At 49.6% G+C, this 202,382-nt stretch overlaps 2 protein-coding genes across 5 annotated transcripts; both read right to left on the reverse strand.

The window, feature by feature from the left end:
- Positions 1 to 33,767: 33,767 nt before the first annotated feature.
- MYO18B (myosin XVIIIB) lies at positions 33,768 to 107,095 on the reverse strand. The gene is made up of 42 exons (XM_075110743.1): positions 107,064 to 107,095; positions 106,793 to 106,967; positions 105,346 to 106,086; positions 105,025 to 105,091; positions 104,675 to 104,787; positions 104,266 to 104,442; positions 103,309 to 103,507; positions 102,102 to 102,244; positions 100,884 to 100,984; positions 100,255 to 100,318; positions 98,485 to 98,629; positions 90,391 to 90,561; positions 89,476 to 89,566; positions 87,000 to 87,192; positions 85,543 to 85,623; positions 84,897 to 85,044; positions 84,606 to 84,765; positions 83,180 to 83,363; positions 82,229 to 82,430; positions 81,511 to 81,620; positions 79,126 to 79,191; positions 77,223 to 77,351; positions 76,783 to 76,926; positions 75,508 to 75,597; positions 73,658 to 73,777; positions 73,425 to 73,533; positions 72,657 to 72,781; positions 71,471 to 71,625; positions 70,216 to 70,339; positions 69,321 to 69,521; positions 69,100 to 69,210; positions 67,193 to 67,297; positions 64,171 to 64,317; positions 60,187 to 60,300; positions 59,700 to 59,816; positions 58,870 to 58,953; positions 57,524 to 57,661; positions 56,515 to 56,700; positions 45,221 to 45,354; positions 43,974 to 44,015; positions 43,113 to 43,274; positions 33,768 to 36,111 (listed from the first exon to the last, which is right to left on the reverse strand). The coding sequence occupies exons 1-42, from the start codon at positions 107,093 to 107,095 to the stop codon at positions 34,824 to 34,826; spliced, it is 7,188 nt and encodes a 2,395-aa protein (XP_074966844.1). The 3' UTR covers positions 33,768 to 34,823.
- A 3,506-nt stretch (positions 107,096 to 110,601) lies between these two features.
- GRK3 (G protein-coupled receptor kinase 3) lies at positions 110,602 to 188,913 on the reverse strand. Of its 4 annotated transcripts, XM_075110813.1 has the most exons (21): positions 188,508 to 188,913; positions 170,198 to 170,274; positions 150,666 to 150,739; positions 145,644 to 145,745; positions 144,436 to 144,510; positions 142,845 to 142,906; positions 141,680 to 141,731; positions 140,951 to 141,042; positions 138,048 to 138,147; positions 131,877 to 131,955; positions 130,515 to 130,645; positions 129,588 to 129,682; positions 128,194 to 128,301; positions 125,319 to 125,385; positions 124,995 to 125,095; positions 123,749 to 123,815; positions 123,195 to 123,290; positions 120,479 to 120,641; positions 119,688 to 119,824; positions 118,622 to 118,735; positions 110,602 to 118,051 (listed from the first exon to the last, which is right to left on the reverse strand). In XM_075110813.1, the coding sequence occupies exons 1-21, from the start codon at positions 188,618 to 188,620 to the stop codon at positions 117,890 to 117,892; spliced, it is 2,067 nt and encodes a 688-aa protein (XP_074966914.1). In that variant the 5' UTR covers positions 188,621 to 188,913; the 3' UTR covers positions 110,602 to 117,889. The 4 variants fall into 4 exon arrangements, with proteins under 4 accessions (XP_074966914.1, XP_074966915.1, XP_074966917.1 ...); XM_075110814.1 differs by lacking the exon at positions 144,436 to 144,510; XM_075110816.1 differs by lacking the exon at positions 150,666 to 150,739 and having other exon boundaries at positions 188,508 to 188,530.
- Positions 188,914 to 202,382: the final 13,469 nt, after the last annotated feature.

The raw sequence follows: 202,382 nt of genomic DNA on the forward strand, positions 1-202,382 counted from the left end.
CTGGGCCCTTGTTGCCAGCCCTGAGGCTGTCCCCTGCAAGGACAGCCAGGTTCTCCCCAAGCCCAGGCTGCTGGTCAGTGGTGCTGGGCAGGTGGTGATGCACCAGCTGCAGCCAAGTAGGGATGCACAGCAAACCCGCGTCAGCTGTGCTCCAGCAGCACGAGCCAGGAGCAGGTGGCCATGGTGGCACCTCCAGTGCTACGGAAAAGTGCTTTCCCAGTCTGGGCACAGCAGTTTCTCCTGATGAGCTACGACCTCCACCTGGAGCTACCAGAAACCTCTTTGAAGAGCAACCCGTGACTTAAATGCAAATTGGGTACAAGTCCCTCTCCCCAGTGCCAGTGTAAAGAGGGCGAGGGCTCAGAGCAGAGATGCCTTTGGTCAGTAGCAAGGTGGGTTTTCCCTGGTGCTTGTGGGGCACTGAAGCCCCAGTACTGGGGGGTGTAGGGCAGCCCTGGGTGGGAGAAGTGGATGGAGGTGCTGGGAGGACAGACCCCAACAAGGGTACATCTGGGGCTCCTGGCTCCAGAGACAGGGTGAGCTCTGGGGCTCCTGTTTAGGACCCCAGGCTGGTACAGCTGCTCTGCGGGGCTCTGCTCTGTGCTCCTGCAAGGGCACACGGGGCAGGCATGGGGTGCCAGGCTCCTGCCCCCTCAAGCCCTCTGTGCACACACAGGGCCAGCCATCCTCCCTGCAGCTTTCTTGGGAAGCTTTCACCCCCTCCCCTGCAGTGCCTGGAGGGGCTTCAATGGCAGAAGGAAGCAGAAAAATAACCTCAGTTTTAGACTTGGAAGCTGAGGTCTCCAGTAGCGCAGCTGAATTGCTGCTCTGATGAGCGGTCTCCAGGCTCCGCTGGCTGGGGGGCATTGCTGGTGAGTGGCAATATTGTCCCAGGGCAGAAAAGGCCTTTGTCCCTCTGAGATGGCAAAGCCACTCCAGTCTTTGGCTTTCGGAGCAGGCTGCCTCCCTGCTCTGCCTTACAAACGCCAGCACTGAATGGGGGGTTTGAGTCCGAGGCCAGGCTCAGTTCCAGCCCCTTTGAGCGAGTGCCTGCGGGCACAGCTGGGGGCCCTTTCAGGAGGGAAGACCTTGTTCCTTGTCAACAGAAGAAGACTTTGCACAGCTCAAAAATAGGCTCTCTATTGCCCATTGGGGTTTGGAAGGGGCTGAGAGAAACAAACTCACTGCGGGGATGGCAGGCAGCGGCGTTCCTGCAGAGCAGGGTGCTGGGTGGCCCGGCCTCAGGGCTGCTCCATGGCTGAGCACCCAGCCAGGGCTGGGGGGACATGACCTGCAGCATCACCTGTGCACCCCACCTCGGCCCCCCTAGCAATGCAATGCCCCTGCATGGGCAGTCGGTCAGATCATGACTTTGCAGAGACAGAGTCTCCATGGCACATCCCAGGAAACCTTCCTCTTGTCGGAGCAGGGATGTGCAGCAGGGATGAAGCCTGGGAGCACCTGCCTGAGCCCGTGGCATACTAACTTCCCAGCCATAAAACAGGACACTGCTTTATCTTCGGTGATTAATTCATAGCTTAATTGACTAAAGCTCCTCATGGCAGCGCCCAGAGAGGTTCCCACCAGCTTCAGGCACTGCACTTCTTCCAGCCCCCTGTGATCCATGGTTAACAGGCTCTTTATCAAGGCAACAACACTCTTCTGGTTGCCATATCCATAACTCACTGCTGCACTGTGCTGTCCAAAAGTTTTTAAAGATTTTTTTAGTTGTGATTTTGAGTTTTTTGTTCTGGCAGGATTTGCATAAGAGCAAAGCAGGCAGGAGCAGTCGGCGTCTGAACTCCGTATCTGAGGTCTTTGCTGCCCATCTTCAAAGATGTCTCTATACTTTTGCACCAATATTGTGCATTCATTTTAGACCCAACTTTCTCAAAGCCCCCCACCCCTTTCCTCTCCAGCAAGGCAAATCTCTCACAACCCAGAAAGGCTTCCAGGTGCCTTCTGAGAGTCGCAGGGCTGGATCTTTGCAGGGACAGGCAGCATTGCAGTATTTCTCTTCCTGGTGAAGCCTTGCCAGCCCAATACTGACCGTCTCTACAAGTGCATGGAGAAAATGCCTTCTATACATCTCCAGCTGCCACAAAATACCTGCTCTGATGAGGCTTTCCTGTCTGGCCCTTCGTTTTCTGTATTCATTTCAAAATTGGTATTCATGCCAGGATGCTGCTGGTATTTACTCATTGCATCCCATATAAATTGCAAGATAAGTTACTCTGCACCAGATACTGTTACTGATATGGAAAACTGAATTTGTAAATTCATGAGTACACAGAATGTACTATTACTATTATGTTGTCCTATCTAGCAATTTTTCCTTGAAGAATAAAAAGACACCTTAGAAGTTTGTTTCAAAGTGAGGCAAAGTGCAGCATGTCTTTGGCACTACCCTACCAGCCTCTAGAAAAAGTGATTTCTTTGCCTCTGCATTATTCTACACTTACCGTAATCTATTAATTGTCTCCAGGAGTATGTCCCAGCTTTCCCATTTACACCAGCATCTCCTCATGCTTTTCAAGGTCCCCTGGCCCATGCCTCCGGGCAGGAGGGCACAGCATCACTGCTCAGCACCTCAAGGCAGGCAGGAACACCTCAGGTGTCTGCGGGACAGCCTGTGTGCAGCCTGCAGACTTTGTCCCTGAGCACTGACCAGAGGTAAATATTTTTAATCCAGCTGGAGCAAATAATTTCCCCACAGGAATCTTAAAAGCACTTTCTGAGGAGCTGCTGATTGTGAATAATTCCTGAGATGCCGGAGAGAGCAGGCGAGCACTGTCATGGCCCCAGCGCCCTGGGCAGGCAAGCTCAGCTGCTGGGCAGCACGGGCTGGTGGTGGGCAAATGAAAAGAAACAGTGAAATAAGGGAAACACGAAAAAGAAGGAAAGAACAGATTACAATTAGCACCAATAACCATGGCATTATGAAAACCAGATTTTGTCAAACAGCTGATTGTGATCTTTGAAGAGATTATACATTTGATGAAGGAAGGTATCTGAATCGCTGCGATAGGTTGTTGTAATGTATTTGATGTGGTATCAAGCACTATTCTCATGAAAAGCAGCATGGCGCAGTATCAGTGCGGTGCATCTTAAGTGGGTTAAGAACCGGCTCATCGGCAGATCTCGGAGAACAGCAATGGGGAATCCTCTTCAAATGGAGGAATTATTAATGAGTCTGTTAAGAACTGGTGGTTAGCTCTGTCGCTGCATATTCTCGCTTATGATCTGCAGGTAAATATAAAATCGATACTGGTTAGATTTACAAGCAGGAGATTAGCAGGCTGGTTAACTTGTGTGGAGCCATGCAGCCATACGGTGCAACCCAGATCACAGCGTGGGATGACTTTTTAAACCAGACGTAGTTTAGCCAGTCAATGTTAATTTCTGTGCCACGAAAACAGAGGGCCTTGGGATGGGACAGCTGCGCTCTGGGCAGCAGTGGAAAGGACCTGGAGGTCTGAGAGACTGGAGGGTCTCTCTGCAGTGACAAAAGCAGTCGGCATCACCCAGGTCAGAGAAACCCCTGTAGGGACGGCAGCTCCTGCACCTGGAGCAGGGAACGGTGCTTCACGTAATCATGGCACTGCAGAGAGGCAGCGGCAGCACTCATGCATGTCCTGATGGGGTCTGTGCCTCAGCCGGCAGCATAGCTGTGGGCTAGCAGGGACATACCTGCTTCTCCCGTGCTTCAGGCATCACCCAGGGAGCTAGCACCCATGAACTGGGTGACACAGGGAGCAGCACAGTGGCACTAACTGGCAGCAGGTGGCCATGCCTTGCCAGGGAGGCAGCAGTCCCCTCCCAGCCCATCTGTGGCAGCCCCGTGGGTACTCCCCAGTGCCCTGGGGATGGTTTTCTCTGCAGGGGCTGGTGTCTCTCTTTGTGGGGGAAAAGGGGATTTGTTCCAAAGCTCTTTTCATGAAGAAAAAAATCCATACAGCGCTGCTTTGCTCTGACCCATCTTCTAAGCTGTGATGCTTTAATTGATTAGCTTGTAAGAGCTTGGCAGCAGAGCCCATGCTTTGTTGGTAGCATTTCCACAGCTCCTACAGGTGGAAAGCCATTAACTGCCTCCAGATTCGTCCCTCTGCCTGCAAGGAGCCTTTGGGCGGATGCTTTTCAGTTGTGTTCAGAGAAAAGCTCTACCTTGAATGAGGAGGTCCGGGTGCATCCCGTGCACACTGCCACCCTACCCATGGTGCAGATAGGTTGCCCGTCCTGCAGGACTGTGAGTTTACATGGATACAGGCCTATTTATTCCCAGAGATCTTAGCAAAATAATAACATTTCACTTGTGCAGAGCTATTATCAAGGCTTGCTCTGAATTCATGCTGCTGAGTGTGTCAGTATGATGAGGGGCTGGTAATAAACCTACCAGCAGTCACTAAGTGCTGCTATATAAATGCCTTCTCTGAAATAGCAGTACTTTGGCTCTCCAGCACCTGCTCAGAGCCCTGTGAATGGGGATTTGTCGAGGCTGGAAGGTACAGTGTTGGTTCCCGGTACTTTGTGCAGCTGGTTATGGGCTCCAGCAACTCCTCCCAGAGGGGCTCGTCCCTCAATGCCAGCCCTGTGGCTGTGCTCATGGTGGGATCTGGCCACGGCTCCACACTGGGGTTTGCTCTGAGCAATTCAGAAAGGTGGGCAGCGAGCCCAGCCTTGCCACCATGGTGGCTCTGGCACCCTGCATCGAGGCCCCAGCCCCTTCCCCTCTTGCAGAGGCATCAGCGCCTGGGGGACTCCGCGGGGATTCAGGCACGACTCGGAAAGGCAGGAGGGAGGTTGGGGAGGAGGGAGGAGCAGGCAGACTGGAAACAACATGTGTGGGGCCCTGGCAGGGCTTCAGCATCGCAGTGTGTGTGCGTGTGCATTCACACGGTGGGAGATGTAGCGCAAGCTGAAATGAGATTAGCTAATGTACTGCAAACACAAACCATCTAGTAAGGAAATCTCCCTCTCCAACAAATGCAAATCTTTCTGCCTAGTTTACTGTGTAATGTTGCCCATTAACCCCTGTGCCCTGCCTGCTGGCAAGGGGAGGGGAGGCAGGCAGGGGGCTTTTGGTAAATGTTTGTGCAGGAAACGGTCCCTCATGCTGAAAGCACCCGGCCTTGTTTCCTGCAGCTCTGGCACGTTACAAGCAGCACCTGTGCCTGTCTGAAAGGACCTGCCCCTCGCTGCCTCTTCGTGGCACACACTTCACAGGTTCAAAGAGCTGCTGGCCGTGGCTCTGCCCGTGTGCCGCCTGCGGCCCGCACCCACGGGCAGGAGCTCGTGCTTGCAGCCTGCACCTAGGGACAGAAGCACGCACCATTTCTCCAGGCACATCCCACGTGGAGCAGGGCCATGGTGCCTCACAGGATGGCAACCGGCAACCTGGGAGGTGGCCAAAGGGCCCCTGGGCCAGTGTGCAGCTGCCGATAAGCAGTTACATCCCCCGGTTCCTCCATTACAATTAGCGTGAAGCCACGTGTTTTCAGATGATGCTCCCGGCCATGTTCTGAGATGCTTGGCAGAGAGAAGCAGTTGTCATGGAAGGGGGTTTAATGGGCTGCAGGCTTGCTTTTAACCCTCAGTACACAACAAGTCCCAGAGCAGAAAGGTCCCTTCAGACACGTAGCTGCACTTGTAATGTTGATAACGGTGACAACTGCAACAGCAAAGATTATTTTTCCTTCTCTCCCTTATATGCATGTGTCCCACAAGAGGACAAGCTCTTCGAAGAGAGCAGAGCAAGGGCTCCGTGCTCGTGTTAAACTCCTCTGGGCCTACATTGCTCCATGTGGGAAGAGAGCAGGCATTGCCCTGAGGCTCCATGTGTGCAGGAGCAATTGGATTAATCATGGCTTAACTTCACGGCTCCCTCCTTGGCCTACCCTGTGGCCAAGCATCTCCCGCCATCCCAGAGAAACCATGTGCAAGGTTTCTGCGCACATCCCTGCTGCAGACACCCTGCTCCCAGGCCTGCCACTGCTGCCTGGGCCACCCAGCAATCGATACTGCCTCCGCTGCCTGTCATGCTCTGCTGTCCTCAAACCTCATTTAGCTGCAGGAGGAAACCGCTTCCACCCTCAGAAGCAGTGCCGGCTGATGGCTGCCCAAAACCTGGTGCTGCCCTCACTGGCAGCTGCATTGCACCTGGAAAGGACTCGGGGCTCTCCAGGGGGGTCTGCAGCAGCACCACTAGTAAAATCCTAGAGCTCTACTCATGTGCAGCTTTATTATACACATATTTCAAGGCAAGGGGTGGGGGATCGTTGCAGAGGAAGGGTGGTAGCTGGTGTTGGCATGGGCACAGGCACATGTCCACTGCCCACTCGCTGTGAGTCACCTCATCCCACCAGGCACAGACTGAGGCACCTCCCTGGCATGGCTCCAGCCACGGTTTCCGATCAGGCGACACCAGCCCCGGCACTGCAGCCTGCTGTGGGGGCTGGGAATCCCAAAGCCCCAGAGCAAGCGAGAGCCTGGAGCAGAGGGTGTGGGGGCACAGGATGGCCCTGTGAAGGGACAGTCCCCAGTGGTAGCATCCCTCCAAGCCGAGGAAGACAAGCGTGGTGGTGCAGCAGGGTTCACAGCTCCATCCGCTTGCCAGCCCGGTGGGTTTAGTTGCCAGTCAGGAAAACACAACAGCATTAAGTGATGTTTGCAATTCCTTCTGCAGTGCCTTGCTCGAAGAGCTTGGTGCCTCCACGCAGCTCCTACCCTACTGCCAGTGCTGTGGAAGCGGTTTCCAGTTGCAGCTAATTACTGTGCAAAGCAGTGAGCTTGCCGTGATTGTCAGCTGAATGACACGAGTGCAATCAATGGCAGCTCAGCTCTTTTTGGCCTCTGGGGAGATGTCCTGCCCAGGCCTCTCGACCTGAGATTGCACCAAAGCATGTAGCTGCTCAGGCCATGGCTCAGGCAGGGCTGGGAGATGGCCTCTATGCTGGTGAGCTGCTGGGAGAGCTGGGAAAGAGCAGTGTCTGTGGGTTAAAGAGAGGTCATGTTCTTGCAGACATGACTGCTGAGCACGCTGGAGCAGCCGCAGGGTTAATAGAATAAACCAGTGAAATTTGTAAAACTTTCCCAAGCCCCCAAGAGATCAGTTTTTGCTTTGTGTTTGGCAGTAGAAGCAAATACTGTTCTGTTTTCCCCTGACCCGGCCATTACAATGACTTAGTGAGGGCTATTACTGACTCCCAAGAAGTTTTTATACACCTGGGCAAAGTTCTGTGGGGTAAGGCATGCTGCACGCAGCCCAGGCTCCCTGCACGCTCACTGTCTCCTGAGCCCTGCGTGTCCTGGTGTTGAAGATGCCCCTTCATACAAAACAGGGTTTCTTCTGCACTTTTATATTGTCACCAGCTGGGACTGAAGACATGAAGTCAGCGATACATCTCTGGAAACCTTAATGTCATCCTACGTGGACCTGTCTTTTGCAGGATCCTCACACAGGAACCATGTGAAGTAGAGTTAGGGGGGAACAACTGGCTGCAGCAGCTTCAGCTGCAGAGATTGTCCCAGGGCTGCGTCTGGCCTCAGGCTTCAGCTGCTCATGGGGCAGGTGCCCTCAAAGTGGGGAATGGAGTTTTGGGGAACAACACTCACTGACTGTGCAGAACCAGCTCTTCTCTGGGACAGCTCAGCATGCCTATCTCAAAGATCTCCAGCAATAACGGCGTCCTGCTGATACCCATGTGGCTCCACCACCTCTCCTCCAAAGCACAGCCCTCATTTTTAAGAAATCACCCCATAGCTTTCCTTCTCCCTGCAGCTGTGTTTATCCACCCGTAAGCCCATCATGGTCACAGGGGGTCGAGGCTCCAGCCCCACATGCCTCATGGCAGGCAGAGCACAGGGGCACAGCAGCCCTTCTCCCTTCTTCCCCATGGATTGGAGGGACGTGGTCCACATGGCCTGGTTCAGTGCAATGAGTTAACAACATTGTGGGGGATTTAAAATGGAAGAAGCCTCCTGACAGCCCCCATGTAGGTCTAATAATTGACTATAACTGCTTTTATGGCAGACCGTAAAAATCTAAAATAAGGCTGGGAATTGTCAGAGAAATCCACATGGAGCTGAATTTCTGCATAACCACAGTTTTTTAAGCTTCAGCGCCTTCCTCTGGAAAACCTCAGTCCCAGGGGCGTGCTGGGGACCAGCCCTGACGAGGGCTTCCCTGCAGGAGAATCTTTTTGCTTGCTTAAGCACAGTTTCACATCAGTGCTGCTGCCCAAACCCTGAAATGTTCAATGGGCTTCCTTGGTACTGGTGATGGGTGGTTGACTGATGCAGTTACCAACGGGGCTGCACCAGGAGATCACAGGTGGTCCCATCCAACCTGAATAATTCTGTGATCCGAAAGGTCCCCACTTTGAGTCTGGAGGCTGAAGACCAGCTCCTTGCCTCACACCCTCCAGAACACCCTCTCCCCAAAGACCAGCATCCCAGGGGGTGCAGACAGGAATCAGGGGCCCACACTCTCCAGTTCCTTCTCCATGGTACAGGGAGAATATTGTCTATCCCTGGAGGGTGACATTAAACACTGAGGTAATTCTGCCTCTGAGAGCTAACCCAGAGCAGTAGTTATTGCAATTACGCTGAGTGCCACCGGATGATACTCAGTAATTATGTGGCTTTCATCTAGGGATCTCTGGGCACTTACTGATCAATTAATTAAACTTTGTAGCAGGCTTTTGCCACATCGCAGGATGCTGCTGGATCAATAATCCCTTTTCTGAGATGTGGCCGGCCCTGAATGGCATGGCCAGGCCAGCGTGGGGCTCAACCCCAGAGCTGCAGGGCAGGAGAGGGATGGGGGTCCGGGAGGCTGGGGTGTCCGGGCTCCCTAGGAAAGGTGGATGAGGTGATGAAAAGTTCATGGGTGAGAAATACCAGAGAGCGCAGTTTGAGTCACAGAATCACAGACTGGCAGGGGTTGGAAGGGCCCTCTGGAGCTCACCCCGTCCCACCCCCTGCGTGAGCAGGCACCCCCAGAGCAGGGGGCACAGGACCGCGTCCAGGTGGGGTGTGAATGTCTCCAGGGAAGGGACCCCACAGCCTCTCTGGGCAGCCTGTGCCCCTGCTCTGGCACCTGCACAGGGAAGGGGTTTGTCCTCATGTTCAGGTGGAATTTCCCGTGTTCCAGCTTGTGCCCGTGGCCCCTTGGCCTGTCGTTGGGCACTATTGAACAGAGTCTAGTCCCATCCCCCTGACACCTGCCCTTCAGGTATTTATAAGCATTGCTAAGGTCCCCCCTCAGCCTTCTCCTCTCCAGGCTGAACAAACCCGGGTCTCTCAGCCTTTGCTCATAAGGGAGATGCTCCAGCCCCTGATCACCTTGGCAGCTCTCTGCTGGACTTGCTCAAGCAGTTCCCTGACCTTCTTAAACTGGGGAGCCACAAGTGGATGCAGCACTCCAGATGGGGCCTCACTAGGGCAGAGCAGAGGGGGAGGGTAACCTTTCTCAACCTGATGGCCACACTCCTTTTAATGCACCCCAGGATACCTATGGCCTTCTTGGCCACAAGGTCCCTGGCTTTTTTCCCAGGAAGGAAGGATAAAGTTGGGAGTTTCATTGGCTCTTCTGTTCATTTGCTTGGGCTGCAGCTGCAAACGCCTCCCTGAGCCTGAGCCTGATCCCAGTCCTGATCCCACACCTCTGTGCTGCACCATGATCACAAATTCCTTTCTGAACATCTTGCTGCCTACAGTCAGCTGGATGCAGCCCTTGCAGCTTGGGGGGGTCCCCTGAGCCGCTGCCAGCTCTTCCCCACCCTCCAAAGGCTTTGTTCACCCGCTGCCTGGGACGGCTGTGAGAGAGGAAGTGCCGACCAACTCCTCATCATCCTCGCAGCCCTAAGATGAGCTGTTTACTTCAAAAGCTTTGAGCACAATGCAAACTGCCACCATTCGGAGAAGTCCTGCCAGGAGCCTCGCTATTAGCACAGATTGCAAATCTCCTCCTGACAAGGAGCCTGGCTGGGCTGAAGTCCGGATGTATAAATATGAATAAGATGGAAATCAGCAATTCTCCTCAGGGCACGCAGGAATGGAAACTGCATGTTCCCCTGCCCAAAAACACACCTTTGTATCAGTTACTGCCAGGAGGAGAAAACTCCCCTAGTTCAAAGTTTTTTTGGTACCTGGGAAAAGTCTTATTGGTCCTGTAGTGTTCATCTTTGGGACACTCTAATAAATCACCCCGTCCTGCCACCCCAAAGCAGGGCTGGGGAGGTGTGGGCACGTAGTGGGGCAGGGGACGGTCTGCAATATGCTTTGCTAGGAGGCTGGGAGGGAATAGAGCTGCCAAGAGCGGCAGTTCCATGGCAGACCCATCACCTCCTCAGCAGCCGTTTAAGAATGGTTTTGGGTGAGGATGGTGGACGGGCTCTGCCCCTGGCCAGGGTGCCTGTGCAGGGACTGAGCCCAGGTAGATACGGGGCTTTCTGAGGTGTTGGGAGCCAGCCAAGGGCCAGCCACTCTAACAAGCCCACAGAGCTTCTTGCCTCTTACTACAACGACTTCTTCCTCCCAGAGCTGTCCTGTGTTAAGTTAAATGACGTGACTGGGCAGTTATCTGTCTTTAAAGAGGTTTTCCATTGCATTGCCGCAATATCAACTCTTCAGAAATGCAGGAGTGAAAACCAAGGTGAAACAGGTGCGGGGGCTGTCCTCCATCAGGGCATCAAAGCTATTTGACAACTTGGAACTAAATTCAAGCATTTGCAGCCTGTCCCTGCTAGAAGAACTGCGGGCTGGACCGTCCCTATCCCAACTCATTGCTGAAAATAGCCAGTTGCAGATGGAGAAACATGTCCCCCCGCACAGGAGCCCCCACAGCTCAGCCGAGCTGCTCTCATTCCCCTCCTGCTATGGCCAAAGGAGGCGCATCACTTCTCAGCCTGACATCCTTTTCCTGGCTGCTCTCAGCAGACACGTCCTCTCCCCTGCGATACCTGGCTAGCAGAGCCGTGGCACCCTGCCTTCCCACTGAGCCCATGTCCCAGGGCTCCCAGCCTCTCTTCCCGACACTGGTGGGAGGTGGTGGCACATGGTGCGAAGGGATGGGAAGCAGAGCCACACTGGGGGGGCTGGGCTGGAAGCGGGACAGGTTTTGCTCACCCTGGTAGGGTGCCCTGTGCACTTGGCTGTCCTTCCTTCCAGGCAACCTTTCAGCCCAGATGGAGAGTGCCATAAGGAGTTTTGTTTCCTTCCCAAAACACACGACACATTCTCTGCCTGTCTAACAAGGTGTCTGTGCAGGGCTGCGCTACACGGTGCGAGGCACGATTGGCTCTGTGGGAATCATTCACGCTCCTTCCCTCAGAGTCTGCAGCGGGGAGCAATGGGGAGCTCTCTGCCCCCACGTGCCTCACATTCAGCTGGAGCAGAGCCGCACGCCGTGTCTTGCGCTCAGGCACATTTTGTGGGCGTATGGCATGCTGTGCCCAGAAGGCACCGTGCATCTGCCCTGCCGCTGGTGCAGTGCCACCCTGCGCAGTGTGCAGGGGATGTCTCATATACTTCAGCATTAGCCCCAGGGCTCATGCAGACTGCACAGCAAAGGGCTACGGGGAAAGGGCAGCGGGGCCAGGCTGTGACTGCCTGAGCTCCCTGCAGGGTGGCCACTGCCTGACCACCCTCTCCTTGGCACCAGCACAGCATGAAGGAGGTTTTGGAGCTGAGAGGGAGGTCTGGGTCACAGCCCAGCTGGGGATGCTCACCTCCACCTGGGGCTCCTTACTGAGAGCCATGAAAAAGGGCTGGGGCTGCCCTTTCCAGGAGGCTGCTGGTGTGGAGGGGCTGTGTAGGGAAAGTGGCTGAGGATGGCTGCCCTGGTGCTGTGTAAATGGTGTGAGCTGTGTGCTAGCAGGGCTAGGGAGAATATTTCTTGCAAAAAATCAGCTGAAGGGTTGGTGTCCTGCGTGTGTCCTGGTGTTGGGTGCTCTCTGCAGCAGGGTGTGGAGTGAACGCTTTGTCGGTAGAGCTGGGCTTCCCACCCTGCTCTGCAGCAATATCCTCACATGCTCGCTGGAGTCTCTGCTCCTTGGTGGGTGGGTGAGGCGCGCCTCAGTGCCGCATGCGGGCTCCCCAGGGACAGCATGGCAGGATGGGAGTGCTGGCTGTCTCTTCCATGTGCTGCCTGTGTGAGGGCTGAACACGGGTGGGGAAGGGCCCTGGAGCAAACTCAGTGTGCCCAGGGCTGGTTGCCCCCCCTGCTGTAACCGCATAAGGGGCAGCATGGGACCATCCCCAGCAAGTGCTCAGCTTGCCTCAGGGGCACAGTGGGCTTATGCCAGGCTGGTGTCACCACGGGGCCAGGTCTGCATGGGGTGCTCTCCTGCCCAGCCCCAAGACATGGGGTTTCAGTTTGGTGTTTTCCTGGGGCTGATCCCTTCCCATAGGCAGGCCTGCAAATGGCTTATTATAAAACACAGCTTCAAATGTCTTAAACATATCTCTTATTTCTAAAAATAGCCCTGCTTGACCCTTGGGAGGTTCGGGGCTCATGGCTTACATCTTCTCCCTGTGATGGGAGCTGGAGGATCACTGCTCTCACCAGCCCAGGGAAGATGAGGCAGCACCTTTCCAAGGCCAGATTCATCCTGGGGGGGAAGTGCTTGATTTTGAGGGGAGGGTGGTTTCTGATCCCAGTGCCCTGCCCATTACATCCCTGTGCAAAAGGACTGATTTGAGACTCACCAGAAGGCTCAGGAGAGAAGCTGTACTGTGCTGTTTAATCCCCCTGCCATAAAAGCAAAGTTTTGCACCAATAGCTTTAATATATTTGCACCTCTTGCTGTGCCAGAGCCTGTGTGCTGCCCCGGCCTGGGTCACGGCTCAGCGATGATTGCACACGTTTGTGGTGAATGCAAAGCAAGCGTGTGGCTCCGAAGCTGCCCAAGGTTGTTAGCCTTTCTGCCTGCCTGCTGAGATTGTCCCCAGCTGCGTATCTGAATGCCCCGGTGTGGGTGCTGCCAAGCTGCTGGCTCGGCAAAAGCCTGAGAGATTGGGGTGGGGAAGAGGGTCTGGGGGCAGCCGGAGCAGGTGCTGGGAGCCCGGTGGCTGCGGGGATGCCCGGGCACTGGGGTGAGCCAGTGCCAGTGGAGGGGCAGAGGGAGGAGCTGCCAGCCGGGATTTCTCCAGTGCTTAAAAGCCGACTTCACATCCTCTGCTATGAAACACAGCCATGATTTTTGCTTTAAAAGTGTGACTTCTTATAACAGTATGAAATTACAGCCAGAACTGATCAGCCTGGCAGCAGATAAGGGAAGCTGTCAAGTGTGGCTGTGTGTTATTACACAGGGGGATCAGAAGGAGGGAGGCTGGCAGCCCCCAGACAAGCCGGCTCCGGGACAAGCCGCCTCTCCAGGCGATCCCAGAGAGATGGCCGTGGTGCTCCTGGGGGGGGTGATGACTCTGCTCACTGCTGCAGGATTAGACCTGGCAGCGATGGAGATGGGGAGGCTGGAGAGGGCTGGGCGAGGCGTGCAGGAGCTGGATATAATTACCTGGTGAGGGGGAGCTGTAAGCTTGCTGTGCAAAGCTATGCATAGAGGCACAGGTCAGATGCATGCGAACCCAAAGAGCAGAGCTTGAATGTGTGCATATGTATACTATGTGCGTGAGCACGGAGTCACCTGCAAATGTCCCCATAGTGCATGAACTCGTGTGATGTCTCCTGGTGGCTCACAGAGCCCTGGCAGGTTGTGTGTTGGGCTGTGGGCACGTGCGGGTGTGACAGGGATCACTGGGCACGGTGACACGCAGCCCTGAGTCATGGAGACCTTCCCCAGCTGCACACATGGTGTCCTGGGTCTGAGGATGGTGAGAGGATGAGCTGTTTAAGCCTTCATGCCTGGAGCCAAGGACTTGAGCGTGTAATACCAGTAACGTGTGTAATTACAGACAGTTATTTTTCTCATATGTTTATCCAAAAATTAAGACTTTTCGTAAAGCCTTTGCATTTGTTTCCTTTTCTGTACATATGGTGGCAGGTTTGTGCAGTGTACATGCCCCTACTTAAGTGCTGTCTCTGTTCTGTGCCTGCAAAGCCCTCTGTGATCATCAAAAGCTCCCCTGTGTGTAACAGCCCATGTGCGATGCTCTCCAACATCCTTGAAGAGCCTTTCTGCCTAAGGTAGGGACCACTTCTCAGATTAGCTCCATGGTCCCATCCCCTTCTTCCTGGAGCTGATAAAAGCCCCAATGGCAAGAGAGTGCTGAAGGGGAGGGCAGCGCACGGGGGATTGCTGCCCTGAACACCTTCACCTCTGGGCAGGCAGAGGAGGGGGCTGAACACCTCTGCCCCTGCTGCTGGCTCCTGGTGGGCCAGATCCTGCTCTCCCTCTTGGGGAGCTCTTCTCATGCAAAGGCCACTGCAGCCTCAGCGCCTTGAGGAACATCTCAGTGGCTGTTGAAAAGCCTAGCTGGTGGCGAAAGGGGCTGCACAGGACTCCTGAACCTCGAGGAATGCTGGCTCGACGTGGGCCATCTCTCAGCCTTACAGCTGGTAGGGGCAGGCCATTTGGTGCAGCACAGCTGTTTGGGCTCGTCCTCCTGTCACTGCTAGACTGGGACGTGCCCAGGGGCTTGTGCTCCAACCCTGCTGCATCAGTGTGAGTGCTGGTGAGCTGAGCCAGGCTCTGTTCCCCATGTGCCAGGGCACTGCCAATGGTGCAGGGGCTGGAGGAGGTCAGGGCTGTGGTTTCTCGTGCAATGCCAGCCATGCTGCACAACGGCTTAACCGGGTTTTACGAGCAAACGCTGGCACCAGGGTGGGTGGGAGCTCCCTGTGCCCCAGCCAAGGCTGCTTCTGCACTCTGCAAAACTCAGCACTCATGGAACAAATCTTCCTGGGGATTGCCGAGCCTGTGTTTCAAGGACGTTACGGAGCGATGCTTGTGTGCTGTCACAAATTGCTATTTACACATGAACTTGCGATGGTGTGTGGTCCCTGTGGCTGCTGTCTTCAGGGTGCAGTGCCAGGCTCCACACTGGAGAACCGTGTTGCTACTAATGCTGCTCTGTGCAAGCTTCCACTTGGCTCAAAGCCGTGTCCCACACCTCCTTAAAAACCAGTCATTCCTGGCATTTTCTCACTTTCATAAGCTCTTTTCCACTCTGGAAAAAAGGTCTCAATTTACTCATCACTGCTCTAATTCCATTTGCAAACCGTGGGTGTTGATCAGCGGTGGGTTAGCGAGACCCAGAAAGGATTCCTGGTGGAACGAATGGTGGTTTCCAGCAGAAATGCCTGTGTGTGCTGGGTGGGATTGGTTTCATGGTGCAGAAGCCACACGTCAGGCAACTCCTGTCTGTCCTTCTGCAGTGCACAGCACTGTGGAAAATGCACTTATTCGCATATTAGAACCATTTGCTTCTGGTCAAGTCTTCCAGGTATTTCTGGTCCCTGCCCATCTTGCTGCTTTCATCCCCTTTCATCCCACTGCCGTTGTGCCTCCCCGTTTCAGAGCTGCTCTGCTTCTCTTGAAAAACACTGGGGGAAGAGAGAAAATAAACAAGCCGAGGGATGGCATGGGGCTGGGGGATCATTTACCGAGACACTGCACTGTGTCAGCCTGACCTTTTCAATATGCAGCCTTGAACGGCCTGGCAGAGGCTGCTTTTTGCTGCATGCAGCTTTCCCCACGCCGCAGCACTGGCACTGCCAGAAAGGTGGCCCATCCAGGGGTCTGGATTAATGGTCTTTGCTCAGAAAGCCTCAAGCACTGTGGCATAGCAGCGGATGCATTTCTGGGACTGGCCATGTGGTTAGTGGGATGAGGCACCATGCCGCACCCCAAATTGCCAAGGTAAAGGGCTCAATGCAATGCTGCTCTGGGCCCTGGGAAGCAGTCAGTGTCTTTGCCTTCGCCTTCAGACACTGATGGATCCCTGTGACTGATGGCTGAGTCTTTCACCCTGAACCATGCTGATAGCTTAAAAAAAACCCACCTAGTGATGGATAGTCTCATTAAACAGGGGTGCACCGCAAGGGAGAGGAGCGCATGACTTACTGCCTTTGCTATAGGCTTTGCTGGCAGCGTGAGGCACAGTTCATACCTTCTTCCCCAAAGCCAGGGAAACAGCTGGTGTGTTCAACACCCCCAGTGCAGGCTGCTTGCAGGTGCCACTGGCCTTGGTGCATGTGGAGTCCCTCGGGCAGGAGCTGGGGTGCAGTACAGGGCTCAGCCGCCTGTTGTAAGCAGGTTGCTGCCTTGCTACAGCTAAGAGTAGTGCTTCATTTCCAGCTCTGCCCAGCAGGAACTGGTGAGATGATCTGCAACCATGCTCACAAGGCAAGCGAAAGGACTTCACTAGGGCAGTGGCAAGTTGGAAACATAAGCTAGTGCTGCCCCCCAAGCTCCTGTGATGCAAAATAGCTTCAGTGCATGGAGGGGGCATTGGTGCTGGGCTTGGTGGCTGTATATCCACTCACTAGCTGGCCATGCAACATGTGCAGGCCACGGCTGCTGCTGCAGACCAGCCCAGCACAGGGGTCTGGGCTGCACGGGGCTGTCACGGAGCTGGCAGCGTGCCCGCAGCCAGGGATGACACCTCGTTGTGCTGGAGAGCCATCCCCACACGCGAACACTCATGGTTATTTCATGCCCATGTGCTCACAGTGTAGATATCTGACAAGGTGATGATCCAGTACATGAGTGGGAGGTGTTTTGATTTTTCTTTCTGGGATCATGTTTATTTTCTTGGCATGCTTCAAGAATTTCTGTTGTAGGGGTGTAGAGGATGGGCAGGCTGTCCCCAGGGGAGCCTAGATGCAGGTTTTGGCAGTGGATTTGGGCATGCCCTGCCTCTGCCAGGTGCTACAGTGGCTTGGCTCGAGTAGCCCTGAATGGAGACTGACTCTGCCCTTTGTTGGTGCTGAGCTTTTGCCCACCTGTCTGGGATGCTCTGGGGCTCCTGGCCTTAGTGGACCAGAGGTACCATTTTGATTTACTCAAGTTTGCTTGGCCTTGAAACAAGAAGCTAAAGGGAAAGTGAAAGCCTGAGCAGGGGAAGGTTCTTGGCCTTATTAGAAGGAAGATTTTCAGTCTCCAGCTGGTTGTGGGATTGAGGACTGCATTAGTATTGACCTCAGGTATGGTGAGCCGCAGAAATTGCCTAACTCAGCACAGGGCCATGCTTGACTCTAAATCTTGCCTAACACTGAGTGCATTGATAGCACCTGCCTTGCAGGAGCGTCTAGGGGCTTGATTAATCAATGTCTGCAAAAATGGATTCGTACCCAGAGATGAATGATGCTCCGTTAGTATGAAGCGCTATTATGGTTGTTAATTGTGCATCATGCACAAACATGGCATCTGTAATCATCTTGTGCAAAACAAATGTTCTGCTGAGAAGGATCTCAGCTCTGGTCTTGGGGAGGGCGTGAGAGGGCTTGCCTTAGAGCTGGGCTGGGAAAAATAAAGTCCCCCTGGCCCGCTCAGCCTGGGAAGCAGGCTTTGTTCCCCGGGGGAAAGCAGCAGCAAGTGAGCACTGGTGGTTCCCTGGGGAGGGGTTATTGCAGCAGCATGGCAGGAGCACTGTGCAAGGCAGGAGAAGGGCTGGTGAGCACCAGCCCTGGTGCAGAGCACCCCTGACCAGCTCATCACTGCGTTTCCCAGTTCTCTGCAGCTGCGAGGTCCTTATGCTGCAGCTCTGCCCCAGCACAGCAACTCAGCCCTGGGTTGGGCTTAAGACAGAACATGAGCTGGTTGTAAAGTCTCATGCCACTTATTATCCAGGAAAAATGCAGGCTCTTCACCTCTGTGGGCTCCTAAACTGCTTCGGCTTTGATATGCTTTTATTTTTTTTGCAAGTGAGCAGAGCCAAAGTGAACATGAAATCAGCACCGTCTTCCCCCAGGAGTTCTTTCTGTTTAAGCTTCACTTGGTGTTATAATGATCCAATCAATCTCAGGAGGCTCCAAATACTTATTAATTAATGCAATGATTGGGTGATTTGGCCGTCACTGCAGCTGTCTTTCACAGGGAGAGAGAAAAACATATTCCTTTATTTTTTCTAATGCCTGGCTTTCTGATGGCATGCCGTTCCACCACTGCAGAACACAATGTAAAAGTAGGGTGACTCACAGTCAAGGATTTGTATTCAATATCAGTTCAGATTACATTAGCTTTGCCTAATGCTTTAGCAATAAAGTGCCTCTTCATTGTATAGCTGCAATTTATTTCAGCTCCTGGGCTGGTATGGAACAAACATCAGTCATGCTGCAACACGTGTGCCCTGCGACGGGAGCAAGCGGTGGATGTTTGCTGGTTTTGGAGGCAGCGGAGGACGTACCCTGCGCGCTGGCTGCCGCGCTGCCTCGCCTCCCGCTCCCAGCAGGAGCTCTGCGCTGGCGGCTGCTGCTGCCCGGCTCACTGTGATGGCAAACGGGCTCTTTAATAAGGGCAGTTTTTAAAGCTATCACTTAAAATCCTGGACAGAGATGTCGGTGGAGGAGACTGGCCAGGCAGAGTCACACTAGGGATGCGCTGGTGGCAAAACCCCTCATTTCCCATTGGTACAGCTGTAAACTTGCCCAGGGCTACAGGCTGGCCTGCTATTTCAAACAAGAGGCCAGGCAAGGTGTGTTACTCCAGCTCAGCCATGGTGCTGGGTGCTTTGCTCCAGGAGCAGGTTTTGTAATCCCCTTGTAACAAGCTGCAGCCCCTGGCCTCCTCGGGGCTGTGCTCCCCGTGGCGCAGAGGCTGCACCTGCTGCCTCGCAGCAGTGAACAAGGGCTTTTGCTGGGGTTTGAAGCCATCCGAGTCCCCAGAGCCTTGCTCTCCTGCCAGCCTGGCTCAGCTGTGTGGGCTGTGCAGGAGAGCAGCAGGTCCCTGAGCTGATGCTGTTCAGGTCGCTCCCCTGCTGCAAACGCTGTTTTCTCCCTCCTGGCCAGCCCTGACTCGGCTTGGGGCGCCTTTCCTACTAGTGCTTCTCCCCTGTGTGCAAGTGCCTTTGCAGAATAACAGAAATGCAGAAAAAATCAGCAAAGACTGCTGAAAGCACAGATAGTTCTGTGTTACTGCACTGGCTGCAGATGCTTGGCAAATGTTTCTGTTGGGGCTTTGGCAGCTCAGCACCACCGGCAGAGCCGAGAGCAAGGACAAGGGGACAACAGAATTTCTTGTTTTTAGTGGGGATGCAAAGGTCTAGGAAAATGGAGCATTTTCTTTTGATGCCCTTGTGGGACCCAATGATGATTCACATGAACAGCAGTGAGTAAGAGTCTTATCTTCATTTACTTGATGGCTTCTTGATGCTGGTGTGGAACACCTCTGAGGAGGAGGAGCAGGTTCACAAAGACCCTCCTGGAGCAATTCCACAAGGGCCTGGCTCTGGTGAGAGTCTTGTCAAAGGAGGAAACTGGCCTCTTTTTTGCTCAAAGAAACTGCAAGAGATCTTCCTTATTGCTGAAGAAACACCCCACACACACGTCCTTCTGTGTTGTGGTAGGTGTTGCGTGGTCTCATCTTGTTTGTTTGTCACCCAGCCAGGAAGCCGGAGTGGTGCCACTTGCACAACACAAGTAGCAAGCCATGAGTAATCTCAGCTGAGCTCTCTGAGGGTGTCCCTGACCTGGAAATCATCTATGGCCGCTGTCTGGTGAATACCCACAAATGTCAAAGCCACCCACCTGAACAGGGAGCCTGGTGCTGAGCAGTTCACCGCGTGGTGACATAGAATCCCACACAATATGGAGATGAAAAGCATGACTCCGGGACTGGGCTGGGACAGATGGCCCTGGGATGGCGTTGTTAAGGCCAATGCTAGCAGAGCAATACGATCTCTAAATAGCCTATGCAGTACTAACAGTGTGGTGCTTGTGCTAACAGTGTCCCTAGGGGCTGGGTGCTGGGACAGACTGCTGGTGTCAGCAAGCAGGGAACAGAGCTGTCCTGCTCGCACATTGCACTGAGCTGGAAATGACACTGCAGTTGACTGGAGACATCGTTAGGGGTGACATAATTGCTGAGAACACCTTAGGCTTGCAAGCCTGTGATTGCAAGCAAGGCTGGATTAGTACCAGGACTGGGCACTGCAGCAGCAGCAGCTGGCACATGCCCGGCCTCGGATGGGGGACGCTTCTCATTGGTCTCTCTGGTTGCCAAACCAGAGTGCTGGGGGATGCTCTGTCACTCCCCATGCATCTCTGCCTTCCCTCGGAGGGTGTCTCGGCCACCCCTCGCATGCTGGTGTATGCCCGTGGGGCAGCCGTGCTGGCAGCCCCGGGGAGAGCCGCAAGGGCTGAGCCGGGCAGGGAGTTCCCCTGGTGCTTCCCAGGAGATGGGGGTGGGGATCCCTGAGCAGCAGCACTGCCCTGATCTCTCTGCAAGTGCAGCATTACTCCCGCTAAGGAGCTTAAGGCATGGGGCCTGATGCTAAACCTATTAGCAGTGCCCGGGAGACAAGCAGCTTGCTGCTGAAGGTGCCGGTGCCAAGAGTGCTTCCGTGGGATTAAGAAATAGCTCAAGCTCTTGAACACAGTTGCCTTCCTGCAAGGTTTGGGTGCCACTGGAAAGCAGCTTAAGACCCACGTTTGCTGATGAGCTGGTGTGCCACAGGAGCGGGGGGATCTGGGTTACTTGGTAAATTAACTGCCATCCAGGAAAAAATAAATTTTAATGCAATTCAAGGCAACGTTGCAATCTAGAGACAGAAAATATAGGCCATGCTCACAAACCGGGAGGCTGCGTCCCAGAAAACATCAAATGTGAAAATAATTTAGAGGCTGTAGGAAAAAAGCAACTCAACAGGCACTTTCAGAGCTGTGCTTTGTGATACACTTCTAATACTCACTCTGTGCTGGAGCAAACAGCCCCAGTGCGCTGCCGTGTGTGGTTGGGGGTGGTTTTGCCACGGTCCTGCCACACTTGCGGGACCAAGGGGAATACTCCAGGCAGATCTAGGAGCTCTGATAAATTGGAGAGGGGCTTGGGCAAATAGGAGAGGGTGAATAAAAGAGGTAGGAAAATTCTCTGAGGTCTGGAAAAACGCTTCTGACAGGCAAGGGGGGAGCATGGTTTGTGTGGCTTAGCAAGAGGAGGATCCAGAGGTTCCTTGAATCTACTGTGCAGAAACCTTCCCTGGGCTAAAGCAGGCTCTGAAAGGGCCCTTTAATCTAACAGGGAAAAGTATAACAAGAGCTAATGGCTGGAAGCTGGAGCCAGACACATTTAAATTAGAACAAAGGACACATTTCTAACAGTGAGAGTAATTAACCACTGGAACAAATTATCAAGGGGAAGTGGTGCTTTCTCCATCTCTTGAAGTTTTCAAATTAAGATGGGATGTTTTTTACGAGAAGAAGCTTTAGTCGAACACAAATGACTGGGCTCCGTCCAGCAGTGACTGGAGGAATTTAATTGCCGATGCTTAAAGGTCAGCCCAGAACCTGGAGAATCCCTCTGGCCTTAAAATCAGTGTAACAACATTTTGATGAGACTTGGTGGAAGCTTTAAGGCAAAACAAGGTTCAAGTCACCGCTGTGGGCTGGGGAAAGGAGGCATATCCCAGCACTGTCCCCATCCACAGCAAAGCTGGGGCTGCTGGTCCTGCCAGTGTCCCTGCTTTTAGACTTGCCACCCATGGGACATTTCCTTTGCCTTTTGTAAAACGGCGCCCTGTACAAAATTTGAAGTTAGAGAGTGATCTGGATGTGGCCCCAGGGTACCTGCTCTGTGTGATGGGGCTGCAGCTCTCTGGTGCAAAACCACCCTGGAACTGGAGCCCCATCCAAGCGGGGGGGGGTTTCCTTGCAGGACTCTGTATATACGCACATATATATATATGCAACCTGATGAGCAGCTGCTCCTTGGCCACACTGGCAGCCCTCCAGCAGTGCTGGCAGCTGGGGAGGTGCAGGCAGGGGCTGGCAGTGCGCAGGAGCCCAGGGAGGTCGCGGGATGCTTCTGTCAGGGGCTGCTGCAGCACCGTTGCAGAGGCCGTGCCCGATGAGAAGTCATCCCTGCGTGCGTTTGGTGTCAAACAGCTTAGCCCTTCCCATGAGCTGGGGCTGATCTGGGCAGGGAAGTCAGTCAGAGCCACTCCGTAAAGCTGTGGTCCTGTAATTACTCTGTGATTAAATAAAAACGTAATTTCTTCAACACCTCCGCACTCCTGCTTTATTGCAGGAGAGCCCACACAAGGAATTAATGTTTAAATAATGGCTTTCGTCCCCAGGAGCAGACTCCAAAATAGGCAGGAATATATTAACGCTCCGTCCTGCGTACGGGAACAAGCAGCTCCTTGCTGTGGGGCTGGGCTGGGTTGTGGGGGCCGCGGTGCAGCATTCACCGGGAGTTTCCCGGCGATCTGTGTCTCTGTGTCTTCTGCCTTGTCTGGACGTGGCCGGGGGGGGTCCCCGCAGGCAGAGCACGTGGGTGCAGCCCTCCAAAACACCGCCCAGGCACCTCTGCACCCAGCTGTCAACTGGTGCAAGGTGCCTTCCTCGGCGCAATGCCGGCTCATGCTGGCTTGGAATCTGCCTGGTAATTTTTGCAACTCGGATATAAGTTTTATGACTGGAGGAGTGCAGAGAATTTCAGCTGCTAGCTGCACTGATTTTCTAAGTTGTCCATCTTTTTATATCAGCAGATGCCAGATGAGCATACCTTGTGAAGAACAGTCTCTCCCTGAAAGGGTTATGCCATTTTCAACCTCTTTGTTAAAACAAGCACAATTCTGTGCAATAGCAGAGATGAAGAAAAGCCCCTGATAAGTGGGACTAGCCATTTCCCTGAGTTTCCAATCTCCTTGGTTACAGTAACTCCACACAACGCACGATACCAATGCGGTTTCGGAGACCAGGCTGTTAGCAGCAGCTCCTCAGTTAGAGTTTGAATCCCAGATTTGAGAGATTCCCCATCTCGCTGTCTCTCACTGCCTCACACCACCACGCAGGGACCCCAGGGGATTGGTGACGGCACTGGGAGGATGCTCTGCAGAGGAGGGTATCGTGCAGGTGCTCACGCTTGTTTTGCAGATGTGGCTGAGCCCGGCAGTCGGAGCGGAGCTGATGGACTCCGTGCAATCCCAGTTACCACCAGCTGCCATTGCAGGTGCTGCGTGGGGTCGGTGTTTGGTCGACCTCAGCCATGTCAGGGAAGAGGATCGGACAAAAGCGTCTCTCTTTGCACATCTCTGTAGAGTCTGCTCTTCTATGGCCACAGCAGGAAAGCTGTGATGGGCTACGGGCTCAGCTCCTGCTGTGGTGGTGGGAGCCTCATTTTCCCCAGTGCGGGGTAGGAGCTGCATGTCTGGCAGCAGCACCGTGTCCGTGTGGCACCACTGGAGACACTCCTGCAGAGCCCCTGCACCCAAATGTGAGGATTTGGTTTGAACTGATCTCGTCTGCCCTTGCTGCTCCTGAAGCCAGACCAGGCTTTGCGCAGAGACCACCGGTCTCCAGTGCCTCTTCAGCTGCATCCCTGTGCCATGCACAGGCTGCAGGCAGTGCTTGCCACGAGGTGAGATTTAGGAACCTGTTAAGATTTCACAGAATTTGTGTTCAATGTCTCTTAAAAGTGATTTTGTTTATTTTTACCGTTGGAGGTATTGACAGCAAACCCCAGCCTAAAGCCAAGGCCAGGAGATAGTGTGGGAAAGGGATCTGATGAGTGTGTGGAGCCGGGAAAGCTGGGCTGCAGCTGGCAAGGGCAATGAGCAGTGCAGGACGTCTCTTAGCTGCCTCCCCAGAAAGGAGGGGAGTTTTCTACCAGCTAAACCTGCTCTGATTTCCAGGAGCCATGCACAGACCCCTTATCTCTGGGCTGGGGCAGGGAAGGGAGCTACAGCCTCCCCCTTGGCACATACTGGGAGGGATTTCAGTGCAGAAGCCCAAAGCCGACAGCTCCTTCCCTGCAGCTTTACTGCTGGGCAGGGATTTAGGCTAAGCCTAGCAACAAAAGGAGCCAAAATCTGTCCTGTAAGAAGTTTTCCAATGCCTCAAGAGCAGCAGGAGGACCTGGAGCTGCAAAGTCAAAGTGGTCACCCCTGCCCAGCTGCTGCTAATGCCCCTAATCTGCCTGAAATCCCTGGGGATTTGCTTGCTGGGCCGAGGGGAACAGCCTGTGTCATGCCCGGTGGGGGTACCACCACCCCTGCAAGCAGTGGGTGGGGGAGCCTGGCTGGAGGGCTGCCAGGTCCCACAGCAGTTGCTTATCACTACAATGCCACGGCACAGAGGAGCTATCATGCTGCACCAAGGGAAGAAGGGGGGTTGCTCTGCATGTTTCTCAGTTAATCTCTATAAAAGTGAAAGCAGAGCACTTCTCCCCACCCTCCCGCATGCTCTCTTGCTATGGAAATTTAGCAGTATTAGCACCAGTTATGAAATTGGCTCTGGGATGCAGTGGCTCCTGCAGCACCTGCGTGGGGAGCCCTCCAGAGATGGGATCGCGCTTGGCTGTGCCCCTGGGACCGTCCCCATGACTGTGCCCATCCTACAGCCCTGCCCTGGCAGGAACAAACCCCAAACTGGAAGGCTCAGCACAGCCTGAGGATCAGGACTAGGCATTTGGGGCATTTCCAGGCAGGAGGTGATGAAGGTCTGTGCAGGGTGTCCAGGGCTTCTGCTACCAGATGGATGAAGGAAGAAAAGGAGGTTTCTGGAAGGAACCCACCTGCCAGAATCACTGCTGGGCAGAAGCAGTTCGTCCGGTGTTAATGGCTTCATCCTTGATGTGGAGCTGGGTGCTGTTAATAGGCAGCAGCGTGCACCGTGGATGCATCAACCTGGGCTGGAGCGGAGCTGGCTGGCTCCATCATCCCACCCGGCTCCCAGAGAACATCCCCTTCCATGCCCCATATTTCCACTTGCCACACTAATTGTAATCACCGCATAACTCCTGAGCAGCCTCCCTGCCGTGCTGTATTATTCATCGGGAAGCAGACAGGCTAGCGCAGCCCAGACAAGCTGCTCTGAGGTATTAACAAGACAAAGGATTAATTGGCTGTTGGGAGCTGCTGAACAGAGGGTGCGCTGCCTGTTACACCTGGCATGGGACTACACAGACCGGCACAGGGCTCAGCTTGCCTCAGCCCTTGCCCTGCACCTCTCATGAAGTGCAAGGAGGATGCTGCTCCAAGCTCGGGTGCACCGGGGAGGTGGAGGTGTAGTGCTGCTATCGAGGAGATGCGGCTCAAGGACCTCACTGTGCTGATGCTCTATAAAGAAATGCATTCCCCCAAGGCTGTGCAGGGCTGGGCACGGCCTCGCTGCAGCGTCCTCAGTGCCCAAACCAGCGGCTCATTGCCCCTTTACACGTTTCCTTGGTGCAGCCACAGCAGCACCTTCCAGCTGGGAAATATGTACCAGTCCCCGGGCCCCCCAGTTCCTTCCTAAAAACAGCCCCTACGAGAGGGGAGCACACCAGGCTGGTGCAAAATATAAAATAAAAGGTGCTCAGAAGCCTTTCTCACTCTCCAACTTGGCAGGGTTAGCCAGGTTCATCACATAGCTGCCATCTCCTATGATCTGAGTGGCTTAAATACAAGCAGGGGCTATTTTCCATGTTGACCCTGAATCTGTAATGTGCCCACGGTGCCTCGTGCAGCCGAGGCTGGCTCAGCGGTGTCACACAGGGCATGGCGGCCCTGCGTGCATGCGAGGGATTACTGTCATGTCAATGCACGCACAGCCAACCTGTGACAGCCATTAGTAATGCAACCCACTAGCTGGTCAAAGCCTTCTGTAGCTATGGTAATGAACTAACATAATTCACAATTATAATGTCAAATTTAAACCTAGGGCTTGTGTAAAAAGATGAATATATCTCTTTGCTCATGGGATCGCAGTATTATTTGCTTAGCTATATTGGAAGCTAAATGCTCTCACTAACATCAAGCGATCGCTCTGAGATTAAACATTTTTCTTCCATTTATGCACGTTTCACCCTTCTATAGTTTTATTAAAATGCTGGCTGCACTTTCAATTAAGTGAATCCCTTTTGCAATTGTAAGCACATTTCATATGAATAAATAATTTAATTTGCAGGGTGTTTTGGGCTCAAAACCACAACTGGCGACGTCAATGCAAAGATGTTTGAAGGGTGCAGAGCTGGCAGCCCCCTCCGTGCAGCCTTTGTGGCAGGGGGAGCTGGGCATTGCCGCTGGTGGGGCTGCCGGCTACCGGCTCGCCGTGCTCGGAGAAAGTGGCCGACAGCTCGCCGCTCGGCTGCTCAGTCAGCAGGCAGGAACCTCAAAGCAAAGCCCTTGAGGTCTTTACTGGATGCACACCTTTACGCATCCGGTCTGCACCACCAGCTCTGCCAGCCGCCCTTCCAACTGGGGAGCCCGTGGGGGTGGGAGGGAGGCTTGTCAGCACAGCCCGCAGTTTTTCCTGCACACCTTCATCCCCGTTTTGTCATCGGCCATCTATCATGGTAACAATACTTGACACCTTTCATCTGAGGATCCCAAAGCCCCCTGCAAATATTAATTAATTATCAAAGCTGCACAGCTTGCGCTTTGTGAAACTCACAGTCATCATTTCACTGAATTTCTCATGAAAAAAATCTGTCTGTTTTCTGCCATTTCTTCACCTCCAAATGTTGCTTTCTTGGCACTTTCCATAAAGCACATGTTCACGTTTTCAGCATGGAGCCCTGTTTTCCTGGCGCCCTGCCCGCGCTCCACAGGTCCCCGTGCTCAGATAAGCCACTATGCTCCTGATGCCGCTGGGCGGCTGCGAGCTCCAGCCCCTGCCCGGGGCACCCTGACCTGCCCCAGCAGCCATGGGAGCAAACCCTGCTCCCCTTTGCTGGCACCTCTTCTCGGCAGCAGGAGCCCTGGGTTGCCAGAGGGGCTGTTGGTCTGTCCTGCACTCTGCTTTTTTGTACAGCATTGTGCACGCAAATTCCCAGTGAAATCCCACTTTTACTGGGAAACTTTGGCAAAGCAGAATGGTTTTATCTTGTAGGATGGTAGCTGACAAAGGCTATGCTGTCGGAAAGTAATTAAAATGGACAGATACCAAACTCCGTGACCTTTGTCTTAAAAAAAAACAACCCCAAGACTTTGAGCTATTTTTAATATGTCAGCAAAAAATGTCATATGATGGTCTCCTCTCACAGCCCCACAACTATAGCCCAAGGTTCCCATTTCCCAAGGCACAGTCGTCGTGCCTCCAACTAGCAGATGAAAATATTAATATTCATTCTGAAAAGCATTTTCAGCATCAACAGTTTGCTCCAGCTTTGGATTTTGCAGTTGTTCCTGTAAGTGATGTTTGGGTGGGTTGAATTTGTGTTGCCAATGCTGCAGCTCTGCAATAGGAATGCAAATGAACCTCAGACTAGTGATTTTCTTCCGCTGTTGGGTTTAATTTTTCCCCTTCAAAAACTTCTCTCTATCCCAGGTCCCCTAATGCCAGCACGTTACTCTGGAAAGGTTCCTATTGTAGAAACTTTTCTCCCCAGCTGGTTTGCAATGTGCTGCACAAGCACAAGGACCTTTTACTGTAATTAAGCTCTCGCTGTTCTTTCAGGACTTCAATTCAAAGAAATTCATCACTTCCAACTCAGATGAGCAGCTTGACGGCAAGTCATGGAGAAAAAATGCCTTTCCCCAAGAGCCATGGCCGATGCATTGAGGTTACCGCTCCCCAGCCCCCCGGGGCTGCCTTGGTGGGACCCCAGGTGCCGTGCCACCCTCCTGCCCTGCCACCGGCCCCTCCTGCCCGCACCGCTCTGCTGTGTTGGTCCCAGGGCCCCAGGTTGGGTTATGGCAGGCAGCAAGAGGTGCCTCTCCCCAGCAAGATGCTCAGCATCCCTCGCCTCCTCCCAGCCTGCAGTCCCGGAGGTGTCCCTGCTCCCTCTCCATCACCTGGGCGAGTGGAGGAGGGACCATCTCCTGCTCTCGGTTCTCACATGATAGAATGATCACTAGCTGTCCAGAAAAATGTATCGGGTTCATTTTGCAGCAATTTTGCTTAACAAGCAAGGGTGAACATCATTGGGTGTATGGTAAAAATTATCTCTCTGGATACAGGTGGCAAAGTCCTGCATGGGACTACACTTCAAAAAAAGAAAACAAAAATTAATTGTAACAGTTATAGTTGTTCAAGCAAAAGTCCCTTTAGTGAGAACTGGAAAATAGAGCAAGGGAAATTATACTGATATGTCCTAATGTATCAGTCATTTGATGACATATCAAATTCCTCTGTATAACAACCTTTCAAGCTGAGACAGAAACCAGGAGCCACACAGAGAGACACGAGTGTCCAGAGCGGAGACAGCCCCTCTCCCAGTGATGCATTGGAGCCTCCTAGGCAGAGCCCGTGGAGCAGGGGTCGCTGAAATGCACCTTTGGCTCTTAATTTGTGCTCTGCAGTCCTGTCACAGCCTCTGCTAATTTACTATTCAGATCTGAGCTTTATACCCAGGAGCAGAGGCTGCGCAGCAGATGGAGGGGCTGTGGGGAGCAGTGCCAGCCTAGGCCGAGCCCAGCAGAGCCTCAGCCCAAAGGCGTTGGCTCTTCCTCCAGCTCCTTGTCCAGACTTTAGGAAATCGCTCCCCCTCCAGCAAGCATGAAGTGATGGCACATGCGTGCAAGGTGTAGTTAAATATTCACCAGATTAGCCAGAGTGCTCTCAAATCCGCTGGGGTTGCTGGGACGCTGGAGCACGGCGTGCAACTGTCACCGGCGCAGCAGGAAGGTGCGGGCTGGCTCGCACTGACGTAGGAAACCTAGCGGGACTTCAATAGGGATGAAATTCAGTCTGATGAAACAAACCCCCAGCTCTGACAGATGGCCTTGAATGTGCAGTCGCTCAGCCCTGAGCTGGGGAGAAAGGCATCAATGGGGAGCCAGGCAGGCAGCACAAATCCTGCCACCATCCTGGCAGCCGTCCTCCCTGCCGGTCCCCACGCCAGGGCGGGTGCTGGTGCTGGGAGGATGCTCCAGCCGGGGGTAGAGGATGGCATTGCTGGTCCCTGCTCTCCATCCACACAGGGAGGAGGGAAGTTGGCCAAAGCTGCACCTCTTTGGCAAGTCCAGGCTAATTTCATTTCCCATCCAGCTCTGCTTGCTGACAAAGAAGTGTCTCACCTCTGCAGAGTGAATTCCCCAGCCCAAGCTCATTTGAAGGTTACCAGTAAATCGCTGTAGTGGAGATGGGCTTGGCTGCTGTCAGAGCTGCCAGGGCATGAGACCAGCCACAACGGCAAATGTTGAGGAGAGCAAGAGGCTTCCACGCCTGTTGAACCACCTGCAGGAAGAATAATTATAATTATATCTCCCTTTTGGAAGGGACACATTTAAGTGGCAGAGAAGCTCCATGCATGGCAGCAATTGGGTATTAACTCCCAGCATCCAATAGGCGTGAAATTGAATCCCGTCACACGTGTTCCTGCCCTGACTTCTCTGAGAGCATCAGAGGGGACCACAGAGCATCTCCCCAACACCCAGCTCCTGCAAAGGCGTTGCGATTCAGGGGGGAAGAGGGGGAGCCTGGTGGGTTGCCAGCCCCGCTACCCTCCTGCAGCACGGACCGTGTGTTTCCCAGCCTGGTGACGTGCTCAGGGCAACACACAGCCCGTCCAGCTTGCCCACTGCCGCGTTCGACAACACCAGTTACGGCTGTGACGTGCCAAAGAAAGCATCTGTCAGCAGAACCGCCAGGTTCAGGCTCCATGAACGCTGCAGTCAGTGGCAGGATGGCTTTGGACACTCAATGCTGAATGATGAGCGTCTTGCAAACTAAGGAGCTCTTTAGAGATCGTTTCTCTAATGAAGGCTCTCTGAACGCACATCCATTGGAAGGAAAGAGCATGCTTTAATTATGCTAATTAGAAACCTGGCAGCCTTGATTGCTTGATGCTCCTCTGATGTGGAGACACATCCCCTTCCCAGTGTCTGCCTTCTCTGGAGAGTGACGGTGGCAGGATCATGGGTGCAGGGGTACTGGGGGGTTACTCTCACAGCACTGGCCTCCTCCAAGCTCTGAGGTGCACTCAGGCAAAGGACACCCACTGTCTGCAGGGCTCTGGGCTGGCAGTACCCTCCCTTCTCTGGGAGCGACATGGACATCCCCCAGGGGGGTGCCCTCTGCAAGGCACAGAGCACACGGCAGCCCTGAGCTGGGCTGGCAACGTTTGCATCTTGGCAGCAAAACTCACCCCATAGGCACAGCACCCTTCCCAAAGCTGCACCTCCCTCCCTGCGGGTGCCTTCCCTCACAGCAGCAAACAGCAAAGCTCTTGTGCTGAAAGCTGGTAAATGTGGCTAAAATACAGAGGCAAAGAAAATAACTCTTGTCCTCCCACTCCAGGCTATAAACTGCCGCGGTCCTAAACTTGACTGACCTGGCCATCAGTTACTTGTCTCCTATGCATTTGGGAGCGGGCAGGGAACAGGCGTTTTCAGACCCCACACTGCACACACAGAGTATTTATTGCTGACCAGCACCGACAGATGGCTCGTTCTCATTGCCCGTGAACATTGCTCTCCTCCTGCTCCGGCTGCTTCAAGGGCAAACGATTCTCGGGACTTTGCCTGAAAAGCTCCAGTCCAAGCACCATTTTTCCCTCATTTGTTGTTAAAGGATGTGCAAAGCCACTTCAAGTGACAGAGCAATTTCCTTTGTGTCCTGCAAAGAAAAAGGAAAAAAAAGAAGGCAGTGTATTATACACAAATCTGCTTTTCTTTCGCAAGTTTAGATAGTAACAGCTTAGTGTTCAGAAAACCCACTGCTGTAGTAATTCCAAATCAAAGGCTCAGTGTCAAAGGAATAATTTTGCTACAGCCACCACATAATGAGTGATTTACGTAGCGTTTTGAGATTAGATTAAAAATGAACCACAAACAGACACCTTGTCCAGCCAGTGTTTGTAGGTCAGACTTCAGAGGCCGAAGGTGGTGACAATGCTAAGCAGGGCTGGACTCCTGGCATGGAGGTGTCCCTCCCTGCCAGTGCCACCGGCTGGTTCTGTGCTGGGCGAGCCAGGGTCCCCTTACCTGCAGACCCCACACCCTTGTGGGTGCTGGTATGTCCCCCGAGCACCATGTGCTGCAGGGAAGGAGCAGAGAGGCAGCCGAGCCATGCTGTGATGTTATTGGTGCCTGTCTGGCTGCCCTCACCCCCTGATCCGTACCCTGCTCGCTGTCTTACAGCCCTGTACCCCATGTTTCCCATCTGTCTCACAGCATGGACCCACTCTGCCTGCCCTGCTGCCTGTGCCACCGGAGCTGCCTGCCAGGGCTGCGGGATCCCGGCGTTCCCACCACATCAGTGCTGCCACCGTGCTGAAATTTTATCAGATTTTTATCGGCTTGCCCAACTCGTTTGGACAATTAAATCAGTCCTGCTAACAGCACGCACATACAGAAATGCCTCACAGTGAGCAGCTCCGTGGCTGCTCTCCCCAATCCTGTGTGCTGACCCCTGTGCGCCACGTCCCCCCCACTGCAGCCCCTGCACTGGTCACCCCCACATCCACCGTGGCCTCGGCTGGGGATCCCCAGCCTTCACCCCCCGCCGCAAGCATCCAGCGCTGCTGGGGGGCTGCAGGCAGCCTCCGGCTCACAGCCTGGCAGCAGGCAGGCAGTGTTCGTTCGCAGTTGCACTGCATCTTTTTACCAGCTGTTTTATTTCTCTGGAGGCTCCAAAAGCATCGCCTGACTCTGGAGCTGCTGGTCCCAGTTTCATTTATGAAGCAATTGCCGGAGGAGCCAGCACTTGGGATCAGATTCAATATGCCATCAGTGCTGGATGTAATTGCACACAAGAGCTTGTCAGAGCTGCAGCAGTGTCCAGGTGATCCCGGGGGTTTCCTCCTCATCCTGTGTCTGAAGCTGAGTCTTGTGGATGGCCCCCAGCACCCGGCACCAATCCTGCTCCCATCAGCGTTGCACACCAAGGCAGGGGAGAGGGAGCACCTCCTGCCCAAGCAGACAGCTCCCCTTTGCAGCCCTTCCTGCAATGCGCCCCTTGAGCACAGTGGTTTGTGGGGGGTCGAGTTCAGGTTCAGCCACCACTCAGGCCACAAAGTTCATTGGGAAAAAGTCCGCCATTCCTGCCCAGCTCGGCCGGTGCTGCTTTGCAACATTTTTCCCTGAACGGTTTGTTCAAATATGTTATTAAAAAATTCCAGACAACTTGGAAGGGCAGCCCATGAAGACATCTCTTCCAAATGACACAATCTGTGATTTTTCTTTTTCAACTGAAAGCACAGAAGGGAGTTCAGGATTTCTGCAAACTAATTTTTTCTTGGAATTGCATGCTTTATGCAGAGAGCACTGGGGAGAAGATGCCTCTGACTTCATCTGAGAACTTGCAGGGACTGCAATGACAGCACAGCACACTGCAGCACACCAGTTTGAAGGGAAAAAAAAAAGCTTTAAAAAAACATCTGCATGCTTTCTCACTGGGGTTACACAGAGAACTGACCGTGCTTACAGAAACCACCGCTAACAGCCAGCCCTGCAGGGACCCTGAGAGCGCACTGCAGTGGCGAAAGCTGGTCCCTTGCTTCCCAAAGCGAAGTGCGTGTCCAGATAAACATCTGAAATGAACCATCTTCATCGCACATGCAACGACACCCGCCTACAACTGGTCAGAGAAGATGGGGAAGCTTTGTGTCAAGCACAGGCCCCATGGCCAGGCCACACAGGGGCTTGCTATGGGGTGTTCTTCTTGCTGTTGAGGCCTGAATCTGACCCCAGGAGATGCCAGTCCCTGCCCAAAGGAGCATGAAATCCATATTGAGCTCAAGACTCGCTGCAAAGAGCCATGCACAGAGTGTCGTGGCCCCTTGGTGATGCATGGCCCGGAGCCACCCACCCAGCCCGGTCCTCAAGCACCACGTTACCTCCCCAGCATCGCGCTGCTGCGGGCAGGGCCAGCAGCCCAGGGCACCGAACGGCAGCTTTGCCAGCCAGGAAGGGGCAGGATCTGACCACTCACCACACACACACCCCTGGCTGCGGTGCATGTCCGGGTGTGTGCCAGGGTGGTGCTGCTGAGCCATATAAGAGCTACAAAATGCATTGATTTTTGTTTCCAGAAGCAACAGACTCATTAGAAAGGCTGATGTTAAACTAATTAGAGGTAATTTCTTCATTTGCTATCTTCTTGCATGAGTTGCATGAGTTGCATCTAGCAAAAGAGCCACCTGGAAGCTCAGGGAATGTCACCTTGTGCAGTCTGCCTCCTGCCTGCCAGGCTGCCGGCAGCACGGAGCTGGCTGGGAGCGAGGATTTGCTGGGGATTGCTGACAGCCTACGGGCGGCCGAGCAAACAGCTGATGTGAACCCACATCCAGAGGTTTTGCATTCATCTGTGACAAGGAAAATGCCTCTTGCTGCAGGGCTTTGGTTTAAATTAGAAATGAATGTGAAGAATCCAAAAGGCAAACCAAAATGCTGAAAACCCACCCAATTTGCCTTTTCAAGCCACCACTGCACTGCAGCTGCCCTGGAGGGTCTGACGAGGTTGTGCAAATTGGTGCAAATGTCCCAGCTGAGCAAATTACCTAGAAATCACTGATGGAAAGGAATGATTTGTTCATGTACCTGTATAATTTTGCCACAAATCTCTGCTAAATGAGTAAGTTAGTTTGGATCTCTTCTAGGAAAGAGGGTTGAGGCTGAAAAAAGAGCTTTTTGTGAATGCAGAGAGAGCGGGAGGCTGGCAGGGTCTCAGGTGAGAAGCCCCCAGCTGTCGGGGCTGGCAGGGCGAGTGCTCGGCTCTGCACCACTCTGCTTCCATGGACCTGCCCTTGCTGCAGGGAAGGAAAGACAAGAGGAGGCTCATGTCAAAGAAGCAAATATTTTATTGTGTAAAAACCTAGCAGACATCCGAGTACAGCTTCCCATTGCACCACAGCACTGCCTTGCATGCCAGCAGGATGCGCCCAGATGTCCCGAACGGGCAGGAACCATGAAAGCACATATGGATCTCTCTTCAAATATCTGTGGAATTATAAAAGCTTCAGACTTCTGCTCTTGCTGGGTGTCACACAGACCCAAAAGCATCCTTCAGCTATTTGGCTGATTTTTGAGCAGTGCTATGTGGAATGAGACCTCTGGGCTGCACTTTCTGAGTTGAAAAGGACGGGGGTTGGTGTTCCTCCAGCTCTTTACAGCGTGGCCTTCCCCCAGCCAGCATGGCATGTTATCAGGCATCTATGGCAGCCGCTGGGTTTTAATTACAGCACCAACTCCTGAGTCAAACAACTGCAGGAGAACAAGAAAGTCCCTCGTCCCTGCGGCTGGCCCTGAGCAAAGCTGCGGTGATGGAAACAGGGCAGGAGCATAAAAAACCCCAGAACATGTTTAAAAACCTCCAGCGTCCAGACAAAGCGAATTGCAAATTAACTGAACAAGCACGGGCATCAGGATGAGTGCTCAGCAGGGCTGAGGGGGATGTGTCTGCCGGGTGGCGTGGTAGGAGCTGGGGGACACAATTTTTGGGAAACCAGGAAGCTGGGGGATGCCAGTGGACTCAGTCAGAGCTGGTGTTGTGGTCAGCTCTGGGGCTGCCCCTGGCACTGGCAGCGTCCCCATTGCCCACCCCCCTGCAGCCCCAAAGCGGGCAAGGGGAGGGCAAGGGGGGTGCCATCCCTGGTGCCGCACACCCCGCGGGGCATCCCTGGCACCGTCCTGGCTGCTGCAGAGTGGGGAGCACAGCTGGGCATCGAGGCTGAAGCTGGGCCAGTGCCTCCCCTGCCATGGGCTGCTCCAGGGTGCCGGGGGGGAACCTGGGGACACCCGCTGGCCCGGTGGGCTGGAGGGGCAGCGGCTCGGGGCCAGCACCACAAACTTGCCACTGCTTCTCTGAGCTAGTGCCGGTCAGCACCTGAGCAGTTACCTTAGTCTTTTCCCAGATACTTCCTCATGATACTGTTGACATCATCTTCCTTCCCTTCTGCCTCTGCCCGGTGGCTTGCTCCACTGCTCTGGGTGCTGGCTTTGCTGCTGCACCCTTCCCCATCCCCTCTTTGCGGCCGGCGCTTGATGCTGTCGGCGCTCCGGGAGGAGAGGAGGGAGCCAGAGGATGAGGAGGAGTCAGAGAGGTTGCCAGGGTCCTCCCGGGGCGCTGGGCTGCGCTTGGCCATGCCCTTCATCTCGGAGGAAACCGAGCCACCCACTATGGCCTCATCCTGGAAGCGGACGGTGAGGGGCCGGTGACCGTCCTTTCTGTCCCTCCCGGGCTTGGCCAAGCTGCTGGTGGAGCGGGATTTGCGAATGGCCGGGAGGAAGTCGTCGAAGTCAACGTTGGTTCTCCTCTCATAGTTGAGGGTGGGTATTCTCCAGCTGAAGGGGTCCTTCCCCTCGCCCAGCCCATCGCTGGATGGCGAGCTCAGAAGCCCCCCAGAGCCCCTTCCCACCTCTACATCTTCCACCGATGGCTCCAGGCAGCTTCTCCAAGAGCTTGGCCGCAGCGCACCCAGCACCTCCATCCCTGCAGCCGGAGAGCTTGGCCAGCGGCTGGAGCCATCAAGGGTTTGCAGGAGGGAGTCATAGGAGCCAAACTTTGATGCTCTTTTCAGCGCTGGAGAGCGTGCCGGCTCGGCCAGCTCCGAGGCCATGCTCCGCAGGCTGGAGGAGTGCACAAGGCTGGTGCCTGCTCCTTCACCTTCCCCTGGCTGATGCCCATCAAGCTTCCCTGGGGATTCCTCTGCCGCAGGAAAAGCTCTGCAGCGCCGCAGGGCTGCGGCACCGGTGGTGCGGTAAATGGGGAGGGGAGAGGTATCACCCAGCGCCGGGCGCCCTTGCTCCCACTCTGCTCCCCGCTGCCGCCGCAGCTCCTCCACGTACTCGGAGAGGGCGGCCGACAAGCTGGGTACCGGCCCTGCTGCCGGAGAGAGCCCTCTCCTCCTCGGCACCGTCGGAGACAGCGGGCTGGGGAACCTCCCATCTGGGGTGGGGGAGCCCCCCCGCCGCAGCACCGATGGGGACGTCTCTCCAATTCTATCCGCAGGCTTTTTTTGGATCTCCAGCTCCCCTCCGTCTGCTAGAGGTTTTCCATGTTCCCGTCTTCTAGCACCGAGCAAGGGACTCGCCATCCTCCCCAGGTCCACAGCATCGACAGACCTGGCAGTGCTCAGGGAAGAAGACGGCCGGCTTGTTTCTGGTTCCTTGGTGTCTCTGCTCAACCTAAACAACAGATATTGGTGTTAGTTTAAGGTGCGTGATTTCCAGTGACCATAATGTCATTCAGCAAGGACAAGGATGAGCAGCGAAAAGCAGGTGGTCTCAGAATAAACTCCCACTGCCGCATTGAGCAGTTGGGCAATGCCCAAAGAGTTTGTCTTAAATAAATCAGCCAACCTGGCTAAATGCATGGCATAGGGTGTGTGGTGTGACCACCTTTAGCTCTGCCAAGCCAACACATACCTCCAAATGTCCTTTTTTCTTGACAGGTTATAGTAATATGTAGGATTTATTTTCTTTTTGTCAAAGCCAAAGATTATTCACTAAAATTTTATGAAACCAGCTCGCAGAGTGTCCTGAATGCATCTTAATGTTATTGCGGGGCATGTTTCACCCAGGGTCCTGCTGGGGAGGGAAAACAGTTGTGAATTGCAAGAGCCAAATGATGCCTGGCCAGGGGCTGCTCATTGAAGAGCGACTGACAGAAGTGATGTGTGGGGATGGGTCCTCACTCTGCAAACAGGGGCTGGTGCAGATGGCAGGAACCGTGTGGGCTCCACCTCTGCTCGCCTAAGAAGAGCCACACCGGTCACTGTCACAGCAGGCCACCATCCCCAGAACAGGCAGCCCCCACCCGGCAGACTGACAGACAGTCTGTAGGGTTGGTTTAGCCAGAACATGATGCCAAACTGGGGATGGCAGTGGCTCATCACAGGCAGCTGTTGCTGTTGCTGCCGGGATTGCAGCACGTGCAGAATGTGTATGTGGAGCAGCAGAAAGGGCAAGAGGACGACTGCTGCTGCTACTACTACTACTAATACTACTAATAAGGCATGCCAGCAGAACAGGACACAGCGAGTCTGTGGGTGGGACTGGTGCGTGGTGCCAGCCCGCGGGGACGCGATGCCCAGGAGGAGCCTTGCCGGCCAGCTGGTTTTCCTCATTTTAACTCTGCTCCTTGCCCCTGGGCTGCAAGAGCAGCTCTGGGACCACTGCGGTGCAGTGACACTGTTCCCACTCCTGCACTGGCTGCTTGCTGAGCGGGACAGGGATGGGGTAGCAGCATGGCAGGAGCAGGGGATGGTCGTGCCTTCTCCCAAATCCTGCCTGTCCCTCCGCAAAGCATTCGATGGCACCAAGCACCCGCTCTGCCAGGACAGGAGCTTGGGAGCTTCTCCTTGGACACTTTGGGACGCCAGTGTGGCACCTGTTCAGCTGCCAAAGCCCCTTCCAAGCAGCTGGATCCTGGCATATGCGGGCTGTAAAAAGGGCTTCTCTGCACCAAGCCTGTCCCCTTCCTTGTGCAGCTGATTTCCAGAGATGGGGCACAGGCTGCAATCACCAGTGGGCTTGGCGTCACTGCTGACACTAAGGTCCCAATGTGACACTTTACATGCGCCCCCCCTCCCCCAGCACCTCCTTTGGCTTGATGGGCTGAAAAACTGTATTTTCTGTCTGTCCCACTGTAGGGAAAGGGAAAGGGCCTCCTTGCCAGGACACATCTGAAACAAAGCAGGCACTCTGCAGGGCTGTGCCGCGCCTCTCCTCGGTACATCGCTTTAGATCAATGATAGCCAGTTACTATCTATAGCTGCTCGTGCGCAGCTGCTTGCCGGTGAGACGAGGAGTGTAGGTGCCTGCGAGCAATGTGTTTTGACAAAGGCTGCACCAGTGCTGGCAGCTGCCGGGAACACCAGTGGATTATCCCCTTTTGCGGATAACCCGGCATCACTCAGCCAAGGGGCACCTGGAATTGGCCTTAATGAGAAGGCTGCCGGGATGTGAACATGTCTGAGAAAGAAAGGAGGATGGAAGAAGAGAGCGAAGGGTAGAGTAATGCAGCAGAGCGTAGATATAAATACATCTCTGGGAGGCCAGCAGGCTTCGAGGTGCAGGAGCAGTGGTCAAGTTTTACATCACTGGTAATGAAGCATCTTGTCCCGGGAATGCTGGCGTTGCCATGGGAACGGGGTGAGAGCGGATAATCCAGCCACCGCGCGGGACCCCTTTGGACCAGGCTCTGCTGACCCATGAAATAATTTACGTGCCAAGACAGGTTGAAGACAAACTCCACGGCCGGGAAACGCAAGCAATTGCAGAAGCGATGGGGTAACGGAGTGGCTTCAGGTCCCCAGCGCCTGCTGGCACAACCTAGGGCACAGAGATGCCCTCCTGGCCCCAGCGCTCACCACCATGCTGTGTGCCTGCGGCTCATTAAATGGGCCCAAACCATTTGATTATCCAATGTAAAATGAATTAAGCAGAGATTTAATCTTCCTGGAACGCAGCAACCTCCAGGGCTACCCTGCACTGCTGCACCTGACGTTGCTGAAGCCTCGCAGCTGATTAATAGTTTGAGACATTTCAATAATGCTGGTTTTTAGGATCCTAAATTGCATCTTACCTAAATAGCTTGTGTAATCCTTCCATGAGAATTTGTACGGAAATTGCTCCAATCACTCTCTACGTTTCCAAATAATATTGTAAACTGACTGCTGCACAACCGGCTTTCATAAATTAAACAGCCAGCTTCAATATTTTTATTTGGTTTTTAAGACTGAGATAAAAGTGATCTGGAGAGGTAAGAAACACTAATGGACTGTGAACACGGGTGGTTTACATGCTGCTATTTATTGTCCTTTTCAGCATGACGGACGGTTACTATTTTTATGAAAAATCTTCAGAGCCTGAAATAGAGCAAAAGCTGCAAACATGGGACTGTTCCTCCAGCTCCCACGGCCAGTATGAGTTCGGCCGCCGAGGCCCCGCAGCCCCCAGGGTCCCAGCAAGGACCTCTGTGGAATGGAGGATCTCCTGCCCATGGTCTCCATGCCCTCGTTTTCAGCAGAAGAGCTGAAGCCCAAGACCACCCCATCCATCCTTGTCTCTCCCAACAGTTCCCATCAGCTGCATTCACCAAGCAAAGCCCACCTGCACACGGCAGGGAAAGGGCTGGTTCTGACGGAACAAGCCCACAGGCCAGTGCTGGTGCTGCGCATCCCGCTGGGCTGCCGCAGCCGGGGAGGCTGGGCTGCTGTCCCCTGCCACCGGCCAGGCCGTGCCACCACGGCTGCACCCCACACCGCTGTACCAGCACACCACCCTCATAATTTCTTTTAACTTTAACTGTTCCTTTAACTGTACCCTCATGGCTACCAAAAAAACCTACCCCAAAATCATGGCTAATCTTCCCTTGGCCGTACTCAAGCCTTCTCAAAAGGCAGGGCACAAGTGTGCGACAGTCCTGTCCCACCCTGCAGCATCCTCTGCTCATCCATAAATCCCAGGCTAAGGGCCGACATGCCAGCAATAATTCCCAGGGCTTGGAATAACCGCCGGGAGCAGCCCCAGTAGTGGGTGATGCTGCAGGAGGCCGGACCACGAGCATGCTACAGCGGCCGAGCAAACCGCTGCTCCTTGCCTCAGCATCAGAGATTATTTTCCCCAGCCAAAGGCAACAGCAGGACCCGACGCAGAACTCAGAAGGCATCCGTAAGCCAAACAGAGTTCTGCAATATGCCATTCACACCAAAGCAAATGACACACAACAATAATTAGTGAAGATTACATAGCAATTAACATGATTACAATTATGCTAGTTGAAATAATTTATACAATAAAAATCCACACATGCATTGCAACACATGACCAGGGATGAAAGTGTGGCTCAGATGCTTTTCCTGGTAGCTCATAAATAAAGCCAAGACAACTCAATTTCAGGGATAGAGACGAGACTGGCCTAATTTCTGTCAGAAGAGAATTTTCTTGTCACACCATCATCTACAGAACATCTCCCAGTTTCCCATATAATGATTTGCTTTTGACGCAATAACGTTTAAAAATAAATGTGTTGGATCCCCATCATCCTTGGGACCTGGGCTCCTGCTTTCCCATACCAAAACAGAAAGGGAAAGGATGCTGGGGTGCCATGGGATGCAGGGACCAAGAGGCAGGGCCCTGTGCTGCAGGGCCATTCCCTGCTGCACCCCGGGATCAGCCCCTCTGTCACAACGCAACCCTGACCTGCCTGGAGAGGGGCAGAATAAATGCATAAAATTTTGAATTGGCTTCCTAAGAAAAAAACTAATAGTTTATTCCAACTCTGCAATATGCTGTATTTATTGAGGCTTAGCCCTGCTGGCCAACATTTTGTACAAGCATTTAAATAGCAGAGAATTAAAGAAAACGTTAATCAAATCTCTCGTTCCTGTGCACTACACTGACGGTAACAGCCTTCTATGCTTTCCTATGGCTTTTGGCAGCTGTTTGTTCAGGAAATATCCCATATGTAGTGCTGAGAAGCAAATGCTAGGAAGATTCATTTTTCATTACTGGGTGCTTGTGTAAGACAAAGGAATCTTAATAAGGAAGAGCTCGTTTCGCTGATCTCATTTTTATTACCTTACCAGTCTCATCGTCTGTTTGTTTGCATTTCATATAGCCTCCCTTCTAATATTTCCATCTTAGATTAGCTGAAGCCAAACACAGCTACGACACCAGGATTTGCAATTTGCCTCTTCATGACCTCCAGGATGGAAGCAGATTGTCACATAATTTCCAAGTCTAGGTACAAATTGCATCTCACAATGGCCACGGTCAGTCCAGAAAGTTATTTTTATTAAGCCCCACGCCTACATTCCTGCCCTTTTATTATAAATCTGAAGTATTTCACCTCAGAAATATTATATTAGCCATAACTCCTGATCTGCTGCCATTCATTTATGATCAGGGTTGGGTCATTTGGCCCAAAACCCCCTAAGCAGGATGGAGGAATTACTTTACTGATGGGTGCGGGGTCCCAGCAAGCTCAGCTGGTTGCTCTCAAGGGCTCCCACCCACCACCTCCCCGCAGGTCCCAGCCCTGCCTGACCACCCTTAAATTCTGCCTTGTATCAGCAATGGACCACTTCAAACTGCTCCAGCATGCTCGAGGTATCTGCTGCCAGGGGACTCACTCTTCAGAAAATTAATTCTGGCAATAGTTATTTTACTGTACAAAGAAGGTGAATGCAGCAGGGACAGATCTTGCTAGAATCAGAGCAGGGAGCTTCATACTAATGTCTGCAATGGAATGGCAATCTGCAAACCCTATCAAAACCTATTGGCTCGGAGCATCTGTCTACGGACCTGCACATGAACAGGGAGCAGGCAGGTGCCTCAGCGAGCTGTGCCGAGCATCATCCCAGCCCCTGCCCTGGTTCCAGAGGGAATGGTGGGAAAAGCCAGGAAAATAGTAACGCCCATCCTGATACACCATCCCTGGGAAAGCAGTGTGGTGGGGAGGCGCCGAGTCAGGGGCTGCAGGCAGGGGTAGAGCCAGGGCTGCCCACCCTGAATTCAGCTGGTCGGTCTTTCCACCCTCATGCACAGCTGGCTGCCAACACGTTCCACAGCAATCAATGCTACAGATAATGCATTATGCAAAAAAAGCGTGCTTTTGTTTGTTACAAAGCTATTGCTTTGCAGATCTTTTCATGCAAAGTAGAGAAAACACCTTCCCTACATGGGGATGATGCTCTCTGGAGCCACTTTAGCCGCACGCTGCTCCCAGCTCCAGCACTCAAAGGTCCATCTCTGCTCATCTGTGGCTCTCCCAAGCGTCCAAGGAGAGCCGGTGACTTCCCTGTCCCCACCACCTCCCTTCTGAGATGCAGCTACAAACCCCTGATTTACAAGGCTTTTCAAAACTTAACCCATGCAATTGTTTCACACATGAAACACAACGGGTTCCTCTGTGACCCTGCAGTGCCGGGAAGGCTGTAAAACCATGGGTTTGCCTCTGGGCTGGAAGATCCTTCTGATGGACACCCAGGCAAGGCGGCCTCGATTCGAGCTAGGCACCAGGGCACCTGCCGAGCCCCGGGCAGCTCTGCTGCTGAGCACCCCGGGGTGGCAGCAGGGGCTGAGCGGAGGCAGTTTGGCCATGCGAGTGCTTGGGCCACTCTCCAACTCCCTCACAGCCCATTAGCATTACTGCCAAGAATTAACATATTTTATATTAGAACTGTATAAATGCATACTGTTTCCTCAGCAGCGAAAGGCGAGCATATGGCATATAAATCCTCAAATAGGCTGCATCGCCTCTTTAAATTATCTCTAGAGAATACATCAAGGGATATTATACTGCTTGAAGCATGTTTTTGATGTAGCGACTTTCATCTAGCGTTTCACTGATCCTGGCGTGGCAGAGACTACCTTCCTTGATTTGATGTTTTGACCTTAAATACCACAGGTCCCCCTGACCTCCTTTCTGCATGTCCTGAAAGGAGCACAGCCAAGCACCCACCATCCCCGAGCCAGCACCTGCAGCACCCCACAATGAGCCACGGGGGCTCCCCTGTCCCCATGCAGCTGCAGTGGTGCCACATGGTGCTCCTCACTGCACCGTGGGATCTGTTACCAGTAAAGGGTGACTTTATTTTATCCATGGGAAAATAAAAGCCAAAGAGAGCACATGGGAGCCCCTGAGCATACACAGTGCTCGGCTCTGCTGAGCGATTTAATGGGCTGCACCCACTGTGCGTGTCCCCCATTTAAGGGGCCACAGCAACCACACCCCCAGGCAGGCAGGAGCTAGGAGAGCAGGCAGCACCTGCCTGCCAGGCTGCAGGGTCAGGCCATGCAGACATCCGTGACAGGAGAGCAGCTGCCGGGGCTGACAGCTCTGCTTCTGTCCTTGACATTCCGACAGGGCAGGATGCCTGCAGCCACCTCTCTGCGCCTGAACGCTGCGAAAGCAGCACTGCCTGCAGCCTATTCCTGCCTCTTGAACCATTTTTACTTTTTTAATAAAAATACGAGAGGGTTTAAAATACCTTTGTAAAGGCTTGCTCCTGCAAGATATTTTTCTACCCTCCATGCATCTGCAAGACGCTGGAGCTGGCACCAAGCACCTGCGGTTTCCCTGGAGGAAAGCTGTGGCGGGTGCCCCATGCTGGGGGAGCAGCCACGCGTCTGTCACCGCTGGAGGTGGCCATGCCCAGGACAGGCTGGGGATCCCTTACCTTGGGCTCGGGGTGCTGTGGCTGCCAATGAACTGCGCCGAGACGCTCCCGGCCACACTGGCACCTGCTGGGGAAGACCAGCCTGCAGATGACCCTGGCCAGGACTTGGTGCTCTCTGTGGGCTCCAGACTGAGCGTGGAGCCAACGCTGGAGCAGGCGTCCCTGTGGGGAGAGATGAGACTCAGTTAGCTCTGCAAGTGCAGGCAAGGGGGCCGGCAGCACTGGGAAAGGGTCCTGGAGCACATGTAAGGGTGAGGCTGGGCACAGACCGGGGGCTCCTTCACAGCCCCAGCAATGACTGCTCCAACTGGTGGGCTCTGCTCCGGCTGTTTTGTGACACCAGCACAGGTTGGATAAAACAAACCTTTCCAGGCAACCTTGTCCTTGTGCAATTGCTGCTGCCATTAACTATTTTCCCCATGCCCTGTAGCCTGTAGACAGTAGGCAGGGAAACCCTGCTGCTGCCTGCAGTGCCTTGGGACCAGAGCTGCAGTGGCAGAGCCAGTCTGGGACTGGAGCTACCCCTGCCCACCCACTGGGAGCCCACACTCCAGCTGAAGCAGATTAAATTCTTTAGGATCTCAGTTTTCCTTCAAAGCCATAGATCATCTTCATATTCTCAAAGTGCAGCCCAGGGAACGAGCGCATCCCACCCAGTGTAACAGTCAGAGCTCCCAGGGAAAGTGAGCAGGTCAGAGGGCATGGGGGGGGCACGCAAAGCCAGTGCATCCGAAAGCCCATCTGTGCCCGAGTGGAGCATGGTGCCTTGGCAGGCTGCGGGCAGCTGGTGGTCCAGGACCCATCGCACAACCCGGTGCAGGCTCCTGCCCTTCGGCTGGCAGCTCCCCAGGGCTCACTCACGTCTCCCTCCTGGAGCAAAGCGACTCCCGCACCGTCTGCACGCTGCAACCAAGGGACGAAACAGTGAGTCAGCCGCGGCGCTGCCAGTGGCTCGCACGGCTTCCCCAAAGCCACCACGCGAGCCTGACGAGATGAAAACTTCCCAGACTAACTGTATCAAAGCTGCTGCGGTGGCTGCCGGTACGATCTTTGCCTGAGCTGGGCAACATACCCCCTCAACAGCCTGAGCAGAGCTGCAGTGGGCACCAGGGCGGTGGCAGGGCCGTTCCCAGCACCCTGCATGACTAAAGGCCACCTCACCTGCTCCCCGCACCCTTCAGGCCCTGGGCTACAAGAAGGACCCCCGTGCATGCACCCCCCATCACAGAGATGGGTGCTGCTGCAGCGCATGTTGCATTTGCACCTGCAGAACACCTCCACTGTGCCCACGCCGGCAAAGGACAGAAGGCAAAATACACCGCTTTTCCTGCATGCAGCAGCTCTGGACGTCCCTGCTGGGAAGTGCTTCTCACCTCCCATTAATGTGTCAATTGTATTGGAAATCACCTCTTTTTTTATAAAGAAGTGAATTTCTGAGCTCACGGTTTCTATCTCACCCTTCCCCGGTTTAATCACCACATAAAGAAAATCTCTTCTCACGGCATGGTGACAAGCACATCTCTGCTTTTTTCTTTTTTAAATGCATTTATCTATTTTGTCTCCATTTGTCATGATGACCCTTTAGCAATGTAGCAGAGGGGAAAATTGGGGGGCTGTAGAAATAACACCTGAAAAACTCACTGGAATTTGTTTCCCATTTTTTCCTAGTAAAACCCTCTACCAGATTCGCCCAGCTTCACTGGTTCCTCCAGGCCCCCAACTCCTGTGGCTGAACAAAGTGCAGGATTTTCAACCCATAAATCCAGCGCTGCAGCACCTGCTGACACACGGCAGCACGCCACACTGCTAGGGACAGGGGCTTGCTCTGTGAATGGGGCTATTTTCACCCTTTTTGCTTACTTTAAGCTGGGCCACACAGTATGATTTTAAGGGTGACGCTTTTTCATGAAATCTTTCATTAACGTGAAGTTTCTTGTTCATAAACATATGCTGCTGCAGCGAAAACACTCGAGGATACAAATGTGCAGTTACAGCCCTCCTGGCATTGCCCTTACACAGCGCAGCATCCTTCCCCATCACAAAGCATCTGAGCCTGCCCCTTTGCCGCCCCCCAGCACCCTGCAGCCCCCCAGCCCTCCTTGCCTCACCTCTCAGTATCGCTCTCGTCGCTGGACCGCAGCTCCTCCAGGGCCACCTGCAGGTCAGCGATGCGCCGGATGGAGGTGCCCAGGTCAGCCTGCAGGACCTGCCGCACCGCTGCCAGCTCCGCCAGCTGCTGCTCCTGCACGGACAGCACCGAGTTAGTGCCTGCACCCCGACGCGGCACCCCGAACCGCGGAGCAGGCGGGCCAGGTGTCTGCTGAAACCCCCCCCACCCCAGCGTGCTGTGCCCTGCCAGGGCTTGCTACCTGCCGCTGCACCCTGTTGCATGTGCAACAGCTTGTAAAATGCAAACTTCATCGTACATGAGAAGAGGAGCAAATGCAGCTGAACCCCTCCGCGACCCACCAATACCCCCCACAATGGAAAAGGGCTCAAAGGAGATGAGCCAAAAATCCCAAGCGCTGGGCGGAATGTAAGGAACCACCAGCAATTACCATGCAGAAACTGAAATTAACCCCGGGGAGGGGTGGGTGACCTTGGTTTTAGGCATACAGCTGCACCTGGGCATCATCAGGTTGTACAAACAGCCTTCCGGAGACAATCATTAGAGAGTAATGTCTTCCTGAGCCAGCCAGACGAGTGTGGGGGAAGCATAGATGTGGCTCAGCCCAATACAAAGTATAAAACCTGGACAAGTAATAAAACAAACTTTGAAGAGAGCAACGGCCTTGAGCGCCCTTCCTGGCAGCTGGGAACGCCCAGCACCATGGCAGTGAGTGTACAGAGACCAGGGGCAGGCACCACATCTGTGTAGTGACTCGGGTGTATGTTGCAATTGCTGTACTGTGCCCGTGCTGCGATTTCAGTACGCCGCTGTATCGCTCTGCTAAATCACAATGTAACCTCAATGTACCAAATGGGTAAATCTGATGTTAAACATTAACGCCCCCCCGCCCTGCGTGGGACATGTAAAAGCACCCGGTGTGAGAGCACAATGTTCCTGCTGGGGACAGAGCGGGGCGCAGACCGCGGGGATGCTCCCAGGCGTTTCAGGGCTCCTCCTCCACTCACACACACCACACGCCTACTTGGAAATGCAACCCTTTCCAGAAACGCTGGAGCTGATAAGAAAAACCAGAAACTCCATTCATAATTTAAACTACAGGGAGGAAAAACGGGATGAGTAGCACAACCCATATGGCTCTGTGGACCCAGCATCGCCCACAGCCAGGCGGCTTCAAGCAGACCGAGGATGCCGACCCAGCACTGCCCACCCGCCGCAGCTGAGCACCACCGTGTTCATCGGATTCCAAGCCCTTTCAGCTAGGAAGGAAATCTTCGTGTGGTTTTCTAAACCTTCACACGGCGCAGAGAGGAGGAGAGCGAGCGCGAGCTGCAAATTCACAGTGATTGAAGCTGCCAGCTGTAAAATTGCCATCTCGGTGGTGACAAGGTGAGAGATGATTTGCAGCACGGGCTGCGACAGGCCATGGCGCAGGAGCCGGCAGACTGTCAGAGTAAATAATGAAAGCCCTGGGATCACTGGGCGCGCAGGCCCGAAGGGAAGAGCATTTCAGTTCATAAAAACATGCAAAGAAATATCCCAGTTCGGGTTGCACAGCATCACAGTTGCTTCTGGAAACACGCCGATATCGGTAAAAACCTGAACGCTGCCAAGAAGCTTTCTGAAACTCAGTGCTTCCGAGCCTTTTGCTTCCCTCCCCACTCAGGCAGATGCAGAGGGTGGAAAGGACCCATTTTGTCCCAGAAACTGCACCGAGTGGGGTGGGCATGGCCCGCTGCCCAGGCAGCAGGGATGCTCCCATGCTGGGGTTGGCCCTGCGAGCGGCCAGGGCCTCGGGAGGGGACACACAGTGAAATGCCGACCCCCAAGAGAAGAAAAGCCCAAGGGGAGGGAGCCCCAAGCCTCCCCTGGCTACACGCCTGTATTCAGCTATTTGCGACTGCTAGACCAGGCAGTAAGACAACCACTAGATAAAAAGCTCAACCCTTCAAACCGGCTGATAAGAGTCTCTATTAAACTAGTTCCTCAGCTCCAGGATGCAGCGCAAATTAAATATAGTTCAGTGGCTGCATTTAATTCCTTTCCTCTGTTCTGCTATTATTAACCTGACAGTGACTGGCAGGGAGGCAGCCAGGCACGCAGCGGCACGCACCCCTCCCGCACCCCAGCCCCGCTTTCTCTGGCTTCTGACAAGGAAAATCCCCCAGGTGCAGCTGCGAGAGCAGCAAACAGCGTGTCCCGGTGGCTGGTGGGGTCCCCCCGGCCCCGCTGCTTTCTGCCTGACAGAAATGGGACCACCGCAGGGCTGATCCCGCCGAGCTGGGGCTGCAGCCTGGTCCCCCTCAGGGATGCCCCGGTCCTAGGGCACCCACGGGCCACGGCACCCCTGCTGCATGGCGGGGAGGAGCTCGGCAGCCTTGGGAGGGGGCTGTGGAGGGCGCTGGGGGCACTCTGGGGATTGCACAGCCATGGGCACTACACACCATGTGTAACCCTGGGGTCCGCTGCCCATGTGCCGCCCAAGTGGCAATTTGAATGTTAGCCTGAAAATACCCGTTTCTTAATGAGAGCTGACACTGCTCAGGTACAGCTATGTTGCTAAAACAGGCTCCTTCCAGCAGAGGTGCTACCACCGCCATCATCGCCCCAGGTACCCGGGCTGATTAAATGCAGAGGAAAGCACGAGTCACATTCAGAGAACAGTCTGGAGCTGCTCCACGCCCGCTCTCTGCCGAGTGACTTGCACGAGCCTATGCCCAAAGCGATTTTTAGTTCTTGAGGACCAGGCATTCCTGTAAAGTGAATTCTGGTGAAATCTGCAGCAAGAAGGTATAGGGGAGAGAAACGGTACTGCTCCATTTCTGTACCCTGCCTTTCAGCTTGGGCTCAGCACATCCACAGCTCATGAGGGTGCTGCAGCCAGCAGAGGAGGAGGAGGAGGAGAAGGAGAAAGAAGAGGAGGTTAGCAGAGCCACGGCTGGGCCAGGGGCAGAGAAAGGGGAAATGCCCTGAGTAAACATGCTGCTCAGCATTTTGGGCTCAAATCAGTGCATTCCAGCAAGGCTCGTGCTTACAGTGGCAGAGCAGCTACCTTGATCAGCTCTGTGCTCATAATGGCAGCGCTGCAGTGGGGAGGAGGCTGCAAACCGTATGTCCCACCTGTCCCAGCGCTCGATCCCAAATCACGTGCAGGGAGGCACTTCACATTTTACTCAAACGTAATGTATCTGTACCATACAATTGTCTCAAGGAAGGGACTAATGATGCCAACATAACTAGATTTGAAATGCAAAAAAAATTATCTTCATAATATAAAGTGACAAGAATTGTCCCAGCATCAGGCCACTGCTATCCCAGGGAGCTATTAGACACCTTTGACACACGTTGTTTCAATCTAAATGTAAATTCAAGAAGCATTTTCCCTTTTTATACAGGAGCCGGTTTGAGTGTTTACATCCTCACTCAGGATGAACTGCCAAGGTTTGCTGGCTTTTTGTTTCCTCTAAGCAGAAAAGGGAGAGAAAAAAGGGGAGAACATATTTCTTGAGAAAACAACCTGCCTGTTCATGTGGCTCTGCTGAAGCAGGGGCATGCCTGGGAGAGGAACGATGCTCGGAGTTGAGTGAGCAGTGGTGCACCCCCGGCCATGCCGCCTACCCGTCCCAGTGGACCCTGGGCGTGAGCTTGACCTCCCCCACCCTGAGCAGCAGCTGGGAGCCAAGGAAATCTCCTGGCTGCAGAGGCACTGGGCAGGAGCGTTGCTGCACCCCACCAGTGCCTCCACCCTCGGCAAAGCCCCACCTCACCTGAGCCCAAATGGAACTGTTGCCCCCCTTCCTGGCTTCCCTGCATGTTGTGACTGGTTGCCACAGCCAGGGCCACCCGGCTGCTGCCCTTCGTCCTGTGCAAGAGACCACGCATGACACCAGCCAGGAGGCTGCCGGGACTGGAGTAATACACCGCACTGCAGCTGGACCTGGGGGGATGAAAGGGGACTTGCACGTCTTTTTGCCTGTGTTATTCATCATTAATGACCTATTATCGGAGCACCCGTGCTCTGGCTGGCGCTGATGATGATGGGGAACCTGGATGGCTGCTGGGGGAGCTGCAGTTAGAGGAGCCTCACTGATGAACGGGGCTTATAAAGCAACGTTGCCAGGGGAATCAGTCCTTTCCACCTCATCAAGGAGGGGGTGAAGGCTGGAGCAGCATGCCACACAATGCCTGGGGAGTAAGGCAGCAATTTTCCAACTGTTTATGAGATTTCTTCTACTCCTTTTCAGCCTCCACAGGGATCTAACAGGCACTGCATGGCAAACTGATCCGTGGGGGCATTTCATCCCCAGCCATACACATACACCTTAGCTGGGCTGCTCTTGCCAGCCCACAGCCCACCAAGAGCAGTACCGGGGCTGCACCGTGGGATCCCAGCACTTCCCCAAAAGGTGTTCTGCAGACAGGGGGAGCTACTTGCTCAGGGTAGGAACCCCACAACTGCTGCGCTGGGTGTCAGCACTGGAGCTGCTGACCAGGAAGGGTCCAGGTGCAGGACTGCACTGCCAAAGGAATCCCCATCAGCCACTCACATCAGCCCTTGGAAGCACACTCCTTCCTCCTCCCATGGAAAAGCAAGGATTAGCGCCTTCTCCCTTGCAAAGCAGCAGATACCAGACTTGTGAAAAGCCCCAGTGCTCCAGAAAGGGGCTATAGCTACTGCCACAAACCAGAGATGCTGAAGCAGAGCTAATGGTCCTTTCCTTCGTGTGTATGTTGGTTTTTCATTTAAAAGCTCCACTAATTTCTCTCTTGCCTTGCAGTGGTTTGGAGAAGCCCTACCGTGTCTGTCCTGCTGACCAGCAAGGAACCTGCCCATGCACCCAGCCGTGGCATGGGCAGTGTGGGGAGAGATGGGGACGTGGTACCAGCTGTGAGCCCAGGGAAGGGTGCACTGGCTTCCCAAATGGGGGCTGAGAGCCCTTCTGCTACATGGGCTCAGGAGTATCCTCTTGCTATTAAACCCCAGTCCCTGTTGGCACCAACATATCCTGCTCCTTCCACCAAACCAGTCAGTCACGCACAGCAGAAGTCAGCCTGACCAGCTCAGAATCCTGGCTGATGTATATTTAATAATCAATAAATAAAATATATGTTATGTCTGGTTTTGCATACATTTCCAGATTAGATTCTCCCATTCACAGTGTATCGGTGGACAGATTGCCACAGAGCACAGCACTCCCAAAACCCGATGGCACTGGTCCACTGGCAGGTCAAAAGCATTTACTTTGGAAAGGTGAGGTTAATTTCAGCTGACGGGGAGCCTGAATTAAAGGCGCTGTCAAGACAAGGGGGATGGAGCTTGCTTGGCGATGGTCAGCACAGAGCAAACCCATGCCAAGATGCTGGTGCTGACAGCCCAGACTCCTGCCCTTGCCTGGGGGGGGGTCACAGGAGGATGCTGCTGCACATCTGTGCTGGAAAGATCCTGACAACACAAGTTACTCTGCAAAAAAATTAATTTCTACTGAATGTCAGAGCCGAGTGCTCAGCAGTGGGTCTGGCCTGCCGGCCACTTTCCCTATGTTTCATACAGCCCCTCTGCTCCTGTCCTGTGCAAAGCCCCTGACCCCCAGACCACCCACCTGCCCCTCTCACAGCACCACCTCCTCTCACTGGCAGGGGTGGAAAGGAAGAGATTTGGGTTGGAAAGGAAGACGTTTGCTGCACAGGGGGAATATCGCTGCCGCTTCGTGGGTACCCAAAGCAGAGGGAGGGGCGGTGAGGGCACAGTCCCCAGCACTGTGGCACCCCACTGCTGTCATGGCACGGCAGCAGGGCTGTCACCCAGCAGGGAGCCAGCACCGCAGCAGCAGAGGTTAGGACAAACGTGGGCTCTGCACCAGGCAAGGACAGCCAGCAAGGACAGGAGGAGATGTGGGCTGGCAGCTCCTGGGGCTCCCTGCTCCTGCGGGGAGGTGCTGCCCAGCTCTGCCCCCACGCAGCCAGCAGGTGAGATCCTGCTGCCTACTGTATCCCCAAGCATCACTGGGGCTTCCTCCTCTGGTTTGCCAGCAGTCTTTTCCAACAGCTAGAAAAAGATGCTCAAGCCCTCAACAGCCTGTGTGGCACAAGGGGCACCAGCTGGAGGCATTTCAACCCCCGGCCAGAGCCCGCCTGGAAACAGGGGAGAGAGAACATCTCAGCCAGCAGCTCCCCACCTCCTACCCCCGCTCCCCGCCATCTCTCCACATCCTGGCTTTGCTTTCATTGCTTCTCTGGAAAAGCAGTTCTAAAAAGAGGTAAAAGAAGTTCTAAACCCTCTTTTTCTTAAGAGTTTCTTTTTCATCTAATTTTGTCTCAGAAGCATTTGAAGATAAGTTAAAAAGAGCTAAGCAAAACCAGTAGTGAAATAATTTATGGGACTATAAAAGATGCCAAGGCAGGCACTGCAGAGCACACAGCGCGGCATCCTCGTCGCCGTCTTTTATTTTTGTTTGTGGTTCTGCTGTCACAACATAACCTTTGCAAGCTCCCATCCACCTGAAGTGAAGTGTAATCTAATTAGTCCAATTTGGATTGCTTCTATTTGAATAATTTAGCGTACACCTGCAGTATTCAATCATTATTATTTTTAATTAAGTAATTAACTCTCAGATTTTCAGAAAGTTTGAAGTGACAAATTTCCACAGTTAAAGTCTCGAGTGAGACGGGATGAGCAGCTCTTTCTGCGCTCGCAAACACCGGCGTTACTGGTAATTGGTGTGAGCAGCCACAAGTGCTGATGATTTCCTGAAGAATTTATTTTTTTAATGGCAAACCAGAAATCACACGCCTGCTGTACAGCAGGCCTAATTAATGCATACAGTCGAGTTTTCACTCGTAGCTCCTCCATCACCCAACCTCACCTCTAAGGACTGACTCCCTTTGATGATAATTGTTGTTACACTTAGTCAAAGTCACTAGCTTTTAAAGGAAAGAGCAGCTCAGAAAGACCCAGGCACGGGCGGTGCTGGGGTGGAGGGCTGCAAAGGCATCAGAGGGTTTGGCTGGGACCCTGCTGGGAGCTGTAAGTTTGCCTGGGCGGGAGCACAGCATTCCCAGCTGGAGGCCCAAACAGCTCCCACTTCACTTCTCAAGTTCACTGAAAGCACCAAAAAAATCTTTAAAGCTTGCAAATTTAAAAAAAAATATCCTAGAGGTCAGGCTGTAATGTGCTACAGCATGCTGGATTGTGCGGCCATAACAGGGCTGCATTACAAAGGGGATCTGCCATCATAAGAACCAGAAATAAAAGGTTATTTACACTGTGACACTCACCTCTTTTTTAAAAAAAAACAAACGTGAAGAATATCTTCACACCTGTACTTCAGTTTTCAGTAAAAATAGTTAATTATGTGCTGATGAATTTCACAGCTTCATTAAAGAAACCTGATTTTAAGGTAACGCCTGCAAAGCCCCCATGGCGTGCCCCAGCAGCGCAGGCTCAGGGGGGTTTAGCAGAGCTGTCTGTCGGTCCAAGGGGGCTGGAGGAGATGCAGTGGGTCTGGCCGGCTCCCCAGCAAGTGCTTCTGTCAGCCAGGGCTTCATCCCAGCAGGATCAGCCCTGCTTTTCCCTGGGCATCTCAGCAATGTGCCCCACGCAGGCGGGAGGCACCCAGCTCTCTGGGGCAGGGGGGACCCCAGGGCTCCTGCCTGTGGCTGAGTTCCCCTCCCAGAGCTCCCATCCTAGCCTCCAGCAGCCGCTTGCTTTCTCCCGTGAAATCCAAGCTGCAGAGGCACCTCAGTCATCGCAGCACAGCTGTAGGTACCCCCTCACAGAAACATGAGCTTATTTAAGCTTTTTAGCTACTCCTTGGCACCTCCTGGAAGAATTGCTATCTAAAGGGTGGAATTAGTCCATCCTGGCTTGTTAGCAGTTCACATCTCCCCTGCTCTGCTGCAGCAAATCTACAAGTAAGGAGGGACATGCTCTGCCAGAAGCTCTGTGAAAACAGCCCGGTCAAGGCAAGGCATGGGACAGAATCCTGAAGCAGTGTCCCTGTCCCTGTCCCGCCCCTGCCCAGGGCTTCCAGTGATGGCTGTGGACACCCACAGCAGCTGAGACGAGGCCTCTTGGAAACACACCCTTGTCTCCCCAGTGCTCACAGTGGACCATCTACCCATCTCCAGCATCACCTCCAGAGCACTGAGGCCAGGAGCTGGGCCCAGCACCCAGCACCGTCCCGCCCTAACAGCAGTGTCAGGAGGGAAATCCCAGCCGGTGGCTGGTCGCAGCGACGGCAGCTCATCACCCTACACACCCCGGCCCCACACGCCTGGTCCCAGCCCCTGCTCCATCCTTCCCTGCACTACACCATGCAGCTTCACCACAGGACAAGCACGAGCACATGTGCATACAGGATGAGTGCAGAGACCTGGGCTTGTTTTTAAGATCCCCAGGATCGTCTCTGAGTTGGAAATCCATCTCTCACTTCTCGCTATGACTCAGTTTCTGCTGTGGCCCAAGGAGACCAGGCAGCTGGGTCTAGCCTTTCAGGCTCTGGGTGTCAGCACAGCAGCTGAGAAACGAGGAGCTGTTGCAGGCTGGGATCCAGATTTTATCAGAAGAGGAGTTACAGCTCCGTGAAGGAAATTCAGTACATGCAACCTGAGCAAAGACAGACAACCAGGGCCAAGTACTACCCCCGCCATTAGAAAACATTGCCTCCCTTGCTGCGATGGCACCAGGCTTGGAAAGTGTTCAAAACCCATTCTTCTTACAAAATTCATAAGGCAGAACCATCTGCCTGGCAGCCAGCTCTCCAGCTCCCATCCCTGCTTCTTGCTGGATTTTCCCTGCTGCCTGTGAATGGCATGAGTCTGCCTCCTAACTGCCCAAAGCTGGGTCAAAAATGAGGGATGGGTGAAAATAGCTGTCCTGAGCCTGGCTGAAGGTACGGGGATGGTGGGACAGGATTTTCAAGTGCCTCCACCACTGATAAATACAAGCTGTGAGAATTAAATACTTGATATACAGGCATCAGCTCTCAGGACGCCAGGAAACAAGATGGAATTTCTAACCCAATCTGTACAATTAATTTGTCCCTTCAATGCATTGCTTAAACTGACAGTGTGTGGCAAGTCCACAACCTCATGACTGTTTATTTAAATAAATTAAAAAAGAAAAATTGTTAGGTGCAGACCATGACTTAAGTAATGTTAACTGAATAATTCATGCAGCATTTATAATTGATGGGGATTTAACAGGAGCAGAGCCATAAGTGGCTTTCTCTTAACTATTGATGCTCTCCGCCAGCCACTCGACAGGCACGGCTGGGCTCTGCGATCACAGCTCTCCTGCGATGTTTTATTTAAGTGCTGTTAAGAGTACACACAGCCTGGGGGAACGCCTCTGCTCCCGGGGAATGCTGCAATGCTCTGTGTGGGGGCCCCTGGCTCCCGCCGCAGCCGTGCCACGGTGGGCGTTCGGAGCCCTGGTTCCTGCAGAGCGGACCAGCCGCCACGTGCCAGTGGGGAGAAACCTGGGGCTGGTGTGATGTGTCAGGGGGAGCTCACCCACTGCAAGGCTTGCCTGGCTCCTTCCTCCTGCTGCAGCAGATGCCAGATAACCCCGAATGTCTGGGTGTCTGGATAAAGCCAGACCCCTCCGTATTGGCTTATGAGTTTGCCTGTTTATGGGTTTTTATGCCTTATCCCAGGAAGGTGCCTCCAAAATCCCATTCAAACTTCTTTGCAAACTTAATTTGTGAGAACAGAAGTGTGCTAAGATGACCAAGTATCTTGCTACACCCATCATTCGCATCTCCATATGAAACATTCAAAAAGCTTCTAAAAATATATACACAAATACAAAATTACAGTTAAAAAACCCACCCGTATCCTAACAGACAGCGCATCTGTGTTCCAAAACATGGTGTTTGTAACAAAGCTGCAATAAACACACGATTATCATAGCAACTGAAGCCGTGTCTCGCTTGGTGCCCACAAGGAAAGCAGCAGGACCCGGCCCCGGGGGGGTTGCTGCAAGCCCAGCGGGCAGCCCAGGGAGCCACGTGGCATGCCTGGGGCTGGCGGGCACGCAGCGTGCACCCAGCAAAGCATCTGGCTTTAAGATCTCATGACTCCAAAGAGCATCAATGGCTGCATGTCTCTGACCTAGAGGGGACACTGGTTTTGTGCCCAGGGGAGGGTATCCCGGCAGCCAGAGCTGTGCGTGAGCACGTAGGCTTCAGGCTGGCACAGCAAGGACAAAGCCTGTTCACTGCTCAGGCAGGGGAAGTGGAATAATTCACACTAAAGCACCATTCCCTTCAGAAAGGCTGGCAGCCTCAGGGCTAAATAAATGCTGAAATCTCCTTGATTGTTAAATAAAAGATTATTGATAAAATAACTGCTTCTAATGTTGCTGTACTGCCAGCAGAAATGCAATATCTTTCAATTACTGCTTGGAAGCAAGGCTTTCCTTTTGTTTACTGGAAAAAGCCAACATGAAAAGAGATGCTCATAGAGGACTGTAAAATGAAGGTGAATCTATTTTTTGCTGTACTCCAAATCCGGATGGGGCTTTACGCGCGCCGAGCAGGTTAGCTGCTTGTCGGCACCGTCTGACACGCCGCCGTGCCACAGGGGAGTTATTTGGCTGGGGCCAGAAGCGCGGTGAGGAGCTGGTGCCTTGGTTGAGCCCTGGCATGCCGAGCCACGGGGCCGGCCTTCGGCACGTGGCGGGCTGGCAGGAAGACACAGGCATTTTCCCCGTGCCCGGGGAGCACTCGGCCCTGCAGCGGTTCTGCCCAGTGTGAGGAAAAACCAGCACAAGGAGGTGCAGGAATGACCTGAGCAACTTCTCAGCATTTCTTAGAGCTGACCAGGCAAAGCGATCTCCTTCTTGGAACAAAACACGGAGCAGAGGGACTGCCCAGGCTGCCAGCCCAGCTATGAAGAAATGCAAAGCGAGGGGCCTCAATAACGGCTTCGGTTCAATGGTTTGGGGCTGCAGAGGGATGCGAAGCAATTCACTGCCCCTGCAAGTGCTCCCCAGCTCCGCTCACCAAAGCTGAGCCTGCGACACCCTGACATTAGCAAGATCCAGGGCAGCCGTGGGGGAGCAGCCCACAGCTTGCCTGCACGGGGGCCAGCTAACAGCAAATTGGCCAGCTCCATCTCCAAACACAGAGCACACAAAGCACCAGGCAGAAAGTTACTTTTCCAGGACCCTTGGGCCAATCTGCAGGTTATGGAGAGGTAACCTGCAGCCGCAGCAAACCCCCTGCCATGGTCCAGGGCCCACACGAGCCTACAGGGGCAGCACCCCCTTACCAGCTCCACGCGCCGGCGGCTGGACTCCAGCTCCCTCTGCACCAGCTCATCCATGTCAGCCTTCATCTCCTCCATCCTCCTCTGGTAGTACCGGGTGCTCTCCTTCTCCCGCGCCTCTGACTCAGCTGCCTTCTCCAGCTCCTCGCCCATCTTTATGATGCTGTCTCGCAAGCGCAGCACCAGCACCTGGGGAGGCAGCAAGGAGGGCATGAGGTGAAGCAAGGGAGATGGAGTTATAAAGCTCTCCACAAGCATCAAGCAATATGGAGAGCTCTCCATCCCTGGCCCATGCCACAGGGCCAGACACTAGTATTAGCATGATCAAGCATCAGCCTGAAACCTTGCAAGTGGCGGCAGCTGCCTGCAGTGGGTATGGAACCCACTGACCTCATGCACCCAGCTCTGCACCCACCACAGCAGGCAGCACCATCCCCTGTGGCCCCACCGTGTCCCCAGGGCTCCCATGGAGCCAGCTGCTGCTTTTGGGGCCACAAGATCATTTTCTTTCACCCCTGGGCTGGTCTCATTTGGGCAGCACAACTCCAGGAAGAAGTGACAGTAAAAACATCCCAGGGCACCAGCAGACACGCTGATTAATGGGGACAGTGAAATATTGCTGTCGAGCCCAATGTCCTGCCTTCTGGACAGTGCCAGAGCAGAGGGGTGCCTGGTGGAGAGGTGCTGTGATGGATGAGCAGTCAGCGCACACCGCACTCTGAGTCCAGAGGAAGGGACCGTATATTTCTCCAGGTCTTTATAGCACTGGACCCACTTTGGCTTTCAGTAAACACCACATTAAAGCATGTATAATGGCAGTGGCATGAAGTATAGGGACTGTCCACAAACACAGGAGAGCTGTAAGAAGGCCCCACCTGTCCCTCCCCACCCCTTCCTGCATGCTTCTTCCCCCCAAAGCCGAGGTGGTGGCGTCACTGCACCCGCCTTTTGCAAGCAAGCTGCATCTTTCTGGGGCTCTGCATCCCCTCTGCAAGCGGTGAAGAGGTGGTACCTCAAAGCGCTTCATCTGCACAGCCTGGAAGTCCAGCTGGCTCTCGAGGTCGCGGATGCGGGCTTCCTGCCGGCTGATGATGGAGCGCTCGGCTGGGCACTGCTCCAGGCACACCACTCTTGCCTGCGCTGCCTGCAGCTGGGCGAGGACAGGCTGCGTTAGCACCTCCCTGGCCCCTGACCCGCACAAACACCTCCCAGTCCCTTTCCCAGATCCCCCACCAGTCCCTCTCCTTGGTGTGACATGCAGCAAGGACCTCTCATGGCTCCTGAGACAGAGCGAATGTGAAGGGCATGGCTTAGGCTGCCAGGCACTATGGAAAAGCATTGCCTTTGGCTTCCTGAGGGAGTCCCTGATGTTAATACCACACAACAAATGCATGACACTAACATGTATTTTTGAATTTAAAATGTGCCAGCAAGACAACATGTGACTGGGTCTTTTTTGCTTTTACCTTCTCAGCAAACTCTTTGAGGACAGCAGGCATAAAAATTCGGTCTACCCTGCGTAGAAAGCTGCCTGCACCAAGTTGCTTCTTCAGCCGTTACGCTGAGATGTCCAAAGCAAACCGCCCCTTTAGTGATCCCAGTACAAGTTTGGTTCAGATTTTGTATTTGACCTAGAAGTACGGGAATTTGTCTTCTTTTATCTGGCCTATCTCTAAAGCACCACCCACTCTGCCTTGGAGGGAGTGAGTCCTGCTTCTGATTCCTGGGCAGCTTAGCTATGCTCCAATAAAGGACTTAAGTTAATGGGATTACTCATGTGTTTAAAATTAAATCCATGCACTCCAGGAGGGCCGGTGCAACCACAGAGGCGAGTCAGTTCAGCACCTGCCAGCACTCACCCCAGGGCCAGCCCCATCCCAGGGCCAGCCCCATCCCGGGGCCAGTCCCCATCCCAAGCTCACTCAGCCCCATGGGGCAGATCCTGCCATGGCACCAGCAGTTTGGGAAGAGAGGAGGCAGAAGTGGGGCTCTCCCCAAAAGCCTTGCCAGGGGAAGCTTTCTCCAGCCCAAAGCCATTGTTGGCAGAGCCCTGCAGCCCAGCCCAGCCCTGTGCTGCCCACAGGGTCAGGGCTGCGGGTATGCAACAGGCAAACAGCAGCTTCTGCACTGTGCTGCTGCCAGGGGCACGCACAGCACGTTAGGAAGAGGAGAGGAACCTAACCATATTACTAAGGAGAAATGGCTTTGTACCACTGGGGTAGAGACTTGATCTGATTTCAGACAAGAATGCGGCATCCACAGCTGGCACCAGCCATGCGCCGGGCACAGAGATATCAGAGGAAAGCCAGATGGCTCTTGCTCTTCAGTTCTGGGTGCAACAGGCTGGGGAGGAATTACCTTCTCCTGAAGGCTCTGCTTTTCTTTCTTCACATCCTCCACCTGCGTCTGCAGCTCCCGGATCTGAGCAATATCTGTTGCTGACTGTGGAAAGAGAAAGCCCAGGAGTGGGAGCAGACCTGAGGGCTTGGAGCAGAGGGCACACGCCGTGAGGAGTGCGGTGCCAAGGGCTGGCTCGTGCCTGCACCTCCTACCACCAAAACAGCAAGCTGCTCCTACGCCGGACTGAAGGAGCTTAATTCTCCTGACTCAATGCAAATTACCTAATTTTTGAAACAAATATTTATACATCAGGACAGAAACCATGTTGTCAAGGTCATTTCTGTCCTCAGGGTCCTTTCGGATACAGACTCCTGGCTCTGTAACACCCCTGTAAGGGGTGCCAGACTGTGAGTTGTCAGTCTCACCAGCCTACCCCTGCCCTACCAGGAGCCTTGGGATCCCTCAGCTCCAGGTAAAATCCTTCAGGAGAGTCTACCTTAGTCTGGATATTGTGCAGAAAGCCCCAGGGCTGCCTGTCAGCACTTTTTAAGCTCTGCATGAGAAAACTGAGAGAAAGAATTGAAAGGGATCCAGACAGGGATGCTATAGGATTTCCCAACTATTGAAACTAAAGCCAAGACACCTCTTGAAAGAAGACTCAAACTGTGGGTGAGAGGAGGTAGAGCCATGAGCCATTCCTTCCTCTCATCACAGCATCTGCTTCCTGGTGTCCCCAAGCTGCTGTGCACCGATAGGGACTGCTGTTTGCTCTCTGCCAGGCTACAGAGTTTTCCAAGCGCCCTCCCAGGGAGGGGGGACGCTGCCCAGCCTCCAATGCCCGGTCCTACCTGGGCAATCAGAGCCTTGTGCTTTGCCATGAGCTCGTTCAGGTCTTCCTGGTCCTCATCGATGCGTTTCAGGAGGTCAGATCTCTCGTGCTGCAGCTGGTACAGCTGTTCATCCACCTGCGGGAGGACCCACGGGGCTGCTGGCTCGCACATCCCAAGAGGGACCCATTGCACAGCACCACCGGACCACAGCATCCTCTGGAACACGCTGCTGCCAGCCTCCCTGTGCTTGCACCGGGAGAGGCAAAGGGAGCTCCTGCATGTCTTCAGAGGACTATGGGATGCTGCACCCTTTTACTATCCATAGCTGCACCCTTACCCATCCATTAAGCCACCCGGGGGCTTGTTCCCAAAGAGGCTGACTGCTTTAGTAAATACACTGATTATTGCTGATTTAGTAAAAAAGCTGATTATTGCTATCAAACACGAGGAGGTAGGGATGCGCTGCTGCCCTCCCACCTCCCCAGCCCCAGCTGTGCCTCCGCACCAGGGTCTTGTTTCTGCTGAGGGCCTCCAGCTCCGTGTGCAAGTTCTCCAGCTCCAGGGCCGCCGTCTGCTGGGACCTCTGGGCCTCCGCACACTTTGCTTCGCTCTCTTCCAACTGGGAAAAATTGAGGGAGATCATAATTAAAGGAGAGCTTGGTGTCTGCAGAAACCACGTGCTGATTATGCTGTTCCCCTTGCTACACAGCCATGTCTATTTACACTTCAACCCCAGAGCATTTTCCCCTGCTAATGCACATAGAAACTCAACCTTTTAAAATCTGTGCTGCTCTTCAGCCCGTCTGCTCCTGGTTTACAGTGAAAACTCTTCCCTTCCCAGCCAGTGCAGCAGGGTCTCCTTGGCAGCTCCCAGTACACCTAACCATGGATCCTAACACCACTGACCGTCCTGCTGAGTACTGAAGTAAGCGCCTCGATCTGCACATCCACCCTCTGCCTTGGCACTGCTGTGGTGAGGTAGAGCTGGGATCATTAATTTGCAAAATTATGTGAATTACATGTAATTCCTCATTAGAGCAATTCATGATTTGGAGTTTGCAAATGAGCTTTTCATGTGGCATAAATTGCATTTGCAAATACACATGAAATATCACATTTATAAATGTTAATTTGCTCTTGGTTTTTATAGCTCAGCCATTAAGACTACAATGATCTTAAATGGGCTGCAAATAGCTGGAAGATGCAGCATCATCCCAAAAACTCACACCACCAGGACAGAGGAGTTTACATAGGCTGTACCTGAACATCCAGTTCCTTCCCTTGCATGCTTGGGTTTCTTTCTTTTCTTTATGAAAAAGAAAACTAAAGCTCTCTGCTTGCTGCTCATTTCCTGTGCCCAGTCCCCATTCTCCTGCAGAGGATGCAGAGTTCCCAGGGGCAACGGGAGCCACTGTGCACCACAGTGAGAGTTTGAGCATTTCAGGCTATTTTCTCAGGGTTTACTCATCTTTTTTTACTCTCTTGCTCAAAAAAGGGGGGATTACTGTAACTGCAGCAATTTGATCACTTCCCTCAACTGTTTGGGGTGATTGAGACCTACTTGGAAAAGCTGAGCAGGTAATTTTGTTTCTTCAGTGCCTAGTCTACAGAGGAAATGGATTTTTTTTCCCTTAAAATCAATGATTCCTGGCACAATGCAATCTCTGAATGGCCGCTTCCCAGCCCTGCAGCCCCCGCACACCAGCTGCCTTCCTCGCCCCCTGCCCACTGCAAGGGAGCCCTGCACACGGCGGGGGCACAGCACACTGCGCTCCAAGGGCTGGCCATGTGTGGAGGGTGACCAAACTGCCACTGCAGCCAGCAGCAACAGAAACGTTTCCCCCCTCCATCCCAGGCCCAGAGCAGTGGCCTGTCTGGTGCACATGGAAACATTGGAGGGTTCTGATCTTCAGCCTCCACCTTCCTTCCTAATCTGCATCCCCTATTTTTAACTGCTTCAGTGAGAAAATCAGGCAGAGGACATATCCTCCATTGCCACAAGGCACAATGCTGACAGCTCCCACCAGCAACCTCAGCAAAACCTCTGGAAGCAAACACACATCTGCCCCGAGGTGCTGTCGTCCCACCACCGAGGATGGGGCAGTGGCTGATCTCTGCCACCTAGGACCACCATTTCCATCTGTGAGCCCTCCTGCCACCCCTGCACGAACCAAGGAACGGGTGGGAAGAAATAACCCTGAACATCGTTGGGTCTTCAGCTACAGTGCCAGCCAGAAGCTGCTCACCATGGGAAATATAAAGCTCTGGCATGAGACATTTAGCAGTTTGAAACCTGCGAAACAGTTATTTAAAATGCTGTTCCTGTGTCCAAACTCAGTCCATGTTGATGGATTGTCTAGTCAGTCTATTCATACAGCTGCAGAGCCGCTCTCACAGCGACACGCGCCGTGTTCCCCTTTCTTCCACCAGCTGAAAAATAGCCTTTATGTTTTGCATAAAGCTCAGGCAGCCGTTACTGAAATGACCTGAGCGATAGCTGCTGGGAGATGTTAAAGATGCCAATCTGACTGATTGCTGGTTTTATGGCCAAGGGCTTTTGCACTTTCCCAGCTTCAGGCTCCTCCAGAAGCAACCCTGTCCATGACCAGCCCCTGGGACTGGCCTTTCCCCTGCTGTGATTACACTAAAACTCCAGACAGTTTAATCAGAGAGAAACGCATCTCCAGGACTGCTCATTAAATACCAGCTTCCACTTTACTTCGTGTAATGGAATTTTCCCACTTGGGAAGAATAAATTGAAATCCCCCCAAAAAATGCATAATGTATGAACTTCTGAACAACATTAGTTTGCTGTGCTACACCATCTGTTAAATACCTGCGTAAAATGGATGCTTCAGCCTTATTAAGAAACAATGCTATACTTCTAGCCATATGGATTTTGATTAACGGAAATGTAGCATTTTAGCAAAGTTTTTATTCTTGTGGAGGTTTGTGGGCTGGTGGTAGGATGTATTGGCTTTTGAGAAAGTCGTCATGAATGCCATTAGAAATCATTTAAATTTAAAGGACTGAATAATCATGAGGCATTTTTAACGCATGCAGAGTGTCAGTGTTGGCAGCGCAGCAAAAACCCAATATAGCGAATATTTAGGCTTCCTGTTCTCCTCCTCCAAAGTGCGAGGCAGCCGGGCAGAGGCCACCCACCGAGGGAGCTGGGGGGGAGCTGGGGACGGACTGTATGGCACCATGGGCACAGGCAAGAGAGAGCAACCTCCTGCATGAGCCTGCCTTGCTGCGGGGACCCGGCTGCTCAGGGAGCAGGGCATTACTCCCCTCCAAGATGTGGTTGGGTGCCATGGGGACACTGGGCAGAACAAGTGTCCCGCCACCGCCACTTGGTCCCTTGGATCAGCCCGTGGAAGGGGTCCCTCAGCATCAGCCCACTGCACCCGGGGCTGGGAAAGAGCAAGACAGGGGCTGTGCATCATCTCCAGCCCCAAAGCAGGATTCAGGAAATACCGAGGGATTAATTATTAAGTGTAGCATTACAGCATTAGCTCAATAATGTTTAAGAGAGAATTCATGAGCGCCAAAACTGGCCATTCCTGCTGCCTGCCCCAACCATGGCCATCCCCTGCCCTGGCTCTCCAGGTCAGTGGCACAGGCATGGACACAAGTATGGGCATAGGCATGAGCACAGGTACGGACACCCCGCTGGCCACATCAGGCCAAGCTCACCTTCCCCTTCTCCCTCAGCCCAGGTGGGAACAGCTGCTGCTCACAGATGTTATTTATGCAGAACTATTATCTCAATTATATATGTATGTTGTTGGAATTGCTCAAGCCTCCCTATTAGTTTGTTTTCAGGGGAAATATACAGTACAGATTAATTACTGAGCAGTTTTGGAGGACTGGCATCGTTAGCTCAGTCCCGGTGCTCGGCATTGGGGGATGCATGTGCACAGCCAGCCTGGGGATGGAGAGCCCTGTGCCACCCCTGTCCCACGGCAGGGCACCCCATGGACCCTGAGCTCACACTGGGGCTGAGACTGTCCCTGGCTGGCAGCACGGTGGGCACAAGCACGGCACCCCCCTGCAGCCGCTCACCGGGTCGCTCAGTGCCGGCTGTGAACTGTGCTTAAACTACGGCAAATCTGCTGCGACCCCTGCTCCTGCCTTACAACATCCCTATGGCAACGCGTCCCGAACGCAGCGCCTCTGGAGCTCCTTATTAGACAGATAGAAAACATGCTGAACAGAAGGTAATTAACAGGGCTGAAGGAAAAAAAAAAAAAGGGGAAAAAAATACTTAACCACTGTTGGCTTAATTACAGAGAAGTGCTCCTTACAAGACAGCACAAGAGGCACTTCTCGCCCAGGCCTGGGCGGCGTGATGCTCGCGCAGCACAGGATCACTGCTCACCCCCCACACAATTAAAACCAGGAGATCTGTAAATATTTCTTGCAGCTTCCCCTTGGCTGAGGCTCCAAGGGGCAGGGAGACGCCCGCTCGCCTGAAGGCACCTACCTGCTTGCGCAGCCGCTCCAGCTCCTGGGCGCTGGCGCTGGGCTCCCCGGGGGCTGCCAGCAGCAGCTGCACGTCGGCGAGCAGGGCGCGCGTCCGCCGCAGGTCCCGCCGCAGCCGCTTCTCCACGTCGAAGTCGCGGTGGCCGATCTGGGAAGAGGAGATGGGGTGTCCTGAGCCCTGCTGCCCCGCAAAACTTCTGTCGGACCTTTCTGTCCCACCCCCAGACATTGCCCACAAAATTAAACCTCCAAAATACACCAATTTGGAAACATTTTGGTAATGCTGAAGTCAGGATGCAAGAAGATCTTAAATATCTATGTATAGATATTGCAATTTTCCCTCTTTATCAAATAAAAATAATTTAGAGTTAAATAAAAGGGAGAAAAAAATTACATAAACATCAATACTGGCAGATTCCACTGAAACACCACATTTTTTCCCCACCAGAAAGGTGTTCATCTGAAAACATTAATCCACCCCTGCGCACCATCAGCCGCATGCCTGCCCAGCGAGCTACCTCTGCGGCCAGGGGACAGCCCAGCCACAAGACCAGGGGGCACCGGCGGGCACTGCAGGTCCCCAGAGCCATAATGCCCTGTCCTCACGGCCACTGGGCACTGTCACCCCCATGGGAAACCACTGAGGGGTAGGGTCACATAGGGGTAGACCCAGAAGATGCACGTCCATCATCTGGGCACAGAAAATGCAAAAGGCATAGCGTGAAAGAAAAAAAGCCAGAAAAAACTCTCCGCCCCTCTGGCGAGAAGAGTGATAAAGGCAGGAGAAAGTCAACCCAAAGGGGAAAGAGAAAAAGACATGCAAAAGGCTGATGAGGAAAGCTTCATTAGGATTTATTTACACATCTCTAATGCAAAGCATCTGGAGTTCCCATCAGCCATGGAGGGACACAACCGATGCTGCTGCCGTCGGTGCGGGAGGCAGCAATCTCTCATGCGTAAATCCCCAGCAGTGCTGGCAGAAAATAACTGCTGGGTGATTTTGGAGGCTCGTCCCCAGGCGGTGTGGTGTCACCATATTACTCTGAAGCCTTTTAAAGAAGGGAAGTGTGAAGCACCTTAAAAAAACCCAACCCTCTACACTCCCCCCTGAAGCTGAGAGCAACCATGGTTACGAGGATAAAAGAATTAGAAAAACACCAAATACACAGGGACATGGTTTCAGTGCTTGATTTCAGACTAATTGAAGTATAAGAGCGTTTTCCATTTAGTCTGTTTTCCACAGCTCTTCCTGTTTCAAACCCATTCTCCTATTTTCTGTTCACTGGCTAAAATTAATTGTGCGAATTTGCCCTTGTAACCTGGTTTAGAGCTGGCTGGCATTTGCTGGAACCAGAAATCATTGGCATCTCCATTTCCTTAATTAGTTTTCTGGGTTGGCTTTTTTTTTTCTTTTTTAATAAACTGCTCTGAAGCACACTGTCCACTGTAAATCAGACGGCATTAATTACAACACTGCAGCGCAGCAGACTTGCTGTTATCCCTGCCATCCCTACAGACTGTATCTTGGACGCCATTCAGCATCATTTTCCCATAGCTCAGGGTCTGCTCGCTGCCACAGACGATGGATTTTGTACCGTAACTGGAAGCAGCAGGTACGGCAGCCGCCGCCGCTGCCTCCCACCATTGCAGCCCGGTGCTTTTTAAGTTACAAAGCCGGGACTTAATTTAATAGCTTCTTTCAAGGCTCCGGTTGTATTTTGCATACACTCTACCAATACACAGCTACACTATGCCATCTCCCCTTCCCCACTTGGTGGGGGCCGGAGGCTGCCCGGGCAGCGCCTGGGGACAGTCCCAGGAAGGAGAAGGTGCCTTTCCTTAAGGGTGCCCAGCTTTGCTCCAGGCAGCTCCTGCTGCCTCCTCATCCATTTTAGTTCTCCTCTACCAAACAAGAGGGACGTGTTGGACTGAGAGGCAGTTATAATAATACCCTGCTTTTATACAGCAAGATTTATTCTGACAGTTCCCAAAACATTTTATAAGCCAGGAGCCAGCGGGACATTATGGATAAGCCTCGTCAGACCATTTTGTGTCTACTTGAAATATGCCCACCATTTCAGTGTTGCAAAACTCCCAGATTCATCCCATTTAATGAACATATGCAATTGCCAGGGCCGGTGAAATGGTGAAATCCAGCCAGCTCGTGCCAATGGCCAGAGGATGCGCTGCTTGATTACCGCAGCCCCAGATAATCAGTTCCTCCTCCACTGCATGTGCAACTGCAGTGAATTGAAGGGTGAATTGCAATGCAACAGGGGCTGTGCAGGGGAGGTTGGGAGGCATCAGCACAAACCCAGCCTTGCTGAGCTCCGGGGAACCCTGGGGTGCAGCAGCACCGGGATGGCAACACTGAACCGTGCCAGGTTGATACTGCCCTCAGCTCTGGCAGCACCATGGCCCCAGGTAAGGACCAGGTGGGACTTTTTTTTCACCAGTGCTCCTTTGGCAGGAGCTGGTGCATGAGACGGCCTCTGGGCCTGGCTGCTGGGCGATGCTCAGTGATGCCCAGGCTGATAAATGCTGTTCAATGAGGCTGCGTTCAGCCCCTCGCCTTTTAATTTAACAGGGAGCAGCTGTGTGTGCTTTTCCCATTACATGCACTTCAATCACTGCCACAGACACATTAGAGAATGAAAAAGGATTTGTTCAACAAATGTGTCTGGGACAGAATTCCTCTGCAAAGAGCAGAATCTGATGAACTGCTTTTCTGGGCAGTTGCTGCTGCTCCAGTGTTAGTCCTGGTTTGACTCTCATGAAAATACGAGCAAAAAGTGGATGCCTCTCCCTGCTTAGATAGTTCTCCTTGTAGAAAAGCAAGCCATTCCCCTCCATGGGTCCTTAGTGGGACTGGCTGTCTCCTATATGATGCCCGCAGTCCCGAAATCCCCCTGGCACCCAGTGCCTGCTGCAGCACACACCGCTGCTCTGACGGGTGGCATTTGGAAGGGGTGAGGGTTCGAGGGCATCGCAGCTGGCCCCATCCACACGCACCATCCTCTTACCTGCTCACACAGGGTGCCGATGAGCCCTTCCAGGTCCTGCTTCTCATGAAGCACCATCTGCTTCTCCTCGTACTCCTGTTCCAGCTGCATCTCCAGCTGCTGGAGCTGTGTGTGGGAGACAACCCCAGCCACACTCAGAGCCCTGGCTGCCCACTGCCGAAGCCCTGTGTGCCGGCAGGGCACAGCCACCACCATAGTGGGGACCCACGCAGCCAGGCAGCCCCTGGGAGAGGGTGTGCACCAAAGCTTCCCATCACCACAGCCAATGCTGGGAACCAGGACCCTGACACATCCCCTGTATCCCCTGCACCCCACCCAGGCAGTAGCCAGGAGGAGCAACGGTTAGCAGTCCAGGACCCTGTAGGATTTTTGGGGACACAATGGGCTGTTTGAGCCACCCTGCCTGTGAGGCATGCTCAGATATCCCCAAGGGCTGTCCCTGCGGTTGTGGAGCAGTAACAGAGAGCCTGCAGCCAAGCTAGAAGAGGGTCTGCTCTAATCCCTCCAGGTTTCCTCAAGGCATCCCATGACCACAAGCCAGGCAGGCAGCACACTTCTTGCTCCAGCTCCACACCAGCGAGGAGGTGATGGTGGCCTTGCAGAGCAAAGCATGCTGTAAAGGCAGGATCTGTGCTTCTCCTAGGAGCACAGGAACCTGCATCCCTCTGCCTTTGCCTCTCCTCAAGCATTGCTGTCCCACAGCACTGCAGCAACAGCAAGTGCCTTGCAGGAGGGAACCAGACCCGGGAGTGCCCACAGGAGTGGACATGCCAGGCTGCAACCCTGGCACAGCATCCTGGAGACCACCCTGCTCCAGCCACCTCCTGCACCCCCAGCTGATGCTCAGAAACAGTTTAAAAAGGGAATGGGAGCAGGCTGCTAAATATCGATTGCTCTCCAGAGTGTCTCTGCCATTTACTCATTTGGAAAATAATAGTCAGGCCATGCAGTGTGAGGGAGAGAAAGGATGAATGACACCCTGTCAGCCAAGGGCAGCCAGAAGGCACTGCATCTCCTTTAGTGGTGCTGGCAGTACCGTGCTCACTGCTGAGGGCAATTAAACAGAGAGGTGCAGAAGGGCAGGGAGGATGCTGGGAGGAGCCCTGAGCAACACGTCCTCGCAACCAGCCCAGAACTTCAGCAAAAACTGGCCAGTGGAGAGGAGGAGAGAGCAGCACTGAGCTGTTCCTGCACCATCCAGCAGAAGGGCAGCACTGTGGGAAGGCAGCACAGTGCGAAACGGCAGCACCTGTACCCGGTGCCAGCCCTCAGAGCCTCACAGCTTTGGGCACAACTACATGCTGACAGGAGCAGGAGGAGCAGAGACTACCTCGTTTGCCTTCCCACTTGTCCTGCCTTCCTAAAATAGCACATGCTTCATTAAGCCTTAGCAATGCTAATTCACTATCGACAGCCAGGTATGCCCCAGGCCTAATAGGAACTGGCTCCTCCCATGTAGTCCCACAGGCCTGAATCAAACACCCCAGGGATTTCAGAGAAATTGGAATTCGTGTTTGCAAGCCACCGACCTCACGGCCTTGTTGAAAGGATATTTTCTGTTCATTATCACCAACACAAAGCCCTGGCTGGCTGGAGTCGGTGCCCTTGGTGTGACGCTGGTGTTACTGGGAGCACCGTGCCCATGTGGTGCGTCATGTGCAGCTCTCACGCATGGCCCCCGGCAGCCCCTCCAGCACGGCAGGGACTCACGCCTGACCCAGACCCTGATTTTGCACCCCGGGGCTGTGATGGGGCTCATGCCAGACTGGTGGTGGTAAAGCAGCGCTCACCCACCCTGCTGCTCCTTGGGGAAGAAAGACCCCTGGAAACAGCTCCTCCTCTGCGCCGCGGACAGCGGGAGCCCTGGGGAGCACCCAGTATTGTCTCCCCACCCCGCACCGACCTACCCTCCTCTGGCAGGACTGCCGCACGTCCTCCAGCTCCTCATCCTTGTCCTCCAGTTCCTTCTGGTGGATCTGCTTCATCCGCTCTATCTCCAGCTCCAGCCTCTGGTGAAGCTGAAAGACGAATGCACAGCGGTTGCAAACAACCCCGGAGGGACAAGGAAGGTGGAGGGATGAACATCCCCTGGCACACCTGGCCCCAGCCCAGGTGGGGACCACGCTACCTCCTCCAGGTGATCGACAGCAGATGTTTGCCGCTCCAGCTCTTTCCGCTGCTCGGCAGCGCTGGCCTCCAGGTCCCAGAGCTGCTTCCTGAGCGCAGGCACGGCGCGGGCGTCCAGGGCGCTGGGGTTGCTGAGCTCCTGCACCCGGCCGGCCAGCACAGCTGCCCGCTGCGCCAGGCTGGCCACCTCCGCCTCCTTCTGCTGCTCGGTAGGGGCAGAGCAGCAGGTCAGCAGCCGAGCCCCAGATGTGGGAGAGGGGCCTTGCACATGCACCTCACTCTTAAAACCCAGACCATTTCCAACAGCATTAGAAACACTCTGGAGCAGCAGCAGGCAGCAGTCAGTCCTCGCTGTGAGCCCTGAGCAATCCTTTCCCTCTTGGGTTTTCTCACTTGCTCCTGACTTTGCCTTCTTCCTCCCATGGGCTGTGCCCCCACCAGGGGTTCCCCACAGCCCCCGCTGCCTGGGGTGCCGGGCAGCCACCTTGCAGCTTCCCCCTGACCCGGGCACACTATGCCCCTGCCTCTACAGGAGGCTTGGTGGGCACCTGGTGCAGCACTGTCCCACAGGACACAGACCCACGGCTTCTTGCAGGTGAGATTGCAGGTAGAGGAGTGAAAAAGAACACGAGTGACTTCAGTGAAGATGAGTGTGGACCTAATTAGGTAAATCATGGGATGGGTATCACTTGTAAAAAGTGATAGCTTTCTTCTAGCAATGATGATGTTATTAAATACATCAGGCACATCTTAAAACTGCGCTAAAAGAAATTGGAATTGAGCTGCTGGGTTTGTGCCTGATTGCCTCTGCTATAATTGCAAAGATGATGGCTTTGCTCTGAAAGCTGCTCCTGAAACTGGATATAATGCAGCAAAGTGGGATATTTTCCTCTTACCTCTAAGGTCTGCTGAAGTTTGCCCATCTCCCATCGGATGCTGGTGTTCTCCTGTGACACTTTTTCACGGAGGCTCTTCTCAAAGGCAGACTCTCCCAGGGCCTGGGCTAACTGCAGGTCAAACCTGGAGGGGGGGAAACACGTTACCTCTCCAAAGTGGGCGGCAGCACGGCTGCCTCCTGGCCTGGGGAGATGCACCAAGGCAGGCAGGGAGACAACCTCAGCTGGAGGCAAGCCACTTCTCCTGGCACTGGACTTTCCAAGTGCTTTTGAGAGGGCACAAAAAAAAAAGCCTATTGTCTGCAAAGTGCTGCCATCATTCTGTGAATCCCTAATTACTCCGCACAAGTGCCAGCCGTGGGAAGCAGACGGCACGGAGCAGCAACAATGTGCACGCAGGCAGTCACCAAGAGCAGAGTGCAAAAACGGCTGCAGTTGGCTGCCACAGACCCAAAATATCCTGAAATGTGCTTGTGCATGGGCAGCATCCCTCTGCTCCCCGCCACCACAGGCGGCTCCATCCCTGGGGCCGGCCGGGACTCTGCTGCAGCGAGGGTTTGGTTTCAGCTCAGGAAGCATTGTTGCTTCAGAGCAATAATCCTTGGAGCTTCTCAGCACCTTCATATCTCTGGGTCAGACCAAGCCCCAGCCCACAGTCAGCATCTCAGCACAGGTAAGCAGGGAATACTGACAAGGAAGTGTAAATGAAAAGAAATTATAAAGAAAGCCATTGGCAATTTCCCAGGTTTTCTGCACCTGCTTGGTCTTGGTATCCTATTTTTGGTGAGAAAACCTATTTCATTCACTGGTATCAAATGGCGGCATTAGAACGCTGGGGGCCATTTCTTGGCTTCAAGGTCCTTTTCCTCCACACCAGGTGCCTGGTTTGCCACCAGCACTCCCAGCATGGGCACATCTGCGCCAAGGGCACACCGAAGCCTGGGACACCCCAGCACGAGGGTGCCCCCGCACCCAGCGACACGGGAGCCAGCGTGGTCTCCGAGCCCCAGGCAGCCCTCCCCATGGTGCCGCCGAGCGTTGCACTGGGAGGGATTTCTATTATGGAAGTGTGTCACAGACACACATAAATGGGATGTAAAAATAACCTCCCACTTGGTGTCACCTACAGCAGTCGAAGTAGATGAAAATAGTAGCCCTTCCAGGACACCTCACCTGAAGCCACCCGAAGCATCCCTGTCCCCATCCCTCTGCTCCAGCAGCCCCAGCCCTCCCCGGCGCTCCCTGCCACCCTTACTTCTTCTGCCTCTTCTCCAGCTCGTGGCTGCGGCTCTGCTGGCTCTCGGCAAGCACCCGCGCGTCCTCCAGCTCGCAGGCCAGCTGCCTGCACCGCCGCCGCAGCTGCTGGGACACCTTCTTGGCTGCCTCACACGCTGCCTGCACCTCTCCAAGCTGTGGTCAGAGGTAACGGTGAGTGGCGGAGGGACCCTATATAGCACATATGCCCCACAGCCGCTCCCCGCCCAGGACTCAGTCCCACTCTGGTACAAGGGGGTGGGGCACCTGGAGATCTTTTGCCAAACAAGGACAAATCTAGGTGCCCCAACCCCTCACACTCCAGGCACCCTCCTGTGTGCCCACAGCATCCCAGCCCTCCTGCTGAGTCAGCAAAGCTGCCCCGAGGGCAACCCCCTGATCCCATTTCTCTGCAAAAGGCAGCACCAGGACAAAACGAGCTGCATCCCCCAAGGATTTGCATCATGTTTGGGGCAGAGACACACGTAGAGCTCTCACCAGCCAGAGAATGGAATCATTAAGCAATGACTTTAAATAAGCAAAATCTTGCATTAATGAAGCCTGTAATTCCAAACTAACTAAAAACAAATGGGCTGGTTTGCTTTACCCAACTCCTAAAACTGGGCTGCTTTTCTTATTACTTTTTAATGTACCAAGAGTAATATTCATTTCTTCATCTTATCCTTATGGGAAGCGACCTGACTCCCAGGCACTGCTCAGGGAAGAACACTGGCTTTTTCCCTCCTCTTGGCAAAGCTCGGGAACTGCTGGCCCTTTACATTAGCAAATCTTTGAGTGACAGATGGTGCGAGCACAACCCAGCCCAGTATCCAAAAGCCAGACCAGCACCAAGACCACCACTGAGCCCCTCCTCCACCCCACAGATTCCACCCTCTGCTCATGCTTGACCAAGATTGAATTTTGCCATATTCTGGTGCAAAAGTAACTTTTTAAGCTTGAAGGAAGCTTTGGGGTATTTATTCTCAAACCAGCAGAAAACAGCCCATTTCCCCTGGTCAGTGAGAGCAGCAGCAGCAAATGGCTGCACTTCTGAGCCTCAGCCCTGCAAAGCTTTGCCTGCCCCAGGAGCGAGGAGAGGACAACTGGCTCCAGCAGCAGCCCTGCTCCCTGGCACGACCCTGGGGAGACCCTGTCCCCTCCTGCACCCCGGGGCTGGCAGCACTCGCCTTTTGCTCAAGCCCCATCCTGTTGCCCAGCTCGGACTCCAGCCGCTCCTCCAGCTGTGCCAGCCGCTTCCGCAGGAATGCGATCTCCGTCTGCGCGCAGTCGAAGCGCACTTGCCACTCGTCCTCTGCAAATGGAGAGACCCAGAGGTGCTGGGCGGGTGCTCAGGCCTGAGCAGCCTGAGCGGCCGTGCCAGGGTCAGAGGGGTGAATGTGGCTCCTCTATGGCCCAAATGCCAGCACCGAGCTCGTAGGGTGCAGCTCTGCTTTGTGCACCCAGGGCTGCCCTGGCTTGCGTAGCACTGGTACCCACACCCAGGGCAAAGCACTCATGCCCATCCCATCCCATCCCATCCCATCCCATCCCATCCCATCCCATCCCATCCCACTTGTGTATTAGCAGCCTCCTCATCACTCCAAAACATGCTTCAAGCACACTTTGAGCTGCCTGGAGTGGTGGGCAGTGCCAGCAAGCATCAGCAGCGCTGTCAGGCAGAATTCCTGCCTCCAACCCCAGCCCCGTGCAAGAGCCAGCGCCGTGTGTGACTGAGCCATCACTGCCAGCTCCCACCAGACAAGCAGTGCAGAATGACAGGGTGCCAAAAACACATTGGGGTGGCCAGGGGCTGGAGGAACAGAGCTCCCAGGGAGCAGGGGGCAAGCCTCTGCCCATTGCAAGAGGCTTTGCTGCCCTGCTGGGGTGGCTGTGCTGGTCCCACAGGTTGGGCTGGATGCCCAAAGCATGCATCACCCCCACCGGGACGTCCCTACCTCTTCCAGAGCCACTTATCTTCATCTCACGCAACTGAACCAGCTGCTGGGCCTCTTCCAGCTGCTTTTCCACTGACTCCAGTTTCTTCTGCACTTGGTCGTGTTTGCTCTGGGGAAGCCCAGGGAAGGAAGGGAGCAGCTCTACCTGGCTCCACAGCACTCGGGTCCAGCAAGGCTGTGCCAAGAGCACAGCATCACCACCAGCACAGCCCCACAGCTCGTGGCTCTCCTACCTGCAGCTCCTGCAGCTCGCGGGCGCCCCGCAGCCTCTCTGCCCGCTCCCCATCCAGGACCTGGCAGGCAACATCACCCTTGTACCGCTCATCTGACAGCTCCGTTGTCAGGTCGATGATCTGGGGGGGCAATGCGGAGTTAGGCTGGGCATTGCCATGTGAGCCGGCCTGGGGAGGGGCTGGCCAGCCTGCATCGACCCCAGTGTCCTGACTGCTCTCCTTTGGCAGCTACCCGTGCTTAGGGGACATGGTAAGTGCACACTGTCACCAAGCAGTGTTACCGGTGGGAACCCCGGCTCCCACCGGCAGCGCCCAGCAAAGAGGAACTGCTGCCAGAGCCCGTGGCTGCACGTTTTGCGTGGCTGCCTGTGGCAAGGCAGCTGCCTGCTACGGCTGCACAGCGGCTGCGCTGCCTGCACTGTGCTGCCTGTAGTGCGCTGCGGGCAGGGCTCATCAGATTTCTGCACCGTTCTAGCTGATTAGCATTAAGTTTCATTTGAAGCAACAAGCAGGTGGATTAATCTGGAGAAAATTCCATTTTCTGCAAAGCAGAGGTAAATATGGCCTGTCTCGCTAATCTTGCCAAGAGAGGAGTTGCAGAGGTGGCAGGGCGAGCAGGAACATGCAGGCTTCCAATGCTCCTTTTCCTCCATCTAACAGCATTTTAAGGCACTTCACATTTTGCAGGCACACTACACAAGCTCTTCAGGGGGGTCCAACAAGTTTAACTCAGTAAGTAAACTCAATAGGTTTTCTTTCCCTGGGGAGAAAATATTTTTCTGGGTCTGTTCTGAGGCGTTAGCCTTGCTCAGCAGTCCCAGCCTCGTGGGTTTGATTTCATTTTTAACACAGAACTTAAATTATATTTAGCCAATTCCTATTGAGAAGGTCGTCCCTGGCCCTCAGGGCTCTTGGTACCGTTAACCAGAGCTGCAGCGTTACACCTAGACCACAGCTCGGCCACCCCTTGCGAGGGCCGAGCGTTGCAGCCCAATGAGCTGGGTAAACCCAGGGTATTTATAGCAAACTTAGGAGCTCCTTCTCCTCCCGGTGCTTGACAAAACCCCAGCTGCAATCACGCAGGAGCCCATGCATCCAAGGGGGGACTCTGCACAGGACCAGTGGCCGGTCAGAAATGCATGGCAGCCCCAACATGCTTCCAAGTCCCTTCCGATGCGCACAACGGGGTGGCCGAGGGGCTGCCCCGGCGGCTGCCACCCCCCGAGCGCCGTGCACGGCAGAGTCACACTCGGAGCCAGGGGACGGGCAGGACACTTCTCCTGCGTGCTGTCTCCTCAGTGTTAGCATTCGTCCCATTAAACTAAGTCACTTCTGGTGTCTGCAGAGGTCAGCGAGCCTGCAGTCCTGAGAGCGTAATGAGAACATGATACATCTGCGTGCAATTTCCCATTCTAATTATACCCTTTTGTCAGCAGAAGGGATGACATTCGCACTGCTGCTTTTCAGCCTCATACGCCGTGCCGGTGGCAGCGCGAGGTGATGTCTGTCCTTGCTGGAGGGGACGTAAGGCTTTCCCTGGGGACCTTTCCCCAGGTGCAGACCCTGAGGGGACCTGTTGCTCTGGCAGGTAGGATCCCACCCAGCAGGGACCTTGCAGCACTGCTGGCCCTGGGTGCTGCAGTCGGGCACCGCAGCCCGCCTGGGTCCTGCACCGAACCACCTCTGGCTGCGGTTACTCTGCGGGCAGTTTGGCAGCTGATCCCTGCCCAACCTTCTGCTGATCATGGCTCCTCCTGCTGTAATGTAATCAGTGGCCGTATTTATCCTGATATGGCTTAATTGCCAACTTGATCAAGCGGGGCTGCCGCAGGGCTTTTTTCGGGCTCTACCTTGCTTTCCAGCTTCTCTGCGGTCTGCCTGAGCTCACTGCATGCCTGCTCGGATTTTTCCAGCTTCCTTCTCAGCGCCGCCAGCTCCTCCTAGGGAAGATTGCAAAAAAACACACACAGAGAGCTCCAGCATCCTCAGTTTATTTATGAAAATCTTGTTTTCTGTTAAAAATGAGTGGGAGAGACATAGCTGCCTTATTAATAAAATTTACCAGGCAACTTTGAAGGCTGCTCTCTGCAAACTGCCAGGACTACAGCTCCTGACATGAGTTTCTTTGGAGGGAATGTCAGCTTTGGTGTGCATACAGAGCACATTTTATGAGAAGGAAGCGAACCTCAAAAGCCTGGGATGAACAGCCAAACATCTGAATTTTGCTCATGGAGCATTCCTGGGGCGCTGGCAGGCTATCACAGAGAGGTTGCAAAGGCACATTGTTTTCTGTGATTCTTTTCAGGCAGCCTGACTGTAACGGCAGAAAGAGCTGCTTGGTGCAGCCTTGTCCTGCTTTGATGTCCAACACTGAGCAGAAGCAGAACGTGCAGAGTTGTGATAAAAACAGAGGTTAACAGGCGATGAGGCCTGATGGATCCCAGGCGGCTTTGGAGAGAGAAACAGAGGCTTGGGCAGCTTTTATTTCAGCTGAACCAGCCTGAAAACATCTTGTTAAAACCTCGCTAAGGCAAGAGGAGGAGCAGGATGCCAAGGAAGACGGACTAATAATTTAGCACGGGCCTCAGACAGTGCAGAGGGGTGAAAGATGCCTTTCCTCAGTCAGCAAACGCCCATTAACGTCTCCCATCACCAGGGGCAGCTCAGGTGGAAGGCAGTACAGCTCTGGTGACAGTACAGAGTCCCCTACATCAAGGATGAGTTTGGATGTTCATCATCTGTCATCCCACAGACTGATGTGGGGCATCTGTCCCCAAGGGGCTTTGCTCAGCAGACCCAGCCCCAGGAAGCTCATGGGGGGCAACAGGGAGGGCAGTGGGGCAGCCACCGCCCTGGGACAGGGCTGTGGCTGCAGAGACATGGCACATTTGCTACTGTTCCTCTAAGGAAGGTTATTTCACCCTCCACAGCTCTGCAAAACATATTACACGGGGGAAAAAATTGCAGTGCTAAAAACAGATGTCGACTTCTGTATGGTCAGCAAAACATCTCTGCCCTGGCAGAAGTGACTTCCAGTTTGACCAACCCACCAGGCAGAGCCCCTAAAGCACCCTGTCCCATCCCGTCCTGTCCCACCCTGTCCTGTCCCATCACTTGGTGCATACTTCTTTTGCACGAAGCTGCTCCTCCACAAGGTTAATGCTGAGCAAGGGCCGCACACGGCTCAGCAGCTGCCACCAGGGCCAGTGCCTGACCGCCTGGAAGACCACCAGGTTCTTCTGGATGCAGCGGATGGCGAGACGCTGGATCTGTGGGGAGACACGGACAGCAGTGCTCCTCGCCCAGCCACGACTGAGCCCACCAGGGTGGACCAGGCTGGGCACTGGGATGGGGAGGGATGAGGTGGTGGAGGAGCTCTACTCCGCAGGGAACGGCAGCATAGCACCTTATGGCTGCCCGCAGGGCAGGGCAGAGTGGGCACCCTTCTAAGGGGCAGCCTGCTCCCTTCAAAGAGCTCCAATTTGGATGCTCTGGGCTGTATCACAGCAGCGCCAAGCCTGTGCTTTGGTGGGCACAGGGTGTACACGACCCGCAGGATGGATACCTTCAACCTCTTGAACTTCTGACGGCTGAGGAAGCCCTTGCAAGCAGCCTGGAGCAGGATCATCTTCTGGGCTATCAGCTTGTCGCGCTGCTTCTCCAGTCTAGAGATGACCCCTGACTTCAGGAAAACCTGACAGCAAGCAACAGAGGTTACATGTCCCCATGATAGGGTCCGAAACCTGCTTGCAACCAGCAGATGTATTTCTGGCTAAGACCTGGCAGCCTCCCCCAAGACCTGTGGGAAACCAAAGGTCCTTGGACAGGCCAGGACCAGTGAGTGCAACCACTGCACCAGCCTGAAATGCTGGGCTGGAAGGGGACTCCAGCCTTACCTGGCCAAACCAGCAACACGCCTGTCTGCCCCATGCCACGAAGGCACCTGAGGTGGCCCTAGCATCGACCTCCCTGAGGACATTCATGGGACACCAAGAGGGAGCTGTGTCCCAGCCCTGTCCCATCCCCGAGCCTGGCAGTGGGATGGCTGCACGTCCCAGAGAACACCTTCCACCCACCCCTCCATCTCCTGCTCCTGGGCATCGCTGAAATGGGGCGTACGGGACTGCCCAGGTCCCACTGACTCCCCGGGGACCGGGCTGCTGAGCGCCCTTGGGGATCCAGCCCTCGCGCTCTGCGCATGCTGGCATTTGCTGTCTGTCCCTGCCTCTTCTCGGTCCTTCTTGACATAGGCATCAACCATCACAAGAAGCTGCAAGTCCTTGAAACTATTCCCTTGGGCCACTGCCCATTTCCCGCCCGCTGCGTGGATGGCAGGGCTGCCTCTGCTGGAAACAGCATTTTTTGACAGCGTACACACAGATACGCACAGATAACAGCAAAGATGTCAGTTTACAGTAGGAAAACAGAATTAACCACATCATTTTCTTTAACTGAACTTGTCAGAAACACCTCATAAATGATACAGATTTGCTGATGCCATCGAATTTAGCCTGGTATTGATCTCCCAGTGCAAGACGTGTCTCGGTCATTGCCTGGCGAAGCTCTTGGGATACGGGACCGATCACTCCCGAATATTATGCACCATTTGCATAATACAGCTTTAATAAAAACTGAATTACACTTGTGAAGCCAGTGGCATACTTAAAGACCTGCGTTTTTAAGATGCCAAATTGAATCAAAGAACAATTCCAAGGAAACTCACTTTCTTGAGATAATGCTATGATTGCTCTATCACCTATTTGATTGTCTCATTAATGTCTGTATTAACTTCACAAGCCAGCGAGTTTTAGAAGCTAGTACAAAATCAATGCTCAAAGCAACGGCAAAACCAACTTCTCTATAACAAGATGTGACTGGAGCTGCTATAACAGTATTGATTAAGTACAAGGGTTTCATAGAAGAGATAATTGCAAACTGCACTGTGCAGGATAAAAGAAAGTTATTTTGCTCCACAAAACCATTTCATGAATTCTTTCTTTATAGACTTCGAGAGCTGGAGGCAAGCACGCATGCAAAATTAATTTTTTTTTTTTTAGATTATCGCATTTAAGTTAAAATGTTGCTGCTGTGACAACTCTTGCACCTGCAGCTGCCTGGCTCAGCAGTGTTAACCCCAGTCCACCAAAACCATGAGCTGCCCAAGCCCCATTTACTCCCATGAGACCTCAAAGGTGATTAGGAACTGAAATGCTGCAAGGGGACAGATTTTGACTATTAGGTACACAGTTTACCTGGGGTAACACTTTCAAATGTGAATTATGAGATTTCTGCTTTGATTTTTGCTGGGGCTTCATTTTGCAGCCCACCTGGGTGCCGCAGGGAGCAGCGCAGGAGAGGCTTTCTCTCCAGTTTGGGAAGTTTTGGGCAGCTGGCAGCGCCTGGCGTGGGGCTGGCAGTGCCCAAATGCACTGAGAGCAACAGGGAAGCAGGGACTGGAGCCGTCGTACCTGGCTGCATCCTATGGCGACACTTTTCTTCTCCAGATCCAGCGCCTCGAAGAGCTCCTCTATAGCCTGCAGAAAAGGAGCACATCACAGAGCTGCTCAGAAAATGTTTACACCCTGGCATGAGCCTGCTGAAAGAGGGTGCAGAGATCCTCCGTCCTTATGGGCACCCAGTAAGGGCGCATCCAGCCATGCTCTCGTTTCTTCCTCCCCATGCAAAAGCACACATGCCCAGGCCGAGAGCAGCCTCTGAAACAGCTGCCCCAGCCCAGAGTCCTGGTGCGAGATGGGCTTTCTGCCCCAGAGCCTTTGGCAGGATGGGGAGCAGAGATCTGCAGCTGCATGCAAGATTTTCACGCTTTTGCTGCCATTCCTGGTCTGGAAGGACCCCAACGCACGGAGAGGGCTACTCAGGGGAATGCAAGAGCATGCTGGGCCGAGGTGGGGACGGAGCATGTGAGTGCACTGGGGACAGACAACCACGGTGCACAAAGCTACGTGCCAGGGCCGAGGAACCACCAGTACCGTGGCTGTGCCCGGCTCCTGCGGCACTGCTGGGACTGGGGCCAGGTGCAGGGCTGTGTGGGGTGATCCCACCCCACGCACAGCAGCGGGGCCGGTTATTGCTGCACCGTCACAGCCTCGCTACAGACAAGCATCTCTTGTGCTCCAGTGGCCGAGTTAATGCAGCTTACCGGAAAGCAGTCGCCAGCTAACAAAACCACGTGGCAGCAAGCTCCAGGGAAGACGGGATTTTTCAAATCCCCTGCTTACACACTGCTGACGAGGCACCCTCTGCCTCCTTAAAGCATTTAATGACAATATTGACCTTTTCCGACTGTCAAACTTGTCTTATTAAATCCCAAGGTCTTAACTGAATTTGCACACCCTGGCTGGCAGTTTGCACAACAGAGCACGTGCCCATGTTTAATTCATCTCCTCTTGGCTCTTCCTGGCTCTCAGTGCTTCCCCGCCCACTCATAGCCTGTTCCAGGGGCAGGGACGGTTCTCCCCAGTTTTTGCTACAAATAAAACTGGCAGATCTCCACCTTCAGTCCAGAGCTCCTTTGTCTTTCAGGGTCTGTGGGATGAGGTGAGGAGCTGCCCTGCGCTGCTGCTTTACAGGTGCCTGAAGGCAGGTGGTGCCCAGACCCCAGGAGCCTCCATGGTCCCTGCTATTAGGTCCCTGGGAATGCTGCCTGCCTTATCCTCAGCCAGCTGGTTTTTAGGGGAGCCAGGGTGACGGACAGGGTGCCGCCACACTGGGCCAGAGCAATGCACAAATCCTGCCCTCTGCACGTGCCTCCAGTCCCACAGTTTGTGCCCTGTCCTGCAAAACAAGACCTACCAGGCATGCAGCCAGAGCACCGCAGGACCGAGGCACAGCCCTCAGCAAGCAGTAGTTTCAAAATCATTTCCTCTTGAGTATTAAAAGAAGCAATAACAGGCTTCATTTTCAGGCTGATTTCTCCAAGTCCTCTCCACGGTGCAGTAACGTTGGCAAATGCAGCCCATGCCAGGCATGTTTACTGCCCTTGCAAAAACAGTCCTCAGGGAGAGAAACTCCAGGACAAAGAGCCAAGCTTGGCTGCTCTGCCAGGCTGCTGGAAAGCCCGCGTCCCCCCGTGCTCAGGCGTGCGTGGGAAGGGTGAAAAGGAGCAGGATGCAAAGCCACCCCCTGCAACTCAGTGCTGCACGAGGCTGCACCTACGCAGGATACACCCCGCTGCCAGATCACTGCTGACCATTGCTGGGGAGCTCCGAGCGCCCAGAGCCCGGCGGTACAGGCTGACCCCGCAGGCTCCCAAACCCAATTGCCGTTTCTCAGCAGCACTGCAAATGCTGGGGAGCTACCCTGAGCCTTGTTGAACGTGGCTTTTCTCCTTCATCCCTAGGTCCTGAGGGCAGCCTCATGTTTAAGAAACTCCCGGACCTGCCCTGACAACCCTGCTACCAAACCTCCTCAACAGCCGTCTAGATATGCGCTCCCACCCATGGCAGGTCCTGCAGCAACTCAGCAAAGGAGCATCACCCACAGCTGCTGGGAGACGCGGGAGCTTGGCAGCCCACAGACCGGTGGGTATTGACCCTACAGTGGCCAAATATCAGCAACACCGAATGCCTAAGTGAAGCAGGGACTGGGAAGTAGCTCCTGTCCCAGGACAGGGGGATACTGGTATGACCCAGCTCATTTGGAGAGAGGACAGCCAGGCTCATGCAGGGTACAGGCAATGCTGGCACAGGGGCTGTCTGTAGGGAGCTCCAGTAATTGCTCGTCATTGCAAAGAAAGCCCTGACCACATTGGGGAGGGCTGGAAGAGCTCCAGCACTGGCAGCGCCCTGCGTGGAGCTCTCAGCCTGTGCTCCCCAGGCCAGCCCAGGACGCACCTTGCTCTCATCTGGCACCTCGTAGGCAGAGGTATACTTCTTCATGACGTCCGGAGCCAGGACCTGGAAGCGCCGCCGGAACTGGGTCAGGAGCAGGCGATCCGCATACCCTGGGAGCAGACAGACATCGCTGGGGGCCACGCCAGCCCAGGGGCACGTGGCTTGCACCAAAATGCTGGGGAGGGAACTGGCGCTGGGGGCTGCTGCAAAGGGTGGCATGTCCTGCACACAGCAAAAGGTGTCGCGGGTGGTGGGGACCACGGGAGCTGCCCTTAGCAGGGAGAAACCCCTGCAGTGAGGGCAGGGCAGAGGGAGCAAAGAAGCAGTGGAGGTGTGCTTGAGGTGGCCAGACACCATCCCAGTGCCTCGTGTTCGTGCAAGAGACTCCCCTGGGCCTCCTGCACGGGTCCGGACTGTGACCACAGTCAGTGCAGGTACAGCCTGATACACGGGTGCTCCAAGGGGAGCACAGGGGAACCCCACTGGAGCGGCAGCCGCCGCGCTCAGGCTGTGCCGCCCAGTATCACAGCGGGCTGCGGGCAGGAGGGGGTCTGGGAACACCTTCAAAAAGCAGCAATAAAAAGGCAGGGGCTTTCTGAAGTGGGGCTGGCAAGAGGCAGATGATGAGCAAAGCATAGAAGGGCTGAGCTGCTGGCAGGGCAGCACCGGCAGGCGGGACCAGCATGGCACGTGGCAGCGATGGACAGCCGGGACGTACCGATGCGGTGGAGGCGCAGGGCGTCCAGGAGCTGAGTCCCCTCCAGCTGCGCTTGCAGGGTCGGCACGTCCAGCCGCAGGGCTTCGCCAGGCGGTGTGGGGGGCCTAGGGACCGGCCCCTCCACCCCCTCTGCCCCTAATCCCGGGAGGAGGCAGTGGACAAAGTGCAGCTGGGACCGTCGGAGTAGGTTCGTGAGCGCGTCCTGCCAGGCAAGCAGAGGTCAGCGGGGAGCAAAGGGGCAGCACACGCAGTATGGGAAACGTTCCCTGTGCACCCACTGCAGGGTGACTGGGCAGGTAAAGGAGCCATCCTCAGAGCCCTCAAAGCTCAGGTGCACGTTAGGAACAACAGTTTTGGTCAGAGAGGTGAGCCCAAGGTGCAGGTCACAGGTCCTGAGTGGGAACCTTTCTCCGAATGTCCCACATTTACAGCTGGTGAGCTACAAAAAGTTACCAGGGTTGAGGGCTGCTGGGCCAGGGTTTGCCAGTGACGGCAGGACCACAAAGCGGGCTGGCCAGGGAGGCTACGGAGACTGAGCCTCATTTCCTCCAGAGTTTAGGCACCTAATTATGGTTGAGATCAGCAAGAGCTTGGCACGTGCCCGGCACAGAGGGCTAGTCTACTCATCTGAGTGCTTAAGAGGATTAAGCGGCGGCACAGCAAGGTGCATATGTAATCTGCTTTATGATTTGTTTGCCTGAGATGCTTTCCCTGAGCAACAGCAGTGCTGGGGAGGCTCGTGGCCACCCATGACCAGAGCAGCATCCCATGTCAGGACACAGTCGGCCTGGTGACCCCCAGCCCCACGGTATGGAAGGCGCCTGCCGGTGGGCGCGGGGCTCCCTGCTAAGGAGGAGTGTGTCTAATGCAGGGTCTCAGTGTGGGGCCAGACTATGCAGTGCTGCAAACACCCTGACCTGCAGCCATGAGGGTCCTGGTGCCTGCACTCACCGCCTGCAGTTTGAGCTGAGCACACACCGACCTCTTCTTCACGGCTGCGAAGCTACTGGCAAAGGTCTTCCTCACGCAGCCGTTGCGGTGCAGGGCCGCCTGGGAGCGTCCCTCCAGCCCCGCCACGGCGCGGCAGGGCAGCGGTGCCTGCGAGCGCAGCAACACCAGCTCCTTCACAGCATCTCTGTCGGGGGGAGCAACGAGATGGGGCAGTCAGGCCGTGGCGGTGCTGGCACCGGGGAACCTCTGCTTCCCAGCCCCTTCAACAGGGATGCAATGCCCCCCAGCACCTCAAATCTGGTATCGGTGCTGCTGCCACAGGGCACCTGGTCATGGAGCAGAGAGGCGGTGCCGGCAGACCCCCCCCACCCCCTCTGCTCTTCTCTGGTTCAAGCACCAAGCTGTTCACCACTATTAGAACTTTCTTAAATTGAAGCCCAAAACAAAATGAGCTGGGAGTGTTTAAGCAGAAGGTTAAAATCATCCCGTGTGTGGAGACATCTGCAGCAGCCTGATTACATTTCAATTCCAATTTAGTTTACAGGGTTCCTCAAAGCACTGGAGAAAACCTGAGTGGTTGCTGCACAGGGAGCTGCCCTCGACTGGTGATGTCTTGTGGCCCCAACCCACGCCGGACATCCAACCCCATGGCACTGTGGAGCCAAGGACATCGGGGGGGTCCCCCCGTGCCCCCCGCCACCACTGCCTATGCCTGCAGGAGGGGACTCCCACTGAAACGTCAATGGCACAGATCTGCTGGCTCAAAGAACCCAGACAGCTTTGATGGAAAGCTGTTCACCGCACCATTATTCACCAGCCCTCTCTGTAGCATCTACTGCAATCACAACGTGTACACCTGGCTGTCATTCAGCCCGCAGTCTTGATGTCGGTAAGTCAAACCACTTGACACCTGCTCCCCCCACCTTAACTAAACCCTCAAGATTCCCACAAAGCTGGGTTGAAAGCTGTGGTTTTAACTGCCTTCCTTGCAGTTTTTGCCCTGGGTGGAGATGGACTTGGACAATGCAACACCGGCGTCAGCAGGTGCCTCAGGATGCCCCCCAGATGGGATCCACTCAAGATCCCATACCCTCCTTGCCCACCCGAGGCTGGATCAGCTCCATCCCCTGGGCTGTGCAATGGGCAGGATGTGGGGGGACAGGCAGGGACCCCTCGCATCCAGTGCCAAGGCCATTGCCCACCCTGGCTGACCTTGGTCAGGCTATGGGTACTCTCCTCCCCATTGGGATGCCTCACAACCCTCCACCTTCCCCACCACAAACCACCTCTTGGAGTTGGGGCAGGTTTGCAATCGCCAGCCCCAGCTGGAGCAACACAGCTCATGGTGGGACTTATCCCAAACCACTCACATGGGCATGGGGATGACCGCCGGCACCATGGCAGACCAGCACCCCTTCATACTTACACCTTGGACTGCTGCAGCACCTGGATGGCGTTTTGTGATGAGAGGTTGAGCTTGGCTTTGCTGACCCAGCCTGTGAGGTCGTAGCGCACAGGGTCCGTGCCCAGCTGGTGGAAGATCTCAAAGTGCAGTGCCTGCTCGCACCTGCGCATGTAGCTGTCCCCTGCAACAGCACCCCAGAATCACCCGAGAAGAAAAGCCCAGCAAGATATTTAATTTGCTGCACGGTTTCTTAAATTTCCAAAGCTAAATGGTGATGCCAAAGGATGGGCGGCCGAGCTGACATGGACTTACCTTCCTGACCAGGTCCCTTCGTGGCAAAGTAGGAGCACAGGCGGTCGAAGGCAGCGCCATCCCCAGAGCCTGGGATCAGCACCTCCTCGTCCAGGATCCACAGCAGCCCCCTGCGATCGGCTCCTGGGCTGCCGGGAAGCACCTGCGGCTGCAGAAAAGAGATGGCCTTTGGTGATGGGAAAGGGGCAAGAGGGCTGCAGGCAGCTGGCTCAAGACACAGCCATACCAGCCTGCTCCCACCTTGCTCCCCCACTCCGCTCTCCACCACCTCTGCTCAACCGTGTCCCCTGGCCAGACCAGCCAGACCAGGGTCAGGAAATGCTCCTGACCTGATCCAGCTCTGGACATCACCCTCGAGACCCAAAGTCACATGGTGTCCCAGGGGGACAAGTCATCCCAGCTCTGCAGCCAGGCTCGGAGGGGTGCGCAGGGTGCAGGGCTTGACCAGGAAGGGTGCTTGTTTTTTAAAATGCCAAAAAAGTCCTGCTTGATGTTGTGCCCTCCCCTGCAACACCCCAGGCTGCTCTGTGCAAAACACGCCATGAGGTCCCACTCTGTCTCTGAAATCCTCACTCATCTGAGCACAAGGGTGCTTCAAGCATGGCCAGAGCAACTAATTCCCACCGTGGCCACAGAGACAGGTTACCTGTGAGGAGCTCAGGTCGATGATGGACAGCGTGGCCAGTGGAGAGCGCTCTGGAAGATCAAAAGACACCTCAACATTTTCCTGGAAAACATTATTTAAAAGCTTGCTTCAGTCATGGTCTGGCAACTGAAAGCCAAGAGGAGATCTGTTTGCATGAGGGGGAGGAGGATGGTGCAGGCTGTGCTCCCGCTTGGCTTTGCCGAGATCCGGCGCTGGCAGAGCAGAGCAGCCACCAGAGACGCCTGTGCCGTGATGCAGAGGCACGGCCACGTCTGCCCCCACGGGCAGGGCTGTTGGGACCATCACACCCAACGGGCTTCTGCAGCACTTTGTGGACATCAGACAAGCTTCATAAATCATGGATATGACAATAACTGAAGACTTAATGAGAAAGCACCAAGAAAACAATCAATTATTTAATTTGCAGCTTGCAGGCATTGTTTCCTTTTCTCAGCCGAGGGCTTCAGTCTGCGAGCCCCCAGCTGCAGGGCTCTCCCACCGCCCATGGCTCCAGCACCCCCTCCCAACAGCTGCCACACCATGCCCTGGAGTGAGGGGAACCCCTGGGGAGGGGCAAGATAAGCACAGCTTGCTCTTGCTCACATGTGAACCAGGGATGTTCTGCAGGAGCTGTAGCTTTAATGTCTCTCCATGGTAACACGGTGAGATTTTGCTCAGAGATTCAGGTTTGCAGCCTGAGCATGCAGGTGGAGCAGAAAGCAGCAGTCGAACCCAAGTTTCTTCCTACCAAGAGCATGTGCCACCATCATCCCCGTTTGTGACCCAGCTCTGGGAGTAGATGGGTCACTGGGGCTTGGGCTCACGGTCGCAGTCCCGTGGCTCACAGGGAAATGTCTTGTACCAGGGCAGCCATCCTTAGCCAGCAACAAAGCCAAGGCAAGGCGAGCCTGCCGAGCCTGCTGTCATTTCAAGCTTGGCCAGTGACTACATATTCATCACTAGTGAAGAGCATATATATACTTACTTGGTGCAAGTGATGTGTGAATGGCAATTCAACTATTTTCCCAGGGCTAGAGGTATTACAGTAACTTCTGCAAGCCTAATAAGTTATCTCTGCTTGTAGATTTTTCAGCAGCTTATTTCTGCAATAATTTATCATTTTCCTTTCTATTCTCTATTATTCAGCACCTAAGGAAAAACTCAGCTGCAACAACAGAAGGCTGTGAAGCCTCCTGAGCTGGAACAAGCCTGCCCAAAGAGATGCCCAGACAGCCTGGCACTTCTAGCTTGTGAGAAATACCCAAGATGATTCATGACTGGGGTATCAGGGGGACAAGGGACCTGGCTCAAGGCTACTGCTCCTTACAGACCCCTCATTTCTACAACACTCCTCCCATTAAAGCTGCCGAAGCGTGCAGGGACCCATTGGGTCAAAGGCAGCCCATCCCCAGGTGCGGGGAAGCTGCTCCCTGGGATGCGGCTCCTCGGCTCCTCACCTCTCTGTACCTCTCCATTTCCGAAACAAAGGTTTTCTCATAGAAAAGAGCCTGCAGCCGCTCGTGCATGTAGTTGTGGCAGAGCTCTTCAAAAGTCGCCGCTCGCTCGCCCCGCTGGTGCCGTGGGTTGTGAAAGCCAGGAGCATCCACCACCGCAATGGAGGCCATGGAGAGGTGCTGGGAGGAGAAAGACCTGGGAAAAAAGCCATACACACCACAGGGTTTTACCCACAGATGGGACTGAGCTCTGCCTTTAGAGGTGACAGCGCCTCCTCCCCCTGACACGCATCCCTGGTGGGCACCATCCCACACAGCAGCACCCAGCCCAGCACTTCCCCTCTCCCCCTCTCCCAGTGACTCCAGTCAGGGACAACCCGTACCTCCTGGCAGGGCTTGTTTGCTTCTCCCTTACACTTCATCCACCTCTTCTTTGATCTACTCAAGCCAGAGTCTCCTCCCAGCCTGGATGGAGACATGTGGCATGGCTGCTCCTGACCTGGCCTAACAAACACTTAATGGTGGGTGGGACGAGATGCCCTTCCCACACTTGGCCCCATGCTGGCACTCTAGTTATTTAAAGTACTGCATCTTCATCCAAACGTCTTAAGTTTGACGGACAGGTTGATTTGAAAAGCAGCTAAACTAGCAGGTGATACCAACACTGAGGACAACGTGAGTGTCCAAAGCCCTGGCTGCCATGCTGTGCTGTCTGCAGCATTTCTACAGGAGAAGCTGCCAATATTCAGCTCCTGAGGAAATCTCTAAGGGGAACCATAGCCCCTAATACACGTGATCTGAGAAGCAAACGTCGAGGGGGGCTTCTTGGGAGAAACAGAGATGTTGTTTACTTCTTAAAATGTTGCTTGCAGCCATTTCCAGTATTTCAGATAAGGACAGCAGGGGAGTCTGGCCCTGAGAAACCTCTGAGACTATTTTTAATGCATATTTCTGAAACAGCCATTGCATTGTGTTGCTTCACCAGCTGAAGTGCTGCCCATTCCCCAGCAACCCTGCCGGCAGAGTAGCCCTCCGCTGCTTCGGTGAGATTAAAGGAGATGCATTTCTCCTCAACAGCAAGGCACCAAGAACGCCAGCACCTCTATGAAAGCACAGGGCTGAATGAAGAAACAAAAGTATATTTATGGATTGCAGAATTTCATAGCAGCACCCTCCTGCAACTGGAGCTGAAAAGATTCACGTTCACCATCGACTCACTGAGGAAACAGCATTTTCATGATGCACAGAAACATGCCTCTTCACCTGGATCATTGTTGCAATGGTTTAATAGTCTTTGGTGGGCTGGCGTGGAAAATAAGGATGGGTAAAACAAAGCTACCATTAAAAGGAAGAGGGGACCCAGGGCACATCCCAGGATAATGTTGTTATTCAGGAGAATCAGCAACTTTTTGCTCTTCTGTCCATCCTTAGAGCACCATCAGCAATTTCCCTTTAGAATGTGGTTGCTAGGAATTACAATACAAATACTCAACTGCAGGTTAAAATAAACCTGCAGCGACAAGACAGAGTATTTTTGGGCACCAGCTTTCATGTGGATGCTGACTTCAACAAACTGAGTTGCACATCAGAACTGAGAAAACGGAATGGTTTGGGGCCTGATCCTTACCCCAGTGTTAAATTATTCCATTCACCCAAACAGTTCATTCTGGATTTACACCACATGAAGAAAGAGATACGTCAGGCCACAGAGGATGTCCTTCCCATCCTGGCTGTCCAGATGGAAATAAGCAGAGTGAGGACAAGCCCCCGCAGCAAAGGAAGGTGCTGCCTGCTCAGCCACACCAGCACCCAGCAGCAGGACACGGATGCAGCCTCCCAGAGCACCTCGGCAGGTACTCTGGTGCCAGCCCCTCTCACTCTTGACATCTCAATCCTCTCCTGCAATCAAGCTTTTACCACAAAGCTACTCCTACCACGGATCTGCAGGGCTCACTGTGGGATTCCCTGATGGGTTTATTGCTCTGCCCATACTGGTAACCTTGATTTCGGTCTGCAAAGTCACATTTATTATTAATAGGTAGCTGGGCTGCTCCTCTCGGTGCGGTGATGCCCTGCTCTCCGCTGCCTGGTACATCTGCTCACGGTGCTGCCTGCTGGCAGGCAGCTTAGCAGCTGCAGCAGAAGCGCTGCCAGCCGGCCGCTGCCGATGCCAGATCTCCATGCCAGGCTGCCCACGCTGGCAGGAGGGGCAGGATACGTGCACAGAGACCGCTGCTCGACGGGGCCTGTCACCCCCAGCGCCAGCTCGCATGGGGCTAACGGCCCATGGAAGGTCCCCAGTGCCAGCGTGCTCTCCCAGATAGAGATTTTCACATAACTTTCTTTTTTCAGCAGGCAGCGGTTGCCTGCTCCATGCCTCTCTCTGGAGAGCCCCCAGCAAAGGTTCCTCCTCAGCAGCCCCAGGAGAAGGAACCATCACCCACAGACACCCTCAGCGTGGCACCTGGCAGCTCCATACCTGTTGATCAGTGAGACGACCGCGGCAAAGAGCTCTTCATAGAGACCCGAAGCCATCCCCTCCACGCACTCCACACCCGTCATCTTCGGCCCTGGCACAGGCAGAGAGAAAAGCAGGCAAAGCACATTTTTTTTTTCCAGCCGAGTCCAGTCTATGCAGAGCTGAGCCGGTAACAGGGGATTCCCTCCCTTGCTGGGCAGGATAACCTGCACGGCTCCCAGCCTCGGCCCGCCAGGCACAGCATCGCTCCTGTTACACGAGCACTGCATATCCACCTGCCTGCCTTCAGTTCTTCTAGTGCCTCCTGCCTAATGTATATTTAAGAAATAAAACTATGACGATGTTAAAGACCAGTTCTGCAGGTTCTTGCCTTTATCAGAATAACTTGCAGAGGTCCAGCTGTAATTCTGCTGCTGAGGACGAGTTGGGTGTGGAAAGCCTGACCTTAAAATCCATATATTAATTTGAGATTTATAGTGGCTCAGCAGCAGTTTGTCCAGCAGGAGCACAACTCCCCGCCGCGTCCAGGCCTCCTTGCAGCACACGGGCACATGCAGCACAATGCTGGCATGGCTTCATTTGTGGGCACAGGAAAGGATGCCCACCCTGCTGCTTTCCTGGTTCCGGGTTTTCTCCCCTCCTTTTCTAGAGAGACATCTCACAGCATTTAAGCCACATCACATGTCTGCCAGTGCAACTACCTGAATTCGCCTCATCTTCAGGTGTCCCTAAGGAGTGACAGGCAGGGTCAGCTGTAGAGCTGAGGATAGCTATGTGCCAGAGCACAGTTAATAATTTAATTAATATGAACATACTTAAATGGATGTCACTGCCTGAAAAGTCCAGAGCAACGCAGAGCAGAGCCTTTCCCTATCACCCATAAATAAAGGAAAAAGGGAGGCAGCATCCCAGTACCTGCTGGGGTCTCCTCCGCTGGGGACAGCCGGCTGCCTCGTGCCGTGACCTGCGCCAGGATCTGCTTCAGGTGGTGTTTGAAGACGGCGGTGGTGAGCTCCTCCAGGTCGCAGCCCAGCACCTCTGCAGCATTGCTCGCACACTCGAATTTCATGAACTGCTTCCTGCCAACTGAGGAGGGGGATGAGGGGGGCACAAATGGGTCGGGCAGAGCCAGCACAAGCAGAGCCGGCCTCAGGCTCAGTGACTCTGGCAAACATCCCTGCCCATTTATATGTACAACCCCTCAAAATCAAAATAGACTGCTGTTTGCAGCGTGGGATGGGGAGGCAGGTGGAGGCACCCTGCTTTCCTTCCATCCCCCCAAAACTGCTGGATCAGCCCTTCCCTCATACCCCTGACAGGCAGTTTCAGACCAGGCACTGCCCTTGCTGACCCACTCAGAGCAACGACCCTGCAGCCCACAGCCTGGAAATGTCCTTTGAGCAAAGAGTTCGCCTGGGCAAAGCAGGCAGGAGCTGTGCCGGTGGGCAGGGTGGGAGCCGAGCCTCTGCCCCCCAGCATCACTTGGACACTTGGCCGAGACAAGGATGCAGAATAGCTATAAATCAATCCACGTCAAAAGACAGTTTCCACCTTGAAGGCCTGGCTGCTGGGAATTTGTAGCATCTCACTCCCATCTGCGTAGTGTCACTAACTGAACCGAAAAGCTTTTTGGTCCTTAAAGTCCATCTGCCTCCTGCTGCAATCCCTTCTCCCTCAGAAACAACTCCTGTATCTCTCTCTAGGCAACAGGCCTGGTCTCGGTGGCCCACTCGGCTCCTGCTCCTGCCGCGTGCGGTACGTGGGGCTGCCCTCCCTATGTACACGCTTCTGCTAACAACAGCTGTAAGGATTTTCTCAGCTTTGCAAGATACTTATCATATTAAAGGCTGGATAACTTGAGAAAGGTTGACTGATTTGTCCCTTGGGCAATCATTTAGCATAAGAGGGCCTTGTTTTTTTTGGTCAGAAGATAGTTCAAAATTTCAAGGATCTCAGATCAATGCTTTTGAACCTATTTTCCCTGCTATAGTGCTCCCCCGGTGCTCAGAGCATCCCACCTGCCCAGCAAGATCAGGAAGAGGAGAGATCTGCTCCAAAGTGTTTTGAGGCAATTCAGAGCAAGTCAGGAACCAGATGGACCATACAACCTAGCCGGGCTGCTGCTGCGAGCATGGCATCAGTAACATTGTGCATTTCAAGAGCTCCAGTGGATCAAACTAGCAGATGTGCTTATGGAAGCTGATGGGATTACAAACCAATCCCTCAAAATCCCAGATCACCTTCCTCAACCCCAGCAATGTTTGCTGTCCCCGTCAGCCTGAGAGCAGCACTCCTCCCAGTGCTGACAGCAAACAGAGCTGGCACACATTATTTACATCCAGCAACAGCAATACCAGCTTAATGATTAAAATCAATAGGGAAGCAATCTGCAGGATAAATCCTTTTACAAATCCAGGAAGGAAAGGTGTTGCAGAGGCAACCGGCTGGCGCACGCTCAGGAACGCAGGGGGATGAGCAGAAATGGGAGCAAATGAGCAAAGTCACCCAGAGACCTCTGGGTAGCACTTTTAGGTGGTGATGGGTGAGGAGCCAGCTCGGGGCCTCACGGCTCAGATGAGCCCTTAAAATGCAGCAGGCAGCTGGTGGCAGGGGAGAGGGTTTGGGGTGGAGAGCGGGAGATGGCCACATTCTGGCCAGCCCCATGGGGCACCAGGGTCCCCTGCTCCTGGCCAAGGTGATGCACAAAGCAGCAAAAGGCCACTTTCCCCAGAGCCGGGGGCTATGGGGTGCTTCACAGCACACCCACGAGAGTCATTCCCTGCTTTCTCTTCCCCTTTGATCTTTTCCCATTATTTTTTATTCTGACTGAATTACTCCAACATCAAGGGCTGTGTTGGAGCAGACAGAGTAATTGCCTCAACAATCCAGGCTTTGATTTATTTTATTTTCACTTGTTTTCATCTGAGCTGGCTGGACAGAAGCTGATCCCCGTCAGGCAGACCTCCACACGCTGCTACATGCTGGGGAGCAGAGGGGCTGCACAGACCTGCCCCACCAGCCAGGCTCCTGTGCAGCATCCCACGCTGGCCATTCCAGCATCCCTCGCCAGCCCCTCTAGCATCCCGTGCCAGTAGCCCCAGGATAAGCAAGGGGCTCTGCTCAGCCCAGCCTGCTGCATTGCAAAGTCTTCCCAACAGAGCAATTGGAAGTGGGGAAAGCAGATGCCCATACCGTGCTGCTCCAGTGTGGAAGGCATCCTGCTGCCCTGGGCAGAGGGATGCACTGCCATCTTTCACACCTCCACAAAACCAATCGCTGTATGACCAGCATGTGGTGTCAGAGGCTGGCGCGATGCTGCCTGGTGTATCAGTAGCCCCTGGACATGTTCCTTCGCCCACCGGGGAGCTGGCCCTTCAATGCTCCCCAGATTGCACCCTCACTGTTAGCACCTGGTGTGTGCTGTCAGCAAGTCTGGGGGCAGGGCTGCTGCTGCAAACCCCGCTGCGCCCGCGCTGTGCCCACACCTTGCCCAGCTGCGGGTCTGCCCAGCCCGCACCCACCAGCCCCCAGCAGCCCACCCCAGGAGAGGCCAGGCACCATTTCACACCTCATAAAATATAAACAGCGGCAGCGGCGTGCAGCCCTCCTGGGTGTAGTGTGACCATTGTAAAACACACCAGCTTTAACACGTAAAAGGTAATTACTTCGGCCCATTTAATATTTAAGAGAAGCAGCAGGAAAATACAGGGTCAGCAGCAGCTTCGTCTCGCTCGCATGCCCACAAGTGCTGCTCAGGCAGCAGCAGGGTTTCTGTTTTTTATTTCAGTTCAGGAAGCGTGGGGAGCAGCAGGGAAGCCTGGAGGGGCTGGACCCCATCCCTCCGTTACCCATCCCCACTGCCGCCTGGGCCGGTACCCGCGAGCTGACAGCAGCGCTGCCCGGGAATGGAGGGGAGCTGCACCATGGGCTCTCTCCTGGGACAGGGCAGCTCAGCCTCACCGCAAGCCCCCTTCCCATGCAAGCCGTGCGGGTTGGCATCCCCGTTCACTTGCCTTCCCAAGCCCCCTCAGCTGCTCAGGATGCACGTTGTCAGCCTGTCCTTTTTCTTCCACTTATTTTGTCATTAAAACATTTGCACTGCTAATGGGACAAATAAAAAAGCCCATTTGTTCCTCTTTATTACTCTGGGAGGGGACAGAAGAGAGAGGAGGCTCCTCCTGGCTTGAATGGTTAATTTATTTGTCCTGCACTAAATTCTCCAGTCTATTCTCTGTTGACCCATTGCCTGATGTATGACATATTAAAGCCTATATATAACAAAGGGAAGAGCTGTGTAATAGCATGATTAAAGAAATCTGCCATTCTGGCTGCATTTCCCCGACTGTTTGTAATAAAGATGTCAGAGCACTGAACAGATAGTGCCATATCTTGGCGTACGGGGAGACAGCCCACCCAGACCAGGAGCCATGGTGGTGATCATAAAAACCTCCACAAAGGAGAGGCAATGTCAACAGGAACTCTCAAGCCAGCCCCCCCAGACCCCCGACAAGCTGGCAGCAGCAGCCAGGCTCCAGCCAGGACTCTGACTATTCCCAGAGTTTTCTGTTCCTGCTTCCCTGGCTCTGAACCCTGGACCACGGCCAGGGCATGGAAAAAAAACCAGCTCCTGTGCTGAGCAGGGATGTGCCAGGGGGCAGACCCCCCCCAGCACCCTGCTGCCCGCAGGACTGGATCTCCCTCCTGCTCCCAGCACGGGGCTTGAGCAGCTCAAAGCACAATTTCCAGCAAACCTTGTATTTTGCAGACCCGGGCAACAGACCATGCAGGTCTGCCCAGTTTGTGCTCCAAACCAGGGTCCCCCTGCCCTGGATGGGGACACGTCCTTCTGCCTAAATCCTCCCTCTTGTCTGGGGAAAAGAAATCCTAAGGACATCCTCCAGTGTACAGAGGCTTATGGCTGGATGGTCGCTACACTGTGATCCAGTCCCTGGAGACTGTGTCACCTTGGTTTGGGTCTTTCTCATGAAGGCATCAGGCTTCATCAGGGCAAAACTATTGCTCCTGAGGGTTGCAACTCAAGACATGGAGAGCCACCATCCTACCAAAAACAAAACATGCAAAATCATCTGCGCTTTCCTCTACAACAAGAAAACCCAGGTGCTGAAGAGAAAAAGCTTTAACAGAGAGAGAAAAAAACTGGCAAGATCAAGATGCCAGCCCTAATGCAATCCTTTCCAAGAATCATTTTGATGAATGTTGCAGGAAAGCAGAGGAGCCCTTCCTGTCAGGAGGAAGGTGGTCTTGCGCTCACCCACAGCACAGAGCTACAGCATCGCTGGTGATTTAACTACACCCAAGGCTACTGTTGGGCAACAGCCCCGGGACAGCTGCTCTGCAAAGGAAAAGCAACGCTAAAGCAGGGGCAGAGGCTCCCTGCGCTGGGTCCTGTGCTCTCTTCACCTCCAACGCCAGCAAGGCTGTTGCAGCCAGTGCCACGGAACATGCAAGCGGCACCAAAACCAAACTAACAACGCCTGGGCTTTCCTTGCAAACCTGTCCCCTGCACTTACAGGAATCCCGGGGAAAGGAGGGGCTGCAGGAGGCTCCCCCCGCACAGAGCAGACTGCAAAGGCTTACACCCTGCAGGCAGGTATCTGAGAGCATTGCAAGGTGGAGTTGCTGGGAGAGGAATGATCTGCACACAGATTCACAATGTTGCTTTATGCAATTTGCTGCCCGGCCTCCTCTGTGCTCCTCTCCCGATGGCAGCCCCTGCGCCGCCGGAGCACCGGGCTTGGGCTGCGCCGGCAGTGGTACCGCAGCTCCATCCCCGCCACCGTGCTGCAGCCACCGGCGCGTTTTTCCCTCTGCAACAGTGACCACCCTGGGGTCAGAGACATTTGTCACAAAAGGGAAATTCTGGTGCAGTGCTAATTACAGATATGCTGTTCCCTCCTCCTTTTAGCAACAGGCAGCAATAAAAAATTAGGGTAAATCTGGGCATTGGGTTTGGGTGGAACTAAGAACAAAGTGTCATTTCCACATCAATTACGGAAAGGTCACTACATCTCAGAGGCTGTAAAACAGCAGCAATAATGCAGGTTTAAGGCTTTTTTCCTCAGCTCTGGTGATAAAGCAGTAAGTCAGCCGAGTCCACTCCTGACTGACATCTATGCTCGGGAAACTACATAATTGATGCCTGTTGGATGCTGCCAGGTGCTCTCCCCCTTATGTTTTGATGGACGTCCCCATTACTGTACTTGGCTAAATGACTTCCAGCCCTTCTGAAAACTTTCCATTTCACACTAAAAGGGTGTTCAAGGGGGTTTTCATCCCTGCTGCTCCTGCCAGCCCCATCTGCCTGCAGGCTCTGGAGAGACGCAGCAGGACACTGCGCACTGGCATGTGGGACCCCAGGCTCACCTCTCCTTCTGATCCAGCCACGGCATGACCCAGGCCTATCTCACAAATCACTCGATGCCTTGTCTTCCTAATCAGGGATGTTCATTCTCCTGCTTCCTGAGGGAGCGATGCTGCAGCGGTGGGGCAGTGCAGGACCCAGCCTGGGCCATGGCAGCCCGCAGCTGCCAACCGCTCAGGCATTGCCCCCTTGCTACTTGCTGGGGGTCTTCCCTGCTGGACCCCAAAATACCCCCTGGCTGCCTGGGCGATCCCGCCCCTCCGCCGTCGGAGCTGCTGTGGGGAAGGAGCCCTATCCACACGGTGATGTGGGAGGGCAGTGGATGTGGGGTGCTGCTGACCTCCGCAGAGCCTGGAGGGGCTCGCAGCCTCCCCTGCCCGAGCAGCAGCTCCAGCCCCACCCCTGCACTTTTGCCCTTATGGTTTTCCTCCATCCAAGGGGTTCAGGCCGCTGGTTTTGCAGCAGCCTCTGCCCAGTGCGCCGGTGGGAGCCACGCTTGGCTCCCGGCCATGGCGCATACCCGCCTGCAGCACGGGGAGGACTTCAGTGACTTGCAGCCACTGGAAACCCAGTCGTCTCTATTAAAGGCACACGGTGGGAAGCCCGCAGAAAGCAGGGAGTCATGATGCTTTCTTTTTATAACAGTCAGCAAAACGGACAGCTTGAGACCGAGCTGAATGCCGACCCCCAGCTGTGCCTGAAACCTCCTTCCCGGTTAAAGAGGCAATGAATAAATGAAAATATGTAATGTTCTGCAGCCCACAAAGGGGACTGGAAGCACTTAGGTAAATGGGTACCTAGGATGCCCCACTGGCCTCTGGATGTCAGGCTGCTTTCTAACAAAAAGAGCTGCTCTAACACGCATCAAAGCCAATGGGAAATGCTGACACCAGGACAGAGCAGGCTTTTGAAATTCAACCTTTTCTTCTCAGTGTTTTTCTATCTGCAAATGTATTTTCCACTCTCAGCCAGAGAGAGGTGGTGCTCTTCACTCCTGTCTCATTCCTGGACAAACCAAATTTGTGACAAGATGGTAGCCATCAGCAGAAGGAAAAAGGTGCATTTAACCTGCGCTGGGGCGCAGCAGCCGGAGCACGGCACGTGCCAGGGCCGCTGCCGCTGGGATGGCAGCGGCGGCGTCTGCGACAGCGGCCACAGCGCCTGGCTGCGCTCCTGAATGCAAGTGAAAAGCCAGCGATGAGGCTCCCTTTGGTGAGCTTTCAAGAAGAGGATTTTGAATATACGACTTCAAAGCGCATGAAAGGGGAAGGGAAGAGACGGCTATCAGGAGACAGGTTTAACCACATTAAAAGAGTCATCGCCCCCACTGAGACTTTTGCTTCATCCAGCTTTGATCCATTTTTTATCCATATTTCCTTTCATTTCTCCTCTTTTGTTGACACACGATGGGGGAATCAATACCAGAGTGAGCGATGCTGAGACATGCTCTGGTTATTAATCCCATACCCAAGTCCACTCCAAAGCCACAAGCCCTGCCTGGGCCCACTATTAACATCCCTATTCATGCTGAAATAATTGCAACAAGATTTGTTTAACATATCATTCAGTTCACTTCTGACTTGTAGGATGCCTGGGACTGAAAGTTCAGTAAGTTTGAGCAAACCAGCTCAGCTCACGCAGCAAACCCTCCGTGGCCAACACAGTAACTGTCGCTTCATCTGCCTTTGAGCTGGTCACTCTTAAAACGAGTCGCATCTCCAAAATCTGCTCTCCTGAAAACTCTCAAGGCAGAAGGGCTTTCTTTTCTTTTGCCGAGAGCCTTATCCCACACTTCAGCCTGAGACAGCAGATTCATTTTTTTTAAAGTTGGAAGGGCATCAGGGGAGATGGGGATGGGGAAAGTGAACACCAGAGAGAAAGAGAAAAAGAACTCGCTGTAAGTGATGACAGCATTCATCCCTTTAAAATAATTAATAAATGATTAATGGCATAAGTTACCATAAGATGTGTTATGACATGTTGCAGAGACATTTATAAATGTCTATGGCTTAGTTTATAGCAGCCTTTATGCAGCCCTCATAAATTGAAGTGTGTAAATCAATGTGGCTGTCTCTAAAATGGGTTAGAGCACATCTTAAAATAATTTATAAGGGATAAGGCAATTTCTATATGCCTGTATTAACAAAGTCTTTATAAATACAATCTTCATCCAGACTCATCCTATTATAATTCAGTTACTGTATTAGACACTCAAGAGATGATAAAATTATTGCTACCTGAAGCTGTCCCTTCGCAGTGTCACTGGGGACAACGGGCCAGCAAACAAGTTACCTACCCTGGTCCTTCCCAAAGAGCAGGCACAAGGCGTCACCTTGCAGCCCCCATCCTGTCCACACATGGCCATGGGACAGACCCACTCCAGAAGCCCCCGTGGGCAAGAAGCCAGCACGCAGGATTGCCCAGCTCAAGGCAGCAGCTCCGTGTGCAACCGAGATCTCAGAGCAAGTGCCCGATTAACAGCCTCCAGGCGAGCATCACTCCTGAACTCTTCTTGGTGTGCAACACGCCCAAGCACTGATCGCCACTGGGACATGCTTTCTCACCCTCCTCTAACCCCTGGCACCAAGACAAGGTGTAAGGAAAGGAGAGGCAGGAGCTCCCCTTACCTTTACAGGCCCCAGCGGCTCCCAGGTGGTAGATGCCAGCTAAGATGCGCCAGATGGCCGCCTGCTCCTCCGCCGTGATGCCCAGCGTGCCCATGGCTGCCCGGAGCTGGGTGAATGCTGCTGAGGCTTTCTGCTTCTCCTCAGGCTGCAGGTGGAAAGAGATGGGAAGGGAAACGTCACCGCCTCTGCCAGAGCATCCCGAGTGCTGGGCACAGGGGAGTGCAGGGATACACATGGGGGGAACACAAAAGGGCATACAAAAACCATATAGCCAGCAAGGAAAAGACAATAAGGGACTCTAGGAACAGTTTGGACAGCAGTGAGAGAAGCCCATGGCAGGTTCCTCAAGAGCCTGGCGTTAGGAGCAAGCCTGGGTACGTCTTCTCGTTGTACAACACCACATAATTCCCACTTCAGGAGCATCTACAGCAGCAGCTCCTGAAGAGGTCTATGGGGTGGCTACTCATGAGAAAACACAGCTGAGGTCCACAGTTTCTCCAGACTCAGACAAATACCCCGAATACTTGAGCCACAGGTGTCACAGCAGGGATTATCCCCAGCGGCTGTGGGGATGAAGGTTGGGATGCCATGAATCAGATTTTCAGTCTCATCATCCAGAGTTCAGAAAGGAAAGTCTGACAAATTTCCCCAAATTCCGACTGAAACCAAACGCAGCACACCACTGCTCTGACTTTCCTTCTGGGCTGGTTCCAGAGCAGGCAAACAAAGAGCTACCGATGTCCTGCTCAGCCAGGCCAGGCTGCAGTGCAGGATTTCATCCCCCTGGGGATCTTTTGGGCAGTTCATCCTTCCACACACCCGTCCCCAGTGTCCTGGGCGCTCCTCGGACAACCCTGCCATGCTGTGCTGAACCAAATGGCCAAGCCCGGCTTTCCAGGGATTTACATACACCATGGGGAACATCAATGGGAAGGAGGAGAAGTGGCGATGGGGACTTTGCAGAGCTCACACTCCCTGAACTGCAGAGGTGCTGCCCGGGGCTGGTGGTGCCTGGCCCCTGCTGACCCTCTGCATCCCAGAGGGAAAAGCCTCCGTGCTGGGATGGGGAACCCACAGGAATCAGGGGCTGTGAAAGGAGGGTAAAACCCCATCTCTGAACCCAAATCTGCTGCTGCATCAGCAGGGCGAGGACCCACAGTACACCACCGTGCCCTCCATGAGAGCTGCTGCTCAAACAGCTGATTGCTTTGGCTGCCAGACCAGAGCAGGAGCTACCTAATGAAGACTGAATATTGAATTCATCAATAGATGATGTAACTGCAAATTGCTGCGATTCATCCCAGAGCTTTGGCTCATAAGCAATCTCCCTGATCTTTACAAACAGCTTAGACTAATAAGGAGCCGGTGCTGGAAATCAAATGCTGTACTGTTAGCCCCTCAAAATCACATTCTGGGCTCTCCAAAGGATGCACTTGCCCCACCAAGAGCTGCTGCCATAGGGAAACATCAGGGGTTGTTGGTCCTGGGGTGTCTGAAACCTGAGCACAGACGCCAGGCAGCAGCAGCCCAGGTGTTAGCAGATCTCCTGCTCTGGTGTGGCTGCTGGAGGGGTGTTGGAGGCTGTTTGGGCAGATCCTTGCTCACACCCTGACATTCACTCCCTCCCTCCATGCACGCAGTACAGCAGCACCATCCTAGAGTCACCCAGCAGCTGAGGACCCCAGCATGGCCTCTAACTGGGGGTGATGAAGGGCATGTGCTGCAGCATCCCGCTGCAGGTGGCTGCATGGCTCTGGCATTTGTCCCTACCTTCAAGAATGGCTTGATCCCAAAGGAATTGCTCTCAGCCACCTGGTGCAAGTGCAGCATCGTCCTGGAAGTAGTTACAGAAAATTAGACTCAAGCTCCTGCATGCCCCAGCACTCCCCAAACCCCCTGCCCTCTCCTCGGGGAGCATCTCTGGCACCCACAGAGCCCCTTTGCCTTTACAGCGACATCCAAGGGGCCTTGTTAGGAAAGGTTCCCGTGGCTCTGCCCTGGGCAGGGGGCCGGAACCAGCACCAGATGTGCCAGGACCCTTTGTCCAGGGCAGCCTGGGAACCCGCACCTTGTGGGAAAAGCCTGAAGCGAGCAGGGAAAGGCACCTCTATCTCATTTGATCAGCCCAATTTCAGTTTTAGTGAAGGGGCAAAAAAAGCACCAGAAAATGCCCATTTCCTAGAAAATCTCTAATATATAACAGTATAAAAATCCCTGCAGCATCACTAATGTTATCACACTCACAGGCTCTTTCTTATCAAGGAGGTCTCAAAAACCACATTGCTGGAGCAAATTTGCGTATAAATCACAGGGGAGTCCCTCAGCAATGGGGGTACCCATCAGCTGAGCAGCCAGGCAAGGAGCAGAGCCACCCAGTGCCGTGGGGGCCACACACCCACCTGTGTGCTGCATCCAGTCCCGCCAGCATCAGGGGGAAGACATTGAAGCTGCTCTCTCCATGGGGCTGCTGGGCAACGCGGCCCTTCTCCAGCAGCATGGTCTGGGGGAGGGAGCAGAGGCAGGCATGAGTGGCAGCCCCCAGAGTGCAGGCAGGGACAGCCTCTCGGTGCGGGTAGGGTGGCCGCTGTGCCAGGGTGTCCAGATGAGCCAGGCATATAGGGAGGAGAGGGGACAGGGGTACGTGGAAACAGGGATGCTACTGGGAGCTGTCAAGGAGGGGCTGTTCTCCTCGCAGGGCCACGGCTGGCTTTAGAGGCTGCTCCTCCCACCCAGAGCCTTGCGCTGCAGGTCGTGCAAGCAAGAGCCAAGTCACGCCCCAGGTATGCATCAAGGGGCAAACACTTCAGTGCATGGGTGCAACACCCACAGTCCCTCCCTGCCTCCAGAGGTCTGGGCAATGACATGGCCCTAGCAGAGATGCTTCAGTGTCTGTGTCTCAGCAATGGATAAGCCATTGCCCAGGCTCGAGACAAGCCTAGGTCTGCCTCCAGCCTTGTTAAGGTTGTTCGGTGCCAGCACTGACACCAGGAACACCTGGTGTCCCAGGCAGAGCTGGGACCCCCCACGAGCATCCCAGGAAGTTACTAGGGGTCTGGAGAGCAGATGCTCCCAGGAGCACATTCCCACTCCTGCACAAGGACAGCCATGCTGGGCCATTGGCTTCCTGCCGGTACCGGGGCAGAGGGGGGGCAGCAATGGGGCAGCCATGGGAAGCCCTGGTGTACCCCATGAGCAGACACCGGCTCAAGACCTCTCCTCCATCAGACAAGGCCCAGGGCCATGGGCAGCTCTGATTAAAGTGCCTTTGCATGAAAGCCCTCAGAGGCTTCTGCTCAAGGCTGCCAAGTAAGGTGCTGCTAATGAAATGCTGAATTATACATTTTCTCATAAACATTTCATCCCAGCGCTATTCTGCGCTCCCTGCCAGGGGAGGGGGTGGTGGGCTGTGGGGGACCCCACCACATTGCTGGCAGAGCTTCTACTCAGCTGTGATCTGGGGACACCTTTGGTCCAGGAGGAGAAGCAGAGCAAAGCATCACTCCTCTTGTGCCCAGCCTGGCCAGGAAGCAGCACAAGGGCTGTTTGCCCACGTCCCGAGGACCCCAGGTTCAGCCACAGCCCTCCCATCTCACCAGGCGATGCGTCCCACGCGGTACCTGGAGGTGAGCAGCCGTTATCCGGCCAGTGGCACTGAAATCCAGTGACAGGACCATGGAGAAGCGCGTAGAGCTGCTGCTGTGGCTGGTGGTCACCGACCCAAAGGCTCCCAGGATTGTGAACATTGCCTGGATCTTCTCCACTGCAAAAGCAGCACCAGCAGCCTCCTGAGCCTCCCTGCGATCGCTCTGGTGCTTGCCAGGAGAGAGCCAGACTGTACCACTGCCACAGCACAACCTCAGGGCTGCAAACAGGCACTGGAGGAGGCTTCTTCTCCTGACTGCACCTTCGCCTGCTCCTCCTGGGTATCTGTGCCAGTGCACAGGGACCTGGGGCACTGGCCGAGCATGGGGTTAGCATCCCACACCAGGAGAGGACATGTGTTGGGAGGAGGGGCACATGCCAGCCTGCACACACCTCCACCCTGCTCCAGGCTGTTCACGAGCCCTTTGCAAGAGTATGGTGTACCCAGAGCTCGCTCCAAAATCCAAACCTGCCCTCTAAAGCTTAACAGCGCTTCCTCTCAAGTCACCAGTAACTTGATCAGATGAGAAAAGTGCTGCCCCAAGCATGCAAGTAATTCCCTTCTGGTGCTTACTCAGGTGTTTATCAAAATAGCAAATCTGTTGGGTCTGGGATGCATAAAAGGCAGGGGCACTCGCAGCTCCGCTGCTCGCCTGCCTCCTGGGCTGCAGCCCTGCGGCTCTGCCAGCCCATGCTGTGCTTGTACAGCTGCTTGGAGCCACTCTAACAGGGCATGAATCAGGCTGGGAATAGGTCAAATGGAGGCCACTGGATAGAAACAGCATCACTTTCATGTTTGTGTGGACTCCCTAGTCTGCACAGACGCTCTCCGTACACTAACTGCCCAGCATCAAGCATCCTGCAGCCCAATTGCCAGTGCTCTGTGCATCGCTGCTGGGACTTGGAGCTCGCGGTAGATGCCTGGCCCCATACCTGAGACCCTGCCATCCACGCTGCCCGCCGTGCCCCATACCTGAGACCCTGCCATCCACGCTGCCTGCCGTGCCCCATACCTGAGACCCTGCCATCCACGCTGCCCGCCGCCTGGCCCCATACCTGAGACCCTGCCATCCACGCTGCCCGCCGCCTGGCCCCATACCTGAGACCCTGCCATCCACGCTGCCCGCCGCCTGGCCCCATACCTGAGACCCTGCCATCCACGCTGCCCGCCGTGCCTCATACCTGAGACCCTGCCATCCACGCTGCCTGCTGTGCCCACCAGGTACTCCAGAGCACTCTGGCAACACGTGGTCTTCCCAGCCCCACTGCGTCCCAGAGGTACGATGGCCTGATCCTGCCGCTGCATCAGCAGGTTCCTGTAGGCCCTCTGTGCCACCGAGCAGACGTGCGGGGGCATGCTGTCCCGCTTCCCCTTGAACACCTGCAGGCAGGGAGAGAGTGAGAGAGCATGTCCCAAAACAACCCACAGAAGGTCTCTCCTTGTAGAGAAAATCCTGAAGACATGTCACACTCAGGGCGATGGTTTCTCCCTAGGATGCAGATCCCCCTCCAAGATACCCAGGGAAAGGGAAATGCCACCCAGCCCGGCCAGCCTAGCCTCACCACACCAGCACCAGGGAGAGTATTGGGGACCAACGCAGGCAACCCGCAGCAGGACCTGCTGCAGCTTGCCCATGAGTAAGAGCTCTGCCAAGCACCACCCCAGACACTGCGCCCCAGGCCCTTCCCCTCCCCAGCCCCAGCACCCCAGGACCACTCAGAGGGTGCAGTCACAGCAACACAGTGATTTTTCTCCCGGAAACCAGGAAAACTGTGCTGAGAGTGGTATCCAGCTGTGAGCATCCCCAGACCTGAGTGTCCCCAGCCCTGAGTATCCTCAGAACATCCCCAGCTCCAACCACCCCCCAAGCATCCCCTGCCCTGAGCATCCCCGGCCCTCAGTGTCTTCAGAGTATCTTTAGCACCTGTCCTTCCCAGCCCCGAGCATCCCCAGCCCTGAGCGTCGCCGGTCCTGAGTGTTCTCAGAGCATCCCCTGCCCCGAGCATCCCGGCCATGCGCTGTGACAGTCCCACGGTGCCATCTGCCGGCACCGCAGCGCCCGGCGCCTTCCACCACTGTCCCCTCGGGGGTCGGTGACCACTTCCCACGGGAAATCCCGGCCCACGGTCCCCCCTCACCTTCGCCGAGGTGCTGCTGGCAGGGAAGCTGGGCCTGATGGCCACCAGGCTGGGCCCGGCGTAGGTGTAGGGGAGGCGGGACTGGTAGCGCTGCTGCAGCGTGTTCATGGCACTGCACTCATTGAGGTTTGTGAGCGCAGCCAGGTCATCAGCATAATCCAGGTTAGGGGGGTTGGTCTGCAGGAAGAGAGCCAGGACCCCCCCCCCTCGAGCTCTGCCATCATGGCACAGGCTGTGCCGGACCGCACTGGCACCCCAACACCCTGGACCCATCCAGCCCAGGGTCACGGCCCAAGCAAACAGGCTGCCCTGGGTCTAATCCTGCCTGGACACTGCCACGCACCAGGCACCAGGCACTGCAGGCAGGGCTCCCACCCCTGTGCCAGCCAAAACCGAGGAGAGGGCTCACCCGCTGCACGCTGCCCTCATCCACCTCGGTGATGCTGCCGTCTGCCTCCCGGCGCACCCTCACCCTCCCCGCCGGCAGCTCGGGCGTCCCCACGTCCGGCTTCAGCTGCGTGGCTGCAACAAGAGGACGGTGAGTCCCTGATGCACTGCATGGCAGAGGCAGCTCAGGGCAGAGCCGGCTGCGGCATGCAGAGCTGCCGAGGGGCCACCTCTGACCATGGCCCCGCTACGGCATGGCTGGGCACAGGCCAGAGTAGCCCCTGGTGCCCACCCTGCTCCTGACCCACAGCCAGGCTGAAGACAGCTCTTATCTTTGGCACTGGAAAGCAAGGGCAGGGGAAGGCAGGTTACCGAGCGTGAACCCATCCTGCTGGATGAGCCAGACCTTCTCCGCTTCGTACCAAACGTCCCTTGGAGCCTGTGAGGAGGAGAGAGGGGAATTGTGCAGGAACTGGCAGAAAACTGAGCAGGACAAACTGCACTTACCCCGTGGATGGCAAAACTTCCAGCCAGAACCCTAGCCCTCCTCTGCCCTCCTGGCTGGCCCCAGGGGCACCTTCCCACCGACCCCAGCAAGCCCATGTGAATGGGAAGAGATGCATGAAACCAGAAAATGGCATCAGTGCACCCAAGACACAGAGTAACAGCCCAGCAGGTCTGCAGACACGTTACCTGGTCCTCATCCATGCTCTCGCCCGTCTTCTCTTTGCTCTCTCCGTGTGCCTCTTTATCCTCTCCTGGCTCTTCCTTCACCTTCCCCACCTCCTTTGCCACATCTTCTGACTCTTCTTGGACCCCTCCCATCTCCCCCTTGGGCCCCTCTGACTTGTTTGTAGTTTTTCCAGGCTTTTTGATTTCCATTGGCTCCTTCTTGCCACCTCCAACATCTTTCTTCATCTTCTCCGGCTCTTTCCTGGCCAGTCCCAGCTCCCTCTTGGCTTTTGCCTTGGCTGGGTGCTGCTCGTGGCTTGGGGGTGCCCCCTTCTCCTTCTTGGTGCTCTCTGGGCCCGTCCCCTTGGGTGCGTCCCCCTCCTTCTCTGGGACTTTGCTGCAGCACTGGGGGTCCTTGCTGGGTGCAGGGGCTGGAGCCACAGGGCCACCCCCTGAGCAGGTGTCCGTGGGGTTCTTCTCCAGGCACGATAGCTTTGCTGCCTTGGGAGCCTCTGGGTGAGGAGTTTCCACCGGTTTCAGGGCAGCCGCTGCGGGGCTGGGCGCAGAGGATGGGGCTTTGCTGGGGATGGCCCCCGGCACAGCCCTCCCAGGTGGTAGCTCCTTACGTGGAGGGGCCACGACCCCCTCGCCCCCCTGCCCCTCCGCGTGCACCCCGTTCTGCAGCGGCTGCCCCTTGCTGGCCACCTCTCCTCCGGCAGCTGGGGCGTCCCCGGCTTGGGCCTTGCCGTCCTCCCCCGTGGGCTGCCAAGCAAAGGAGAGGAGCTGGGTCTGACAGGGACAGGGCAAAGGACCTGACCCTGGCCCCAGGAGCTGCAGCCTGGTGCAGGGTGCCTGTGCAGAGCACAGCCCAGCAGGACACGCAGCTCCAGCCCAGACCCGCTCACTGCGGGCACAGCCAGTGGCTGCAGGTGCCTGCCCAGACCGGGCTGCAAGGGCACAGCCATGGCAGCATCTTTCTCCCCCTCATCTCCCTCCTTGGCTACATCCCCTCAGCCCTTCCACCTGCCGCATCCTGGGTCACCACTTGGTGCCATGCCCAGGGACACCCTACGCGCTCCCCTTCCTGCTCTGTGAGCTGAACTGGAGAGCCTCGTGCTCTGCTTAATTACTCGCCTTCCAAGTCAGGAACAGCAAGTTGCATTAATGAAGTCTCCAGCATTAATTGCTCAAGGCTGGCGGCAGGCCGGGGCTGCAGCTTGTTGCACCTGATGGCAGGTTGCGAGCCCAGGCCTTGCTGTCCAACCCAACTCATGCCCAGGCTCCTGGCTGGGGGTCGTGTCACGGAGCCCTGCAGCCCCCCCGGCCCCTGAGATGGGGCCTGGCAGCACCGCAGCAACCCTGGCTGGTGCCTCGGGTGGGAACCACTTTGGGCTGGGGACAGACAGGGACACCCAGCCAGTACCAAGGCAGGACGCCCCAGCGCTGTGTGGGGTTCATCCCAGCTCACCTCCTCTTTTATGCTCGCCTTTGTTTCCTTCTTCAGTTTTGCCGCCTTGGCCTCCTTCTCCGTCTCCCGCACGAGCTGCTTGATGAACCCCCCGGGGATGACCGACAGGAGCAGGGGGGGAGCAGACGGGGGCGGCCCCCGGTCCTCGTCCCGTATCTGTTTGCAGGAGCAGAGGCTGGGTTACGGGGCACGGTGTGGGGATGGGAGCCCCGGCAAAGCCAGCCCCGCGGGCACTAGCAGCACGAGCGTGCACGAGCGGTGAGCCGGGGACCAGGGCCCTGCTCTGCCGGTGGGGCCAGCCATGGTTGCAGGCATCTTGCACGTTGCCAGAGAGGCCGTGGGCGGCTCACAGACACCGGGCTGGTTCAGGGATGCTGTGGTGAGCAGGAGAAGAAGCACCAAGAAGAAAAGCCCCACAGAGAAGCACTAAGGTTTCCACACACCGCCAAGGTCCGGGCGCTGCAGGGAGCCCACATGCGCTGCCAGCTTTGCCCAACAGCCAGCAGCTCCCACACGGCCACAGAAGGAACCGTCCCAGCTGTACCGAGTCAAGAAGCACTTCCTGGCATCCCTGCGGCCATTTCGGCCTCACTTCCCACAGCTCCCACAGCAAAGGGCTTTCCCAGCCGCACCACCGTGCAGCAGCACCAGCACCAAGCCCTGCAGACGTGCACGAGCCTCAACCCTGCAGGAAACCACGCGCTCTGAATGGCAGCAAAATTGCTCAAACCAGAATATTCACGCTGCAAAGTGCCCGGAGCCGGCAGGGTTGGACACAGCAGGAGCAATGCGCGCAGGGAGGCGAGGGGATGCTGACCCCAGAGGCGCGTGGCGTGCTGGCTGCGGTCCCCTGCCCGGCACCGAGCCCCCAGGCAGCCCACAAGCATCCAGCCCCAGAACACCACTGGTGCCATCCCAGACCGAGACTTTCCTTCTGCTCCCAGAGCGCGAGGCGCGAGGAGATTGCCATGGTGGTGCCGAGGCGGGATGGTGCTGTATGGAGAGCTGTGGGGCCGTGCCAGGTGCACGATGCAGAGAGAGAGGAGAGAGTTAGCCAGGGGCTCCCGCTGGCCCCGGGGCTGCACCAGAGCTGGCAGCACCGCGACCTTGCTGGGCATTGCCCCGGTCTGAGCTCATGGCACCGGCTGGAGCACGGCAGCCCAAGCATGGAGGGGACTAGTTATTTGGCAGCGCTGGGCAAAGCACGGCCATGTGGAGCTGCCTCCAGACCCCGGTATGGCATGGTCAGTGGCCAGGATGTGTGGGGAGGTGATGGCACAGGGTGTCCGTGGCACCAGGGTGGTGCTGGGACCCCACTGCCCTGGGCCGGGTGGCACAGGGCAGCCACGGGAGCCCGCCCACGCCTCGTTTCAGGCTGACCCCAGCTTCACCTGTTGAGATCATTTATGCACCAAGCGCGTCGGGGCTCGTCTGGCCCTGCCGCTCATGGCAGCAGCCGCATCTCCTTGTACAGTAAAGGGCAGGAGCGCCAGGAGCGGCCAGGAGCCGGCTGAGGAATGTCACTTGCCTTCTCGGGCGGCAGCACCAGGCGCCACGTGCCCTCGCTCCCGTCAGGGACCTGCACTGCCCCCACGCTGTCCCCCAGGCAGGGCTCTGTGGCTGTGGGCGACAGCTGGCCCCGAACAGCACAGCCAGGGCCCTGAGCCTGGGGTGCTGGCGGCAGGCCCCGGCACTCACCAGCTGGAGCTGGACCCTCAGTCCGGCTCGGCACTGGCGAAACTGCGGCACAGAGGGGGATGTGCCTCAACCAAGCACGCAGCATGGCATGAACAAGGGCTGGGGAGCACCATCAACACCCCTCCAGCTCCCCCCACCCAGGGAGCACGATGCAGCCCCATTTCGGCCGCAGCCTTGTGGGTCTGGTCCCCGTACAGGAGCCATCTGGGGACTCGCTCTTGCTGCCACCCAGGGCCCGCTGCCATCCCGATGGGTACCAAGAGCTGAGGCCACCCAGGGGTCCCCAGCCACCCTACTGCACAGGGCTGGGAGCACCGTCCCGTTCTTGTCCCCGCTCCCATTGCAGCCCTCCCAGGCACCTCTCCCCGGCACAGACCAGTGGCTGGAAGCCGCCCCCAAAGCCAGGGCTGCCGCTATCACCATCCATTCCTACCTAAAAATAGCCCACCCCACCGAGGGGCCCACAGCTGCCAACACACCCAAAAAGCTCCATTCAGACCCTAATCCTGATCCCCCACCCCAAAGGCCCCCCCAGAGCGCCCATACCTGGGTGGGGGTCTGCAGGCACAGGGGGCTGAGGGCCCACGCCGGCACCGGGCTCTGCTGCCGGTGTGGGACCCCAGCGAGCCGGAGAGCGAAGGCGGCGTGCGGGCGAGCGACAGCAGCGGGGCGGCGTGCGCCTCCCCCCGCTGTCCCCCTGCCGTGGTGGCAGCTGAGGTGAGACGTCACTGCTAAAAATACCCGTGGCGGTGGCACCGGGGCCTCTGCCGGGGAGAGGCGATGGGAGCACGGGGCCCTCGCGTCCCCGGGTCTCTGCACCACCCGGCGCACGCATGTGTTACCCACGCCCTCCCCGGTGCACAGCTGCACCCCACAGAAGCGGGGGAACCACTGTGAGTTGACGTGAGCCACCCCAGGGTGCTCTGCTGCTGCAGGCGGGGACCCTAGGCTGCCCCCGGGACTGCGGGTCGGAGCACTGGCACAGGGCTCCCCGGAGCACCCCAACTCCCCGCACCAGCCCCCAGCCCTGAGCTGGGGGGGCTGAGCTGGGGAGGGACCCGAGAGCAACGCTCAAAATAGCCTCCCATGGGTGGAAAGAAAAAGTCCCTGCTGCGCTGACACCAGTGTGGTCAGCAGCCCGGCCAGGGCAGGTGGGGGAGGCAGCAGGCAGACCTGCCTGCTCAGGGGGACCCTGCCTGCCCTGGGGGCTGCTGGCATGGCCGTCCCCAGCCTCACGCCCCGCAGAGTGCTGTGTCACACAGAGCAAGGAGGGGCCATCAGGTGACCATGCAGGGACCCTCCAGGGACTGGCAGGACCTGTGTCCCACCCACCCCAGCACAGCCGCCACCAGCATCCAACACTTAGCCAGGGGTGCAGGATGCGGGATCAGGCCAAGCCCGGCTGCAAAGGTGAAACCTACCCTCTGCTGTCCACACCTCCCCTGACGAGGTCCACAGACGTGCCCAGCATCAGCACCAAGTGCTGGAAACGCTCTCTTAATAAGAAAGGAAATAAGACTATTAGTCTGTAGCTGCCTGGCACAAGACCAAGGGTTGCCCCAGGCATCTCACCAACACCAGTTAAAACATACCCCATTTCCAGCCGGGAACAGCATGAGGACACACGGTTTCAGATAATCCTTCGCATGGTCTCCAGCGGTGCCGCAGCCTCGGGTGAGCCTGGCTGCGTGCGGGGCTCGCTGCTGGGGCACCCCTTGGCTCCAAGCATTGGGGTCCCTCCTGCACTTTCAGAGAGCCACCGTTCGTCACCCCTAACACACCTCAGTCCCTGCCAGGGCCGTTTTTTGTGCTGCTCTGGCTCACCAGGCTGAGGATCACCCCCAGGGCCCTCCTCGCCGCAGAGGGCACCGTCCCATCCGCAGGACGCAGCCGGTGCATCGCCCAGCAGCCACCCGTGGAAAAAGCACGGACAAACACCATGCACGTGAGCAACGGCTTCTCCGGTGAGCCGAGGGACTTACCTCTGCAGGGAGCAGCCGGCGGCAATGGGGCGCAGGGTCTCGCCCAGCAGCGCCCCGCAGGCAGCTGCCTGCCCCGGCGGGCAGCCCGCGGGAAGGGGCCGGCGAGACCGAAAGAACCAGGCAGCGGCACACACGCAAAGGACGGTTTTTATTGGGATTCTCGTTGTATGAGAGCAGTTGTACTGACCAACACACAGAAGCAGCTTAGTTGTGCCAAAATAATCCTTTAAAAAAATAATGGCGGAATTAACTAAGTGTGGCACATCAGTCACAAATTGCCGAGGACTGTAAACTCTGAAGATAGTCTCTGTGAGAAGTACTACTGGAACGTGCAGCAGCATACACCGGCACGGGGCACACCCTCCTCTGCACAATAAATATGAAAAGAGCCAAGTACATAAAACAAAGAATGATTTTCATAGATACAATATCTAAAGTTATTTACAGATACTGGCTTTTCTTACCATTAAATTACACATTGAAAACAGGTTCTCTTTCAATATATTTCTTGAAATCACTAGTAGCTATTCATGTGATTCTGCTCCTTTTTTTTTTTTTAAAGGACCAAATGTCGTCACTGAAACAGTGCTTGTAAAAACGCCTCTCCTAGGATGCTCCTGCTTTATTCTGTTTTTCAGACAAATTTTTATTTGCCACCTCACCTGCTCTCTGATCTCTCCTTCTTTTTAAGGAAAAGGTGCCTGCTACAGCCGGGAAAGCCTCTGCCCAGCCCCAGAGCCAGGCAAGCCCGCAGCTGCACCTGGCCTGTCTCCTTTTCCAGTCTGGCAGCACAGCGAGTTACACAAACCGGGACAAAGCCTGACCCTGGATGAACAACCAGCTTTCTGATCCTGTCCCCAGGTTTTCTAAGGAATCCCTGCTTGGGCACACATCAGGTTTGCAGCGCTGGGCTCGGCACTACCCCAATCACAGCACATTTCTGGCGGGTGACGCTGAGAAACCGCAAGAAACAGCCCAACACTACAGCTCACTCCTCAGCCGCAGAAAGAAAGCACCATCAGGCAGGCGTGAGAAGGGGGAAATGGTAAACAAGGCAAGAACTACTACAAGGAGAAAGGCAGCCACCCCCTACCCGCTTCGGGAAGCGTCTCAACAAGAGGCGGCTTCAGCAGCACAGCTGGCAAAAGCCACTTTTCACCCGCAAGATGTCATTCAGTTAAGCCCTGAAGAGCACATACTTCAAGCTCCACCACAGTGGAAATTAAAAGCACGTGCTTTAATACCATGAGTATTCCTCAAACTGCAGAGACCATGATTGCAACTGGAACTATTTTTAGCAAATGAGTTATCTGATGAGTATCGTGCTATTTCTGTACCTTGCTCGGGAAGGAGGTGTCTGGTTTGGTTATCTACAGATGTGCCCAGCTGCAGCAGCACTCCAGCAAACGCGTCTGGCAGGCAGAGCGCGCCCGCTCAGCGGGCCCACGCCATGGATGGAGGACGGCAGCCCGGCTGAGCCCCGCTCCCCGCCTGGCCAAGCCTGCCCGGCGGCGACTCGCAGCGAGGGGCTGGCTCGTGAGGTGGTTTCAGCTCGGGGTGCGCAGGCTCGCCTTCCCGACACCCCCCGCAGGGACGGCCCCTGCCAGGGTCCCGGGGGTGCCCGCTCCCCATCTCAGCCGCAGCGCGGGGGTGGCGAGCACAGTCCTGGCTGCCCAGCTCTGCAGAACACCTCTCCCACCTTCATGGGCTCTAGCCTATTTTTAAGGACCAAGTAATCACCCTGAAACAGCAAAAACCACTTTCAGTACCTACATTTTTGCAATCATCGATGCCAGTCTTTGCCCTAAACCCAAACCGGGCTGGTGTAAGGCACCACTCCGAGCAGACCTGTCCCCGCAGCCTCTCCGGGCTCTCCCTTCCACTCACTCATTAACCTTAGAATTAAAGGGCTTTGCAAATACCGGAGCTTTTTCAAATATCAAGCCGATTCCTTGCCCCAGTTTAAGGTCATTAATTCTCGTTAACCCAGCACAGACTCACGTGAATACAAGCTTGCTCTCTGTAATGCTGAGGAATGAACAGCGGATTTAGTAACACCACACTGAGCGTTTTATTTGCAAGAGTTTTTCAGATGTTTCTGCATCCACGAGCCACTGCGCTTCGAGACAGGCCTGACAGTGCCTGCAAGTCACTACGCTCGTAACAGAAGGGTAAGCTGGACGGAGGGAAACTAGTTCAACTTTATTATGAAAAACAGAATAAAGCTGGCTGATCCCGCTTGAAAGGAACTGCCATTTCTATACATATACGGAGCAGAAATTCCGTGGAATGTCAGAAGTTGGAGAAACATGTATTTAATAAATAATATAAAATGCTTTTTTGTTAAAATAGAATTCTTGGTTTTATACCTACATAGCATAGCAACCTTTACATAAACAAAATAAAGCTGAGTCTGTGATGATTAGTTTAACACAAAATAAAAATACAATTTAACAATAGTATTAAAACACCCAATGTTCAATTCACAGAATATGTACACCATGGAATAGAAATCAACCGAAAACAAAAGTATATTATCTTGAAATTCCTCAGACGTTTGGATATACATATGTTCTCTGTGTATTTTAGATATTTTCCTTTTTTTTACAATATTAAAATTAATACTATGCTTTTTCAAAATACGCTTTTCAGATTTTTTTAATTTGTAGAATTGACTCATTCCTTACATTAATCAACACAACTAGAATTATTTACTTTGTACTGTACACTTCAAAATAGTCCTTCCTCCATATATATTTAGAGTGTGAGCATTTCAGAGCTAATTTAAACTGTATCATTGCCATCTGCTCTGTGGGGAACAGTGAAACCAGTGTGTGACTGCGAATGTCTGCAGGATGTAGATATGGACGTGATACTGAAGAACCACCTAGTCCTAAAACTGATCAGCTGCCAGGAAAAGAGCAACACAGAGAGCTCCAGGTATTTCACTGTTCATGAGCTAATTTACTATCATTGGAGACTGTAAACCTACAAAACGTCAATGTGCAAGTCATCACACGTACTGGGGGCTTGATCCTACTCACGGCAACGCTGCTGTTGGCCTCAAATGCGCAAAATCGACACCCCGAGCAGTTCTAACGGACACCAACAGCATCCACTTGTACGGGATCACAACTCGGATAAAGAGGTTTGGGTTTAGCACCAAACACACAACATTCCCTATTATCTATGCACTGGACTGCAAACACCTGCATTTATAATAAAACCAAAGCCAACCCAATGATCCTATTTCCCTTTTTTCCCCTTGCAGAAGTGGGAGAAGAAGAAATTCCTGCTGCATTTCTAAATGAGAGCTATTGAAATTAAGGAAAATTTGAATGCTACTAAGCTGAGGTATATCTCCTAGAGCTGTGTGCTGTCACGCTGGCACAGCGAGCACGGCACTGTCCCTACCTGCCAGGTTTCCCATCCACGCATCCTACTATTATTAGCATGCTCCGAGTCTTTGTTTGTGAAGCCTAACAGAGGGTAACACATTGGGAATGTCAATGCAAGTTGGATCAGCTCCAGCATTTACACCAGCAAGGCTGATCTCCCAGCAGCCCTGGGTTAGAGACTCGTGAGACTGCAGCCGTAGACTTTGCTGGACTGGTGACAAGACATAAAAGCTCAAACATAACTAATATAAAGCAGCTTTTATACTTAGTAAACTGGATAGCCTACAGTTAGATGAAGGTTTAAAAAAAAATTAGTAAATGTTCCTTTGTTTCATGAATTTGCAAAATAATTATCAAATAAATTTGATAACAAGAATTACCTAATTTATACCTGCAATGATGGGACATCTCAGCTGACACCGTGTCCAGGAACACTTTACGGCACCGGCTAAGCTCGTGCCCAGCTCCAAACAGTTCCTCAGTCACACTCTGCTTGCAGCAGGACTAACCGGTGCTTTGCTTCTCCTGCACTTAAATTTCGACTCATAAAGGTCTGATTTTGGCAAGAATTTGCTGTATCCCTACCTTGAAACAAGACATTAATTTAGAGCAACTCCCACATATCAAAAATGCCACCCTACCTCAGAGGGAAAGGGAAAGGAGAAGCACACCGCACAGGGCTGCAGCTCTCCTAGAAGTCACTGCGACCCCCCCGAGCCCAGCTCCTGCAGAAACCGCACATCTTTCTACAGTCACGTCACTCACGCGCTCGCTTCCCAGGATCTAGTTTTACTGCATTTGTCAGCTTGTACGTCAGAGACAAAGAATAATTAGAAAATAATCCCTGCAGCACCAAAGGCATGTGGATGTGTCAGGGGAGCGTTTAACATGGCTCTATCTGGCATGTAATTCTCTATTTTGAAATATAAGAAACAATTCCCGTACATGCTTAAACCTTCAGTACGGCTGATTATTTTTTAAAGGACTTTCAGATAATTTGTTTGAAAATCTGGGTTTAATCATTCACTCAGCTCTGTTGATGCCTGAAGCTCTAATTTCTTTTATTTCCCTGAACATAAAAAAAGTCCTACAAACGTGGTCAAAATGCATAAAAGACAACACCACGCCTTATGTTCTCTGTGTTCAACAGATTTTCTACACGTACAGCCGAAGATCCCCATGTAAAACAACACCATCAAGAATCACTGTCCAGAAAAAAACTTCAGAGAATTTGGTACCTAAACCAGGAACGATCAGTTCGGAGCAGTATCTAATATTTTGCCTTGAAGGGTAGAATTCCAGCTCTCCCTCCACACCAGAAGATCCAGTCCCTTCCAGGCGGAACCCCACTTGTTACTGGGATCCCAACTTCCCTCACACGTACACGGTTTTCGTTACGGTATCTTTCTCTTCTAACAGCACAGTCGTATGTGAGTCACAAGTATAAAGCTGTTATAAATTGTCGATAAATCAGTTGACTGAAGAAAAACAAATCTTTTACTATTCCACTCCCATCAGACACTGGTGAGTGGTGTTGACCGACGGCACAGCTCAGCTGCCAGCTGGTTTCAAATCGCCATGTACCCAGCCAAGGCAATACGGACCACGCTAATGAGCACGTTCTAGGGCCATCCCAATTCCATCACACTTCAAAATATGCATATTTCCGTAAGTCAATACACAGCCTTCATTTCATATAAAATCTACGGCTTTGAGGCACAATTTCCCCATCACAGATCTGTCCCTCCCCGCCTCACAGACACCAGCGTCCAGAATCACAGAATCATTAAGGTTGGAAAAGACCTCTAGGATCTACGGTATGCTGCATCAGAAACCACAAAACTCTGCCAACAAGGATTTAGCGTAAAAAGCAACCATGGAAAACAACTAAAAGAGAAGAATGGAACTGATAATCAACTAGGAAAGTATGAACAAGTTACACAAGAACTATGAGCAGTTTTTATCACAATCGGAAGTTTTTTTCCAAATCAAGACGAAGAATAAGAGCTTTGCATGGTATTATAGGAAACGCTTAACAACATCCAGTGCACAGTCAGCACAGTTAGATTAGACATTTTCTGTGCCACATCTCGGTAAATACCACAACTGCTCCTTACAGAGGATGCTGATGCTAAACATCACTTACCAGTCAGAATGACAAATTTGAAAAATAAATGGGAACGAATGGGGAAAAAAGTCATTAAAAGATATCACCTGACTCACACGGGGTATCTTCCAGAATGCATTTTTCCTTTTATGCTACACCAGATGATCAGACAGAGTTCGCACACGTGTGAAAGCACATGCTATGCAGAGTTAAGCCACTCCCGCTTCTAGAAGCAAATACATCCGATTTTATTATCAGTGTGTTCAGGATAAATACTTTCAGAATAATTCTCCTATTTTTGCCAATTTGTACTCTTCTACAAGGACACAGGTCTAGAACTCTGTGGTTATCTGTTAGCAACACAAGCTAGACAAGCCGTGCACACCACGTGGACAGAGTAAGCTGTTGGTGTGACTTCTGTTCCCGTTTACAGAGATGCAATTCCCATCGTCTTTAGGGACCATGAGAGTTGTACCACTGTAATTAGGCAGAAAAGGTTCTCTCAGGTTTTACTGAATCAGGAAAAAGCTTAAATTAAACCCTGTCCTATCTCTCTCTTACAAAACATCACAATAACCAGGCAAAGGCTGACTTCAGATGCTTAAAGCTGTCGAACAGTTAAGAGATTGTATCTTTACTTTAGCAAGAGTTTCCACATTACACAACTGATGTCTCAAGTAGAATTAATAGAAATCTGGCATTTGACCAGCTCGTCTTGTCAGTTCCATCCTCAGTATCCTCAGACTGTTTTCAATGTGGACAGTTTGAACTCTCTAGAAAAGAAAATTAAAAATCCTTTTGCAAGCCGAGCCATGTGATGTGTGCACGAACCTCTTGAGCTGAGCTACAGTGACAGTCTGGGATATCTAACGCTGAGAACACACTTGCTTAATGTTTTTGTGTACAACAGAGAAGGATCCACAAGTCCCATAACTGAAGAGCGATCCAGAATACGTACCGAGGTACCCAGACATTTTAACCCAGTACATGCACTAGAATGCATTGGATTCGAATAATTTCTTTTTAATTTTTAAAAAGTGCAGTTGACCTGAAATGGAAAAGAACTGTCTTTATGTTCACTGTAAACTTGTCAAAAGGAATCTGCTCTTTAAAAACTGTGCTAAAATAGTCAATTTATACAACAGAGCACTAGATGAAGCTACCATAAATTCCTCTTCACCAATTATTACTCTATTGTGTCAGTTATAGTACTGCATATACGTAGAAGAAGCAAAACGGTGGTAGCTACTATTAGTGAGTACAACAACCTAAGTGAATAATTTGAGTTCAATGTTTCCATGAAGTAGCAATAACACTTAAACCACAGGACAGTTAGAATTCAGTACTTTGAAGTGCATAAGAGTCACACTGTTGATCATCAGCAGTATGGAGAAAGGTTATCATAAAGTCAGCAGTAATGGTCGGAAAGAACATGGCAACACGACAGATTAAAGGTTATCCAACATGGCAAGTCTGCAGCTCCTTCCACAGTTGAGGGGTTTGTCGGTATTGCACACCCAAGTGTGTCCCAGCCAGCAGTAACCATTCCAGTCTCCAGGCTTGGCACGCACCAAACAAGGGTATTGCAGAGAAAACAGTGTCTTCCTTCCATCGGTAGTTCTAGGGTAATGGACCACGTTTTAGACACCGCCAGGGTGTGGGAACGCATGGGAGCAATATGCAGCCTCTATTTCCACCACTGCTAGGAGCATGAATTCACTTGCCATTGTTGCAGTCTTCACAACCTCTAGACACAGAGTTCTGACATTATCCCACGCTGTAAACGTCTAATTCTTCCTCTTCTAAGCACATCCCGCGTCCAGGATTGCACAAAGTAATTCACAAGGATTCTGTGGAACTCAACATGTTCACGAAGTAGCTTTCCCTAAGTGAACTTAGTTCTCTGTTTCTCCTACAGACCATTGCTATTCCTGTGGCTGAGTGGTGGTTTTGAAAGCTCTACAACTGTTGAGCGAGATTTATTGAGAAACTTTGGAGCCCGACGCAGCAACCTCTGTGCCTCAGTAAAGGCTTCTGTCAGCTCTTTTTTCCACTGAACAAATTCTGGGTCACTCTGAAAGAGATACAGAAGTAGTTTGGCACTTCATAGTAAACTGCCAATAGTCTTCTCTCTTAGGTAGCACTTTTACGCAACTTATTTTAATTTTCCAAAGGAATGGGTAACTTTGGATATTGAAAACGTGCAGCCCTTTGCTTCCCCGTCACCCCGGTGAAGCCAGGCGAGGAAGCGGCAACTACAGCCACTCAAGATGTCATGAGGACTTGTGTACTCCCTCCCTTACAAACGCATTAGCTACCATGAACTAACTGTGGTGAGATGCGTGCCAACAAGGCCTTCGAAGCCCATGTAGGTTGAGAAGTTTTGAAGTTTTTAGCTATTTATTAAACTGAACTAATTTTTGGCCCAAATACCACTGAAATCCATGACAGAAACGGGCATAGCTGCAGCTTTCCTGCTTCCAAAATTCAAGTGCGATAAAAACTTCCCAGTTTTGCTTAGGTTCAGCTTTGCTTCGTGAAGTACACTTAGTTAATGCATAATGGAAGGACCTGGAAACTTTTCAATTGTTTTATCATATATAAAACAATCTGATTAACAGTTACTGAAAAACAAGCGTCTCACCTCACACTGTAGGACAAACTGTTTTCCTCCTTTAATTCTCAGTAAGATGCATTTCTTATCTTTAATTTGTGTTTCTTCAACAGATACTATTTGTTCCATTGTCAGTAGGTTTTGCTGCAGTATTTGCAAAAATAAAGCAGAGAGATGATTCGAAAAAAACCTGTTGCCCACCAAATAAAGCTTCTATCTAATTTTTCCAGACTACCCATATAAATTAAGTTACAAACATTAACAGTCCTTACACAAACATTTCTTGATTTCTGAAGACTGGGTCATGAACTAAAGATAGATTATAAGGTTAGAGAGAGATTTAGCAAGGAGCTTGGTTGCTTCAACAGAGACAACGAATCATAAGCTAAGAAAGCCAGTAATGACAGCATGAAATAAGAATCTACAAATAGGTGTGTCTACAAACAAAATGTTCGTTAATTTCCCACAAGAGAGTTGCATATAATTTTATATATTTTCCAAGTATTACTGCTGTTATAAAAAAGAAGGCAATCTAACTATTTCAAAGACCTGAAAGGGAATATTTAAGCACTAAATATTCACAAAGAAGCAAACATAAACAGTTTGCAGAAAAACTTTCCCTATAGACTGTAAGAGGAGAAGAATGTTTTGAAATTCCAAAACCTTACTTAACTAAATACACAAATGATCTGCCTAGCACATGATCACAGCTGGACTAAACTAAAGTTACTATAGCATTTTCTTTGAAATAAAATGCTATAGCATTTATGACCTTACCAGTTTATGTTTTTTTGTATAAATAGTCCAGAGGTCCTAAATGAAAAACAACACCGTGAACTATGAAATTCCTTTAAAAACATAACAAAACAAAGTAAACAGGTTTCTCAAGTCAACTTTGTTTCCTCAGCGCAGTGCAGCTACCCATTAACCACAGCAACACTCAAGGTAAGTTACTCAACTCTACTGGCCATTTACTCAGACAGAACTCTTACTTCCACGGGAGGTAAGCCTGAGCATGAGTTCTCAGATTTCCCTCAACATCCACCTGCCTTTCGTGCCCTTGGAAGCTGCTGCTCTCTGGAGTAACCTCACTTACCCGTGACTCTCCTTCTCCTCGCCATTCAAGTCGGTTTGGGAAGAGGTAAAAGTAACGACGCTGCCACTGAGTCAAGAACGGGTTCCCCAATTTCAGCATGTATCCATGCATAATACAATCCTTCCCAAGTGCATAATCTATAATGAGAGGAAACATTAGTTTGCAAACCAAGGTACTGTCCAAAAGCATTCCGCAAATCTGCTATGTTGAGAAAGGACACAGTCCTGAACACGATGTGACTCAATGTGCTCTCACCAGGCTTGCAGTCGTGCTTCTGTGTGCACAGGCACACACAGAGCCAATTCTGCCTTAATTGCACGACCTGATGCGGCTGCAGGGGAGCCGAGAACAGAATTTGATTCTTAAAAAAGTATCTTACTAACTATTTAAAAAATAATATATATTGCTATCCAAAGTTCAGAGTTTCTGATGCAACATCCCTGTGCAAAACAAGTGAAGTTTGCTGTAAAGGACCTCCTGTTTTCTTTCCCGGCTTCTTTGTCATGAAATCAAATCCCACATACTCTTTTCTCAGCATACACCATAAACAAAAACGATGAAAGGCTGTACATTATAATCTTTAGAAGAGAGTACAAAAGATTTTCCAAAACATTATGTCATACAGCATTTCAAAACATTAAGAAACATCTTAAGAAACATGATACTGACTAAATGAATTCTAACAATTACTGGTGAATGACAGTAATATGAGAGTCTGTTGTGTGGAACTTCAAACACATGAACTACTATCTAGCAGCAAAAGATGCAGAGAAGTGTATTTGACAGATTACCTTCCTCGTGGCCAAGCTGCTTATTTTTAGCCCTTTTTCTGGCCTCAATTTTATCTGTGTCTGCATTTACTGCATCATAAACAGTTTCTGCTACTTCTTGCTGCCAACGCTCCGATATTACCAGAGGGAAGTTCTTATATAATTCCTGGTCACTATCAAGCAACTTGCAAGAGAAAAACAACATAAAAATCCAACATTTTAGTAACTTTTACTATTCCTATCCCCAACAGTTAATAGTTACCCATATAACAGTATTATTTTAAAAGATATATCGAACTCTAACCTTACCAGAACAAACAGGTGCAAACAAGAGAAAACACAGATACTAATTTAAGCAAAGATATTCATTTCTATACAGAGAACAGGCCACTTGTTCAAAACTTGTTTGGTTTGATAGCTCTAAAAGCCTTACTTCGTTGCACAATCGGTGTTAATAAAATGTCTAATTGTGTTAAAAACTGTCTCAGCACAAAAATTCCATAAATAAGTGAGAAGATACCGTTTACAAAATGATGCTTTCCACGTTTCCACAGTTTAATTTTACATTCTTAATAATTGACCTTCAAAATTCAGCAGTGCATGCTGCAGACCTCGATTTTCCCATATAGAGTCTTTTCTCCCCTAATCCTTAACTACAGTACTTGAATTGAGTTATACTGAGGGAAACTAAAATTCCTGGATCTTCAGGAAGGACTGTTTGTTGCTTGACACAGCCGTATTCTGGGTTTAGCCACAAGGCACTTTGACGCAGTACAAAAAGCAATCAATGTTTTCCCTATAACTTTATTAAAAGTTTTCCTGTGGGGATGAGTTTAAACTCTCTACAGCAACTCCTCAGTTCCTTCAGTTTCTGTCAAACAGTAGAGAAACTAGACCTTTCTTTTGGAGAGCAAGACAAGGAGGCATCCTTTGCCTACCAGACCGCGCTGGCAGAGGGCAGGCTGGGCCCAGTCCTTGCTGCAGCGGAGTGCCAGGGCAGGCAGACCCTGACAGAAGGGCACGCATGCACACCGCTGCTCAGAGCAAAGCCAGTGCCGCCAGCCACTGCTGCAGCACACACTACTTGCAGGCGCAGGACAGGAAAGCCTTGCTCGATTCTCCTTCTGCAGCCAGGCCAGACGCTCCCAGAATGGATATTCTCCTCCTTTTCAAAGATCCATAGCTATAGCACAGCAGGAAAATAGACGCTGGATCTGAAGGCAGAAGACCTCTCTGCAATTCTGTGCGAGTGGCTTACAGGGACTCCTTACGGCATCTGAGGAATAGGGGAAAGCCACAGCATCCACTGTTGGCTTTCCACTTTGTAACCTCAAAGAACACGTGTTCTTCTCGGTGTCACAGGACACTCTGCAGTATAAATATAATCCACAGGGGCAACGGAGGAGAGCAAGGCACTCAGAACTGGCGTCCTCACAGGCACAGACGACTCCTGACACCTTAACGGAAGCTCTGACTGCAGCTGACTCAGAGGCACGGATTATTCAGTCCCTTCTAAAGGACTGTGACGTCCCAGTGAAAGTGCAGAGCAAAAAGCTATACATGATATCCGTCACTGACTCACGACTGAGAATAAATTTATCTTGTAGGCAGCCTGAACAAAGACTACATGGAAGTAATCTGGCTATACAATTTACAGGCCTTGCTGAGAATATCTGATCCCCTCAACAAATAAAAAGACCACCTGGTTTCTCCTTGCAAAATGTTCCTCCAAATTACGGCATTCTAGAACTGCAGGAAATTGGAATCCTGTTAGAGTAACACTGACTCTGAAGATGTGGAGTTTTCTGGGATGAAGAATATTTTGGGTTCTCTGCATTTCTCTTTAAACACATACAATCTTTTCTGTGCCAACTTCTGTAATTACAGCAGGTGACACTGACAGACAAGTTCCTTTTTAGGCACAGTGAATACTTAACATGGTTTTTTGCTTATAAAGTTTAGAGCAATTAGTTTCTCTGCTGACTCACTTCTGTAATAACAAGAATAAAGTTTGATCTACTGAAGAAATCTATGATAAAAATAACAAACAGGACAGACCCAAGCCAAGCACTGATTCACCTCTTGTCTCGAAGTACCAGGGAGGCTTCAGAAGAAGGGATGAATACGCAGGGCATGGTACACCACCTCCATGCAAGTCAGAAATGGGCCAGCAGGTTTAACTTCTCTTTTTTTTTTTCTTTACATTGTTTTCATTAGATTTTGGATAATATCAGAATCTGAAAGTTTCTTTCATCACTTTACTGTCTGATAAAGTTACCACCATTAATATACAGTTTGTAATTTGTAAGGGTTTTCCAATGCACTCTCTAACCATGAGGTAATACTATTAAAATAAGGTTTAGTTCGATTCATCCAAGCTACCAGAAACAAATTACAATTTATAAAACTACAAACCATTAAGTATTCTTGAAAATCTGAGGAATTCCCAAAAGATGTCTGACCATTTGAAATATTTGCTTTATCATGTAAAACTTTTGATAGGAAGGTAGATTTCAGTCAGTCAATCTAAAAAATAAAACATAAGGACTTGGCAAGCAACAACAAACCAGCCAACCAGCCCAATCTCTTTCATAACAGCATGGATTAAGTTTCCAAACTTGAAAGCAATTCCTTGCACATCCAGTAGCCCCTGCAGCAAAGGAATGGCACGCACACATGAAAAGTTAAGCACAGCAGTCACAGTGCCATTCTCCAGCTATCGTTTAAAGTTGTATACCTTAATGCCTTTAGTGTCCTCTTCATCAAATGACCCGATATCAAAAGCATCTGCTGCATTTACTTCTCCCCGGGGAGGAATCAATGGTGGAGGATACTAGAAATTAAAAGCAGCATAATTAAAGACAAATTAATGGACATTATTTAAATCCATTCTGTAGATATATAGGGCCCTTTTATCTTTTGCACAAATTACACAACACTGCAAAAGTATGTCCCTTGAAATTAAATTTCAGTATGAAGAAGTTCTCCACTCCTTTAATAAATGTTCCTCCAAAAATTCAGGGAAAAATCCCTGCAGCTTAGAGACAGCTAAGCAGAAGGAACCATGCAGTCATTTGACCCTGAAAAAGTAATAATTCAGTACTACTGATCAAGAAGACTTGTAGTAATGAATATACAGCAGTTTTCATCATCAATCTTCCATGTGTTCGTGCAAATGAGTACACGTGCTGGGGACTGGAACCCTGAAGTCTTCTGTCCATTAACAGTTTGGGGTTATTTTCTTTTTACTGCTTTACCAAGTAAGCTAAGGTTACTATCTTAATCCTTTACCTTTTGTAAATAGACTTGCTGCCAATCAATGCCTTTGAAGAAAGGATGTTCTTTTACTTCTTGTGCACTGCAAAATAAAAGTAACTAAAGTCAACAAAATGAAGGGGCTTTTCAAATATATTTGAGAAATACAAAGCCTTCAAAGGTCACAATTCTATCACTTGAAAACATCGGTAAAATGCTCTTTTTTTCAAGGAGAAAAAAAAGTCTTCCTAAGTAAACAACAGAAGAGAAGACTTTCATATGGAAACACTGGAAACAGTGCTGTAGGCCCGGCAGCAATTACTCTTGTTTTGCTTTGGTATTCCATCATTTCAAACAACAAACAATACTCATCTGTTGTCAGATCCCATACACTACTAAGCAACGAGCTTACTCCACTCCATTTGATCTTATTCATATTTTATGGCAAAATAAGCAACTATTCTTGATAGGCCCAAGGCTGAAAAGCAATCTCAGGTTATTATCACAGAGGTCTCCATGATAAAAAACCCTCTGACTACCTCACTGGAATTTGAGCTAGCCTCAGTCTCAGGTGTGCCAAGCAATTAACAGGTATCACACATCACCAAGGGTTTCTCAACAGTTCTTTACTCCTCTCATGGTTTTCATTCCTAGGCTCATGCAAGCAACACACAGGCTTTTTAAATAGGTGATAACAACAATTTCAGTTAACAGCTCTAAGCCAGGTAAGCTTGGCAGGAGCAAGTAGGGTTTTGTAGTTAATAAACAACAACAAAAAAAATGTCCTTTTCCTTAGAATCATGAAAGGAAACAGGTACATCTGGAAATAAAGGCAACCCAAAATGAAGCAAGTATTCACAGCTCTCTGTGCTTGGTGGTTTGGGGTTTGAGGCTTTTTGTGTGTAATATACTCATTACAGCTATAATATAAGCAATAAATTTTTGCTATCAATATGTCTGAATCAAGTAATATGATTTCATGCCAAAACAGATCAGGCAAAAACATAAAACCAACACAAGTATGAAAAGTATGAACACCATCCAATGTAAGCATGACTGCAGAGATCTCAGGGAAGTCTCCCATGACAGAAATGGTCCACAAATTTGTCCCAAACCAAAGGAAGCTGAAATGTAATTCCATGTAACAGCACTTTTTAAAGTCCTCTTTCCAAAATTAAAATCATCACAACAGGAAGCAGATTTTCACTTGAGATGAATTCATTCACTTACAGAGAAGTGGAAATTTTTAAAGGCAGTGGTCCAAGGAAGAGACAACACCTACCTTCTTCCCTGGCATCCAAGTCTCTTGCTAACATCCCGCTGCAGGAGCCCTTCCAAAAGGGACTTCAGTTCAGGAGAAAATGAATCTGGTAGCTCCACATTCTGTGAAAAAAAGGAGTACAAAGAGAGACATTTAATTATAGAAGTAGTGTCATCTGCTTTCCCCACACAGGAGAGTAGCTGTTCTTTGATAATGTTTGTAAACAACTCTTTCACGTCTAAATGCAGCTTTCTCAGAAAGCAGGCTATATAGTTCCAGTTTTTAGAGGAAATGGGACTTTACTAAACAGAGGAATGTAACTGCAACTGTCACCAGGCTCCTTACCACGGTGAGCGTCATCCGGTCGATCTCGTGCTTATCTTTGGTTTTGTGCTGTCTGAAAGGACTGTGACTGTAGAAATAAGAAAATGCACTAATAAATGTAAAGCCATAACATATCATGTTATTTCAGCTGTGGCAACCCCAGGAAAGACTGTAGCAGCCTTTTAGTCCCATTCTTCCACTTCATCAATCCTGTCCTGCAGAACAATAAAACAAGTAGTAAAACATATAGCATTTTCAACAAAAAAAAAGAAATTTTACACACAGCATATTTTGGCTACTAGCTACCTCGAAAATATCAATGTTTGATCTCTTACAACTTTTTTTTTCTTTTCTTACTAGAGACCTGCACCACTTTGCAAGAAAGTTTATCTTTTCCCTTTTCAGGACAATTGCATGGGGTAGACATCAAAATCAAATTCAGAGAAAAGCAACCGTTCGTTTTCTTTAAAGCCTAACATAGACATCCCTGAAGATTATCAAACTCGGGGAAATCTGATCTAGTTACTCCATATAAAGGCAAGCAGAGAGTTAAGTTTATTCCTAAACGTACTGATCTGTCCTTAAAGACACTGTTTCAAATGCCTTACCAATTACATCTGTGTCTCCCCAAAACCAGAAGAGGTTCATCTAACACAAAAACCCTGAACAGCTATCACAACACGTATTTAAAAACATTGATCTATATACAGAAACTGAGTACGACCTGCAGAACTTACCACTCATCTATATGGGAAGAATGAAGCAAGATGTTAAAGTAAGTAGATGAAACATAAGATAATCACCGATACCACAACATTAGTGACTAGGCAGATAACTGATGATATCTGGTAAATTATCATCTTTATCCCTTTCCCACTTTAAAATTCTGTTTTGAGTGTGAATTTTTCCTTTTACTGTAGAATCACCAAATGGTTTGAGTTGGAAGGGACCTTAAAGATCATCAAGTTCCAGCTCCAAGCTATAGAAGACCTTAGAATATTACAGATTTACCATGTGGTACTTAAACAACAGCATGAAAAAAAGCAGAAACATTTTAGGGAGATTTTTAAATTCCATTTAGGATATATTCCCTGTTTCTTAATTTTCTTCAAAAGCTTGAGGGAATTATATTTTTCAAAATTAAAATGTTATTCACTTATCAATACATCAGTTAGCTATTATAAAGAATTTCACCTTGCCACATGGCAGTGTGTGCTAGCTTGTTGCAACTGGGGACCTGCTACCCAAGAGCCATTTCCCTTTTATCCTCAAAAATGTTTCTGATGAATGGATCTGATGGACAGACCAGGACTTCCATTCTTTTGTTTTTAGACATGATAGGTAAGAAGGCAAGAGTAAAAGGCTAACATACAGACTCATATACTTTGACAGGCAAATGATTCACTGTGGACTTATGGGCAGATTTTATGCCAGACTAAATTTACTAAACACCAAGAAATGGCACCATGTGCCCAACTCTTGTTTTGGGATGTAACTTCTTTAATTGGCTTCAGAACAGATGAGGAAGGATAGTTCACAATGAATAATGCTTTGGCTTCTTGGCCAACCACCGGTACCACCCCACACATCTCTGTCAGGAAGACTCACAGCCCACAGAGATGTGAAGACTCACAGCTCTCCCTGTGAGTTTCTGTGGTAAATGGGACCAATTGCCCCTAGGGGCTGGTTTTTTCATCACACAACTTCAGGGCACGCCAGAGTCAGTCAGATGCCCTAATCCTCTGTGCCCAAGTGACTCAAAAGGGAAAGGTCTCAAAAGAAAAGGCGAGGAGTCCACAGCAGTACTGCGTGTGAAAGACGCTCTCCTCTCTCCTCCTGGCAAACCCAAATTGTTGTGGGTCTTTCTACCTAGAGATTTTTTCAATGAGTGGTTTGAGAGATATAGTAAAGCTCACAGCTGTGTGATGCTGTCCATACTTAAAAATACTTTTTTTTTTCTTCTTACAATTTAAGCACCATTTCTTTCTTTATTTGCATCCTTACATTTAGTCTATTTTGTGAACAATTAAGGTTAAATCGATACAGCTCTGTACTTCAATTCAGAAGTCACACCCTTACCTTCCCTTATACAGTGTCTGGGATAGAGGCAAGAGCTTATAATCATGTGCAAGGGCACAGGATGATCTAACTAATGATCAACCTTTACAGAGAAGCACTCTGAAAAGCTTAAAAGATTTTTTCTGTTTTGCCATTAACACTGAGGATGCTATTTTCAAGAAACATTTGCCAATCAGTGCTTACTAACTGTTCAGATAAATCCCTTAGTCTTAACAAATTCTACCTAGCCCCATAAGTTTACTGAGAAGGTAATAGTTGACAAAGCTGTTTTTATCATATCCTTTTGTACACCAGTACTGTTACAGGCCAGATTCAGCAAATGGAAGCATCCACACATTACAACTTACCCAAACACTACAGAAGGAAAGACTGAGTATAATGTAAGAAGGGAACAATGCAGCCAAGAGTTTCACCATAACAGCAGGTCTTAAGCACAAAATGAAGTCCATAATTTAACAGGGCTGCTAGCGTATTTAAGCAATGAATAAAGCAATGTCATTTAAAATACTAACAACTGCCAAGAGATGAGTAAGTTGCTCATCAGCAGAAGTCAAAAGAGTGGATAGAACATCTGCCTTCCTCACTGCCCTCCACGGGTACCTAGTAAGGGGAGCAGGGCTTGTGTTTTGTTTGTTTTGGAAGCAAAAAAAAAGCCTGTTTTAGTCTCACGTGCAGACCTGGTTTAAGTTGGCATGTAAGCAACGGTATCAAGAGATCCTTTTAGATAATATCTAACACACATTAGTATTTCAAGGGACAGACAATGATGAGGCCCAGGCTAAAAAAACAAGCACACGGGATGTAAAACTTCACTCACCCTCTCAGGAGTTTGAAAAGCATGCAGCCTAACGAGAACCAGTCTGCACTGCTGTCATATGCTGTTCCCTTCTGGAGCACCTCTGGAGCCATGTATCCATGGGTACCTCTGAGAAGCAGAGAGGGACAAAACCTTGGTTACAACCAAAACTACAATTGCTAAAAAAAAAAAAAAAAAACCACAAAAGAAAAAAACCACACAAAAACAACAAAAAAAAGAAAATTAAAAAAATCAGCCTTTTCCCCATAATATAGCCTAATTTTGAAATAATTAATTTTAAACATGATTTTATTTATTTTGCTTTTTCTTTGACCACATGTACATACACATGTTTTCTGTCTGTATAGATCTACTGAGGAAATACCTTAAAACAAACAACAGAACTGCAGAAATGATTAGGCAAACTGAAGCAGCTACAGCAAGGTTTAGCAGAATGAGTCAGTAAGTGGGCCTTCTGCCTAAGAGTGGAACACAAAAGAGAGGTGGAAAAGTTGCGTACTCTGTCCGCTCCGTTTGTAGGAAAGACGGACATCAGGCCTCCTGATATTTCAGGCCAGATCACCCCAGGCCTGGGCCATGCAAGACTGAGACCTGCTCTCACCCACAACCCCAGAAGCAGGGCAAGCAGAGCTGCCTTGTGCTCTCTCAATGTGTTTCACGTGTTTCCATCCAGATAACACCCGTGTGCTAGATTTAACAACAGGACACCTCTTCCAGAAGTCATCGCTGGTCACCACTAGAAAGCAGTCACCATGTGCTGCTTTTACCCTTGACGTAATTGGAACATAAGAACTTTTTCAAGAAGCTACTGAAATGAAAATCTTTTCAGATATGACAGGATGAAGCTTTCCTTTTGCATAAATTCTGAGAGTAAATCAGGGAAAAGGAGGACCTAGGAATAAAACATGCCATATAAGATGTGGAATCCACACACACAACCCAAGAAATTCAGATCCCATTTATGACCTGATGTCAAGAGGCAGAAAGGACCAGCATTTGCCTCCAGTTCTACAAAGATCCAGAAAGAGAAAGATGCAATAAATCCTGGTTTTTAGTCAGGATCGGAATATTTAATTATCCATTTAGGACAATTAAAACAATCTGCTACTTTAACTCAGCCAGGTTCTTATCTTCTCTGAAGAGTGAATCATCTCAAAATAATGTGTCATCTTCCAGCCATGCCTACACATCAGCTGCTACAACTGTGCAGGAAAACAGAAAGAGGAGACTGAAAAGCCTTATTAGAGTATCCAGCTTAGCTGTGTTATAAAGCCAGCCTGTGCCACACAAGTGCTGTTTTTTTTTCTTTAGGCAAAGTTAAATTATAAAGACACATAAAGGACTTATTTAGCAACAATTATATGTGCAGCAAAGCTACCATACGTAATACTTACACACTAGCATGGGGCTTCTTTTTGGAGAAATCACAAGCCAGCCCGAGGTCTGATATCCTTACATGCCCGTGTTCATCCAACAAGATATTTGCAGGCTAGGAACGTAGAGACACAGAAAGGTTACTGCTGGCTATCTTTCAGTTGACAGAACTACAAATTCTCAGAGCACAGTAACTCATTCTCAAACATCAATACTCTCTGGTGATACATAATTGCCTTTTTTTTTTTCGTCAATAGATTAGATACTTTCTAGACAAAATCTTCATTCTAATGGAGCACTACCATCAACTCCAGAGGAGATAATGAAATACTGACAAATAACAGAAGAAAAAAAACAGGCAAGGTTTGAAATGGAAAGCATAGGAAAGAATAAATCCGTTTTGGCCTCAAGTCCACATTGCTTTTTGTTCTTTCACAGAAGGGTCTGTAGGTTCTTACATCCTCTACTTACAACCTACACTCTGTGCTCTCTGAGCAGCTTTCTTTCCCACTTTTGCTGTCATTTTGCTGATGGACACCTCTCTTGGAGCAGTCCTCAACTTCCCAGTCATCAGTGAGACACCCCCGAGCAACTGCCTTCCTATGAGTCTCCCATCACAGACACTCCTTACGGGGCTCTCAGAAATACAGTACACTCTAAATTAATAGCACCATTACGATGGTAAGTGAGATGAAGAATAACACTGCATGGGATTTATTCTGACCCCAAGGAAGCATCTCCGAGGCCAGCTAAACTAGATAATAGTGCAGATTAGAACTACGTTGAAAAATTATTAGAAAAAACAGCCAAAGATAAACAAATAATCTGTATTCTTCCCAAGAAAAGGTTTCAGGTAAGATACTTCATTTAACTTACCAGCATCTCTGGATTGTTTGCTGCTATCGAAACACCACCTGTGTTAATGCTGTCACTATGTTAATGATTACCTTTAGGTCCCTGTACACCACAAAGCGATTGTGCATGTGTTCTAAACCCAGGATGATTTCAGTAGCATAAAACCTCATTTCTTTTTCAGAAAACACTCCGTGCTGGGAGAGGTGGTAGTGCAAATCTCCTCCTAAAATTAGAAGGATTGAGATGCAATTAAAAACAGAGTAAGATCTTGCCTCACAGGCAGACAGCATGATTTAGGGGGGAAAAGCATAGCATTTGTAGGCTCTTATAACCTGTAGAGCATACAGGAACCCAGACATACACTCTGCAAGTACGTATGATGACAAAATACCTCAGAAAGTTAATAAATAAATTTGATCAAACTGAAACTCCTTTTTAAAAATACATTTATTTCATACATATTTGCATTCAGTGACTAACCCAGCAACTGAGTCTTAATGCAAGATTTCCACAGCAAGTAAAATGCAGTCACATACACAAGTTTCTGGAGAACTGAATAAATTAGCATACAGAACAGCCCAGGCTGGGAGGGACCCCGACAGGTCATCTGCACCAAAACATTCAAATAGTCATGCTAGGGATGTTTTCACACTTTCCTAATCAAAGAACAAGCACACTACAGTGTCACTCTGTGAGCTAATCCACATCATCAACACATTAAATTGTAAATATTCCTAGAAAACTGTTTCTGATCAAGCTACAGATTTAAAATAATCAGTTACTTGAATTTGACATACAGCTTAGATTTTAATGAGAATCTTCACTTGCAAAACACCAAAGCCAGTCTCTATTACTTACAGAATATGAGCTCTGTTTCTCAATTAAACCTCCAGCTTTGCAGTAGAGTATGTGCATATGTGCTCCAACACCTTCAGGTGCTTACCGCACGACCAGAGTCAGCATTCAAGTCCGAGTCCCACAAGTACTGACCATCCTCAGCAAATAAGGGTACTGCAGTATGTTCTTTCCCCTAACTGCCAGTTTCTCTCCCTCTGTTCTCACAAGTGCTATGCTAAGGCTTCTAGGTATAATTTCTTTCCTTTGAGGAATGCTTCCCCCATCTATTTTCTTTGCAGAGCTGTTTATAGTAGCCCGTTTATTTTTATTATGATTACTCTGATATTCCCTGATCTCCTCATACACTTTTCCACATTTCCTTAAGCTTCCAGCCTAGTAGGCCCTTTGGTATCTTTATTTAAATATGTTAATGTTATAAAGTATCAGAGATATTTGAGTCTGTTCTACGCATTCCCTGCTTTAGATCAATTTACCCCTCCTGCTCACAGGCCAATGCTTCCCTCCTCAGATCATTTTTCCTTCATTCCCCTTACGACCTCAGCAAGTCCTTCTGCCAGTATTTCTGTAATATCATCATCTGCATGAGCCTTGCTTACCATTCATGAGGTCCAGAATGAAACAGAGTTTGTCGGGGGTATGGAAGGCATAGGTCATACACACTATGAAAGGACAGTCCTAGAAGGAAAGGAGCAAAGAGTTAACCTTGGGAAATAAGCAAAGTACTACTTAGAGCAGATAAAAGTACATGTGATGGTTTTGCTATGATATTTACCAATATTCATATTAATTTTCTAGAGCAATTTGTGTGCTAATCTACATACTCTGATGTTTCACTTACAGTTCAGAGCTCTTAAGATTTTGCTACCTCGTTTTAGTACAAAAATAAAGCTATGACAAGCCAAAGGCTTGAAAAAATGCAGGTAGCATCACTATCTTCTAAAGACTTTCAGCTACAGCATATTACAAAAACATTTATCTGAGTTTGCACTAGACTTACATGAAAGATACATTAGAGCTAACAAGCTTTAGGCCAGCTCAGAAAAAAATGAAGCTGTTCCCATGAAGCATAAAGGATAAACACCATTTCCCACAATTGCACGGCCAACGTTCTGCCATGAGTCTGAGTCACATCACGTACAAAATCCCAAAGGAAAGAAGTTTTCACCCTCACCGATATCTTAAATGTGGCTACACTGGTAACACCCTGTCCATGCCGCCGAACTCCCCCTGCAGAGCTGCACAGTGAGGCACTCTGCCGCTCACTGCTGCCCCTCAGCTCTCCAGCAGCATTTGCAACAGATGATTAAAAGGAACATAAATACACTAGGAACGAATTCACAACTCTGATGCATATGCAGTGCATGGGAAGTAAGAACAGCAAGGTCCCAATTATGCCCACCACAGAAAACAAGTACGGTGGGTGCAGATCTAAGAACATCACTGCAGAGCAGCCACGTGCAGGGATAGATTACGTGGAGTATATTCTCACTTCTTGATGGACTTCAACTTTAATTCACACAGATGTTTCAGACAAGCAGCCATTAAAAAAATACAGCTGGAAAAACACCTCTTTACTGCAAGTGACCGTTTGGGTCACAGTGTTGGTACCTGTGTAACGCACATGCATTGAAAGACGCCATGGCGAGAAGTTGACAGACCTTCCTCTCTTCATTAGGGCTATATTGGATGCAAGTGGCTAATTAACAGGGAGTGGCTATTACCTTGTCAACCCCTTCTCCAAAGTCATATGAAACCAGGGCTGTTCAGTTAGTCTACAACAAAAACGTAGGACAGATGAAGGTCTGACCCCAAAGCACGGAGGCTGACAGGAAGACGAGCTAAGACTAGCTTAACTGCTGACGAGCCAGGACAGCACGCAGGAAGCACGAATGTGACCTAACGTGACTTAAACAATGTGTTAATTATTGTTGTATTGATAGTGAAAGCTCTGGGAATCTCTAACAGGAACTCATTTCCTTCCCAATTTAGAAGCAGCAAAACACGGTGGCCTTGGGCAGAGCGGGGGCTGCGGGACTGCACTCGGGGTGCCCCCTCGCCGGCCCTGCCGAGCAGGAAAGGGAGGGAACGGCGACACCATCCTCGCCGGCCAGCCAGGGCAGTTCAAGTCAGTTCATCCCTCCACAAAAGCACGTAAGGCTGAAATATAACGCTTTATATACTCATCTGTAATCCCCAACGACTCCCACGCCACTTGGGCTGATTCTGCAGTAACGTTCAAACCTAACCATATTTTGTTGTTTATTTTGCAAATACTAATTCCAAATACACCTCTGCAGAACACAGGCAAGAGTTTAAAACTCCCTGCAGAAACATGCATGAAAAATGCCTAATTGCTAAATGGTCCCAAAATAAGGAGACTCTAGGCAAGGCAATGCAGCGTCCAACAAAAGATACTACCTCTCCTTATAAACTTTGTATTGCTCGTAACTGCAGACTATCGCAGTTACCACTCGACTTCAGAACAAAAGCTTAGTAGAATTATTAACTTAACTTTCTGAATCAACCGGATAATTTAGAAATATCTCCAAGCAGGCTTCCTAAAACCTCAGAGCAATCCAAGTACCCAGAAGGATTTTGTGTTAAAATGTAAACACCATACATAGAAAAATAAAAGGGTGTTTCTACACCAGAACATAGTATGCCTATATTTTTATGGATCTCATTTTTTAAGAGAAATCTGCAAGTGTAAATGTGATGAATAATTTATTTTTGTGTAATCCTTCCTAATTTAATCCATACCCTCTCACTGTTTAACAGAAAGAAGAAATTGTAATACCGTGATATTTTTCTGACACAAAAACCATGGCAAAAGAGTATTTTCCAGCATAAAAATAAATAATAAAAAACCCCCTATAGGTGCTTTTTTAAAAAATGAAACATAAAGCAATAAAGCAAATTTTCCAAGAGAGTAATACTTTGTTTCAGTCAAGCTTCTGCTCTGAAAAAAATAAGCAACAGTATGACAACAACGTGTGAATTAAGAATAGTTTGGAAATAGTTCCTTGCATCCAAACAATGCTGGATTAAGTCCAAAAAATTGTAGAACACAAATTTCTGGTAACAAATCATAGGGAAGGAAAAAAATAGAATAACTATAAAAAATTGTAAGAATGGAATATTTCAAAGACATTAGCACCCTAACAATTACTTCAGAAGGAAAACTTTGATTGCGACTCTTCCCTGTAACCTGAGCAGCCAGATTTACAGCATGATGATAGAAATGACAGCAGACAGGTGAAAAATGTGTACATAGTGTAGAGCAGCTGTGTAGCATTTTTAACTAGAGTAGCTCTGTCCTGACAGCTCTCGCTCACAAAGACGTGCAAGTCAATGCCTGAAACACTGAGCTATTATCTGCCATTCCTACAGATGTTCCTCCAAGCAACTATCAAGATTTGGGAATAGATTCCATTTTTTGAGCAAAATCGAGACTCCTACAAATCACAGGACACGTGAAAACAAAGTACATGTTCTTCTCAGAAAAATATTTGATTATTGATCTCAGCCATTTTATTATTCAGCCTGTCCACTTTTGCTGTACCTTTTATCTGTCATCCCTTGAGGGAATCTTGAATCCAGTATTTAGTCAAATTATCTCAAAAAAAAGCTGAGTAAAACAGCTTAACTGCCTAGTTTTTTCAGAACAAGAGAACTAGAAGACACAGCCGAGCAGATCCAGAGCCCTGCAAGGCCCCTGCTCTTGCAACAGACTGCTGGAATGACCACCTCCTACCCACCAGGAAAAGATTTATTAAATAACCACTTCCTCCCACAAACAGCACCTTTCGGCAGTTTGCTTCTATGCAGTCAGTTCGCAGCGATAGTCTCGATGGTCTCAGTGATTTCAACGTCCCAGTTTTTGAGCGTTAGGCAAATATTGGGTATTAGAGAAAATAAATATTTTTTTCTTTTAACAGAAAGTAAAATATTTTCCCTACTATGCTATTTTCTAAGAATTTCAAAATCCATTTCCAGCCTCCAAGCTGAACATGGGAGAGGAAGACAGGGCCTCTATCTTGCAGAAGAGGAAACACAAACCTCAGCAACAGTTTGTCGACGTTACACCAACAGTCAGTGACAAAGCAAACATACCAATGGAGAACCCAAGTAACACAGAGCCCGCGTTTTGTGTTATGAGGCCAACCCGAGCAGTTCCCTGTGCTCTGTAGAGGTGCCTGTCCTACTGCTGAGCTGCGCTGATTCAAAACGTTGCCATGAAAAGCTACTCTCACAACACGGCCGCAGTGAACTCAAATTTGGGAGCTCCCTATTCAAGAAGGAGTTGTGAATGCCAAAATTTTAGGTGGATTAACAAAAATGATTACACAAACATATGTGTAATCTGCACAGCTGTTATTATGTGCTTTACAGAGACATCTGGATTCCCAGTTAAATGACTAATTGTACTACGATGAACTTCCCAGTTCCATTTTGTTCCGGGCAGCACACAAATCCTGTCATTGGGGAAGGCATGAGCCATTCAAACCTAACAGCTTATACTCAGTAATGAAATGAAGTCTCTTATTCTATGATTTTCAAACCTACTTAATTCTGCATATTCAAAACGCTCCGTTATCTCTTGCACCGGCAGGTGTACCCAACCTGAATGGGTAGCATTTTGTACAAAATCTCTTTTCAAACTCCCTTTCAAATTTCTGAGAATCTGAAAGAAGTTACACTGTAATGAGCTGATAATCCTTAATGAAAAACCAAATGGTTTGTCTTGCTTTTCTGTTGCTAAATGACTAGCTATGCGCTGTCATACAAGAAAACTGGCTCCACCATTAGCACCCTTGTGAACAATTTTCCTTTTGAATCGCTGACATGAAAATTCACATTCAGTACTGGAGCAACAGAATCACAAATTAAAGTTAACAGGACAATTATGACTAATTTGCCTAGATTTCTTGTCTAGTCCCCGCTACAGAACTTCACCCCACTGGCTCTCAGGACTCCTGATGCTTCTGGACAAGCCACACCTTATCTTTGGTGAAAACCATTACCTCAATTAAAAAGTCTAACTGATAAATCCCAATTGTTAACTTCGCAGATAAAAGAACAAAGAAATACTTTCCAGTCCTTTGTCTATCTTCATGTTCAAGCCCAATGTGAATGCTAAAGGAAACACACTGTCTCTTAATTTCAGTGCACGCCTGCCCTTCTCCAGAGAAAGGCTGCAGCAGGGGAGGAGTTTCCAATGAAAGGCACAGAAAGAACTCTCTCGTCCTTCCTTAGCAGCTTTGCAATGAGGAAAAAGTTAAACCTTATGATAACACCTTCATGTTTAGCTTCCCTAATTTCCGGTTTAGGATTTGTCTTACCAGGATATCTCTAAGAGCAGAGGAAAATGATCTGATGGGTAGCAAGAAAAGTTCAAAAGCTCTTCCAGGCCCAAACTTGCAACCAGCTTTCCCGTCAATCTGCACAAAAGAGCACTTTACATCCCTACCGTGAGGGTGCGAAGTACCGCGTGTTGTCTGATTCACAATGTATCCACTTGGCAATAAAAGGGCACTGTTTAGCAATTGCAACTCTGTATTTATATATAAGCCCTGAAAACCCATCTCCATTATTCAAAGCCAAGTTTACAGAAGACAAGAGCCGCCACAGCACGGGCAGTTCTCGTGCAGCTGCACCTACAAGCAATGCAGTGCAAAGCGCCAGGCTACCTGCGGGCAGAAGAGAGTCCATCTTGAAGCCCGATCAGACCGATGGGTTCCCTGAACAACAGAAACAGCAAGGATGCTGCACGTGCACTTAAAGGACAAAATGATGCTAAATGCATCACAAGTGAGTTTTTCAAAAGAAATCAGTATTTACTAACCCACCTGGGTAACGCAGAACCAAAACCAGGTTCTGCAAGACACAGTGCAAGATAGCCTCTGCAAGATACTGATCTCCTCTCACAGTACGGCACAGTACTTGCTCTCTGCCATCTTGTAAGCCAAAGCAGTAATCCTCCTGCACTGCAGATGTTACGCCACTTGCACACCTGCTGTACAAGCCTAGAACAAAATCACACGCAATTCCTTCTCATGCTTTAGCTGGGCTGGGAAAAGGGGACGGTTTTACACCGAGCTGCAAACTGAATGTTTAATTTTTACATCACAATAGTCATGAGGAAAATTAACCTTTTTACCAGCATCACACGTAACCATGGTGACACTTGATTTCAAGTTTTATTTAATGAGGCCAGTCGACTCAGAAGGCTCTGGCACTTCAAAGCCTGCTCTGAAGCTGTCTGAGTGCAACGTGGCACGGCCGCTGGTGACCTTCTCTTCTCCAGGTAACAAGACACGCCAGTTGGGTTGCTTTTTGTGCACATTAGTGATATTTCTAACTTTAAATAGATTTGTATGCTAGGTGGGAAGATTTATGTGGTACACCTTAACAGGTACTCACCTAAAGTACATAAAAAACAAAATGGAAGAATTGATAAGCTGATATCAGAGTCACAGGAAAAGGAAGATGAACAGGTAACTGAAGTTTTTTTCTGAAATAGCATCTTATATTCTACAAAAGTACTACGTAACTATAGCAGAAAAGGTAATTTTTTTTACAAGATAGAATAATGTTTTGGAGAAGTTTCAAATATAAACACTTGAAAAATTAATATTTTAAAAAAATCAGAAGCCAGGGGTGGGGGGAGAGAGAGAGAACTGAATTGATGAATATGTATTATATATAAAAGCTGTTATATTATATGCAAAAAAAAAAAAAAAGAATAGCAAATCAATGATACTTACTCCTGTACTGACAAGAGACAGCATAATTCTTTCATTTAAGGCTAATGTTTCTCCTTGCTTCATCTTGATTCTCTTCTTATCTAAACATTTCATTGCATACCTGAAAATATTAACCGTTCAGAAAAAGCAGCAGAAAAAATTTCCTCCTATACTCAGTACTACTCACTAGCAGTCACGCTAGTATTTACAGTATCCTGTAGGCAAGCTACTTAAAGACTTAAACCTGGTACCAAAAACATCGTTACATGACTAAACAAGAAAATCTCCAAAATCTCACAGAATTAAAGCATTTTCAACAGAAGCCTCCCAACAGAGAGATGTGCTTGAACAAACAATTCCGTGCCCAAACAACCACAGTGATAAAACATATACATCCGTTTTTCAGTATCTACAAGCAAGGATTTGCAGTATGAATTGAATAACAGAGACCCTATTACAGTTCCATTTAATTCTAACAGTTTCAACCCTACCAGGAAAGTAATATCTTGAACACACGCTGAGGTTTGGGTTTTTTTTCCAAGTTTTCTTTCCACTCAAAGAAAGATCAGATATACACAAGAAAGCTTTTTTAATCTTCTACCATCTGTACTACACAAATTAATAACATTTTGCTCAAAAAAAAAATGTTACCCTAACAACCACCAAACAAGAGCAGCACATAACACAGTCCGTGGATATTTTTTCAAGACATCAGGTGAGCCTACTATTAGAGACAGCTGAGAAGGACACGTGTGTTCCTCCATACAAGATTTTTAGACGTGGACAGCCATGGATTTTTAGGCCATTCGTTTTAAAATATGCTCAGGAAAACACCATGTTATAGCACTGCATCAATGCTAATCAACTGCCTACGCTGTGACAGCTCTGTACAGAAACAGGGCCTCATATCACCTTCGTTTTGCACTCCCTAAAAAAGCCACGTCATTCCTTGCCATGCATGTGTTGCGAGTGGGGGAAGAGTGAGCGTGAACATACTGGAATTTTAAGCTTCCAAAACAAGGAATACATTCACAGCACGTGCTCTTGCTGAGAAGTCTGTAAACGACGACTATAAATAACATTTCACACACTACCCTTTATTTATGCTTTGACATCACTGATCAAAGTGAACGACTGGGGCCGTTTAAGGCTGATTGAAATCAAGTCTCTCATTCTTATATCGAGTTACGTGCTCAAAAAGCACTGCTATCCCTCCCCCTTTGGACTGCTTTCTGCATTGTACTTCTGGCCCCTATTTAGATGTCCTTGAAGGAGGTGATGTGAAAGAAGCCTCAGGTGTATCTTTGTGGGTTAGTGAAACACCGATGGCATTTACCTTAGAGGGGTGGCTTCCCAAGCTCCTTGCAGGCAGTAAGTGCAGCAGAGGCAGCCATCTAGAGTGGACGGGATCTGGATTAGGGATGGGTAAACAGGTTTGGATTAAGAAAGAACTAAACCAAACCTCTACCCAGAAACTGAACCTAATCTAAAGTTTTGCTTCAAATTTGAAAAAGGTTGGTTTTCCCACATTTCACTTCCCTTTACTCTGTTTATATCTGATAAAAACTGTCCTTTGCTTCCCTTGCTAGTCCCAAGGCTTATCCACCTCCTGCCAGAGCAAAACTCAGACATGAAAATGACTGGGAATCTAAGAACTACCTCTTCAGGATGGACACCTGCTTAGTGTGGCTCAAGCTAAATAAAACCTTTGTTTTTGTACATGGACAAATTAATGGATTGTACATGGACAAAAAACTACCAAAGCAAGAATAAAGACAGTATTGTTAGTAATAGTATTAATATAAATATTTGAGGTCACTACAAAAATACTGCGCGTGATAGCAACGTTTAAGATGTCTTCTAGTTGTTAATAGTTCAAAAGTTTATTATTATCAAAGATGCCAAGCACACACAATTGCCAGTGAAGCCAGCTGTAATCACAGAGACTTGGCACTTCAAACATGCCATGCTTACTTATAAGAGGAATGTGTAAGGACGGTCCCTGGACTAAAATTGTTAGGAGAAAAGCAAGATGGAGGGGGATGGGGAGAGGGCCTGGAGGGGGTGGGTGGGATGTAAATAAATAAATAAATAGATAGATAGACAGATATTGAGAACAATTTTTTTTAAATTAATGCCCAGATGTTCAAAACAGGACATAATAGGACAATTATGCCTAGAGATTGAAATCTGTTGATTAGAAGTATGTGAATAGTAAGACCAGAAAAAGAAAAAAAACCACACAGGTTGACCTTGGAGTTCCCGCTGACAGCTCTGTTAAACAGAATTTCAACACTGGAGCTATATTCTTCCAAACGAAAGCAAGGATCACTGCTTTCGCCAGTGAAACGTGCTCATCAGGGCAGAAGCTTATGCAGTTACACAAATCTGGAATACCATATCAGAATCTGCCCAGACACAACCCTACAGATTGAAGGGCACTGAGGTAATACTCCTGTGCCATCCTCCAACCCTATGTCAGCACCAGCTACGTGATGCACTTGGCTGTGAGAAGAGCAACCTTCAGCAGACAAGAGGTAACACCTCACACAATCACCACGGCTTCCACAAGAACATTGCTCTGCACTGTCAGGCTCTGATCCAGGAACTCATTTAAGCACATACTTAATTTTAAACACGTGTGCAGTCTCCATTAAGTTTGACAAGATCATTTAAATTAAGGATGTGCTTAAGGGCTCTGCTAGACTAAAACCCCACTGCATGGCACGTAACAGGATCAAATATCAAACTAAGCTTAAAGATGATCCAGAAATCAGAACCTCTTGGGATAAAATTTAATTGCAAAGAACTATACAGTAATGCGATGCTGCTTTCCAGTGATTCTTCTAAGAAATGACTGGAAGGATTTCCTTTCTAGTTCACAGTTTACTATTACCTCTAAAATAAAGGGTGTGTATACTCACATTTTTCCAGTGTCTGCTTTTCTGCAACCATACACTTCACCAAATCCCCCTCTTCCTATTATTCTATGTACACTAAAATCATTCATGGTCAGCTGTAAATGCAACAAAACAAAACAAAACCAGGCTTCATTTTTCAGTAGTAAATACTTACTATAAAAACATCCAAATAATCTACTAATATGTCGAAGTACTTAACTATTGTAATTCATATAGCATTTACTGTCTCACAAAAAGGAGCCCCTTACTGTTTATATTTCAACGTACTTGCAAGCACTACTGTCTGAAACCGAAACAAAGCAAATGAGACTGTTGTCGCCAAAGGCTGTCAGTCTCATTCATAATGCAGTCTGCAGAAGCGGAGGGCTGTTTTTACAGACAAAGTTGTAAGAGAGCAGTGCAGAGGGACAAAAGCAGAGGGGCAAAGTGTGCTGGGGACGTCAGACCATAGTGGGAAAAAGGAGACAGACGGTGTCTGGGGGTGCTAAAGAGCAGCAATTCTGGCAGTTCAGTTTCTTTCAGCCATTATAAAATCAAAAAGCTATTAACTCGAGACAGGCAGAAGGGATGTCCAGGAAGGAGTCGTTAGGAATGTATGTCTAAGAATAGAAGAGCAGATCAGTAACATTCACCGTACTCCTTACTGAGGCCTTTTCAGAAGCAGTACTCAAACCTGAAATTTTCTTTCCTGTATCAGTCTTTGACAAGATAAATATACTTGTAAGTACTTACATGAATATTTAGTTCTACGTTTTTCCACTGACAAAATCTAGTAAACTTGTCGCTGTAGAAAAAAAAGTTTAAAAGATGTCTGAGGCTACTGTGTAAAGTATTATAGAAAATGTCAAGACTCTTATTTAAAAGAAAGTTTTGCGCTAGGGCGGGTTGTGATATTTAGTAAATTATAACCTTCCTTTCCAACAACTGTAATCTCACCCCCACCAAGAAAAACAATCACTAGGCAGTGCACACTGAAATTTTACATCCTTATAAGAGAAAGCGATCAGATCACTTTACCCCTGTAACTGTACGTGCTCACCATGTCCTCATATCTCTCTCTCAGACGGTTTTTAATTTTTAAAAACAAATAACTAAGTTTGGAACTAACAAACATTTAAATTACCTTTAGAGAAAGATAATGATAAGAAAACAGAGGCAGCTCGATTTATGTTAATGAACCTCTGTATACCCCAAGGAACTTTCTAAACTCTAAAAAGAGTTTATCTTAGAATAGGAAAAACATCAAAAATACCACAAGCTGTTGCAAAAAAAAAAATAGTTTCTCATTTCAACATAAATAATTATTTATTTTCATAGGAAGAAATAATAGTTCTGTGGAGACATTTTTACAATTATTTGACTGCAGAATACCACCATACCCTTTCATACAGTGTATTTGGCTGTCATTGGATGAGAGCCGTACTTTACAGACCCTGCACACAAGAGCAGTTCCATTAAGACTAAAAGGGCTGCTCAGCTGAACTAGGTCTATGCCTTGTAACCTTTACTAGACCTTTTCTGCTTAATTGCAAGGTGTCCAGAGAGAAATCAGAATGCCCGGGTCTTTCGGTCACACACAAGAGACGGTTACCGATGAGAACATCCCACAAGAACACTGCTCTGCATTTTTAAACTTTTAAGATCAAACTGCAATGTATTATTACTGCTACACCGAGCAACAGCCAAATCTACCACCTTTACAATTTTTCCACACATACACCTTGACATTAATCATGATATACAACAAAGCTGGTCATTTGCAGAAGCTTGCTGATAATACACTATTAATTAAATGAAGTTTATGAAATATTTTTAGCCTTATTTTATAGTAATACTTAAGTGACCCGGCTTCCTGTTATATTAGGTAGAAAATCTGGGTAACATGTTGTGTTCATACCTTTCCATAAATTTTTGAAATATTTTTCCTCGAAGACTATCACAAATTTCTTCTATATATGGCTAAAAAGGGTTAAGAAACACAGTTAGTATTTAAGCATATATTAACTGATTATGCAATACTACCCATTACATATAACTGACATTGGCCCTATAAAACTATGGCATTTACTGTGTTTTCCTTGAAGAAAGTTCAGTGAAGCATTTAAGCTTCATCTAGCTTTTGGAATTTGAGCAGGTGCCCTCAAGTCAATCATAAAATATTTTCACGAGCTAGAAAACCTTAAATGTTTGCCTTGGGGGGGGGGCTGTATGAAGCCTGTGTAAAGCACCTGTCTGTGGACAACAAGTTTGGCAAAACAATCACAGGACAGTTCTTTTCTCAAATATATTTAAACACAATACAGGGTCGCTCCTGTGCAGTGTGACTTCCCAGAGCTGCTGCTGCGCTTCGTCTTTTCGGTGCTTCTCTCCTCTCTGTCCTTACCAAGAAACCAGCACCTCCAATTCACAAGTGACTTTTTCTAGAGAAATACTTTCTCTTGATGTGTGGTGGCACGCAGCGATCTCAAATCCCAACCCAATTAGCAGTGAGATATAACTCAAGCAATGTAGTCATCAATTTGTCAGTTCACCTAATTGCAACATTAAAAACAGTTCACTGAGCAGTAAGAAAAATCAGGCAGGGGCAATCTTCACATTTTTGCAATGTATAAAAATACGTAAGATTTACATCAAAGACATTTAAGCTTATAAACACTCCCGTGATTGATGAAGTTCATTATGTGCAAAACCACACTGGTTTAATGCACCTAGCTATAAAAGTTAGCATAATTCTAAATTTCTTGTCTCGTATCAATGTGCATTACAGCTATAACAATACAAGAAATATTTCGCTTCTCATTTCTTTGTTTTCTAAAGTAAGTAAAAACATAAAAGATGTAAAATTTTGCCAGGATACCACTTATATTTATATTCAAATGGGGGATATGCAAATCCCACACTTTCTGTTAACAATTCAGAATTTTCAAAGGTTTAAAAAAAGCACCACTCTCTGAATGGTGCAGAAACTTCTGTTTAGAAAGGTAATTTTGATTGGATTTTGTCTTGTGGAGAGACAGAAAAACACGTGAAATGGTACAAATGCTTAACTCCTCATCATCATCAACTAGGAATTAGTATAGCTTAAAATTTAAGAAAAAGAAGAAATGTTTTCAAAGATTTCACATTACTGAAACACTAAGGTAATTTCTCCACTAGGCAGTTTGGTTTATCCTGACAGGACGTGTATCTTCCTGATGTACAGTGCTTTACTCTAAATCATTTAATGGCTTAAAATTATATAAATTTAAAAACTATTCTGTTCATATACCAAGGTATAGCCTGCTTTCATAAATGTGCTTAAAAATATTTTAGATAAGAATAATTACTTGTAATTTTCATTTCACTTAGAAAAGCATTCTAATATCACTATTACAGTGAAGAGTATTTGGCAGTACCATTTTGTTCTGTCTCCTTCAATAATATGTACAAAGTCACTTACTGTCAAATAAGTTAAGAAAACTTGAACATTCAGACTGTCTTAACCTCACCTGAAAAAGGCTGGCTGGCACTTGTTTCTTGGCTAAATGTGTTTGTACATGATCTACAGCTTGTTTTGAGAAAGGCTTTTGAAAAAGAAAAAGAGACATTTCAAACAGTTGGAAACGTAAGAAGTTTCATTTAAGGTCTACAGCACTGCTGTTCTTTGAACCATATAAAAAATACACATACTTCAGAATGAATGCAATATAGCTTCCTCCAAGTATATTACTGTGAAACACGAGGAATGATACACTAACACAGTTATTCTAAAGCGGGAAGGCAGGAGAGGGGAAGATGAGGAGGAGAAAGGTGAAGATAAAAGGACTAGATGATGCCCCTTTAACAAATTAATGAAAAATCCCATATGCAGGGACAGCTCCAGGTACGGCAGCTGACATGGACTTTTTACCGCTATCAAGCCAATAACACATGCTTAACAAAAAATTGCTTAAACCCTCACACAATGCACATTTTTCTTTAAAATAAGAGCAAATGAAACTGTTAACTACAGATCAATGGGCCACAACTTCAGCTGGAGGAAATGTGTGTTTTCAGTGACTTCAACAAAGCTGCAGCTGTCACAGCACAGCCCCACACCTTTAACTTACCGTACTGCAGCTAAAAAGTATATTTTCTCTAGTATGAAAAACTGCTTTATGACCAGACAAATAATAATAATAATATAAAAATCTTTGTGTAATCAGTTTTAGACAAAATCTCAAACTTTACTCTGAGCTTTCAGAGATACCAAAGTTCAGCTGTCCCACAGAACCCTTGGCAGTTCACATTTCTTTGGTTTTCGGGGCCAGGGTTGTTGCTGGTTTGGAGGGGTATGGTTAACGTATGTATATGTGTGCATATAGATATACACACAAAAACTGCACTCATCGTATTTTAAAATGGAGATTTTGTTTAAAGAAATATGAAACAGATAAATCTCCAAATATTTCATTTGCGTACCACAAGTTTGATAAAAACTGGCACACACCACCAATCATTATTACTGGGGGGGAAGGAAAGGCATGCTGAATTCAGCCAAACCCAGTCCCACAGGCCTCTAACGGAAATCCACAGCACTACAAGTATTTGTAGTAACAATTCCTTCAGCAATAGTCTTAATTGTTCTCTGAATGAAATAGCAGCTATTTTGAATTATCACTGCTGTCAAGTTGCTGAAGTAAGGCAAAGAGCAGTGTGAAATTTGGATGATACACACATGTGAACAAGACAGGAGCTCCTTCATTATGTACATGTCATAAATCTGCCGACTTCGGCTCAGACGCTCATCCTCAGAATCCAGTTTCTCGTATTCTTTTATCTGCAATACAAGAGAGAAGGATCCATTAGATGAGCAAAATTCTGATGTTTTTCACTCATTTAGTAAAAGCAAGACTTGGCTGAAGTTTTATTTTACTTTAGTATTTTCTTAATTAAGGCAAAGAAAAACCACTCACAGTACCGTAGTTACAGTTGAACTTAGATTTCCCTCCTATCTTTGAATTTTTATGCAAGGAAACTGATTTGCTTACAATTGCTACAAAGTTTTGTTTTCTAAAATTTGACAAGGACTGAGCTGAAGCAGCATATTTTCCATCTACCATTTGCCAGAGCATGAATCTGTACAGGGGAAGTCAGGAGCTAACTACATGAGACGACCGGACCGTGCGAGGGCAGTGAGATGAGCAAACATGCCCAGCATCATTTCTGAAGATGATCTTCCCCTCTGCTCAGCTCACAGACAGAGAGCACCGACCTCGCTCCTCTGACACTTGAGAGCGTTGACCCCTTTCTCAGATTATTTCACTCGTTGCTCTGGACTATCCCCAGCACACCAAAACGTGCCCTTTTCCAAGCTCCCCAGGCTAGCAGAAGAGGCAGCACAACCATCGCCTAGTGACAGCCCTCGGCTGCCAGCGCAGTGCCCAATCATGCTGCTCAAGGGCCATTACACAACGCTAAGTACAGATGTCCAAGCAAGAATCTAAAGCACATTTCAAAATGTTCACGTAGTCCCGCTATGTGTTGAATTTGAATCCTAAAGGTGGCTAGAAAGACAGTTTCACAAAATATATCAAGTTCCTTCAGGTGTGATATCGGAGGTCAGTGCGTTCCAGGTGAAGCAACAGCAATCCCACCTGATTCATTTACACAACAAAACCAGAAAATCAGTTCCAGAAAAAAGCCCTCACCAAGTCCAAGGGTCCTTTGGAGCATATTCAGAGAACAAGTTCTTCCAGGACTGACAGAATGTAAAAAACATACCAGATCTTTAGGGAAAAGTCTTAGCTCTGACTCGCTGGGCCTTCCCCAGCATCGGCCTGTGAGGTCCCAGGATCCAAAGGAACGTATGTGTGCAGACTTGCTCTGGATCCCTACACCGACTCAAGAAAACCAAAGCAGAATAAGACCCAGCTGAATTTCACTCAGTGCCTGTTAAAGAAGGAACAGGCCACATCAGAGCTGTCTGTACTTTCAGCCTACAGAATAAACCCTGCGCAAATGACGTACCAGAGCATCTCCTCCTGCGGCAGGCAGAACATACTGGCTGGGCCTTCAGGGACAAAAAGCACGGCTCTGCTGTTCCTGCCAGCCACACTTTAATAGCAAAAGCAGCACCAGGGTTAACAGAAAGCACATTGTTGAGGATTTTTAAAAATAAGGGTTTTAAAAACACGTGTTTTGCCTCTATTTCTCTTTTTTTAGCCCCTTCATTCAGAGGCTGCTCCTTTTACAGCATGAGCTGTACCTGACAGCTCTTGAACAGCTCTAGGTCTCCACATGACGAAGCCAGACCAGTCTACCTTTGAAGGTGGAACACCGTAATTAAACTCGGTATTTTTCTAGCTGTAGTCCTCTTGTTTGCTGACTATGATAAGGCAACAGTTCCACCACGATTTGCCATCTGTGACTATTTCCTCCTTGATACCAATTTATAATTAAAATTATTCAAAACATCTTTGCCAGAGAAACATTTTTTAATTAATGCAGTGCCTCAAATTAATTAGAAGTACAGGAGAAAGCCTGATGCATATCATATTGTCTTAACTGAATGCAACCTCCTGCCCTTCAGTATTTATTTTTTTTAAACCACCTAACTCGGCACCCAAAGCAGAGGGGTCTCTTGGAACAGCCACCCCCAGCCACGCTGGCACGAGATCAGCGTCTCTCCCACCTGCCCTTACAGTGGGCTTTTTAACCTTTCAAAGCTTGTTTGTTTTGTAAAGGTTTGAAGAAAAGGACAGCAGGTGCCAAAAGTCCCCGTCTGTGATATACTGCTGGGCAGCTCAGCCTGCTCCCCCCAGGCGGGACCCTCCTGAACACGCTGCCCGACAACTCTTGCCACACAGGTGATGCGACAAGACACCTCTACTGTGATCACACTTAACACACATGCCTGACATATTCACAAGCTAATTCTACCCGTTTATTAAATAAAACATTACCACACCTTGCCAAAAAGCCACAGACATAGGCAGAGCTAGGAGTGTCACCATTTACACACATAACCTGCCTTTGCTAGCAGCAGCTTCCTCAGTGTTGCTCCTGACCCAGAGATAAGGTACTGTGTCATCATCTATTCAATGCTTCCCTGGCAAACTTCGGCTCACCTCAAGAAAAGTGTCTGACAAAGTACCTTTTCAAAAATTGAAACCAGAATGCATTAGTTTTCAAGCATTTTTTTTTTTTTTTCTTCTTTTGAAACCGATCTGGATGAATCACTCATCCAGTTAAATGCTTGATCGTGACTTAAGCTGCAGTAATATGAAATCCCAGGAGTACGGAGCCCTTCTACATCAAGCGATTTCTAATGTAGCAATGTGCTCAAATTATTCTACATGTACTAAGTGCAGTAAGTAAATCAAATACATATATAAAAAAATAAAAGCTTCTGAATCTGGTACGTGACAGAAGAAAACGTAATGAACCTCTCTTTAAATATCTTTAATGGGATTTTTAAAAAAGTACATGACAAAGCATTTAAATTCGTTTTAGGCAACGCTTTGCTAATAACCTAAAAATACAATTTCAAATTGTTTCAGAGATAAAGAGGTAACTAAAAATATCTTGCTAAACAATCTGTTACAACATGCCTTTTTGATTACTTATGACAGTGATATCTTCAGTATATAAAAAGATGAAAACGATAGAAAAAGATTCTTCTTTATTGAGGGAGAGGATCTAATTTGAGTGGGGGAACTGTATATTGCTAAGGATTTATTTCCAAACCGATAACCAGTTTAGCCTATTTTGTGCTGTTATCCCACTAGCAAGAAAATTTCTAAATCATCAGCTTAAGGGTAATCCAAACAAAAGGTTATCTCAGGCAGCATTTCTAATTAATACTGAGCAATACAGGCTGCCTTTTAAAAGCACGTGTGCATGCTTTAACTGAAACCAGCCCCTATGATAGGATTAACTACAGTTTTATATTTAGTGTCTCACAAATATAACATGGAATGAATGGAGCGATAAGACTCATCAAGTTTCCTGAGCGGTCCTTGCAGAAGCGCTGACGGAGCCCTTTCAGCAAAGGAGGGCTGTGGAAGGACACGACGTGCTCCAGCCACACTCTCCTGAAATATTCATCCTTCTGGATGCATGCCTGCCTTGGGCAAGGTGTCTATTAATTTCTTTGTTGATTATCTCGTGACAATGGAGTACAACTGACCTTATTGATCTGAAGCCACCCCTCCTATCGCTCTCTGGAGGATCCTCTTACCCATCTGCTGCATTTGACAGGGCTTTTCTGCAACCCTGTCACAGTGACTCCCAAGAAATCTCAGAAGCTAGCACCGGCCTCAGCTGTCCTTACATCCCTCAGGCAATGCCATGCACAGCTGCACTCTGTTCTCTTTTCTACAGGTAAAAGGATGTTAGAGAAAGGCATGAAGCATTTAAGAGCGCAGCCCAAACTTCAGTTGCACCTCCTTTTCTACAAGCCCAGGCAGCTGCCCAAAATCCACTGCAGACACCAGGGCATCACTCTCCATCTGGGTGGTGGGTGCTACAGAGAAAGAGGTGCCTGGGACTGAAGGCGCAGTGTTTGGGCATCTCATTGAAGCATGGAGGACATGGGGACAGCTTCAGGGAGCAAAGCGAGGGATGCAGAGGACCCCTGGATGACACAGAGCCAAGCCAGAAGCGGACTGTGATTCCCACAGCACCAGCTGCAAGCCACGCCAGGGACAAACCCGCACACTGCATCAGGAACCATGCTCAAGTTTCTGCTTTGGCTCTGTGGGACAGTGTAAGAATCTTCACTATGTGCAACAGATAAGAATCCACGTCCCATGTCAGCTATAATAACAAAAAGCACTGGGTTTGCTTTCAGGTCTTTTAGAAAGAAGGAATCCAGTGAGAGCTGGGCTGGCAAACGTTACTTAAATTTCATCTGTGTTTTGTAGCTGATCTAAGATTTATCATCCCCTTTGCAAGTGATGATCAAAAGCTCATCCCATTTCTCAGGAACATACCTGGCTTAACTTAATGTTTCAAAAATATTCAACACACAGAGACTGAGATGAACTTAATTTCAACTCATTTCTTATTAATATTTCAAATGAGCCACAGTCAAAGAGCGCACCTTATGATACAAAACATTAATAAACCTAAAGATATTTTAATCTCTTTTAGTATTCTTCCCCTTTCCATCATTCTCTCAGTATTTTCCAAGTTAACTTTTGACACGTTAATGTGGTGAATGAACAGGTAACTTTCTTCCATTGTTTTCTTTTCAACGTAATGAAACATACTTAAGTCTTGAAGGACAAAAACCATAACAGTAGCTTTTAAAATTATTTGTTAGCTTACATTTAATAAAAAGGCACTGTTAGAAGTTGAGCTAAGTAGATTTTTCCTGCAAATACTCCATTTTTTAAATCTGAAGTATTTGCCCAGTAAGAGGGTAAAAAAATGACCTACGCTACTCTCATAACATACACTGTAAGAGTACTGTACCAGATGACTAACTTGATTAAATAGTTACACTGCGATTTTTAAGTCTCTTGAACTTGTTTAAAATGACAGTTTTGTCCCTTTAAAATGCAATCGTTACTCTATAAGATATTGTCTGTTATGAATCAACCATGCCACTATGAAGTTGACATGACTCAGAACATGCACCCTTGCACGCCTCTCCTTCCCTCTTAGCAACAACCCCTGCCCGAGGACGAGATGAACAGCCCTCCTCAGCCTCACTCTCCTGCACGGTCCCAAAACTGCATCAGCGGCCACTTACCTCTTCATAAAACTTCAGTTGAGGGACAGCTTCATCAATCTCATTCATACAATAGTCTTTAAAAAGCAAAAATCCTGGAAAGTAAAAAAAAAAAAAGATAAGAAAAAAAAAGTATCTTTACTACGATAATTTGTAAAAAGGGATACAAAACCACTTGGGTAGCGTCAGGGATTGCACATACCTGTGCAAGTACCCCTAATTGCCACGGCTTAGCAATACTGATTACCAAGCAGCTCTACAGCATTCTGAACAGAAAAGGATCATAAACCTCACTCACCTCCTGTAGGTATATCAAGCATATTCCAATTTCTACCTGCTGAGAATTTTATGAGATGTTTACATAATGTACCGAAACATCCCATTCCTCTTCACGGATCAGGTTTTGGTTTTTTTTTTCCCAGAGTGAAAACTAGATACTATTCGCATGTTTTGGTTTTCTGAAATAGATTTACCTACTTTTTATTGATAAAACCAACCTCTTCTGCATTCCAATTTTAGAATTACTGGTTAATGTCACGTCTAATAGATTTTATATCACAATAAACTACATCAGGATCTTTATGGTTCCTTTGCAAGTAATTTAAAGCATGATCTCTGCAGCTTGCTGATGAGTGTTTTCCATTATCAGCATCTTAATGCACCGTTACCCGCTTCATCTCATAGAAGTACTGTCTTCACATTCACCTGAGCTGGTACCTTTTTTACTTTTACCCTTTTACTTTACATGGGTGTCTGTTGTCACAGCTAGCTGCCTGGGTTATCTGCAAGCCCCTCAGAGCTGTAAACAAACGTGCTTTCAGGTCACTGCAGCAGGCAATACCTTTCCTTATTTAGAATTACTATGTACAAACTGGAAATCACACCCAACTTTTGGAGGTAAGACCACAAAAGTGTAAACTAAAATAACAACGTGAGCAAGAGAAGGCAGAGCAGCTAACTTGAGGGCTGGCACTGGCTGGGAACCGCTCCATCCCACTCCCCTGCTCGACTCCTCTCCCAACAGGGCAGCACATCAAGACATAAACCACCTCTTTTCAACGTTAAAAAAAAATTATAAACACACATACACAAAAGACCTATTTCTTTAATGAAAATGTATTTGTAATTTGAACTTACAGCAAAATTACATTAGCAAAACAAGGGAGCACATCACTGAATGCTCAGCTAAGAAATAATACAACTGCCTACAACATCTCGTGTTTTCAAGAGTATACAGTCTTTAAAAAAAGAAAAAAACACAAAACCCACTTCATGTGCACATAGTAATTTCACTGCAGTGTGTACGGGACAGCATTTAACTGTCAGTTATGAACATCATGTCCTTTCAACTCACTATCATCTAATTTTATCAAAGACCCAAATAAGAAAAAAACCACCAACTACTCAGAAGCAAAACCATTAGGCTCAGCAGACAAAGCAAAGCTCGTCAGGCAAACAAAAGCTTTAATTTATGTGTCATGAAAAGATTTATCAGCTTCTTGGTAGCCCCTCTAGCTACACCTGGATCCCAAGTTAAATTTCCTATTGGAAGACCTTGTTTTCCTGGGGTTTCCTGGATGTATTTGGTCACAATCAGAATACCAGAAAAGGGATTATGACCAGATGACTCCTATACTTCGCTTGACTCATTTATCTGATTAGGATATTTCGAAGATAATACAAACTGGGTTTTGTCCTCTAAATAAAGACAGAGATCTAATTAAGAAATTCTCTTATGAGATTCTCCAAACTTTCTAATTATTCTCAACAAAAAGAATCATTCTAGAAATATTTTATAAACAAATGTGCTTTTTTGAACACAAACCAGCCAACCAACCCCATGTGTTCTCTTCCTTAAAAGCAATTTACAATTAGAGTGCTTTTTTCTTTTTCTCTTTTTTTTTTCCTCTTTTTTTCTTTTTTTTTTTTTTTTTTTTTTTTAAGGGCTCATCTTTGTTCCTATTTTACTGGAAATACTCTTGGTAAGTTGTCTTCCCTCATTGCAGAGGAGACAGGAGAGAAGCACCAGAGCAGCCCCAGCAATCCCCATGCCTCACACGAGGGATGGAGCTCCCGGCCAGGCACACAAGAGCCACCCGTGGAACCAAGAGTCACCCTGTCGCGGCAGGGCACACGAGCGCTCTCCCCGTGCAGGCACCCCGAGCAAGGCCCAAACCGTCCGCACCGCTGCCAACACCACCCGAATCCACTCATCTCCAGAGACGGACAAACTGCGCCTCTGGAGAGCGCACCTCTTCCTGCGCTCCCCTGCCCCAGCAGCAAGCGTGGCGTGAACCCGTTTTTGAGAACAAAACCTGCCGCTTATGGAACCGAACCTAATTTATTATTTTACACGTGATCGAAACAGCAGCAGCACCGAGCAAAATAACGCTGAATTGACTGAACTTTTATTTGGACAATGAACCAAAGAAGACTACAGTCGTGTAATTAAGAGTCTAAAGAGTGGCACAAACAGCAATGAATGCAGTGAAAGAAGAATCCCTGGCGTGGTCCCAGCTACTGGCTGTTTACCAAAATAACCCGCAAACAAAAAAAAACAAACCACAAAGACAACTGTGGGAGGAGTGCGAAAATATACCAACACAAATTGTCAACAATGCCATGCCAAACATTTCAGCCCTGCTTAATATTTTCCAAACTTTTTAATTTAATTATCGCAGAGAAAGAAAAGGCTCACAAGAGCAGAGAACAAGGAACAATAGCAGGCTTATGCTGCCTGCACTATACAGCCCGCTTCTCTCCAAGTCTCTTTTTTTAAACTGCATTGCTATGCAAAAAACTAGAGACATCCAAAACAAGTTAGAAACTTTTATAGATGGTTAATATAGTCATAAGTTACAGCCATATGAATCAATACTGAGAAAATGCTGTTAGTCAGGTTCCAGTGGAGATAAGCAGAATTATTACAGCAGCATTTTAAAGCATGTGATTAAAAAAAATATGTAAAAATACTCTAGTAAAATAAATTATACCATGAAACATCTCTTCTCCATGAAGTTACCAACCTTGTAACTATTCCCTAGTAGGACACCAAACTATCTGCGAGCCTACCGCTGACAAAACTGTACGGTGGCTCTCCCAGCACCCCTGAGAGCAGCAGGGTGGTGGGAGATGGGGCGGCCCCTCGGCCGCGGCGGCTGGGCACCGGGCACGGGGGCCGATCCCGCTCCTCGCCCACGGCACAGCCGTGTTTGTTACAGCAGGAGGTCACACAGAAATTCTCTCGTAGACAGAAAAACAGCTAAGAACTTTTTGTCATTGTCATTTTTACAAATTGCAAGAGAGGAAAAAAGCCGCTTGTAAAGGTCAGTAGCATCCAAGAAGAATATTATTCTAACACTTGGGGAGTGTTTAACACATAAATTAGAGCATCAGCTTTCATCAACTATTCACCATTGTCTTTTCAGAAAAAAAAACCGAAACAAACATTCCGTGTTAAGAAACACTGTGATACCAGTTAAGTTGAAATAAAAATAGATATTTCAAGTTTCTTTTGAAGAACCTATGGACTGGGAGCATTTACGTACTCGCATTATGATCCATTGTATATATACATGCAGCTTATATAGTCATCAAAAAAACAGAACTTCATAGACCAACTTCCCTTGACAAAAACGTTTCTGATATTATTTTTTAACAGATATGCTCTAACCAAACCGTAAGAAGATTATGTACTATCAGCTTGCCAAGCACCAGTTTAGAAAGCGAGACGCATGCACTGCTCTGCAATTAAGTACCAGTATTTCATCCTACAAGTTGTCCATGGGGCTGTTAGTACAGAACCATACCCTACAACCAGAACCTCCGTATTCTGAATACCTCCAAGAACACATTTCTAACAACTAAGCGATGGTGCCTGTGCCGGTCACTGAAATGCTGTCTGGTGGCTTCAGCACTGGAAAAATACTTTAGCACTGAAAGCGGACAGCCAGCTGCAGAATTCATTACTGCTTCTGCGGTGGCAATGAACACAGCAATTGCTCGGCCCGCGCGGGAGTTGTGCCAGCAGCCGCCGGCGAAGGGGTCCAGATGCGGCGGCAGCCCTCTCCCTGCGCTGAGGAAATGAACTTCCTCCCGACTGCGATATTCTACACGTGATTGACGAGAATCAGATTCTTTCAGAGTTTTTAAAGTACACCCTAATGCTTGGCTTGCATTAGGCAACCCTGAGTGCTGCTCTTAAAATTATTAGCAACGCAGACATCAGAGGAAGTTTGTGGGTGTCCAGCACAATTTTTTTCTTCAGCAGGTTGTATATGAGGAAGCGTAAGCCGAGTAATGGAGTTCTTTTTAATTGGGAATCTCATAAGATTTTTTCATTTGCCTCTAGAAAACGGGGGGGGGGGGGGAGTTACAACTCAGGCATTTCCTCTGTCAAAATGACAGTCATGTCAGACAGCAAAATGCAGGCAGCAAAATGCATCCCTCCTCATCCTGCCTGGATGGAGAACGGCTCTTCTGCACAGGTTCGACATCGGGTGGCTGAAGAGCAGCTGAGTCCCAGGGCTGCGCTGGGAAGCGGCTGGAGGAGGCGAATTGCTGCCACGGTGCCAGGAAGACGGGAGGTCTGCAGGAAAACTTTATTTCCAGGGATGATTGATCAGAGGCTGATGGTTAAGGACAAGGAATGAAGAAGGATCTGGGGACTGTAAGAGACTCTTGCAGAGCCTGGAGGACAGAGATGCTAAGGAAGAATCTCTGGGGAATCCAAGAAACAAAAACAGATTGCCAAGTGACGAGAGCGGTTTTTAGTGACTTGTCATTACTTCAGTACAGATTTACAACAGAGAAAAACACAATCAGAATCTCCAGTCGAGAGTATTGCTCAAAAGGATCTAAAACTCCTATGTATTAAGAAAAATTCAAAAGATTTTGTGGGTAAAGTCTTCATTTAAGAAGTCTTATTCCCTGATATTTATCTCTTTTTGAATGATTGGCCTTAAACCGTTAGCTCTTTTACAGCACAACTGCAAATGCAAGCATACTACTCCCTCGTCTTGCGTTTTCAGCTTGTCTGACCAAGCAATCCACGCCCCCAGGTATCAGCACACTTGAAATCTTTCCACTGCCCTGAATTCAAACACACCCAATTAGAGCATAATGTTCTCCATACTGGAAGCAATTCTGTTTCGACCTCCCGTTGTAGCAATGGGTTCCGTACTTCCACTGCAGCATAAAGGAAATCTCTTCTTTTTACAGACGTTCTTAGATTGAGTGAAAAATTATTAGCCAGAAACTGTAGCTCTCACGTAAGAGCAAAACTAACTGACAGATGCAGCATTGAATAAGTGACAGTAGTTTTAAGAAGTTCAAGGAGAACTGACGAAAAGCACAATAAGCACAGTTAACTACACACAGAAAAATAAGATCAAGAACAGAAAGCAGGAATTAAAAAAATGACAGTGTTAAGTAACTGATAAAAGGAACCAGCAATTATTTATGAAATAAAGATGCTGATAGCTTTTCCTTAAAAGATTTATTCTTCTATACTATATAATTTCTGCAACAACCAGATCACTAGTTTTTAATGGGGAAAAAAATTTCTTTTTTTAAAGCTTTTCCTGATATCACCAAAGTGATGGATGATAATAATACATACATGTGAGTGCAGGACAGCACCTAGCTCCAAGCCTCTGCCTTCCCAGACTCTGGACAATAATTTTTTCCCATTATCTTTTTATGGACAATCCTGTACAGCTAAGTTTGCCAAATGCCATTAGTTACACTAACTCCAATTACCAAGACCAAATGTCTGTCAAGGAAGGATAAAGACGACCCTTGAGGTTTGCAGTTCAGTCTTAACGGGACGTTCACAACCAGCTATGGATGGGGAGGTGTGGAGAGCAGCCAAGCACCAGGGGACTCGGACAAGACAGCCTGTGGCCGCTCGAGTGATCGGGCCATTCCCAGAGCTTGTCCCCAACCGCACAAGGTCTCTTTCACAACCTTGAAGGGGATAAGGTGAGGGAATTAAATTAACCCCTCTCTTTTTAAGAAGAATGCACTTTTTACTTCTATATTTGTTTCAAATTATGTTTTTCTAATATGATTTCAGAAATTCTGCATGAAATCCTGACGCTTAAGTCAATGCCAATCCCCCACCCCTCCCCTGAATTAAGAAGGCCTGCCTTTTGTTTCCCAAATTCAGCACTTCTTAAGGCTAGGCTCGGGCAGAGAACAGAAATGCAGCTGGCGACCAGCCCACACACCTCTGCCAAACCCGACCTGGCCACCAACACCATGTTTACAAGCTGGCTATGGGCTACACTATTTTATTTCCCCAAAGCAAGCCTCTGTGCCACTTCTCACGTCCACGGAAGGCTTCCATGCCATCCATGCCACCTTTCTCCCACCAAAAGGCTTGTGGGTACCCATGGCTACGTGCCCGTCACCCACAAGCCCGCAGCTCTTCCCAAGCCATTCCAGGCTGGGATGTTTATCCATTTAACACACTCTGTCTACTTCAGCCTCTGCTACAACATTCTGAATTCACACATCTGCAGCTGCCCTGGTTTGCTGCAAGCCCAGAGCTTCTTAGCAGCCACCCTCGGCTCTGCAGCGAGACCGATGCCCGTGGGCTGTACCCACCCCAGCACAGCGAGGCTCCACCTGAAGCCTCCCCGAAACGGCCTCCCAGCATGGGATTGCTCAACGCTCCTGAGACCAACAGAACCAGGCACTGCTTTGCCAAGACACAGCGTATTTAAAAGCCACCTGTTTGTTAGCAGAGTCATTTTTCAAAAAGAAATAAATCCTACAATGAAGAACCCTTCTCTTACAGTTTTAATAAAGAAATGCTGCCTTTTCCACTTGTAGGGATTAAAGCTGCCTTCTCATTTTCCAGTTACGTGTCATTTTCCTGCCCCGCTACTAGTGTTATTAGAGCGGGACACGCTGCCCCATGAGCAGGTCCGGCAGGCGTGGAGCTGCGCCCAGCCGGGACAGCTCTGCCAACGCTCGCCGACAGGACGGCAGAGCCAGGCAGAGGGGCGAGTGCTGGCCTCCCGCCTTCGCCTACCGTCTAAAGGTCACCTCCGCATTCATAACGCCGTATCTTGATCTTCACGAGAATGTCAATTAACTGAGAGCACAGAATAATGAAAAGAAAAAAAAATTTAATGAGGAACTCCATAATAAAACAAACCTTGGAGAAAGCTTCTTATCTAATTCTAACTGGAATTTTATTAGTATCTGATTCAAATATCCTTTTAACAGGAGTAAATAAAAATCTTATTAAAACAAACAGAAGTGACTAGGTGAGACAGCAGAGCTAAAAATAGACACATTTAGCCCTGATCTAAGTCTTCACAATGACACTGATTGAAAGGAAGCTGCATCTATTTACAGCAGACCTGAACGTGGTCCAAAATGCTGATGTAGGCTCTTTGTAGTAGGCAAAATAGCAAATTAGAAAACAAAAATATCAAGCGGTTTCCAAATCCTAACTAAACGTGCTGTGGATAAATACGGGATAATGACAAACAAATAAGCAGCGACATCTGCACCAGAATCAGTACAGGCTCGGTCCCCGCGACTGCAGCTAACGCCTCCGACTCCCAGGCAGGCAAAGCTTCAGCACAAGCCACCCCACACCAGGCGGCTCGGGAACGCACGCTGGTGCTCTGCAAACCCTGCAACGCAAGGACGTTTCCTCATTTAGGGCACCTCAAGGGCTCTGTCCCAAGCCCCTCCAAGACCTCTCCTGATCTTATTTGGCTGAATTCAGACAACAGCATAAAGAAGTCAGAGGAGCGTAACCAGACAGACATCTGGACGTGGTGCTATCACAGATGCCTCGTCCCCAGAAAAGCCTCTTGTGCAGAACTGCTGAGGAAGCTGCAGGACAGCATGCAGTAACAGCAAAACTCAACTACCACGCCCTGAAGAAATTATTGTATGTTTATGTTTAAACCCAGTTGCTTTTTTTTAACCCTCTGAAACAGCCCTCACCTGGAGGCAAGGCTTTGTTACCCCTCAATGAGACGGTGCAGATCCGCTGTGGGACACCCGTGAGCTCCTCCCCAGCGTGGTCTGGAGCCTCTGTACGGCAGGGAGCCAGGACCACAGACAGAGGATCACGCTTGGCTGTTCTGCTGGACAAGTACCGTTCCTCCCGATGTGCCATCTCATGGTTTATCCCACTTCATTTCATTTGACTCGAGTAATGTAATGAGCCCAACATCAGTACCAATAACAGATCTGGGTCTCAGACGCAAAAAGTTAGGGGTGGAGGTCTATTATTAAATCACATAAGAATTGTAATTCAAACCAGCCTGCACTTGTTACAGAATATCCAGTCAAGTTCAAAATCCTGTTCTGTATGGTATACGCACTCAGTTGCCATAGCACAGGATAATTAAGACCACCTAAAAGCTCCAGAACTGAGAGAACCACCAATTTCCTTGTTCAGGAACAAAGAGACTTGCTACTACCAGGGAAAACTCATCTGCGTAGGAATCACAGCTTTGGCTAGGTACAAAGCCACAAAAATCCTCACAGCCCAGAAGGCACCACAGATTTCATTACTTTTCTTTCCAATTATGAGCTATTTGTCCTTAACCTATTTTTCCTAATAGAGCCTAATGTACATTCTCTTTTCATTAAAAATAATACATCGTAACAAATTAAAACATATCTTTGTGCATAAAAAGCAGGGTAAAAGGACACATTATATTTTACAAGACAGGACTTGCATACAATGGTGAGGAGTGCAGAACAGTTTCCCTACAACGAATTCAAACTGAGCTCAAATTAGTCTGCAAGTTGCCAGGTAGCTTGTTTAATGATGTCTACAAATTGTTATATGAAAATAAACTTTGGCTAAAAGGTTTCAAGTGTCTTGAAAGAAAATCCTTATTTCCAGGCATATTTTCCAATAGCTTTTCCCCCAGTGAAATCACTAACAGTTGTCAAAACTCGGTCAGCCATCTTCCCAAATGCTTGACCTGTGTATGCCTTGAACTCCTGCAGCAACAGGAGCAGAAGAGCTGTGCTGCTGCTGCAGCACACACATTTCAGACACGATGGAGTATTCCCAGATTCTGCATGAAACATCAATATAGGCTTACAAGGCAGAGGATCTTAAGCAGCTAATATAGTGACTTACTGAGAGCATTCAATTATTATTCTGCTTCAAGCCCAGAAGAGCAGTTGGGAGCAAAATACTCGAGGTGGATTACAGTGTCTGCATTTCAAACAGGAAGGCATATGGTAAACACCCCTCCACGTCCTGTCCTCTGAGAGCAGCCAGGAGTTCAGCACTTTCAAAGGGCAGGACCAGCAGCTGTCAAGATGTCAAGTGGAGGCACACCAATTCAAATGATACAAGGATTTCTAAGGAAAAGAAGAATGTGCTCTATTTTTAACACGCAGCTGTAAATCATAAAAAAAAAAAAAGTGATGTCTGTGCTTCACCCACTGCAATTGCCACTGGATCTTTGCCTCAAAAAAAACCCAACCCCACCACGTATCACCTTTAGACTCTCATGAAATGTACCTCTAAATATTGAACATGCAATAAACCATTTTGTAAAGCCATGAAAAGAATGGGGAAAACTTATATCTGAACCACATTTAGTACATATCTTTCTTAATCTAGTCTCCCTTAACATGCAGAATTCCAGTCAACTAAAAGAGATCTAGACATACACTGAAAGCGGAGTATCAAAGGCATTCAACATATCAAAGGTGAAAGAAAAAAAGGGGTCATGTGTAAGAAAAAGAACCTATAAAAGACCAAGGACTAATACCACTAAACAAAGACACGTAAAAATATTCTAATATTTAAAAGAACAACTAAATACAGAATTGAAGCACTTAATTTCAATCAGCTATTGCAAAGAATGTGATTAAATCCCTTCACTAAAGCTCATCAAGAAATACATAGCACTTGAGGTTTTGTTCTTTTTTCACTTGTAAATAGAAGAAACGGCCACTGCTTTTGCAAGTGGTATTAGCGGCTACTACCAAGCTATTACCAAGCTAACAAGTATTAGCAACTTAGAAACATCATGACATGTATTGGTTCCTTCCTCATGCCACAAGAATATTCAGTCCCTATGAAGGACGTGACAAATGTTGTTTCCTTGATCAGTATTTTTCATCATACAACTTCTTAAAAGTACTTACATAATGCAAGCCAATACCCCTTTATTATTGAAAAGCCCACTATTTCTTTTGACATGCTCTAAGCTATGAGCCGTTCACTGTTATAAATTATTTAATACACAAGTACACTGGGAGGTGTATTTCTACTTCTAAGAAAGGGCCTAGATCTGTGTGTGTGTTTTGTTGGGGGGGGAACTGGGGTTAGGATCATTTAATGAAGACAGAAAAAAATTGCACAACAGAAGGGTATTCTCAGGTCTCTGATGCCAGGGTGCACCTTAGCAAGTACCGTTCAGTATCTTAACCACTGTAAAGAATCAAACTGTTCTGCAGTAGCGTCTAGGAAGACTCTTGTACTGTGGTTAAAATCAAAACACAAAACCAGTAGTATTCAGATAGTAAACACACACCCCACTCAGGTAAAGAGAATCAAAACCACTAAAACAACAGTGACAGAGCACAGATGATTCTCCTACATGAATTTTAAAGCCTTCCTCTGGTTCACTCTGTGCACTCTAAGAGAGAAAGAGCTGCTGAGAGCTGGAGTTTCAGAAACAGATGGTTCTACTTCTCTTCAGACTCCTTCCCCTAGTAATCAAATTATTGACAGAAGTATCTAGAAACATTAAGAAACTGGTTTGCACATTTATGAACCTACCTATCCAACCACCACAGACATGCACACGTTTTGGAGCAGAATATTACAGAGGCACTGGCTGGACATAATGCTGCCAGTGGAAAGAGGCCAGGAAAGAGAGAAGCAACTACCCTATAAGGTTACTGCTCTGTTCCCCTACAGAGTCTGAAGATTTGGAGGTCTGATGGGGCTCATTACTCACCTCCCGACAGTGCACCAAGTGACGTTCTGCAGCAAGAACCTTGCAAATCTGGACCAATTCCCCAGGGGGGTTGCAAGTTGTGTTATGCATTGTTCTTTTACGGGACAGATATTGGTATAGAACAATAAAAGCACCTGAAAGGCTTACAATAAATATCCATGTTTGTTCTCTGCTTTACAAATGCATTCGGGAGATAACTGAGAGCCAGAGCTCTCCAGCTTCTCTGCTCTGCAACTTTCTAACTGCTTTATCTCTTAAAAGCACTGCTGAAAGTTAGAAGACTGAACAGATTCAGTAATTTAGATTCTACTTACTCTTCTGAGTTTCTGAGCTTTTCTCCTGTTACTAATGAGTTATCCCACTGAGTAGCACTGGCAGGACCAAAGAATCTGCTTTATTAGTAGTACAGAGCTATGCAGGTAAATCTCATTAAAGTTGTTATTATGTCACATTACTGACATGGAAAACTAATATTTACCTATTTCACAGTGGTGTTCAGAGGCTTAATTGGTCTGTGAATTGTTTCAAGACACGTTGATAAAAACCCCATGGGAGTGCAGCTGTTTTGGTTTGACTGAGAAATTGCTGGGAGGGAGGAGGGAGAAATCAAGATTACACACCATCACTGTTTATGCACAAGGATAAACAGCAGAAGTGGGCTAAGAAAGCTCAAGTGAGTACAAGCAGATAGAAATCACTGTCTTTGGTATGGAAGTCACTTTGCACGATATTAAGGATGGGTTTATAACATTTTAGCTAAAAACTTTCCAAACTGGTCTTTGCAACCCCCCCTCAGTAGTTGGTAGCGGACCTGGCAAGCCACAAAGGCATAACATACAGCTCACCTAGCAGCAGGACCGAACTCTGGAGCCCAGCCATCCTCTGCCCCACGTGCAGTGCCTGCACAAAGACCTTTTGGAGGCCACTGCAGCCCAGCTGCAGCCACCCGCCATGTGCTGGAAGTGCCCATCCCTCGCCAGTACCCATGCAGAGAGCCTGAGGCCGGCTGCCCTCTCCTCCTCCTCGGCTCGCCTCGCCTCACATGCACGCAGCCTGATGCCATCTCCCCTACGCGCCTGCAAAGCTGCTGCAAATGGAGCTGGAAGGAAAGGCTGGAGACTCGCTGCTGCAGGAGTCCGCTGCCGAAGCCTCAGGTGTGCAGCTGCAGGATGACCGCACAACTCCCTGAGGGCCCTTCTAATCTGAAAGGAATGAGTTTACATACATGCTTCCCAGGAAAAAACCAAACAAATGTATGAAACGTACACAACGAAGTCACTGCAGGCTGTGTACGATCATCTTGGGGTTTACTGTCCGGTACGCACGTTTGCTGAAAACTTAGATGTGGAAAACATCCAAGTGAAATTTCATTCAAATAATTTTTCATTTGTTATCTCTATATTTGTTATATTCGTTATCTATCTTGCTAATTTGCTCTCCTACAGTACTACTTCTGGAGTTCAAAATTTCTTGTCTGCCTGGAACTCTACATAATCTACCCCAAAAACTGTAATTACACTTCTCTGCTGAGATAAGGACTATTTTTCCCATGACCTAAATCTTCCAAGAACTATACTGTATATCAATGCTAATATATATCAGCATGTGTAGATTATCCATTATGTGAAGTTCCAGATGATAGGATATATATTTTTCCTATTTTAAAGCTTAGATTTAATCTGCAAATCCACTGAGAAACCACACAACTGAGTATCTTCAACGCCTCCACAAAGGCAGGCATGGGAGCGTATCAGGCTGCATCCCAACAAAGAAAAACTCAATTATTGATGATCAGAAGAAAAACCAAAACGAATACATATAATTTGATAGTGACTTTGGATAGTATTTGTCCCTGACACACAAGACAGGCACCTCCTTAAAACTGCCTGCAGGTAAAACACACATAAAATCCACAGCAGGAAGCTTCATCAACATCCCTCTAAATGATCTTCAATGTAATTCATGCAAGTATCACGTTTATTTTACCACAAAATAAAAATACATTGAAAGAAGTGTAGCTTCCAGTAACATTTGAATCATGACATAAAAACTAGATCTTAAACCTAACACTAATTTGGTGAAAAAAAACCTGCATACAGCAAAACAGACTGAGTTTTATAAGAAGGCTCCGAGTATGTATTTTCTCTCTTTCACTATCCACACCCCAGTTTGATACAAGCGGAGAATCGCTGTAAAGGAACAGCTCCACTGTGAAATGTCTTACATTAATAGTTTCTATTCCAGTTTACAATCACACAGTTTCCAACATTTACTTGCGGTTTGGTTTTTGTGTTCTTTTTAACTGATCGTATCAACCGTGCAAGGAAAGCAGGGGTTCAACAGATTCATAATGGCCTCCTGCAGACTGTCCACAATCCAAGTTTTAGTCTAAACTTGAATTGAAAATAAGAAGCAACATGAAAAAGACGATCAGTCTTCAAACAGTATTTTAAATATAATTTTTTGTTCATATAGTTACTTCCTAATTCTGACGGTGTCTACTTCTGTATGGTGGCCATCTTCCCCAGGTCAGAAAAGGAACCCCAGAATAAAACCACTTGAACAAACAACCTGCCTTCTTGCTCCTACAGAAAACCCCCAAGCAAGTACTGTTCTCCCTATTATATGGCTGCACATTATTTAACATCAATATACCAGAATAGAGTAAAATTATCGCAGCGCTACAAGTCTCACGAACATTGTTAAAAAAGAAGTCCAAGGCTGTGACACTTTCAATCATTCAAGTCATAGATCAGGAGCTAATGCATGCCCCTCGGTGACTTCAGCTCTAAAAATACCATCAGTTTTTAAAGACGTTGTAGCACAGGTTTTTTCACAGCCCCTCCTACTCGCCACCGTTCTCCCCCCGGAAGGATGGAGGGCCTCGATCCACCCCTGCGGGGACTGGTGCACAGCAGCTCCGCAGCACGCCCGGGCCAGCCCCGGTGCCCCCGGGGGGACTGTGGGACCACGGGTGGAAGAAACGCTGCTCGCACGACCCCTCTGCGCTCACACGCCCTCCCGAGATGCAGGCAGGCGGGCAGCTTCTAAGTCATCACAGGTGGCTAGAAATGGCTAGAAGCACGACCTACTAATAATTTTGTCATCCCCTCCTCATTTAATAGCCAAAAACTCAGGTGCTTTTCTTTACTCCCATCCAAGTTTTATAGCTTTCGTTGTTATTTCTTCAGAGGACTATTTAATTAGTTCAGAATGCCAACGGCACATGGATCTTATGCTTAAATTAAACAATAGCTTAAATAATGCTGTAGGGAGGTACTTTTCCCAGCCTGTTATTTTTAGGTATCTCGGGGAGCGCAGCGCGCTGTGCTACCACACTGGCAACAGAAAGAGGAAGAGCAAGAATGTTTTTCTCAACAGATTTTAACTCAAGATCCATCTAATGATTGGCATCAAAATTCTGAAATAATGAAATATGATGGGTCCATAACTAGAGAAACAAGCAACAGAAAGCATGATTCATTGCCCTAAAAAAAAAAAAAAAGACAACAACTCTTTAGCTGTTCTCACCCTAGTTTGTTGGATTTTTTTTTTTTTCTAACAAAGTTGTCACTGACAAAGCTGCAGGAACAGCAGCCAGAACAGTCAGGAGCACGTTTCCTTCTAACTGCAGAGGGCAGGCAGAAAAGTCCCTCCCCACAGTTGTAGGTTGCCTGTGCAGAAGGAACTACAAAATAGACCAAATGCTCATCTGCTCTGGAAACTCAGCTAAAAAGCTACCAGAACATACACTAGCTATACTTTGCTGTAGCAGCGTAAAGGGAGCAGATAAGAAGCGAGAGCCCCTCACAAGATGTGTGTGTAGGCAGAAGCACTGATACAGATGGCAAAACGCTAACCCTGGCTGGGAAGACCTCCAACTTGGAGCCTGCTGATTTAAGAGGATATAAAAGACAGTTAAATGAATCACCCAAGAAAGATCACTCCTCACTATACAGAAGTGGATGGTAAATAGGAAAAAAACATTTGTAACTTGTTACGTCAACTACAAGTTTTTTTAATTGGTTCTTTTACAAGTGAAAATTAAGAAATTAGATCCAGATTCTGGGGGGGACAGGGAGGGGACGACACGGAAATCCAAGTTACTTACTAGGCAAGGTGAAAAGCTTATATTGCAGTATGACCAGCTGCTGAAACAGCTAAAATAAGTTCCGTTCTCATCTTTCCCCACGACTCAAACCCAACAGCTCTGCGTAACGGATGAGAAACTGAGAAGGGTGTAGACAAACCGCCGTGTCCTGCTAGCTTCCAGTCACCAGAGAACCCAAGGCTGAACCTAAGCCAGGACTGAAGTCGTAGGATGCTTCACCATCACATCCCAGAAGTTCTAAGCCAACTTTATCTGCTGCCTACCAGGTAGCTGCAGTTTGTCAAAAAGTTCAGCGTCAGACGTAAGAGTCACTGAACTGTAAGTGGCAACAGGTTTGCTCCAAAGCATTTAACTTTAATAACCACGATAATCCTGTTCTAAAGTAATATTATGACCTAAATTCACTCCCTTTTACACTTGGCAGTTATACTTGCTGCAGCAGACCCCGATCCGCCCAGCAGCTACACACATTATAGTTCACATCAAAAACTGCCCTCTGAAAGCAGCGTTTTCACAAGCGTGCCCACCCTGCACTGCAAGGGAGCACGAGAAGAAGTCCATGTGTGATTTTAACGCAGTCATGAAGCAGAGTGGATTCCATGTGTAAATTATAGATATCGGGATACCAGAAGATGTCTCTAAAGCAAACGCATAATCTGGTGTTGTAGCAAACAGGATGTGGTAAAAAGAAAACTAGCTAAAGGTGGTTACGCACTCCGCCTCGACACATGCTGTACTTCCCCATGAAGCTTCTGCTGTGGAGGAAGCAGCTTCTGCAGGAACAGCCGGCTGCTCGGCTATTAAGCACTGCCAGAGCATTTTTCTGTGTGGCTCTATTATCTTCATGTCCTCTGACTCATTAGGCGATTCTTAGAGAGCTGAAGATCATTCTGGAGCATCACTCCTGCACACAGTCATGCCATCTTCAAGGGACAAGAGCAACCTATTTGCCCTCATGAAGAAAAAGATGTAAATAGAGAACAGACACTTGTTTATGCAAATCTTATGAAGTCTCCAGGCCATTTCCATCCCTGGAAGGGCTGCTGCCACACTGCACGCTCATGGAGTTTCCTGCTCTTACTTCGATCCTCAAAGGCAGAGCAAGGGTTTTGGTTTCCAAGCCCAAGTGACCCATGCGATTCCCTACAGTTGCACAACTCGGGGAGGTGTCAGGGAGGGAATTTGGGCCAATCTTTTACAGTGGGACCTGGAAAGTATTGATCTTACAAGGATTTAAGGACTCATAAAGGATAAACACTTGCAGCTGATAAGACCAGCACCATAATCAGACATACTCATAGGAAAACATCCAACAGAAACAACTCCATATAGGACATCAGAAAGACTTGTATCAAACAACTAATCAAAGCCCTGGTTTTTACATTTGAAAGAAGGATACTGAAAAACAGAAAACACTAACCTGGAGCTGTAAGACAGAATTGTGGTCTGGAAAAAAAAGCTTAACAGTCCTCATCAACATTGCTTGCCAAAGGGAAAAATAGATAGCTTGATGAAATTTTATAATTAGTATATAGGGAGAAAGCACTGTATACTAGATGGCTCTTTAACTGAGAAAATAAAAGCATAGGAAGAGCCAGCAACAAGGGGATGAACCAGCAGAATTACAGCTCATGATCAGAGACTCGTTTGACTCAGGTTGATTTACACTCCTCCAAGCGGGAGCTGCCTCCTGCGGGGCGTCCGCCCTAGACCTGCACATGCAGATCCAGCCTCAGCTGCAGTCTCTCCACATCCCCGCCATACAAAGAGATAACAACAACAGTAAAAAGGTGATTAGACTTTTAATTACCTCACCATATTTATTTTCACAGCATTTTGCATAATGCTTGCCTAAAATTGAAGGTACTTTACCACAAGCAATTATGCTAATGTCTGGAAACAGAACTAATTTAATGGCAAAGAACAAGCTAGAAAACACAATAAAATTTAAATGAACAACCACAGTAAGGAAATACAATATTTTCCAGTGCAATGCAAAGTCTTCTGTTAAAAACAGTCGTGTTTTTCTTTAATATTTTTTTCTTCCATTCTAAATCCTCTTCAGAAGAAACCAGCTTCAGAAGCAACCAAAACTCCAGCAAAGTGGTCACAGAAGACCTCCTCATTTCCAGGTAACAGAGGGCAAGTACTGCTATGACTGTACCAAGGGAAGAGGAGAATAAACCTCTCTGTACATCTGTGACTATGCATCTCAAGATCTGGGGGAGAAACTAAGATGTTAATGAAACTCCGGGCTCTAAAATTCCAGATTTGATGGCGACTAACATGGGGAAAAAAGAAAGAAAACCTTTTGAAGGTTACAGTAACCTAACTATAATTGCTGTAACTGACCAAAACATTCATCACTGTTCTTTGGAACCAAGTATTAATGAAAAGTATTCAATTACATAAATAGAAATATCCGTTACATATAAACTGCTCTGTTTGACTTTTTTTTTTCCTAACCCCTTCTTTAAAAAATAAGACTGCTTCGTTACATTGCCACCAGCAGAATCAAACAGTTAAAATCAGCCTGTGTTTGGTTGCTTAAAATTCCACTTATTTTGCAACTGCCATGCTTAATGATTCAGCACAGACATCTAAACTGAAGCACATACTGAGAGATGTCAGCACAGCAAATGAAGTATCTATGCATTTACAGGGTAGAATTTTTGGCCAGAATAAAAAGAGGTTTTTATGCACAAAGACACAGACTACAATTACTGTAATACAACGGAAAGCTCCATGAGACTTCTATGAACACATACTTTAGACTGGCGTTTCTACAACCCTCTTTGTAAAGTGGTACGAAACCCATTAATGACGATCTGTGACACTATACAAAAACACTTTTTATTTTTGTCTGGCAATACTTCAAACTCACACTCCAGAATATTCTACCTATTGAGCTGCACGTTTCCAGGTGATCAGGAAGGCTGGACATTTCTACTCCAGCCAGGAAGGGAGACCAGGTACAGCCTGATCAGCCCAAAGATGCGCCCATTGCACCACCTTCCCTGGGAAACAAGGTGCAGGGGCACTTCATTCTTGGGCATTTGCTTCCACTGTTAATTGCAGTCTTGGTGTATTTCAGACAGGAATAGATGCATCGATCTCCTCAAGAGACCGATCTTTTATGGTTTTGTCCCCGTTTTGCAGGACAAGAGCAGCTGTACTATCCTAGCAGACAGATGCAAATCCACTCCTCAAACCTAATGGACAGAGATTTCACAAGCCCCATATGAAACCCATTCCCCTAATTCACTACCCATCCTACTACTAAAATGGTTTTATTCATATCCAGTTTTTTTTCTTTTTTAATTCACATGTTAAGCCTTGGGAAAATCGACTAACTTCATCTCTGCAACAACTTTTCTTGTTCTGAAGATTGTTCAGCCTCACTTCTCTCTTTCATAGCCTGCATAACACCCTATTTCAATACTTCCTTGTAGGTCATATTTAGCAGACTGCTAAGCAAGGTCTGCTCATTCCCACTGCTCTTTCCTGGACTCTTTCCAGCAGGACCATGTATATTTTGTAGTCCAGTGCCAGAATGGACACAATATTCTGCCAAAAGAGGATTACTTCACGTTCCTCACTGGCTACAATCCTGATTTTATATTTAGTCGTGTGATCTACCTTGGACAATACAACCTACAGCTCACTGTAAGAGCCAAGTCAATGAAAAATGTCTACCTGATCAGTGAGTGGTTCTCCACCCTGTATTTGTGTAATTACTCCAGCACAGGTGTAGAGGACACTGCTTGTTTTGACTGAGAAGCACTGCATTCTTTCCCCTCCTCTAGTTTACGGAAATCTTTTGTAATTCTGTCTTTGTCACCTCACTAGCAGAATGCAGGGGTTCTTCATCCCAGCACTCACACTGTTAACTAAAATGCTGCATAGTAACTGATCTCTGACGCTCTTGTGCAAACTCCCTGGATACATCCTTCCACGTTCGCATGGAGGACTGGTAACTGTTCCCCAACAGTTTCACCCCCTGCACACAGGTTTCACGCAGGCCACATCTCCCTGCACTGCTAGCAAGAACATGATGTCAGAGAGTCAAGACAACATGTATGATATCTTTTCTACTCTTGCTCCCTTTATCAACAAGGCTTATTACCCCTGCAGTGAAAAAAAAAAAAGGTTTAAATGATGCGACACATTATACTGTTGACAAGCCCATACCAAGTAATATGATTTTCTCCTCGATGTTTCCAAATAATTTAATTATTTTTCCAGTAGTTTTCCAGAACATGAAGTTAAGTTGACAGATTGCCTTGCTTCATCTTCTTCCCTTTCACAACATTTCATTTTATCGAAGACCTTTGTTTTACTAAGTCCTGTCCATATTCCAGTGTTCTTCAGATCATCTACAACACTGATTTTTCAGCACTCATTACAGCGAAGTGGCAGGCAAGACAATCTTGAAAATGTTTACATAAGTAACATTTTATTGAAATACGACTTACCAATTTTCTGATGAAAGATCTTGTCGAAGGTTAATTCACCCCTTTCCTCAAGGTATTTCTGCATAACGCTGCGGATACTGAAAGAAAAAAAGAAGGAAAGGAGTTACTTGAAACTGCTTCTTTTAAACCATACCTTTAACATACTTTGGAGAAAAGCATCACTAAAATGAAGCATCAACGTAAAAGGCTCATGCAAAATGAGGTACCACTGCCCATCTACAGCATCAACTCGCAGCGCGACAGGCAGCTTGCTGCTCCATCTAAAGACCGTGAGAGTTCAGAAGGCTACAGCCATGAACGTCAGCAGGCCTGCAGTCAAGTCACAAACACAGAGAGATTGTTGAATTCACAGAATTCAACATTGCAAATTATTTTATGAAAATTCAATCTTCATCTCTTAAAGCCTTTCCAGACATCACCTTACTAGCCTGAAATTTGCCTTGCTGTCTCAATACTGTGACTTTTTTAAGGGTTTCTTTTTAAGATTCTTTGAGTTTGAGGTACAAAAGAAATACCACTTTTCCCCACTGTAAATATTAATACTATCCAGTATAGAATATTAGTAATATTAGTACCTATTCAGTGTAGAAGAGAATAACTTTTACACTTCAAGCTTAACATATCACTAGCCTACACCGCACAGTGTGATGTTGCTAGAATTCCCCTTCAAGAATCTATATTTATCTAATAAGGTTTGAAAATCACGCAACTGAGCATAAACTGGTAAAAAAAGCCATCAGCGATTGCGCGTAGTTCCCTTCACTGTGTGCCACTACAGAAGCAAGAGCACAACAGTTTAACAGAGAGCTCCCAGGCTTTCCCTGAGTTTGCCCATTGGGGTTTTTATCCCAGTTAAATATTTATGGGTTGATCGGAAGGGTAGTACGGGGCTGCCACAGGGAGCTGGAGCACCAAACACCGGGTGTTTTTCCTCAAAACCAGAGAAACGAGACTACAGGCAGAAGCACACAGGCAGTATCAGGTGGAGCCCTGGACTGGCCTTGCCTCGGGGGAGCTGAGCCCTGGGGTCACAGCACTTCCCAGGGGACATTCTGGTCATCGCTTCATTTCTTCATTCTTGCATCGTGTAAAATAAACATACAAGTCAATCAAGGCTACCTCGGGCTGTTAACACTGCAATTGCCATATATCATCTAGAAAATGAGCCAACGTAAGCTCCATTATGCCCCTAGCTTGGCTGCAGTGCACTTAACATCTACTTTGCCTAATTTATAATGTCACAATCACTCATTTAAACCACATTAACAAAGATTTCCTTTATTTGTCAACTAACCTCAATATTCATTTTAATATAATGCCTATAAAAATTTCATACGGGCAACAATACAAGTAGATAAATTTTAATATCAACGTAGCCCAGCAGTACTGTGCCTTGGTAAAAGAACTATATTGTCATAGTATTAAGTCAAAATTTCACCAGACTTTTTCTGTTTCCAATTTTAAAACTGATATTTTCCTATATACTGTTTATTTTTATAAAAATAATCACAAATACCCTGTACAAAGTACTCATGCCCTAAACAAGATTGCTAAATATCACTCACATTTCTGCAGAAGTAAGAGTGAGCACATAATCCTCATAAAATGCGGACTCTGAACTACTTCATGTCAGGAAAAAACTGAAAAAACTGCATCTGAAATGCAGCAGAACAGGCCAGTTCTCACGGAGATATTTTAACATTTTCTGGAGACAAAAAACTATATTTCTGTGGTTACTTCTCAACCATTTTTTCTCTAAAGCCTCTTCATTAGTATATACTTGTGCAGTTTTGGGTCCTGTACTGACAGAGCTCACCATGAGCAGCAGAGCCCTGCCCAAAAGCTGCACACCTCACAGACAGCCCTGCGAAGGGCTGAGACCGTCCCCTCTCACGTGCTTGCAAGGAGCCCCATCACCAGAGCCCCTGAAAAACCTCACAAATATTAACAAACACCTCTTCTGTCGTCTTTGAGGGAGGAAAGTATTGGTACTCCTCCTCAAATGAGGACCTGAGGCATGAAGTCTGAATGACTTGACCAGAAAAGAGTCTATAATAGAAGCCAAGAAATGAACTCGAAGGCCCTAAATCCCAATCTAGGAAATTATTCTATTAATAGTTTTTATGTGTATCTCAAAGCCCCACATAGAACACAGATATATGAACACTGTGAACCAAAGCGAGAACTCCAGAGGGTAACCACCACATCAAGTTAAACAAGAATCGGGAGGGCTAAACGTTGTTAATCAGGTTTCAGACTATGAATTATTCAGTGACAAACTTGCTAGTCTTTTTATTTGTTCATTAAAAACTAGGTCTACTCTCTGCGCATTTTTACAGCCTAAACTAAATACTAATTTCAAATGAAGAGGAAGCAGTAGATAGAGATCATGTTCTGTACTCAGGAAAAGCAAGGTAGTAAAATAAAATTTATCATATAATTGACAGAATTGCAAAAGTTGGCTAACTGTTCAATGGGTAGATTTAAAAAAATATACATCTTAGCTTAACATGTTTAAACTGGTGACTGTAAAACTTAATTCTTCTTTTAAGTCCATAAAAAGTTAGCACATCAATGGCAAAATACCTCCAGTTGTACTGACGCCGTCACGTACTGGTGAGCACGGGCAGTAAAAGCCACCCGGCTTCCCCAGCAGCACCGGGCTGCGGAGCAGAGCGGTCAGGCTGGCAGGACCGGGGGACGGCCAGAGGCACGCAGCAGCCTTCAGCCCAGGAAGCTTTAGGAGAGCCCTGCAGCTCTGCCCGCCTGTAGGCTCCTTCCCTCTGCATCCCTCTTCTCCCAGACACCCCTTCCTCTTGTCTCTCCATGCTTGCGGGAGGACCGCTTACAAGTGAACGTGGTGTGCATCACCAAAGACCACAAACTTCCCTCTCCTCTGCCTCCCGGCTGACCCAAGCCCATCACTGCGCCTGCACTTGGAGCACTCTTCGGCGATGTCCCATTCCCACTGACCACTAGACCATTAGTAACATAATAAGCCTTTTTAATAATAATGACATCAAGAAAGCTTTCCTCTGCTCTAACAAGTGCACTGCAAGAAATTACATGAACATCTCTTAGTCTAGACAATGGGAGAAGATAATGAAAAATTTAACGTATGACTGAAGTGTCCAGGAAAACACTCCGATTGTGTAACGAACAAATCTCTCCAACGCTTCTCCTCCTCTCCTTTGACATCTAGTACTTCTGGTCTAATGGATAGCATGTCAAAGGAACAAAACGTTTCTGCAGCTACAGAATCTGAACAAATCTGTAAAATGATCACGGGCTACAGGAGTCCACATTGCATTCCAGCTTCTAAATATCAGGCTTTCAACCCTTCAAAATCATTTCTCCTTATCCATATGAATAAATAGGAATAAATTACACAGAGTAGATTACGACTACCCAGAATAATCACTTTCTAATTCTCACACGGAACTTAAAGGTAAAAATCCTACTGAGTTCAAAAGAAATGAAGCAGAATCCATATATTCTTCAGAAGGATGGAAAATTTTGGAATGGAGCCTAGCACGTTCCACAAACAGGAAGGAAGGTTCCCTCTCTGCCTTTGTATATTGACTCATTAGTTGCCCTAAATGTAAACAATCTGGGATTAAAAGCTGCATTTCACAGAAAAGTAGCCATTTCTGAAAAGCTTTCCTTATCCAAATATGCTTTCAGCGCAAACAATGCACTAATGCAAGAAGTGGACTTTTTGCATAAGTTCATCTCTGTTCACAGCATGATTACCTTAATAGCAACACTCAAAATACACAGAAACAAAAGCTGGCTAAAAACGAAATCCAGGGAGACTTCAGAAACAAGAGCATATCCGACTGTACCATAGCAAAACCTTTTGTCTATATATTTTTTATTTCAGAGACGAAGAAAATAGCAAACAACAAAAATTTCAGAAACACTCAGTTTGCTGTCCACATACCACAAGTCAACTGAAATAACAGGACAAGTATATTTAGGGGAAATCAAATATCAGGCTTAAAATCTCGTGAGAAATGCAACTTGGAGTCTGGATACCTCTTTGCTGGTTGAAGCGGGTGCCTGGGAGCACGGCGCAGCCCTTTGCCCAGTGACCAAGCAGGCAAGGGAGCTGCAGCGGCCCCAGGGCCGGGCGTGCAGGAGCACCCGAGCCGAGGTCAGTCAGAGAGACCTAACGTAGCAGTGAGACAGTAAAGAAGCTCTTGGAGAGGTTTTTTTAATCTCAGATAAAACAAGCATCTCGATCACTGGCAATGCAAATGGTACCCACATAGCGCCTCATGCTGATGTTGAGGGGTGTGGGCAGCAGGGTGCCGCAGCATGGATGTGGGTGCTCAGCAGGCTCATCTCTTGCAGCCACAGGAGGAGCTGCCCTTAAAGAGCGAGCGTAACAAAAACACCAGGCTTGTGAAGCAGCTCAGGGCACCCTGCCTGCCCAGAAGCAGGCAGAAAGATGACTATCTGCATCGTCATCAAACTATCAACTTTGTGAACAGCACAGGTCGCTCTAACCTGGTCAGCTCCTCCACCTCCCCAGAAAAGGGGTTTATTACAAGCGTGAGCTGAAGAATCTGTTAAAAGGAGCTTTAAGCTGCATCTTGAGGCTCTAGTTACTATAGCCAGGATCCTGGTCTTTCAGACTTGATCAAAGAAATCCACTGAAGAGCAACCTTCAAGGTTAAAATACATTCTGTAATTAAGGAGTTCTCACTGTCTACAAGCGTGCACGGTGGCATGCATCTTGACAGGACGCAGACAACAGTCGCAGTGCCAAGGTCGGTACAGGCAGAAAATGCCTACTTGAAAGCACATCTCCTGAAAAACTAAGAAGAAAACACATTATGCTCTTCTTAACACAGATAAGGACATGTGTAAGCAGGAGCACCACTCACCCACAATCCTCCCTCTCAGGCGAGCTATGCCAGAAGCGGCAAACCAGGAGGTCCCTTAGCGAGGGAGCTCAGCCCAGAGCCAGGATCGGCCCTCGGCTGCAGCCACGCACCAGTGCCGACAGAATAGTCGCTGCTGTTGCTCCCCCCTCCCTGCCAGATCAGTAATATTCTGTGAATCCAACAATAAGCATACCTATAAGAAATTAAAATTCCGCTGTCTGTACGACTGTATCTGCAACTGCACAGCCCATGGGATGGCCACGGAGCCCGAAGAACAGTCCATCAGGGAGCCCGAGTCAGCGCAGGCAGCCAGGAGCCCGACCGCAGCGGATGTGGGCATATGCAGGCAGCAGAAGTTATGGAGGGGAGTAAAATAAATAGCATTCATTTTGACATTTCCTAAAAGTTCTGCTATTAATTTCAAAGACCCATGGATTTTGTCCCCACTGGTTTGTTATTCTAAATTATGCAGGAGTTCTTTTGAAAGCATCTCGCACCTAGGAAATGGAATAGGTAAAGCAAGACGCGATGGTACGTATACACATACATGTTCTTTACTATTGGAAATGGATCAAGAAGCTACTTACTACTGGCCTTCTTACTAATGTATCTTAAAGCAGCTTTTAATTCTTTACCATAAAAGCACATTATTTTTTCTTATAAATCAATGAGTTCACATTCGTGGGATATTATCTTTTGTACAGACACACACATGCACACCACAGCTTGAAAAAAATGTTTGCCCTTACTGCAAGCATTAAAGAATCAAACCTACATTAAGAATGCAGTTATACTCACTAATGTATTCATCTATAAGCTGAAACAGAAAAAGGAGAACAGAAAAACAAAACAAGAATGAAATGGCAGCTTTACAGAGACTGGACTGAGGAGAGCAGAATTCACTATTTAACTCTACCAATATTTCCTGTATCGTCTTGGGCAAGTCATAAACATTATCTGCCTCAGTCTGTAAAATAAAGCTGTATTTCCTTTTTTCCCACCTCTTTGCCGTCAGGGCAGGTATCATCCTTCTGCCATGTGTGTATTCTGTAGCCAGCACACCAAGCTATTGATGGCTCCTGGCACATCCAAAAACTACTCAACTGCTGGTAATTATTTCAAGAAAATGCTAGTTATTCAGCAACTAAATTACCACTGCCTTTGACTGCCAACCGTTTGCACTGCCCCTCACCGCCTTCCCGCTCTCTGCCAAGTCAAGCATCCCATTTCCACACTGGACAGCCACCTTCCATTTATTCTTGTCTGCTTTCTCCTCTCCCTTCTTGTTATCACTCCCCACTTCCCTCTCTCATCTTGCTCTCACCTTGCTTTCCACACCTTATTTATCAAGTCCCCTCATCCCATCCAGCTTTCATCTCTACTTTCTTCTTTGCCTTCTCATTCTGCACAAACGCACCAGCCTGCAGACGCAGGGAAGTCTCACAAAGTCCGCAAAGACCTGACCTTGCCTGCAGTCAGAAAATAACTAAGCCTGCTTAGGCCCAATTTCAAATGAGAAGAAAATCTGAAAGTCTGAAGTGTAACACTACCAATGTGTCATTAGTAATACAGTCTCTCCTTAGAAGTATTTTTACTGAGGTTTTGCAGAGTAGAAAAAAAACCAAGTCACGTAACAGGAGTTGACAGGGAGAAGGAAAGAAACATCTCAACATAAATCTGAGAATAAATCTGTGTGACTGATTACAAATGATGCTATTATTTTCTTGTAATATGTTCATCACTGGCATGAAGTACCTCACCAACTGAACAGAAAACTCCCCTTGAACAAGACTCTAAACTGCAATGAGTCACTGGACCACAGGCCTCAGGTCAGTCTAACACTCCACTTTGGGGGCGAAAGCGAAGGGCAGTCACTTGATGCAACCAGTAAAAAACAGTTAGCTTCCCTCCTATATAAGAGGTTAAAAATAGCGAACGTATAACAAACCATTCAGTCCATTCTATTTTGCTTCCTCTCAGACTTGTACCCAGTTCAAAGTTCAGCAGAAGTGAATACTTCTCCAAATGATTTGGTTCTCAGATGCCGTAGAAGGTATTTTACACATTGCAGCTTTTGTTCAAGCAATTAACGGAGCAAAGTAAATTCCCAGCATATGAAGCCAGAAAGGACCATTAGACCATCTAATCTGATACATTTATCTATTACTGGAAGAGGAAACAAATTATTAGAAGCCTGTGAAAAAACATTTTTGGACAACAATGAAACAACATGGAAAAAAATATGTTCCTTTTATTCTTTTACTTTTGAGCATCCTATAGCATTACTAGAATACCCGTGACAGCAATGCAATATCCAATTGACTTCATTATTTAATAGAGAAATAAAAATGATCACTGGTGTTACATTAATTAGCGCACATGCTCATTCTACTCTTTGTCTCATCGGCTGACAAGTAAAGCAGCAATGAGCGAAACCAGAGAGTTTCATTTCTCTCCATAAACCCAGCACAGCCACATACAAGCCCACACAGCCCCAGCTGGGTGCGTACCCACACACACAGCGGCGGTGCCTGCAGGACAAACCCCAGTTATTCTTGCACTGGAAGTCACACAGGACAGGAACGGGGCTCTGCCATTTTCTATCCCAAGTCAACCCATTTCCATCCCATTTTCTGCCTTTGCACACCCTCTAAAGTTTATGCTAAGCCCACTGCCAAGTCACTTCACTGCAGTGAACTAATGCTCTTAAAATTGTCAAGGATTATTAATAGCATATTCCACTCAAGAACCCTGTTTGCGATGGAAGGGATTAAAGCTCAGCAACACTTTCCCACAACCCCCCTCTGGTGCATGCATCTCATCCAGGAGACGAAGCAGCTTCACTTATGCAAATTATATTAATGGAGAAAGTTTACAAGGGAGCCAAAAGCAATAGCTATGTAGCTACGATTTCAAAATACGCACTGCCCTCGTATTCCTTGAGGATCATTTGCATTATCATTGCTGAAATCTGAAACTAATATAAAAGCTTCTAAGTACATGAATTTTTCAGGAATAATTACACTGAATTGTAATGTCAAGGACTTGCCCTTCCACCAGAACGCTGCTACTGAGAAATTACAAGAACAAGAAATTGGAGCAAAATCGTATCTCCTTGCTCCTACTGCAATTAAGTAATTTCATCAATCATAATTTTTTAAAAAAACAAATACAAAATTACTCAAGACATGCCAAACTTTTTAATCTTTCCGTATCTATAATATGTTTAGAACTATCTTTAAAAGTAGCATGCAAGTATAAACATTAACTGAGCTACCAAGAACTATGGCCAACATTGACTGAAGCATGCTACGTTCGCCTGTGATCTATTTATTCATTTATAGTCTCAGGATGCAGTTTTGCAGAGACCTAAATGTTTATTTGCACTATCCAAATCCATCATAAAGTTGCTAAAACTGGACCAACGATCCTGCCCCAAAGGCCTTTGAACTGGAAGTGTGACAGGGTCAACAAGTACAATTCAAAGCAGTGGCAGAATGGCACAGAGCCATTACAGCCAAAACGTTTTTTTCTTTATAAAAGTGCATCTAAAAGGTTTAGTAGTGCAGGACTGATCAAAAGTGAAACTCTGAAGAATTATTTGGCCTAAGAATCAGATCTTCTCAGAACTCTTTTAAACAACAAGTGAAAACTACAGAAATGTTCCTGTATTTTTTTATCCCCCAGAGGAAACTATCCCCTTTGAACAGGCAGGCATCCCTCCAGAGCCTTGCATCCCAAACACCGCAGCAGCAATTCTCCTGAAGCAAAACTAAAAAAGAAGTGTAAAATTGTCTTAATTGGTGTTTTGCTCCTCATTGTGCATTCTAACCTGGCAGTTATTTTAAGGTCCCAGAAGTAAGGGAGATCTGAATGAAGTAACCATGATCATTGGAACAATTTGGAAAGAAGACCGAGAAAATCTGGGGTAAAAATTATTTAAAAAAAAAATTTAAAAATCAGACGATTGATACAGAGACACAGAATCGCTTAAATGTGAAAATGAACAGAATGTGATAGGGAGGACATCGGGAAGCCAGGCTGGAGTCTTAAGAAAAACAGCAAAATATGACAAAGCTCAGAACTGAAAGTCACCTCAGAGGCACTACCGCAGCTATCCTTACAGCCCACCGAGGGCTGGGAATCAAAGCCAGGAAAGGCCAAATGCTAAAGGGTAGCCAGCAGCTGCCCGAACCAAACTCCTTCCCAAGCAGGTCTGCTGATGGTGCAGCCAGGCTTGTTTCACCAGACACTTAGGGCCTCAAGAGTAAAACGCCTACCCATGTTTCGTCTTCATTTAAAGTTCAGCTTAGCAAAGACTTGTATTTCACAGAGCTTGCTTCCCCTTCTGAAATTAAGACAGAAATGTAATAAATAGAATAGCAGCCAAGTAGCATCCACAGAGCTGTCATGTGGAGGCTGAATTCTGCGCTCAGCGCCTTGGGAGGGGGGGGTCTCTTCCCCTAAGGCTTGAAGCACTGAGTATTTTATTGGGTTCCCCAGTGTTTTTTAATTTTCTGGAAGAACGAGGAGCTCCTGGGAGCTCTTTTCTCAATCGTACCTTAAGCAGAGGTAGCAGCCCCTTGTGGGTGACGAGCACCCATCCATCCCCAGCTCCATACAGAGCCTCTGCAACGTGCATCCCCGCGGAGTCCCCCAAGGCTGCAGCGCAGTGCGGGGAGGTCGCCGTGCAGCTGGTGCTTGTCTGGTGCGGTGTATTGCAAACACGCTGCCTCAGCTGGACGGATCTTCTGTTGGCATTTAATGAAGGCTTTGATTTGCACAGCTCTACCAGCTCCTGAGAAATCTGCCTTTTCCCCAGTTCCCTTCTCAATGGGACATGACACATGCTGACAGGACAAATTCCTGGCACACTGGAAGGGGGCTGTGGGGTTTCTATATGGAAGTGGTTTCTCCTAACAGTCTCAGAAATTTTTATTTATTTATGCAAGGCATATTTATATACATGTTTGTTCAGTATTGGAATTATTTTCTTGGAGAAACTAGTAAGCATGGGGTGAAGCTCTTTCTGTGGAAAACAGCTGCCTTTTCTAAAGCTAGAAACTGCTACATCAATTTAGTTCAGTTAATTATGTGATTTGCTTTATGCACCTGGACATGACGGCTCCTGATAGGTTCTTTTTTAATTTTACTAATTACCAAAAAAAATGCTATTACTGGTAAGAAGATTAAACCAGGCCATTCCACATGATTTCACCAGAACAGAAACCAAGAGCTGCATACATTCATTTCCTGATGTTATAGTTCCAGCATTTTGCTGAAAATATTTCACATGGAGGGTCCAGGCACTGCAAAGCCATCAGATCTACAAAAGGATTAATAGCTATGAGGTTTATTAATTTTACTGAAAAGACAAGTCTGCCTGTACATATCTCCCACTAGAAACACCAAGCGTGCTCCGTGTGCCACAGCTCAGCCAAACTCTCTCCAGTTGATGCACAAAGGAAGGACATAGACCTGTTGGAGCAGGTCAAGAGGAGCCCACAAAAATGATCCGAGGGCTGCAGCACCTCTCCTGCGACTACAGGCTGACAGAGTTGGGGTTGTTCAGCCTGGAGAAGAGAAGGCTGCGGTGAGACCTTACTGTGGCCTTCCAGTACTTAAAGGGGGACTACAGGAAGGATGGGGGTGACCTCTTTAGGTTCTGACAGGACAAGGGGTGATGGTTTTAAACTAAAGGAGGGTAGATTTAGACTGAATAGAAGGAAAAAAATCTTTACAATGAGGGTGGTGAAGTGCTGGAACAGGTTGCCCAGAGAGATTGTGGAGGCCCCATCCCTGGAAACATTCAAGGTCACGTTAGGCAGGGCTCCGAGCAACCTGATCTAGTTAAAGTTGTCCCTGCTTGCCACAAGGGGGTTGGACAAGATGACCTCTAACGGTCCCTTCCAACCCAAACCATGCTATGAACTGCATTCTGTGATGCACCCAGCCCTGGCCGCTGCTCCAGGCAAGTCCCAGCAGCAGCACCTGCAGCCCGTCCGCACCAGGCGGCGGCTACCCGGCTCCGCACAGGATCACACAGATGCGTTACACCTACAATGCAACATCACATTATGGAAGCTTTCCCTCAAAACATCCCTAGAAACATCCCTCTGTTCTTAGCACAGTAACAGAAGTCCGCACACTGATCTGTTTCCAGACCGCTCTCATTTACCTTTCTTCTTAATTAAGGTAACAATGCCCAAGGGAAGGTCTATGTTTCAAAACATAAGCTTCAGCCTTATAGCATCCCCCAGGAGAACTAATTGGAACATCTCTCTTAAGGCCAGATCTCTCTTTCCTCTGCCCAGACACGCTTCAAGTAACGTATGCCCGGGAGCTGGGACAGTCCAGGGCCTCCACTGCTTATCTGAAGCTCAGAAAACCTAACTTCAACCCCTGTATCTACCAAACGTCCTGTGCATGAACAAAGGTACGTCATTTATTTTCTCATTGACTTAGCTCCTGATCTGTACAATACAGGTAACAGCGTCCTTCTTCCAGACTCTTATTTCTTGTCTATTAAAGCTGCAAGAGCTTTGCAATGACACCTTCGTCTTCCCATGCTCTTCTGTATAGGCCTGGCTTTTTTTTAAGGTATCAGACACTTAAATTACAATAAATAACAACCTGAATTCCCAAGTGAGAGAACACCCAACTGGTTTGAAGAGAAGCACCCACGGCAATCAGGAGCCCTTCTCTACAGTGTCCTACACTGATGGTCCATATCCATCCCTAAAGCTTACATTTTTCCTGCTAAGGAAGCACTGTACTACAAAGCTAACTCGAGATAAAAAGCATGTACACTTTGTTAGCAGCCCCAGCCTGCCTTATGTACACTATTTTGAGGAAGCCATCTTTTTACTACTTTCTCAACCACACACTTCTACTGACAGCAAAGTTAGGAGGCTGAATTTCTAAACAAAATTTAACTACTGTCATCTATGCTCACCCTGAGCAGGACTAAGCTATTCCACAATAAAAACACAAATGTTCAGTCCTTCTTGTAATGCTAGTTCAGAAAAAAACAAGTTATTTCCCCCCCTCCTCAAACAGTTACCATATGAATATTCAAGCATGCCTTTTCACCCAAGCGATGCAAGATGTGAGATATAAGATAAGCTTCAGTCCACATACTTCATCATTCCTGAACATGTAAACTAACCTTTGAAACATACACTTTTCTATGAATTGGACTAAACTAAATGAACAATGGCTTTCTTGACCACAATGGCCGATAATAATTTAATACTGGAAGTGAGAAAATAAAAAAAACAGAGGGATAGTCTAGGAGACGACACAAGCATGATGGGCAAGCGCAGTGCGCTCTCGCGGCTCCCTGGGTAACCAGCTGAGCAGCAGAACTGCACCTCTGCCTGGGGGCCGGGGGCAAAAGGCACGCTCAAGTGTCTCAAAAGTGCTCTCACAGGTATTTTTAGCACTTCGAAAATGGGCAGATGCTCTGCTTTCTCACTGAAACGAGAAGACATTTACCATCTCGGAAATATCAGTTGCACCTACTAGATGGCAATGCTTTCGGAGCACAGGAACATGGAATGCATCCATTGAAGTAGTTTACTGCCTGCTTCATGAAAATGCCCAGTGAACTATGAGATGCTCCGTTTAACGGGGACACTCTGACCTTGAAAAGTACAAATCCTCACTGCTTGCCTCCTACACACACATACTTCAGGTTCACCTACAGCACTCACAATACTTGCCTGGCATACACCACATATTCAGCCAGCTTTAGCCCTCACCAAGCTTTACTTCCTTTACTCTTTGCTTCAACATTCAGCTCAAACAGTGCAATACCATATAGCTGCGAAGTAATAAATTAGTTTATAAAACCATTTCATCTAGAACCCTTTTTCCTTCTGTAGTTTCACAAATTACATGTCAATGAAACCATTCTGAACAGTTTGAGTATCCTGCATGCTGGTTTTCATTTTCTTCAAAATTTTCAGTTCTATTTTTAGTAAGTACTGGAAATGGTAAAAAAATACCAAGAAACAATCTTGCTTGACACTAAAAAAAAATTGTAAATGTCAAACAAAAACCTAAAGTGTTTTGAAATTTTAGACAGCCAAGCTTAAGAAGTTCTACTAAAAAAATTTACAGTCATAATTGCTACAAACAGATGGAACAAGCTTCAATAAAGCACCACTGCCTCACAGAGCTAAAGTTACCGTAACACAAATTCATCTGAATTAACCATTAGATCCCTAATCCTTCATATCACCTCCTATTTAATTTTGCATTCACTGGCACCATTTCTGTGCCAAGCTCAGTAAATGCACATGCCTTTGAAAAACCTGGGCCTACTTTTTTTCTGAAAACAGTACTTTTGAAGGTTTCTACCATGTGCCTTCAGATAGTGAGGAAGAAGTGTAATATAGCACCAGGCTTCCTGCAGCCACTACATTCTCCAAAGAAACCACGTATAAAGTAGGGGGGTTTGGTATTAACATCACCGATGAGACACTTAGTCCCTGCTGTGCTGTGCCGTGGGCCAACACCACAAAAAGGCACTCCAGGTCCCACACTTGCCATCGGAGACAAGCGAATGCAAATGGCTAGAGGCAGACAGGAAACACCATCAGTAAACATGACAAACACTGCGCCAACACAGCCAGCACTGGCAGATTAATCAGAAACTTCATAAGCTTCATAACAAAAGAGTGTTTTAATGAGGGATTTAGAGGAGGAGTTTTGTAGACCTGATGGCAACAAAGAGCACGGACCAAAGCAAGTAGTAGAGGAACAACGGGAGCTGGCAGCACCAGCCAGCTAAAATAGTTTTCAATACCGTGGCATCAAGCAAGAGATGTTCAGTGACTTAAGCGCTACCTGCAGAAGCCCAAAATGGAACAGTATGCTTGAAGCCACAGGGACAAAGAACCACCCAGAAAGATGCAAAGGGATGACACAAGCGTAATAGCAACAAATACAAAAATTATGTGTACAATTTTCAGGAAGATTCTCTTCGAGACCGCACTCTAAATGGATAAGCACAACAAGAAGGCGTTAAACAAAGCCAGAGAAAATACTGTCAAACTAACCAAGACTGACAGCAGAGAGACAGAGCCTGTAACTTAAGAGATGTTACAGAAGTTTCAAGAGGTACATGAACACACTGAAGGACACATCAAAGAAACAACTGAAATTCAGACAGAGAGAAGAGTAATGCCAAGAGAACAAAATTGAAAAAGCAGAAGCAATACACAATAGACTAACGATGCTTAACTCCTAGCGGGACACAGCGCTTGGGTTTCGCCAATATGCAGCACCGTAACAGGAAGAAAGCAAATCACAAATAGCTCAGGATGGAACTGGAAAAGAAAAAGCAACCAATGAACCTCAATTAGAGTTTTAAACAAGTTAGTTTGAATGCCAGGTAAGAAAGCAAAGAGCACATCACAGACTAAACTGTCCCGGCGAGAAGCAGATGGGATGCCAGTGAGTTAGTCTTCATCTCCAGAGGTCAAGTGAAGATGGGAAGATAACTGAGGAAAAATGTCATGTTGAAAGTCTGACTTTTAAGAAATAAGTGACTGCAACACACCATTTTTACCCCAAGAGGGGTAGGATTCAGAGGAAGGAAGGAAACCAAAGAAAAAGGTTGGGAGAAAAATAAGAATTAACTTGAAAGGGAGGCAATTGCTGAAATAAGCAGCTTAGAAGAGGAAAGATGAGATGAGAAACATCCATGACTGCAGCAAGAGAAGCAGGAGAGAAGCCTGGACAAATGCATGCTATGTTTTGTTACCATGCCCTTGGTATTTGTACACCAAAAGCACCCTAAGCTTACGTGATGTTTATAGTAAGGAAGCTTTAATGTTAACTTTCCTGGTGAGGACGGCCGCAGCCAGCGTGAGGACAGCAGTGCTGTATGCAAGCCCTCTGCAAGCCCTGCATCCTCTTTGCTTCCAGTTACCTGATTTCCTGGTCTATTTTTCTCAACTTCACATTATGCAAATCCTTTACGCAAAACAGAAGCAGTTGCTGGCAAATAAAAAGAGCTGTTACACAGTGTTCTTCTACCCCCTTTGACCAAAATAAGGGAAGTCTAAAATTTACATGGAAAAGGGGAAAACTTCAGAAGTCTGCTGACTAGCCTAAAAAATTAAGAGTGCAGTTAATTTACTCCTTACCCCCCTAACTTAAAAGATTTTATGGTAATTCTGTAGAAGAAGGTTAAGGTTTCATGTTTGCTCATATTTCAATATGTATGTCTTCTTTTCTATTTTAGGTCCCGTTTCTGCAGGTCATTCTGCCTTTGACAGCCCTCCTGTCCACCCATGTGAATCTACCCACAAAACAGGATTTTGAGAAACAATGTAAAACCAAAAGGTACCGTAGCTTTCCAAGGTCTTGGCAAGGCTCTTCGGAATGAAAGGAGGAAATGCAGAAGGGAAGGAAAAGCAGACGACAGAGGATGGAAAAAGGGTTGTTTTGTTTTGGTGTTTTTTAAAAAAAAAAAAAAAAATCAAAACCACACTAAGCCTCTTCCTCAGGCACTCTCATCTCATTAGCGTTTTCTGTCCTCTTTCTTCCCAAACTGTGATATTTGACGATTTCGGTACAAAAACAGTCTGAGGATGCTTCATGTAAACTCAACAATAATCAGCCCCACGGCCAATAAACTCTTCACCCTCATAGTTTATTTGCTGCTAAGCCTTGGCCTGCAGCCTTGGAATTTATTCTGCCTGCACTACAGCTATTTCCTTGTAAACAGGAAGCCCCCTCAAATTTGCATTACAGTAAACTCGGTGACTTCATTTAGTATCAGTCTTATCTCAGAAAGATAAAACCCCAACAGGTGTACCAGGCTCCAGCAAAAACACAAACTGTAAATGGGGTGGGGTAAAACCTTTGTAACATTTCTTGGGGAGATAACGTCAGCAGCACAGGACGCCGTCGCTGGGCAGTGGTTGCCCGCCAGAGATAAACCGACACCGAACGCATTCCTGTGAGGAGAGCACTGCAGTAAGGCTGAGCCATTTATTTTCAAGCGTGGATGTGATATTCCAGTGACCTTCCTGCTATCCATCCCAGTGACAGCCAGGAGCTGAACGTGACAACGGCTGCTCACAGCCCGGCGTTACAAAGCTGTGCTCACGCTCCTCCAAGGAGCTGCTCTCACACACACAGGGAAATTAAAAAAAATATTCGGAAAAATTGTTTGATTTCAAACTCATAAGAGAGGCCTTCGTTGTCATATTCTCTTTTTTTATTGTTGTTACATCAACCTGCATTTAACCAGCCGACTTCTATAATTTTTAAATGAATCACTTTGCCAGTAATACCAAATATTTAAGCATACCCAACACACCATGTCTGTTTTAATGAGAGGGATCAAAAAAAACCAACCAGAAACCAGCACGAAGACATCTGACACCAGAATAACGGTCACAGTTTCCTACTGTATGAGGAAATCCCTGGTTTCAGTTAGAAGCTGAGACGTTCAGTCATTTCAAGCAATCTAGAACCGTTTGTGGTCCCAGCCTTAGGTAAGTCTCTGTTCTCATTTATGTCCACGCTTCCTCTCATTCATCTCCTGAGCTGTCTTACACATCCCCTGTCCCACAGCACCCCAGCACCGCTTACAGCTGCAAACCTCTCCCTCGCTTAAGGCCTCTCACCTTCAGAGCATGACAGTCCGGGGGGGATGGCAAACAACCTTTTCCCTTTAATATTTCATGTAATCTGTAAACAGGTTCTTCCACATGCAGCTCTAGGAACGAGGCATTTCAGCCACCTAACCCTTCACCTTTCCTCCTACTCTGAGAAACTTCCTCTTGCACCCAGCTGCCGTTTCCTACCCTGCAGAGCCGAGCATGGTGAACCATCTCTCCGAGCTCAGGTAAACTACCAAACATCCACAAAATGCAAATCCTGGAGAAGTTGTGCAGTACGCTGCAGGTTCTTCGGGCCTCATGCCGTGCTACGAGGCTCGTGCCCTGCTTTGCACAAGGGGACGTCGGTCGAAGTACCAGCTCTCGAGCCTCCCCACAAACACCCACAGTGCTGTTATTTCTCACGGTGTTGGAAGGACTCCTCCCCTGCACACCCTCCACACCCCCACCTTTCACCCCACCCCGGGGGGGTCAAGTCCCCGCTGCAAACAGGGAGCACCGCGGCACATCACTAAGGACAGCAACAGACATAACCTAAGCACTGACAAATGTAAAAGCTACCAGCACTCCCAGCCAGGCACGCCGCACCTCGGGTTAACAGTGTAGGCTCAATTCTATGGATATCATTTCTATAAGCATTTACACATTCCAGGAGGAAAAACGGGCACCTTCTCTCCCCAGAAAGCCGCCTTCAACTGGACCTTAAAAACCGACTGCCAAAGTTCTTTATCTGAGGTATCATTGCATCTGCAAGGGGGATTAACGTGGGCTGGGCACCCCCGTGCCCCTCACCTCCCCCGGCTCTGCAGCCTCACTGCGCTACCCAGAATTCAAGCAGAAAGGCAGAGAAACGAGAGAACAAGTGAGAAGAGGGCTTCAGTGATCTCTCGTTCACGGTAGACAGCTAGGCTAGGCCACCAGCAGGCTTGCAAAGTGCCTATACATTTTGCAGTAAATTTTGGTTCAGATTTTTTTCTGTTGCAATATTTTGTTTGCTGGCTAAATCTTCATTTTAAATACATATACACAGAGCCATGAAAGAGAAGGGAAGCTTACTTTTCATTTCGGCAATAAATAAGTAAGCGGTTTTATAACACATGCATAATCAGGGACTGTCGTTCAGAAGAAAAGCTGCTTTTACCACCAAACCCCAGGAAAATTACCTCAGCCTCGTCTGCTCACCCATGAGACCTGTGGAAGCCGACAGCAAGACCCAGACCTGCACTAGTTCATTGCTGTACAGCACCTCTGCTCCGTGAGCTGCTTGCTAAGAGAAAACCTCTCCCCCAAGTCCGTCCTCCCTCCCTGCATCTCCCTGCTCTGTTGTCAAACCTCATGAAGCATCGCCAAAAAAACAGCTCTGCAGAATAAAACAGTTGAGAATGATTCCGTTTGGTTTTACCATTTTATTTTGCTCACCACTTGAAGAATTTCTCACCCACTGGATGAAGCATCAAGTTCAGGATCAAATAAACACCCGAACCGTGGGTTTTTCTTTTTTCCCCGGGAGAAGCGGGCTTCTCCACATCTTGACCCACCGAGAGACGCCCGCAGAAGTTGTTTCAAATAAACGCATCCAAACCCGACCCCCACTACCTGCCCCGGGCGCTGCGCCCCGACCCGCCCGCACCCGCCGGAGGCCGCGGGGTGCCCGGGCACGGCGGGAGGGCCCGCCGCCACCGGACCGTTATGTCCAGCACCGCGGTGCCGGGAGCGGAGAGACCGGGGCCGGGCAGGGGGTCCCGGCCCCCCACCCCACCCCGGGCCGGGCGGTACCTGGGCTCGGGCAGGGTGATCTTCTTGCTGGCCCTGGCCGCCGGGGTGCTCTTGCTCTTCTCCATCGCCATCAGGTAGCTGACATCGGCCAGCACCGCCTCCAGGTCCGCCATGTTCCCGCTCCCGCCGCCGGGCTGCAGATGGAGGCTCCGCCGGGGGCAGCCGCCCCCGAGGCGGGGGGTTGGCGGCGGGCGGGCGGGCAGACGAGGCGGGCGGCGGCGGCTCCCCCTCCGCCGGTGCCGCCGAGCGCCTCCCGGGTGCGGGTATGCGGGGTGGGGGTGTGCGTGTGTGAGAGAGAGAGCGCGGGGGGGGGCAGCGGCCGCCTCCCCGCCCTCCGCGCCCGGGTCTCGCCGCCGGCCCTGCGCGCCCTCAGCCCGCGGCCGCCGCGGCGGGCGGGCGGGAAACCCCCCCCGTCCTCCCTCCCTCCCTCCCCCCGCGGCCGTGCGCCGCCCCCGCCGCGCCGGGCCGGGCCGCAGCGCCCCCCGCTCAGCGCTCGCCCGCCCCCGCCGGGCCCATGGCCCCCGCGGCGCCGGGCGGGCAGGTCCGAGTGCGCCCGCGGGGCTCGGCGGCCATGGGCGGGCGGCGCGGCCGCAGGAGCTGCCCGGTGGCGGCGGCGGCGCGGCGTTAGGGGCTGCGGCGCGGCGGCGCCTGCAAAAATCCGGACCTGGATTCGGCGGCGGCGGCCGGCGGCGCCGGAGCTGGGGGGGGCCGGGGGCTGCAGGGGACACCCGCGGGGATCCCGGGGAGGGGGCGGCCGCCGGCGGCGGGGTCCGCCCGGCCCCGAGGGGCGCCGGCAGACTGGCGGCATCGCCCCCCCCCCCCGCCGCAGCTGAGGGCGGGAGGGGGCAGCCCGCTGACCCCGGGCAGGCAGCGATCCGAACCCCCGCCGCTATGGGTTTATGTATCTTGGGCAACCAAGGAAGCAAGCGCAGGGTCCGCGTTGTTTATTGATCTCAGGACGTGGTTTGGGGGTGCGGGTGCTCCGCGGGACACCCTCACGTCAACCCCGCTGACAGCAAGGGGGGACGCGAAAGCCAAATCCGGCGTGGCGCAGCACGTGTGCGCGGTGCCGCCGGCCACGCGGAGCCGAGGAGCGCGACGGCCTGCCCGCGAGCGAGCCTCAGCGCCCAGAGCCACGCGTGTCTTCCAAAGTATTTCCCTCGTAGTGTATGGAAACACGATGTGCATGAGGAAAACTGGGTACAAATAAATGCATCTGTATGAAACCCCCTTACTGCTCACGGAAACTCTTCGGTGGCAACGGTGCAAAACGAGGCCGCGCGGTGGAACGGAAGGGCAGGCCGTGCCAGTGCCGTCTGGGCGCTCCCGCGCGTCCTCGGGCACCGAGGGGCTCCTCCGTGCAGAGCTCCTCGCTCTTATTGCTGCCTTAAAATGTAGTAGTAGCTCTATTGCAGCCAAGCAGATATGCAGATTTCAACTTTCTTTTCTGAATTTCATCAAATATGTCATAAATAATTGGCTCAATGAAAGGGTAAGTCAATGACAAGTCTGAAGTTTAAAACTCAGCTTGTTTTGAGCTCTTTTCAAGTGCCGCCACTCCTCCTTCCTACATCTTTGTGAAAGTTAATGATCTGATTAAAGCTAGGTGGAGTATACAGCTGGGAGGATTTCACGGTGTGGCTCATTATGAACCGTCTGAGAAGCTGCTTTTTGTTGAAAATGTTAATTTAAACGAACGCTTTTCACCAGGACAAATCCGTTGGGGAAGGTTTCTCCTCCACCAGTGGAGCTCCTGATCACCACAGAGCAGTGCTGAGGCTTGGGGTGTTCAAGGGAGCAGTGGAAAGGGGCAGAGGAGGGCCTGGGGCAGTGATTACTGCTGGGCGCGGTGACTTCGGATGCTTTCCGCGGCACCTCTCCCCCAGCCTGGCAGAGCAGTCCTGCTCAGTCCTCCGCACGGGAGGGGTCCCGTCGCTGTCTGCGAAGCCGTCCAGGCACATACAGCTGTGCACTCTCATCAAGACTTGCAGTACTATTGTTTAATTAGTTGTAAATACGTAAGTATACATGATGCCCTGTGCTGTGGCACACTAATCTACTGGCTAAGGCAAAAACCATGGTCTGCCCCTCACCTGTGGAATCATTTTAGAGTTTTAAAATGTTTGAGTTTTGGTGAGAAAGGCAGGTGTTGCCTAATGATGGGTCCAAAACTGTTTGGCTCCACTGTTATAGGGAATATTCTCATTTGTTGAACCAGGAGTAAACATTTGTCACCCTTACTGCATCCGTAGGCTGGTTACGTGAGCGGACACGTGCATTTTTCTGGCTCTTCCAAGGGGCTGGCGGAGTTGCAGCTCCTGCAGCCCCTCTGTCCCTCACTACTCCCACATATTTCCATGGAGAGAACTGGTTTTCATTTCCTGAAACGCGAACGTACGGAAGAAGCAACAGCAGTGCAGGGAGGCTGTCAGCGCTGACCTGATAGTGTTGCTAAACACCACCATCACGATGCAACCGCACGGAGGGAGGAGAAAGCAAACAGAAACCCATTACTGCCCTCCTCGCGCTGCCTCGGCAGAGAAGGCCCTTCGTTTCTAAAATATTTCAATGACTTTACAGCAACGATGATTGCAATAATGGCCAAGAAAATGCCACTTAGGATGCATAATGCTCTCGTTTTTATTCCTTTGCCACGTTTTCGCCATTATTATCTGGATATTATTGTAATGTACACTTCAAAAGCATTCTTGACAACAATTTCTAGGAAGTCATGTTTGGTGATGGCTAATACAGAAACCCAGTCAAGAAACTTGTTTTCTTTCTGCTTTTGTGTTTCCATGATTGCTAGCTGGCGCGGCATAGCCGCTAGAACCAAAACAGTGGCGGCTTAGAACAAAAACGTGTTTTCTTCACCATTTGTTTAACACCTGTGGTTGCAATGCAGTCAGAGGTGGTGGCATGACCCCGACGCCGGCGAGGTGGGCACGCTGCTGGCTAGCAGAGTTCAGACTTCCCTTCTTACACCCAGCTGGAGCTGTGCTGCACCAGCACAGGGGCAAGGGAGGTCTGTTTATTAACTGTTATCTCCAGCAGCATGTAAAACTCACACATTTTGCAGTTTTATGTTCAGAGGTTTCGAAGGTCACTTGGATGGGCGTTTTTTTTTAATTACAGAGTGGAAGCAAACCTGTTTTTTTTCCTGAAGCCAAAGCTGAAGGGGGCAGAACAGGTAGTGCTAGCACCCGCCGCAGGGAAGTTCCATTCCCCGGGTGCCAGTCTGCAGCTTTCCTTAGCATTTGGTTGTGTCCGGGGTTTAGTGTTTGTCTGTATTGTGTGTGGGGTATCGTATGTGCTTTTTTTGTATGTGTTGTTTTATGCATTGCGTGTTGGTTTCAGTGTTTGTATGTAGTATTTGTGTGTGTTTATAAACAGTGCTCAGTGCCTGTGTGTGTATTCCCCCAGGTAAAGGAAACCCTGAATTAATCGATGCCAGGGTTAGAGGAGGTCAGAATATGATACACTCGCACACGCTCTGAATGCATTTAAGTATCTCCTGACATTTCTGTGAATGCTGACTGATACTGTTCAATCAATTTAAACGTGTCTTGAGGCCTGTCTGGGCTTGAGCGCAGGGTTTTGCGTGCATCCATTGCAGAGCCAAGAAACCCTGCCTCCTCGCTGGTGTTCCTTCCTTCTGAGGAGTGAGATTCTCCTACCATCTGTATAAAATTTAAATGTTTAATTTTGCACTGCTCTGCTTCACAGGATGACAGATGATATTACAGAGAGTACCGAGTCTAAAGTAGATTTATTAGTGTGCCCTATACTAACACCATCCCATCGAGATAATGGTGCAAAACGGCACACCAGGACAGAGGCTATATTTGTCCTGCTGCCCTCGAACCTGTAGCAAATCTGATAACAAATAAGATCTCTGCTGCTATGCACGGCTAATGCTAATAATGTACCCCTTATGGGGAATGCTCACACAGAAGATTATAAAATGCTATTTTTTAAATATTTCTAATATATTACCAGAAATGCACATAGTTTGAGATTAAGAGCATTACGCAGTGTTTAGCTCAGTTCCCTCCACGGGATGCTGCTGTCTACAGAGAGAGCAAGCCAACGGCCAGAAACCTGCTGCGTTCCTTGCTCCTCCTCAGCAGCGCTGGTAGAGGATAATACATTTATTGGCGATGGATCCCGAAGGGATCTGACTCTCCATGGCTTGTTTGTGTAATAGCCAAACAGAGAAGTTATATTTTGCTGCCTCCACCGAGCTCCTCTCGCCAAGGTGTTTTAAATCAGCTTCTGACTGCAGGGTTACCTGGAGGTAAAGCACAGGAGCATCAGCTCCTGCTTAATAAGGTTGTGTGAGGATTCATTAGTAAGGAACACTGAAGTGCCCAGAGGACAGTAAGAGATAAATAAATGCAAACTATTCTTAGCAAAAATTAGGCAACGTCAGTCCTCAGCTGCATTTTCCCAATCGCACCCTACAGCGGAGACAAGAAGGTGCAGAGAGTCACCACTCCCACGCTCGACCGTGCGGGACGTGGCAGAGAAGGATGTTTTTAGCCCGGTGTCCTAAGGAAACAGCCCCACGCTATCCCCTTTGCCTGTCGGCGTTCTCTGATGTGCTGGGCTCTGGGGTGGCTCTGGCCCCTCTCCTCACCCACACGCTGCGGAGCCGGGCGAGAGGCACATCCCGGCCAAGCACACGCACATTCCTCTACGGCACCCGCACTGAGACTGAGGTTGCATACCATCTCCTTAATGCTACGCTAATAAGCAGCAAGCAGCAATATGGAAAACAAATAGTCATTAATGGCCATTTCTGCTGCTGCCTTTATTCACTGACTATTCCAGAGGAGCAATTTTACAGAAGACAGCCACTGTCTTCGCAGTGCCATTGCATTAGGCACCCTCAATCTCAGGAGGGGAATGAGCACTGTGGCTCTGGCCTCCTGGAGAAGCACAATGGCTCCTCTGCATCTCTGCAAATTCCTCAAGCTTTTTGCTGAATGCTCTTAACGAAGGTACTTCAACCACTTCTGATCAGTAAGGCACTCAAGGTAGTTTATCATCATCACATTCCTTTTTGTAACTAGCTGACGTGGTGATGAGGCTAAGTTTTAATTAGGAACCAAAAGGTAATTGAATTATCAAAAATATTATTCAACATCAAGCATTTGTACTTGAGTAGTCTGACTAGTAATAATAACGTCCTCTGGGGATAGAGATAAGACCGGAGTTGAAAGTCATGCAATTTCTTAAATCTTGCATGAGAAAACGCAGGCACGAGAGGTAAGGGTCCTTCAGTTTGCAGTTGCATCACACCGTTTCTCTCACCACTATAATAAAAACATTTTTCAGACATTTTCCTCTCCACATTTCCTTAAACTGACATGCCACATAAAAATGTCCTGTTTGCGGTCTCTCTCCTTCATCAGTCTGTGCCTTGCCAGGCTGCCAGTTCCTTATCCAAGCATGCTATTTTCTCCACAGCTGCCCAAGAGCTGGGCAGATGTGCCCCAGGTGTGCTCACAGAGTCTTCTGTGATTTTTTAAATTTCAAAATGGTCCTGCAGGGGCCATTTAGAAGAATCTCATGGTCTGTCGCAGGAGCAGCAGGTCGAGGAGGCTGCGCTGAGGACGGCAAGAAATCTCGTCCTCTCTGCTCTCGCAGTGGCAGTGCCTGGCTGGACTCCTGGCTTGGCTTCATACTCCAGGAGGACATATGTGTTCCTTTGAAATTGACTGAAATGATTTTAGCAGTATTTTTTATCAAAATAAATGGTGAAGAAATAGCGAATCTAATTCAGATGATGGCAACATCAGAATGCATTCTTCTGGCCCATCGCTAATTTTATTGCCAGCCACACAGGACATGCTCCAGTACAGATCATCTCATAGAAACTGGGGCTGGAATCCTGAGCAGATGTTGATTTATGGGGCTCCATTGGCTTTGGTGGGCCAATACTGCTGGCACCCCAGACATCTGGCCCTTGCTGGACCTCCTGCCGCTCTGGTTTAGGCAGGCTTGCTCCCCAAAGGCGCAGAGCACCCTGGTGCAGGAGTTGATGGCTTACGATGGATTTACTGAGGGCCTGATCCAACTCACCACAACATCTGTAGGAGCCTCCAGCCTGACTTTCATGGGCTTGCCAAACAGCCCACGTGTGTTCAGTGAGCAACACAAGGACCCATCCTGCCCAAGCTCCATCCCAGAGGGCTTTTGATTCTTACAAGTGGCTTCTGTGCAACACTGGACTGGAAAGACACACATCATGTTTGCCCAAATTATGAAGCGAGGCTGCAGGAAATAAAAAATACCGTCTGAATCTGTCATGCCTGTCTCTGCTGCTGCCAAGCAGAGCGAGCACCGCTCTGAGCATCCTGTACCGCACATATCCTGCTGGGCGTTCGGGAGCACCCTTACTCCAGGGCACAGCTGGACACGGGTGACAAGCATGCTGATTTGTTCTGCCCATTCAGTGGGGAATTAAAACAAGCCAGAAAGGATCCTCTGCAAATTCATTTTTTTATCCCCCAAAGAATGGTCCATGTACATCAGAACTAATTCTAGTAATAATCCTCTTCCAAAGCAGGCTAACAGCTACTAATCATAGAATTATTAAGGTTGGAAAAGACCTCTAGGGTCATCAAGTCCAACCATCAACCCAACACCACCATGCCTCGTAAACTGTGTCCCAAAGTGCCACGTCTACACGGTTTTTGAACACCTCCAGGGATGGTGACTCCACCACCTCTCTGGGCAGCCTGTGCCAATGCCTGACCGCTCTTGCAGTAAAGATATTTTCCCTAATATCCAACGTAAACCTCCCCTGACACAGCTTGAGGCCATATTCTCTTGTCCTATCGCTAGTGACTTGGGAGAAGAGACCAGCCCCCCCCTCACTCCAGCCCCTCTCAGGCAGCTGCAGAGAGCGAGAAGGGCTCCCCTCAGCCTCCTCTTCTCCAGGCTAAACGCCCCCAGCCCCCTCAGCCGCTCCCCAGCACACTTGTGCTCCAGACCCTGCCCCAGCCCCGCTGCCCTTCTCTGGACACGCTCCAGCACCTCAATGTCCTTCTTGTCCTGAGGGGCCCCAAACTGAACCCAGGATTCGAGGTGGGGCCTCCCCAGTGCCGAGCACGGGGGCCCCATCCCTGCCCGGCTCCTGCTGGCCACACCAGTGCTGACACAAGCCCGGGGGCTGGTGGCTGCCTTGGCCACCTGGGCACTGCTGGCTCATGCCACATACTGTCTGGGCTGCAAGACAATATCCTATTCTACACCTGTCATAAATGGGGACCCTGGCTTTTGAACCAGAATAGGACAACTCTGAAATGCTACAATTCAGATCCTGCTGGCGTGTAACCCCCCACAACCTCAGACACTTTTTTCCTAGCAGTGCTTTTGTAGCACATTTGTGTTCTGTATTCCCAGCCTGCACAGTTTCAGTGAGCCAGTCCCTTTATCCACTGGCTGGGCTGACACTTTGGCGGTATCGCTCTCTTTAATAGCCATTAATGGTCATTAATAGCAATTGTAAACATCTATTTTGTGACTGAGTGCAAATGCCCCTCTGCAGATGAGCTGCCACGCTGATGGTTTATGTACCAGCAATGTATCACAAGCTGGGGAGGCTCATCATGTACCTGGAGCCCTACAGATTTGTTGGATGTCAGGCAAAGTCATAAGACAACAACCCAAAACCGAAAGGCATCCCAGTCAGTTCCATCTTTTCTCCAGTCTCTCCCAGTTTGATAGAAGCCAGCTGAAATTCTGCCTCTCTTCGCATGAGCTACCAGGAGCTGAAAGCCTCTGAGTGGGACCTTCCTTGTCGGTTTTGGGATTGCTGTCCAAAGGAATAATTTTACTCTGGGGGTTACTCACAGAAATGGTGTTTTTAGGTCTACTCATACAGATCACGCTTTTCTTCCAGATTATTACACGTTGAGCCCTTCATCTGGACAAGGCAATCAGGCCAAACCCCTGAAACGCTACAGCTCAAGTATTAACTGTTGAAGCCTTGAACAATTAATTTCACAAGGTTAATCTGCAGGTCCAAAATGACATACACAAGTGATTTCTTCATTTCGAATGATAAAAATGTTCCAATATCTCAGCATCAGCTAGTGGGCAACTTAGGGCCGGTCAGTGGTAAAAGACACAAGTTGAGTTTTCAGCCATCTTTTACTCTACACAGTGATTTAAAAGGGAACTTTAAAAAAGGATAAATAAATTGTCATGTGATGCAGGAATTCCTGCATTATTAAGATATTTTGAAAAATGGCTGAATACGCAGTGGTCAAATTTAAGCAGTTCAAACTCACAAAGAGACATATTTTTAAAAAGAAGGGCTCACTCGTTCTTTAAATAAGCACACTGTTCCCTCCTCTGGAGTGACTCTAGATTTTTAAGCCAGTCTCTACTATTTATTTCCCTTCAGTGAAGGAATGGAAACAGCCACAAATGAAAACACAGAATGTTCTGAAGAATATACAGAGAATTTAAACACAAATTAAAAATGATAGTAGGTGCCTATTCACTGGCACTGAAGTTTCCTGCAGGAGAACACAGGCTAAATGGGAAGGGTTTCTCAGGCTGGGGTGCGAATCAATAGCAAAATGGCACAGAGAAACGGGGCTTCAGTTCCCTGCCCACCTTGGTTCGGCTCCCTCTGCTCCAATTCCGACCCGGAGCTGGGGTGCAATTTCCCACAGGCACCTCCATTGCTCAGCAATGAAATCAGCCCTTCCTCTGCCCAACAAATACGGGGACTGGCTGCAACAAGACACAGAGAAAAGCCGAAACAGCAGGCACACCTGAGCAGCTACTAGCATGGCATGGATCCCTCCTGGAGGGGAGGTTTGTGCTCCACATGTTTTGGTTTTGTCCTCCAGCTACATGGGAAGAACCCAGCCTAAGAGTTGGAGAAGACAGCTCTCGCTCGTCTCCAGAGATGCAGGGTGCCCTGCTTTCCCCAGGATGCAATGCTGGTGGTGAGGCAGGCTGCCATAAACCTGTCATGCAAAGGGCGTGGTATGGTCAGGGAGCCCAGGGGTTCCCAGGGACTAGCGCCTGACCGGAATCCCAGCGCTCCCTGTACTGGATTCTCCACAGCAGGAGATCACACTTGTTTGCTTATATTGAGAACCAGAAGTCATTTGAGTGCCTTCCCAGCAGAGGGTTCAAATCTAAGCCTTATGGGCTAAGCCAAATCATTTACTGCAAAGATGAGTTATTAAAGACTATTTATTTATAACTGAGCTCTAAATGGAGAGTTAACAGGGACATTTGTGTGCTGAAAGAGACCCTCACCTGAGGCCACCCACAGGGATCAAATGTAAAAACAATCTTAGCACCTGAACGATCACTGCTAGCTCCACAGGCATGGCAAAAAAAAACCATAAAGCTTTTCCTTGAAAACCTGAGCACCAGACAACCTCTCCCTCCCAGCTGTGGCATGCACCCACTGCTGCACAAAGCCGTCCGTCCCTTCCCATGGGCTGTATTTTTGCTGCCCCTACAGCCCGCAGCCCGATGCCCTCGCACTGCTGCTGGAGCTGGCAGTGACCTCTTCGCAGCACGCGCAGGAATGTTACTAAAACCGAGCATGGTGAGGAAACAGCTTTCTTCCCCTCCATGCACACATCTAAAAAAAAGAAGCATGCCTCTGACCTGGCCAGTGCAAGCGTAAAAAGCGCAGGAACAGCATCCCCCGTGCAGAGCAGCTGCTGGACAAGGCAGGGCTGCAGAACCAACACCACTGCACCAAAACCAGCCCAGCCCAACCAGCTGAGGCACAGGGACAGCACTGGTGGCACATCCTCTGCTACTGCTACAGGAGAAAGGCTGACCCAGGGCTTTAATAACCACCAGACCTGCTTCCTGCTCCTTAAGCAGCATCACCTGGTGCCACTTGCCCCTACCTTGTGTTCCTCTGCAAGGGGGCTGCCCTGCATGAATTGTCACACAGCAGGAGGGGACCAAGGAGAAGTTTGAGCTATTTTTACACCTAAATCTCCACCCTTGATTCTCCTGACAGCTTGAGTGCAATACAGACATAGCATCTTGCTCAGGCCTTGCTGGGGAGGCTCGTTGCAGCCCTGTCCACAGGGTTAGAGGTGCCTGATGAGAGCCAGGAGAGGTGGAGCAGTGACCCCCCCCCAACCCCCACCCCATCCTGGGGTTGCAGAGTGCCCCTCCGGGTTCCTCCACTTGTGCTGTCCTTTGCCTGATTTAAAAACAACAGCATATGTTGTTACAGTTTAAAGCAAATAAACCCAATGAGGACTGTAACAGCAAATGTCTTAAAGCCCTAAAAAGAGTCCCCCTTCAGCACTATATGGTAGAGTTAATATCAGCTGGCATTAAAGAAGCATATTCCTTGTACAGACTGATTAGACAAACAGATGTCAAGAGGGAACCATTGAACATTCACTGTTCCACGGTCTGGCTTGAATATAACTTGATAAAGAGAAAAAAAAAGAATCAATAATTGACTAATTTAGCTATAAATTTTGAGGGATAGAAGGAGAAAAACTGACAACTGTGCAGATATTGAAATGGTAGAAGTTAATTCAGATTCTGTCACAACATCTTACGGAAGGTAAGTCATACAGTGCTGAAAATAAAAGCCCTCGTCTCCAGGGTGGTTTTGCTGCCCGTTGCAGGAGTGTATCAGAAGGACACAGTTAACTCTGGCAGGCAGTGGGGGGGTTCAGGGCTCGCTCCGGGTGTCGGCAGCCCCAGGGTGATGCCAAATGCACCAGGCATGGTGGGAGCAGCTTGGCAGCCAGAGGGTGCAGGGCTCCAGTGCCGCTTCGCTGAAATTCCCCCAGCGTGCCAGCGAGGCTGCCTGCGACAAGCCAGCCAAGCCAGCCTGCTAGAAAACCTTTAAAATATGCTCCTTGGAAACAATTCTAGTTATGTGGGAAATGCTTTCTAGTTATTTCTCTTCCTGGCTTTTCATACTGAAAGCCTATTTGCACACAAATTGGCATTTACTGTCCTGGCTGATCGTTCACCCGAATCCAATATTACATGTCTGGTCTCTGAGCTGGCCCTGGGTGCCTGATGTCACTGCAGACAACACCAGTGTCGGCTGGAAGGTGCGCGGTGGCAGAAGCCGAAGTCGTGGTCCCCCAGAGCCGAGCCGCCCCAGAGCCGGCACATCCCCTGGTGCTGGGCGAGCACGGGGTGGCTCTGCCACACTGCCACCAGAAGCTACGCAGCACCGAGAGCCAGGCGTCAGCCTCTCGCCCACGACCGGGGTGTAGAGCCCCGGTGCCAGCACGCATGGCTCCAGAAGCGCTGCAGTCAGGATGTCCCCTTTGCTCCTGCCTGGCGGCTCGGGCTTGGGCTGGGCAGGGCAGAGGCGTGCGGCTCAGCATCCCCCCGGCACGCACAGCCCCAGGTGCTGCTGGCTTGGCCCCGCTCAGCTGCTGCCCTCGCTGCTCATCCACTGATGTCTTGCTGGAGGCAAAAGCCTCCTGGGCAGCAGGAGGGGGTGCCTTCTGCCTGCAGCACGGGCCATCGTGCCCACAAATTAGAGAGACATGAAAGGATATCCGTCTCCATTGGCTGCAGATGGAGGAAAGAAGATGTGGGGGTAAGCCAGGCTGCCCCAGCCTCCTGCACCTCACTGCCTATGTGCCCCAGCCCTCCTTTCCCCCAGCCTGGACATTGCATTTAAAACCTACATGGGAAAAGCCCTCCCTCCAAGCCTGCTGGGGAAACCATAAGGGAAATCATGCCATTCTGCCTGAACCAGCCATTATGCTGTTATTTTTTCTACTTGGCTGGATTGCTCCCTATTTCAGTGAGAGAAAACAACTCTCTCTGCAAAACAAAACCAACCTGGTGCTTTCTGTGTCCTATGACAGCACAGCGGTGCTGTAGGCTGCTCCTCTGCCTTGGCTGCCCTGCCCCAGGGCTCCCCAGGTACTGCGGGTCAAGTCCTCGCACAGGCAAACTCCACCAGAAACATGGGGTGAAGGAGCAGGAATTCACTGCCAGCTTGGGAACGAAATGGCATGGAGTTTATTTGTACTTCTATCATATCAAAGGGACGCTTGTTTGAATTTTTCTCCCTTTAGCCTGGAGGAGAAGAAGGGGAAAGATTGGTTTCTATTAATAGCTTTGCATCCCACAAGATCCAAGCCCTGCAAGAAGCCATGAAAGACTGCAGCATCTGATTCTCCGAATAAATGCAGTAATTTTGGAAGAAGTGTGTGCTCAGAAGCCTTAACTACTGCCTTCTCCAGTTTGGTAGGAGATGACAGTGATAACTTTGGTGTCAGTAGCGCCCAGGTCCCAGAGGAGCTGTGCAGTGCCGCTGTGCCCAGCATGGGCAGGTGTGCTGCCTTTCCCCAAAACTTCCTAATTTTGCAGCAAACATCCCCAGATCTGGCATGGAGTGAGGGGAAAGAGCACCCCAGCAAGCTGATGGGCCTGCGGCGGGGGGGGGGCACAGCTCACTGCAGGGACACCGAGGGACTGGTGCTGGTGGCAGGACAAGGGGATGTTCAGGAAATCATCCATACTGGGGAAGGAGCCGTGGGGAGCAAGACCATGTGGAGTGGCTTTGGTCCTGCACCCTAAAAAGGCAAAGCCACCAGGGACCTCCCTGCTGCAGGGAAGGGCCAGTGGCTGTGGGTGGGCTGCCATTTTGGGGACATCTGCAGTCACCAGACTTCACCCCATAAGAGGATTTTTCTCTCATCAGCTGTAGGATGGTGTGAAGGGGTGTCCTGCTGTATCAGCTGTGGTTAAAGGCCACAGGTGCACCATCCATGGGCACCTGCCTCGGATTAGCAGGAGAGCAGGGAGGGATCCGCAGTGCACGCCCTGGGAACACATAGAATTAAGCCAGCTTTCCCTTAAGCAGATTTTCAGGCTCTAGGTGCCGGGTTTAATCCAGACACCAAAGGTATGTGTGGCAGTGGGCGCCTCCAGCAGGCAGCGGCGGCTGCATCCTCACCCCGCGTGCGGGTGCTGGAGGCCAGGTTGCCCTTTGTGCGAGGGCACCGGAGACGCCGGCCGCGCTGTCCCGGGGACACTGGCTCTGCCCTCACGCCGGCACCCGAGTGTGTGGCCACCGGGTCAGGAGTGATGCCGCAGGAAAGGTCCACAGGGGAAAGGAGCCCACGATCACCGCGGCGTGAAGCTGTGCTCCTGCTTCACTGTGCATAACAATGAAGCAGAAGGATTTGCAGGATCATAACCCATCCTATCTGCTGTCCCCATATGCCAAGCAATTAGTCTACCCTCTCAGCGCCCTTGTAAAGCAAACCAGTAAATTATCTTCATATCACAGCTGAGGAAACGTGGTTCCAATGCGGCCTCCTTGCTCAGGGGCACATGGGAGCCTAAACATGGATGGGGTCCTTTGGCACATCCAGACAGATAGCTGCAGCATCCCCAAGACAGCCTGCCCGGAAAAAAAGGGACAATTCACAGAAATTTGCATGTCAAAAAAGCACAAGTGAATAAACTGTCAGTGACCTCAAAAGCAACTTTCTGCTAAAATGCATTCACATAGATTTAGCATCTTTAGCTCAGCTTGACCCATGGCACTGGTGAAAAGCACCTCTCCTACAGGACGATTTAGTTTGTCCCCTAAGAGAAGAAGTCATTATGCTGCACTGTACAAAGAGCAAATCAAACCCAGATGGGATGTAGAAAAGATACTTGTTTCAATTAAACACTAAAAGCAACAAGCTCCTGTCTGCTTGGATAGGGCAAAGAAGGACTAAATGCCTCTAAACCACACACAGGAAAATGCAAGCTATTAATTACTGTTGTGTGGGTGCATGCATCACAAACTCAGCAAATAACACATTTCGTGTTGCTTTCGCTGTGTGAGAACTACAGCATGGCAGGCCCATTGCACACAACAGT

Source organism: Phalacrocorax aristotelis, chromosome 15 (genome assembly GCF_949628215.1).
Source record: "Phalacrocorax aristotelis chromosome 15, bGulAri2.1, whole genome shotgun sequence".
In the NCBI taxonomy this organism is placed as follows: Eukaryota; Metazoa; Chordata; class Aves; order Suliformes; family Phalacrocoracidae; genus Phalacrocorax; species Phalacrocorax aristotelis.

Coding starts and splice junctions, on each gene's coding strand:
- MYO18B (XM_075110743.1), bottom strand. CDS start 107,095: ATGGCTGGCCCCACCGGCAGAGCAGGGCCCTG. Junction 87,193..89,475: donor GTCGTCTCACTGATCAACAG/GTATGGAGCTGC, acceptor CTTTTTTCCCAG/GTCTTTCTCCTCCCAGCACC. Junction 64,318..67,192: donor TCGGCACCCTGTGTGAGCAG/GTAAGAGGATGG, acceptor TCCTCTTCCCAG/ATCGGCCACCGCGACTTCGA.
- GRK3 (XM_075110813.1), bottom strand. CDS start 188,620: ATGGCGGACCTGGAGGCGGTGCTGGCCGATGTCAGCTACCTGATGGCG. Junction 141,043..141,679: donor ACGTAGAACTAAATATTCAT/GTAAGTACTTAC, acceptor TTGCATTTACAG/CTGACCATGAATGATTTTAG. Junction 129,683..130,514: donor TGGTGTACAGGGACCTAAAG/GTAATCATTAAC, acceptor CTACGTTCCTAG/CCTGCAAATATCTTGTTGGA.